The sequence below is a fragment of the Saccopteryx leptura genome, chromosome 2 (genome assembly GCF_036850995.1).
Source record: "Saccopteryx leptura isolate mSacLep1 chromosome 2, mSacLep1_pri_phased_curated, whole genome shotgun sequence".
NCBI classification, from domain to species: domain Eukaryota; kingdom Metazoa; phylum Chordata; class Mammalia; order Chiroptera; family Emballonuridae; genus Saccopteryx; species Saccopteryx leptura.
Window position 1 is genome coordinate 112,112,085 of NC_089504.1, and position 288,358 is coordinate 112,400,442.

The 288,358-nt window shown below is 41.6% G+C and overlaps 1 protein-coding gene and 1 non-coding gene across 2 annotated transcripts; one reads left to right on the forward strand and one right to left on the reverse strand.

Annotated features, from left to right (window-relative positions):
* The first annotated feature begins 12,630 nt into the window (after positions 1-12,630).
* MYRFL (myelin regulatory factor like) lies at positions 12,631-133,994 on the forward strand. Its single transcript, XM_066368544.1, has 26 exons — positions 12,631-12,965; positions 40,744-40,834; positions 55,485-55,552; positions 55,643-55,841; positions 56,689-56,780; positions 66,438-66,588; positions 71,446-71,641; positions 74,053-74,129; positions 75,326-75,436; positions 77,316-77,406; positions 84,055-84,255; positions 90,781-90,889; positions 92,041-92,150; positions 110,228-110,391; positions 110,984-111,044; positions 114,160-114,245; positions 117,157-117,231; positions 117,323-117,378; positions 117,501-117,680; positions 125,054-125,116; positions 125,728-125,815; positions 127,740-127,814; positions 131,168-131,288; positions 131,622-131,696; positions 131,812-132,348; positions 133,703-133,994. Exons 1-25 carry the CDS (start codon positions 12,920-12,922, stop codon positions 131,896-131,898), a joined length of 2,673 nt encoding a protein of 890 aa, XP_066224641.1. The 5' UTR covers positions 12,631-12,919; the 3' UTR covers positions 131,899-132,348; positions 133,703-133,994.
* A 125,727-nt stretch (positions 133,995-259,721) lies between these two features.
* Positions 259,722-259,797, reverse strand: TRNAA-GGC (transfer RNA alanine (anticodon GGC)). The gene has a single exon. It is a non-coding gene; the product is annotated as a tRNA-Ala (tRNA).
* Between the last annotated feature and the right edge of the window lie 28,561 nt (positions 259,798-288,358).

Sequence of the window (288,358 nt, forward strand, 5' to 3'; positions counted from 1 at the left end):
TGGAGAACATTATGCTAAGTAAAATAAGCCAGTCAGAGTAAATACCAAATGATCTCTTGTATGTGGAACCTAATGACCACAGTAAACTGATGAACAAAGTGGAAACAGAGGTAGGGTCACAGGGAACAGACTGACCGCTCTCAGGGGGAGGGGGTTGGGAGGCTGGATGAAGGAAGGTTAAAGGGATTATACAAAAAAGAATAATATATATATAATTTATATAATATATATATATATAAATATAATAATAATTATATATAAAACACATAGACACAGACAAGAGTGTGGTGATAGCCAGAGGGAAAGGGAGGTAGCGGGTAGGTGGAGGTGGCAAAGGGGACGGAAAGAGACTTGGGTTAGGGTGGTGGGCGCACAATACACTGTGAAGATGATTGTACACTTGAAACTTGTAAGATTTTATGAACCAGTGTCAACCTAATAAATTCAATTTAAAAAAGTGTTGGGTAAGCAAGGTATATGTATATTAAAATTTTTTTTATCTCTATTGCTCAGTTGCTCTCTAGAAAAGTTGAACCAGTTTATATGCACAGCAGCAGTGTATGAGACAGCTGGTTTTCTGAAGATGGCATCACTTACTCCTGTCTCAGAGGCTTGGTCAGCCTTATCTGTAGAAGGCTCAGTCATCAGACAAAAGGACATCTGAGAATGATATGATAGAAACAATGGTTCACCATGCCCTGCTTAAGAATCTGAAATTGAACATGAAAGGAATTTGAACCTAGAGTTTGCCTGACCTGTGGTGCGCAGTGGACAAAGCGTCGACCTGAAATGCTGAGGTCGCCAGTTCAAAACCCTGGTCTTGCTTGGTCAAGGCACATATGGGAGTTGATGCTTCTTGCTCTTCCCCCACTTCTCTCTCCCTTCTCTCTCTCTAAAAATGAATTAAAAAATTAAAATAAAAAAATCCCCCAAACCTAGAGTTTCATGTTCTGATAAATAGTATTCTAATGTGAGGGCATAATAAAAATGTTCTCAGACTTTCAAACCTTCAGAAGATTTTCCACACAAAAGTGGAAATTGAAAACACTTTGGAGAAAGCACTTAACCATAAAGAGAATCGAGTTCAGGAGATGCTACAAGACATCTGGAAAAAAGTAATCAGAGACTTTGGGAAAGTTTGTTGATAACTTTAAAAAGAAATAAAATGTAGGACCAAGGAAAAGACAGTATGTCAGTAACATTCTAGAACTAAAATTCATTATTTCAACACATGTGAGTGGGAAGAGAGCAGAGAGTGTGAAGGTAAAGTTCTTGTTAAAAGGAAGGCAAAGTTACCAATAAAAAAGAAAAAGGAAAAACTGATTTGGAAATAAAAAGATGGTTTATTTAACCACTGAATCATACACCTTAAAAGGGTGATTTATATGGCTTATGAATTATATCTCAAAGCTGTTTAAAAACACTTTTTTAAAAAGATGCTTTAAGTCTTGGCCTGTTTGCTCAGTGGAAAGAGCCTCGGCCCAGCGTGCAGACATCCCGGGTTTGATCCCTGGTCAGGGCACACATGAGAAGCGAACATCTGCTTCTCTTCTCCCCTCTTCCTCCCCTTCTCTCTCTCTTCCCCTCTCATAGCCAGGGGCTTGGTTGTTCTGAGTATTAGCCCTGGGTACTGAAGATAGCTTGACGGCCCCAAACGGGGTTGCCAGGTGGATCCTGGTTGGGGCGCATGCAGAGAAGTCTTATCTCTCTATCTTCCCTCCTCTCAAAAAAAAAAAAAAAAGGTATCAAACAATTGCAAAAATAATTCTAAGGTACATGGTAACAAATCTGACCAGATATGTGACATCTGTATACAGAAAGTTGTAAAACTACTAAATGGCATTAAAGAGGACTAGAGTGTTTCTATGCTCATAAGTAGAAAGTATCCAAAAAAATGTCAGTTCTCTCCCAAATTGATACATAGATTTAATGCATCTTTAAACTAAATCATAAAGTTTCTCCTGGAATTGGCAAATTGATTTGAAATTAAAAAAATTTTTTTTATTATTTACATAGATTCTAGTGTTGCCCCAAATGTATCCTCCCTCCTCCATATTCCCCTCAACATCTCCCTTGCTCCCCTCCCCATAGCGCCCTCCCCCCTTCCCTTCAGGTTTATCCCATTCTATCAACCCCTTTCCCTCTGTCCTCTTTTCCTCTGGTCCCTTTGATCTCTCCTGTCTCAATTCCGTTTCTCAGTTCTCATTGTTCATTGGATTCCTCAAATGAGTGAGGTCATGTGATATTTTTCATTTTCTGCCTGGCTTATTTCACTTAACATAATACTTTCCAGGTCCCTCCATGTTGTCGCAAAAGGTAAGATTTTCTCCTTTTTCATGGCCCATAGTATTCCATTGTATATAAATGCAAATTAAAACCACAATGAGAGCCTGACCAGGAGGTGGCGCAGTGGATAGAGTGTTGGACTGGGATGTGGAAGACCCAGGTTCGAGACCCGGAGGTCACCAGCTTGAGTGCGGGCTCATCTGGTTGAGCAAAAAGCTCACCAGCTTGGATCCAAGGTCTCTGGCTTAAGCAAGGGGTTACTAGGTCTGCTGAAGGCCCACGGTCAAGGCACATATGAGAAAGTAATCAATGAACAACTAATGTCTCGCCACAAAAAACTGATGATTGATGCGTCTCATCTCTCTCCATTCCTGTCTGTCCCTATCTATCCCTCTCTCTGACTCTCGCTCTATCTCTGAAAAATAAATATAAATAAATAAAAATTAAAAAAAAAAAAACCACAATGAGATACCACCTCACACCAGTCAGAATGGTGCTCATCAATAAAACAACACAGAATAAGTGCTGGCGAGGATGTGGAGAAAAGGGAACCCTCCTGCACTGCTGGTGGGAATGCAGACTGGTGCAGCCACTGTGGAAAACAGTATGGAGATTCCTCAAAAAATTAGAAATCGAACTGCCTTTTGACCCAGCCATCCCACTTTTAGGAATATACCCCAAGAACACCATAGCACTGTTTAAAAAGGAGAAATGCACCCCCATGTTTATGGCAGCATTGTTCACAATAGCAAAGATCTGGAAACAGCCCAAGTGGCCGTCAGTGGACTAGTGGATTAAAAATTGTGGTACATATATATATACAATGATTTGAAATGTTTATGTGTCAGAATCAAGGATGAAGAATGACCAGGGCACTTCTGAAGAAAAGGGAGAGAGAACTTATCTTTCCAGAAGGCTTTTATGATAGTGTGACACTGAAGAAATTGACAAAATTGCCAATGGAGCAGAATAGCCCCAAGGCAGACCCACCAACACATTCATTTACATCAGTGGTAAATCAGTGGTCTGGTAGATTCATGATGTGACAGATCAGTGATTAAACTATTAATTAAATACATCTGACAAAAAAAAGGGAAAATACAAAATTAAATTTCTCCACACCATACACACAAAAGCAACTGTTTAAATGACCTGGAACTTCAGAATTTTTGATGTAGTAAATATAGTTAAAAATATAGGTATCTTTCTAATCCTGCTTACTTGAAGAACAACTTTTTAAACTGGAAGTAAAAGAAACCATAAATGATGATCATAAAATTGTGTTGTATTATATATAGGCCCTGGCTGGTTGGCTCAGTGGTAGAGCAGTAACCCAGTGTATGGAAGTCCTAGGTTTGATTCCCTGTCAGGACACACAGGAGAAGTGACCATCTTCTCCACCCTTCTCCCTTCTCTCTCTCTCTCCCCAGACTCTTGACAATGGATCCATGGGCTTGAGGATCCAATGGATCCTCAGGCACTAAAATAGCTCGGTTGCCAAGCAATGGAGCCGCAGCTCAGACAGAGCGTCACCTGGTAGAGAGCTTGCCAGTTGGATCCTGGTTGGGGTGCATATGGGAGTCTGTCTCTGCCTCCCCGCCTCTCACTTAATAAAATAAATGAGTGAATGAATGAATGAATAAAAACTGTGTTGCATTATAAACTGTAAATTTAGAACTTCTGTTCATTAAAAAACATACCAAAGCCAAACTACAAACTATAAGAAGATATTTGCAAAATTTACAGTAATTAATTTCAAGAGTATATACAGAAATTCTAGAAATCAACAAACAAAAACACAACAAAACAAACAAAAGACAGACAACCTAACTGGAAAATGGGGAAATGACTGAAACAAGCCTTCACAGGAATGGAAATGCATATGGGCCCATGAACATACTGAGATTTTAACTTCTGTTAGTGAAATGCAAATCAAGACTACAGTGATATGTTTAAATGGATTCAACTGGCAAAAGTCAAGTCCACCAAAATCAAGTTTTGGAGAGAATTTTAATAGGATTACTCATTGCAGATGGGTGTGTCAATTGCTATATTACTGTGAAATACCATTCCTATGAAAGTTGCATATTTATATACCTACAATCCAGCAATTCCACTTTTTGGCATATTCTCAAGAGAAATACTTGCACAGAGTGCCCCAGAATACATATGTTGTGAAAAATCCAAATACCCGTCTATAGGAGGGCAAAGTGTTGAATGCCAACGTCATGGACTGCCACAGGTTAGGCAAAGTGAATGCACACTGGTTACATGCAAGATAATGTAGACTGAAAGAGCAAACTCAGAAGACTACATGTGACATAATATTTTTCTCATAAATTACAAAAACCACTAAAACAAAATTATTTTTTTAAAAAGGTATTGATAAATCAGAGTTCAGGATAGGATTACAATCCTCTGGGTGTGGGGGAGGAAAGGGGAGAACTGGGAGGAACAAATATATGAGTAAATCATTGTAAGGGTTCTCTTCTCCCTCACTTGGATGATGGATTCATTTGTCATTAAATGTAAATACATGGCCCTGGCCAGTTGCTCAGTGGTAGAGAGTTGGCCTGGCGTGTGGACGTCCTGGGTTCAATTTCTCGTCAGGGCACACAGGAGATGCGACCATTTCCTTCTCCACCCCTTCCCCTTCTTTCTCCCTTTCCTGCAGCCATGGCTCGAATGGTTTGAGTAAGTGGCCCTGGGTGCTGAGGATGGCTCTATGGGCTCGCCTCAGGTACTGGAATAGCTCAGTTGCCTGAGCAATGGAGCAGTGGCCCCAGATGGGCAGAACACTGTCCTGTAGGTTGCTTGCCAGGTGGATCCTGGTTGGGGCACATGCAGGAGTCTGTCTGCCTGCCTCCTCGCCTCTCAATAATAAAAAGAAAGTAAATACACGAACAAATGAATTAAGAATCACAAACAAACCATTGGTGGGTATGTTATGAACCAAGGATTAGCCTTCGTCAATGATACGCACCTGTGTACTAAAAGAGTAAAGGCGATGACAGGATTTGTTGCTGACATGGATTTGGGAGAGAGGAAAAGTGAGAAATCAGGTCCAAATCCTGGGCTTTTGGCCTGAGTTATTGCTGGAGTTTACAGAGATGGAGAGATCTGGGATGGGGCAAATGACGTATGTGTGGAATAGAGACAAGAATTCAGTGTTTCACATACTATTTGAGATACCCATTAAGTACCAAAGTGGAGATGTTAAGTAGCTATGGGATATACAAGTCTAAATTTAATGACAAAATCAGGTTATGAGATAAATTTGGGATCGGAGGGAGTTTTGGGGATACTGAGGAGTCAGAGTGTAGAGCCCTGAGCCCTGAGTGACTGACAGGGAGAGGAAAGGGCTGAGAGCAGGGCTGCCCGCAGGGAGGAGCAGCAATGGCAAGGCAAAGGAGAAGGGAGAAGGAGAATGTTGACGAATCTAGGGTCAGCATGGTATTTCCAGACAAGTTAATTACCCAGGTTACCAATTCTAAAAAGGAGAAAAAGACTTTGATAAGTTCCGATAAATATTTTAGAGGTGAGGAGAGAGTCTGGTCTCACGGAGAGAAGCTGGATTAGGGGTCACTCAGGAGACCTACATTTCTCCAGACCTGGCTGCCCCCAAGCTGGGAGGTGAGGCAGGTCACGTTGTCTCTCTGGCCTCCTGGCAAAGGCCAAACCAGGTGTTCCTGTGCTCTACCCCAGCTCTCAGACAACCCACAGCTGTTGACTAAGCATCTACACTGAAAGAACAAAGAACTTGGTTTCTGAACGTGGATCTCAGTCCTTTAAAGAACTTGCACCTGCCTGACCTGTGGTGGTGCACTGGACAGAACGTCGACCTGGAATGCTGAAGTCACCTGTTTGAAACCCTGGGCTTGCCTGGTCAAGGCACATACGACAAGCAACAGCAAGCAATGAACAACTAAACTGAAGCAACTATGAGTTGATAATTCTTGCTCCCACCTCTCTCTCTGTAAAATCAACATGTAAATCTTTAAAAGAAAGAAAGAAAGACCATGCACAGCCACACAGACATTTATGACCGCCACCACGTTAATCCTGTGTGTTTCGTTTTGTGCTTCTAGAGTCGCAAGTAGGTCTGCGTTTATTCAGAAACTTATTTTTAAAGGTCTTTTTTTGTTGTGTTTTTTTCTAAGTAAATATTTTTTTTTGTATAAGAAACAGTGTTTAAAATAACAAATGTTCAAAGCAGTATGAATTTGCATTTGACTTTTATGCTAGAAAATTGTTCATTTTCCCCCCATGGTATGTACGGTGCAATTACCATCTCAACAGACAACTAAATTTCCTGTTTTTTGATTTGTAGACAAATAAAGACCCAGTAACTCCTGTAATTTTTGTGTACAACGTCTAGAAACAGAGAATTCTTCCTCATTCATTCCTGGGGAGACGAGCAGTGAGCAGGGCAGCCGGGATCCGCTCTCACGGAGCGCTCAGTCTGTGGGATGTGGACAAAGAGACAGATGTTAATGGGGAAGTGCTCTATGGATACTTAATTGAAGGAACAGGTTAGAGAGGGAGTGAATGAATGACTACTTCGGATTGGGTGGCCCAGAAATGACACATTTAGGTGACATTTTTTAAACTGGACTCTGATCAGACGCAGCCTTACGAGGGGAGGAGAGCAGATATAAAGCACCAAGGAAGAAATGAACTTGGCATATTTGAAAAATGGCAAAAAGACCTAATGTAAAGTTGGTGGTAAGAGAAAACTGGAGAGGCAGGCAGGAGTCAGAGCATGTAGGTCTTGGTAAGTTATGGTTGGGAATTTAGAGTGTTCTGTGACAGCTCTGGTCACAAGTCTAGCTGTCTCTTGCTCAGTTTTTAAATACTCAGAATTTTGTCCTGGGCTGCCGCCTTCTCTTTATTTGAACATTTTTTAGATCCTCTCATCTAGGTCCCTGGCTTTAAAAACTATTTGTTCATTGCTCATAACTCTACCTCTCCAACCCTGATATTGTCCCTTCCCTAGCTCCAGACTCATGTATCCATTTGCCTTCCATGGATTTCTAACAGGCACCTCAAACTTAATATGGTTGAACACTTGCCCAGTTGCTTAAGCAACAATCTAGGGTTTATTCTTGGTTTCTTCTTTTCTGTCACCACCACCCCCAACCCAGCGCATCAGCAAGTCCCATAAACTTACTGCAGAACGTATCTAAACCAGTCCACGTCCCTCCCCACAACTCGGCCCAGGCGGGCACCTTCATTCTCCTGGACTCCTGCAGGAATCTCTTACCTGTCCTTGCTTCCACCCCGTCCTTCCATAATCACTGACACAGTAGCCAAAGTGATCTCTTTAAAAACATACAGCAACTAATGTACTTGCCAGCTGAAAGTTTTCTTGTGGCTTCCCATTACACTTGGGGGAAAAAAATCCAAACTCAACAGGAAATCTCATCAAGTTTTCATAGTGGTAGTTGTTAACAGTGAAGTAATAAAAGTCAGCTTTGAAAACAATGCATGAATCTTTTTTAAACTAAAAAAATAAAAAGAATTTAACAATAGCACAGAAGAGGAGCAAATTTGATGAAATATAGAGGAGAATAGAAACCCTTCCTAAGGGCAGGTCTCAAGGAAATACAAGTTCACATACAAACTGCGGTATGAATACTAGAATCCTGGAGCTGTAGGCTCAGGGACATCCCCAGCTTCAATCATGTCTCCAGTTTTAACCATATCAGCTCAGCATTTATCCATTAATCTACTGGAGTCCTCTCAGAAACATCAGTACCAAAGCAGATCCAGACCACAGCTACATTTGATAGTTAAGAATGTACATTAGATAGTCAACTATTCAAGAGAATGGATTGCCACTGCATCTGTGTAAAGTAGGGATGTCCAGTAGAATTAGAAAATTTCCGAGATATAGACCATCATCTAGGACATAAGGGCAGTGTTTGTTATTCTCCGAGAGGGAGGAACCTCCACTTAGATCCCAGATGCCACCGGCTGGGTGGTTCTCGCTGTGTGTTCCAGATTCATTAATACAGGTTTGTTTTGCCCACCTCCCAACTACTTTCCCGTAAAGTCGTTTTACTTTCCCCTAACCCTGTTGGTTATTATAATCCAGCCTCCAACCCAGATGTCATAACTTGAAAGCCTGCAGGCTGAGTTTTGTTTTCACACGTGTGCTCTTTGTCTTTGAAAAGGGTTTGGTTTATTTTTGTTTTGTTTTGTTTTTGTTGTTGTTGTGCCTTTAAACAAATTAGCTGCAACATTTAAAAAAATTAAAATGAAAAATTGCATTTCCAGCTTCTCTTTAAAAATTGGCCATTTTGACAACACTAAGCCCATATTATTTTCTTTCTTTTTTAAAATTGATTTTAGAGAGATAAAGGCGGGGGGGGGGAGAAACATCAATTTGTTGTTTTACTTATTTATGCATCCATTGGTTAATTTCTTACATGTGCCCTGACTGGGGATCAAACCTGCAACCTTGGTCTATCAGGTCAAGGCTCTTACCAACTGAGCTATCTGGCCAAGGCCTGAGCTCACATTTTTTTGAAGGAAGTTGAGTGACTGCCTCTGCTGGGCAACTCCACCCTTCATCAGGGCAGTACTCTCTGGTTAGCTCTGTGCCCCACCACCCCTGACTGTCTCCCTGACAGCAAGACTAAGGGTCAGTTGTCAGTTATCAATATGCTTGCACTGTTGGTTTTCTCTTATTTTGATCCATTTTGCTCACTTATCTGCCTTTCCTTTTAGCTATTTGAGCTCGGGATCCCAATTCTAACCTTTGCTTCTCAGCTCATTTACTGGAATCTAATTTCTTTCTGTATGATGTTTCTTAGCACTCATCACTGCTACTGAGAATATGAAGTGTCTGGGTGAACTGTTGAGTGGGATCTGAAACTGTCATTTGGCAGAAGATGCAGCATGATGACTTAATTCCACCAAACTCCAGAAAACGTGGCTGGGAGCTTCTGAGTCTGGATTTAGCCATAGGCTACATGTTTTAGGCTTATTTATTCATACTGCAGGAAAAGGCTTATAAATCCTTTTAAAAATCACATTTGACTTCCTCCTGGATCCCCATATCCAATCATTAACCAATCCTTCCTGGTTCTATAATATAGAATCTATGTCATCTTCAGGTTTTATTACTACTTACCTGGATTCTTGCAGTAGCTTTATTGCCCTAACCAACACAATTGAACACCAGTATCTTTCTGAACAAGCATTATTTTTTTAATTTATTGATTTTTAGAGAAAGAAGGAGAGAGAGAGAGAGAGAGAGAGAGAGAGAGCAAGCAGCATCGATTTATGCTGTCATTGGTTGACTTTATATGTGTCCTGACTGGGGATTGAACCAACTGAGCTAGCTACCTGGCCAGGGTCCACAGCTATCTTTCTGTGTTAGATTTAGTTCTATCATGCACTATAACTACCCAAATAGAAATCATCAATAGATGTACTTATAATGAATATGCATAGAATCAAATTCAGATTTAGCGTAACCTTCAATACCTACCCAAATCCTTCTTCAGCCCATCTTTTCTCTCATTGTACCAAGAACACCATAAAACCAGACTCTGTACTGTGCTCTCCTCCAAGTCGTTGCTCAGGTTTGTAAAGACCTGGCCATTGTTTGTCTCCTCTATTTCCGGTTCCCTGTGACACCTCTCCAGATCTTCCCAGATTAATCTTCCCTTCTTCTGCTCTCTTGGGATGCTCTCCTCAGCCCTGGTCAGAGTCTGCCGTGAGCTATAGTTACTTGTGTTTTTCTCATGTCCTAGATTTGAGCCTATGGTGGGCAGGGACCATTCTTTGCTCATCTTTTTATTTCCTGCACCCAGCAGAGAGTTTAGTTCAAGTTGAATTGAAGAAAGTAGAAAATGTATTTCTTTAAGTAACTTGATGATTTGTCCTTAAAGATCTGGGGTTCAATGTGACCTTAAAAATCAAATTCTAAACCTCTTTCTTCACCTCACACCCAAGATAAGATTGTTTTCAAGAAACTGTTTATATGTGTGAAGTTCTAAAAAATATTTATTAAGAAGTATACTTTTAAAATTTTTTTCTTTATTTCTTATTTCTTTAAATTACCTATATGAATTCTAACAATAATAAAACAATCAAATTTAGAATATGGATCATTCTATAAGCTGATGGGCTTGGACTGTCGAAAAATGCCAGTGTTATTCTAAAAAGCTAACCAACCAACCAAAATGACAAGTAGTGTTCTATCTTTTTAAAAGTACATGATGGTGCTGGCTGGTTCGCCCAGTGGATCAAGTGTCGGCCTTGCATATGCACATCCTGGGTTTGATTCCCAATAAGGGCACACATGAGAAGCAACCATCTGCTTTCCTCCCCTCCCTCTCCCCCTCTCTTCCTCTTCCCCTCCGAATCAGTGACTCTATTGATTTGAGTTTGGACCCCGGGCACTGAGGAGAGCTTGGTTGGTTTGAGCACATCAGATTCAGGTGCTAAAAATAGCTTGGTTGATTGGAACACTGGCCCAAGAGGAGGGTAGCCTGGTGGATCCTGGTGGGAGTGCGTGCAGGAGTCTGTCTCACTATCTCCCCTCCTCTCATTTAAAAACAAAACAAAACAAAATACATGGCCATTCATTGGACCCTTGATCAGAAAACTAAAAATCATAAAAGATAACTTAGGGACAGTGGTGGAAATTATATATGAGCTGTTAGTATTAAATTAATGTTGCATGTCTTGGGTATAATAGTAATAATATGTGGGAGCATGTTCTTATTTGTGAGGAGACATATACAGAATTATTTCTGAGTAAAATGTCAAGAGGTCAGCAATTTATTTTCAAGGTTTAGGCAAAAAAGTATATTTCTATATCAAGACAGGAAGAACAAAAGTGGGAAGATATTAGTAATTAGTAAGTCTAGATGAAAGTATATAGGTATTTCATGTACTATCCGTTTAGTTTTCTATAGGTTAAAATAGTTTTCAAAATAAAAAGTTGGAAAAAAAAGAAAAGAAAGGTGCTGAAAGAACTGATTTAATTTTCTAATTGTATTTTTTTAGGTTATCATTAAATAAATTAATAGCTAAGCAGTGAAAAGTAAACATTTTTGGAATATGACTTTAAACACTGCTCACAAAAATTAAGGGATCAAAAAACATGCAGACACTCCAGTACTTTCAGCCTTTTGTACAGTGCATTTTCACCAATGAAATAAAACTTGGTTTTGCATCTCATTTGCATAATCCAACTTTTTTTGTCATTTGCTTTTCTGATGTTCTTGTTTAATAAAAAAAAAAAAATCGCCTGACCAGGCAGTGGCGCAGTGGATAGAGCATTGGACTGGGATGCGGAAGACCCAGGTTCAAGACCCCGAGGTCGTCAGATTGAACGTGGGCTCATCTGGTTTGAGCAAAAGCTCACCAGCTTGAACCCAAGGGTGCTGGCTCCAGCAAGGGGTTACTCGGTCTGCTGAAGGCCCACGGTCAAGGCACATATGAGAAAGCAATCAATGAACAACTCAGGTGTTGCAATGTGCAACGAAAAACTAATGATTGATGCTTCTCATCTCTTCGTTCCTGTCTGTCTGTCCCTATCTATCCCTCTCTCTGACTCTCTCTCTCTGTCTCTGTAAAAAAAAAAAAAAAATCAAATGCTTCTTTTTCTTATCATTTTGAAATATCCCCTAGTACTTTGTGAGCAGTCTATCTGGGAGTGAAACAAGGTGGTAGGGACACAAAGTCAGCTGTAAGAATTATTAAATCAGAAATGCAGTTTTACTGCTCGTTAGGGGAACTCCTTTCACTTCAGGGTTTATACTGTTCAGAGAAAATAAACTACAAAGGACAAAGTGTATCAAGGACTATAAGTTTTTACTGTGAGTAAATTTGAAGTATTTAACAAATTCTAACTTTTTGCTTGACCTGTGGTGGCACAGTGGATAAAGCATCGACCTGGAATGCTGAGGTCACCAGTTCAAAATCCTGGGCTAGTCTTGTCAAGGCACATGTTCCGGGAGTCGATGCTTCCTGCTCCTTCCCCGCTTATCTCTCTCTCTTTCTCTCCTCTATAAAATGAATAGTCTTAAAAAAAAAAGAGTAAACAAATCCTAATTTTTCATTATCACAGGCTAATTTAAATTATCTGTTGTTCTAGGTATCTTTTAAAGTGATTATATTGATTTGCCCCTTTCTCTAGGAGGAAAATAAACCAAGCCTGTATCTTTGGTTGGTTGTGACTAAATCGATCTTGTTGATAGAGGGAAAGATATAAATATGTTGTTGTAAAAGGACAAATAGGCGATAAGACTATGTATTTATTGCCCCTTTATGTAATTACATGTGTCACTAAGTACAAAGGTCCTTAAATACAAAGACGAAAGGCAGAGTAGAGACACTTCCCTACAGTCACACAGAAGGATTTGCTACCACTTCCCTCTTCATGAAATTTTTTTTTTCCTGCATGATTGTATATCCTTCTGGTTTTATCATCGTTCTGAGAACCTAATTAACTTTCTCTGCACAATTCGATGGCTGAAGATACACTTCACTTCAACAAAAAGAAAATGAAGATTTTTCAAGAGCACTCGTAGGCTTCAAGTCGCGGGGACAGTGCGGACTCCCTGCAGTCTGATAACGGGCTCCGCGAGGACACTGCTGGGGTCGCGGCGCCATGGACGTGGTGGGCGAGAACGAGGCCGTGCAGCAGTTTTTCGAAGGTAAGCGGCAGGTTTCCAACCCCGATTTCTGCTCCTGAGCCTTGGCACTGCACACTGTCACTGACTCACTCTTTCGCAGTCCACTTTAACTTGGCCTTGGAAGAAATGCTATGGTATTAACTGTCTTAAAATTGAAGTGGAAGTTTATTTGCTGCACTTGTAGCAAAGATATCAATGGAATAAGTAATGATTTTAAAAAATACAGGATCTCCATTTTATAGGGTGGTTAAAAAAATCAAGGGTCAGCATATCTTTTACTAGTATTTGTCCCTGTCCTATGCTAGAACTATTCCTGTGAGTTCCTTCAAAAATGACAGAGTTGTCTTATCTCTAAACTGATTGACTATAGCATAGAAAAATGTAAGCATTTACTTAAGACAGTTTTTCTCTTAGTATAATTATATGTAACACAGCTTAAAAGAGCAGAGGAACACCTCTTCCTATCTTTGTTTTTCACAGCAATTTAAAAATATCTAACTGAATAATGGCTTGGTTTTGAATTTAAAAATCTTTTTTCCCCAAGAAAGAGGCATACTGTAAGATGTGGCTAGACAGATTTTATTCCTTCTAAAACCCTAAAAAGGCAGGCGAGCTTCTCACAGTTAGTTGGGTTGATACTCTAATGGTGGGTCTGTTGAAAATGGCAGCAAGGACTTGTCATTTTGTGGCACCTTTCAGGTGTGCCATTGGGTGACTCCACGTCAGTGTGGCTTTTGTTTCTTATCAGTCAGCCATGCTTAGACTTCCTGTGAAGGGGATTGTGGCCACATCTCTTACACATTTCAAGGTCTTTCTCAGGAGGAAGTGGGAGAAGTACTGAGGGCACACCGGCTCACTCACTGAATCCAGAGGGCAGTTCGCAGCATATTGGGAGAGTGCTTTTGGAGTTCCTTGTGATTAGTAAAGTGTCTGACAAGTGTGAGATGTTTCACGGTTGAACGGAATTGACCCAAGGCCAGACACTGATGAACAACAGAGTAGTCATACCAAAGAAATAGTGAGATTCGAGGCCATTATCAGAAGGAATCGACACAATACAACAGTTTCTTGGTAGTGGCTTGGATTTCACCAGAGTGGCAAGAAGAAATATAAGACCCAGCGATTATTGTATTATCTCAGCCCTGTGATCCATCCCAGCAAGTGTTCTATCTATGACAGTATCCAAGTCAGTGTGTCTACCTGCGTCATGCTTGGCACACAGTAGGCACACTAATGTTGCTGGATTATTATTGTCCGATTTTATAGCTCATGTAATTTTTATTGCAGCACTAGAGAGCAAGCTCCAAAATTTTATATTTATAAAATTTCATTTTATAATTATAAAAAAGTCTACTTGGTTTATTTTCTGATCTGAGGAAGACCTGAAAAATTCATCTGGTCTACCTTCCTTTTTATGCAAGTCCTTTTATACCTAGGATCTTATACTGTCCTCGTTTGTACCATTTGCAGAAGTTTCTGGGGATATAATTTCCAAAAGTTCCCTGTGTAGCCTGATTATAATAGTATCTTTCTTAGCCCAAAGCAAAGTCTTGTTCCATGAAGCCTTTTTCATGGGGGAAAGGGGGTCATTCCTCCATGGAAAAAGAATAAAATTCTCGGTGTTTTTCTTATATTATCTTTAAATGAATAGGTGGGAAAAATGGTAGATTTAGGGATAAAAATGGAGGCACTAGCTTATATGATACCCCAACCATCTGAAAATCACACAACTAGTTGTCAATTTTTTTATTACCTATACTAATCAGCAGATATTGATCACCTACTGTATGCCAAGTCCAGCAATCACCTCTTTGAAGCTTTTTTCCTTAGATTATAATGATTTCCTTTTCCAAATATTTCTTAGAACAAGGACAGCAAAACTAGATATGATATTTTGATGAGGAGGGCCAGTTTGCACATCATGCTCCTATTGATATGTCAGCTTCTAATTAAATGCACTCTTGTGTAAAGAATCAAGATCTGAAAATTGAGTAAAATTTTGGCAATTTGTTACCCACTTGAAAGCTGTTTTTCTTCATTTTCTCTTACTCTTCATTATAAGCCCTAAATAATATTTTTTTTTCTTATGAATACTTTTGTTTAGTATCAGAATTGACAATATCATTTTGAACTCAGTGGTCTTAAGTGTCAAAGCCATTGAGATCTTAGTATTTATTTTGAAGCTTTAAGTATGAGCTTACATTCTTAATTTGCTTACTTATGGGTATTTCTTTTGGACTACTTTGGTATCAGAGGACTCATCTTTTATTCCCAAGCTTTATAGACTAGTTTAAAAACTGATTTGAGAAGAATCTTCTGTTATTCATTATATTTAATCTTGAAAGAGGAGATTTTCTGAATTGGTGAAAAGCTGCTAGCTTACTCTCTTTGTCATCTCCTGAAGTAGGTTCTCAAATGCTTTTGACTGACCCTGAAAGCAAAAAAGGAGATTCCTGCCCCGACTGAGCAGAATGGGGAAAAACCACCTGCTAAGAGCAGATCACAAGGGAAAGCACAGGGGGAATTGGGCCGACTGAAACTGCCGCTCACCTGTTGAGGTTGGGGTGGGGTGAGGAGCTCCTAGGCCCAGAAGCTGTGGACGGACAGGAATAGTCCAGCAGCTCTGGAGATCTAAAGAGGAAGAAAGCCCATTCAGGAAACTGCTGTCGAACAAGCTTCAAACATTGGGTGCCTGTCTCTCTGCTTAAAATTTAAATTTCTAGGTAGCTATTATTTAAAAAGGGTGGTAGGGATGCAGGGTAGGCAAAACATCCATTGCCCACGAGCTGTACAGGAGTACCATGGAGGGGCCAGTGTGTAGAAAACTGGGGAAATGCTGAAGTCTCTGGAACAGAAAAGCACTGACTGGCATGCCAGCCTGGGTGGGATGGATCTAGAAAGTCTTCCAGGAAAGGGAAGCAGAATTGTTAAGTAGAAGAGAGACGTAGCTTGGGAAAGTGTCTATGTGGTGACTGTGTATAGTAGACACTCAATAATACTAGAATAAATGAATGAAAGAACTGTGCAAGAGACTACTCTGTGCAACCAACAGTTATAAACTTGAACTCTAGCTTCAGAAAATGCATCAAGTGCACATGTAGGAAGAAGAAAAACTTGTGCAGTAGCAGGAAGGTCCAGTGAATAGAACAGAAAAAGGCAGTTGAGACAAAGTTTTGCCAGTTGGTGGAAAGTCTCAGAATCCATTATTACCAGAGATAAAATAGCACATGTCCTAAGTGGGCCCTGTATGTGAATTTTCTGAGAGTGAAACCCACCCTGATTGGTTGATGTTTCTGAATTCCCATGAGAGGAATCAGAGGCTCTGCACAGGGAAATGGGCTCAGCATGGCCATGGCAAGCAATCTTCGGCCTTAGACCAGTCTCTTTTATGTCTGTGTCTTTCCTTCCCTTTGGGACTAGCTCTTGCTCACTCTCTGAGACAACCAGCACCTTTACACTGTCTTCCTTCTGTCCCAGGAAAACCTGAGCTTGCACAGAAGGTACCCATAGTAAATCACCCCCCACCTTACATCTCTATGCAATCTTGTATTCACATGATTTTGTCGAATACAAAGTTGTTTCGATCACGTGACTAGAGAAAGGTTTCCTTCTTTAAGGTTTGGTTGATCTCTGATGGTGGAATTTATTTTTATATTTTTTAATAAATAATAGTTTATTTAACATTATGTATGGGCCCAAATTGGCCAAGACAAAGCCAGAAGACACTTAGCCAGATGACTTAAAGAGACAAACACAAGAAATGGACAGTACTGTCTAGGTAACTCTTGGGCCCTGAGGTTGATCATGCCAGTGTCTATCCTATTAGTGCCCATTATCTTCATATGTCATGCTGAACGTAACCTGCTGGTGGAATTGTAGACGTCATGTTGCATCCTACCATCTCTGAAAGGACCTCACAGGGGCAGGAGCTTCTTGTTTATTAGTGAGGCTGCCTCTGCTTCTGTGTGGAGACAGCATGGCCTTCTCCAGGAGACCGAGGACAAGAACATACCGTGGCATACTGAGCCCAAGAAGAACCTGTCAGATCATGCAAGCGGTTTAGGATTATCTGAACAGGTCTATCTGGAGTTGGCAAGGGGTTAGAAACTATGTTGCCATGGCATGTAGTGTCTACCACAAGGGACTGCGGAGATGCAACCCCTGTTCTCTCATGCTGGGATCCCCATGACGAAGGCGATTTAATTAGAATTTAAAATGTGCCATAAAGTAGGTCAAAGCTAACCTCCATCACCTGCAAATACTCTGCATTTGAGACCCACCAGGGTTATCACTATCTCTAGGCAATCCTGGAACAAAATCACCCAGGCAGACCCTCCTGAGAGGAGGTTCTACTACCTTCTTTGAGGTTATTGAAGTTGTCATCTTTTCAATTTTTGAGTTAAAGCTAGGTTTCTGGAAGACTTCATAAAGTCTTGGGAGGAAAACTTTCAATATATGGACAATTTTGGAAATATCGAGAGCTATCTTCTTAAAACAAGAAGATAGTTTTCGGCTGACAAGGCGTTGGCACAGTGGATAGAGCTTCAGTCTGGGATGCTGAGGTCCCAGGTTGGAAACCCTGAGGTCAGTGGCTTGAGCTCGGGCTCACCAGCTTGAGTGCAGGATCGTAGACATGACCCAAGGTTGCTGGCCTGAGCAAGGGGTCACTGGCTTGGCTGGAGCCCCCCAGTCAAGGCACGTATGAAAAAGCAATCAGTGAACAACTAAGGTGCTACAATGAAGAATTGATGCTTCTTATCTCTCTCCCTTCCTGTCTGTCTGTCTCTGTCTATTCCTCTCTCTCCCACTAAAGAAAAGAAGATAGTTTTCACTGTAATCTCACCATCAAGTGATAACAGGTGTTTGCAGTTTGGTGTCGATTGTGTGTGTGTGTGTGCGCGTGTAAAATGAGAGTATACTATACTTTAATAGTAAACTTTTTCATGGACTATAGAATGAATGTCTCTTCATATCATTATTTATTCATCTACAACAAGAATCTGCAAGCCAAAGTGAAATCTGGCCTGCAGCCTGATTTATTTATTTATTTATTTATTATTATTATTTTTTTCCGAAATGAGAAGCAGGGAGCAGCAGACAGACAGACATCTGCATGCACCCAACCGGGATCCACCTGGCATGCCCTCCAGGGGAGGATGCTCAGCTCCTCTGGGGCAGTGCTCTGCTGCAACCAGAGCCACTCTAGCGCCTGAGGCAGAGGCCATGGAGTCATCCCCAGTGCCCGGGCCAACTTTGCTCCAATGGAGCCTCTGCTGCGGGAGGGGAAGAGAGAGATAGAGAGAAAGGAGAGGGGGTAGGGTGGAGAAGCAGATGGGCGCTTCTTCTGTGTGCCCTGGCCTGGAATGAAACCTGGGACTTCCATATGCCGGGCTGATACTCTACTGCTGAGCCAACCGGCCAGGGCCTGCAGCCTGATTTTGTAAAGAAAGTTTTATTGTAATACACTCATTTATTTACAGATTATCTATGGCTGCTTTGATGCTATGATGGCAGAGTTGAGTGGTGGCAATCAAGACCATATGACTCTCAAAATCTGAAATATTTGTTATCTGGCTTGTTATAGAAAATGTTTGCTAGTCCTGGATCTACAACCTAATTAGTAACAATTTTTATTTATTGAGCATTTACTATGTGCTAGGCATAGAAGCATGGTCATCCTGTGTGTAAGTCCTGACTCTGCCTTTCACTACCTCTGAGATGATGTATAAGCAAACCTCTGCAGGTCTTAGTTTTTTCTTGTTTATAAAATGGAGATAATCACATTATCACACAGTGTGGTTGTAAAGTGCTCTGCCTGGCACGGAGAGCTCAATAAATGTTAGCTATTATTATTCTCATTGTTCTTTTATTATCATTGTCTTTGTTTAGCAGCAAAGCAGCCCTGTGAGGGATTTTCATCCTCCCAAGAGAAGCAGGAGACCAACAGGGGTTAAGTAACTTGATTAAGGGTCATCTGGGTAGTAAGTGGCTGCAAGGTCATCATTTATTCCTTATCTTCGCTTATTCCATCGGCCAGTTCAAATGAGCCAGACGCTGCCCTAATGACTAGGGATTCAGTGGTGACCAAGCAGAGTCCTTGTCACAAAGTGGCTCCTTTTCTAGCTGAAAGGAGAAGACAACAAAGAAGCAAACAAATAAGATAATTTTAGATAGTCATTAATTATGAAGAAAATAAAACCAGATAATGGTAGAAAAAACTGGTGAAGAGGGGAAGAGTGGGTTACTTAAGCTAAGGCAATTAGGAAAGGCTTCTGAGAAGGGAACATTTGAACAGAGGCCTGAATAACGACTGGGAGCCAGTTACCCATCAGTCATCATCCAGGGGTAGTCAACCCTTTTATACCTACCGCCCACTTTGTGTCTCTGTTAGTAGTAAAATTTCCTAATCACCCACCGGTTCCACAGTAATGGTGGTTTATAAAGTAGGGAAGTAACTTTACTTCATAAAATTTATAAAGCAGAGTTACTGCAAGTTAAAGCATATAATAATGACTTGCCAAGTACTTTATGTCGGATTTTTGCTAAGTTTGGCAGAATAAATCTTTTTTTTTCTCAAGTTGGAAACAGGGAGGCAGTCAGACAGACTCTCGCATGCGCCTGATCGGGATCCACCCAGCACGTCCACCAGGGGACGATGCACTGCCCATCTGGGACATCGCTCTGTTGCAACCAGAGCCACTCTAGCGCCTGAGGCAGAGGCCACAGAGCCATCCTCAGTGCCCATGCCAACTCTGCTCCAATGGAGCCTTGGCTGCGGGAGGGGAAGAGAGAGACAGAGAGGAAGGAGAGGGGGAGGGGTGGAGAAGCAGATGGGCACTTCTCCTGTGTGCCCTGGCCGGGAATCAAACCTGGGACTCCTCCACACCAGGCCAACGCTCCACCACTGAGCCAACCAGCCAGGGCCAGAATAAATCTTTATAAAACAACTTACTATAGTTAAATCTATCTTTTTATTTATATATACTTTGGTTGCTCTGCTACCGCCCACCATGAAAGCTGGAACGCCCACTAGTGAGCGGTAGGGACCAGGTTGACTACCACTGGTCATCATCCGTCACCATCAGAGGAGCATTCCAGGCTAAGGGAACATCAATGTGAAGTTCTTGAGCTTGGAGTGGTCGTGGCGGGGAGGGAGTGGAGTTAGGGTGCAGTGGCAGGAGCAGGAAATAGTGTTGAGTGACAATAGGGAAGGTGGTAGGAGATGACGTCAGAGTTTGAATTTTTTTATCCAGTGTGATAAGAAACCAGTAGAGAGCTTTGAGCAGAACAGGCAAGATTTGCAAATGGATGGGAGTGAGGAAGGCTGAGGAACTAAGGACGATGCCTGCATAGGTGTTGGTATCAATACTGGTGAATGTTGGTTCAATGTAATCTGGCTTCTGCTCCAACTTACTCCTCTGAAATTTTTCCGAATGGCTTTATTACATTAAAAGTCTTCAGCCCCTTGCCTGACCTGTGGTGGCGCAGTGGGTAAAGCTTCAACCTGGAATGCTGAGGTCACTGGTTCAAAACCCTGGGCTTGCCCAGTCAAGGCACATATGGGAGTTGATGTTTCCTGCTCCTCCCCCTACTCTGTCTCTGTCTCTCCCCCCTTTCTCTAAAAATTAATAAAAATCTAAAAAATTTTTAAAAAAGAAAGGTCTTCAGTCCCTCACCCTCCTGGTGTTGTTAGATTTTGTCACCATACCCTCTTGCTTACTCATGGAAAACTCTTATTTGATTTCATGACATCCTCTTTCCTGGGTCTCATCCAGCTTCTCTGGGATCTCTCAGTCTCTTTCAGTAGCTCACCTTCCTCCTTGTCTACCCAAGAGTTCTATTTTGGAAACTCTTATATTTGAGCACCAAAGCTTACCCTGAACGGTTTCGTTTGATCCCGTGGAACAGCATATCCCAAACTCTATTGCCAAGTTCCAGACCTGCATTTATAGCTGTGTAATGTATCTATGTATGTGTATGGGTGTCTCTTGGTTTCCCCAAATCAGTACATTCAAAGACGAATTCATATTCTTCTCCTTCTTTGTTTCAATCTTCACTTCCTTTTGTGTTCCCTTCAAACTCTCCAACAAACCTTCAGAACTGGAAATGGGGGTGTCACCATAGAACTCCTTCTATACTCTTATAGCTAATCATTACTGAAGTCTGTTGCTGCAACCTCAGAAACATCTTTCAGCTGCACCCCCTTTTGTTTGGAAGGTCATCTCTTGCAGAAGCCTCTTCTAATTTCTAACTTCTGTCCTTGTGCTGACCACCGCCCATTTTACTATGGGCTCATTAGGATGTCATTGTTTAAACATTTCTGTTGGATCTCCATTGACTGAGCTTAGCATAATGGCCCCAGTTAGCATAATATTCCAGGCATTCTTATCTCTGGGTACTGCTTCATACTCACATCTCTTATAGCCATTTTTGTGTGTGTGTGTGTGTGTGAGAGAGAGAGAGAAACAGAGAGAGTCACAGAGAGAGACAGAGAGAGTCACAAAGAGGGACAGACAGGAAGCAAGAGAGATGAGAAGCATCAATCCCTTGCTGCAGCACCTTAGTTGTTCATTGATTGCTTTCTCATACGTGCCTTGACTGGGGGAGGAGGGACTGCAACAGACTGAGTGACCCCCTGCTCAAGCCAGTGACCCTGGGCTTAAGCTGGTGAGCCTTGCTCAAACCAGATGAGCCTGCGCTCAATCTGGCAACCTTGGGGTCTCAAACCTGGGTCCTCCGCGTCCCAGTCCGACGCTCTATCCACTGTGCCACTCACTGCATGGTCGGGCCGTTAGAGCCAGTTTGATGTAACTGGTTCACAGCATGTTTCAGGGCCAGAGTTCTAATCTTGACTCTGTCTCTTGCTAGTTGTGTGATCTTGAGCAAGTTACTTACTCTCTCTTTACCTTGGTTCTGTATCTATCAAATTGGGTTAATACTGATACCTATCTAATTAGGTTACAGTGAAGGTTAAATGATTCAATTTGCATAAGGTTCAGAACAGCACTTCAATTACTATGTCTCTCTTATTAGCGTTAGTATTACAATCATCATCAATATTGCTATTATTGTTATCTATGACCCAGCTACACTGAGCTTTTTATGGATCCTTGAATATACCCTCCCCTTTCACAGCACCAGGTCTCTGACTGCGCCTTCGGCCCAGAATGCACTTTCCTGCTTTGTCTAGCAAACTTCCCTGGGCAAACTTAGAAGCAAAATTCTCCATGCTTCTCTAAGACTTGATCCATACCCTTGCTGTGCACCCCTCACAGTGAAGTTCAGTTGATGGGTGACACGTTTGTCTCTCACAGAACACAGTGACTATCACAAGAGGACTTGGTCCCTTGTCCCTCTCATCATCTATTCAGGCTTAAGGTCTTGAATGCAGAGTTACAAAAAAAAATTATTGAATACATGTTAAATGAATGAGATTTTTAAACCAAAAACAGGGGCCTTGATTGCATTATAGAAAGGTTTGGGTTCCTTCTCTTAGAAATATTTTAGTATTGCAACTTGGGACCATGTTAGCTCCCTATCAATGTTTTTTACGTAGATTGCTCTTGGATCTGTGGCTGATTGTAATAATCTTTCCCTCAGTATGATAACTCTGTTTCCCCTAAAAACAAAACAAAACAAAAACTCTCTTTGTTAACAGGAAAGGAACGGGGATGGTGTGGTGCTCAGCAGGAAACATGGCAGAGATGCTAACTGAGAAAGGAGAGAATCCAAAACCAAAGTCCATTGCTGAGAGTTCAGGCTGTGACTCAAGCCAGGTCATGACCTGAGAATCCGAATCAATAGTTAAGAGCCACTAGGAGACGTTACGAGTCCATCAGAGGAGTGGAAGCTCTAGTCCTGCGTGAAAGTAGAGGTCCAGGCACCCGGGCACCAGTCAAGGTCATAAGAACGATCATGGAGATTGATCACAGTGTCTTTCCCACTGAGGCTGTTTCCCAGGCCACCCTCATCAGCTCTGGAAATTGGGCACCATTACAAATCATGCATTTTACACCTGCGCTCCTGACTCCAGCCTGCATGGGTGGTGATGACTAAGGTAGTAGTTAGACCACAGACTTTGTTAGAGCACTGCCTGATGCAAAACAAAAATCTATGAAGGGAATTTAGGCAGCTGAGATTGCTCAGAAATGTAGTAGAAAATATTAATTCTCAAGAGTAGTTAGGGCACAGATTATCTTGGGTTTAAATCCTACCTGTACTGAGGATTTAAGATGCTGCTTTGGTAAATGACTTGCCTCTCTGAGACTGTTTCTTCATCCGTGATATTAAATCAGTGGTAGTCAACCTGGTCCCTACCGCCCACTGGTGGGCGTTCCAGCTTTCATGGTGGCTGGTAGCGGAGCAACCAAAGTATAAATAAAAAGATAGATTTAACTATAGTAAGTTGTTTTATAAAGATTTATTTTGCCAAACTTAGCAAAAATCCGACATAAAGTACTTGGTAAGTAATTATTATTATATGCTTTAACTTGCTGTAGCTCGGCTTTATAAATTTTATAAAGTAAAGTTACTTCCCTACTTTATAAATCACCATTACTGTGGAACCGGTGGGCAGTCAGAAAATTTTACTACTAACAGAGATACAAAAGTGGGCGGTAGGTATAAAAAGGTTGACTACCCCTGTATTAAATGAAGTAGATGTACTTAATAGGAGAGGACTGAGAATTAAGAGGATGTATGTGAAATACTTTGCATATGGCCTGATATACAGTTATTGTCCAATGAAGTATTATTGTCAGTACTGTATTCTGTAATTAAGAAACATGTTTATTCTTTAAAGGCACTCCCTAAAGCTGCCTATGATCAGTAAGAAAATCACTACCAGTTAATGAATGCTTGATTTGATGTTAGAAAGTGTACTAAGACCTCTAGTTGTATTAATTCTTTATTTTCAGAACAAAATGAACAGGCAGATAATGCTATCACCATTTTAGAGATGAGGAAATAGAATACCTTGCCCAAGGTAACACAGCTATTATGCTTCAGAGCTTGGAGTTGGACAAAAGTCTTCCTTTCTCTTTGCTCCTAGCCACCACGGTGTCTTGTAAACAGGTGGCAAGGGAACATCTGTAGAATTAATTGTGGAACTCATGGCTCCTGTCAAAATAACCAGGGCTGTGTGTGTGTGTGTGTGTGTGTGTGGCAATTTGCATGTAATTCCATTCTGTAAATGAAATTATTCTGGAGTGCTAACAGTTGGAACCGTCTGGCATTTTTTTGGCAAAGCCCAGCTCTGGCCCCACAAGATGAGGTGTTAGTGGTAAAGCGACAATGGTTTATTTATGTTCACAGGGCAGGCAGCAACAGAAACTCAAAAGATAAGGCTACTAATAAGAATGCAAACATAAGAACAGCAGCACTGGTGCATAACAAAACTCTAGAGCGGGAATTTAGGCTGCTGGTTTGCTTGGAAGTAAAGTAGAAAATAACTCTCGGTCTTCTCCTTTTTGGTAACCAGACTCAGGACACAAAGTCCAGCAACATGGTACCCAATATTTGATTAGCAATAGGAGAAACAATTGTCATGTGTAAAAATGGAAAGTAATGTGTTTTAAGGAAAACATCTTATGACTTGACAATTGGAAATAGTGTCACTTCTGTAGGATTAAAGTGATCAATATCCTCAAGTATTAGGAGCCGAGAAATATGCTTCCTAGGAATCTGTACGGCGTGTGTTTGATGGCATAGAGGCCTTGGTTCAGGCAGACCTGGGTTTGAATCTTGGTGTTGGGCAGATAAAATATATTATGCTCATTTTGTTAAAGATGGTGCTGCCCACATGGAAGCCCGTCACCCAGGTGATTGCTTGGGATGGGCGTGATTATATTAATGTGTGTTGGGGGCATGATTATATTAATGTGTGTTGGGGGCGGGCTGTGGGCAGACCGGATCCTTGTGTTCTGGGGCTTGGTTTTAGGACTAAGCCTTTCCCACCCTTTTTTGATGTAGGGTGGTGCACTCTCATGAAGAATCCCATTATGCCTCAGATACGTGACTTTGTATCAGAGACTTCCTTGTTTGTATATTGGATTAAAGGTTTTGAATCTACACTATAAAGTGGGGCAGACCAGGAGCTTGCTCTCTCTCGGTTCCTGAGATTAGCGTTAGAGGAGAGAGCCGAGACAGGAGAGCAGAGTAAGGCCACGTGGAAGAGAGGAGAGGCAGCCAAGATGAAGGAGTGCTGAAGAAGCCAGTTTGTGCAGAGAGAAGGAGATGGGGAACACAGGTGAATAAGGCTAGTGAGCTAGAAACCTTTGATTCTAGGAAAACTTGGATAAGTCAGTGGCTTTGGGAGCCCTGAATGGAAAGGGAAGTGTTTTCCCACTGTGTGTATTTCTTGCCCGCCAGGTGCAAGCTAGGATTAAAGGTAATGGCCCACCAGTTCTTGGCTCCATTGTTTCATTACCGTCTGTCCGAATCTAATGTGAACCTGCATGTGAATGGCCATGATGGCGGCTCCTGGCTTTACACTTGGCTTCTCTGTTTCTTCATTTGGAGACATTGGACCGATTACAAAAGTTGCAGTTTTCTTCATCATTAAAATGGGGATAATAATACAATATATACCTATTAGGGTTGTGAAGATTAATGATAAAATGCAGAATTGATGAAGTAAACGATAGTTATTGATCTTTATTATAACATTTAATTCTTTTTTATAATGTTTAGTCAGCTTTATTTAAAAACTAGAAATATCCCAAATTTTCATTAACAGGAGAATGAATAAAAAAATTACATACATTCATACAATAAAATACTTTACAATAACTTCACATCACAAGTATGAAGGAACCAAATTGCTTTCTTTATTTATTCTGAAAGAAGAGTAGGTATAAACCACATATATATATCTACATATTTCTTTCTCAAAGAAACACTTCTGCCTCCAGGGAGTTATTACAACTTTTACATGTTCACATTAATTCCAGAGCCTTTATAATCATAAAATCCATTTATAGCCTTTAGTTGCCGAGCAACAAAGGACAAAGTACTGAGTATTTCCTTTTATTGCAAAAACCCCAGCTTTTCCATGTTGGTCCTGAAATCAACATTTTTCAGAGAAGACAGCACAGTGAAACCTAATACCATGTTTCCAAGGTTTAGTGGTGTTCTTTGTTTGGGGATAGGATCAAAGCTGGAAGGAAAACATTGTTATTATTTTCTTGTTCTTGAATAGCCTAAAGAATTTTGTGCTAATTTCATAGTAAGAAGTTATAAAGTTGGGAGACTGCAAATTCAGTTTTAAAAGAGAACTTGTTGGCCTTGACCAGTTGGTTCAGGGATCGAGCATTGGCAACCCTTCCCCTTTCGCTTCTCTCTTTCTCCCCACCATGGCTCAATTGGAGTGAGTTGGCCTTGGGCGCTGAGGATGGCTCCATGGCCTCCACCTCAGGTGCTAAGAAGAACTCATTGCTGAGCAACAGAGCAATGCCCCAGATGGGCAGAGCATCACCCCCCTAGTGGGCTTGCTGGGTGGATCCTGGTTAGGGTGCACGCAGGAGTCTGTTTCTGCCTCCTCTCCTCTCACTGAGTAAAAAGAGAGAGAGAGAGAGAGAACTTGTTTCATTTTACTTATGTTAGGTGGTGCTCTCACTGTGAGAGGACTAGTCTTTTGATCTGTTAGGTCTTTTGGGAAAAGCTGGGGTGATGTAAAATACATGTAATAAATGTTATATGAGAACCTTGATAACCACTGACCTCAAACAGGTTCAACCATGCACTGGCAGGGTTTGGGGAAGTTGGCTTTGTGATATATAACTAAACTAAATTCTCCACTTTTTTGAAAGGTATGTTGACATAACATCCAAACCTGTAGAGAATTTTTATGAGTTTGTTTGAGCCAAACTGACGACATATGCCAGTGAGCAATATTTCAGTTGCTCTGGAGAATAACAGTTTTGCAGCTTCTTTTATGCATTTGAATTTAAGTAGGGAAGTAAGGAAGATTACTTGGACGTGGTTGAAAGGAGGGAGTGATTGGATTACAGGATAGTTCACAAGATTATGTGCTCTCCTGAGTGTGGTTATGGTTTATTTCAAAGGTGTGTTAACATAGATGCACAGAAACTATGGGTAGGTCTTGCTTAAGGCAAAGATAACCCTTTTAATAAAGAAGTTGTGTGCCTGGGGCATGACTATCTATCTACCAAGACCTGGCCAGTTAGGAATTTCTGATTATATCGCCCTAAGTAGTTACTTTCAGTAGAGCACCCTTTTTCTGCCATAGGTATCAAAGCCTTTAATTACTTCTGTTGTTTTTGTCTGTGGATAATCAGTAAGTAAATGGTAAAAATAAAAAAAGAATTGAAAGAATACATTACTATTTAACATGCTATGAAGTATGATACTACAATACAGTTTATATTTTTAAATTGACTCTTTTAAAAAAAATTTTTATTTTATTTATTCATTTTAGAGAGGAGAGAGAGAGAGAGGAGAGAGAGACAGAGAGAGAGAGAGAAGGGGGAAGGAGCTGGAAGCATCAACTCCCATATGTGCCTTGACCAGGCAAGCCCAGGGTTTCGATCTGGTGACCTCAGCATTTCCAGGTCGACGCTTTATCCACTGCGCCAGCACAGGTCAGGCCTAGCTTATATTTTTAAAAGCTCTTGAAAACAAGTATGGAAATAAGTTTTTATTTGCATAGCTATTTCTCTATTCTGTATTTTAAAACAGTGCAAAAGCAGATTATCTTTTTTTAATGTTTAGTCAGCTTTATTAAAAAACTGGAAACAACCCAAATTTTCATTAACAGGAGAATGAATAAACAAATTACATATATTCATACAATAAAATACTTAATAAAAAATAAACTGCTGATTGGTAACATAACATTATGAATAAATTAAAATTTTTTATGTTCACAATTTTACAAGGGTGTACTGAAATATACTAAAAAGTGTCTATTTACAATTGATTCTATTTATGTTGGACTGAAGGACAGGTAAAACCAAGCTATGACAACAGAAATCAGAACAGTAGTTTCAGGGGCAACTTCCTAGGGGAAAAATAATCCTTTTTTTTCTTCCCTTGTTGGGTTAGGGAAGTTTGTTGCTTTGAAAAATATCTACTATGTCACATAAGATATTTTATGTGCAAGAAGAGGCAGAAAGGACACCTAAACATTTTTTAAATTTTTTAAAAATTTATTTATTGATTTTAGAGAGAGGGGGAGAGATCAATTTGTTGTTTCATGTATATACACATTTATTGATTGATTCTTGTATGTGTCCTGACCTTGGATTGAACCTGCCACCTTGGGGTATCAGGGCAATACTTTAACCAATTGAACTACTTGACCAGGGCTTACAAATTATTTTTTATAAATTCTAAAAGGTAACAGTTAGTCAAGGCTCTTTTGCTGAGAATAAATGTCCTTTGAGACAATTTTTGTGTGTGAATATAAAAGAGTAAAATCTAACTATTAGCATTACTAGGCTAATTCCAATTGATCAGAAGAGAGGCACTTTAAAATCTATTATTTATACATCTCAAGAAGTGTGCTAAAGCATTTGGAGAACTACAGTATTCTTTCTTTCTCTCTCTATTATTTTTTTTTCTGAAGTGAGAGCAGGAAGGCATAGAGACAGATTCCCACATGCGCCCGACCGGGATCCACCCAACATGCCCACCAGGGGGCGATGCATTGCCCATCTGGGACATTGCTCTGTTGTAACTGGAGCCATTCTAGTGCCTGAGGCAGAGGCCATGGAGCCATCCTCAGCGCCCAGGGCCAACTTTGCTCCAGTGGAGCCTTGGCTGTGGGAGGGGAAGAGAGAGATGGGGGGGGGGGGTGGAGAAGCAGATGGGCGCTTCTCCTGTGTGCCCTGGCCGGGAATCGAACCCAGGACTTTCACATGCCAGGCTGATGCTCTACCACTCAGCCAACCAGCCAGGGCCTCTTTCTCTCTTTTTTAAAGGTTTTATTCATTGATTTTTAGAGAGAAGATAGGGAGAAAAAAAGGCAGGGGGAGGAGCAGGAAGCATCAAGTCATAGTAGTTGCTTCTCATATTTGCTTTGACCGAGCCAGCTGGGGTTTTGAACCAAGGTGAGGTCACCTTTCCAGGTTGATGCTTTATCTACTGTGCCACCACAGACAGGTCAGACCACTATTCTCTTTTTATCTTTATGAATTGAAGACAAAGACAAAAATCTTCTCCCTACATGCCACTTCCCCAGGAGAAGCAGGCTTCTGTGTGAAAACGTGACTTGACCTTTCATGGAGGTGAGGACCTCACCGTTGTAAACCATGCTCAGGACTTGGTCCACACTCCCATTGCTGGCTGTTTATGAAAATGTTGTGGGGAAAGCCCCCCAAATTTATACACAGCCACTGATTTTTACATTTTCTTATTTTGTCAGTTTATTCCTAACCCATCTTCAAAGTTTCCTCTCCGCTCTTCCATTTGTATTATGCTTGTTTACAGAGTTTGCTATTTTTCAAACTCTTCCATTTCCATCAGCTCATCGGTCCCTCACAGGACCCTGAGAGGAACGCATTTTACAGATGAAAGAAGTGGAGCCTGAAAGAACTTGACAGATGTGTCTAAAATCACGTTGGTAAGTGCCAGGGCTGATGGCAAAACCCTTGTCGACGCTCTTTCCATCCGCATCCCAGTTCGCCTTCCGAAGGAAGAAGTGGGCAAGCACATGTATTGGCTTATTGGCATCCATGTTCTAGGGCTAGATGCCAAAAAAGTACTTAAGTAAACATGGGTGGCCTTTAGGAAAAGCTCCTCCCTTTTATCCTCCTCTCCCTCACTTACGGTAACTCATCACCACGAAATCTCCCACAAACTGGCAGCTGGCTTCCCAACCCCGCTCCTCTGCAGAGCAGAGCCGGCAAGTTCTATGCCCCACCGTCCTCCCCTCCCCCTGCTTTGATGAAACTGAACTGCCCAAGTTCAGCAATTGGCTTATTGTTCTGAGTCCTGTGTTTAGGGGGTGGAGGTGAGGAGCAGAGAAGGGATAAAAGGAAATAGATGTTTATTATAAGCCAAGCACGTAGTATTTAAAAAAAAAATTCAATGCCGCTGTTGAAGCATGGTAAGGAGAAGTTTATTCAGAGAAGAGACCGTAACAGTAGGTATAATAAGCACTGTGGTGGAATTCTGCAGCAGGGAAGAGAGGTTGGGCTCGACTCTGACTACAGACTAGGTGAGGGGACATTTTTAGCAGGGTAAGAGGGATTCTGGATAAACTGACCTAACAACCTAACAAGATTATTGCTGCACGCAGGCTAAGGTAATCAGATGTCACCTGGGGGACAGCAGAGGGTGGAATCTGATTAGGATATTGAGGGTGAACAGATATGAGGATGGAGGGATGCTGGTTAAACTGATTTATTAGAATTCCTGTTAAAACTAAAAACTGCCAAGAGAAACATGGAAATAGGAAAAGTTCAGGTGAGTTGGAGTACAGTTTGGTCAAGGAGAAAATCTGTCTGTAGTGGAATCATATGTTATCACATCTAGTCTGCAAGCAACACTCTAAGGCGGTGAAACCAATTTCCTTTTTCAAGATAATGAAACAGGCCCAAAGAGGGTCTTCTAGAGAACTGTAATTTATTCCAGATCTGCCTGCCTTGCAGTTTCCCAAATTCTCCTGCTTTTCCTGCCTCCGTGTCACATGGGACTCCCTCCTTAGGGAACACTTTCCGGCCCTATACACCTGGCTAACTGCCATTCACCCTCAATGTGTAGGCTTTGGCATCTTTCCTTTTTGGTCCCATAAACTTTGTAGCACTTTGCCTTTCATCTTTCAAGGGACATATGGTCTTCCTCTGTGTCTCTCTCCTCTGGACATCTGGAAGGAGGAACTGTGTCTCATTCATTCCTGCAGCCTCAGCAGCTAAGAACTGGCACCTAGTGGGCACTCAGACAAATCTGTCGAATTAATAAATATAGAACTCTAAGCCTGGTTTCTTTCTAGGATTCCAAGTCCTCTGGATTTCCCTCCTTTATTTCCTGCATCTAAGAGGACGAGAGTCTTTGTCCTACATCTGGCTGAAGACTCAGCCCTCAGCGGGTGCTCCGCTGGGCCGGCCCCGCCCTATCTGTCTGGCTGCACAGGACAGGAAGGCATTTCTGAGGCAGGAGAGGCACCTCTGAAGGCCGCAAGGCGGGCAACTTTCTTGTTACATTTTTTCTGAATTTGTGCCCTGCAGGGTCTGCCCCTGGGGGCCTTGATTTAATATTCAACACTACATGTTCCCGATGAGCCCGACCACTGTAAAACCAGTGGGTGGGCATCTCCGCTCTGGCTGCCCTTCCTTTGGGACGATCTTCCTCTTCCTCCTCCTTTTCCTTCTCTTCCTCCTTTTTATCTTACTTTTTGGTCTTTGGAAAAATTAGTCTTTCTAATAGACCAAACCAGAATGATAATTCTTCAAAATCTTAGACATAAAATCAGTGAGATGCCTGGATGTGTTCCTATACCATTTAAAAAATTTTTGTCAGCGTCTGTTTCGCAAATTTACCTTCTATGTTTAATATGTGTTTGTGTTTTATTTCTCTTCTAGTGCTTTATTGGTTTCTGGTTTTTATTAACATTAGTACATGCTATTGAGGAGAAAATGGACTTACTATATTCAGGGCGAGGAGGAGGGCTCCTGAGCCCAGGAAGGGTGGCTCTAATGTAACTGATTTAAGCCAGTTATAATCTCGATTTCCTCCTCTCTCTTTCCCTTACAATTCAGCAGCTGTAATGCTTCTTTGCAACCCCTCTAACATCTTTTTTATAAACTAAATTCCTATATTTTCTGAAGTACTTAACAATATTAATAATAATTTGATATATCTTTTACACTTCTATTTGGAATGTTACTGTTTTTCTTAGTTTTTAAGCGGTTCACCCAGACCGTTCCTTCATTACTTTGCATGATTTTGCAGAAAGCATGGTTGCTCAGTAACACGTTTGTTATGTTATAGTAGAAGACACCTGAGCCCCTGCAATAACAACTATGTTACTGAAATCTGAGCAGGTATTTAAGCTCACTGGGACTGTTTGCTCTCCTGAAAAATGCGGATAATAATTGTTCCTATCTAATAGGATAAAATTATTGTGAGAAGTCAATGAGAAAGTGACTGTAAAATTCTTAGCACAGTATCAGTATATAAAGAGCGCTCAACAAATTTACCAATTATTATTATTATTATTATTATTATTATTCGTTAGCTATCTCTTGTATGACTTGACTGTGATTCTTTTGCAGTGTTCGTTCTCTTCTGGACACCCTGCTATTTGTCATCATTTTCTTCAGGGGTGGGGTCCAGGTCATCTAGATTGGGCCGTGTGTAGAGGACTAGGGACCTCCACATCCTAGTTCTGTACTCGATGATTTGATGATTATAACCCTCTATTAGTTTCTTTTCTTCCCCATACTTCCTCATGATGATGCAGCTAAAAGACCTATGTCTTTATCACCTATTCACTGATAAGCCAAGTTTCCTTATCTCATATTTTGTAATTTTAAAAAGTCAACATAAAGCCCTGGCCGGTTGGTTCAGCGGTAGAGCGTCGGCCTGGCGTGTGGGGGACCCGGGTTCGATTCCCGGCCAGGGCACATAGGAGAAGCACCCATTTGCTTCTCCACCCCCTCTCCTTCCTCTCTTTCTCTCTCTTCCCCTCCCGCAGCCAAGACTCCATTGGAGCAAAGATGGCCCGGGCACTGGGGATGGCTCCTTGGCCTCTGCCCCAGGCGCTAGAGTGGCTCTGGTCACGGCAGAGCGACGCCCCAGAGGGGCAGAGCATCGCCCCCTGGTGGGCGTGCCAGGTGGATCCCGGTCGGGCGCATGCGGGAGTCTGTCTGACTGTCTCTCCCCATTTCTAGCTTCATAAAAATACAAAAAAAAAAAAAAAAGTCAACATAAAGCTGAATGCTTAACCTATTAAATTCATCTTGTCAATTAGCCATCATCTAGTGCACCTGGATGAGGCCTGACTCTTTCATACTATATATTGTACCTCGCCAACCTGCTTCAGGCCATCTGCACACTTGCCCAGTTTGCTTTCTCTAGACTCATCCAAATTGCAGATAACATTATTGGGAAGGATGAGAGCAGAGTCACTGTATACTGAATCTTCAGATTTTTCTCCAGGTTGACATTTGGGGTACTGTTGTACCCCAGGTATAAGTTCACCTAATACTAATATAATTTCCTCCACCTTTCCCTATTTTAGCTACAAATCTAGCCCCCCTTGACTGCCAGCCACCCCTAAATAGGATTGGCAGGCCCCTTGGTTTATCACATCATTTTGGCTGTTTCCTTTCTGTGTCCCTCCCCCACCTCGAGGGTAATAGTGAGTGTTGCTTACTGTTGTATCCCCCGTCCCTAGCATGCACACTTCATCAGATATTTATTGATTGTTGAATGAATGAATGAACACTTTTGTTAAGTCTCTAGCTGAAGTGAAGGTACGCATTTCCATGGACAGTGTCCTCATCCGGCAGTCGGGCGGCTGGGCAGCAAGTAAAGTCCACCCACGTGACCAGTTCTTGGTGGACACGTGCAGGCTCCCCGGTGTCTTCTGATATTTGAAGAGTCCAGCAGTCAGGTTTTTAGCAATCTTTTCCAGAATTTTGCATCTGTGACAGTTATAGAAAACCCAATGTGGGTGTTGCCATTTTGTTACACAGTGTGCTTGAACTATTTATTTACTCGAGTTGAATAAAGGTTAATTTTCATTTTATCTTCTGATTATTGGGCACATGAATTTCAGGTGATTCATATCACCTTAAAGTCCAGAGACAGTCTTTTCATTTAGCCACTATTTCCAACAATGAATCATGTGAACTCTGCTTGAAAGAACTGATTAGATTCTTCCTGGACTGATGTAGGACACCCTGTCCAAGGAGGGCTGGGAGACTCCCCGGTTCCAGGTCCTGAGGTGGAGTTTGTCTGGAGGGCAGTGGCCTGCTGCTCTCTTCTGTCTCCAAGAGTACAAAAGCAAGATTGAGAGGACAGGAGCCTGGGCAGATGAACTCCTCCTGCTCCTTCCTAGGCTCCTCGCCCAACCATCTGATATTTCCTATCTCAAGGCACCAGCAAGACCCAGCCACCAATACAGAGGTGAAAAGTAGCTTAGATTCCTTCTAATCAATCACAAAGTCCAGTGGGGCTCTCCTCTCAAATGCTACTCACATCCAGTGGTGTGCTGGTAAATGTTTAACAACCAATCCTGAGGGGGGAAATGTCTCCAATTTGTAGTGTTTGTCAACTTCCGTGGTGTAAATCCTCCCAGTATGGCTAATTCCAAGCTATCAATGTGGAGTGGGGAACAGGCTGTGCACCAGCTATGCAGGCTGGCTCCAGCGCAGCCCTGCACATTCTTTCACTTTCCTGTCTCACCTCCACTGCCCCAGATCAGTTCCATGGCTCTCAAAGGCCCAGAGTCTGCTCCTGCTGATGGTTCCAGCCTCATGAAGCCCTGTTCCTGGAAGCTTTTCCTGGCTTGGTTTTGCTCCTGCTGAGTCATTTAGGTGTCCCATAATGTCCTGTGTACAGCACTGTTTTCACATAGAATTGCTATGGTATGTTTTCATGTCAGTTTTTCTCACTGGTCTATGAACTTCTTGAGCACAGCACTGATGGTACTGACAAAAAAGGTAGTATTTATTGATCTGGGACAAATGCTAAGCACCTTTTAGGTGTTATCTTAATTGTTACAACTCTGTGAGATAGATGTTCTTATCATCTTCATTTTATAGGTAAGGAAAGAGACACTGAGAGGCTAAGCAATTTGCCCAAGGTTGCACAGCTGGGCAGTGTCTCAGCCAGTTTTGACCCAGGCCCGGTCGCAGAACCAGGACCCTTAACTACTAAGGCCCCTTTGCCTTTGTGTCTCTGGCACTGTGCCTGGTCCATAGCAGGTGCCCTTCGATAGTGTGTTGAGGGATTTAATGAGAGAAGGTCGATGCTGGCAGTGACCTTGACGAATCTCTTTGCTCCAGTTTGCCCAGCCTCACTCCTAACAGCGGCAGAATGACATTTCAAAAAATAGAAACCTGATCATGTCACCTTTCTGATGGAAAATTTCTATGTTTCTGTAAATTGTAAGACAAATTCCTTACCTTGATACCTATGAACCTTCGTGATCTTTTGTCTGCCAGTGTCTCCACCATTCACAATTGCATTCATTCATTTAAGTCGCATAACTCATCCAACAAATCCAATATTTATTGAATCAGCAAGTTCCAGACTTTGTTCTAGGTGCTTAGGATCTGTACAAAAAGGGCAGTTTCTACCCGCGAGGGGCTTAGAGTTCAGTAGAGAGGGACAGACACACGGCACATAGTTGCTACCTGGTTGAACGGGAGGGAGGCGGCTGCAGGGGACATGCGGCTGCTGTCTGGGTGCCGCACCCGCCCTCCAGCTCTGGCCAAACTCCCGGCACATTGCCACGGGAGACCTGCTGCTGACTGTTTCACGTCATTTGCTCATGTTTCTTTCTGTTCCTAGAATTTTTTTTTTTTACCCCCTCTACTTATCCTTAAAAATTCCTCTCAAGCGTCACCCACAGGAAATCCTTGGTCCACCCCCCGCCAGCCGAGCTGGTATCCATCTCTGTATCCATCCTAGCACTGAACTCCCCGTTCTGCTGGCTCGTTTCCCTGTCCCTCTCTCTGGCCTGTGAGCTCATCCCTGATTTTTATCTCTGGACACAGAGACGCTAAGTAAATGTTAAATAAACGAATAAATACAACTAATGATTGGAAATGTCTCTGGGGAAACGTCATCTTCAGACATCTAACTCCGAACCGCTGTGGCTCTAAGCACCAACACTAGATTCTCTCCTCTGTGTCCTCTCCTTTCACATCTCCCTCTTGGGAACATCCATTAACATTTCTGCTCCAATTACTTATCAACACTGGCATATCAGAAGGAAACTACCTTTATGTTTGAATCCAACCATGAATGAGGGTGATCCTCGCGGTTGCTTTTTAGAATCTTTTCAAAACCTAGAGTTGTCATAACAGATAAATTTTGTCCACTTGCCCATTGTCTGAATGCTCTGGGCAGCATTGTTGTGGGACAACGGGTGTAAGAGCAGATAAAGAAGGAACGGGGTGTCTGGGTTGAGGACAGTGATGTGGGAAGGGAGCTTATCAGATGGAAACATGAAAGGTCTCCACATAGGACTGACAGGTGTGGGTGGGTAGGTGGGGGGGAGGGGCAGTGAAAGGCTGTAGACATCCCACACATTCTTTCGGAGAAGCACTGTTTTCCCAAAGGCATATGTGTGTCTATTAGTAGATCTCTTGAATGCAACTTGGATTTGTTGGTGGCACTCCCTGGTGGATTGATTCTCATAACTGTGTGCTTTTTTCTTCTCTGCCCAAGGCCAAGGGCAGAAGGGCAGGTTACCATCCTGCACCTGTCACTGTGCCTGGAAGGGGAGGCAGAGCACCAGGGTGAAGAAGGGCTTTGTTTTATGAGAACAATAAAGGGGCAGTTCTTTGATATTCCCAGGAGGCCTGGGAAGCCTCTCCTTTTGTGAGCAGGACTCTGACAGCCCTTTCCAGGCACAAAGATAAATGTAGAAAAGGGAACAATCGAGGTTTGAAGCAGAGTCCCCCCCCCCCCCCCCATGGAGTAGGATGCCCAATGACGCCCTCTTTGCAGGGTTGGGTGCTATAAACTAGTGCTTAAGACATTTAGAGCAAAGTGATTATTTTTAAAAGCATGAGATTTATTTTAAGAGCCATTAGAGAATGGCCCTGTGTGTGTAAAGGCCTTCTGGAGACAATTGCATCTGACACTATAGATTTATCTTGTTGAGTAATTTCCTTTGGGTCTGGAAGGCACAGATGTGATGTTGGAGTCCCAGAGAAAGTTGGCTCCTGCAGGGATCATTTCTCCTTGTTCATTAAGGGGTTTGGACGAGCCACATGGGGCAGGTCCTGGGAGCTGTGGACCAACTCCTGTTTGTAACTGGGGATGGGGGTGGAGATGGTGGGTGATGTGAAGCAAATGGCACATTGGTCAGGTCTTAGCACCTCTGGGCCACCTCCTACTTGTTTCTGGGAAATTGTGTTTGTGTGTGTGTGTGTGTGTGTGTGTGTGTGTGTGTGTGTGTGTGAGTGTGTGTGTTGGGGAAGGAGTGCTGTACAAAGCAGATGGTATACCAGCAGGAATTTCAGTAGGAAACTAAACAGAGCCTTCCCTCCATCTGCTCCTTTAGCAATCAGCTTGACCAGAGCCCAGTGAAGTACTAGAAGCAGCTGCAGGTCCCGGGCAGTGGTGAGAGCAGGCTCAGGAATGAAGGCGGGCCCAGGGACGAAGGCATTTACTAGCTGAGTGACCCTGGCAAGTCACCTTCTCTGTAAACTGGGAATAATATTAACGTCCACCTCCTAGGGCTGTTAGGAGGGTTAATGAGAAAATGCAGGTGAAACTCCTCCCTCCGCTTGGCTCAGAGTAAACTCATAACTACTTCTGAATGTCCCTGGACAATGGCAATTGTGTTTGACCTGATCTCCCTTCTTCTGTTCCTGTCCCCTTGATAGCCCTTTCCCACAAAGCAACCAGCGTGACCTTTTAAAAATGTAAAGCACATCCTGTCAGCTTCCAAAGGTTTTCCATTGCTCTGACCGCCTCTGCAACCCATTTCCCTGTGATCAAGGGCTCTGGCTGCACCAGAACGATCTGCTCCTGCAACGGGCCGAGCCCGCTCCAGCCCCGGGCTCTTGCCCTTGCGGTTCCCTCTGCCTGGCATGCTCCGCCCTCCTAATTTACATGGCCGGCTCTTCCTGAGCACGATCTCCACATTGAAGAGAGCTCTTCACCTGCACTCCAGCATACCACTCCTCTTTATATTTATCACTATCCAAAGTTATCGTGTTTATTTCTTGTTTCTCAGAATCATGTATGTCCCCAGCCCCCAGCCCTCACTGTTGCCACCTTTCCCTCCCTTAGAATCCAAACCCTTCAAGGGAACTTGTCCTTTTTCCCCCTTTTTTCACTGCTGTGTCCTCAGAATCTTGCACAGTGCTTGACACATGGAAGGTGTCTAATAAATGTTGGTTGAATCAATGAAAGAATGAATGAGTCTTGTCCTGCTCATCTCCATCCTATCCTTTCCTCAAAGTTTAGCTCAAGACTAAACTTCACCATGAGGTCATTTCTGACCATCTCAAGTTTGATGGCAGGGGCCGGGAAACTTTTTGGCTGAGAGAGCCATGAACTCCACATATTTTAAAATGTAATTCCGTGAGAGCCATACAACGACCCGTGTATGTTACGCATTATCCAATAAAAATTTGGTGTTGTCCTGGAGGACAGCTGTGATTGGCTCCAGCCACCCTCAACCATGAACATGAGTAGGAAATGAATGGATTGTAATACATGAGAATGTTTTATATTTTTAATGTTATTTTTTTTTTTATTAAAGATTTGTCTGCGAGCCAGCTGCAGCCATCAAAAGAGCCACATCTGGCTCATGAGCCATAGGTTCCCAACCTCTGTTTTAGGGGTATCTTCTATTTCCCTCTTAGTTCATGCCCTGAATGGAGTTGGTGATTTCTCTTCTCTTTTTCTTCCCTCCTCTTTCTTCCTCCTTTCCTTCTACCTGTCTCTTGTACCCATAAATTTTTCCCATTTGTGAGGTGCTCAAGATTTTTAAAATTTTATTTTAATGACTTTGGGTAAAATAGCAAGCCAAAATCTAAACATAAAACGGCCCTCGTATAACTAGTGCAGTGACATGAATACAAAGGTACCATGTCCCTGGAAACACAAGGCTCTGGATTACACGAGGAATTTTGGTGTGGGAAATAGAGAATTGAAATATTACATGTTTAAATTGCACCTGGGAAAACCTCCACCAAGTTAATAATTGGAAAATATGCATGAAGGGTGTAAGTCCTCTTGTGACTTCTCTTGAGGTTAAAATTATTTTAAAATTAAAATGTTAAAAATTCTTTCCCCCCTCAAAAAATGTATAAAAGTAGAATTTATCTCTCTCTCTCTCTCTCTCTCTTTTATAGCTTTTATTTTCATGCCATGCTTAGAAAGGCTTCTTTATCTTAAGGTCATAAGAATATTCACTCATGTTTTCTTTCTATGGTCTCCTTTATTTGTGTTGAAATATTGGATCTATCTGGAATTTGGTGTTGAAGCAGGAAAATAATCCAGGTTTATTTTCTCCCACATGTCTAACCAATTTTCTGCACAACTTTTATCGAATAATCAATCTTTCCTTATTGGTATGAAAGGATATGTTTATCATGTGCTAAGTCATGTACTCAGACTCTATATATTCCATATATGTAATATCTGTTGGTATGCCCTGGACTTATTTGTGTTCCTTTGATGTGTCCATTTGTGTCTTTCTTGGTTCTCACCCCACCCCCTCCCATAATTATTCTAGAGATTTTGGGTATTTATTTTTCCAGAAGAATTTCAGAACACTATCACTTGAGGGTTATTTGATTTCAGGTAACATAACAACCGATTTGAAAGAGTTTATTGGGTATATGAAGAGCTTGTCATGCAATGAAAGGAGAAGTGGAAGAACCAGGCTCAGTAAGGGTTAAAAGAACAAGAAGGACCTGGGTGCACATGACAGAAATGTTTAGGCTATCACTCTGGTCCTCTGCCTTAGCTATTACATGACTTAATCCCAACCACTAGCTTAAAGCCTATTGTTCAAATTCTTGGGAAAAATAATTGAATTGGCCACTAGCCAACCAACAGATTGATTCTATCTGATTCAGGTGCCTGTAGTGGTTGCGTGTTACAAGTATAAGGGGAAAGTTCTCAGAAAACAGCTATTCGGGTTTGGCAGACATCCTAAATAATATATAGTAAAAGTTTTGCAGGTATTGAGTCTTTTAGCCTAAGAACAATGTGGGTCTTTCCATTTGTCCAAATCTCTTTTGATCCTTCACAGAGATATTACTTCTATGAATCTTTTCTTAAAGTTTTTTTTTAGAAAAGTCTCAAAGTATATATTTAAGTATTTTATGCTTTTTATTATTTTGAGTAAAATTTTATTTTTTATTATGTTTTTAGAAATGGTTGATGGCTTGTTTTTTGTATATAGGAAAGTAATTAGTTTTTATATTTAATTTTAACCACCTAGTCTATTAAATTTTCTGATTATTTCTAATTACTTGAGTTTGCTAGGTAGAGAATCATGTTATCTGCAAATAAAGACTATTTTATCTGCTTTATAATATATTCTTATATTTTATATTCTTTTTAAATTATAACATTTTTATTACAAATGAAATGAAACCAATAAGTTTATTTCCATTTTTTAAACCAAGAGAAAGGACAGAAATATTTTGTTACATTTTGAGAAGTGTAACAAATAGTGAAGGAAGATACTGAACTTCTTGTTGAACTTAACTGGAAAAATCTGTCCAGTCAATCATGAATGCATCAATCCACCCCATAAAAAAGTTTATTGTTGCCCTTTTTTATACTATAGATTCTTGCCGCTACAATAAAACAAATACAGTCCTGATCCTTAAAGATGTTAGAAAAGAAACAAACACAAAAGCAAACAATCATAATAGTGTATATGGCAAAGCACATGGTTTTAAAGGAAACACATCAAACGGGATCTCTAAACCAGCCTCGGACAGTCAGGAAGGCTCTTGGAGGAAGGTGACGTCTTAGGACATTGCTGAAGAAAATAGTTGAATGGAAAATAAATACATTATGCCATTTAGTTGCTTTGAAATTCTTGGGTGTGAACATGTCAATGTTTTTAGCCATTAGCCATTGTGAAATCTTCATAAATCTCAAAAATTTCTATTTGCTTTTGCAGCTCAGGCGACCAATGGCACTCTGGGAAACCTGGCCCTGGATACCAGTCTGCTGGAGGAGTTCTTGGGCAATGACTTCGATTTGGGGGCCTTGTAAGTAATGAGAGCACTGTTCTCCATTTGCTGTTCTTAAAATTATGAAATAATTAAATGGTCTGGTATGTGTTCCCGCCACTTGTATTTTCTAGAAGAGCTTATGTAGAGTTGGTATTGTTACTTCTATAAATCTTTGGCAGGTTTCACCAGTGAAGCCAGCTAGGCCTGAAGTTTCTTTTTAGAGGAAGGCTCTCCCCTTCCAATTTAATACCTTTAATAGGTATGGGGCTATTCAGGTTATCTATGGGTAGTCATCAACATAGCAATTCATCTTTCAGTGAATCTGTCCATTTCTTCTAAGTTGTCAAATTTACTGGCCTAATGTTGTTCATTATATTTCCTGGTTGTACTTTCAATGTCAGTCCAATCTATAGTGATGATCCCTTTGATATCAGTAATTTGTAACTTTTTTTTTTCTTGATAGATCTGGCAAGAGTTTTATTAACTTTTTGAAGAACCAGCTTTTGGTTAAATTTATATATATATATATATATATATTATATATATATATAAAATATATATAATATATATATATTTTATAGGGACAGAGAGAGAGAGAGTCAGAGAGAGGGATAGATAGGGACAGAGACAGGAATAGAGAGAGATGAAAAGCATCAATTATCAGTTTTTTTGTTGCGACACCTTAGTTGTTCATTGATTGCTTTCTCATATGTGCCTTGACCACAGGCCTTCAGCAGACCAATTAACCCCTTGCTCGAGCTAGCGACCTTGGGTCCAAGCTGGTGAGCTTTTCGCTCAAGCCAGATGAGCCTGCGCTCAAGCTGGCAACCTCGGGGTCTCGAATCTGGGTCCTTCTGCATCCCAGTCCGAAGCTCTATCCACTGTGCCACTGCCTGGTCAGGCAAATTTATATTCTTAACTGGGTTTTTTGTTTGTTTTCTTTTTCATTGATTTCTGTTCTTATTTTCTGATATTAATGTGGCCACTCCAGCTTTCTTTTTTCATTTTTTAGAGTAAAATTCAAATTTTTTCTCGTATATTTTGTGAGTTATATTTTGTTAGTTATAACTCTGTTTTATGAGTTTCAACACATTGACAGAGTAGTATAATTACTACCGTGATCAGCACACACAGCATCCTCACCTGGAACATTTCCCTTGTGCTTCCCCTCTGTGGTCAAACCTCCACCCACCCTGAGCCCCTGGTGACCACAGATCATTTCTCTGTCTTTAGAGTTTAGCTTCTCTTGAACTATCACATAAACGAAACCATATTGTACTTAACATTTTGAATGTGGCTTCTTTCACTAAGCACAGAAAGTCTTTGATCACTAATTCATTTCTTTTTGTCTTATCCAGTCACCCATTCAAGGACATTTGGATTATTTCCAATTTTTGACAATTATGAATAGTTTGTATAAATATTCATGCACAGGTTCTTGTGTGATCAAGTGTTTTAATTTCTCTAGGATAATACTTAGGGTAAAGACTGCTGACTCATACTGAAAGTATAAACTTAACTTTATAAAAATTGTCAGATTTTCTAGAGTGGCCACCCATTTTGTATTACTACTAGCAATATGTGAAACGTCCAATTGCTTCTCTTTATCACCAGTTCTTGGTATTATCAGTTTTAAAAAATTTTATTATAGCCATTCTACTATGTTTATTGTGGTATCTCATTGTGGTTTAATTTGTATTTTCCCAATGATTAATGATATTGAGTATCATTTCATGTGCTTATTTGCCATCCATACATCTTCTTTGATAAACTACCTCTTCAAATATTTTGCTCATTTAAAAAAATTAAGGTTGTTGTTTTCTCTTTTGAGTTTAGAGAACACTTTAAATGTTCTGGATATAAGAACTTTGTTGGCTATGTGATTTGTGGATATTTTCTCCCAGTTCATAGCTTATAGCTTATGTTTTCATTCTCTTCATGGTGTATTTCCCAGAGCAAAAGTTTAAAATTTTGATGATGTCCTATTTGTTATATTTTTCTTAAATAGTTTGTGCTATATTTCTAAGAAATATAGATATTGCCTAATCTAAGTTCCCAAAGATTTTCTACTGTATTTCCTTATATGACATTTTTCTGGCTTTAGGATCTGGGTAAATATAAGCTCTTAAAATTAGTTGGTTCCTCTTAAATTCTCTGGGTGAGATTATGTGGCATTGGCTTTATTTCTTACTGAAATATTTGATAGAATTAACCGGTGAAATAATCTATGCCTGTAGTTTGCTCTGTTGGAAGATTTTACCCACAGATTAAATTTATCCCATACATTCATGTTATCTTTTTCTCCCTAAGGGAGTTTTGGTAGCTTTTTCCCCACCCAGGAACCAGTCCATTTCAAATTTATGGGCATTGAGTTGTTCATACCATAGTATTTCTTATTAGCCTTTTGCAGACTCGGAGGCGTCTGTAGTGAGTATATTCCCTCTTCTGTTCCTCAGGTAGGTAATTTGTATCTTTTCTCTTTTCTGATCAATCTCATTAATATTTATCAATTTTATTGATCTTTTCAAATAAGCCTCTTTTGGTTTCATTGATTTTCTTCATTTTGCTTGTTTTCAATTCCACTCATTTTTTTCTCTTTTATTATTTTCTTCTGATGCTTGCCTTAGGGTTTGGTTTGCTCTTCTTTTTTAGTTTCTTAAGCAATTTGATTTCTTTTTTTTAATCTTTTTTTTTTCCTACAGAGACAGAGAGAGAGAGTCAGAGAGAGGGATAGACAGGGACAGAGAGACAGGAATGGAGAGATGAGAAGCATCAATCATTAGTTTTTCGTTGGCAACACCTTAGTTGTTCATTGATTGCTTTCGCATATGTGCCTTGACCACGGGCCTTCAGCAGACTGAGTAACCCCTTGCTCGAGCCAGCAAGCTGGTGAGCTTTGCTCAAACCAGATGAGCTCACACTCAAGCTGGTGACCTCGGGGTCTCGAACCTGGGTCTTCCGCATCCCAGTCCGACGCTCTATCCACTGTGCCACTGCCCAGTCAGGCTTGATTTGAGTTCTTAGTTGGAGACAATGCTTTGTTTCTGAGTTTAAATATCCAGTGTTACACACTTCCCTTAGCTGTCTTCTTCAGTTTTGATATGCTATGTTTAATTTTCTTTCAACTCAAGAGATTGTCTAGTTTTCCTTGAGACGTTCTCTTTGACTCATGGGTTGCTGGAATTCTATTGTTTAATTTCCAAATATTTGGGAGTTTTCATATGTTTTTCTGTTACTGATTTCTAGTTTAATTCCATTATGGACAGGCATGCTTTGTATGATTCTACTTCTTTTAAATTTGCTAAGGTTTATTTTATGACCCAGGATATGATCTATTTTGATGACTGTTCAATGTGCACTTTTAAAGAATGTGCATTCAACTGTTAGCATTTTATAAATGCTAATTAGGTCAAATTTGTTGACCTTATTTTTCAGGTCTTCTATATCCTTGCTGATTTTTGTCTACTTCTTTTATCTGTCACTGTTAGAGGAATAGTAAAGTTGTTTAGAATGATTGTGGATTCAGAAAGTTTGGTTCTAAGTTCTTTTTTTCCCAGCACTTGAAAAATTTTGACTTACTGTATTCTGACCTCCATGATTCTGATGAGAAACACTTATTTGAATCATTGTTCCCTTTCATGTAACATGTCATTTTCCTCCAGCTGCAAGGTATTTTCTTTGTCTCTAGTTTCTAGGAGTTTTTATTATGATATGACTGGGTATGGACATGGATTTTTGGAGAGTATATTGATTGGGATTTGCTCAAATTTTTGAATCTGTAAATTTATTTATTTTTATTACATCTGGATAGTTTTCAGCTATTATTTCTTTATATTAATTTTTCTCTACTGACATCTTTCTTTCCTCTTCCTAGGACTGCAACGATACAAATGTTAGACCTTTGATACTGTACACAGGTCCCTGAATCTCATTTAATTTTTTCCCTGATCATTCTCCTCTCTGTTTTTTATATTGGGTAATTTCTATTGATCTGCCTTCAAATTTACTGACTCCTGACATCATCTTCATTCTGTTATTAAGCCCCCTGTAAAGGCCCTCATTTTCCTCTCCCATGAGAGACAGAGAGTGAAACCAGACCTGAATTTCCATAGTAATGGAATATAACCTGTTTGAGGATATTTCTGAAACCTGGATCTTGTTGCTCTTTGCCAACAAAACCATCCTTACCAAATGACCGTGGGAAGAAGGGAAGCTCAATGTTTTGCAAGCTAGTTACACACACACACACACACACACACACACACACACACACACGCACATACACACTACTGGTAAGTTACCAAATGTCTGAGCCCACACCTGAGCCTGCTGTTGTGTTCCAGGCACTGTGTGGGCTGACCTCCCTTCACATTCCTCTCACTCCAACCAAGCAGCCAGGCAGCAGGCATGAATTCTTGTGGGGAAGGTGGGCAGTGGCTAGATCCTTACCATCTCTGGCCTAGAAACAACCTCCAGTTTTCCAGTCTCTCTCTCTTACATGATTTCTCCTTAAGAGAAGGTGCAGCTGATTCCACCAGGTTCTGTTAATTCGTCGGAATCACTTTTATAACCAGAGAAAGAACGTTAGCTATTTGGGGGGCAAATTGAACCAAAGTCTTATTTGAAGATCTGTCTTCTTATCTGGGAGTTCTGAAACCTGCTTTATAATATTAGTCCCCATGATAATAATGGTCCCTCCTGCAGGACCAGCGATTTCTCCCTATAGGTTATTGCTATTGGTTTGCCCGATCAGATTCATTCTCTATCTTTGGGGTGGGTGGGGTGTGCACAGAGGTAAAGGGAGAAGCTAATAGTATTAAGCACTTACAAAGTGTTGGGCAGTGCTTTTTGTACCTTATTTTCTTCTGTTTCCAAGTAAGAGAAGGGGAGATAGAGGGACAGACTTCTGCATGCACCCCCACTGGGATCCACCCGGCAACCCCCATCTGGGGCAGATGATCTGCCCACCTGGGGCCATGCTTTCAAGTGAGCTATTTTTAGCACTTGAGGTGGAGCATCTCCATGGAGCCATTCTCAGTGCTCAGGCTGTGGGAGGGGAAGAGAAGAGAGAGAGAGTAGGGGGAGAAGGAGGGAGAGAGAAGCAGATGGTCACTCCTCCTGTGTGCTCTGACCAAGAATTGAACCCAGGACATCCACACTCTGGTCCAACGCTTTACCACTGAGCAAACTGGCTAGGCCTTTTGCAGTTTACTTATTCACTTATTTAATTACATGTTTGATTTTACACAGTTCACTCTTTTAACAAACTCTGCCCAATAGGCACACTATTGTTCATATTTTACAGATGAGAAGGCTGAGGTTCAAAGAGGTTAAGTAACTCCATAGGTAAATAAGTGGCAAAGCTGGAATTAAGTTGTCTCGCTCTAGAATACACGCTCGTTCTTCTACAGGCAGCTTTTAGATTAATTGATATCTTAAAGGATATTTTGGAGGATTGTGAACCTTAGGGAAATAATCTAAATGAGTGTCAAGTCATCTGCTAGAACGTGTGACTCAGGATGGATCTGAGCCGTACATAGTTTGCAAAGATTGTCAGAGTTCACATCCACTCAAGAATAGTCCTATGATCAGTTTGATAAAAACTGCTTGATAAAAACTGCTCAGGTGCATGCAGTTAAGTGGGGCTGCAATAAAAATCCAAGAGAGAACAAGTAGAAACAGGTCTGGTTTATGACCACAGGGTTGTTGGGCTGGTTCAATGATCGTTACATCTGCACAACCTACTCAAATACGCCAAGTGCGGAGTATTTTTAAACATCAGGCTCTTTTCGCAGGTTAGTTGCATTCCTCCCAATGTAGGTTTTCTTGCTGAGGTTCACAGTTAGTAAGTAGCAGAGCTGGGATTCACCCCTGAGTTTCCTACAAATCCTGATTACTTCTCCTCTAGTATATCGCCTATAAATTGTTCTTTTAAAAATGATCTGTGGCAACTCTTTATCTAAGTGATCTAAGAGACCACTCCACTGCAAATGTACTGAGAGCCAGTTTGAATCTCCTAGGCAGACTGTCAAATCTCAAACATACAGTATTAAAAAATGGAACTATTGGCTCTGCAAAATAGATGCCCCTAAATTCTCTGTGGAAAACTGGTCCCATAAAATGCAGTAAGAAACAAAAGTTTCATGATCAATAAATAAGTTTATGAGTCACTTGCTTAAAATTAAATGACCTTCTTTACTGCAGCCCCTTTCAGAACCTTGCTGTGCTAATGTGCAACTAGGAAGGTGAATGAGGTGTTCTTCACACTTATGTGGCCTGGAACACCTTTGGGGAGGCAGGTGCCCATGGCTGAGCATTGGGCTGTGCTGCTCAGAGCTTTCTCGTGTTTCTGTGTGAATCTGATTGGTATGTTGGGCTGGGGCAGTCTTGCTGGCATGTGGCGGTTTATTTATATATATATATATTTTTTTCTTTTTCTTTTTTTTAATTAAAAATTTTAATTTATTGTGTTAACATGGTTTCAAGTGTCCTACTCAATATAACATCCTCACCATCCCCCCAGTAACACCCCCATTTCATCACCTTTGCCCCCTTCCCCATCCCTCCTTCCCCCCTTTTCCTCTGGGAATTGCTGCCCTGTTATCTGTATGTTATTTATATGTAATTTGGCCAATCCCTTCACCTTCCTTGCTCCTGTCTTCTCATCTCCCTTCCCTCTGACAGCTGTCCTTCTGATCTTTTTTTTTTATTTTTTTATTTTTTTTTATTTTTCTGAAGCTGGAAACGGGGAGAGACAGTCAGACAGACTCCCGCATGCGCCCGACTGGGATCCACCTGGCACGCCCACCAGGGGTGACGCTCTGCCCACCAGGGGGCGATGCTCTGCCCCTCCGGGGCGCCGCTCTGCCACGACCAGAGCCACTCTAGCGCCTGGGGCAGAGGCCAAGGAGCCATCCCCAGTGCCCGGGCCATCTTGCTCCAATGGAGCCTTGGCTGCGGGAGAGGAAGAGAGAGACAGAGAGGAAGGAGGGGGGCGGGTGGAGAAGCAAATGGGCGCTTCTCCTATGTGCCCTGGCCGGGAATCAAACCCGGGTCCCCCGCACACCAGGCTGACGCTCTACCGCTGAGCCAACCGGCCAGGGCCTGTCCTTCTGTTCTTAATGGCCCTGCTTCTGTTTCTATTTTGTTCCTCAGTCCATTGTGTTTATTAGATTCCACATGTAAGTGAGATCATATATTTGTCTTTCTCTGCCTGGCTTATTTCACTTAGCATAATGCTCTCTGGGTACACCCATACCGTCACAAAAAGTAAGATTTCCTTCTTTTCACTAGCTACCTAGTACTCCATTGTGTATATGTACCACTGCTTTTTTATCCACTCATCCACTGACGGACACTTGGGCTGTTTCCAGATCTTGGCTATTGTGAACAATGCTGCCGTAAACATGGGGGTGCATATCTTCTTTTGTATCAGTGATATGGTATTCTTAGGATAAATTCCTAAAAATGGAATAGCTGGGTCATAAAGCAATTCGATTTTTAATTTCTTGAGGAATCTCCATACTGTTTTCCACAGTGGCTGCACCAGTCTGCATTCCCACCAGCAGTGCAGGAGGGTTCCCTTTTCTCCACATCCTCGCCAGCACTTATTCTGTGTTGTTTTGTTGATGAGCACCCTTCTGACAGGTGTGAGGTGGTATCTCATTGTGGTTTTAATTTACATCTCTCTGATGATTAGTGACATTGAACATTGAAAGTTTACTGGAAACTGCCCTAAATCCTGTATTTCCTGTGTGGAGAGTGCAGGGCAGCTGTCTGCCCAGGAGGAGCAGACTGAAATCCTCTTTGTGCTTCAGGCCAATGCTGTAACCATTCAGCTATCCCACCACAGCTCTGAAGTTTTCTCTGACTCTCTGGGCTAGCCAGCCGGTTACCTATTAGAAACAAGGTGGAACATTGTAGTTGGACACAGTGTGACATGCCCATGTGTAGAGAGCTGCTTGGAAGGAAGGAAGCTAGATATTTAGGGGATAGCATAAAACTTGGGAGGATCTAGTGAAAAAGGAAATGAAGTGTGTGTGTGTAGACACGGGAAGACTCTGGAAAATAGACAAGTGCATCTTCAAAATAGACTTTGTTTCCTTCAAAAACATGCAAGGTGACACCTATTCACCGTGACTTCATAAGAGGGGAACTTAGACACACATGAAGTCCTAAAGAAGAATCAACTCCAGGCTTTATTTAGCTTCATTCTGACGGGTGAGCTTTAGTGTCTAATATTCTGAGGTTTCCTTAGGATTTGGCTTATTGGGGCTGGATGGCAGAATGAGTTAGGAGTCAATGACCAGCTGCATGTGTAATTCTGCCGCAAGTAGAATGGGGCTGATAAGCTCTGGACTGTGATGTTGCAAAAGGCAGTGAAGTAATATGCACAGTTTTATGAGAAGAGCTGTGAAAAGCTATTTGAGTTCATTGACCAGATTGTCTTCTGGGTTCAAACTGATTCAGTAGGACCTTTAAAGACCAAACAGAATCTTGGGCTAAACCATTACTGGTGATTTCTTGATTCTAAAGATACTTGTGGAGAATGAAACTTATAGTTTTAAATTTGATTAGGATAGTCTCTATTGAAAACACCATGTTCTTGACCATGAACTCTGGTGGTGGACCACTTGGCTCCAGTTTGATAGTGGCCAGATGAATATCCTCATCAAGGCTCAGTTTCATTGCCTGTAGAATAGGCGCAATAATAGTACCTCTCATAGGGTGGTGGTAGAGATGAGGTGAGTCAACACGTGCAGAGGGCCAGCTCAGTGCCTGGCCCAGAGTGGGCTCTCCATAAAGGTTATCTGTTTGTAAAGCCACAGAGGGGGTGGTGGTTGATGGTCCTTGCCCTTTGCTAACATGGGGCTAGAGAGGACAAGTGGCATCATGCTTCTCTTGCTTCTTGCTGCCCTGTCATAAAATGATTTTCTTGGGCACTGATGGTGCTTCTGCTAAGGCCCTTTCCTACCTCAAGTTCTGGGTGATGGGTACAAACCCTAACTAAGCTCGGTCCAGTATTTGTTGAGTGTCTACCACAGGCATACAACTGTACACTATGCAGGACACACACACAATATAAAGTCATGCTCTTTATGTGGATATCCCTGTAGGAGGATAAACCTTACACGTGAAAATCGAAGAAAACACTCCCAATAACAATTTTTATAGTTGGATAATGGGCTACAACAGTGAACAGAACAGATGAAAACCTTGCTAAGGGCAGTGTGGTGGGAGGCCATCAGCCCTGGCAGGGCACCCGGGCATTTCTTTGAGTTGGTGGCATGTGGTGACGAAAAATAGAAGTCGGCTGACTTCTTGGTGGTTTAAGGATTGCTGTTCAAGTCTCTACAGACAATGCATTTTCTCACTCCCCATCCTGCGAGGAGCCGTCCCCACTCCCTCACTGTTGGCAGCCTGCTGCTCTGTGCCACTCTGAGAGGAAGAGAAAGGCAATGAATGGCATGTGGCATAAAGTCATTCATTAAGGTAAGAAAAAATAAGCATAAGATAAGGGGGTTGAAAGTGAGAGGTGGGGGAGGGTTACTATTTTAGATTGCGTGGTCAGGAAAGCCCTCTCGATATAAGAATGTATATATCTATTAACATGTATATGACTATGTATTAAAAAAAGCAGTAATTCGTATTTATTAAGGACCAGGCACTATGCTGAGTTGGGCTCACTGTGTAATAATACTTTAGAGAGGAGGCAGCAGGTGGGTGAAGGCACCGGGGGGGAGGGTCACTGAGGAAACCCAGGGACTGGACTGTTGGATTGCAAGTAGCCCCAGCTCAGTGTTCACAAAGGCCCATGTCTTAATACGATGTGTCCCACATGGTGCCCAGTGAAGTTCATAAGCACATACTAGACAGTCAGTAAATACTTGCTCAAGACTGGTTGCAATCTGAAAGAAACACTGGCTGCTCTGGGGGCAGCGTGCTGATGTCATGGGTGTCCCTGCATCCTCAGCCAGCTGGAGGGCAGTCTATTCTGCAGCCTTGCTTTTGGTGTGTATGACATTCAGCCTCCAAAAGGCTGAGCGTTTCTCCATTCATCCTTCTAAACTCAAAACAAGCTGTGTGTCTGAGACAAAAGGGTCTAGAAGACCAGTTATTCTATTTTTTATTGGCAGTTAAATTTTTTTTATATATAACTATCGCCTACAGAAGCTAGAGCTAGAGCTAGTCCTTCACGGTGTCTGTTGCTTCCTAGGCCACTTTATAAAAAGCCCTTTGGCTTAGTAGGCTAATTTAGAGCAGGAAGTCCAAAAACAGTCTCAGGTGCATTCCTGGGATTCCTGACATGGTGCCTGTGATTAGGGAAGAGTTAGCAGCTTGGAAACAGTCCCAAGTAACATTGAAGTTAATCATTGCCCTTGTATTAACAATTTGCTTAGTTATTTTAAGTAATTTGCTTAGTTTTGAAAGTACCTATCATTAATTCTTCCCTCAAATTCTCTGCAAAGAACTGCAAAATTTCTCTCAATATATTAAAATGCACCAAGCATGGAATGAATGCAATGATATGAAGGAGTGGCTGTGATAAGTTCTGGAAGGGACACTAAATTTTAAAGAATGCATTTAAAATTTTAATATTTTCATTTTAAAGCCACCCACACTCATTGCTGCCACTCAACACAGGGACCTTCAGTTCTCCACAAAGGAGTGGAGCATACATTCCCATTTCTGATAATGCAGCGCCGCATTTCTCTGTTAAATTGATAATTTACTTATGATCTTTTCGTTTTTATTCACATTATTGAATTCAGTGGTGCTGCTAATGTAAAGGTAGCTTAACTAAGGTCTAGAATATTGAATGTGACATTGTGAGATCACGGAGTCATTCACCAAATTAAATTTTTAGATTTAGGAGAGTGATACACGTGCAGAATTTGAGAACTCAAATGGCGCCGTATAGATAGATGGTTAATAAGGAAAACCAGCCGTGCTCTGCCCTGCTGCCATGGCCCTGAACTTGGCTCTCCCAGAAGCACATAGTTTCTAACCCTTTTAGATAGTTCTATCACCTTTCATCTAAGTGATGTTTTTATATTGCTGTTCTTGCTTTATACCTTTTAAGAATTTAATATTATCTACAGAAAATGTAGAACCTTTGCCCTGGCCTGATAGCTTGGTTGGATAGAGTATCATCCCGGTCCACAGGGGTTGCCAGTTCAATCCCTAGTCAGGGCACATACAGAAATAGATTGATGTTTCTCTCTTTCTAAAATCAATAAAAAATTTTTTAAAAAAATATAGAACATTTAATTGTATAATTTCATTTACCCCATCCCCACCCTTTATGCTATAGTTGTCCTAAGTATTATATCTAACACATAAATCAACAAGATAATGCCATAATTTTTGCTTGCTACACTCCTATATATTTCAAAGAAATTAAGAGAAAAAGTAATTTGCATTTAGATAAATACCATTTTTTGTTCTCTGCATTTCTTCCTAAAGTTTCAAGTTTATATATATATATATTATTTCCCTTTAGTCTGAATAATGTACTTAACATTTCTTATTGCTCATATCTGTTCAAGGATTCACTTAAAATTTTCTTTCATCTGAAAATGTCTATTTTGCTTTCATTCTTGAAGGGTATCTTCATTGGATATAAAGTTCTAGATCGTCTGGTTTGATTTTCTTTAGCACTTTAAAGATATTGTTGGACTGTCTTATTGCCTCTGGAGATGTGGATGAGAAGTCACTGATCATTTGAATCATTTATGTAACATGTTGTTTTTCTCTGGCTACTTTGAGAATTTCTCTTTAGTTTTGGTTTGCAGCTGTGTGACTCTGGTGACCTAGGTGTAGTTTTCTTTCTATCTTCCTTGCTTAAGATTTACTGAGCTTCTCGAACCTGTTCTCTGTTTCCTTAGGCCAGAAAGATTGGAGGTTTCTTTCTTTTCTTTTCTTTCTTTCTTTCTTTCTTTCTTTCTTTCTTTCTTTCTTTCTTTCTTTCTTTCTTTCTTTCTTTCTTTCTTTCTTTCTTTCTTTCTTTCTTTCTTTCTTTCTTTTTTTCTTTCTTTCCTTCCTTCCTTCCTTCCTTCCTTCCTTCCTTCCTTCCTTCCTTCCTTCCTTCCTTCCTTCCTTCCTTCCTTCCTTCCTTCCTTTCTCTCTCTCTCTCTCTCTTTCTTTCTTCCTTTCTTTCTTTCTAAGTGAAGTGAGATGCAGGGAGGCAGACAGACAGATTCCTGCATGCACCCTGACCAGGATCCACTAGGCAAGCCCCCTACTGGGAGATGATCTGTCCATCTGAGGCCGCTGCTCTGTTGCTTAGCAACCGAGCCATCTGAGCACCTGAAGCAGGTCATGGAGCCATCCTCAGTGCCTGGGGCCAACTTGCTCAAACCATTTGAGCCTGGGCTGCAGAAGGGGAAAAGAGAGAGAGAGAGAGAGAGGAAGAAGGAAGAGGGGGAAGGGTGGAGAAGTAGGTGGTTACTTCTCCTGTGTGCCCTGACCAAACCTGGGACTTTCACATGTCAGGGTGACACTCTACCCCAGAGCCAAATGGCCAGGGCTGATTGTAGTTTCTATCAGCATTTTAGCTGGTTTTTTGGTTCTGACTTCTCCTGCCTTGAGGCTAAATTTCAGTGCCCCTCCAGAACCTTCTTCCTTTGTCCCCTTCCATTGTTATGAGGTAGATTAAAAATATTTTCCAGAGTTCATAGTTTTTGTCTGTGGGAGGGTCATGTCTGGTAGGAACTATCAGTCATATCAGAAGCAAAAGAACTTTATGTGATTTTTTTGCAGTCCTTATTTAGTTTTTTGTTCTCTGTCATTAAAGGCTTTCTGAAAATGTCTCTTCCTTCATTGTTTAAGATATTCGGTGTGCAAGCCATTCTTCTAAAAAAATAAGCTTCATTGTCGAGTGATCAGTTAGGGACTGGCCATTTCCTTGAGTTACTTCAAAATATTATTTTTCAGTTCTGACCAGTTAGCTCAGTTGGTTAGAGTGTTATCCTGAAACACCAGGATTGGGTTCGATCTCCAGTCACACATACGGGAAGAGACCAGTGAATGCACAACTAAGTGGAACAGCAAATGAATGCTTCTCTCTCTATCTCTTTCTATCTCTCTCTCTCTCTCTCTCTCTCTCTCTCTCTCTCTCACACACACACACACACACACACACACGCACGCACACTCTTTCTCTATTTCTCTAAAATCAATCAATAAAAAAATGTATATATTTCCCCTCCTGAGGACATCCAATTTTTCTAGGGCACAACCTTTCAAATTTCGTATTGTGGGAAATCTACTTGGATGCCTGCCTGCAAAGTCAAGTTGAAGAAAGGTCTTGCCGTTCAGCATTTAGACTTCTATTTAATTTTTCAGATTTCAGCCCAGGAGCTCCAGTCTCCTTGGATACATTCCTCCAGAGAGTAAGCTTTCTCAGCTTCTGTTGGGGTGATGGAGGAAGTTGCCTGGCTGTACAGGTTGGGGAAGCTGTTCGAAGGGTCCAGCTGTTCCTTCATCTAACTTACAGTCAATCCTTTTAGTTTTGGCCTCACTTTATCCCTGAATTCAGAGGCTTCGGTAACTCCAGTGTCTTGGGATTTTCTGGGGTTGTATTTGAATTAGACAACTTCCTGTTGGCTCCCGTGTTCCCTCTGCCACCCCCAAGAAGTGTTGCTTTTGCTTTTTCCATCCTGGAGGACTACCCTCCACACTACTTCTGTCCACACCAGGAGCTTTGAACTAGGGTCTGGTGTGGGCTCTGCCCTTCTGTGTTGATGCCTCTTCACTCCTTTACTTTCATTTGGGTGGGGATTTTGGAGCACTGTAAAAGTATGTTAGAGAATGTTACACTTCCCTTATTAGTAGTAAGTGAATAAATTATAAAGCGCCAATTTGAGAAGAAAACAGTTTTCCTAGTAAATAATAAAAGCAGACTTTTCTTTGTATTGTACAAGATTGAAATCTTAATCAACCATGGAAAGCATATTCGCGTACTGTCCAGCAAGAGAGTCCAGTGGAGGGAATGGTGCTTATATATGACTTAGAATCCCAGAGTTTCTGAGCCATAAGGGACGTGTGGGTTTTGGGGAACAGAAGTTTTTGCACTTTGTTACTAGTGGTACTCACTTTGAAAATGACAATTTCTTGCACTTAAATATATAAAACAAAAATATTATGATTTCCCTTACCCCAGGCATTAAAAAAATTCTTTTATAAAACTCCTGAGCTCCTTCCAAGACCACTGGGATCTCCCAGAGCACAGAAAAATCCTTGCTTTAGTGGTGATATTTCACATTGTTTTAGCCCAAATAATGTGTACAACCACTGCTCTGGTGTAAGTGCTTTGAGAATGTTAAAAGCCATAGAAGGTAATTAAAGTTTACTGAGCACTCTCTATGTTTTAGGCATTGTGTTATGGGTTTATACACAGTGTCTCATTTAATTCTCACTACGAGGAACCAAGGCCTGGAAAGACCAGTGCTTGTTGACGGATACACAGCTAAGAAGTGGAAGAGCTAGGACTCACACCCAGGTCTGTCGGACTCTAAGCCATTCATTTAACCCAGGACTGGGCATGGTCTGATGGGCTTTGGCTCCTGGAGCCCCTGGAACCATTCCTGGGGTGCTGTACCCTGAGGGCTGCCTCCTGTTACTGACCAAAATATAATGATAGGATAGCTTATGGCAAAAAGCAATGCGTGTCTCTAATCCACAGGCAACGCCAGCTCCCCGATACTCCACCCTACTCGGCATCAGACTCCTGCTCTCCTCCACAGCTCAAAGGTGAGTGCCCTCCGCCTCCCGCACAGCGTGAGCCTTCTTCAACTTCCGGTGGTGAGGGAGAGAGACACTCCTCACCTGTGTGTCCCCCAGGTGCATGGTGCCGGACTCCGAGGACTCCAGCTCCTTTTCTCCTCTCTGCTGCTGCACCGGGGACACTGCCTCTGCACCCTGCTCAGAGCTCGTCGGAAATGAGCGACGCCGGCCTTATCCACAGCGGCTTTCGCAACTGCTACCCAATCACCGGTCATCCTGCGACCGCCCTGGACCAATCCGTGTCCTCTCATCTGGGGTAAGTTGTTCTTAGTATCAGCAGCCTCTGTGCCACAGCCCTGGGTAAAGAGCAAGATGTTTGGTTATGGAAGACCTCAGATCAGTCAGCCCCCCACAGTGCCAGTAGAGTGAACAGTGGCGTCCTGTCCAGGAGATGGCAGTGTTGAGACATATATCAGACAAGGCCAGGCTCAATGCTCTTGGCTTTAGATCATCTTTTAATTAAATAGAACCCCACTGAACCCAAGGTCCTCCTCCTTCAATGAGAAGCTAAAGTGTCAGAAATATACAGGGTGATTCTGGGTGATGGAGAAAGCCCTGTATGTACGGGCAGCCTCAGCTAGAGCACTCAAGGGAATTGGTGAATGAGCTCTCAGAAAAATACCTGTCAATCAAGATTTGTAGTAGTATTTTCTTCTCTTTTCCTTCCTCTTCCCTTTCATTCTTCATGTTTGACCTAGAAGATGACAAAAAGAACGAAGCCTATTAAAAACTGTGGTAAAATTCCATGTGAAAAAAAAATTTCAGGCGTAAAAGGCATACCTGTATTTTAAGTCTTTACCTTCTTTGTCTCAGTGAGTTCTCTGCCTTCATCAGTTTTTCTCTTCTTCAAGTAGGTGAGTCCCAGGTCCATTGGGGAGAGGAAAATGAAGTCTGAGGCCAGTAAGGCTCATGGAACAGGTGCTTGCTTCGTCCACTCTATGCAAGGGCCTGGTTTTGCAGACCAATCGGGTGCAAGGAACCCCAACTCATTAGAATTAGACTTAGGAAGGCAGAGAACAGAGCCCTGGGACATTAAATTTTACTTACTGTAACATGGAAAGCTATAAAGGCCCCTAACTTTCATTTTGGTTTCTTGACTTTAGAGCCTCATTGCCACCAATGAAGAAGAGAAAATGCACACAGGCGCTGGAGGACTCCGGGGACTGTCGGATGTGGGCCCATGACTCCACACCAAGTAAGCCAACCCAGGGCTTGTCACTGCATTGCCCATTTAATCAGGGGTTTATTTTTTAATTAAAAAAATCCCCATTGATGAGAGAGAGAGAGAGCAAGAAAGAGAGAGGAAGAGGGGGAGGAGGAGGGAGAGAGAGTAGAACCAACTTGTTCTGCTTAGTTGTCTCCTTTAGTTGTGCACTCATTGGTTGCTCTTTGTATGTGCCCTAACTGGGGATTGAACCCACGACTTCCACATGCTCCATCCACTGAGCCACCCAGCCAAGATCAAGGATGATGATGATGATCATGATGATCATGATGATTTTCCCACCTTGAAGCAGCCCTACAAAATTGTTTTCTCTCTCATAGGAAGGCAGTGATAGTCCTGGGAGCTTGTTTCCTCCCTCTTGACGTACTGTTCCATGCAGTCTTAAGTGGGTCATGCGGGAGCTCCCAGGAAGAGACACCATTCGCTCTGTCTGCTGGAGGTGAAACCCCTGTCCTTTCTATGTCAGGGACAAAGTGCCTCCGAGGACCCAGACTCCGGGCCTGGGAAAGCTAGGCAACTGGCCGCACCTTCAAGAGCCTGCTGGTGTGCTCATGGCTCTATTCAGTACATACTCTGATTCAGTAAGCTTGAGGTGGGGTCTGCGGTCCCGTCATTCTAACAAGTTCCCAGGTGATGGATGCGCTGGCTCACGGGACGTACTCTGAGGAGCAAGGCTTTAGAGGATTTCTCCAGTGGTAGACAGATGAGCTTCCTTAGCACTCACTTCAAGCAGGTTCCCAGTAGATCTTTGAAATTTTGTCACATCATTTTAGAAGTCTTTTAGCACAATCATCTGATGCCCAAGTGGTCAGCCTACCTTGTTCTTTGTCTTATATAACATATGACACATTATGTTTTGAGCTTAGAGATCTGATCAAGTTGAGAAAACTTGGAGTTTTTGAGTCTGGAGCCTTGGACTTCAGAATTTTCAGAGTAAATGCTATGGCACTTACTAGGGCAAAGGATAATACTACACACCAATTTTACTGGCCACTGAAAATAATCAAATGTAGGCAGTGTGAACAGCGACCCAAGTTCAGGGTACCAAGTCACATTTCTTCTATTCTCACGCATCAGGTTGGCAAGGTGTCTGCAGCTTCCCTCTTGGGGGTCCCCCTCCCGTTCCTGTCCCCAAACTCTGGAGGTTTATCCTACCCTGAAAGGAAATGCATGTGGCTTTCTCACCTGCTTACCCTGCTGCATCAGCCTTTGAAGTTACATGAGAGCTGGTCCTTTCGAGGACATCTGGCCTCAGCTCCAGCAGGGGCTCTGGGGGTCCTCCAGTGGATGCTGACTTCCCCCTTGCCCATCTCCTGGGAGTGCTGTGACAGAACTGTGCTGCACAGCCAGCCCTCGAATAAACCAAGCCTCTTATTGTCTTCTTTTCTTTTACATAGATCCACCATGGCTAGCTAGCAGAGGCTTGACTTTTCTTATTCAACCTTCAAAACACAAAATGCAAACGAAAGGCCCCTTTCCAGATAAGATAGAACTCTCCATCTACCTTCCTATGAAAGGTTACTCTAATTTCTGCAGGGATCCTTGCCTCCAGCCTGCAGCTTCAATGTGATTCTCAAACTCAAAAGGCTGAGTAGAGTCCCAGCCAGATGAGAGAACCATCTGTTCGCCCTCCCACAGATGCACCAGCGGAGCAAGGCACCCAAACCTTCCAAGCGTTTCCTCATCTAACCAGATTGCTGTTCAAATCGTTCCGGTCATTTCAGAGTTAAGCTTCATCCTGTAAGGATTTTCTGCTGCCTGTCCCTGGGAAGGGCATGGGTTTTTCACCATCTCCAGAGAACAGCCGTGGAAGACTAACGGAAATGTCCCAACAGATAGCAAACATCGAATCCCTTGTTTAACATTTATTCAAAGGCCAATAAAAAGCTAGCTGAAGATCATTTCGACCATTTAGAATCCAGATAATGTTTCTAGAAATAATGTGCAGATGGGCGGGGGGGGGGGGGGAGAAAAATTCAGTTAATCCAATTGCCAAGTTTTCATTATAGTTTATATTTTCAGCAAAAGTTTTGTAGCAGAGAGCTCAGGTTTGATGTTGCAGCGGCCAAGAGTTTTTACAAAGGATCCAGGGAAATGGCACATGGGTGACGGAAGGAGGAGCTTCTGCCGGTCTTACAGGCAGGATTTTTGACGAAAGATGATGTTCTAAATCATCAATCAATAAGGGTTTTCTGGTGACCTTCTTCCAAGGAGTTCCACTTGGGCAAGGGTTCCAGATCTCCATGTTTAAGTCTCACAGTGGAAAATAGCTGCGTTGCTGTGAGCAGGTGTCAAACCTTGCCCTGAGAGAAAGCCACTGGTGGGCAGGCTCCTATTAGCTGGTTCTGATCCGCCATGGTTTGGATCCCAAACATGAGAAGGTCTTTGGCCCCATGTAATCTGAACCTCAAATATAAAAGGGTTCATGGTCTCATATGGTTTGCACCTCATATATAAAAGGGTTTATCAGCTCCAGAGTTGTGACCTTTGGCCCCCGGGGAGAGGTGCAGTGGCTGAATTTGCACTGTAGAATCAGAAGAATCGGTCTCATCTCTCCAGCAACTGGGAACTCTCAAAGCCTCACCTTTCTGGATTATCAAATGAGAGTCATAAGTTCTACTTCACCTACTTCCAAGATTTTTTAAAAAGGAATGCATGAGAAAATATTTTGAAAGACATTCTAATGCAAGCTCTGAATTTTCTCCAAAAGGTTGGGGCTTGGGCAGTTTGCTGCCTTCACATATCTGCTTCTCTCTTCTGTGACATTTTCTCAAGAAATCCTCAGTGTAGCATGAATCTCTTCTCTTCCGCTCAACAGCTGCGATGCTAGGCAATTTGTTTCAGTTCTTTGAACTTGTTTCCACATTTGTTGAATGAGATGAAGACTCCTTTCCTCAGAACCACTTTCTACATCTATATGACCCCGTGATTCCACTCCTAGGAATATCCTAACAGAATTTTGTTCATATGCCCACAAAAAGACATGCACAAAAATATTCACAGTCACATTACTTATAATAACCACAAACTGAAAATAACCCAATGCCCGTCAAGGGCAGGATAAACTGTGGTAGAGTCATATAATGGAGTACCCTGCAGCAGTGAAGATGAACAAACAACTGCTGTTTGCAACAATAATAAGTGAATCTCATAAACATAATCTTGGAAAAAACAACAACAACAACAACACATAAGAGTACCTATCATATTATTCCAGCTCTATAAACTTCTCTCTGGTGTTAGATTTCAGAGTAGTGATTTTTCTTGGGCAGAAGAAAGTAGTAATGGGAAGAGAACAGGATGATGTCTTCCAGAGTGCTAGAATGTCCCGTTTCTTTTTTTCTTTTTCATTTTTTTTTAAGTGAGAGGAGGGGAGATAGAGAGACAGACTCCTGCATGTGCCCTGACCAGGATCTACCCAGCAACCCCTGTTTGGAGCCAAAACTTGGACCAGCTGAGCTATCCTCGGTGCTAGTGGCTGATGCTCAGACTAACTGAGCTATCTTCAGCACCTGGGACCAACGCTCGAACCAGTCAGCCACTGGCTGTGAGAGGGGAAGAGGGAGAGAAGGGGGAGAAAGAAGTGGAGAGAAGCGGATGGTTGCTTCTCATGTGTGCCCTGACCGGGGATTGAACTCAGGATGTCCATATGCCAGGCCGATGCTCTGTCCACAGAGCCAACTGGTCAGGGCCATAATGTCTTATTTCTTGATGGTGGTAGTTACCTGGTATATCAGTTTATTAAAAAGTATCAAGTTGTGTACTAGTGATCATGTGATTTTCATTGTATATATTATACTTCAAAAAAGAAACTTTTTAATAAAATCCTTAGTAAGTTGATGAGAAACTATGTCAAGTGTCTGGGACAGTGCCTGTGGTGCAGAAAACACACAAGAGTAGTAGATATTATTGTTAGTCTTAATAAGTCCCTGAATAGGCTCAGGCTTGTGCCTGGAATTTCAGTGTGAGCTTGTGGTCCCAGGTTCCCACCTCCAGGGTTCACCAGCTGAGAGCCAGCTCCCAGAGAAACCACAATTATGTCAGTCTTTTTGGAGTGGCTGCCCCCAAACCCTTGCTGCTATGATGAGACAGGGTGGAAAATGCCGTCATCTTCAAGGACAGTGCCCCTGCTCACTGCCCACTGTCCCTACCAGCACCTGAAGGAGTGGAGCTGGCCTTTGGCTGCTTCCCCTGGCACCTTGTCCTTGCCACCATGCTTGAGTGCGAAAGGGCCTGAATTAGCTAGTATTCACTCACATCTGATAGCGTTACCATGGAGGCCAAGAGCAGAAGTATTTGTTAAGGCTTCTTGGGAATAACTGAGTCACTTGAGCTGAAACAAGTACGTGGAATAATGACACCATTGTTTGAACTCTCACTGGTGATAGACACTGGGCTAAGTTCTTACAGGCATCACTCATTGAATCCCTTCAGCAACCCTGGCAGGTGTCTTATGGTTACTCACATTTTGCAGATGAAGAAACTGAAGCCCAGAGTCCTAAAACCATTGCCCTAAGATTGCTTAGCCATTAAGCGTAGAGTTGTGATTGGAATTAATTTCCAAACTTTAAGCTCTTGAAATTCCTTTATTCTCTCTTCATTAAAGGGGAGAGGAAGGAAGGATGAAAGAACTAGTTTCTCCCTTTTTCTGAATTTGGTATGAGCAGGAGGAATGCTAGGTTTGCTGTTGTTGCTTTGAATATATTGAAGGCCAGGTAACTTTGGGAGGAGTGAGGACACGGAGAGAGCCCTTTGCAATGCCCTCCTTATGCATAGCTGGGTACACATGTCTCAGGATTTCGAGAAATTATTCCCAAATCCATATTTACGAAAAAGAAAGAAAGAAAGAAAGAAAGAAAGAAAGAAAGAAAGAAAGAAAGAAAGAAAGAAAGAAAGAAAGAAAGAAAGATGTGTTGCTTAAGTGACGTGTAATAGTGATACCCCAAGAAAAACACATTTTCTATGGCAATTAGGATCAAAAGCAAACTGGAGAAGCCCTGTTATTTATTTTAGGAAGTCCTCAATAAAAGTATAAAGCAAGAAAGTTAGATGTGTGAGAGAACACCCAGCCTCTCCTTCTGTGTCTTCCCAGCTGTGGCTCAGTGCACGCTCTGTGGGAGCCAATGTCATAGTTCTGCATTGTTCTTGCAACGGGCACCTGGTCTCACGAGTAACCACTATTTCCCTTCAACTCCTGATGTCAGGCATGAGTAATGTGGGGGAGTTAAAAGGAAAGGGAAACAGTGAACGAACGTACCGATCTAATTTACATAAAAACTATCTGCGGTTGAATCATGCAGTTTGAAGACATACTCAAATTAAGACAACTTGCAACGATTATGCAAAAACAGTAGCTTGCACATGTAAAATTGCTGTTATTTGACCGTTTTGATATCCAGAGTAGCAGTTTCATATAGTTAATACTACAGACAAACAAGATATTTTCTGCCATTTTATCTCGGTATCAGCTTCTGAAAGTGCTGTCACAATCATTTTCTCTACTTGTGTAATGTTGCAAGTTGGGCAGGACACCTGCTTTAATTCCCATTTTGCAGTTGAAGGAAGTAAGACACTAAGTGAATAAATAACTCACCTAAGTTGGAAAACTAGTCGAACCACAGAATCTTGATGCCACAAGGGGCTGGTAATAAATTAGAATGCATTGATAGCAATTAACAAAAACAAAGGGAAACCAAGACAAAACCCAAAATCTCAAACTGCCTTCAGCAAAATAAACAAACAAATAAATAAATAAGCAAGTAAAAACAAAACCAGAGAATTTATTGACTTCTGTAAACCAAGAGTTTAGGATTGACACCTAGCACTCAAATCATGCCATCAGGACTTTGTGCCCTGCGTTCTCAACCGTGCCTCATGTCATGCTGGCTTCATCCTGGGCAGGCTTTTTCCTGGCATCCCTAAATGGTGCCAGCAGCTGTTAGTGATGTATCTCACAGGTTCAAATCTCACAGAAAAGATTCAGCATTTTTGAACCCACATTCCTAGTAGTGTTGAGATCCACTCTGCCTGGATTAGATTAGGCCAAGGTGTCTCCCTGATGCAATTCACTGGGGAACAATTTTTTTTTTTTCATTTTCTGTTGCATGAGGTTTTAGAACTGTTTCTATATATAAATATAAATATTTCTGCATTGCTGATTCCAAATCTGAAATCTGTTTTTTGGTGCAGGCTCTAGTTTTTATGCAATTTTAATTTCTTTTTGTTACAGTTAATGGCATGCATTGTTTTGTTGTTTTTTTTTTTTGCATTTTTCTGAAGCTGGAAACGGGGAGAGACAGTCAGACAGACTCCCGCATGCGCCCGACCGGGATCCACCCAGCACGCCCACCAGGGGCGACGCTCTGCCCACCAGGGGGCAATGCTCTGCCCATCCTGGGCGTTGCCATGTCGCGACCAGAGCCACTCGAGTGCCTGAGGCAGAGGCCACAGAGCCATCGCCAGCGCCCGGGCCATCCTTGCTCCAATGGAACCTTGGCTGCGGGAGGGGAAGAGAGAGACAGAGAGGAAGGCGCGGCGGAGGGGTGGAGAAGCAAATGGGCGCTTCTCCTGTGTGCCCTGGCCAGGAATCAAACCTGGGTCCTCCGCACGCTAGGCCGACGCTCTACCGCTGAGCCAACCGGCCAGGGCCGGCATACATTGGTTTGGTTTTTAAATTGGAGTTAAAGGACAACGACTCTTGGATTGAACATAACCACAAGGCAATTAATGTTTTACAAACATCACTTTTACATAATTGTAGTTGTTTTTAAATGTAAAAAATTATTATCTAATAAAAACAAAAACATCCTTTTCTTCTGATGCCAAGCAGTCATGAACCCCTCAGCAGTTTAGCCAACCTGAATTGAATGACTTAGTAAGAGATTTGGGCTTATCAAAGAAAGCAGCTGAGTTATTAGCCTCCAGGCTTCAAGAAAAGAATGTACTTCACCAGTCAGCTAAAGTATCCTATTTCAGGAAGCGTGAACAAATTTTTGTGGACTTTTTTTCCGAAGACAAACACTTTGTTTACTGTCATGATATCAGTAGGCTTCTCAGCCAGCTAGGTGTTACCACTTATACTCCAACAGAATGGAGGCTATTTCTTGACAGCACTAAACAGAGTCTGAAATGTGTTCTCGTACACAATGGTAACGTTTATGCAGTGGTTCCAATTGGTTATTCACCTCATCTGCAAGAAGATTATAATGACATAAAAATTGTCCTCGATGCCTGACCTGTGGTGGCGGAGTGGATAAGGCATCGACCTGGAATGCTGAGGTCACTGGTTCAAAACCCTGGGCTTGCCTGGTCCAGGCACATACAGGAAGCATCTACTATGAGTTGATGCTTTAAAAAAAAAAATTGGCCCTGGCTGGTTGGCTCAGTGGTAGAGCGTCGGCCTGGCGTGCAGAAATCCCGGGTTCAATTCCCGGCCAGGGCACACAGGAGAAGCGCCCATCTGCTTCTCCACCCCTCCCCCTCTCCTTCCTCTCTCTCTCTCTCTTCCTCTCCCGCAGTGAGGCTCCATTGGAGCAAAGATGGCCCAGGCGCTGGGGATGGCTCCTTGGCCTCTGCCCCAGGCGCTAGAGTGGCTCTGGTCACAACAGAGCGACGCCCCGAAGGGGCAGAGCATCGCCCCCTGGTGGGCAGAGCGTTGCCCCCTGGTGGGCGTGCTGGGTGGATCCTGGTGGGGCGCATGCGGGAGTCTGTCTGACTGTCTCTCCCCATTTCCAGCTTCAGAAAAATACACACACACACACACACACACACACACAAAACAACAACAACAACAACAAAAAACAAAAAAAAATTGTCCTCGACTTTCTGAAGTATGAGGAGCATAACTGGATCATTTGTGTGGATCTTTAAATGGTAAATTTCCTGCTAGGACAACAGAGAGGTTTCACAAAGTATCCTTGCTTTCTGTGTTTGTGGGACAGCCGAGCTTGGGAGAAACACTGGACACAGAAGGAGCAGCCGAAACGTGAAGCTCTGGAAGTAGGGATGCAAAATATTGTGAATGAACCTGTAGTTAATCGAGACAGGATCATTTTCCCCCCACTTCACATCAGACTTGGCTTAATGAAGCAGTTTGTTCAGGCTTTAAATAGAGAAAGTGAATGCTTTCAACATATTATTTCTGCTTTTCCTGCCTTGTCTTTCGAGAAGATAAAAGCAGGTGTTTTCGATGGACCTCAAATTCAAACCCTCATACGTGACAAAGAATTTGCCAGGAAGACGAATAAGGAGGAGAAAGCAGCATGGCAGTCTTTTGTGGTAGTTACAAAGAACTTCCTTGGCAACAAAAAAGCAGAAAACTATGAACTTCTGGTTCAAAGGATGCTGTTGGCTTTCCATGACATTGGATGTAACATGAGTGTTAAGATTCACTTCCTGAACAGTCACCTTGATAAGTTTCCCAAAAATCTTGGAGCTGTTAGTGATGAGCAGACTACTGCTGGAGCATCAAATGAGATTGTCCTCAACAAGTACACAAACACAAGAGCTACAAGTGCAAATTTTTTTTGTGTGCGTGTATTTTTCTGAAGTTGGAAACAGGGAGGCAGTCAGACAGACTCCCGCATGCGCCCGACTGGGATCCACCAGGCACGCCCACCAGGGGGCGATGCTCTGCCCATCTGGGGCATAGCTCTGTTGCAACCAGAGCCATTCTAGCACCTGAGGCGGAGGCCATGGAGCCATCCTCAGCGCCTGGGCCCACTTTGCTCCAATGGAGCCTTGGCTGCAGGAGGGGAAAAGAGAGACAGAGAGGAAGGAGAGGGGGAGGGGTGGAGAAGCAGATGGGCACTTTTCTTGTGTGCCCTGGCCGGGAATCAAACCCGGGACTCCTGCACACCAGGTCAACGCTCTACTATTGAGCCAACTGGCCAGGGCCCAAGTGCAAATTTTTGCCTGCATAGAATTTAAATAAGTTTTGCGCAAATTCTATGATTAAAATAAGTGTTTTAATATGTTCTCTTTCAAAATTATAGACAAATTCTGATGCAACCATATCTTTTAGTGTGTTAGTGTATTTAATGCATTATATAAATTATTATATTTTCACAAAGTTGATGCCCAAGAAGACATTCTACTTCATTATGTTAAACTAATGTTGAAAATTTTACAATAAGATGAAAACCTAAAATCTTGAATTGCAAAGAAACTGTAGCTTACAGAGAAAAACTAATGTCAGATTTGAGATTAGCACACTCAAATTAGGTAAGAACAAGTGCTTTTGTGGATGAGACAAAAATTTGGTTCCCCAGTGTATTGGTGCAAATAGTGAATACTGTATTTGAAGTGTTCAAGCCTGGCTGGGTCCCCTACCCTCCTCCAGCTGAAAGTGGACTTCATTGGAACCACACAGAATGGAAGGGAGTAGATGCTGTGCAGGAAGTAGGGTAGATCGATAGCAGGGCACCTTCGATATCACTGACCTCAAGCTGCTCCTTCTATAGATGAGGAAACAAGACTAGCCACATGCCCCCTGCCTCCCAACCCTTGTCCCTTCCCACATGGCCACTCTGCCTTCTACATAGCCTATTCATTAGCTCCATGCAACTGTTTGTGAGTCTAGGAAAAACAACGTTGGGGGAAAGATCTAACACACCTATGTCTTTGCAGTGACAAGTAAGAGTCACAGCAGCGAAGTGCAAGACCATGACAGTGAGGAACAGAACATGATGCCTGCTGACCAGTGCTCTCCTGCTCTGAAGTGGCAGCCGTACCAAAGTGTTCTTTGGAATAGTTTATTAAATGCTCATTATGAAAAACTGTAAGTGGCCTTAGGAACCCTTTGTGGTGGGTTGGAGAGCGAGGAGAAAAAGGCAGGGTTAATTCTCAAGACTAAATCCAAGTCTTTGGGCTTTTGATGCCATCCCTGATCAAATGCAATGGGCCATGAGAATGTGTGATTTACTCCTTATGTTTTGCATTCTAACTAATGAATTGCTAGAACATGGGTTTCTGGCCTTCAGGAATCCAGACTTTTAATTATTACTATTGTTTAAGCTGAAAACACAGGGTATATAGAATGTGGAACATCTAGAGGGGAAAATAGAAACAATCTTGTGGCATACTAGAGTAAAAGGGAGAAGCCCATTGGGTACAGAATGTGTGGGACCTTTGTCACTAGAAAGGAACCAGGCCCAGAGCCGGTCTGCCTTGGGATGACTGGTGGTGTGTGGGTTCTTGATTTTGTTCAAGAAAGATTTCACAACATGAGTTCAGGTGATTCTGAGAATATGTTTACTAAAGCTGGAGATAGTAAAATCTTCTTCTTACAGTAGAAGAAGCAACAGAAGAGAGCCTATGTGGTGCTCTGCTTTGGCTCCCTAGAAAAATTATAGAAAAGAAGTGAGCCACACTAGGCTGCATGGACTCACTGAGAAGTAAGTCATAGTGACAGAAGTGAGCCAAGGCGAAGCTGCTTTTAGCTCACTGAAAAGTCTAGGATAGAAGAACTAACAGGAGAGAGCCTAGGTGGGGCTTCTTTGGTTCTCTAGAAACATTATAGGAAAGAAGTGGCCCATGGTCGGGCTGCTGTTAGTTCACTAAAAAATCAGAGAGAAAGGGGTCTTGGACACAGGTTCGGGGGTTAGCTGGGGATGAGCTGCTGCCGCCCATTGCTCCCCTGGTTGCAGATCTCATGGGGATCCAACCTTATAGTTGAGGAGAGAAAAGTAAAGATGCATGCCTGAGACAAAGGAAGAAAGGCATGGGTATGTTCCAGGGAGTGCCTGTCTAGACTTGAAATTCTAACTCATGATAATGTACCCAGTAAACAATGGAGAGAGAGGGGATCTTTATTAGATCACATATTCAGTTTAAATTAAAATATGGAAAATGAAGATTTTCTGAATTACTAACATTTTATCCTGCAGCTAATTTAAAATTCCAGAGAATACATTCTGGGGGGCCATGATAAATTTTAGCTAGTGACACCTTCTTTTTCCAACATCTAAACTGCTAATCAGTATTGTCAGGTTCATTTTTAATAATCTCTGCAGCAATTATAGCCATTGGTGGCTTTGTATTTGGAGACTAAAATTAAACCATGAAAAATGTTTTTAAATTGGAAAAGTTTCATCCTATTCTTATAACATTATAGTTTCAAGAAACATGTGGATGTATCCATTATTGCTTTTAAACATTCTTTTAAACTTTTCTTTATTTGTTAAGATATAATTTACCCACCTAAGTCTTCTAGAATTTTTATTGATTCTAAATGCCTTCGTGAAACACTAGACAATGTTAGTGGTTAATAAAATTTCCAAGTAATAATATGAAATGAGAAATGTTGGCTTACAAACTTGAGGGCCTTTATGATACTTTTAAAATTCAAATTGAACTTCTTTAAGAGCAAAACTTATTGCTAAGACTTTTATACAAGATGAATTGGGAGAAAGAAGGCATTTCCTTGAAACAAAATCTAAGGACTTAAATAGACTTGAGAGGTGGTGTGTTTAATAGGAGTCAGAAAGAAGCAAATTGCTAGTTGCATTATTGAAATGTCACAACTTTGTGTCTTTGCCACTGCATGCACTTACAAAAATAAAGGAAGAGTCCACAGGTCTTGGTTTTGAGCCTTAACCTTCATTTGATTATCTTCTGGGGGAGTGTTCCATATTCTACCTTTAATATGAGAACCGTGGTATGAAATCGTCAGACACACACACAACATTTTAATTGACACCTTCAATGCATCCTAGTCTTTATGCATATGATTTAATCAAGTTTTCTAGGTAACTATTATCTCTTTTCTTACTTGAATAGATTATTATTTTTTAAGTTTATTTGAACAGCCAATCTATACTCTACTAATCTAGAAGAAATGGAGACCACAAATGGTATCAACTCAAAGGTGTGAAGGAAGATTTACACTGCTCACAAAAATTAGAGGATATTTCAAAATGATAATGAAGCGATAAAAAAAGAAGCATCTGATTTTTTTTATCAAACAAGAACATCAGAAAAGCAAATGACAAGTCAAAGAAAGTTGTTCAATTATGCAAATGAGATGCAAAATCAATATTTATTTCATTGGTGAAAATGCACTGTACAAAAGGCTGAAAGTACTGCAGTGTTTGCACATTCCCTGATCCCCTAATTTTTGTGAGCAGTATATTTTGAAGCCATAATTTGCTTTTCTTAAGCAAAAAGAAAGGCAATATTCATCTGGATTAGAGTTTGGGCTTTCTTCATTTCACTCATTTGTGTCTTCTTAGATTATTATGTCTAATTTGTTACAAAAATATTGTTACTTAGTTAATATTTGGGGATTGAAAATTTATCACATTTCTTTTTTTTCCTGAATCATATATAAAACCTGTGTTAAAAGATATCTTAAAAAGCCAGTTTGGTTGACTTTATAATTAACTTTTAATGTCAAAAACTGAATTGCTATACTTAGGTTCATAGATTTATTTTATTTTATTTATTTTTTATTTATTTTATTTTTTAGTGAGAGAAAGGAAGGGAGGCAGAGACAGACTCCTGCATGTGCCCTAACCAGGATCCACCTGGCAAGTCCACTAGGGGGTGATACTTTGCCCATCTAGAGGCCCTTGCTCCACTGCAACTGGAGCCATTTTTTTTAGTGCCTAAGGCAGAGGCCATGGAGCCATCCTCAGTTCCCTAGGGGCCAACTCACTCCATTCGAGCCATGGCTACAGGATCAGAGGAGAAGAGAGAGAGATAGAGAGAGAAGTGAGAGGGGGAGGAGTGGAGAAGCATATGGGTACTTCTCCAGTATGCCCTGACCAGGAATTGAAGCCAGAACATCCATACACCAGGTTGACGCTCTACCACTGAGGCAACCAGCCAGGGCCCATAGATTTCTTTAACCAGACATTGGTGTTTAAGATTCAGCATAATCTTTGACAGTATAATTGTTGTTGGTTGATTCAGTTTCTGTTACAGCTTTCCTTAAATTTCAGGCTAATACTCATATCTGTGCTGCAAACCTTATCTGCTTCCTTCAGAGTTTTGACAGTGAAACATGGAAGATCACAAAAAAAGATATTTTCTTTTATCTCAACCAAGACAGTTCTTATTACCCTCTGTAGTAAAATCTATATAGTTCAATCCATCTCGCCTTTAGATGAACAAACTAGCAGATTAGTTCTAGAAACTTGAGTCAATATAAAGTTCCCAGATGGCATTAGACATGTGGTCTTTATCAAATTCTTCATTCAACGGATTTCTTGTTGCTGCTGGTGGGCACCGTGATTGTGGAGCCTTTGACTCATCAGCTGCTTGAGGCCAATCAATGACCCAGTGCACTTGATTCATCATGAAGGTGCTTTACTTGCAAAGAACACAAACACTATTTGCCCAAGAGACCCATTAGTATTTTCCGTCTCTGGAATTAGAGGACAATTTAGAAACTCTATGTTGTCTATTATAGTGGCAACCTTCCAAGCTGAGATCCCAGGATGCAAAGCTCCACGCAGAAGCAGAGAATTAGCACAGCAGTAAAGACTGCCCTCTCTCACCTCTGGTCCTGGGAAGGGGCTTTTTTCCTGAGGAAAAAACCCACATTTAAAAATTTGGATGAAGTAAGTCACATTCTGTATCTATAATATAAAAAAAAAACTCACTAAAGGAGTTTTCAACTTTTATAGTCTCTTCCCTACTTGAAAATGTTTCACATTTAGCATGTCTTATTTTTATGAACATTTAAAAATATTTAAATATGTAAAAATTATTAATTAATTCAGCATTTAATTAAAGAGGTAACATTCTATTGAAAAATATTTGATAAGACAAGCAAAGCAGGAATCTGATTTTTTAGCCACTTCACCACTGTTGTATTTCTTTCTGCAGAAATAACCAACACAGCAGGTTTTCAGTGCTATTACCAGACTGGATGGATAAAAAAAGAAATGACCGCACTCTAGAGAAAACTAGTTTTCAATCAGTAGTGTGTCTGACTCTGGGTAATCTGTTGTCAAGCTATTCCTTATATTTCTGACCTGTTTGCTTTATTTGTATGATCACCAGTAGGCTAAATATTCATTCCTATGAGTAACTTTTAGAGTATGGTATTGCTAATTTACAGACTTTAAAAAAAATACTTTATTTATTCATTATAGAGAGGGGGGGAGAGAGAGAGAGAAGGGGGGAGGAGCAGGAAGCATCAACTCCCATATGTGCCTTGACCAGGCAAGCCCAGGGTTTTGAACTGGCAACCTCAGCGTTCCAGGTTGACACTTTTTCCACTGTGCCACCACAGGTCCAGACTTTTTTTTTAAAGGAAGAAATAGATAGATTCTGTCCCAGATATTTCACAAGCCTGAGTAATGCGGTGACTCCCCGATGTCTAGCCTAAGTGTTTCTGTTGTATAGAGTGAAGTTAGATGTCTAGAAAGGGAAAGTCAGGCTAAGGAAACATGCTGTTTGCAGAAACCGTGCCCCTTCCTTGTGAGAAGATAAAAAGCTATGAGAGAACCAGCTGTGTTTATAATGTCACTTTCATTGTCTCAGTAAAAATTCACAAAATTGATTAAATATAGCAAATGGAGCTTTCTGCAATATATTTCTTAAAATGTTTATATAATTAATATGTTTAATGAAAGAAAATGTGTAGAAAATATTTGTAAAACTGCTTTCTTGATTCCTCTTCTCATAGACCCAGTATAGGCTATCGAGTTGTCACAGACAAAGGATTTAATTTTTCACCAGCAGATGAAGCTTTTGTTTGCCAAAAGAAGAACCATTTTCAGATAACCATCCACATCCAAGTTTGGGGAAATCCAAAATTTGTCAAAACCCAAATGGGCGTAAAGCCAATAGAAATGTTTTACTTGAAAGCTTTTGGGATTAAGGTAAGTCTTTTATTTGGTTCTGTTTAATTCAGCCACCATTATTATGTGTCTCAGTTGTCTATTTCTGCATAATGAACTGCCCCAAAACTCAGCAACTTAATAAACTAACAATCATTTATTTGAGTCACAAATTTGCAAGTTGGTTAGGACTTTGCTCTGATAGTTCATCTCTGTTCAGGAGCTTTCTGCTGGGGCAGTTCCACTGGACCTGGATCCACTTTACAAGATGGGTCACTTACCATGTCTGTCAATTTGTGTTGGCCATCAGCCAGGAGCTTAAAGGGGCCATCGCTGGGAGGCTGTGGCTCTTCTCCATGTGATCTCTCCTTAAGGTTGCTTGTGCTTCCTCACAGCATGGTAGATGGGTTCTTAAAATAAATGCTACAGGGCATAGGGAGTGGAAGCTGCTAATTTCTTAAACCTGGACTCAGAAACTGGCACAGTACCACTTCAAACTGAAATTTTGCAGTTTTCAGTGTATGCATTGTACACTTCGTCTACTGAATATATTTTTAGTTATTTTATGCTTTTTGATGCTGCTTCATTTTCATACAGAGTAGATTCAAAGTTTTGACCAAATTCTCAAAGAAGTCCTTGACTTGAAAAACCAAGTAACCACTAGTCTAGTCAATGGCCCCTCTTTTCCAGTTTAACTGAGAGGGGAGACTGAGGCCTAGTATGTTACACAATTCATCCAAGATAATAAAAAGTAGAGCTGGATTTAGAATGCAGGTAAGATGAGGTCAATTAGTTGATAAGTATCTATTAAATTATTACCTCAGATCCAGCACCTTGGGGTGAGGAGTAGCTATTGTCCACATATTTTATTCTGATCATTACTCTGGGCTGTGCCTCCCCAGATAGGGCTAGACTACCAAATACATCAGCTGCTCTTCCTCCAAACACAGCTCTTAAACCAAACCAAACCAGGACAAAATAAAAGCAAATACAAACAAACAGCAACAAAAACCCATATATTTTTTATTTGGAAAGTAATAATTTCATTGTGAAAACTTTGGAATACAATAGAAAAATATGAAGAAAAGAGAAAATTCGTTTATATATGGGATCCGTGATTTGGTAGCTTAATTTTTCTTTATTTTCTTTTCTGTCAGTAAAATTACTGTCAGATTAATATTTTATAAAAAAAAACCCACTAGATGATATTAAAGATTCTATTAACTATTATTTACAAGGATGATGTGATTTCTATTGTATAGGTGTAACATGTGACTTCCTATATCGTTGTAAACTTTATATCCAATTTTTTGTTCTTTCTAATAGAACTGCAGTAAACATCTACATATACCCATCTTTGCATGAAGATAAATTCCAGCAGAGGAATTTACAAATCAAAAATGCAAACATTATTAAGACTCTTGATGTAGGTTGCCCAGTGTCTTTTCAGAAAGATTGTTATTGTGTAAATACCCGTTAAGCCATAGATGACAGGGGAAATCTCACCACACTGTTATCACTAGTCACTAATAATAATGTTTTTTGTTGTTGTTGTTGCTTTTTATTTTTTTATTTTTCTGAAGTTGGAAACGGGGAGGCAATCAGACAGACTCCCGCATGTGCCCGACCGGGATCCACCCGGCATGCCCACCAGGGGGCGATAATCTGCCCATCTGGGGCATCGCTCTGTTGCAACCAGAGCCATTCTAGCACCTGAGGCAGAGGCCATGGAGCCATCCTCAGCGCCCGGGCCAACTTTGCTCCAGTGGAGCCTTGGCTGCAGGAGGGGAAGAGAGAGATAGAGAGGAAGGAGAGGGGGAGGGGTGGAGAAGCAGATGGGCCTATCTCCTGTGTGCTCTGGCCGGGAATCAAACTCGGGACTCCTGCTCACCAGGCCAATGTTCTACCACTGAGCCAACCGGCCAGCGCTAATAATAAGAGTTTTTAACAAGTACTGAATAAATGTCATTTTCTGTATTTTACTTATTTTTTTTTTAATTGGAATGTAAACTCTGCAAGGGCAAGGACTTTTGTTAATTTGGTCAACTTTTCATCACTAATGCCTTGAGCAATGCCTGGTGCATAGCAGGTGTTCAACAAGTGTTTATAGAATGAATGAATGAATGAATGCATCCTTTGAGCTGGGTTGCTCCTTGTTTTGCAACTGATGTTTCTGCTAGCCCATTCTGTACTCACTGTTTCCCTGAAATAGTCTGTGGTCTTGTGTTTTCACTGTTTAGTTTTACAGGTATTTGTTTCTTTTCTCACCAATAGCACACTGCTTTAAGGCCAGAACCATTTTCTTACGTGTCTTTTCAGTGGCTTGCCCCTCCTGCCCAGTGCCTAAGCTAATACCTTGGAAAACTTTTAAAGTAATTGAACAATATTTACTAATGAAATTTTTTATTAACCAATTAATTTACTAAGTAATTAATCTATGTTGTTCTACATAGGTAGAAGCCACCAATCAAGTAATTGCTATTGAACAGTCTCAAGCAGATAGAAGCAAAAAGATTTTCAATCCTGTGAAGTAAGAACTTCTTTTCTGAATTCCTTTGTGAATGTTTTTGGAAGAAGAGTTATTGCCCAACCTATGTTGTGTTTTTTAAAATGAATCCTACTGTAGAAACTAAACAATAATATATTATTTCTAGTCTAAACAATAACGTTATGGACACATGCTATCAACAAAAATAAAGTAGGTAAAATACATTGAAATAACTGCAAAAATTCTTTATAAAATGCTCTGTTTTTAAGTCATTATTATTTTTATAATCATTTACTACTGACAGTCTTGCTAACAAACTTGGTTCTGTGGGATAGATTATGGTTAGATCTTTTCATTTTTCATTTAACTCTGCATGATGCTGATAGAATTAATTTCAAGGCTCTGGATCTATCCTGTACTTATAATTCATTTTTTTCTTATTTTTTAAAGCTATGTCAGTAGATAGGTTCCAAAAAAGAAAGCATAGAGGACTGGAATTATCCAAAGCAATATGGCATTCCAGAGAGAGAGTCCCCTGTAGAATCACTTTGGAGTGGGATTTGCTTTCTAACTGATTTGGGTGGGATGTAGTTGAGACAGCTCAGTATTTAGACCTCACGTCAATGCCACGTGGGCTGGGAAGAAGAAGGTCCCTTAGCTGGGACAGTCCAGGCAGGAGCTCAACCTGATGCTGGAGCAGCAGCCTCGTGTACAAACACAGCTCTTAACTTGTCTGGTTTATCTGGTTCTCTCTTGTGTGGGAAAGGCTGTGTGTGGTCTTTCCTAGGAGCAAGCAGCCCCTCACAACTAGGCAAGGAGGGACAAATATGTGGAGGAGATGTGCAGGAATTCACGAGGAACCTGGAGAAACTGCTCCAGTCCACAGTTAGTGCTGTAGAAGCAGAGGAACAGATAAAACATGTCGTTTCTCCTCATTGTGGAGGTAAAGAACCCATGTCTGGTATAGGGAGCAAATAGCCCTCATGAGTCAGGAACTCTGGACTTCAGTTCCTGTGGAATGAGCATTTCCCTTCAAGTTATTCCGTGGACTTCCCTGGCACCCACTCCTGGCCATGCTATAGACAGTTTATAAAAATCAGTGCCTGGAATAAACGGTCCTCCACAGTGTGACGGGAACTGGGGAGACTGAACATACTTGAGAATCTCAGAATGGGTTACATCTGCTAAAGACTCTATGTTCTTTTACAGTCTCTTGGTATTTCTGCTGTTTGTTTTAGAGTTGACCTACTGGCCAACCAAGTCACCAAAGTAACGTTGGGCCGACTACACTTCAGTGAAACCACAGCAAATAACATGAGGAAGAAGGGGAGACCAAATCCTGACCAGAGGTACCAGCATCACCGTGTCTGTCCCGGGGTGGCCGGCGCTTTGTATGACTGGGCAGTGCTCTCCAGGGGCTCCTCTGCCCCGCTGAGCCCTCCGGGCCTGCAAACTGGCCTCCCTCCGCCATTCCCCTCCCCTCTCTGACTCAGGTTATTGGCACATCTCATTTACCCTTAGACATCTTTCTTCTTCCAGCCTCACCCTGGAATGCCTACCCTCCTGTCGAGCCCCAAAGCTGCTCTCCTTGGTTCCCACCATGATTCTCTGGACTGACCATATATTTATGTCTCTTTGCTGTCTCAGGGCTGAGGACTGCCTGCACTTTTCACTTTTTCTTTTTTTTTTTTTTTCGTTTTTATTGATTTGAGAAAGAGAGTGGAGGGGAGAGGGAGAGAAACATCAATTTGTTATTCCACTTAGTTGTGCATTTATTGGCTGATTCTTGTATGTGTCCTATCTGGGAATTGAGCCTGCAATGTTGGCCTCTCAGAACCAAGCTCTAACCTATTGAGTTACCCAGCCAGGGCTTGACTGCATTGCTTAAATCTGTGTGCTGGTCACTAATATGATGCCCTGAATTCTGCAGCTTTGCTATAACATTTTTTGAGTAAAAAGAAAATAAATTTGCATTAATAATTTAGACTTATGTTCTCAGAGTGTGGTCCCAGCACTATCACAGGTAGAATAACCTGAACTCTTACTAGAAATACAAGTTCTCAGACCTCATCAGAGACCAACTGAATCAAAAACTCCGGGGGTGTTGCTCAGCAATTTGTAGTTTAACAAGCACTCCAGGTGACTCTAGTGCATGCTCAAGCTTGAGAGCCACTGGTTTTAGAATATAGGCTTTAGAGTTGGACAAAGTATGTTTGAATATATCATACTGCCACTTACTAGCGGGGTGACCTTTAGTATCTAACTTAACTCTCTGAGACTCATTTTCCTATTTTGTAAAATGGGGACAATAACCTGTATTCTACTCAAATAGAGTTGTTTTGGGGGAACTAAGTGAAATAATGTATATAAACTGCTTAGCCCAATTCATGACATACAGAGCACCCAGTAGATGGTAGCCAATAATTATAACAACAACTATCAATACTATTATTGATTTATTTAGATACAGAGAAGAAATTCTGTAGGGATTGGAGAATTTGTTGAGTGTCACAGAGGAAGTTGATGTAGTATTTTTATGCAGTTATTAAAGCAAAAGCTTCTCTGATAGGGATAATTTTTATTTTGACTTTTGAGAAATGGTTTGATCTTTAAAATGTCTCCTTAGTGGTACACATGAAGAAGCAAATGAAATAACTGGTGAAAGTTGCCATTGGGAGTGAGTGGAGCGGCGGGTCCTGGTCTTGGACCCCAGTCATGACTGGAGGGTGTGGAAGGTCCTGGTACCCAGCCAGAAACAGTTCGGGAGGGAAGGGGCCAGTGTATCTCAGCAAATCCTGTTGAGGCCCAGAACAGGTGGCGTGGGTGACTCTGGACAAAAGGACCCCTAAAGTGACCTCCTGTTGTGCGTGTGTTTGTGAGCAGTGCAGTGCTGAGGGACCAGCGCGGCAGCCTGAGTCACGACTGCACAGGCGGTCTGAGCCCAGGCCCCTCATGGGCGGTCAAACCAGTGAGGCCTCCACGGCTCACCGACTCCTCCAACCGGGCAAAGTGTGGACCCAGAACAATAGCAAGTGAATCAAGTGCTCTCACATTTCACAGGAGGGGCAACTTAAAGCAGAGGAGCGACATCTTTAAATATACAGTTTTTAAATGCATAAACCCATCTAGGTGAATTCACTATTGGTTAACTGTGGGATGGTATTTGATTGCACAGATTGTGTCTCTGTTCCCTGATGTGTTGGCATTGGTCTGCTGTTTCTGAATTAGATACTTCATGTTGGTGGTCGGACTGTACGCTGCTAACCAAGACCAGCTCTATCTGTTGTCTGCCCACATCTCCGAGAGGATCATTGTAAGGGTAAGCTCAGTTCTTTGACTTTTCTGGATCCTACATGCTTTTCTTGAGGATGGTAATAGCAGATACTATTATTTTAGTTTTTACACAGTGGTTCTCAAACAAGAAAACTTCTGTCCCCCCCAAGAGTCATTTGGCAATATCTGTAAACATTTCTGGTTGTGGAGAGTGCTGTCCTCTGATGTGTACAGGTCAGGGGTGCTGCTCAACACCTTGCAAGGCACAGGACAACTCCCACGGCAAAGAATTATTCTCCTGAAAGGTTAATAGTACTGCGGTCAAGAAACCCTGGTTTTTACACTGTGTTCTAGGCACTGGGCTAAATTATCTGTATATGACATCATTTTATATTGTTGCACATTTGTATTACATTCTTTATACCCAAAGGCAGGGAGGTACAAGAGGGTAAGACACTTATCTGTGATCACACAGCTTATCACCGATGGAATCCAGTTATAACCCAGTGCTCTCTGATCCCGAAGCCCATAGGGTGGGGAGAGGGGTAGGAAGGCCTTCCGTGCCCTAACATGGTGTTACTGTAGGGTAACCCCAGGGGCAGCTGGACCCCTGCCTAGCACCGGGTAACGGCCCTGCACGTTTTGCTGAATGACTGATTGGTCACAGCTGTGAACAGAGTCTTGGCAGCCATGAGAACGTAAAATTGGTGGCAGCTGTGCCTGCAGCTGTGTGAGGCCAGGCTGGCCACTGCTGAGAATGCCAGGGGCATGAGGAAACAGGTAACCACAGGCCTGGCAGCCCTGGGAGGGGGGCTGTCACGCTCTCTGAAGTGACACGGGCTGGACATGGGAACTCCAACGGGCAAAGCGTTCACTACAGACATGCCCACGTAGGCGGCTGTTAACCTTAGCTCTGAGGACAAGATCTACCCATTTGGGGAAGTGAGTCTTCCTTGCTTGCCTTGAGCTATTCTGAAACAAAGGGCCTTCTGTGTAATTCTTTTAGTCAATTAAAAATAATAAGCCACCTATTAGTGGAAACCCTTAAACTGCATCTCACAGTTTTAATGGAGGTGAGCTAATGATGGAGATGAGGTAAAGCTCTGATTTGTTCAGAAGTCCCGGGGTGAAGGCAGAGCTATGTGCCTGCCAGCAGCACGCCCCCACCCCCATCGCTGCGCTTTGTGGGGCTGGTCTAACCTGTGGCAAGTGAGGCTCCCACCCCCCAACCCCCCACCCCCACCTGGGCAAAGGCGGGAGGCCTTCTCCCATTGGTCATGAACCAAGGACAGAGGTTCCTGTCCCTCCTTCAGCATGGCTCAGGGGGGTCTTCCACATCTCACCTGATGTAATCTGGGATTGCTTTGCTGCAATGACAAATCAGATTTGCAATAAAGTCTGGAAACATAGGTTGTTTATTGTTTCTGATTTCTCATAGGAAGGAATAAATTGAGAGGGAGCAGAGATTAGATATCACAGAAGTGCTGCTCTGAGCTGCAGAGCTCCTGCCTGAGTCTAGCAGGCTGCTCGTCACCTGCACACTTTGAGTAATTTACCTGGTGGTGGGGTTCCTCCGTGTCCTGCTCGCAGCTCCTGTACATCTGTCTTCCAGCTGCCGTGCAGGTCCTCGTGGCAGCACTCCGAGAGAGAACCCTCTGTCTGGCGTGTTATTACCCTGACTCTGTTCCTGGTGCCTCCTCGTAGCCAAAGCAATATGATAATTTAACTCATAGTGATGACTTTGAGAAGCTGAACATTTTCTGCACTTTGTATTTAGTATAAATCCTAAAAAGGCATTAAATATGTACTCGGCATAGTTTGGATGTCATGTCATTACTGAGATTTTGGTTTTAAAAATGATTGTACTTTCCTCCCCCCCAAAATAATGATTTCACTCTAGATATGACTGCTTTCTTCTAGCCATAATTTTTGGTTAAAGAAAATGCCCTGTTCTACAAATGTGCTGGGTAACACAAGGGTTACCCTAACAAAAATGAGAAGAAGAATAGTAATAACAGAAAACCTCCCCCCAAACTAGAATTGGTATTTCATTCTAACTCCAAAATGCAGAAGTTAAAATAAATGCAGACTTCTGAATCTATTTGTGTAATGTTTAAACCAACCAAGAGAAAAACGACTTCAGTAATGGCAGTATTGTTTAAATCAATGTTTTAGAAATGTGCACAGAACACATTCCCTGCCTGACAGTCTACCAGTCTCCATGCAGGTGTACGCATCACAGGTTGGGCAGAAGGCAGACCAGCCTACATTCTGCAAAAAAGCCAAATATGACCTCTTAGGCCATGGCCTGGCTCTGTTAGTTTGAGCTCCAGAATGTAGGAAGAAAAATTTGACAATTAAAGATATTACAAGACCCTGGCTGGTAGCTCAGTGGATAGAGCATCAGCCCAGTGTATGGACATCCCAGGTTTGATTCCTGGCTAGGGCACACAGGAGAAGTGACCATCTGCTTCTCTCCTTCTCCTTCCCCCTTCTCTCCCTCTTCTCCTCCTGTAGCCAGTGACTTGATTGGTTTGAGTGTGGCCCTGGGCACTGAGAATAGCTTGGTTGGTCTGAGCATGTCAGCCTCAGGCACTAAAAATACCTAGTTTGATTTGAGCATCGGCCCCAGATGAGGTTGCTGGGTGGATCCCAGTGGGGGTGCATGTGGGAGTCTGTCTCACTATCTCCCCACCTCTCACTAAAAACAAACAAACAAACAAACAAACAACTGAGCACATTAAACTGCAAATTGCATTAAGCAAATTCAGATCCATTTTGAGGCCTAAGAATCATTTCTCTCAATAGCAGAGATGCATGTAAGGGTGGTTGGATGAGGTCTGGAATAGATGAGTCAGGCCTCCAGGAGGGCTTCAGGAAACCAAGCTTGTCAGAATTCTCCTTGGAGAGAGAATGGTGAGCAGAACCCAGTAATTGCTCTTCTTGGTTGTCAATCAAAACAGCTTCAGAACTATACTATGGCCCCATAGTGTAAATTGACCAATTTAATGGAAATCAAGGTTTGCTTCAAAGAGCCGATTTATTTCCCAGATGTGTGTTTTGGGAGCATTCCCCAGCAGAGTTCCTTCAGATTCTCCTTGTTAATGACTCAACTTTCCTTCGGTTTCCTGTTGCTTCTAAAACACATCATTTAACCTGCTGTGTTGCAGGCCGGAGAGATGATCACCTCTGTCTGTCTTCCCAAGATGTCCCACCTCCACAGTTTTTGATTCAGGAGGTTGGAGATGCCCAAGAATATGCCTCCTCACACACTTCCAGGAGATGTACTCCTGGCCTGCGGACCACACTTTGAGTAGCATGAGTAGAGAGCATTTTGAGACCCCTTTTCCACAGCCCTTTTAATAGGTACAAAAATTGATTTCTTATGAGTTGCCTTCTTCAGCTCAAGCTCTCCTTTTATGCTCATTAGCTATTATTGCTTTAGAAGCCCAAACAATGGAAAAGCAGAGAAATTCCAGCTTTCCATTCCAAACTCAGAGCAAGCCTCAAATGTGTATTAACTGATGTTTCCTGTGCCAAGCATCTGCAGGGGGTGCCACTTACATTGCGTTCTTTGTGCATGGACTTTCCCTCCCTCCTCCCCCCACCCCAATGATACAATTGTGCAGGTGTGTGGCTGAGTTCAGCAGATTAATCAATTATAGGTTGGAGAGTGGTAGCTGTGCATGGCAGAGGGTGTTGAGAATCAATTTGAGACTATGCATCCCTATTTTTTGCAGTGTTTATGTATACATGATTTCAATAAATTCCTACAACGCTGTGAGATAGGTAAAGGAGACATTATTATCTTTCTTCCTCAGAGGAGAAAACTGGTACAGAGAGGTCAACTGACTGCCCCAAGGTCACACGGAGAGTCTGTGTCACACGTAGACTAAAATGTTCAGGTCTTCCCTAATGATATGAGGCTGTGGGATAGATAAGAGCAGTACTTTAGAAAATTTAATTCATTTTGGTATTTGATATCAATCATCTATTATTGGGCCACATGTGAATACAACTTCATAATTCCAGAAAGTTTTTCTGTGATTCCACTACAGTTTGTTTTGACACATTAAGATTCTGGATACCAGAGAAAGAAAACAATTTCACAGATTTTATAACATTTTCCATTAGGGATGAGAACCCCTCCTTGGGGTTATACATTTAGAAAACTTTTGTCTCTGGCCCTTCCCAAAATGATTTGAATATAGTTTAGGGATTTGAGTTTTCAGCCGATGAAAGCCAAGTGAGATTGCTGTAGTAGTTCCAAAAAATTAAATCTACTTATATCAACTGTTCCAGTAACAGTTACCAACATGATGATAATTATCCCAAAGCTCATTAAGAAAAAAAAAAAATTCATCACCATCCTATTTTGTTTCCTTGAAGTGGCTGGCTCATTATGTTCAGAGTGGAGCAAAATACATCAACATTTTAGATGGCATACCTTTGGATTTAGTTGATTGCTTGTATAAAAGGATTTGAGTCAAAGCCAATATGCCATTCACAGCCAAGAGGGCTCTAGGGATTGTGCAGAAAAGCTCTTTGTTCAAGTGAATTCACACAAAATAATGTTCAACGCTGTTACTTTATATTCTTTCATTGCTGTTGTCCATCAGGTGTTGATGGTTGAGTTATCCAAGCAGCTCAGGGTCCAGACGGTGGGAATGAAACAGGAAGTTGAAGACATCTAAAAGTTCTTTAACTGAACCCACACTAAGAAGTACACCTTGTGGTTTCTTTTATTATTTTAAAATTGGTAACACATACAGATGGTAAAAACATTTAAATCATACTGAGAGTACAGAGGGAACAGTAAACCTCCCTTTCACTCCAGTCTCTACCTCTCCCAGTCCCCATCCTTGAGAAAATCGTTGTTGCTGGTTTACTGAGTGTTCTTCAGAGATACAGTCTGCGCATGTGCAGGTGCTAAGAATGCAGCATCTCGCATATACCACCAGAAAGGCAAAAGCTTTGCATTTGTGCTGACTTTTTAGATGATGAGGATCCCTGCTGTTTTGTCTGAATTTCTGACAACCTGCCTTACACATACAAAAATCAGATTTAGAAAGATAGGTCATAATTCTTTATTTTTTAAAATAAATTGTACAACATTATGTACCATTAAAACGTGTTTGAAAATAATTTTTTTTTAAAATGGGGAACATGTCCACAGTATGAGTCTGATAAAAACAGAGGGCAGAATTATATAAGACGGGGCAAAAGTCGGTTTACAGTTGCTTGAATGGGAAAATAATAATTAATAAAGGATAATATAAGAAGAAACTTTTTTACTTTTTCCATAAATCTTTCTCTCCCTGTTTTATTGTGTGCTCAGTCCCCCCACCAGCCAGTCGCCACTCCCGACAGCTGTCAGCTTGCTCTCCAAGAGTCTGTCTCTGTTTTGCTTGTTAGCTCATTGTGTTCATTAGATTCCACATATGAGTGAAATCATATGGTACTTGTCTTTCTCTGACAGGCTTATTTAACTTAGCATAATAATTTTAAAAGCAAATTAATTTTTTATGGAGATTTTGATGGATTTAGAGATCCTTAAAAGTGTTTGGAAATAGATATATTCAGCTGCTATAGGAAACTAGGGAATAGGGAAGGCAATACAGTGGAAATTTCTTCAGCAAAAAATTTCATTTTTTAGACATTTATTTATTGATTTTTTAGAAAAAAGAGGAGAGAGAAAGAGAGAGAGAGAGAGAGAGAGAGAGCAAAATATCCATTTGTTGTTCCACTCATTTATGCCCTCATTGGTTGATTCCTATGTGTGCCCTGCCTGGGAGACCTGCCTCATAACCTTGGTTTATCAGGACAGTGCTGAATCCACTGAGCTACCTGGCCAGGGCAACAAAGAATTTTATTGAAGAGTGAAATCTCCACAGCTTTGTCGAAAGTTTCACTTGGGTTTTCTTTGAAGACCACATTCAACCAGGGCTACTTCTAGACAACAGCAGAAAAAGGCAGAGTTAATATCATTATTTAATAATCAAAGGAAGTAATTCCCACTTCAGAACTTACTTGTTTTGTAGCTTTGGGAAATTTATCATTTCAGAGTTTCAGTATCAATAAAATGAGGATAATAGTACATCTCTTATAGAATTAAGGTGTGGATGTGCACACACACAAATGTAGCCACTATTACTCTTCCTTTGGCATATCTGTATTTAGGGAATAGTTGAGATGTATTAAATATATTTGTATTGTCATTTGCTAGTCAGTTGCATATAAAAGCATAAATATGGAAGTGTTTTGAAACTATAAAAAAGCTAAAATGCCTGCATTTTTTATTTACCTGAGCTTTAATAAACTTGCAATATTTTCTGATTTTATGTCTGGTTTTAAAATCATTGTTATTATCCCTGAAAAGACAATCATTGTAAGTATTCTCTTTCATCTTTCTCCCAGTACCATGGACACATGATCAATCCCAGATACATGCAATAGAGACTGGATATTCCAAACCACAGCAACCCGAGCTCCAGCTGCTGGGGGACAGAGCAGTTAGGGAGCCCCCTGGCTCTCCTGGGACCACAGTTATATGGATACATCAGAATATCCCATCTAACATGATTCTCAGGGGAAAGACTTAGATACAATGTTTTTCTTTCCTATGAGAAATAAAGCCATCATCTCTTCCTGCTACTGTAACTTTAATTGTAATATATTTATGTATTTTTTCTAGGCTTCTAATCCTGGGCAATTTGAAAATGACAGTGATGCATTATGGCAGCGAGGACAAGTTCCCGAATCTGTCGTCTGTCATGGTCGAGTGGGAATAAACACAGATGCGCCGGACGAAGCCCTGGTTGTCTGTGGCAACGTGAAAGTGATGGGGACAGTTATGCATCCCTCTGACAGCCGGGTAAAGCAGAATATCGAGGAGGTGAGCACGGGGCAGGCCTTGGATGCCTCGTCTGACACCTGAGCCAGGTGTGCTGGGCGCTCTGGCCTCTGACACATCTCACATGGGGCGTTGCTACAGGTTGCCTGTGGTGTGAGACTGCTTAAGAGTTAGGAGTGGTGAAGCTGTTAGGCGTCTCTGCTGGAACTGTAAAGCAGCTCCTACCCAAGAGCACGGACTCACCTGACAGGAGCAGTGGGCAGTGACATGTAGCGCTGGCTTCCCAAGCAGCAGGTCTCTGGGTTACTTTCCACAGGCGATGGCCCTTCCTTCCATGCATGGCCAGCTGCCGGAGATGGCCTTTTCCTTCCCACCTCCAAGTGTCCATCTCCCTATTCATCTTCTGAACACTGTCTCGGCCCGGTTCCTGCCCGGACCTCTCCTGGACCTCTCCAGCCGCTTCCACCCAGAGTCCGGGCACCGACCACTGTCTGCCACACTCATCATCTTTCTCCAAGGAGCAGTCACAGAAGCTCCTCCTGTTCAGCCCTCACTTGATCAATCCCATCGCCCGAGGTGCTGAGTCAAGACTCTCTCCCTTTGTGGAGAAGCAGCCACCTTGTGGAAATCAGAAATCAGGCCTGGAATTCAGAAGGCTGCTCCTCCACTCTGGGCTCAGCCTGGCAACATGACCCTAGACGGCGCTTAGTCTTGCTGACACTCAGTATCTTCACCTATAGGACGGGAACGGTGCCTCTCTGCCTGACCCCACTGAGTCCTCTATACTTTTCCCCCCCGTTGAAATAAGTACTGAATCAGTGGAAAGTCACAAGTGCTATGGTTAGGATTAAGGTGCCAGGTTACTCCCGGTTCCAGCTCTTCCACCGTTTAATCTGTTTCCTATTCCCTGCTTCCATCACTTGCCCGCCCTCTCACTTGCGCTGCTTCCTGGAAGCATTTTTAAAGCTGTGGAAAATGGTGTTTTTAAGCCTCCTGTCCGTATTCTTTTTTGGTTCACAGGAGACGTAATCTGTAAATCACTGGCCGTTCTTGCAGGCTGCATTCCTTCCCCAGCGCAGATCTGCACTGGTTTTGCTAAACCAGCCAAGGAATGTCCTCCTCTGCTGAGAGGATTCCACAGGACGGCTGTAATTGTAGACTCTCATGCCGATTGTGGAGCTGCGGCTCATGTTAGAAGAGCTGTGACCGACCAGCCGATGGGAACGCGCAGGGCCGGAGAGTTCTCACATACATTTTCAGATCCCAGTCCTAGATACTGTGCCTTTGCCTTTTAGAGAAAGAGAGAGGAACTACGTTTCAGGTCACACTAACTCAAACTTATCCTTGCAATTGGCTATACAGTTCCCTCCCAGGTCTTATCTACATGCAAATGAAACGTGACAAGCGGGGCAAGTCCTCCATCACCCCTCCTGCTGCCCCAGGCTGTCCCCAGAACTTTATTTACTAAAGTATCCCAATGCTGCTCCTAGGTTTGAAGAGCATATACTGTCCCGAAACAGCAAACTTCCCAAGAGCTTCTCAAATCCCTTCTTGGAAGCCTTTTCCATGAAGTGAGATGTCACTCTAATCTGGACTGTAACTGTGGAATGCCTGCAGCCTGGTCCTGGGTGCAGCAGTGTGGGGTGAGGAGAAGCAAATGTATTTCTGATGGCTTTAGGCGACTCCTGTGTTTTGGTCGTTCGACTCCCGCCGGGGTCATGACCCACAGATTGAGAACCAACTGCTGCTCTAGAGGAAGGCTGGCATTTTTGTCCTCATTCTGGCAACCACTGGCCCAGCAAATGGGGCCCAGAGACATTCTATGTCTCTGTTTATTCTTCTGTGAACAGGGAATGCTTATATTCATTTTTCCCATGGGCTTTTTCTAATCATGTGAAGCAATTTTTAGCTGTACATGGCTAAGCAAATAGATACCATTATTATTTACTTGTAAATGATGCAAATTATGTCATTCATTTATTAAATTATTTCATATTAATATAGTTGTTCCTAATAGGTCTATCCACACCTACAAAATATCTGTTTCTAAGAAATCTTGTCTGTCCTACTGGCCATTTCTTATAGATGAGAGAAGGGATGGTAATGTCGACGATGGTGCTGGCAGACATGTGGACTTTATCTTCGCCTCTCCCTTGGTTTTTCCAACTTGTGAAAAGAGAGCCATTCTTCCAAATGCGCTGGGGAGGGATGTGTGGTTGATCTGATCACATGCATAGGACTGGAGACGTGCATCCTTTATTCTTTAAGGTTGCACGGTAACCAGAGCGGGCTCCTGGATGAGCTATTGTTGCAAAACACAGGGACCAAACATGTTACCGAATACTGCGGCAGAGAAAATGAGTATCAGTTGCTGCCTTGCCTTGGCTCCGTGTTTCCTTGCTCAAGGCAACGCAGGGCACCCTGCAGCTATTAAGCGCACAAGCACTCTGGGTAGAGAGTCCTGGTGGAGGAGATCTCTGGGGCTCATCTGGATGCATATCCAAAACACAGAGAGAATAACGCAGATAGGCTTGCAACCTGTGCAATGGAAGCACTGGGAAAATGAGGCCGCCTAAGAGGAGCAGCTTAATTCACCTAGTGGCATTGTGCTCTCTGGTGTGACTTTAGACTGGAGAAGGAAATGCAGCTCTTACAATGGAAACTGAACAGAGTGAGGGTGGAAAGGGTAGGCTGAAAACCAAAAGGGCATGAAGAATATCAATGTCAATACAGAAAAAAGAAGAGGAAGTCAAAAGTTGAATGCATCTGTGGAATTCTACAGTGAAGGCAGGAAACAGGCAGCAAAAGACCCAAAAATAAAAGCCAGAAAAAATCAATTAAGATAAAATGCTCAAAATATTTTTCTTCCAACCGCACCAGCACTGAGCTAGTTAAAGACAAAAGTGTGAAGAGCTGGAGAAAGTCAAACATGCTGTCTCCCCCCAGGGCCTCAAGCCAAATGCAGAAGTTCCTCAGCTCTGGGTGAGCAGTCTGAGGCGAGACTGATGTCCTGGCTGTGGGCTGCAGCCAGACGACCTATAATAAGACCTCTTTCCCTGAGCTAACTGGACTCCCATGGACTAGAATGTCTTCTCTGTGGTGCAATTCTTGAGTTAATGATATAGAAACCTTGGGCATGAGGCAGCATGACAGTGATGGCCATTTGCACTCATGGTCAAAAGTTTCCAAAACTGCTGTGGGCGAGATCGAATCAGACACTATAATTCAGTTTGTAGCTTCTTGCTCAGCACACAGGATGAGGAAGGCGTGGCGTTAAGTGCTGGGCTGTGTACAGTTTCTGGAGGAGGATTCCAACAAGGCACGGCCCTTCCCTCAAGGGTTTTCTCTAGACAAGTGTACACCTGGGGAACAGGCAACACAGGCAGTTTATATTTAGCTTTGGAAAGTCTACAAGCCGGAAATCAGAAGAGAATTTTTCTTAGAGAAACATTGTGATAGGTCTGTAGATCCCCAACCCTACCCTCAAATTTTTGGGGGGCAAAATCCTGTCTGATATACAATGGTAACAGTACTAGATACCCTAATTACTATGTCTAGCAATATGTCTTTGGGAAGAAATGTATTCAAGGATCCAATTTAGACACCAGGGGTCATTTTTCCTCTATGTAACCTGGATAGCCTGAGTGAGGGCACATCTTTTTTTGCTTTCCATCTGCAACAAAGAAACGGACACTGCCTCAACTTTGGTTTCCAATGGGGACTCATGCACAAACCACAGCGATAATGAATAGTAGGCACAGCAAGCACAGGGCGCCCAAGGGTGCGGGCAGGGGGAACTGGGTGGGGCCTGCCTAACACAACGCCAGTCCAGGCTGGCTCTTGTCTCAATTCTGTTAGTGTCAGGAATTGTTCTGCCACCTCACCACCTCCATTCTTTCATTCCTTCTTTTCTTCAGTGAAGTTCTGGGTGCCTGTTACATCAGACACTTTGCTAGGTGCCATCAGTTCCTGAAATGAACTGGGCCTTGTTCTAAGGAATAGAACTTTTATTAAAATTTGAACTCTGGGCCCTGGCCAGTTGGCTCAGTGGTAGAGTATTGGCCTGGCATGTGATTTCCTGGGTTATATTCTCGGTCAGGGCACACAGGAGAAGCAACCATCTGCTTCTCCACTTCTCCTCTCGCTTCTCTCTCTCTCTCTTTTTCCCCTTCCTGCAGCCATGGCTCAAATGTAGTGAGTTGGCCCTGGGTGCTGAGAATGGCTCCATGGCCTCCACTTCAGGCACTAAGAAGAGTTTGGTTGCTGAGCAATGGAGCAAGGGCCCCAGATGGGCAGAGCACCACCCCCTAGCGGGCTTGCCAGGTGGATCCTAATCGGGGTGCATGCAGGAGTCTGTCTCTGCCTCCCCTCCTCTTGCTAAATAAATTTTTAAAAATATTTGAACTCTAGATAAGAAACACCCATTTAATCTCCAGTGTCTGGCACATAGTAACTACTCATTGAATATTTGTTGAATGAATGAAGGAGCTCACAGGGTTAGATGTATGAGATTATGACTGTTCTTTCCCAGTATGGCCTGCGAGGCCGTCCTGCTCTGGCCTTACCTTTACAATCTAGTCATGCCCAGCTCTGCCTCTGCTGTGCCGCTGTCACTACCGGGCATCTGCTGTCTTGGGAGCTGGCTCATCCCTGTCTTAGTGTTGCCCTTTCTGGCTTCCCCTGCTCCCCCATCTTTCCACAACTAACTCCTATCTTAACGTTATTAATTTGTTTAACAAATGTTAGTTGGGCACCTCCTACCTGGAAGGAATTGTACTAGAAACTGGTGATTTGGTGATGATCAGAAAAACATGGCCTCATATGTCCTCAGGGAGTGTAGCCTATAGGGAAGAAAGATAATAAGGGTGACACAAACAGCTGTCTGGTGACAACCTGACTAGGGCTATGAAAAAAAGAACAGGTGCCATTAGCACATAAGCGAAGGGACCTTCCTAGCCTTGGAGGTCAAGCATGGCTCCTCCAGTGAAGGGATGTTTAAATTGGGGGGGGGGGAATTGCTTTTGAGGCAGGGAAAATGCTATGATCAAAGGTCTTGAAGTAAAAGAGGAGAACATGTTTGGAAACTGAAATAAGCTGAGGAAGCTTCACTAACTCAAGGAAGCCCTCTTTATGCTCCCCTAAGAATATTTCAGACACTTGCTTGGAGCAGCCATGACCTTCTGTTCATAAATCCAGCATCACCCCACATATCACATGGTCATATAATTCATAGCTGATGAGTGTGCCTTCTTGTGTAGATCATAAACTTTGTAAAGGCAATCATTTATAAAATGTTAACTCTCAATTACAATTTACATTCAATATTATTTTATATTACAGTGGTTCCGGGTGAAAAGGCAGTCATTTTCAAAATCCCAACACTTTGTGTAGTGTGCGGTATGTTGAAGGTGGTTTTAGTTGACTAACTAAACAATGAATGAACGCATTGAACCAAACTTTTGGTCAGAGCAGTTATTTAAACAACAGTGAGCTCAAAGCTATACTCCCTGATAAATACCTGAGGTAAAGCTTGTCTGTTTAGCCAGTTAAGTGCCAAGCCACAACCTTTCACAATCCAAATGAGGGAAGGGCAAGAGCCTTTAAGGATATTGGAACAACTTTTCTGCTCACCCGACTGAGTGGGTTAAGAGGAGCTGAGGGTCATGATGGGAGTTTTCTTAAACCAGTTATGTTCTAAAAGAAAATTTAAGGGAACCCACATAAGACTGCCAACTTTTTACTTCTTGAATATGGTCATTAAAAAAAAATCAAATTGTTATACCATCAATTCATTAAACAAAACTCAAAGGAAAGGGGAATGTTTTGAATCAAACACATTTAGCTTTAGGAAAAATTCACTCTATAGTTTTTATTGATATCGTTTTGCTAGGACCCTGAGAAATATTTTTGAGGAATTTGCAGTGACAATTGGAAATGCCCTTAACAGCCATCACTGGCAGGGTGACCTGGGGGAGAAGCGACCCCATGAGGGGAAAGTCGGTGTCTCGAGGGTCCAGCAGGCAGGCAGCCTAGACTTGCATTCCACCCCTTAAGGACATTTTCTTCAGCAGAATAGTCAAAGCAAATCAGTGATGCAAGACAGATCCACACCTCAGAGTTTGTGCCTGAACTAAACTCTGCATTACCAACTTATAAATACAAGGTTGACTTGGGTTGGTTTGGGGTTTGTACTGTGTGCTCCTTTGAAAATGATTCTTCTCAATCCTTCAGCGGTTGGTTCAGTCCGCAGTGAGCAACCCCAGTTCGCAGGAGGAGGGTTCATCTCTCAGAGGAGGGAAGGAAGGTAACAGCAATGAATGAGCGAGCTTTTGTCCTGGAATTTAGACAGGAAAACTGGCTCATTTTACAAATCAGTGGCTAGAAGTCATGAACATGGAAGTTGAAATTTTGGCTTCTCTAAGGAGAAAAGTATAAATTTCCCTTAAAATCGTTTAAGCAACGAGCAAAGACTCCCGTTTTCAACATGCCTAATCTCTCAGGTTCACTCTGGGCATTGATCTGAGTAGCAGATATGGAAGCAAGTGAAATCTGCTCTTCTTCAATTAGGTGGACACGAATGAACAGCTGAGGAGAATAGCCCAGATGAGGATTGTTGAATATGACTACAAGCCTGAGTTTGCCTCTGCGATGGGAATAAACACAGCCCATCAAACAGGTATGCGCAGAAGTTCCCCTTTAAATGTTGTATCGTCACCTATTAAAATTATAATTTCAAAATTTTAATCTGGAGGTTGTGTGCCATGGTGTTAGAGTGAGACAACATCTTGTTGGTCTAACTCATCCTCCATGAAACCCATAATCACTAGAACAGAAGAGCTTAAGGAAATTTGTCATCTTTACTCAACACACTACCGCATTCCTGCACCCTAAGATACTGGTGTGGTGCTTTGGATATATTGTTTCTTTTCATTGGTGTCCTCTTGCTCATGGAATCAGGGTCAAGAGGCAGATGGTAGCTCAAGCTGTGTGAGGGGCAGTGTTGGGCCATCCTGGGTTGGAAAGAGCAAATGGTGGGGTAGGCAGGTCTAGGTCAGAGAAGGGCAAAGTGAAGGTTATACTCCAATCCAGGAATCTTTTTTTTAAAAAGTGAGAGTAGAGGAGATAGAGAGACAGACTCCCACATGTGCCTTAAGTGGAATCTACCCTGCAAGCCAGTCTGGGACCAATGCTTAAGTAACCGAGCTATCTTCAGTGCCTGAGGCAGATGCTCAGACCAACTGAGATATCCTCAGCACCCGGGACCACACTTGAACCAATCAAGCCACTGGCTGCAGGAGGGAAAGAGGGAGAGAAAGGGGAGAGGGAGGAGAGGATAAGCAGATGGTTGCTTCTCATGGGTGCTCTGCCTGGGGATCAAACCCAGATGTCCACATGCTGGGCCGATGCTGTATCCACTGAGCCAACTGGCCAGGGCCAATCTGGGAATCCTAAAGAACAACCAATGAGGGGGCAAGGTTTTTCTGCAGGAAAAGAAAATGAATCCAAGCTAATGCCCCACCCTTGCTTCTCTGTGCAGAAATTTTAAGGCATTTACTCACCCTTTTCCCCATTTGGCCCAAAATCTCAAGGAGAAGTAAAGAAAATGGCACTCCCACTTTAATTGTATAGAGGTTCATGGCTCAAAATTCCTTCTTTGCTTCAAATGCATGTAGATCAAAGCAAAAGCTGAGGTGGAATAAGCATCTATTTGCAAAGGCTTCCCGTGTGGCCTGTGGCTGTCACTGTTCCATTCTGATGTAGGCCGGGGAGGATTTTCTCCAGAAGGATCTTTTCCTGACTCAACCTGTTGGAATGTTTTGCGTCTAGGAATGATTGCTCAGGAGGTGCAAGAAATCCTGCCCGGAGCTGTAAGAGAGGTTGGCGATGTCACTTGTGAAAATGGAGAGACTCTAGAGAACTTCCTCATGGTCGATAAGGTAACCACTGAATAGATACCTGCCTGAGGAGCTATAACCCCACAGGGAACTCCCCTCTGTGACATCACAATGTGCTGAAACATCCAACCAGAAAACAGGACAGGATGAAGTATTCTTTAGCTAGCTGGGGAATAAGTTGGTGGCAATCATGGGCACCAGACAAGAAGTCCTATAGGGGTAAAAAAAATAAATGCCACAGTAAACATTCGAGGTCAGCAGGTCTTATTATTAGAGGAAAACCAGCCCTGGGAAAGACCACTTTAGTAAAAGAGCACTCAAACAAGGACCAAACATTGGGGGGAATATTGACAACATGCTGCAATTAGACTTTGTCTTGAAAAATAGAATGAACACTTACGAAAGTAAGTTATCTTACATAATAGCATTTAAGTCATCATTAAAACAAGGTGCTCCTCCTGAGAATGACGGGAGACTGAAGTGTTGATTTTTTTTTTCAGTGTGGTTTTTCAACAAAATTGTATGTTTGCCTTTCACAGAACAGTCATAAAGTGGGTTATTTTTACAAATATTCATGAGTCTCATCATTTTTCCCAAGAGTGTGTCTTCATTCTTTGATATTCAAATCATTCTCTGTTGAAGGAATGTCCCCCTCCTTGTGGACCAGCTCCTCATCACTTGTTAAGGCATCTAAGGCTGCCGTTTCCTCCCTGGCTGATGCCGTGTGTGTAGGATTTGAGTAGTTCTTCAAGATCATGTTTGTTAATTCGGTGAAATCCTGCATCTTTTACGAGCTTTGTAAATTCACTCTGCTTCTGATTTGCTTTGCATTGCATTATTACATTTGATGCTGGTGGGGGGGGGGGGAGACTGATTAACATGGGGATTTTATAGTAATCGGGAGAAATGTTTGAGCAAGATAAATCTGTAATTTGTCAGTTCAGTTTCAAATTATATAAGAATCTGTGGAGGTCTTATTAAAATTCATATTCTGATTCACTGAAGTCCTGCATTTCTTTTTTTATTATTTTTCTTCTATTTTTTAGTAAGAGAGAGAGAGAGAGGCAGGAAGAGAGAGAAAATGAGAAGCATCAACTTGTTGCATCACTTTGGTTGTTCATTGATTGCTTCTCATACATGCCTTGACCAGGCGCATATGAGAAGCAATCCCATGCTCAAGCCAGCGACACTGCACTCGAGCTGGCGAGCCCTCAATAAGCTGGTGACCTCTAAGGTTCTGCATTTCTAACCAGTCTCCAGGGGGTGCCAATTTTACCAATGCAGTGGTCAGCCAGCCATGATTGGCATTGCAGAGTAGGAGGTGCATTTTCATTGTAGGCCCTTCCATAGTCTTCCAACAGCTTCTTGGACAACAAAAACTTAGATAGAGAATGGATCAGGATGGCCTGCTTAGCCCTGGGCTGCCAGAGCCGAGAGACAGAGGTCGGGTTATTTCCTCCTGTTTCCCAGGATCACATCTTCGATGAAAGAAAATTTTTGTTCTCTCTCTCTCAAACCTGGGCTATCCATTCACTTGAAAAATATATCATGAGAAACTTATCTTGGATAATAAAGTATTGAAGTTTTCAAATAACTTACTTAGATACCTTATATTTACCTAAAATGTAAACTATATTTAGAGATATTTGTAGAATAAAGTCCCACTCACTCTCTTACATTTTCACAAGCTTCCTGGGGTGAGAGACTAGAGTGTGGGCACAGTTGTCGGTCCCAGGACACAGCCCCAGGAGTGTGTCACTAGGCCGCCAAGGTGGAGGCTCTTGGGGTTATTTGCCCGGCAGCAGCTACATCACTCTGGCTGTGGGCCCTCTTCTAAAACACGTAGGAAAGATGTTTCTGTGTTTCCACCGAAGGTAATGCCTGCCCAGGGTCTTATGACTCTCACTGTTCAGAAAAATAATTCGTTCTCCCCTGAGCCAGTATCTTCCCATTCCCAGTTGAGTTGAATGGGGACAGTTGGGATTATTAGCAACAGGAGTTTTAAAGGCCACCCTCCTTTCCCCCAGAAGAGGCTACAACTCATGTTCATTCCTAGGAAGACAAGTACAGAGGCCTGGGGTAGTAGGGGTGGCATTCTTGTTGCAGATAGCCAGGTTCATTTGTCACCTGAGGAGCAAACCATGCCAAGGCAGCATTCAGTGTATGAATAAGTAAAACCTACTACAGGAGTGCAGAGTGGAAAAGTTGCGATTCTCTTTGTAACAGGACCTTATAGTGATATGATCTACGGAGACGTCACTAAGGCCACACTCATTTACAGAATCTGTAACACCAGGAGCAGATGAGCATCTCCATACTCTGAAGCCTGACTTCCTTTTCAGGCTGGCTTCTGAGGATGGCCTTCAATTACTAGTTTAATCCTCAAATTTGTGGAATGCCCCTCCTCTACCTTATAAGTACTTTATAGAATATCACGTATATTCATTCTCATTAAGAACAAAGGGAACATGGCTCTTGTCCCATGCACTTTGGTAATTGTTAAATGGGCAAGATGTACCAAGAATCTCTTGCTTTCCTGGCCTCCCACCCATTCACACGGGCAGTGTGATGTCTTTGATTGCCACATCCAAGGGTACCAGGTTTAGGAGCTTCACTAGGACTTCCTGGGCTTCATATACCATTGTAACTGGTGGAGATCAGATAAGATACAGTCTCTCTAAATTCTTTACTTCATTTTACTTTCATCAGAAATTTCTTTTTTTATAAACATTTTTTCACTGAAGCTAAAATGCCAACTAGAAATGCACATAAAAATGTTGAGCTCTTGTGCTCCGTGATCACTCTATCATTTCCACATGTACTTTTGCAACTTTATGTCAGAACAGGAAAAAGAATGGCTAGATCTTTACAGACTGTCCATGCAACCAACCAAAATTGGAGATCAGTCATGTCAGTCAATGTTGGCACAAACAGCTTTCCTTTCTCTTCTTAATAGGAGGGATGACCTTGCAAGATAAACTTATCTGAAGTAATCTCCTTCTTCTCCACAGAGCCTCAGCATCAGGAAGGCAGAGAGTAAGGGCTCAGGGCTGATGCTGGGTCTAGGGGGCCACAAGGAGGTCGATGCCATTGTCTAACCCAGCACGAGACCACGGGAGGCATTCTGGCTTGTTCATCTGTCTCTTTTCCTGACTACTCTATTTGTTTTTGTGATTGTTTGGGAGCAGGTGGTTGCATTTCTTGAGCTTTATTATTAGGTGTTCTTGGTATAAGAAAAATGTACACATGCTTCATCAGGTGGTGGTGCAGCAAATAGAGCATTGACCTGGGGCACTGAGGGCCCAGGTTCGAAACCCCAAGGTCGCTGGCTTGAGTGCAGGCTCATCAGCTTGAGTGCGCGGTCACTGGTTTAGCGTGGGATCATAGACATGACCCCATGGTCGCTGCTTGAGCCCAAAAGTTGCTGACTTAAAACCTAAGATTGCTAGCTTGAGCAAGGGGTCACTGGCTTGGCTGGAGTTCCCTACACAAGGGACATCTGAGAAAGCAATCAATAAACAACTATAGTGCCACAACTAAGAGTTGATGCTTCTCATCTCTCTCCCTTCCTGTTTGTCTCTCTCACTAAAAACAAAAACAAAAAAAAAACCCTACAATAAATATAAGAACTTTCTGAAACAAATTCATAAGTAAGTTTATATAAAGATGAAGTTCATCTTATGAATATTTATTCATTGAAAAATTTGTGTTTGTGTGTGTTTTAAGATTGCATGTTATACATCACCTTCCTATAACTTAGTGTGTAGCTACTTTTTACTCATTGATTCTATTTTTCTTCAACCACAATGTGGCAGGAGTTGTCATTTGAGTCATGCAGGGATAAATAACACTTGGACCCTGCCTTTAAGTACCTTATAGATAAGACAGGTACACAAGAGATACAGCTCTGTGCTACAACGTGAGGGGTAGTGTGGGTGCATAAATGAAGCGCCGCATCAGTTCAGAGGAAGGAGAGGGCACCTGGGCACTAGGAGTTCAGGGTGGAACGGAGGTGGGGAGACAGTGTCATAAGACACGGTCGGACCTTGGGCTCTGAAGGGGTGACCCAGGGAGGGAGGGCATCACAGGTGGCCTCTCCAACCTTCCTTTAACTCATCCACATTATCAAAGTAGATGCCAAGTCCTGTTCTTACTTTGGCAGTATCCTTCTGTATCATCTTCCCTCCTTATTCTCTTTATCCTTTCCATTTTCTCCCTGTTATAACGGCCTAACTGACCTGCTTGCCACCAATAGGATTATCTTTCTTCGAAACAAAACAAATCTCTGCTCATACAATCTTCCTTCCCCACTTTTGGCTCTTCATTGGCTAGAAGCCTCCACAATCTGAATGGAATCTTGTATTTCTAACTCATTTTCTAACACTCACCCACCCACCCTGCAACCCCGCGATACCTTCCAAATAAGCTGAGACCCTTCAGAATACGATGTATTTGTGATGTATTTTGCACACGTGCGTCAGGCTGGTTTGCTAGCCCCCTCCCCCATCAGCCTTTTGTTCTGTTTCTCACACTCCCCAGTTGGTTTCTGCCTCAGAGTTGCTCCAGTATGAGATCTCGGTCCTGAAGACTCATCAGCTGTATCCTCTCTCAGCACCGAGACTGTTTCTGGCCCTCTTATCTAAACAGTTTCCACATTAGTTGGTTTCACTTTGTAAGATTCAGGGCAACTGTGAGTGCACATAGTGTCCTTTTAGTGATGAGAAAAGTGGCTCCTTCTGGCGGGTGCAGACCCCTCCACCCCCTGGGCCGCGCCTCTGTGCAGGGAATACAGTGCTAACTTATTCACTGCAGCCTGGAAACTTTTGTCCCTAACTGAAATCATCTTGTTTGTTTGCCTCCTTGTTTTTTGCTACTATCCTCAGTTAGCTGTGTGAGAGCAAAAATCTTCTATGCCTTTGCAAACCGTGTCTTCAGAACTTAATGCGTGGCTTGAACTCCAAGGTTTAGAGTTAAGACTATGGCAGGAATTCATTGAATATTGGTTGGATGAATGAATGAACTCTGTGATGCGTGGATTGATTCTGTCTCTACACTGTCTTAGGCCTCTCAGTGTACATCTCCTAGAGTATTTATCACATTGTGTTGCTGTTCTCTTTCTCTTGTGTCTCCTCCAGTAGACTGTGAGCTTCTGGAGGTCAGAGCATGTGCCCCGTCAATCCTGTGTTGTTTAGTACAGAATCTGACATTTCATGGTTTTCAACGAGAATGTGTTGATATTAATGCCATAGTTTTTGAATGTCTATGAGAGGAAGAGAAGGGGTTCTATTAACATGGAGAAGTCTGAAGGAGAAGTAGTTTTCTAAGGAAAATGATGAGCTCAAGTTTGAGTTTGAGATGTCAGCTGAACAGTCAGATGAAAATGTCCAGAGGTGACGACTGGGAGTGTGAAAACTGAGACAGCCGGTGGGGTCAGGGGAAGCTGCAGATGTGGATAAAGATATTAATTAAGAAGGGGACAGTTGGAGGAATGCCCTCATGTACCTCCATCTTCTGGATTTGGGCTTTCTCAATACTTTTTTTGCTCCAAACTCTAATTATTGAATATTGGCCTTTCTTCTGAAGCCTTGGACACATAAACCTTGTACCTGTAACAAATGGTGAGCCCCAGCCAGGAGCTGGTGTCCATGGTAGCTCTGCCCCGGCTGGGCAGCCTGGCCCTGGTCTGTGAGTCCTGAGAAACTACCGGACTGTTTTGCCTTGAGGATCCGGAGGGCGACCTTGGCCAGCCCTGCTCATCTCCTGTACATCTCTCAGTCAGAATAAGGAAATGATTTTGGACTTTGTCAGCTGTCTGTAGGTTCCTGAGCCCTAGGTGGAACGACCCTTGCCTACTTTCCCAGGGAAAGAACCTCAGAGCTGTCTTCAAGACCTGAAGAAATGCTTCATTACCCTTACCTCATCTCTGACCACTCAGCAGCTCCCAGCATGGCCCCGAACACCTAACGCAGGGTGTCTTGTGAGTTTGCCCTATATGACCCTAACCTGAGCACCATTGGGGAGTTCGGGCTTTTGAGCATTAGCTTCCCATTGTCCTGGATGGCACCATTCATAATAAAATAGCCAATATTTCTCCACTGCAAACAAAACAAAACTGTCAAGGCAAGAAGGGAAAGGTTATGGATGCAGGTCATAGATCAGAAGCCTAAGGCCAAGTCTGGCCTGCAGACTTCCCCTTCCCTCCTGACTCACAGTCTCTTTAAAACTTTCAAAGTTTTGCCCACCTTCAAAAATTAGGAGATCCTCCCACAAATTTCTGATTTCTGATCCCCTGGAAATATCAGAGCTGGTGACGCGGTGCTGAGTGGTGGCTCCCCCACAGGGGCTCCATAGGCCCTCACGCTACCTGCCAGGTCCTGCAGACCTGCCAAGTCCACACAGAATGGGTAGCAGAGAGGACCGAGAGCAGCAGAGCACTTCCGGGGAGGGCCGGGAGGAAGGCAGGGGCTGTGCAGCTTGAGCGGATGGGGCAGAAGCAGGAGGAGCATGTGGGGCAGGTACAGTGCCCCGAAGTCCAGTGAACGGAGAGGATCAGCAAGGAAACGGGGAGGCGATGGATGAGATGGGAGGAAAGTGAACATCAATAAAAAATGATTAATTTTGTTGATCAAAAAATTACTGAGATAGTCTATGGTATATAGTGTTTAAGAGTGTGAATTTCAACATCAGATAAAACTTTGTGCAAAACTCTTGGGGAATTATAGAGTCACTTTTATAGCCATACAAAAACAAAACAAAACAAAAAAATTCATTATGGGACATTTAAATTCTACCTTAATCACTTTGTCCCCCACTGAAACAATTATTTTTATAAATGATTTTTGTTAATGCAAGTTTTCTTTTCTTTTCTTTTTTCTTTTTTTTTTTTTTACAGAGACAGAGAGAGAGTCAGAGAGAGGGACAGACAGACAGGAATGGAGAGAGATAAGAAGCATCAATCATCAGTTTTTCGTTGCGACACCTTAGTTGTTCATTGATTGCTTTCTCATATGTGCCTTGACCACGGGCCTTCAGCAGACCAAGTAACCCCTTGCTCGAGCCAGTGACCTTCGGTCCAAGCTGGTGAGCTTTGCTCAAACCAGATGAGCCTGCGCTCGAGCTGGCAACCTCGGGGTCTCGAACCTAGGTCCTCCGCATCCCAGTCTGACGCCCTATCCACTGCGCCACTGCCTGGTCAGGCAATGCAAGTTTTCTTAGGACAACAACTTTCAGGTCTACAACATAGCAGAACCTAATAAAATGGTTAACTGTTAAAATTTTCCAGATGCCACTCAGAGATGCCACCACTTCACATCTTTCAGAAATGATTTATGCTCTTTTTTTATAGAGTAGTGTGTTTTTCATATTTAAATAGAGAAACACTGAGTTATCAAAAATTATATTTGTTTATGTTCAAATAGACACCCCAAAATCTAAATGGGGCTTTTAAATGTTCTACTCAGAAGCTGGTTTAGAAATCCATTCTTTTCTCAAGAGAGGAAGGGCTCATTTATTGGTTGTGATAAGTTTACTGGAGGGGCCAGGAGGTTATTATCTTCTGCTGCATTCACTTGATTGATCTGATTCCAAGCTAAATGAGTTCTTTAGAGTTCATAAGTTATTACAACCAACCTGGATATTTTAACAACTGATCCCCGTTTTAAGATCATATTCTCTCCTAGAAACATTTTACACCGGAATCAGGGAGAAAATAGACTTGTTTTCTGGTAAAAATTTTAGAGAGAAATAGGCCATTTATTGTTTTCATGGAAATTTTCTTTTCATAGTTATGTCTTCTTTAAAAAAGTTGTTGCTCATTTTAAAAAATGCATTTAAGGAAGGCCAATGAGTGAATGGAGAGATGGAGAAACATGATGGGAAAAATGAACAAATCAGCATACTATTCAGGGAGTTTAGGTGGTGGGAATATGAGTACTTACGATTTTTTTTTATCTTTTCTGTGTGCTTGAAAATTTTTGTAATAAAATGCTGGGAACAAGAAATCTTAGTTCCAGACACCTAAAACTGCAATTTAAATATTTCACCAGCAGGTGGTGGCAATGCTTTGACAATCAGATAGGCCTGTGCTATAGGACCTGTAATTTTATACTTTATTTACCAAAGTGAAACTTAGTTAAAATAGCTGAATTTATGCCCAAGTTTTCAAAAAGAATATTTTCGAGTAATTTTTAAAGTGAAGTCTTTAAGAATAATTAGTTCCTTTCTGATCAGTGCTAACTCATCTTATCTGTGAAGCTGGACACTGAGGTCAGTCACTTCCTCCCAGTAAGTAGACACAGCTTGCGTGGACTTCACGGGCGAAGTGCCCGAGCACCTGAGCTCTGTTTCAGCTGTTCAGTCCGCCACCATGCCTTCAAACTACTTAAACTGAGCAGAGAGCTAAAGAGTCAAGAAGGAGTGGTGTATCTCAGTCGTCCCCCCAGAGGATTTGTGTTTATTGTTGGAACTTTAGACGTGACATGCTCCCATCCTCCTTCTACTGCTCCTTAACTTGACTGCATTCCTCCCTCTTCATCCTCATCTCCTCTTCCGTCTAATGTCTTTCGTAAATATCTTTGGATGTTCAGGCTTTCCGCAATATTATTAGTGTTGTTGTTTTAACGTGTTTTAAATTTCTTTAATTATGAACATCTGCTCATAGTCTGATGCATGGAATTCCTTGGCCTGGGTCTTTACCTGCTCCTTCTCAAGGGTGGGTCCCCCAACTCGGCTGACCACACACCGAGCAGTGAGCGCTCACACGGGCCCCCCTTGTGAATCTGTGAGAGGTTTTCACTGGGACATACACTAGGAGTCAGGTATAGGATACACATAGCCTTAATTTTGTGAAATACTGACAGATGGTCAGTCATTTCCAACTCATAACAGCAGTCACGAGTCTTTCTGTTTTCTCTGTCTACTCAACATCACTGGACTTTGTCAAGTTTGCATCTAATTGGGGTAAAGTGAAATCTTATTGTTTTAATTTACCTTTCTCTGACTATACAGCTGTGCATTTCTTTCTTAGCTTAGCTATTTAGATTCCTCCTTCGGTGTATTGTTTGGCCCAGATTGACGCTGGACAATCTTTCTTTTTCAGAATGAGACTATAACTTTCCACTTGAGGCTACTTTATTCTTTGCCAGTGCTCTCAAAAATAAGGCGAACAGACCAAAGCTTATAGCAATGGCTTAAGATAGTGACAATTATTGTCTAGTTCAATGCCTTGGCTTCCTTCCTAGTGCTAATTACACCTTAAAACTGTAGTATTTACTTGTGGTTTACTTGTTGACCAGTTTCCCCCACTAGAAAATATACTCTATGAGGGCAGAGACCCCTCTACCTTATTTAATTGTCTTATTCATGCACCTAGCAAAGTGGTTAGTACGTCATAGGTGCCTGATAAAGAACTATAGATTCTGTTCCTTATGTGCCAGGTAGTTAGCTGGCCCTACGGAGTCACAAGACATAGTCACTGCCCTGAAAAGAAGCTCATCCCTCACCCAGAGAAGATAAGAAATCAAAACAGCACTGCATTTGCCTGACCTGTGGTGGCACAGTGGGATATAGCGTCGATTTGGAACGCTGAGGTCACGGGTTCGAAACAATGGGCTTGCCTTGTCAAGGCACATATGGGAGTTGATGCTTCCTGCTCCTCCCCCCTTCTCTCTCTCTCCTTTCTCTAAAATGAATAATAATAATAAAACTCAAAACATTGCAACAAACTATAACAGGTTCAGGTGGAAGTCTGTCTCAATCAAAGGACTCTAGCCCTTCCATAGATGATTCTACTTAAACAGAGATAACTGGTGTTAAGCAAGGATTCTAAAGCAAATGAGAGGCAACAATAACATGTAATTTTGAACTGTTTTATAAAGTTGTGCTCTTCCCATATAAGGCAGAGGTCCAAACACAACATCCAGGAAAATGAGCCCAAGAGGTGTCCTCTTTGCAAGAGAAATATGCAGGGGCGGCAAACCTCTCCTCCAGGGAGCTGTTAGACTCAGCCAGAGGCTGAGCTTCCATTTCATCTCAACAGCTTGCTTTTCTGGGTTTGGGGATTCTTTTTTTTTTTTTAAGCCATGTCAGAGTCTGGAGAACTACCCATAAAATAAACTTCTGGACAAAGATCTAAAGCTGAGTTTATCCAAAGCCAGACACGCCCATTGGCTGAAGACAGTTTTTCTCCCTTTGGCAATCATGTTCATTATGCTCAATTACAGGCTGTCTTATTCCCATGATCTGATTATAAAATGTCAGCCCATGCAACATTAGATGACACGAGGGGAAATTTCCAATCTGTGACTCTCATTAGGAAAGAAATAAGAGCTTATTTCAACTTCTCCAAGTGTTCTTCGCCACCAGCCTTAGTGACCCTTACTCGGTGTTGTTGATAGAGGGCAAATTGTAGTTCCCAAAGAGAGGAGAAATCAACTCCACTCCTTGGTTCCCCCTACTGTTGTGGTCTCATTTATTGTCAGAACTGCAAGGGACCCAAGAGCTTGCAAATTGTGTTCTGCAGAGTCACAGTGTTTCCTAGGGTATGAGTGGGACTGAGAGGACATTCGTTCCTTTCCTGAGCCAGTCTCCTCCCAAAGGCGAAAGGACCCAACCAGAGTGGAAACTGGTTTGCTGGGTGTAAGCGAACTACTCTCCCATTGCACTGAGAACATTAAACACTAGTGTCTCTTTTCTTAATTCACCTGTATTTCTCTGGGCATTTCCTAACATGGAGATTGGACTTGTTTTGTTTTTTGTGTTTTTGTTTTTTTTTATCTGAGAGAAACCTCAGATAAAAAATAAACTGTAGCCCTGGCCAGTTGGCTCGGTGGTAGAGCGTTGGCCTGGCGTGCAGAAGTCCCGGGTTCGATTCCCGGCCAGGGCACACAGGAGAAGCGCCCATCTGCTTCTCCACCCCTCCTCCTCTCCTTCCTCTCTGTCTCTCTCTTCCCCTCCTGCAGCCGAGGCTCCATTGGAGCAAAGATGACCCGGGTGCTGGGGATGGCTCTTTGGCCTCTGCCCCAGGTGCTAGAGTAGCTCTGGTCTCAACAGAGCGACACCCCGGAGGGGCAGAGCATCGCCCCCTGGTGGGCAGAGCTTCGCCCCCTGGTGGGCGTGCCGGGTGGATCCCGGTGGGGTGCATGCAGGAGTCTGTCTGTCTCTCCCCGTTTCCAGCTTCAGAAAAATACAAAAAATAAAAATAAAAATAAAATAAACTGTAAATTCTGCCAATCTCTGCAATCTCACTAGAGAACAATGCCTCTGAATGCCTCATAGTATGAACTGCCACTGTAAGACTATATTATTCCTTTATAGATGGACTGAGTTTAGAAAGAGAGGTATGGCAAGAGAGAGAGAAACATTGACCTGTTGTTCCACTTACTTATGCATCCATTGGTCGATTCGTGTACGTACCTTCACCAGGGATCGAACTGCTATCTCGGCAGATCAGGACAACACACTAACCAACTGAGCTACCTGGCCATGGCTATCTTCATTCACTTAGTCATCAGCCATGTGCCGAGTCATTGCTCTGTGCTGCAGAATTGGCTGTGGACTTGATGGGGGCCCAGTCACTAGGAGTTTCTAACATAGGTAAATACGACACAAAGTGTAAGGAAGGTGAAAGGAGGTGTGGACAGGTGGTTCCGGTCAAGGGAGAAGCCTGTGCTAGTTCCAGAGACTCGTGAGAGCAGGACATGCTCAGTGAAGGCCGGATGGGTCAGCACGACTAGAGCACAGAGTGTGAAGAGGGCTATGAGGAAAGATGAAGCTTAACTAGGGGACCATGCTAGGCAGGGTAACAGCTCTGATTTCACAGATGCCTCCCTGTGGTTCCCACTGCACATGTCCCTGCCAAACGGCCCTATGTGTCCTTTGAGGAAATACGCTCATGCTGTTTGTGTGTACACTCACCCCAAACCAAGTCTTAAACAGCAGGCAGAAGATTCCGGTGTGATTTGAAGCAGTTTCCAGTCCCACCCCTGTACCCCCACCATCTCCTTCAAGTCTCATGAGCAGTTTTGCTGACATGCTAGCTTAATCATTTTTGCATCGTAACTGTGAAGTTACATTTCTGCTGAGGTCGTGAGTTCCATTTGAAACGGTCAATAATAATGAGACAGTCGAGTAATTAAATTAGGTTCAATTACAAAACAGTTTGTAAACAACGGTAGACATCAGATGGGGAAACTTTTCCAAATGTCCCTCTCGGCCTTAATGAACACAAACAGGCTTCTCCACGAGCCCTGGGGGTGTGTATTTAGGAAAAGTCCCTCAGGCATCTAGGTGCACATGTGTGGTTAAAATGAACTCATAAAAACCATCTGCTTGCACAGAAGAGGACATTTCCAGAAAATTCTAGATTCACTTTTGAACTTATGCATAGTATGGGCTTTACCATGATGATAGAGGAGAGAAGTCAGAGTCAATCCCCAGGACCTATTTTATTTTTTGATTATTTATTTTTTGATTATTTCCTACCAGATCCGTCAAGTCAGGCCCTTAATTATAATTAGGATGGAACTAGTAAACCCCTTCTCCACCTTTATTTCTTCTTACATAGGAGAGCGCATGAATTATGCGCTGTTGGGTCTGCCTGGAAGATGGATGGAGCTGGGAAATTTGAGCTAAGGAATCAGAGCTGGCCTTTTGTCATTACTGACAAGTGACTGGACAGTGCCGCCCTTTCTCCTCTCTTGTGAGGCACACTGAACGCCCTGGAGGAGAGACACTAAAGAAAGTACCGTATTCCCCATGTATAAGACGCATCTTTTTCCAAAAAATTTGGGATCTAAAAACTGGGTGCGTCTTCTACAGCGGTTGTAGATTTTTTACTAGCATTTCCCGCTCTTCTGCGCAGATGAGAAGTTGTATGAATTTTATGATGAATAAAACTTGAGTTCAATAACTTTATGTGATACATTTTTTTTTCAAAGTTCAGGCCCCCAAATTAAAGTGTGTCTTATACGTGGGGAAATATGTCATGTGCTGTGCTTTAGAGGAGGTGTCAGCATCATTCTTCATGATCTGCTTTGGCTGGGGCTACATCACAAATTAATGTAGCAAGGAAACTTTTTCTTTAGGACCCAGTTGCCAATATATAATATGTATAGAAGGTATGGGAGTGCCAGGGAGGACGCAGAGAAGTGGGTAGCTTCAGAAGATTTAGGCTGTTGAACTGACATCACAGCCTGGTGGGCTGCCTGTGGGGGAGCCAGTGGGGGAGGGAATTAGAGATGATGCTATAACCTGAAGTGGACTGCTGGCTGGACCAAGTAATACAGCTATAATAATTACAGTATGAAGCTTCCTACACTGTAAACAGTCAATAGTCAAATGACATTTACTATGATTTAGAACCATAGAATATTATTATCTTCATGACTGCTGCCTTATATTCACTGAAACAAATTTCAAAGTAAAAGAACATCTGTACCAAAGTTAGAACTTTCAGAAGAGATTCATTCAGGTTTTTTTGGTTTGTTTGTGTTTTGTGATTTATTTATTTTTAACACTTTTAATGAAAAATTTTAAACATACAAAAGAGAGAGAGAATAGTGATGAAATTCATATATACAGTATGTTCGTAAAGTCATGATGCATTTTTGACTGGTCATAGGAAAGCAACAAAAGACGATAGAAGTGTGAAATCTACACCAAATAAAAGAAAAACCCTCCCAGTTTCTGTAGGATGATGTGGCAGCATGTGCGCATGAGCAGATGATGACAGAACACCGTGTATACAGCGGAGCAGCCCATGGCCATGCCAGTAGAGATGTGGACGGTACAGAGGAAAGTTCAGTGTGTTCTGTGGCTTGCTAAATTAGAATCCGTGACCAAAGTGCAACGTGAATATCAGCGCATTTATAACGAAGTGCCACCACATAGAAATAACATTATTTGATGGGATAAGCAGTTGAAGGAAACTGGCAGTTTGGTGGAGAAACCCCGTTCTGGTAGGCCATCAGTCAGTGATGAGTCTGTAGAGGCTATATGGGATAGCTACCTAAGGAGCCCTAAAAAATCTGTGCATGAGCCCACATCGAACTGCACTGAATAGGTATGAAACTGGGAGAGTTTTCCTTTTATTTGGTGCAGATTTCACATTTCTATTGTCTTTTGTTGCTTTCCTGTGACCAGTCAAATGTGCACCATGACTTTACAGACACACTGTATACTTCATTGAGATTCTATAGTTATCAATTCATGTCCAATATTATTTTATTTAAATAAAATATCCTTCCTCACTACTAAATTGAGAAATAGTTGACATATAATACTGTTTAAGGCACTGGTTTTCAACCTTTTTACACTTGGGGACCAGTGAAAATCGGAAAATTATTTCTGGGACCTCCAAGGCAGAAATCACACTGAGGTAAGCAAATCCAAAGAAGATCATTGGGTCTATAATCTTCATGCAGCATCAGGATGGTTAACTCTTTCATGGACCAGCATGAAATTCCTGGCAGAATGGTCTGGGACCAGAGGTTGAAAAACACTGGTTTAAGGTATAGGACATGATTACTTGATACACATATCATATATATTGCAAAATGATTACGCCAGTAAGGTTAGTTAAACACATCCACTGCCTCACATAACCTTTTCTGTGTGTGCAGTGTTGAGGAGGAAAATTTTCTCCTCTATCCCTGTAGATTCTTACGTCTGATTTAAGAATTAAATTGACATGGGACAGATAACAGGAGAAAAACCCAAGAGTAATTCTGTACATGTGGGGGCTCTTTAGAATCCGAGGGCCCAGAGGACAGCCAGGTGCTGAGGCTGTCTGCCATCCAGAGCTGAGGAGAAGGGGGAGGAGTCTGGAACTTCAAAGGGGAGGAAACAACTTACATGAAGATGAAACAAAACAATGTTTGATAAGCAAATATTTGCTGTGCCGAGTGGAGACAATGAGGCAGAGAGAGGACTTGGAGCAAGCAGGCCTTGCTGAGTCCACCCCTGCCCCCCCCCACCATTCCCTCTTCTCTCACTCCCCACCCCACCCCCAGGTGCCCACACCTGGGCCATCTTCCGGTAATAATCTCTGGTGATAGCTGGTCCTCTGAAAACCGGCCCTCTATCTAAATTATTTTAGGCAGTTAAGGAAGAGGGCTGTAATGCTGGTGGCTGAGGCCAGACGGGTCCACATTGGATTCGGGCAGACGGTAGAGAAACTGCGGAGCCGGAAAGGGTTGAGCCATTCTGTTTAATCAAGTCTCACAAGGGCAGATGAGCACACAGGCAGGGGAAACCGCCTCTCAGGCAACAAACAGTAAGAATGTCCCCTCATAGTGACGGGCAGGCAGGAAACCCGCCATCTACAATCCCCCTGAGCGCAGGCTCCCATAACCTTATGTAGGCCATACACACATGGTGCTGCCACGTGCTCACGCGCTAATCAGGCAAAGTGCTTGCAGCCAGTAAACCAGTGAGCAAGCCTAACACAGCTGCCCCACAGGACTTACTAATGCCTGAGCTTTTAAAAAATTTTATATGTTCCTTAAAAATAATCAGCCTAAAATAATCCTCATGCCAATAAGACATTTTGGGCTGGCAAAATCCTGCTCTCCTACAACTAACTCTCTTAGCAATCATCAAGTGCATAATAAAGCACTGTTGAATTTAGTCAGCATGCTGTCTTTAGGCCTCTAGGATTTATTTATCTCAATCTGAGTTTAGGTGCATATGTATTTACAATTGTCATATCCTCTTGATGAATTTTGGTTTCCATGAGAATCTTACTCTGTCCCGTCACTTTGAATTTATGTCTGTCCTTAAAGCTGACATGAGTCTCCTGTAGGCAGCATGTAGTTGGGTTCTGTTTTTCGGGTTTTTTTTTAAAATCCATCCAGATACTTTGTGCCTTTTGATAGGAAAACTTAATGCATTTTTGTTTAAGGTGATTAGTAATGAGTAAGGACTTACTAATGCCAACGTAGTGTGTTCTGGCTGTTCTATATTTCCATTATTCTCTTTGTCCTCTTTTGTGAATTGGCGGTTTTCTATAGTGGTATGCTTTGATTCTCTTTATCTTTTTTTGTATCTACTGTAACTTTTTGCTTTGTGGTGACCATCAGGCTCACGTGAAATATACCTTATAGAGATAACAACCTATTTTTGGCAGCTAGCAACTTAACTACGATCGCGTGCAAAAACTCTACTCATTTACTCCCCTTTCACATTTTATATTTTGAATATTATATATAATTTACCCCTTTTGCATGTACCATTAGAAAATTATATTGTAGCTGTAGTTATTATTATTTTTTTGTAGTTTTTTGTTTTGTTTTGTTTTTTTGAGGGCGGAGAACCTGCAGCGCTGGGCCTGCCCGGAACAAACATCATCCCAGAGGGTCTCTGACTGCACAGCTTTTTTTTTTATAGTTATTTTTAATACCTTCATCCTTTAACCTTCTACTAGAGTGAAGTGATTTACATGCTGTCATACTGCAGCTGTAGAGTATTCTGATGTTGACCTTATACTTACCTTTACCAGTCTGTTCCATAGCAGTGCATGTGTCTTTAAACTGCATGAACTAAGCCTGAAATCCATCACGTTCAGCTTTTGAATTCCTTCTGAGTGGGTTGCTTTACAGCTTTTGAAATCCTGAAAACTTGGCTTTGCATGATGGAAATCTCAAAGATACACACCTTTTTTAGTTTGGTCCCCCAATTGTTATCGGTGAAGTGACGAAACCTCTATTTCTTGTCTTACTTGAGAGAAAGAATTCAATTAAGAGAGAAAGTATAGCAAGCAAAGCAAGGGTGTGTTGGTCATGTGGGAATATACTCAGGAAGGCCTGAGCGGGCAGCTCAGAATCAGAGTGCCCCGATTAGTTACAGAATTTAGGTATTTATGGGTTTTACTTAGTGGATTTTCCCATTACCATTTTTTCCCCCTTTCCAGCTTCTTCTCGTTTATCTGTCTTCATTGTGTTGCTATATGGCTGATACCACATCAGGGAACCGGAGACCGTCTGTCTGGGTGTGGTGAGGTGTGTTCTGGCTTAAAGATTTACCGAGATCCTGCATAACAGCAATGCATGGGGCAATTCATCCCTCCCCCTCCTTTGCTTGTCCTGGCTCATGTCTCACTCGCTGCCTAACCTAACACAACCACAAATTGGCCTTTCTTGTTCCACCTCTAGCTCATTACTTTACAATAGTGGACCAGCTGCTCTGAGCTCCAAAGAGTGCTGGGGATTCTGAACTTGTAAACAGAGTGGGGAAGGAGGAGGGGTCATGGGATCACGTGTGAGTTGATGAGCTTCCCAGGGTGTTTGTTGTGGCTGAGAGACAGACACACATCCTAGGACAACTGAAGTGTGTGGGTGGGGAAGGGAAGGCTTGCACACTCTTATTTGGTTGGTTTCCCCTTTCTTGCTCTTTGTGATGGGCCAGTGAGTTTCTCTGAACCGAAAGTATATATTAACTTTGCTGTTGTTTTAAATTATGTTTGGGAGTTAGGCTGAAATATACATGATAGCTCATTGGATATTAGGGAAGAGTAATGAACACCTCACGAACTTTCCTCTGCTTCACAGATGAAGAAACTGAAGCTCAGAGAGGTGGTTGTGTTTTTTTCTGAGTCTCACATCTAGCAAGTGGCAGAACTCAGAGAAAAACCCAGGTTTTTATTCCTCTCTCCATCACCTAAGTAATTTGACGCAGATTTTACCAGGAAGAGCTGGAGTCATTTCTTATGAGGATTTCATGATGCATGCACAAATCAACATTCAGAAGCCTGCTCTTTGCTTTTATGAGTTTTAAATAGAGCATGATGGCCATTGAAAATAACTCTTTAGATTCCAAACTTGACTGTCCTTCAGCTTTCTCTCTCTCTCTCTCTCTCTCTCTCTCTCTCTTTCTCTCTCTCTCTCTTGTTACAAGGACATATTTCCCTTTTATTACAAATTGAACACAAGCACTGTTACTACGCAGCCAGCAGTTTAGCAAGACCACTTTTAAATTGCGAACATCTCCAGATTTATCTTGAATGAGATTGTGTATAACCATTTTCAATAGTGTGTTCCAACTGTCTTTGAATGGGCTATGGATGGTTTCCTGGTGGCCTCGATTTTATAAATCATATATGCACTCTATGTTATTTTCATTTGTAGGACCAGATCTTTATGGAAAATGTAGGTGCAGTAAAGCAGCTCTGCAAGCTAACCAACAACCTTGAAGAGAGAATAGAGGAGTTAGAGATATGGAACCGGAAGCTGGCCCGGCTAAAGCGGCTCAGTAGTTGGAAGTCCTCAGCCAGTGGCACAAGCTCCATCAGGTACATCCAGGATTGCCACAGGAATCTGGAGAAAGGAGCGGAGTCTTTCCATAATTAGATCAAGCAGAAACCATTCATTTCTGATCATTAAGTCCCTATTCTTCTTTTAGAATGTTTTGAAACACAATTGCCTTATAGGATTATTTTCTTACTTTTTCTGTTGTAGCTTTAAAAAGGAGACAAAACATCATGCATCTGTTTGAGAGCAGTTGTTACAGGAAGTGTTACATTTTAGTAAAAAGTTAGCTTCTCCTTTAACTAGGAGAGGTGGCCATTTCTAAATTTAGAAAACTATGTTTAGTCCTCAGGGGAAAAAAACTTTTATTTTTTATTACTTAAGGAGGCAAATGCACATATCCTGGGGTATAATTTTAAGAAAAAGAGAAATGTAACATTTAATGCATTCATTTGTGCTTACTAAGGTTCTTTTTCACAGAAGGAACTCTCAATTACTTTGACTTTCCCTCTTTTAAATTACCACTGTATTATAAAAATGTCATACCTGCTGTGTTAGTGACAGCCTGAGCCTTTGTCATATAACTCCTGGAGTAGCATTTGAATAGTAATTAATTCCCTCTCTTTCTTTTTAAAGCAAATTTAGCAGAGCTGTTAGTACTTCTCCAAGAAGGACCATTCCCAAGAAAACCAACAAGGTAAATAAACTTATATTTATCATGAACAGATAATGTTTCTATACAAAAAAAAAAAAGGTCTTTAGAAAAATTGATCAAGATTTTTTTTCTTCCTTTATTTGTTGATGAATTCCCTAGTTTGCATCCTTATGCACTCAGGTATTTAAATACTAACCCTTTAATAGATACTACCTGGTTTTTCAAAGAGAGGTTTAGAGAAATGAGTGCAGAACATGTTCATTCCAGAAATATTATTCCACCAGTTTTTATTTCTGGTGAAACTCACGAGTCTCCACATGCATATGGCCCTGGGCTGTAAGAGCTGTGTGGATGCTTTCGCTCCACATAGTTCATTATCTTTGACTTCAGAAGATCCCAAAGGGATGTCAGTTAATCCTCAAATCCTTCTTTTCCCTTTGATATTTAGTACTATATATGCAAATGGAGAATAGGTATTCACTTGCTTGCGGAGGTTAAAATGTGATAGCTTTATTAATGAACAGAGAACTTTCATCCAGTAGGATAGCATTTACAGTCGAAAATGAAGGTTAATCATTTATTAACTTAAAGGACACCCTCTCTGTTGCAGAGAAGTGTCAGTGAGGGCGATGCTGCAATATTCCCTTTCTAGCGGCAGTTCATGGATAGCTGGGCAGCTCAGCTTGCTCCCTCTGATCCAGCACTGCTCCAAAGGTGGTCCTTCCCAGAGGAAGATATTCATGATCTTATCCTGCTGAGATATGACCTGATGTTAGGGCCATCGCCTTAGTTTTCACTGTACTCCTCATGTTAGACTACACTGAAGTATTCTAAAAGGATTAAAAAACGTTTGATATTCTACTACAAACTGCTATAATGTTATGTTGCTGACAAGCTTCTTATTGTACCAATAAACATAAATACATGGATAAATATATATAGTATGTAGAAGTATACTTGGGCAAGGTACTTAATTGCATTGGGAAATAGAGATAATAATAGTATGATACCTTACCAAGATTGTTGATAGGATTAAACGAGCTAAAGCCCTTAGTGCGGTGCCCAGCACATAGCAGGCTGCTCAGTAGACACAAACATAAAAAATATTGTGTAGGGAAGGTGCCCTTTGTACCAACCAGTTTGCAATGGGACAGAGTGGATGGTATCTACATCTACTGCAACTCTAATAGGTGCAGTCTGGTCACGTGCAACCTCTATAGTTCTCATTTTGCACCCAAAGAATCTCTTCAGCTTACAGTTATTTCAGAATATTAACTAAGATATAGGGTCCATGCAAGCGGGCCCTGTGTCTGCCTTTTTCATGCTGTGTCCCAGGGTCTGGCACATAGTAGGTACTGAAGAAATCCTTGTCAAGTGAATGCATGAGTGGAGAGCTTGCTCTGAAAATATTCCTTGAAGTCTCAGAATCTAAATTAAAAACATTAAGTGGTTCAGGTCTTGGGTGTGTGAGTGTGAGTGGGGTGGAGGGTTGGGATGTGGACACAGAGTCAGGAAGTAGTATAGGCATTAAAGAGCACACATTCAACTTGGAGACCTCTTGCAGTCAATGTCCTAGGCCCGTGGAAGGCAGATAAAGGTGAGATGTGGCCTCTTGAACTAAAGAATTTCAAGGTAGCCAGAGAAGATCAGAAGAAAAGGCAAAAAACAGTTGAACCTGGGTGTGATCAATATTGCAGGAGCTCAGAGTCCTGTAGGAATATTATGGGAGCTGGGTCTTCAAGGAACAGTAAGCACTGGCTAGACTACCAGGGGCTAGAGGAGAGGTTTCAGATGGAATGGAATGAGCAAAGATCTAGGAGCTGGCACTGGCTTCACTGGAGGATTAGGTGGGAGTTGGTTAGGGAGGAGAGTAGAATATAAGGCTGAAAACTTAGGTTAGGCTCAGGGTCTGGATGACCAGGTTAAGAAGTTCATTTGGTAAGCCATGAGGACCTTCTGAATAATAACAATTAATGTCTAAAGTTGTAAGATACTTCCTTCTTTTACAGATTAGAAAAGGAAGGCAGCAAAGCATTGTGGTTAAGAGCATAGATTCTAGAGCCAAATTTTTTGGTGCATACCCTGGCTTTGTGACTTCCTAGCTTGGGATCTCAGGTGAGGCACCTAGCCTTCCTGGGCCTCATTTTCCTCATCACCAAAATGCAGATAACAGTACCTGCCTCATAGGATTGTTGGGGATTATTGTGAAGGTTAAAAAGAACAGTATGTGGGAAGCACTCAGAAAAGTTTATGGCACATAACAAGGGCTATATATGTCACCACTATTAGTATTTAAGAAATTCAAATGACCAATTTTAAGCTATTTCTTGACTACCACCATCCTTCATTTTCCTTCTGATCAAAAGCATAACTCTACCCTGTACTCCCAGGATGGAGAAAACATGATACAGCGCATTGCATTAGCAGGAAAACTCATATTTAAGGAGTACTTTATATAAGGGAGCAGAAAAGCCTCTCCTATCTATTCAGCCAGATTTCCCAGCAGTTGTACAGATGTCTGTCCTGCAGGTCTTGGTCCATTCCCCATATATATGCCAATATGTAGCAGAGACTATAATTTACTTATTTTCAGATCTCCTGTAGTGTTGTTCTTATTAGTGCTTTATGAATATTTGTTGAATGGATGAATAAGACACAAGTCCAGAACTGTCCTCAAAAACAAGTGGTGGAATTAGATGCAGATGTGTGAGATTTAAGGCGCACTTAGTGCTCTTTCAGGCCACAGAAACCTTTTTCACCGTTTGTCATAATGCCTGCAGTTCTTCCAATGGGATTTTGAAAAGTATCCTATTAAAAGAGGTGGAGATTTGGGTTCTGACAGTATCTTGTGTGGTGGGTCTTCTTCTCTCATAAAACTTCAAGGATAAATGCTAAATGAATCGCACAGACGATCATCCTCGGACAGACAATGTCCGAGAAGCTAGAGATTACCGTAGCCTGGAGTGTCAAGAAAAGGGGGGGAGGATAGGAGTGAGGTGGGTTGTGAGAGAGCTTTGCTTTCAGGGAGGCGGAGAGGAGGAGGGAGAGGTAGGTTGGAGGGAGCAGCGAAGATCCTCACCTGGAGTGAATCTTCAGCCGTCCTTCTCCTGCTCAGGGCTGCCGATTTCTCACTGCTCATTACTGAATCTTTTTATAGGTTTATTTTTCAGGACAAAAACAGTGGTGTCCTAACTGGGTTTTCCAGACCTTGGTTATAACTCTCATTGCTGTGATGACATTTTGGTAAGAAGAACTTCAATGTTATTCTATGTGAAGCTCCTTTTCTTCCCACCATCCTTTTCTCACGAATGAACTGAGGCCTGACCTTTTCTTTACTTTGAACACAAGGAGCCCATTAAACTGGGCATTGACCTTTGATGCTGCTTGGAGGTGAGGGAGCCCTTTATAAACTTATGCTTGGAGGACAAGAAGCACAGGCTCTCTGTACTTAAATGTATGATGAAGGATGCTGGTATTTTTTAACGGTTTATTGTGCCGTGTGTGTGTGTATTTTAGTCTTGCAAGTAACTTTCTCAAATTGTTTGGTCTGCGTGGGAGAAAAGAGTGAGTAAGCAATCAGGTTCAATCCACTCTCCTTCAGACATTTATATTTATTAGGATTCTTTTAGATTCTTCAGTGGAGATTTGACACCAAAGGGACTGTGAGATTACCCCAAGGTATACAATATAATGAAACTGTAGCCAAATTTCCTAGTAAAGCAAACAAATGCAGTAAGGACAAAAGTATTTGCTATGGAAGTATTGGGTCCCTTTTAACTGCCATCCCTCCTCCGCAGGGATGTGGGGTCCCCCCGTACTGGGATGCAAGAGTCTTTCCCGGCCTCTGGTCCTCAGGCTCACGCTGCTTCTGTGATGGCCCCTCAGCCTGTGAGCTTTGGTCATCTTGCCTGTGTCCTCCCGGGCTTCTTGTTTTTAGTCTGATCATTCACATGGTGAAAGGGGTGTTTATCTGTTCCTTAAAAAATGCTTTGTCGGTATGGAAAAGGGCTGGTTTCCGGGCTGGTCTGACGGAAGACAGGGTCTCAGAGGGAAAGGAAGGGGTGGTCCAGGGTGCTTCCACTGCCTTCATCTAATGTGCTTCCTGCTCCGGAAGACAGTGTGGGTCCCTGTCTGCTGTCTCCCCTTTCCATTTCAACTTCTCACTTACTACTGCCCCTGGTGGGAGGCCTGCCCCAGTGTTTGACACAGAATTCCCACGAGAAATTGATGCCCTTTTCTCATTCTCCTACGTGGGTTTGTCTTCCGCTGGGATTCCTGCTCAGCAGAGTGGGATTACCACCTCTGCAGACACACCTCACATTCTCTGTTCACGTATTCCCATGAAAACCCAGGAAGTCTGCATCTGATGCAAAGAGGCTGCTTTGGAAACGTGCTTATTAGATCTTACATATTCTAATATTGTTGACCACTAAGACCATTGATGGGAGGAATTAGGCCAATGGTCCCTTTTCTGACCAGTGGTTTACCTGAGAAAGGTCAAAACCAGATTTGCGCCCAAGGAAAGGAGCAAATGGCCATGTTATTCTATGATTCTAGAAGGTCTCTGGATTGTACATTGAGATGCCAGAGACAATTCAGAAAGAGTATTGAAGGATTAGTAACAGGGAGCCTGACCAGGCGGTGGCGCAGTGGATGGAGCTTCAGACTGGGATGCAGAGGACCCAGGTTTGAATCCCTGAAGTTGAGGGCTTGAGCATGGGCTCATCTGGCTTCAGCAGTGGCTCAACATTTTGAGCACGGTGTCGCTGGCTTGAGTGTGGGATCATAGACATGACCCGATGGTCGCTGCCTTGATCCCAAATGTCACTGGCTTGTAGCCCAAGGTCGCTAGCTTGAGCACAGGGCCATTGGCTTTGCTGTAGCCTCCCAGTCAAGGCACATATGAGAACGCAATCAATGAACAACTAAGGTGCTGCTACGAAGAATTGGTGCTTCTCATAGTTCTCCCTTCCTGCCTTTTTGTCCCTATCTGTCTCTCCGTCTCTCTTGCTAAAAAAAGGGGGGGGTTAGTAAGAGGGTGATAGGAAATGGGCTGTGAAAGACAGTATAGGGAGCTTTGGCCGCAGCAAGCAGTTGCCAGCACGACTCACCAAGTTCCACCTGAAGCTGCCTCTTGGGCCCAGTGCCACACCTCCCAGCCAGGGCTGTGCCTGCCGGGCAGTGACCAGCTGCTGCTGAGAACACTCTGGGAACCCTTCCTTACAGTGGACTCCAAACATAGGCATACAACTTTGTATATATTTAATGATGCAAATCCACCACCTTTGATGGGGAACAAAATGATGAGGAGTTGAGTCTACAGAATCAGGTGTGAAGTCAAACTGGCAAGAAATCAGGTCTGGTCACCCTGTGCCAGGCCTAGCACACAGTGGGGCAGTAAGGTCACCAAGCAGACTTTCTTGTGTGGCTCGTGAGAGAGGTCTAGACTCCCCCATAGAGCAGAATACTGTGTGTGGATGCCTGAGCATTGTTGCGAATAGCTTCCCAAAGCTGCAAGCCTTTCAGAAAAGCCTCCGTTTGGCTATATAAGTTCTGGTTATCGAGGGAGAAGATAAAGTTTATTATTTTGAAGCCACCTAGTGTGTGGAAATGGATGCTTTATTGCATTTCTTTCTTTCCTCTGTCCAGTTTGATTTATTGTGCTCTAAAAAGACAGGCGGCTGGAAGATGTCGGCAGTGTCCAAAGGGTCTGGCATCCACAACTGACTGAACCTGTGCCTCCTCGCATCCCCCAGCGCCAGTGTGGATGCCCTCCACCAGTGGGCGGTGAACTTGGCTCTGACTTTTTCCTGCAAGGAGCAGAGGGCTGCCTCTAGCCATGTATACGCTTCCTCTTGTAATCTTCCACTAGTGACAGGTGCTGCTGAGACAGCCTGCCAGGGCTAGGGGCTGCTCTGTGGAAAAACCCATCAGCATGGACTACCCCAGGAGCCTCCACGCTCCAGGAGGATGAGGGCTTTGCTCACCGGAGCAGAGAAGCAGAACTGTGCTGGTTTCCATGGTGCACCTGTCAACCGTGGCTGCCCCTCCCATTGGTGGGGCCTGTGAGAGTACATCTCTGGCCAGCTGGTGGTGTGAGTTATATTTGGAATCAAATCTGCCACATAATACTTTCTTCTTATTTTTTAAACAGCGCCTTGACGATAGTCTCCCTATACATACTTAGCTTAAAAGATCAAGACCGACGTGCCCCAAATCTCCCTCCAAGGTGAGAGTTCCAGTCTTGCTTTCCTTTGGAGAATAGGATCCTTGCAGGTCTCTTTCATGAGTCATTTTATTATTTTATTATCCTTTTCCAGCAATATCACAAGCTCTCAGGAGCCAGCCCTACCTCCTACAACCTCCACCTCCTCCGGTAAGATCTTCCCAATGCTCATCCTCAGACCCAGCCTGTGTGTTTCATGTGAATTGTCGATGGAAGACCTAGCCTGCCAGGTTAACTTGTCGCTTCTCTCCCTTCTGCCCGATGCTGTGCAGCACCTTATACATCTCTGGCAACCACACACTCCTCCTTCCAAATACCAGAAATCACTTTCTGTGAGATCCTGCCATGTCAGGAGATTTACTGCTGCCCCATCTGGGGAACAAGAAGAATCTTCTCAAGTCTTGTGCAAAGGCAGTTCAAGGAAATGAAACCTCATCAGAGGTCATGGGCAGGTAAAGGATGCTCGAAAAGAAACAAGAGCCTTGAACCTGAGGGTTTTGTTTTCCCCTTGTCAATATTTGCTTGAATTGTCTCTTAATAGTTCCAGATAATGGTTCCACTCTTCTATTTGGGGTAGTAAGATCTTTAAAAACACAAAGAAGCAAACTTGCAATCATTTATGATAAAGTCATATGCTGCCTAATGATGCTCTGGTCAACAAGCAACAGCATATAAATGGTAGTCCCCTCGGATTATATTGGAGCTGAAACATTCCTATTGTCCAGTAGTGTCATAGGGCAACTCAGTACTCACATGTTTGTGGTGTCACGGGTGTAAGCAAACCTGTGCTGTTTGTAGTCTAAAACTTAACACTCACCATTGTGTGCAGCACATAATGCTATATAATGATAAGTGACTGCTACTAGTTTATGTATTTACTATTTTATATTTTTTATTATTATTTTAGGGTATGCTATCTCTACTTATAAAAAAAAATGTCTTCTGGAAAGCAGTACGCCATGTTATGCCAGAACAGCCTCATACATCTTGTGTCTATTGCATCTCTTGATTGCATCATTTTCTCTGGTGCTTCTGTACAGTAACGTGCCCTCCAGGCTTATAGCCTAGGAGCAATAGTCAATGCCATACATATAGCCTTGGGTGTGTGGTAGACATACTATCTTGTTTTCTGTAAGTGTACTCTGCGATGTTCACATGACAATGAAATCACACGAGGGTGCATTTCTTAGGGCATATCCCTATCATTAAGCAGTGCTGGAATATATTAAATTCTTTGCGCAGGGATGAAATTTTGGTTAATTCAAGTGAAAGGGTCTCATTTGTCTGTTGCCAATGAAGATAATAATAGTTGCATAACTGAAGTAATTATATGTGGATGGGTAGACTTTTTGGCTCACTTAGAACTTAAAAAATAATGTAGTATCTGGGCTCTCTGCCCAAACCAATGTAAAAAGGCTTTAGAAACTCCAGTGAGTTCAGGGTAAGCTTTAAGTCAATGAACGACACAATATTAGCATTCCAGTTTCAAACATCTTCTTTTTCCTAAACATATATGCACACACACAGATGTTTTCTAAGTAACAGAATTTTATGTTAAAAATATAAAAACTTTAAGGCTAAAAGTGTAATTATCTCTATAAAATCAAACATAATATACATTTAAATGTATGCTAATTTATCATTTTTTTTGGAAATCTTATAAGCACACATATGAAGTGTCTAAAATAATAATGATAATAATGCAAATAATAGTAATACTAATTAGTGTGGTTTATTAGGATGCAGTGAAACAAGTGATATTGGTCATGCCTAATTTCGAAACAGTTGGGGAAGTGCAAACCTAACATGCATCTGGAAGAAGATGAACCAAAATATTTTTGAGCAGCCCTCATAACTGACACATAGACTATGTCAGTGGTTGAAGTTTTGGAGTGGCAAAGTACTTTCTTTTTCCTTTGATATTGTTTCTTAAAAATTTTTTATTGATTGATTTGAGAGAGAGAGAAACATCAATTTATTGTTGTTCCACTTATTCATATATTCATTGATTGATTCTTGTATGTGCCCTGACTAGAGATCAAAACCTTGGTGTACTTTTTTTTTTTTTTTTTTTGCAAGAGAGAAACAGAGAGAGAGAGATGAGAAGCATCAATTTGTAATTGCGTCACTTTAGTTGTTGTTTGATTGCTTTCTCATGTATGCCTTGACTGAGGACTCCAACTGAGCCAGTGACCCCTTGCTCAAGCCAATGACCTTGGGCTTCAAGCCAGAGACAATGGGGTCTTGTCTATAATTCTGCACTCAAGCCAGCGACCTTGGAATTTCGAACATGGATCTTCAGCGTCCCAGGTTGATGCTCTATCCACTGCACCACTGCCTGGTCAGGCAAAACCTTGGCATATTGGGACAATACTCTAACCAACTGAGCAACCAGGCCATGGCTTTTTTTTACATTATTTCATATCTTAGCCTTGAATAAATAACTTTTACAAGTCATCATCATCTTCACATAATGAAGTATTACTGTATGCCAGGCATTGTCATAAGTAGTCAACATAAATAAATCATTTACTCCCTGCAAGCCTAAAGGATAAGCTCTATGATTATCCCTATTTTTCCAATGAGGAAGCTGAGGGACAGAGAATTTCCCCCACATCTATAGGAGGCAATGCTTACACACTGTTTTTCTCATGAAAACCGTTTCTGATTGAACTTGGAAACATGCATCACTACAGGGTGTGGATAAAAGTTCCATTTAATTTAAGTCATCATGTTTTTAACAATTTTAAATATGCGTAGATCTAACATTGCTGCAATTTTAACCCCCCCCCCCCAAGCCTTCACCCCTTATGAAAAGCACATGAAACCTTGTGGCTGCTGAATCCTTTCCTTACCTTGAGAGTCTACCTTGGGGACACTTGGTGTCTGTTTCTGAGAGCAGTCTGTAGAAGAGACCGTCTCACCTAGGAGATAAGTACTGATAACACAGGATTCTGCACAGGAAGAGGTCGGGGACTAATCCAATTCTCATTTTAAAAGTTTCTTGACCTTCGAGCAAATTCAATGCTGTTAACAACTAGCTCTTGATCTGAAGGGTTGTTGCTCTCTTCTCTGAGACAGAGAGTGTCTGCTCATCTTACATTTCCTTAACTTTGGGAGACACTTTCAGAAACACATACACGAGGAGTAAAACTACTAGCAGAAGAAGTGAATAAAAATCAACATTTTTATGATGTGCTGAACTCAAACCATGGTTCTTCTTCTGGGCCTAAGTTGATGTGTACATACATGTCTTTCAGAAAGGCTATCGCCTCTTTCCCCATTTAATAAAAGGTTTGGGTACAATTACCCAGAAAGTGGAAAGTGGGTGATTTGGATATCTACTTTGATAAACCAACTGAATTTTATGGACTAGATATTATTCTATGGAACTAATAAAGATTTAAATAGACAACAGAGTAGATATTAAAAAATAAAGAGCCTGTTTGTGTGTAGGGGGAGGGAATTTATGGAATGCTATAGATTTGTAAAGATTTGGTAAATATTTTTTAAAAACCTCATAAAGCAAAACGGCATCTGGAATTTATGCTTATTTTGTTTGGGATACCAGAACTCTAAGAAGAGCAATGGCCAGAAGGAAATGGTTCCCTGTGTTAAAGGACTTGATTGGTTGGGCTCATTATGAGGCTGGTTCAGTCAGGAAAGAAAGAGGTACCCAACATGCTGTATTGAATGAAGCTCAGCCGTCAGTGCAGTTTTATAAGTAGTACAACACACACATTCCACCACAACAGGATATGCTTTGGTTGGACACCATCTTAAATCTCTCTCTCCAGAGTGTCTAATTTAGCTTATTGAGAGATCTAATCTGCCAATTTGAAAACCCCTTGGGAATGTCTGCTAACTTTATAGTGAGTATTGCTGGAAGGTATTTGCAAAGGGAGAGCCACTCCTGTATGACAACAGGAAAATTTATGGTTTTTCAATAACCAGCCTTTCAGAATTGAAGAGTCTTGCCTCAGAGATGTGACACGTTGCAGGTGTTTTATAGGAGATTTAAAATTTGATATTTCAAATCCTGCTTTTCAAAAGCCATTTTGGTAATTCTAAATTGGCAAGATAATCTCACTTCAACTTTACTTTTCTGTTACTGTTAAAAAACTGTTATCAGCTACTAAATCCTATCACTGTGTTCTAGTCTTCAGGAACCTGAAAACTCCCTTCTGTGGCAGTGAGCCAACTCTGTATTACTATTTATAGGATTAAAAATGAGCCCCTTTCCTGCAAATTCAGCAGGAAAGCAGAACAAAGGTAGGGGAAGAAAGCGGAGGAACAGAGCAGGTCTGGTTTTGTCTTTCCTTTACGCCTCATTTGCCTTGTAAATTCACAGCCATCTTTGGAAACAATCACAAGCAAAACTCATAGCGGGAGACGTGTGCTTGAAAATTATGATTGGAATAGCTGGAATCCAAGCAATCTGGAGGCCTTTTTAGATAGCACATATATTTATATCTAAAGAGAAATAACTTTTCAATTTTCTAGAACGTCCTTATAGATTAAGATCATTTGTTTTTCATGGAAAGCATCATGTTGGGGAGGAGACTTGCCTTGCTTTAAGTTCTGTCTCACTCCCATTTATTCATAAGGTGAAGGAGCTCAGCTTCCCACATCCACTTCCAACATCCCTCTGCACCCATCCACTGGGAATTTCCCCTGTGAGTATGCAAGAGGAAACATTTTTCTAGAGGGTATTTGATCAGCCTTCCCTCATCTCCCCTCACCCCTCCATCTCTCTTCCTTCCATCCCTCCACAAATGCTTCTTGAGCACCAACAGCTGAGCCTGGCCTTTCCTTCTGTCAGGATACATCAGTGAACAAGAGGCAGTCTTCCAGCCTGTCTGACTGCAGCCCCCGTCCTCCCACCACCATGGAGTACCTCTCCGCATCCAGGGCCCCAACTATGTCCTTGTCACCTTCAACCGGGTGGCCACTAGTAATATTGTCCAGATGAAGGAAGATTGTGACATGATGTTTAAAATGAGTGGAAAAAATCTTACTCCGACGTGTTGGAGAGACTGGAGACATTATACAGTTTGCAGAATGTATTTTTAAAAATGTACAACTTTTATAAGATGTGAAATGGCTCTGAACTGCCTCCCACAGCAGCAGCTGATTTCATGCACTGGAACCTGGCACACTTGCCTGCAGAGTTAGACCCCATATATCAGTCTCCTCCTGGTTGGCTGAGATAAGCGTGGGAACTACTAACCAGGACACAGAGACTTACGAGTGATTGTCCCCAAGTAATGCCCACTGTCGCTTTTGCTTTATATCCTGAAATTTCACACAGAAACTTGTAGATTGTGCCTCTTTTTTCTTCCCACAAAAGCAGCACATATTGTGTCAACTGGTGTCGCTTGCTCAATGAGGTTAATGTCTTTGGATTTTGTCCAAGAGCATATTGAAAAATATAAAATTATATTGTTTAATGTAAATAAAGGAATGCAATAAAGAGTAAAAATACTTAGGAAAAATCTGCACATTAAAAAAAAAATGCTGCCTGAGCAGGCGGTGGCGCAGTGGATAGAGCATCAGACTGGGATGCTGAGGACCCAGGTTCGAGACCCCGAGGTCGCCAGCTTGAGCGCAGGCTCATCTGGTTTAAGGAAAAGCCCACCAGCTTGAACCCAAGGTCACTGGCTCCAGCAAGGGGTTACTCGGTCTGCTGAAGGCCCACGGTCAAGGCACATATGAGAAAGCAATCAATGAACAACTAAGGTGTTGCAACGTGCAATGAAAAACTAATGATTGATGCTTCTCATCTCTCTCCGTTCCTGTCCATCTGTCCCTGTCTATTCCTCTCTCTGACTCACTCTCTGTCTCTGTAAAAAATAAATAAATAAATAAAAATTTAAAAAAATGCTGGAGAAAATTTTAAATTCTTTTGTTAGGTTTGTTTAACAACCCACTAAATGATTGCTTTCACTATCGACTTTTAAAATATACAATTTTTCATAACCTTCACAATAATCATCTGTATGTTTATGAATTATCCATTTAGAATTGCATTTAAAATGACTTTTTGGCCCTGGCCTGATAGCTCAACTAGTGAGAGCATTGTCCCAAAGCACAGAGGTTGCTGGTTCGATTCCCAGTCAGGGCACATACAGTAACAGATCGAAGTTCCTATTTCTCTCTCCCCCTTTTACTTTCTCTCTAAAATTAATAAAATAAACATTAAAAAAGTAATAAAATGACTTTTTGGCTCTAATGCATCATAACCACTTCCCCACCTTCCTTTTCCACGGCAAGTTCTAGCTCCGCACCAGTGATCTGATTTCTTTCAGTTGACTACAACTCAGTCCTTACCTTAAGCTCAATTTATTCCTGTATGGATCATGTTATGTAGGAGAGAGAGGCTCCCTGCTGTGGAAAAATTCAAGAAAGGGAAAAATTGCACAGATATATGCCTGACTGGTGGTGGCACAGTGGATAGAGTTTACCTGGGATACAGAGGTCCCAGGTTTGAAACCCTTGAGTGCAGGCTCATTTGACTAGAGTGCAGGCTTGTCGGCTGGTGTGAGGGATTCCTGGTTTGAGCACAGGATCATCAACAGGACCCCATGTTGCTGGCTGGAAGTCCAGAGTCACTGGTTTGAGCCCAAAGTCTCTGGCTTGAGCAAGAGGTCACTGGCGTGGCTTGAGCTCCCCAGTCAAAGCATGTATGGGAAGCAATCAATGAACAACTAAAGTAAAGCCAATTACAAGTTGATGCTTCTCATCTCTCTCCTCTCTCTCTCTCTCTCCCTTCCTCTCTCTCTCTCTCTCAAAAAAAAAAAAGTTAATCAATAATAGAGATAACATGCCCTTTGGTATAGTGATAGAAATATCACTGATTGATCACCACTTAGAAGATTCAGTAATAAATGCCATGGCATTAGAAAGGAGGGAGCTACAAGCTTCCCTGATCTAATCTGAGATGTTGTCTTAGTCTTTTAGGACTCTCATAACAAAATACCATGACTAGGTGACTTAAATAACAAAAATATATTTTCTCACAGTTCTGGAGGCTAGTAGTCCAAGATCAAGGTGTTAGCAGGTCTGATTTCTTCTGAGGCCTCTCTCCTCAGCTCACAGGTGGCCACTTCTTGTGTCCATACAGTCTTTCATTTATGTACATACCCTCATTTGTCCTAATTCAAGGGTCGGGAAACTTTTTGGCTGAGAGAGCCATGAACGCCACATATTTTAAAATGTAATTCCATGAGAGCCATACAAGGACCCATGTATGTTTCGCATTATCCAATAAAAATTTGGTGTTGTCCCGGAGGACAGCTGTGATTGGCTCCAGCCACCCGCAACCATGAACATGAGCCGTAGGAAATGAATGGATTGTTATACATGAGAATGTTTTATATTTTTAACGTTATTATATTTTTTATTAAAGATTTGTCTGTGAGCCAGATGCAGCCATCAAAAGAGCCACATCTGGCTTGCGAGCCATAGGTTCCTGACCCCTGTCCTAATCTCTCCTTTTCTTATTGGATTAGGGCTCACCCTAACAGCCTCATTTAATTTAATTACATCTTTAAAGGCCCTACCTACAAATACAATCACATTCTGACTACTAAAGGTTAGGATTTTTGTACATGAACATTTAGGGGACAGAATTTAGCCCAAAGCAGATAACTTCTTGGAGAAAGGTGGGAATCTACTGTAATAAATGTGACAGGAATGCGATGGGTTGAGAAGTGAGAGAAAGGGTGGGGAAACAGTCAAGGACAGAGACAAATGAGGGCATACACTGGGTTTCTTCTCATCCTAACATAAGCCTTAAAGACTGACAGCCATTTTTCCTCTTCAGAAGACAGAAGCACATCGTTCTTGGCAGGAGATGTGCTAACCAGCCCTGATTGGGGGAGTGACTGTAAGTACAAATTTGAATGACTCTATCCTTTGACTTGTGGAACCAGACATAGTAACTACAAGCTGTAATGACCAGATTGAGGACCAGGGACAAAGGCAGGACCCTGCCACAAACACCCATGTCATTACGCTTTATGATGGAAGCCCGCCTAACCTAAGGGTACGTTAGAAATGGCCGCTCATCACTAGGCAAGTTGTGGTTGATCTCCATGGATTTTAATAATTGATCTGAACTTCCTTCTCTTCTGTTGTTTTTTCTTTTCTGACTACATTTTTAGTTTGTTTTCTGTTTTCTCATGTTTTAAAGCATTTTCAATGAATTTCAATTTAGTAGGACTTTAAGGGTCCATAAATTCTTTAGGACATTATGAAGCTATCTATTGGAACCTGGGTTTTTTTTTCCTTTTTGTTTTCTTGAAGTTTTCTATAGCAACGACAAATGTGCCTTCTCTCCTTCCTTCTCCTCCTTCTTTTCCCATTTGAATGCAAATGAAATCCATTTATCTAGAAAACTCTTATTTTACATTCCAAAATTTGGACACTGTCCTGCTGTACAAGACTTTTCCGCAGCAGAAGAGTTTACTTTCTTTTCTCTATTTCTTCTCCATCCAGGGATTGACACAACCATCAGTTCTATACAGATTATGGAAATCCAGCAAATAATCGATCGTCGGTATTGCAGTAGAAGCCTCCAGTGCGGGTGGGTAAGCCTCGCCATTACACCCCAATTGTTTCTGGCATTTACTCAGGGCTCTGGGTTTTTGAGACTGGAATAAAACCTAAAGCTGCACAGTGAAATCAATGCGTGCTTACACTGCTCCTTAAGTGGAAACACATTTGCTACATGGTGGAAGAGGGAATCGTAAAACCGTTGGTATTAGCAAATGTCAATAAACCACATCTCCCATGATCCCAGCCTCCTGGTTTAATGGGAACGATCCAAGCAGAAAGCTTAGGGGCAGCTCTGTGGCTGACTCTGTGAAGGAACAAACCAGAGGTGCAGAGCGGCTAGTTAGTTACTTTTACAGACAAGAAGGACGTTGTTACCAATGGCTTCAAGTGTTGCATGAGCTGACGTTTGTATATTTAAATAACAAGAGATATCATTATTTTAATGACTGAAAAAATAGCTTATCTTAGCTTTTTCGACTAGGAGGGAGAAAGTCCATGTGCTGCAAAAGTTACCAGCAGCGTCTGTCTCCAGGGGAGGCAAGGGTGGGTCTGGAAGCATAGAGTACAAATGACCTCAGCAGGCACCAAATGCAAGTTGTAGGCATTAAGAATGGGAGTTACTTTTCTTTCTTTGATAAATATTTACTGGGTAACTGCTCAGTTAAAGGCAAAACCCTACATTTTAAAAGTATTGTCACAAATTCTATGGATTCTCAGCCTTATTCCTTTTCAGCCTGATATAACTTAGGCTTCAAGTTGATGACCCTGAGTTTTAAAAATAGACTGCATGGTGCTTTATGATCTGTTTATGACCTCTACATTTACTATGTCATTGAGTTCTCACAAAATCCCTGTGGGTTGATATTATTCATTCCCGTTTTGTCATGAAGGAACCAGAGGTACAGTAAACTTGAAAAAGCTGGAGACCAACGCTAATTAGTGTGGTAGGGCGATGTAGAGGAGAACAGCAAGATGATTCAGATGTAAATGTCAGCACTTTGATGGGATCTTATTCTCCCTGCCCTCCCGTTCTCATCCACTGAGCCGGGTTGCCGGGAAGCATACAGATGTTGGGAGGCATGGGGTAGGAAATGAATCCCACTTACCTAAGCTTCCTCCAGCTGAACAGAGCTTTCCTGATGCCAATGCAGTTCTATTTCCTTTGTTTTCGTATTCTCATTTTTTAACAACTGACTTTAGTATCCATTAAAGAGAATTTAAAAGGACTGGCTATTTTCCTCATTTACCTGGTTTTAAGTTGTTTCTACATATAACTTAAAAGATGGCCTTACAGACGATATTCCTTTTTGCAGGAGTTTGCATTTCAATATGAAATCAGAGGCATTCCCGCACTTCCCCAGGTTTCTCTCTTAAAGGGGAGGAGGCAGGAATCTCTGCATATGCATTTCTGTCTTGCAATTACCTCCATTACTAAGCGGTAATTAGGACTATAATAATTTGGTTGGTTTAAGTTCTAAAAGTTCATAATATTTTCTGCTAATGTTTACTAAAAGGGAGTGATTTGCGGTAGAAAAGCTGGCGTTTATTATTTCCAGTCTTCCTTTCCAGAGGGATTGTTAGTTTGAGGCCTGCGCCCGCATTGCATCTGTCTCCTAACGTCTGTCTCTCCTTAGGGGAACTGAAGTCATTTCCTGTGTGTTTAATTTTGCGCATTTGGCCTGGGATTTGACTTTCCATCCCCTTGTTTGTGGGCTCTAACAAACTATAAATCTTTGTGGTCTATTTTATCTATTAAGACTTGCAAGAAATCACTTTGCAATTTGACAGGTATGTCTCTGAAAAACATGAAACTCTACCATGTTAAACTCGGTTTTATGTCTTTATTAAAGAATATTTTACTTTATAGAGTATATAATGAGTAGCAAAAAGCCTTTTGAAACATTGCCTTCCTATTTTGATTTGTGGTTTTATTTTATTTTTTTTATGATTAGGTCTGGAAATTACAATTATAATATTCCCGTTAATAAGCACACACCCACCAATGTCAAATTCTCTCTGGAAATCAAGTAAGTGCATAGCTGTGAAAAACAATTCCATTGTTATTTGAAGAGCCAGTCTGAATTTCTTTTACAATTTGATCAGGAAGTCAGGAGATCAGTCTCTGTTAACCAGTGACGGTGGGGTTAAAAGGTGGACCAGCTTGGGAAAGGGGTTTTATAAATGAAGGCTGGGATCTTCCATTCTCCCTCCCACTGGGCTGGACAGGCTCTAGGCTGTGCGCTCACAGCTGCAAAGTGGAAGTGACCTTGGATTTGATGCTTGCTCACAAGCTGCAGACTGCCCCTGGCTGTGTCTCTTTTAAGTGGGGTGGGAGCAAGAGTGACCTGCCCTGGATGGAAAAACTGAACATTTTTGTGAGCTCCTGGTGGCAGTGCTAATGCAGACACTACCTCCTTTCCCCGGGGGAGTGAACAAAAGGAGTCAGCATTTGGAACTGGGCAGACCAGGGTTCAAACTTGTTTTTGTCGCTTACTAATTTTGCAACCTTGGAGAAACAATTTATCCTCTCCGAACTACTATTTATTCATCTATAAAATGAGTTTGACATTATATCATAACAAGTAGAGTTGCTGTGGGAATCACTGTTAATAATAAATTCGTGACTCCCATTTTCTGAGTTTAGACTATAAGCGAGACACTCTGTGCTCTAGTACTGGGTCATATGATCCTCAGCAACACACAGTTGGCATTGTTTTTTCTAGTTTATATTTTTCAGATGGAAACACAGGTTTTAAGTGGTCAAAAAATCCATCACGAAACTCAGAGCTTGTAAGAGGTAGAGCTGAGCTTCAAACTCAGCCAGTTTTTTAACCACACTTGCCTGCCTTCACAATGAGATGAGATAGATAAAGGAACGTTGCCCTTTCCTGGCACAGAGTAGGCCCTCAATAAATGATAGCTTTATTATGACTACCTTTCCTCCAAAATCATGAAATTCTAATCTGTTCACATTAATTTTAATTAATTATGGAGTTTTAAGACTTTTTTTGTGTGTGTGACAGAGACATGGAGAGAGACAGAGAGAGGGACAGATAGGGACAGACAGGCAGGAAGGGAGAGAGAGAGGAGCATCAATTCTTCTTCGTTGTGGCTCCTTGGTCTCCTTAGTTGTTCATTGATTTCTTTCTCATATGTGCCTTGGCTGGGGGGCAAGGGAGGGCGGTACAGCAGAACGAGTGACCTTTTGCTTAAGCCAGTGACCTTGGGCTCAAGCCAGCAACCATGGGGTTATGTCTATGATCCTACGCTCAAGACAGTGACCCTGCGCTCAAGCCGGATGAGCCCTTGCTCAAGCCAGCGACCTCGGGGTTTCGAACCTGGGTTCTCTGCGTCCTAGTCTGATGCTCTATCCTCTGCACCACCGCCTGGTCAGGCAGTACTTTAAGACTTTTGGCCCACTTCACTCAAAAAATATGTAATGAGCTACCTTTTACCATGAAGATAGATGATTTTCATTTTGTGTTTCTTTTTTTTTTTTTTTTTTGTATTTTTCTGAAGCTGGAAACAGGGAGAGACAGTCAGACAGATTCCCGCATGCGCCCGACTGGGATCCACCCGGCATGCCCACCAGGGGTGACGCTTTGCCCACCAGGGGGCGATGCTCTGCCCCTCCGGGGCGTTGCTCTGCCGCGACCAGAGCCACTCTAGCGCCTGGGGCAGAGGCCAAGGAGCCATCCCCAGCGCCCGGGCCATCTTTGCTCCAATGGAGCCTTGGCTGCGGGAGGGGAAGAGAGAGACAGAGAGGAAGGGGGGGGGGTGGAGAAGCAAATGGGCGCTTCTCCTATGTGCCCTGGCCGGGAATCGAACCCGGGTCCCCCACACGCCAGGCCTATGTTCTACCGCTGAGCCAATCGGCCAGGGCCACATTTTGTGTTTCTTGATTTTAGTCTCTTTCTACTTCCTCCACATTTTGTCTCCTCTCCCCTTCCTTTTCTCTCTTTCCTTTTCCTCTGTCCTCCTCTCTCTCCCTCTGCCTCCCCTGCTCTGTTCTTCCTCATCATCACCTCCCTCGCCCCATCTCTTCCTCTGTTTCCCTCAGGCTTCCTACACCTTCTCTCATCAACTCTACTCCTACAATGAGCTAATGACTTTCAACCCAGCTACTCTCCTTGGAAAGGTCTGTTTCCAGCAGCTAATATTTCATGACTCAGAGCCCACCATAATTCAAGGCAGAGCAAAAGCTAAATGTAACTGTTCTTAAAAGGTAAACGTACTACTCTTCTCCCACACTGCCTGAGTAACCCGAAACAGTATGTCTAGTTTCAACGGAGGGAAATAAGCTTAAGTGGTATATTCCCTGAAGTGGCAGAAGATCCATCTTGAGCCACTACATTGGCCATTTTTCTAATAAGGCCAATTTTAAAATGACACGGATCCTCAGCTGAGATTATAGGCCGTTTGTCCCATTTGTGCAAAAAGATTATTTCCAAACACAGATAATGCTCATCCTCCTGGTGATAATTACTGGGCCAACCTCCAGAGAAGAACCATTCTTTCTGGAGATAGCTTTAAAGGCTAGTTATCTCCAGTGGGTCTCACCTCCACATCCCTACCTGTGTTTGTTAGCCTTGCTGCTTCAAACAAAATTTACCCAGACCAGGATTTTGTAGAATCTGAAATCCTGGAAACTTCAGATAGATGCAAATTTAGCTGCAGCGCAAAGGGAAGGAATATAGTCCAAAATTATTTTAAAATCTATGGAGAAGAGAAGTTCTGATGTTGAGGTAATTTAAATCATGAGATTATATTTTAGAAACTGTCTTATGCTATCTCAGCAATTGTTTTAGTCAGTTCGGGCTGCTGTAACAAAAATACCATAGACTGGGTGGCTTGAACAACAATTTCTTTTTCACAGTTCTGGAAGTTGGGCAGTCCACATCAAGGCACCAGCAGATTTGGTTTCTAGTGAGGGTCTGCTTCCTGGTTTATTAATAGTCATCTTATTATGTGTTTGTTTACATAGTAGAAGGGGTGACAGTGCTCTCTCTGGGGTCCTTTTTTTTTTTTTTTTTTAGAGTACAAATTTTACTAACGAAGGCTCCACCCTATGATCTAATCACCAAAGGCTCTACCTCCTAACACCATCACACTGGAGGTTAGGATTTCAATGTATGAATTTTGGAGGACACAAACATTCAGTCCATAGTAATGGACCTGAGGTTGAGTTTTTTTCTGTAATAATGAGATGTGAGCTAGCATACTGGCATCAGTGACCTATGTGTAATAAAGTGCTTATTTGAAACTTTGAATGTATTTCCAAATTATGTTCCCGTTATGCTTCCTCTTCTTATGAACGCATAACCTGATAGGAGGTAGTAACTGCTTTTCCATTTGCCCTTTCTTTCATTTGTCTTTGAAGCACCACAGAGCCATTGATAGTCTTCCAGTGCAAATTCACCCTTGGAAATATATGTTTCCAGAGGAAAAAGGAAGCCAAAGGGATGCAGAACCGCCGAGAGGTCTCCACGGAGATGACCCAGGTAACGCCTTCCGGCTCCTTGGCATGAGGCCCCTGTTCCAGGAGAGGTGTGTGTGGAATTGTGGCGCAGCCTCTGCTCCCTGCTAGTAGAACGATGCCTGAGCCACAGGCCAGGGTTTCCCCTTGCTACCTGACCCCAGTCCCCGGGCTCCGCTCGCTGTCCTCCATGCTGTGTCCTTCAGAAGCGGCAGGCTATTCCAGCCATCCTTATCCAAAGCTGCTGTCGCAGGTGCCGCTCCTACAGCTGTCACAGAAGTATTTTCTCAGCTTATGCTCATTCCATTTACGTGTAAAATATGGTTACGAGATGGACTCTCTTTCATTCGTTATTTAGGGACACCAGCACATTTGGAGCCTCCCTGTAGCCCCGTTCTTTGATAGCACGTACCACTTCCGTGTAGCTGCACCAGTAAGCTTTTCTTTTTTTTTTTTTTAATTTTCAGTAAAAAAATCAATCAATAAATATACTTTTAAAACAGTCAATTCTTACATTAACTATTCTCTTTTTTCTCTTCTTCTGACAGGATTTAGCTGACTGTTCAACGGATCCTTATTTTGCTGGGATATTTTTTACAGATTACTTCTTTTACTTCTATCGACACTGTGTCTAATTTATTCAAGTTCAGTTGGGGACTGTACTGAAGAAAAACATTCAGAAATACGGTTAACAGAAACGTATATCCTTACATCCAACCTTTTGCTTCTTTTTGTAGAACACCCACATTTCTTGCCAAAGGACTTGATCAGGCTTTGGCTTCCGACAGTTTTGAGACATCAACGAGGAGAATAAAGTGTTCGCTGAAACTGGAGATAATGTGGTGTTTGCTTTTGCCACTACTCTGAAGAAAACATTTCCTGGAGTAAACACTCTTGGATTTGAAAATCCTGCTCCTGGTAGTAAGGAAGCTATGAGGTCAAAATAGGCAGTTCTAGCTTTATTTTGTCTTAATGTATTTCAAAGCTTTGGAGAAAAACAAAAAGGCCCATTCAGCCACATCAACTTAGACCCACTAAAGGAAGACTCTTGAGAATGTGTGACATGGAGTGTGTTGACGAGAGAGGTGGGTGGTATCTGATGCTGAGCTCACTTTTAGGCAAACTATTGCTGTGTGTGTGTGTGTGTGTGTGTGTGTGTGTGTGTGTGTGTGCGTGTACTACATTACAGAATGCAGCTTGCCAATGAAATGGATTATGAAGAGGAATAGTTGCAACTCTATTCTGTAATGTTTGATGGACATAAAACTTCCCCTGGGGTGGGGTTTACCCTCTTGTAAAGAGGGACGCACTAGCTTGTGACAAGTCTTTAAAGGCTCCCCAGACATCTAGGCCCCGAGAGTTCCATTTGCTATTCCAGTACTCATTACCTTTTTTCTTTTTCTTTTTTCTTGTTCCTCTACATATGAGGAGTTCTCTTTTTTTTTTTTTAAGAGGGGTTCTCTTATAGGGCATTATGACCCATCTCAGTTCTTTATAGCTGAATTTGCTTTGGGTATGTCTATCTGGCTTATGGGTAGATTTTTTTACCTTTCCAAAGTTAGAATGGCTAGAGGCCTCTAGCTGGAGTATACTAACTATGTCTTTTTCTTTCTGTATTCTTTTTTTAATGTACATTCTTTATTTAATAGTTATCATATACTACTTAAAAACAGAAATATCGCTTTATAAATTGCCTTTGCGTCCCTTGGACAATTTGCCACAGAGCCCTACATATTGTAGAGGTCCATTATATACATATTTGTTGATTGATTATATAATTTCTTCATGTCCAGCAGCCAAAAGTCCACTCAACTGACAGAGAGAGAAAAGAGCAGCGAGGTCAGCAGGGAGCTGGGCGGCCATGTATCTCCCCCCCCCCCCCCGCCCATTTTCCCAGAGTGCTCTGTTATCAGGGAAGGTAGATTATTCATCTGCAGAGCAATCACCCGGGAGCACAAACCTCTGCAGGAGCCTGTGGGAGGAAGGGAAATCAAACTGTATTTTTTTTACAGGGACAGAGAGAGAGAGAGAGAGGGATAGACAGGGACAGACAGACAGGAACAGAGAGAGATGAGAAGCATCAATCATCAGTTTTTCGTTGCAACACTTTAGTTGTTCATTGATTGCTTTCTCATATGTGCCTTGACAGCGGGCCTTCAGCAGACTGAGTAACACCTTGCTGGAGCCAGCGACCTTGGGTGGACTTTTTGCTCAAGCCAGATGAGCCCTTGCTCAAGCTGGCGACCTCGGGGTCTTGAACCTGGGTCCTCCGCATCTCAGTCCGACGCTTTATCCACTGCGCCACCGCCTGGTCAGGCTAGAGGGAAATCAAACTATAATTGATAAATTGCTGAAGGCTCAGGGCAGACAAGTAATGGATATCAGAGAAAAACACGTTGTGCTTCTCACTTTCTGTATTCTGATGTTTTGACATCTTAGGGTCCTGCTGCTCCTGGAGGGACTACACCTCCCAAGGGTCACCAATTCTTAGAGACAGTAAAGAGCTTGCCTACCTGTGCTTTTCTAATATAAACCAACGAGTCCAGAGCCCACACCCAGCTACCTTCTTTTATCAGGCTGTCACATTCCACCTGCCCGCCTCAGCCCAGCCCGGGTACCTGCCATCCCCGCACAGCCTCTACATCTGGAGCCTTGGGAAATTCTTCAGACTAGCCAGTCTTAAGCCTGTTTACCCTGCTCACTCATTCCTTCCTGTGGAAACCATAAGGACTCTTGCCCACAGTTCTTCCCTATCCCTCTGCCTGCTGACCAACCTTGGTGCTGCCCAGTGTGGCCACCGAGGTGTGGCACGTCTCCTCTTGGGAACCATGAATAATAAGTTATCCTTTCAATTCTGATCATCACCTGATCTGTTGGCCTTTTCTATGCCTCAAATTTCTTATTAACATATTATATTTTATAACATGGAGAATCAAGCCACTCGTGGTCCGGCTCCAGGTAACAGGATAGCTGAATGGCTGACCTTCCCTTATCCTACTGTTGGCCTTCAAGTCAACTAGGATGAGACAATAAATTTTTTTTTTTACCTTGACAATGGTAATCAGTAATATATCCTCCTCTTTCTTATTTTTAAATATTATTATTCATGTGCCATGTGGGTAGAAGTTACCATATTTCCCCACCTATATGACACTGCTATGTATAAGATGCACCTTAATTTTGGGGCCCGAAATTTGAAATAAAAATGTATTATATAAAGTTACTGAACTCAACTTTTACTCTTCATAAAATTCATACAACTCCCATCACTGTCAAAACTCCCATCCATTAGCTTGTCCTTGTCTGTGTCTGATGACGAATCACTGTCTTCATATATTGTCTCGTCCTCAGTTCCATCTATGGCATTTGAAATGCCACACTTCTACAACCACTATATAAGATGCAACCAGTTTTTAGACCCCCAAATTTTTTGAAAAAGGTGCATCTAATACATGGAGAAATATGGTTATTGTGAGGACCCAACAATAAAGAAGAGGGACAGGATCCCTGCTCTCACAAATGGCATTTTGAAATAGATTATTGATATAAAGGTAGTTCAACCCCATAGAAGCTGAGACGATGGAGCCAAAAAGTATTTGTTTTGAATTCAAATTGTGGCTTTATCTGTGCATTCGTAGGCAAGTTATTTAACTTCTCTAAGCCTCAATTTTCTCATTTATGAAAGAGGATAGTGAGTATCTACAACAGATAGGAATAAATGAGATAAAAGATATAAACAGTGGTAGGCTTTAAAGTAAATATGAGCTATTATGTTTACACAGAACAGAATCATTATAAAGATTACCATGGGATTATAAAGCAAATAAATACACACTCACAGACATTAAAGCATTTTCATCTGCTGTAAAAACAAACAAAAAAACCAGACAGAACATACAATGTGTATCATATAATGTTTATGCTTTTTCTATATTTAGAAAATTGTTTTTCCTTTTACTAACCAGCATAATCTTTGTGGGAAATAAAATAAGGTAGTTAATTTTTGTCAGGGGTATTTCAGGGTTCTTTCAGTTTCTTAGACTCAAATTTGAAGTTGGTTCTCCTGAGTTGTAGTATTAGCCTGTCCAGATAATGTAGCTGCAACTCCATTTTTTAATAGCATCCAGGTGCTTGTTGTCAGAGAAACTCCATTAATTTTACTCTTCTACTGGTAAAAAAAATAAAAATTAAAAAAAAATCCTTGTCAGCAGCAGAGTATGGGAGTTCTCTTCAGCATGGAAAACCCACATGCTTATTCAAAGTATGAAGGGTAGTATAAAGGTTTCAGGTGTCTAATGCAATTTGGTAAGTTGCTTATAAGGTGATTTCTGAAAAAATACTGTTTTCTTATTAAATTTCATTCAAAAAACTGGAAGTCTTTTAAAAAATATCAATATAATTAATTCTTAATTATTTTTTCTTTTTATTGAATTTATTGGGGTGACACTGGTTTAAAAAATTCATACAGGTTTCAAGTGCATAATTCTACAACACCTCATCTGTACAATGTGTTGTGTGTTCACCCCCCCAAGTCAAGTCTCCGTCCATCACCATTAATCGCCCCTATAGCCTCTTCCACTTCCCCCACTCTCTTCTCCTCCCCCCTCCCACAATCACCACACTGTTGTCTGCGCCCATCAATTTCCTCTCTCCTTTTTTCCTTTTTGCTCAATCCCTCCACCCCCTCAGCCAGCTCCACTCCCAACAGCTGTCAGCCTGCCTTCTATCTGTGAGCCTGTCTCTATTTCTCTTGTTCAACACTGGAAATCCTTTTCCCACAGAAAACCTGGTCTAGAAGATTGTGTTGAAAGTCTTCAAGAAGAAAGGACTGAAGATAGTGGACAGACCTGTGGCATCCTGGGATTACTAAACCTATGAGGAGAACAATAGACTCTGCTGAGTCTTTTGTATTTGCAGCACTTCCCCGTGAGCTGTCCACTGGGGGCCATACTGCTTCAGGCCAACAATTCTCCTTATGTCAGAGAATTATCTGACTCTTCACTGGAAGAGCCCCAAATTCAAGTAATTAAAATGTCTCTATGAGTCTTTCTCCCAACATCCCATAACCCCAGTCTAATCATGAGAAAGATATCAGACAAATCCCACATGACGGATGTTCTACAAAGTACCTGGTGTGTGCTCCTCGAATAGTTAAGGTTATCAAAAACGGGAAGTCTGAGAAATAGTCACAGTCAAGAGGCGCTCACACAGACCTTGATGACTCAATGCGATATGGTATCCTGGAACTGAAGAAGGGAATTAGGTAAAAACTAAAAAAATCTAAATCAAGTATGAGCGTTAGTTAGTGGTAAGGTACCAATATTGGCTTATTTATTGTGACAGATAGACCATGCTAATGTTAAGATGTTAATAACAGGGGAAACTAGGAGTGAGGTTTGTTGACACTCTGTGTCCTAGCTTCGCCAGTTTTCTATAAATCTAAATCTGCTCCAAAATAAGACACTTAAAAAAAAAGTCAGAAATAAGTTCATGTGAGCTGGGTTGAAGGATCACATGCTGCTACCAGGTGCCATTTGTTATAATATAGGGTAAGTTCAAGCCTGAAAAATAAGTATTTTTAACTTCAGGGGAAAGTACTTTGGTTCTCTACTTTGCCAATTATTGGTCAGACCCTTTATATCAATTTAATTAGCTCCCAAATATCATATAAAATACTATGGAATATAAAATAAAAATATATAAATGCTATAAAATATAAAATAATCATAATATAAATAAATAGAATTAGAATTTTTTATGAGTTCTAACAAAGGCACTCAAACAAATTTTGAAAGCTGCCAGATTTTTTTAAACAACCAAACCTTAAAATTGACTTAAAACAATTTACATGTGTGTGTTTAACCCCACAGCATTTTAAAACAAACTCATGTTGTAGTGCTCTTCACCTAATTCTTTCTTTCTTTCTTTTTTTCTATACAATTTTTGGATTTCATTTCTGTGGAAGGTTCCCAACATCACATTATTTGAATCATGAAACTAAACATCTTAAGGGAAAAAGCAAAATTGCCATTCTTCTGTCAGTTTGCAAAGCACTTTCATAGAGCTGGCCTCACTGGAGCCTCACAGCAACGCTGCGAGATTGGGAGCGGGGGAGGTCTTCATAGCTCCCCATTCTGCCGATAAGGACGTGGAGGACAGAGAGGTTAAGGAAGGAAAAGTGGAAAGCCAGGTTTTCTGGTGCTAAATCTCATCCCTTTCCACTCTGCAACATATCTTATTTAGTGTGGGCTGCCATAAAAATATTTAAGAATTGATGGCTTAAACAACAGGAAATTATTTCTCACAGTTCTGGAGACTGGGAAGGTCAAGATCAAGGTGTCAGCAGGCTCAGTGTCTGGAAAGGGTTGTATCCTTGAGTTGCAGACAGCAGCCTTCTTGCTACGACCTCACATGGCCTCCTTTCAGTGTAGACATGTGGAGAAAAAGAGACAGATGGGGGAATCAAGTTCTTTGGGGTCCTTTCTTATAAGGGCACTAATTGCATCATGAGAACCCCTTCTTCATGACCCCATCTAAACCTAATTACTTCCCAAAGGCCCCATTTCCAAATGCACTGAGGACAAGGGTTTCCACATATGAATTTGAGAGAAAGACAATTCAGACCATAGCATTACATCACTTAGCCTTTGGAAATTTTTTTCTTTCTTCACAACTCTTTGTAGTTTTCAAGAGACCATCAACTCAGATATTGACCCACCCAAACGGCACTGACATGTTAATGGGTCTGGTAAAGTGATATTTATACTTAGGAGGACTTGTAAACTGATAGGATGTGTTAAGAGGCCATTTAGTCATAATACAGAATGGAGAGAGGGTAGAGGGACAGAGATGAATGAGATCTCTGGTCGCCAGCCACTAAGTTACATGTATTTATATTGCACCAGGGCTTAACAGCTCACTTAAGAATGCTAAATATCAACCTCACTCTGAGGAACACTTCTGCAAAATCTTCCATTGGCAAAGCTAAAAGTGTTTTGGCTTTTATTTCTTCAAGGACATGTGTCATTGATTTTTGCGTCTGATGCTAAAGAGTCAATTGAGCTCTTAAGAAGCATCCAAGGATTCCAAATCTAGTGCATTTTTGATGAGTGGTTGTTTAAAGCCTGTAGAAGCACAGCTTTGGAGACCTCCAATTTACCAACAGTGTTTGGCATACAAATTCATCTTTTCTTGGCTGTATTCTGTGAATGGGAAAGCTTTGTTAGTTCTTAAGACACATAATTTGTGGAAGAGATGGGTGCCAAACATCACAGTCACAATCCTTCTATGTCTTAAAGGCCCCACACAAATATAAAATGAGATCATATTTTAGAAAGACTCCTGCTAACATGTCTTTGCCAGAGCTGAGTTCCCAAGCCATTTTTAGCTGCACCATCATGACCTCCTGTTTAAATGCAGATCAATGGAAAAAGGAACCAGACTCAGAGCCAGGAAGTTTGGTCCTGGTCCTGGCTCAGTAACTCACCGCTGGTGGCAGCTTGTATACTTCACTTTCCTGGTTGCAAAATTGGATCCATAACAGTCCTGCATACATGAAATATTTACGCAAAATATTGGTGCTTCATGAATACAGATCTTTAAGAATGATCCCAGGGAAGGCATTATTTTGAACAAATAAATACATTGGATATTTTCACCTCTTTTAATGAGTTTCAGTCCATTATGCTTAGAGTAAGTTACTTACATTACTACCACTACCTTCACCTGGAAGACACGTTGCCCAGCACACAATAGATGCTCAATCAACATGTCCGAAGTAAAAGGTGGGTGAACAGGAACATTTCCTCTGTTTGCCAGGGACTATGTCAAGATGGCATATTAAAACAGATTTGAGTTCTTACTCTTTCACCGTGAATTTTTTAAATTGGTATTATTTGGAATATTGCTATTATTATTATGTTCTCTAAGCACATTGAAAGTACCTTTAAAGGACTGCAGTATAAACTAGAAAATTCAATGGCCTATTGTCTATTGGAGGTTTCCAGACCTGATGTTCATTTACAGCTATTATTCGTTGTTGATATTTATACTGCTGAATTTTATACAGCACAACTGCATAAACATCTAACTTAATTGCAGATTAATTATAAAGAACTTAATGAATGTTGCATAACATATCCAAGCCTTATATGCCTTATGACAGTAATTAGGCTGCTGCAGTTTTCCCCTGAAGTGAATTGTAAGACTTCAGGCTTGTCATCCTATACAATTGCTGAAAAATGTGTTTTTGTTTTTAGTGTGGCTGTTCTAGGCTCTCAGGAGCAGTCTTTGGAATCACCTGCAACTAGAGAAGCTACTCAAGATGATGTTAAGAAGAAAAAGCCTTTTAGTTCCTTAACAGAGGGCCCTTTACCTCTAAGGAAACGCTCCAGTATGGATGATGTTTCACACATTCAGCCGCCGAACTCTATACCACTGCTCATTTTCACTCACTCACTCTCTCTTGCACGTAAACACTAGTGGAGTGCATCTATATGCCAGATCTGTAGACGATGCTAGGGAAGCCAGGCCTCATTCCTGAGCTTGTTTAGGCTTCCGCCATCTGGGGGACTAGACTCACAAACCCCCAGTTAGCCGCCACAGAGCAGGGAACCGTGGCACTGACTCTGTGTTTTGCAAGTACGGGACAGGCATACCAGGCCCCGCCTCTCAGGTGAATGAGACAGAGAATGGAACGGAGGAAGGGGGGAGGTTTCCAGCCACAAGGGACATCTGAGATATTTGGATCTAAAAGGTTGATAAGTGTTTTTGCCTTGGTATATGTGTGTGTGTTTAAATAAAAAAATTTAAAAAGGTAGAAGTGATACATAAATCCATTTTTTATAAGGAAGAATCTAATTTTAAGTGCCCCAGGAACTGCAAAGTGTATAATTACACACACACACACACACACACACACACACACACACACACACACACACCTGTTGAGCCAGCTCTTCTGTGAGCTTTGCTGACAGGAGAGGGCTCCTATTTCTGGAAAACACCTCTTTTTACCCTCCACTCCAAGAGCAGCCGTTTGTCTCAAGGGATTCATGGAGACTGTGGGAAAAGCAAATCATGTTGGGTGGGGCATGGGATGATTCAGGAGACTGGCAATGAGCTTATGGGTGGGGAGGCCGAGCCTCAAGATGGTGGCTGACTCATCAACAGGTACCTGTCTGTCTCTCTGCAGTAGGTGCTTGATAAATATTTGTACAGTAGGGGAGGGCTGGCTCTATGTAGCCTATACCTACACTCTGTTCATTTTAAAATAAAGAGGTCTTCCTTTCTAAGGAAGGTTGACTTCTTATTTTTCAGTCTCAGGTGTTTATGATGGGAAGAGCTGGGACAGTCTCTGAGTACTCTCAGCATGCCTGCACTGTTTGTTTGGTAACAGCACCCCTGGGTTTCTTGGCAAGCGATCTTGCCCTAGGTCTCAGTCTCCATGAATCGGGTGAGGCCAACACTCCCTCACTCCAGAGAAGAACACGTGACCCAGGCCTCAGCAAAGAAAGTATTGCATGCCCCTGGCAACAGTAGCTGGTTTAGGGGTAAGCATCTGATCAAAATTGGGCCAATCAGAACCATCCCTGGGAGTGGACTGTGGGAGTTTCCAATGGTAGGAGTGAGTCTGGGGCTGCCGTCTCACCAGCCTGCTGTGAATGAAGCTAACACAAGGGAATCAGAGACATGAAGACAGATTTCTAACCCAGATATGCTCCTCTCCCTTCCATAGGCGGTTAAATGAGCTAATGTGTTTTCATTTTAATTTAGCTGGATTAAATTTGAATTCTGTCTCACAGCCAAAAGAATTCAGATGAATACCAGCCTCAATAAGAAAATTCAACCGTTTTCCACACAGGATGCTCAACTGGCTGACTCCAGAGGCTGGTACCTGATTTATGAGAACACTGGTCACTATTCAGGGTTTGGAAGGTGGCGCCTGGAGCTGCTCTTGCCCCCTTCCCCTAGGGGCTGCTACATCCCAAGTGACAAAAGACAAAGCTAATTCCACACTTGCATGGTGCTTTCCATTTTACGGTCTTACAATTATTTCTCTTCTATTTTTTTTTTAACAAAGAACAAAAAGTAACTAAAGAATGATGAATTTATTATATTAGAATACAGGCCTGACCAGGTTAAGGTGCAGTAGATAGAGTGTTGGCCTGGGAAAATGAGGACCCAGGTTTGAAACCCCAAGGTCGCCAGCTTGAGTGTAGGCTCATCCGGTTTGAGTATGGGCTTACCAGCTTGAGCGTGGCATTGATGGCTTGAACCCAAGGTCACTGGCTTGAGCAAGGGATCACTGACTTAGCTGGAGCTCCCCGGTCAAGGCATGTCTGAAAAAGTAATCAATGAACAACAAAAGCGACACAACTATGAATTGATGTTTCTCATCTTTCTCCCTTCTTGTCTATCTGCCCCCCCCCTTTGCTAAAAAAAAATACAGAAGAATTACACACCAATTGCAGGAACTACCATCTGAGCTGAGCTTCATGGGACTATGTAGACAGTTACTGAAGGCTTCTTCCACCATCACACTTTCTCTTTTGGATCTCACACGGTGTATTGCCTGATTCTCTCTGCAAGGCTGCTTAATTCTTCTTCCTTCTGTTGACCAGAAGGTCTGTTTCTCTGTTTACTTATTTGCTTGCACCCATCGTGGCCATCCCAAAATGTAGCCTCAGACCCCAAGTCTCCATCAACTTCCAACTTGGTTCTCCAGGGCAACATGGTTCTATCTCTCAAGTTTCAAATTCCAATGAAAAAGAATCTGACTGGTCCAGCCTGGCTCAGTTGTCCACCTGCGATTTTATCAGCTGTTGCCAGGTAGGAGGGTTGTGTGTTTTGAGGGTGCCCTTTGGAGACTGGGGTTAGTGGTGGATCGATTCTTTAAGAAGGGAATGTGGGAAGGAAGAAAATGGTAAATAGCTTCAGTATAGCCTCCTGATCTCATTTGATCCCTATATTTCTGAGAGACAGAAATGATTATTGTCTCCATTGCACATACCTATGGATCTTGAACAATGTGCTGCTTATCCATGATGAAGAAGTGAAAGGGAGTAAGAATTCCGTGAGGAAAAGTTCAGAGGAAGACGCAGTTGGAGAATGGGGGACCCCGTGGGGCACGGATACGGCTCGTCAGTAGCAGCAGAGGTTTGGGCAGCAGCTCAGTGTTTGATATCACACTGTCTTTTTGTACTATCAATTTTATTTCAATTTTAAACTTTTAAACATTTATTTACTTATTTCTTTAAATTGAGGTATAATTGACATGTCACATTATACCTGAGGTAAGCAGTGCGATGATGTTTGGAGGGGAAAAGAGAATTAAAAATAAAATTCAACCACAAAATACATATACATAAATTTATTAGTTTAACTAGTAAATGGTGCCAACCAAATAGTGGTGTCTAGTTATAAGATGCCCCGTCCTGGCCTTCCATAGGTGCCGTGGATGTCTGAATCTCCGGAGTACAGGTCATGCTTCCACAGACTGAGACTCCTCTGTTCTATCCTTTTCTTCCCATATCCCACTGGGCTTGGGAGGGGGTGGAAATCAAGAGTTCGTTAATACAATGGCAAACCAATATCTAATTATTCTGATGTAACCAGCTATGCAGGATTGACCACCCCACTCCCATCCCACCCCTCCCAAATTCTAACTGAAATACTTCTCAGTGCTCCTAAGGGTCGCCATTTGTGCCCAGCTACCACCCTTAGTTGTGATGTGATTATTGCCATTCTCTTCTTCTCTTTTGTGGCTCCTTGGGGAGTTATCTCTGGTCACTAGCACTGCCAAGTTTAGCAGCCACCCAGGGGTACCTGCCAAAGATGCTACCAACAGCTGTGTTTGCATGCTGTCAGTTTCTGCCAAGCCAGTATCCACGGCTCTGCCAGCCCCGCTGCGACCAGGCGTGCCGGGTCTGACGCTAGAGCGCGCCCCGCACGGAGCCTGCACTGAGGTGGCTTTCTTGGCAGCCTGCCTACCAAGGAGTTGGCTTTGTTTGAGGTCAGGCCTCTTGGATCAGGGCATGACTCGAAAGTTGGACTTGGTTTTATTAGAAACATCTTCCAGGAGGCTGCCCTTTGTCTTAGAGACCTGTACTTGCTTCCTCAAGGATGAGCCCCTTGGTCTCATTTTAAAGACCCTGGGGACTTATGCAAGGCAGGCTTGAATCCTGGGGAAATGGGGATGTGAAAACAAAATGTATCCAGGTAGATATAAATGCATGGGCACTTCTGACAGACTTTCCACTGTTATCAGAGTGCTTTACATAATCCTGCCTGTAAGGAAGATTTAAACCAACTCATACCACACCTTTTTGCAAATGCAGTGGTATCCCAGCACACACAGCTGTACTTCAGCCCCTGTGGTCTGGGGGACGGAGGACCCAGATGATTGAGTCCTCTCAGGCAACTCTTTGTGCCTTGCAGCAGGTGGTTGGTGCTTGGCATCTCACTTCCTGAGGAAAGGATGCTTTTGGCCTCTGCAAAATGATGCCATCCTTTTTCTTTGTGGCAAGAGCAAAACCAAACAGACACAAAACTTAGAAGAACACCACTCCTGAGGAGCACAGAAACCCACCTGGGAGACTCTCCCATTGAGACGCTCCCCACCCGGCTGCTCTTTCTACCCCCTGACCCACTTCTGCACAGCACGGGTCTCTGACCTTTGAAGTTTTGAACAATGCAGTTATTTAAGTCCATGCACTACACTAGTACTTCTTCAGTGTGTTTTAGATTTTCCTTCAACCGTTAGTCATAGACTTTCTGGAACAGATTGTGTCTTTTTTTTTTTTTTTTTTTTTTTTTACTTTATTGTGGTGATGTAGGTTAATAGAATCATGCTGGTTTCAGGTATATAATTCCATAATGTATTATCTGTATATTGCACTGAGTGTCCACCACCTGAGTCAAGCCTCCTTCCATCCCCATTGATCCTCCCTTTCCGTTCTTCTACTTCCTTCCACGCCTATCTTCTTGGCAGTCACCGTACTGTTGTCTGTGTTTATGAGTTGTTTTTTTTCTTTGCTTTTCACCCAGCCCCACAACCTCCATCCCCTCTGACAGCCGTCAAGGAACAGATTGTTTCTTAAACAAACCAAATGGAAGGCATCTGTTTAAAACACTTTTGAAATGCAAAGAATTTTATTTCTGTAAATAATATTTACAAATGGAATCATTGCATTTCCATTGGCATTTTGACAGATTATCAATTAATTTTTGGCCAGGGGAATGCAAGATGGAGGAAGTGATAAGGAACTCGGTCTCTGTGTGTCTGTGCACGCAGGGAGGAAATGTTTCCCCCGACCTCAGGGTCCCTGGCTGGGTTTGAAAGTGAAACTGACCAAGGCATCAATGGGAGAAAAGCAGACAAATTTATTGAGCATAAATGTTATATGACAGGGGAGCCTTCATAAGAAAATGAAGACATCCCCCCCCAAAAAAAGTGAACCCAGAGTATTTTTATGTTCGGTTAGATGAAGAGTGGACAGTTGTGTAGAAAAATGACAGGCCAAAAAGGGCATGAGGTAAGTGCAGCCAACTGAGCGAAAGTCAGAGGGGCCTGTTTGTTCAGTGTCTTCTCAGTGCTGTCCCTCTGTCTTCAGAGATAAGGGTACTTGTCCTTTTCTCCGGGTACAGGTCGGGCACCTTTCACGCAGGGGTTCTGTGACCTGTTTCAGATGAGGAGGGCTGTTGCGGGAAAGAGGTCCTCTTCTGCTATTTTCTCAAACTCAGCTTCAAATATTCAAGGTACCATTTTCAGGGTAGCATGACTTGAACCCTGTCACTTGCTAAATGTCAAGGGTCCTTCCATACTATCTATCCAACCTCTGGTGTCCTAACAGGTTCACAGTTGTATTAAAAGCCTTTTAACAGCCTGGCCTGTGGTGGTGCAGTATCCAACCTGGAATGCTGAGGTCGCTGGTTCAAATCCCTGGGCTTGCCTGGTCAAAACACATACAGGAAGCAACTACTAAAGTAGATGCTTCTTGCTATTCTCCCTCTCTTTCTTTCCCTCTCACTCTCTTCCTTCCTCTCCAAAAATCAATTAATAAAATCTAATAATAATAATAATAAATACATAAAAACCTTTTAACAGTTAGGAAGTGATAGAATATTCAATGCATTATAACAGGTGTTTGTGAAGCACCTGTTAATGTCTCTCATCCACGGCAGGCCTCTAACACAAGACGCATTTCTGACGAGAAGCCCTCCAACTCTGAGCTGCTTCCTTTAGCTGTTGCTCTCAGGAACTTTGAACAGAAATGATCACAATCTACTTCAACTCCATCTCGGTGGCTACTTACTTTCAGCTTCTTATTTACCAGTCTTTCCAAAGGCTGAGATGGATTTGTATGCATGGGTTTGCATTTTATTGGTTCTCCTAGCACAAAAATGGCCAAGGTCTTTAGAAGGCTCTGCCTCTCTCAAGTGGTTCTTCCCTGAGCAAAGGGAACTACCCTCCAGAGCTAAGCTGCTCAGCTACACCTGGTTTACACCAGGACCCAGGGAAGAAAGATACAAAAGTCTTTGAGAAGGTCAGTCCTTTCAGTTTGGCTGTGTTCACTGTCAGTACAGGGGGTCCTCGGGTTACAACACAGTTCCGTTCCTACAACAGTGACAGAACCTGAATTTTGGTGTAGGTCGAAACACACCCTAGCCTAAGTCATTTACCTATCCTAACACAGTTGAAAAATCATAATCTAGAACATAAAAACACGAACACACTGTGTTACTGCGTATTCTTCCCTCATGACAAGCCTGTGGGACACTTGCCACACCCGCAGTTTGCAGAAGTGGAGAGAGGCTCCGGGAGGCAGACAGATTTGCCTAGGGCTGTGTGAACGGTGAATCCAAGCCCCTTGCTTTTCCCCCCATGTGGCTGAGGCTGCTGCGCATCGGCCCTTGGCCCATGATGTTACTCAGGGAAACACTCAGCAGGGATTTCCACCTCAGAGCTGACTGAGCGGCGCACTGCTGCATGTAGGTCTGGTCTTAGATCTCCTTCGAGCTGCTCCTTAGGTTGCTTGTGGCATTTTTTGGTTGGTGATTCTGCCATCTGACTTAATTGCCATTCCTTAAGTGCCACTTCATACTCTGTCCACATGTAGGTGTTAAATTCCTGGTTTCTCATATTTGAATGTTAAATATAGGCTTTTCAATGATGGTTGGGGCTCAAGTATTGATGGACACTTGGAGGACCAGTCTATGAGAAGTAAAACGGGCAGCACATAGAGAATTAGAATAAGAGAGTGAATATATTTCCATGGATAATAACAATGATCAAAGTGAGAAAAATGATAATACAAGCTAGAAATTGACAGAGCAGAGTGGGTAAACACAGGGACTTGGGAGTTTCGAATCCTGGTTCTGCCTCTTACCAAATGAGTAACTTTGGGTCAGTTTCTTATCCTCTCTGTACTTTGATTTACTTTGTATGTTAAAAGGATATAATATGGTTTTTGTGACAACCAAAAGATTTCATTAATTCACAACAGTACCCGGCATGTAGCAAGTGCTCAATAAATATTAGGAAGCATCATTATTACCAATCATAACAACTTTCTAATTATTAATATAGAGCCATAGAGGCCCAAAAAAGCTTAAGTGATTTAAACATTCATTAAAAAACAATTATAGAGCTCTTGCTGTGTAGCAGGCATTGACTGGTTGAGTATTAGACGAATGTTATGAGATGGAAAGTAGTGGAGCTCATAACTGAACACAGACCCTCTGATTTCTGTTCTATTATGGTGGGTACAAGTGCATGTCCAACCCACTTGCTGCCACTCTGGGTCTAATAGTTCTTTGATATTTTAAGCAGTTCCATGAGCAGCAGTGACTGCAGTAGCCACCCAATGGTATCTTCTTTCCCCACTGTCTTCTTGGCCTGGAGGAGCCTGGGAGAGTAGACTGAAGGGTAAGGAGCCCTGAGCTGGGCCACAAGTGCTGCAGAACTGACTGAGGGGTTGCCTGGCATGCAGCTCAGGAGAGCTCTCAGAACCCAGGGCTTTGGTGGTGCTCTCTGCAGGCATAAGTTTCCAGCCCTGCCCAGAGAATCAGCATAGCTTACCTGGCTGAAGTTAGTGCCCTTGGCATCTCTCTCCCAAGGACGATAAGGAATCTGGTTCCTCTGGGCTGGGAGTGGGGTGCGGTTTGTGCCTGACCCTTCTGCCACAGTCTGCAGTTCTCTGTTTCAACTGGATTTAAAAGCCTTTGTCTCCGGGGAGCTCTCTGGCTCTGAGCTTTGGTACTTTTGTTTGGAGCAGCCTCTCCCCAGTGTTCAAGTTTCAGGTAAGCCATCTGGCATGTAACTAAGGGATAAGCACAAAGAGAATTAAAAATCTTTTATTATGTCTGTGAAGCCAGGTATATGTGGATAAACAATGAAGTGCAAATAAACTCAAAAGCGGAATTGTATCAATTCCCAAGGGGCTCTTACCCATCTTTACACACCAGGAGTTGCTCAACATTTCACTGTTTTGTTCAACATCTCACTACTTTGTTTCCCTCTCCATTTAGAATGCAAACTTATGATCATTGGTTGCAATTTAAGGGGTACATTCCCTTAAAAACTAAGTTTCTTATTGCAAGTGTTTGTATTTTATTGCAAATTATTTCAATGTTATCCAATCATTCTTCCTTCAACGACACCCAATAACATCTCCTGTATGTGAAGTCTGTGTTGCAGAAAACCCAGAAACATTGAAAACAGACTTTCACAGTCACTCTAGCCCAGGGGAATTCACTGCCCCAGTTACACTGTTTTTAGATTGCACAGGACAAAGGGCTCCAGATAGTGGAGAGGGCAAGATGGGAGATGTTGGGATCTTCTGTCTTTACATAGGGCATGCAAAGTGAGTAATACTGAGTTCCCAATGCATGGCACCACGGAATTTAACAAAGTTCAATTTCTAAAAATGTTGTTTTATCAAAGTAATATATGCATGTGATTTCAGAAGTTGAATGGATCCTGGCCAGTTGGGTCAGTGGATAGAGCCTCAGCCTAGCACATGGACACCCTGGGTTTGATTCCTGGTCAGGGCACACAAGAGACGTGACCATCTGCTTTTCTTTTCCTACCTCCTCCCCTTCTCTCCGTTTTCCTCTCCCATAGCCAGTGGCTTGATTAGTTCAAGTGTCAGCCTCGGGTGCTGAGGATAGGTTGGCTGATCTGAGCATTGGCCTCAGGTGTTAAAAATAGCTTGGTTGATTCGAGCATTGGCCTCAGCCAGAGTTGACAAATGGATCCCAACTAGGGTGCATGAGGGAGTCTGTCTCTTTCTCTCCCCTCCTCTCAAAAAAAAAATTGAATGGGTCTAGTAAGCTTATGACTGAAGCTATAGATCTCTCCTGCACACCCATTTTACTCTCCAGAGGCAAATATTTTCTCCTTTGTTGGCTCTTTATTCTTGAACAGGATCCATATTTCTAAATAATATACATATGCTGCTACTGCTCATCAATATTAGACATTAAAGTACATGAGAATTTTAGATCTCTTGCCTTCTATCCTATCCTGCAATATATTTATATCAAAATTTTCTAACAGTTTATATTTTGTTTTCTGTATTCTCTTTTTCCTTTGTTTTCTTTTTAAGGGGAAGGCAAAGGTGGAGACAATGTTAACTTCATGAAACTGGATGAGGGGGGGTTGGGGAAATTCCCATTGAAGAAAACTGAGGTAAAAAAGTTGTTTTTCCTTCAGTTACATATTTCTGATTAATGTATTTTTGGTATATATGTTGTACTTCAAATAAAGCTTTTTTTTTTTTTTTTTTAAAGCAGGATGATGTCAGAATAATGGCGGGGTAGGAAGCGATACCGATAAATCTCCCCCAAAACTCAACAAGATCTTCAACCAGAAACAGAAAAACCTATCCTTGGAGCCTCCAGATGTTTCGCAATACACCCGAAGGTATGGTCGAGCGAAAAATTGGCTAAATATATAACCAAACCCCGAAGGAAATAGGGAGTAAGAAATGCTCTGCCTTCCTCACTAACCTAAACAGGGCGGCTTTCTCTGGGATCCGTGAATATAGAAACTGAGGCGGGCAAAGTGGGTGAATAGATCCAGGCCGCGGCACAAACGGCCGAACCAGGCTGTGGCACAGAGATCCAAGCCGAGGAAAAACTGATCCTGTGGCAACCTGGGCAATACAAGCTAACACTCGCGCCAAACCCAAACAAAGAAAGACAAGCGGGGCAGCCATTTTACCTGATCTCCTGGTCGGCGCGCGCAGATAGTGGAAGAGAGATTTCTTCCTAAGCCCCGGGAGTGGGTACCCGTGTTACCCCACAGAGAGGCAGAGTCAGAGGCCTTTCTGTGGGCCAAAAGCAGAATCTCTGGGCAGCCCCAGCACCCTGGGAAAGCCGCACACGGGAGGGAGCAAGAACTAATTCCAACGGTGGAACTTTTTCGTGCTGGTAGGGGATTCACTCAGAGGGAAATGCGGCCGGCCTCATATCCTGTCTGCGCGCGCAGATAGTGAGCGAAAGATTCCTCCAAGTGCCTCCGCAGTGCGCCCGTGTTGTCGCACAGAGGGGCAGAGTCAGGGGCCTTTGTGTGGGCCAAAGCAGAATCTTGGGCCGCCCCAGCGCCTTGCAAAAGCTGCGCACGGGGACGGAGAGAGAGACAATTCCAACGTTGCAACTTTTCCATGCGGTTGGGGGTTTCACTCAGAGCGTGAGACTGCTGGCCGGATATCCTGGTCTGCATGCGCAGATAGTGAGTGAGAGTTTCCTCCAAGCGCCCCGGAAGTGGGCGCCCGCCTGTGTTACCGACAGAGTGGCAGAGCCAGAGGTCTTTGAGTGGGCGGAAAGCCCGCCTGATTATGCTAGCAGCTCTGACTGACTGAGCCTTACCCAGAGCCCTGTGTTGAGTGGAAATAGAGTGGGGAGTTGCCAGCTCTTTGAGCCTCTTACTATCCAGGCAGAGGCAGAAGCAACCCCATAGCTGGGTTATCAGGCTACTAATTGAGGAAGGAAAGACTAGGAGAAAGGCTCCAGGAACACGGACTCTCTCACTGTCGGAGCCTATAAATGCTAATGAGCTTCGACTGCCAATGAGACTAAAGCACAATACATGACATCGCCATAGAGACTTATAAACTGCAAACCTCAACCTGAGCATGCCAAAGGGGCAGAACCCGGGGTACAGAGTCACCGACCAGGAAGAGGGAGAGAAAAGAAAAAGCAAGAAGATAACCTCTCAAAATCAAGAATAATCTGCAGACTTTATAACCTATCCCATTTTATTATATTTGTTCGTTTGTTTCTCTTATCTTCATTCGTGATATTTTTTTTCCTCCTCCAATTTGGCCGATTAACTCTCTGCCAGTCTTACTCTCTCCTCTTCTTGAACTACACTACCCATAAGTGTTACATCTCCCATTATCTTTTCTCTCCTCTTCCTTTCTCTCTATGAGGGTTGCACTCCAAAACCCTTAACTCTCTCTCTCTCTCTCTCTCTCTCTTCTCTTTTTTCTTTTTTCTTCTTTTAGTGGTTCCCTCTTTCTTTCTCTCTCTCTCTTTCTTTTCTCCCTCTATATTAGTTTCTTCCGTTCTCCTTTACATCTCCTCTCATTCAAACCTAAATAACAAACAAATTATCTTATCTGGGACTCAAACTTATGTTTGCGGCATTTTGGGGTTTTTTTACTTCACCTTTTTAACTCACTAGCAGTGCTCCAATCCCTGGCTCTCCATTTTATCTAGTTCTTGTTCCACTAAATACAATAGTAATTTTTAAATTTGTCCCCCCATTTTTCTGTTTTCCTCTTATTCCTCTCATAATAACTCTTAGTCAACCAACACCTAAAAGCAAATAATTTTATTCTTGACCCAAATTTTTTCCTTATTTGCTTTTTGTGGGTCCATACCCCCTTCTTTTTTCTTTTCTTTTTTTTTCTTTTTTTTGCCCCTTTATTACTTTTCCCAAATTCAGGCCCTCCATTACAGGCATTGTTTGTTATAATTCACAGTTCACCACAAGATTTTCTCAAGAAAGAGGGGAGAGGAGAGGAGAGGAAAAAAGGAGGGGGGGAATAATTTCCTTTTTTTTTAAATTTTTATTTTATTTTGTTTTTCTTTATTTCATTATTAATTTTTTTTAAAAAACAATTCTTTTTGATTTTTTATTTTTTTAACTTTTTATTCTTTATTAAATCTCATTAATACTATCAACAAAACCACCCTCAGATGCCATTAAGGAAGAGAAAATCGAATATCATGGATACAAAAGAAAGAGAGCTAACACAGCTAGATGAGGAAAAATCTATGGAGAAAAAATTTAATATATTGGAAACCTTGGAGCTAAATGACAGAGAATTCAAGATAGAAATCCTAAAAATCCTCCGAGATATACAAGAAAACACAGAAAGGCAATTTAGGGAGCTCAGAAAACAACTCAATGAACACAAAGAATATATGTCCAAGGAAATTGAAACTATAAAAACAAATCAAACAGAGATGAAAAACTCAATTCACGAGCTGAAAAAAGAAGTAACAAGTTTAGCTAATAGAACAGGCCAGATAGAAGAGAGGATTAGTGAAATAGAAGACAAGCAACTTGAGGCACAACAGAGAGAAGAAGAAAGAGACTCAACAATTAAAAAAAATGAGATAGCCTTACAAGAATTATCTGACTCCATCAAAAAGAATAATATAAGAATAATAGGCATATCAGAGGGAGAAGAGAGAGAAAATGGAATGGAGAACATACTCAAACAAATTATAGATGAGAACTTCCCAAGCCTGTGGAAAGAACTAAAGCCTCAAGTTCAAGAAGCAAACAGAACTCCGAGTTTTCTTAACCCCAACAAACCTACTCCAAAGCATATCATAATGAAATTGACACAAACCAACAGCAAAGAAAAAATTCTCAAGGCAGCCAGGGAAAAGAAGAATACAACATATAAAGGAAGGCCCATTAGATTATCATCAGATTTCTCAGCAGAAACTCTACAAGCTAGAAGAGAGTGGACCCCAATATTTAAAGTCCTGAAAGAGAGGAACTTTCAGCCACGAATACTATACCCATCAAAGCTATCCTTCAAATATGAAGGAGAAATAAAAACATTCACAGATACAGAAAAGATGAGGGAATTTATCATCAGAAAACCCCCACTCCAGGAATTACTAAAGGGGGTTCTCCAATCAGATACAAAGAACAAAAAAAAAAAAACAGAGCCACAAATAAAAGCTCCAAGAAGAACACAATAAAACCAAATTTAAACTGTGACAACAACAAAAAGAAAGGGGGGGGGGAGAAGATGGAGATTAACAGTAGCAAAGGATGATGGAGTACAAAAGTACTCACAAAATAGTTTGCTACAATGAACAGGGTAGGGACCCTTTTCATTACTCAAAGGTAACTACCATTGAAAAAACCACCACAGAAGCACATGAGATAAAAAAGATAGCAACAGAAGAAAGATGTATGGAATACAACCAAATAAAAACAAAAGATAGAAAAACGAAAGAGAAGGATCAAACAAGACACAAAACTAACAGAAAGCAATATATAAAATGGCAATAGGGAACTCACAAGTGTCAATAATTACACTAAATGTAAACGGATTAAACTCACCAATAAAAAGGCACAGAGTAGCAGAATGGATTAAAAAAGAAAATCCAACTGTATGCTGCCTACAGGAAACTCATCTAAGTAACAAGGATAAAAACAAATTCAAAGTGAAAGGCTGGAAAAACAATACTCCAAGCAAATAACATCCAAAAAAAGGCAGGTGTAGCAATACTCATATCGGATAAAGCTGACTACAAGACAGGAAAAGTACTCAGAGACAAAAATGGCCATTTCATAATGGCTAAGGAGACACTGAATCAAGAAGACATAACAATTCTTAATATATATGCACCAAACCAAGGAGCACCAAAATATATAAGACAGCTACTTATTGATCTTAAAACAAAAACTGAAAAAAATACAATCATACTTGGAGACCTCAATACACCCCTGACGGCTCTAGATCGGTCATCCAAACAGAGAATCAACAAAGACATAGTGGCCTTAAACAAAACACTAGAGCACCTGGGTATGATAGACATCTACAGGACATTTCATCCCAAAGTGACTGAGTATACATTTTTCTCCAGTGTACATGGATCATTCTCAAGAATTGACCATATGTTGGGCCACAAAAACAACATCAGCAAATTCAGAAAAATCAAAGTTGTGCCAAGCATATTTTCTGATCATAAAGCCTTGAAACTAGAATTCAACGGCAAAAAAGAGGAAAAAAATCCCACAAAAATGTGGAAATTAACAACATACTTTTAAAAAATGAATGGATCAAAGAAGAAATAAGTGCAGAGATCAAAAGATATATACAGACTAATGAAAATGACAATACGACATATCAGAATCTCTGGGATGCAGCAAAAGCAGTGATAAGAGGGAAGTTCATATCACTTCAGGCATATATGAACAAACAAGAGAGAGCCCAAGTGAACCACTTAACTTCCCACCTTAAGGAACTAGAAAAAGAAGAACAAAGAAAACCCAATACCAGCCGAAGAAAGGAGATAATAAAAATCAGAGCAGAAATAAATGAATTAGAGAACAGAAAAACTATAGAAAAAATTAATAGAACAAGGAGCTGGTTCTTTGAAAAGATCAACAAAATTGACAAACCCTTGGCAAGACTTACCAAGGAAAAAAGAGAAAGAACTCATATAAACAAAATCCAAAATGAAAGAGGAGAAATCACCACGGACACCGTAGATATACAAAGAATTATTGTAGAATACTATGAAAAACTTTATGCCACTAAATTCAACAACCTAGAAGAAATGGATAAATTCCTAGAACAATACAACCTTCCTAGACTGAGTCAAGAAGAAGCAGAAAGCCTAAACAGACCTATCAGTAGAGAAGAAATAGAAAAAACCATTAAAAACCTCCCCAAAAATAAAAGTCCAGGCCCTGACGGCTATACCAGCGAATTTTATCAAACATTCAAAGAAGACTTGGTTCCTATTCTACTCAAAGTCTTCCAAAAAATTGAAGAAGAAGCAATACTTCCAAACACATTTTATGAGGCCAACATAACCCTCATACCAAAACCAGGCAAGGATGGCACAAAAAAAAAAGAAAACTACAGACCAATATCTCTAATGAATACAGATGCTAAAATACTAAACAAAATACTAGCAAATCGAATACAACAACATATTAAAAAAATAATACATCATGATCAAGTGGGATTCATCCCAGAATCTCAAGGATGGTTCAACATACATAAAACGGTTAACGTAATACACCATATCAACAAAATAAAGAACAAAAACCACATGATCTTATCAATAGATGCAGAAAAGGCTTTCGATAAAATACAACACAATTTTATGTTTAAGACTCTCAACAAAATGGGTATAGAAGGAAAATATCTCAACATGATAAAGGCCATATATGATAAACCATCAGCTAACATCATATTAAATGGCACTAAACTGAAGGCTTTCCCCCTTAAATCAGGAACAAGACAGGGTTGTCCACTCTCTCCACTCTTATTTAATGTGGTACTAGAGGTTCTAGCCAGAGCAATCAGACAAGACAAAGAAATAAAAGGCATCCATATCGGAAAAGAAGAAGTAAAGGTATCACTTTTGCAGATGATATGATCCTATACATCGAAAACCCCAAAGAATCCACAAAAAGACTACTAGAAACAATAAGCCAATACAGTAAGGTCACAGGATACAAAATTAACATACAGAAGTCAATAGCCTTTCTATATGCCAACAATGAAACAATTGTGAACGAACTCAAAAGAATAATCCCCTTCACGATTGCAACAAAAAAAATAAAATACTTAGGAATAAACATAACAAAGAATGTAAAGGACTTATATAATGAAAACTATAAACCATTGTTAAGGGAAATCGAAAAAGATATAATGAGATGGAAGAATATACCTTGCTCTTGGTTAGGAAGAATAAATATAATCAAGATGGCTATATTACCCAAAGCAATATACAAATTTAGTGCAATTCCCATAAAACTTCCAATGACATTTTTTAAAGAAATAGAGCAAAAAATCATCAGATTTATATGGAACTATAAAAAAACCCGAATAGCCAAAGCAATCCTAAAGAAAAAGAATGAAGCTGGGGGCATTACAATACCTGACTTCAAACTCTATTAAAGGGGCCACGACAATCAAAACAGCATGGTATTGGCAGAAAAATAGACACTCAGACCAATGGAACAGAATAGAAAGTCCAGAAATAAAACCACATATATATAGTCAAATGATTTTTGATAAAGGGGCCAACAACACACAATGGAGAAAAGAAAGCCTCTTCAACAAATGGTGCTGGGAAAACTGGAAAGCCACATGCAAAAGAATGAAACTGTACTACAGTTTGTCCCCCTGTACAAAAATTAACTCAAAATGGATCAAAGATCTAAACATAAGACCTGAAACAATTAAGTACATAGAAGAAGACATAGGTACTCAACTCATGGACCTGGGTTTTAAAGAGCATTTTATGAATTTGACTCCACAGGCAAGAGAAGTGAAGGCAAAAATTAATGAATGGGACTACATCAGACTAAGAAGTTTTTGCTCAGCAAGAGAAACTGATAACAAAATAAACAGAAAGCCAACTAAATGGGAAATGATATTTTCAAACAACAGCTCAGATAAGGGCCTAATATCCAAAATATACAAAGAACTCATAAAACTCAACAACAAACAAACAAACAATCCAATAAAAAAAAAATGGGAAGAAGATATGAACAGACACTTCTCCCAGGAAGAAATACAAATGGCCAACAGATATATGAAAAGATGCTCATCTTCTTTAGCTATTAGAGAAATGCAAATCAAAACGGCAATGAGATACCACCTCACACCTGTTCGATTAGCTATTATTAGCAAGACAGGTAATAGCAAATGTTGGAGAGGCTGTGTAGAGAAAAGAACCCTCATACACTGTTGGTGGGAATGTAAAGTAGTACAACCATTATGGAAGAAAGTATGGTGGTTCCTCAAAAAACTGAAAATAGAACTACCTTATGACCCAGCAATCCCTCTACTGGGTATATACCCCAAAAACTCGGAAACATTGATACGTAAAGACACATGCAGCCCCATGTTTATTGCAGCATTGTTCACAGTGGCCAGGACATGGAAACAACCAAAAAGCCCATCAATAGATGACTGGATAAAGAAGATGTGGCACATATACACTATGGAATACTACTCAGCCATAAGAAATGATGACATCGGAACATTTACAGCAAAATGGTGGGATCTTGATAACATGATACGAAGTGAAATAAGTAAATCAGAAAAAACCAGGAACTGCATTATTCCATACGTAGGTGGGACATAAAAGTGAAACTAAGAGACATTGATAAGAGTGTGGTGGTTACGGGGGGAGGGGGGAATGGGAGAGGGAAAGGGGGAGGGGGAGGGGCACAAAGAAAACAAGATAGAAGGTGACAGAGGACAATCTGACTTTGGGTGATGGGTATGCAACATAATTGAACGACAAGATAACCTCGACTTGTTATCTTTGAATATATGTATCCTGATTTATTGATGTCACCCCATTAAAAAAATAAAATTATTATCCGCCCTGGCCGGTTGGCTCAGTGGTAGAGCGTCGGCCTAGCGTGCGGAGGACCCGGGTTCGATTCCCGGCCAGGGCACACAGGAGAAGCACCCATTTGCTTCTCCACCCCTCCGCCGTGCTTTCCTCTCTGTCTCTCTCTTCCCCTCCCGCAGCCAAGGCTCCATTGGAGCAAAGATGGCCCGGGCACTGGGGATGGCTCTGTGGCCTCTGCCTCAGGCACTAGAGTGGCTCTGGTCACAACATGGCGATGCCCAGGATGGGCAGAGTATCGCCCCCTGGTGGGCAGAGCACTGCCCCTGGTGTGCGTGCCGGGTGGATCCCGGTCAGGCGCATGCGGGAGTCTGTCTGACTATCTCTCCCTGTTTCCAGCTTCAGAAAAATGAAAATAAATAAATAAATAAATAAATAAAATTATAAAAAAAAAGAAAAGCAATATTGCAAAGACAAGATGGCGATGGAGTAGGTGGATGTACCACACCTCCCAGAACCAATGTGGATTATAAATTAATTTTAAGAACCATCATCTGAAAAAATCAACTTTGGACTAAACTAAGAGGACTCTTTTTTTTTTTTTTTTATAAATAAATTTTTATTTTAATGGGGTGACATCAATACATCAGGGAACATATATTCAAAGAAAACATTTCCAGGTTATCTTGTCATTTAGTTCTGTTGCATACCCATCACCCAAAAAGAGATTGTCCTCCGTCACCCTCTATCCAGTTTTTTTTGTACCCCTCCCCCTCCCCCTCTCCCTCATTCCCTCCCCCCACCCCCAGTAACCACCACACTCCTGTCCATGTCTCTTAGTCTCACTTTTATGTCCCACCAATGTATGGAATTCTGCAGTTCTTGTTTTTTTTTCTGATTCACTTATTTCACTCTGCATAATGTTATCAAGATTCCACCATTCTGCTGTAAGTGATCCGATGTCATCATTTCTTCTAGCTGAACATAGTATACCATGGTGTATATGTGCCCCATCTTCTTTATCCAGTCTTCTATTTTTTTTACAGTGATTAAAAGCCTTTAAGCAAACTCTTGGCCAATACAGCAAGAATCCATAAAAGAGTAGTCTCCTTAACATGTTCACCAAGTCCAAGTTGACCCCATCACCATGCCAAATCCCTGAAAAATGCAACCCAACCACAGTTCAGTCTGTTAGGAGCTGTCACAGGGAGCAGGAGTCCAGGAAGAGTCCACATCCAGGAAAAGTCCGCACGGCACTGGAATCGTTGTCACCATTCTATACTTTGCAGCTCATGTCCAAGTCCCAATGACCGCTGCTTCTAGCTGGTAATGATTCAGGTAGACTGGAAAAGCCATTTGCAGCATGTGTGGATATGGAGCTTCTGTTCTCCTCTGCCTGGAGAGATGAGACCAGGTTGCTTTTCCCTGGAGCTCTGTGACTGTGGCATGGTAAAGAGAACCTTGGGATACACTAAGCTGGGTGGCAAAGGTAGATTCATAATAGAAGTTGGCAAAAGGGGGAAAGAGAGCTCTAAATTAGGAGTAGGTCCCAGCCTGAAATATGAGTGGGGCATTGAGGTAGGAGGGATAAAGGAAACACTATATATTAAGCAAAGCAGCAGAAAATAGGACTATCAACACCCACAACAGAGATCTTCGAGGGAAGAATAAAAAACCTGACTATTCAGGCAAAACATAGTTAAGTGGCCCTTGTGTGAATGAGATCAGTTTACCTGCTTCTTGGAAGAAATACCCTAGGCTCGTCCACAGTGTTGTAGATGGGGCCGACGGCCCAGGGCACCTTCAGCCTTCAGTGGCCAACCCCAGCTTTCTGGGCAAGGTTAAGTCATAGGTGGCTGGAGCAGGGCTGGAAGAGACTGAACCCTCCCTTAGAGGAGCGAGGGGGAAGCCTACCTTCCAGTGTCCCTGTTTCCTCACAGCAGAGGCATGTAAGCCTGGCAGGCTTTAGCTCAATGACCTTCCTTTCCACTATTGAAGCAGGACCCAGATGGCATTCTATGAGACCCCTTTGGGGTGTTGGAGCCTTTAAGGGTGTATCCTTAAAGCTGGTAGTTCCCCTGATCTCTATTGGGCTTTTTCTGCCTCTAGGTATCTTAAAAGCCATGCTCAGAAGATCTCACTGAGGGGTTTGAGGATCCCCATCTGCCTATATAAATCTTTTCCATATATCTGGAGCTATTTGGAAAAAGACAAAACAGTGTTATTAGCTGGATCTAATAAAGAAGGTAGTAGTTTGCAGGCTAAAAAGATTTGGTGTCTCCTGTTCATCAGCATTCAAAAGAAATGTAATTTTTTTTTTTAAGAAAAAGCATGATATGGTAGACCCATGGAATTCCAGGATATGACTACCCCCTTTTAATTTTTTTTTTTAAATTGACCTTAAAATGTTTGCTGAGTACACTTTAATAATACCTTAACTTTAAAGATTGTAAGCATGACAAAATATAGTAAATGCTTTTGCTCCATATGCAGGAGCATTTTCAGTTTAGCCAGTTTAAGAAATCCAATAATAGAACAATGCATACAGACAATGAGTTATAACATGCTTAGCAGCCTCTCCTGTTCTGACAGAGGTTACTATAGATTCGGAATATGTATCCACTGTAATGTGGACATACGACTGTTTGCCAAATGAAGGTATATGAGTAACATCCATTTGCCAAAGTTGTCCTGGTAGGGGTCCTTGAGAGTTAACTCCAAATGAAGGGGCAGATTGTAGTATAGGACCCCTTGGACAGGATTTCCCAATCTGCCGTGCTGCTTCCCGAGAAAGTTGAAACTGTTTACACAGGGCTGCAGCGTTCTGGTGATGAATAGTATGAGACTAACTTGCTCAGTCTGTCATGGTTGCTCCATATAATTTTCTTTTGGGTAGCTTGCTCAACAAGGGCATTCCTAGGCCCTGGCCGGTTGGCTCAGTGGTAGAGCCTTGACCTGGTGTGTAGGATTCCCGGGTTTGATTCCCAGTCAGAGCACACAGAAGAAGCACCCTTCTACTTCTCCACCCCTCCACCTCTCTTTCCTCTCTGTCTCTCTCTTCCCCTCCCGCAGCCAAAGCTCCACCAGAGCAAAGCCACCCTGGGCACTAAGGATGGCCCCGTGGCCTCTGCCTCAGTCACTAGAATGGCTCTGGTTGCAACAGAGCAACACCCAAGATGGGCAGAGCATTCCCCCTGGTAGGCATGCCAGGTGGATCCCGGTCAGGCGCATGCGGGAGTCTGTCTGACTGCCTCCCCATTTCCATCTTCAGAAAAATACATAAAATAAATAAATAAAAGAAAAAAATACATCAACAACAACAAAAAAAAAAAAAAAAGAGAGAGAGAGAGAGAAAGAAAAGAAAGAAAAAAAGGGGGGGGGGCATTTTCTTGTGCTAAAGCTCCAGGGAGCATGGAGTGAGCTTGAGTATGTCCTATGAAACATGGAGCTCTATGTTGACATATAAGTCTTTGAAGAAGGAGGAACTGCTGAAATAGTTCATCAGCATTTGTCCCTAAGACAGCAGTCTTTATAGTGGAAACACCATAAGTAAATATCTGCTGTCTGTCTATTCCTTAAAAGGGGAATATGGCAAATGTTGAAAAGCCATGATCTTTGTGCCCCTCCCCTCCCCTAACCCCTCCCTCTCCTCCCCCCACCCTGTAAGCCCAACACTGTTGTCCATGTCTCTGAGTCTCATCTTTATGTCCCATCTATGTATGAAATCATATGGTTCTTAGTTTTTTCTGATTTACTTCTTTCGCTCAGTATAATGTTATCAAGGCCCATCCATGTTGTTGTAAAAGATCCTATGTCATCATTTCTAATGGCTGAGTAGTATTTCATAGTATATATATACCAAAGCTTTTTAATCCACTCGTCCTCTGACGGACACTTGGGCTGTTTCCAGATCTTTGCTATTGTGAACAATGCTGCCATAAACATGGGGGTGCATTTCTTCTTTTCAAACAGTGCTACGGTGTACTTGGGGTATATTCCTAACAGTGGTATAGCTGGGTCAAAAGGCAGTTTGATTTTTATTTTCTTGAGGAATCTCCATACCATTTTCCACAGTGGCTGCACCAGTTTGCATTCCCACCAGCAGTGCAGTAGGATTCCCTTTTGTCCACATTCTCGCCAGCACTTATTCTGTGTTGTTTTATTGATGAGCGCCATTCTGACTGGTGTGAGGTGATATCTCATTGTGGTTTAATTTGCATTTCTCTAATCATTAGTGATGTTGAACATTTTTTCATATGCCTATTGGCCATCTGTATGTCCTCTTTGGAGAAGTGTCTATTCATTTCTTTTGCCCATTTTTGGATTGGATTGTTTGTCTTCCTGGTATTAAGTTTTACAAGTTCTTTATAAATTTTGGTTATTAACCCCTTATCAGACGCAATGTCAAATATATTCTCCCATTGTGTAGTTTGTCTTTTTATTCTGTTCTTATTGTCTTTAGCTGTGCAGAAGCTTTTTAGTTTGATAAAGTCCCATTTGTTTATCCTGTCTTTTATTTCACTTGCCTGTGGAGACAAATCAGCAAATATATTGCTGCGAGAGATGTCAGAGAGCTTACTGCCTATGTTTTCTTCTAAGATGCTTATGGTTTCACGGCTTACATTTAAGTCTTTTATCCATTTTGAGTTTATTTTTGTGAGCGGTGTAAGTTGGTGGTCTAGTTTCATTTTTTTGCAGGTAGCTGTCCAATTTTCCCAACACCATTTGTTGAAAAGGCTGCCTTTACTCCATTGTATTTCCTTACCTCCTTTGTCAAATATCAGTTGTCCATAATGCTGTGGGTTTATTTCTGGGTTCTCTGTTCTGTTCCATTGATCTATGTGCTTGTTCTTATGCCAGTACCATGCTGTTTTGAGTACAATGGCCTTATAATATAACTTGATATCCGGAAGTGTGATACCTCCCGTTTTATTCTTCCTTTTCAAGATTGCTGAGGCTATTCGTGTTCTCTTTTGGTTCTATATAAATTTTTGGAATATGTGCTCTATATCTTTGAAGTAAGTCATTGGTATTTTAATCAGTATTGCATTGAATTTATAAATTGCTTTGGGTAATATAGACATTTTAATGATGTTTATTCTTCCTAACCATGAGCACAGTATATGCCTCCACTTATTTGTATCTTCCCTGACTTCTTTTGTCAATGTTTTATAATTTTCAGAGTACAAGTCTTTAATCTCCTTGGTTAGATTTATTCCTAGGTACTTTATTTTTTTGGTTGCAATGGTAAAAGAAATTGATTCCTTGATTTCTCTTTCTGACAGTTCATTGTTAGTGTATAAAAATGCCTCTGTTTTCTGACTATTGATTTTATATCTTTCCACCTTGCCGAATTCATTTATCAGGTCTAGTAGTTTTTTGACTGACACTTTAGGGTTTTCTATATACAATATCATATCATCTGCAAATAATGATAATTTTACTTCTTCTTTTCCAATTTGGATGCTTTTTATTTCTTTTTCTTGTCTGATTGCTGTGTCTAGGACTTCCAGAACTATGTTGAATAAGAGTGGTGAAAGGGGGCACCCCTGCCTTGTTCCTGATCTTAAGAGGATTGCTTTTAATTTTTGCCCATTGAGTATGATATTGGCTGTGGGTTTGTCATAGATGGCCCTTATCATGTTGAGGTATGTTCCCTGTATTCCCACTTTGCTGAGAGTTTTGATCATGAATGGGTGCTGGATTTTATCAAATGCTTTTTCTGCATCTATTGAAATTATCATGTGGTTTTTCTCCTTCCCTTAGTTTATGTGATGTATCACATTGATTGATTTGCAAATATTGTACCAGCCTTACCTTTTCAGAATAAATCCCACTTGATAATGGTGTATGATTTTTTTCATATATTGGTGGATCCAGTTTGCTAATATTTTGTTGAGGATTTTTGCATCTAAGTTCATCAGGGATATTGGCCTATAATTTTCTTTTTTGTGTTGTCTTTGCCTGGTTTTGGAATCAGAATTATGCTCTCCTCATAAAAGGAGTTTGGAAGTCTTCCTTCCTCTTGAATTTTTTGAAATAGCTTGAGAAGAATAGGAGTTAGTTCTTCTTTGAATATTTGGTAGAATTTACTTGTGAAGCCATCAGACCCAGGACTTTTGTTTTTGGGAGTTTTTTGATAGCTGTTTGAATCTCATTTGTTGTAATTGGTCTGTTTAGGTTTTCTGATTCTTCCAGATTGATTTTTGGAAGATTATATGATTCAAAGAATTTGTCCATTTCATCTAGGTTGTCTAGTTTTTTGGCGTACAGTTCTTCATAGTATTTTCTTACAATATTTTGTATTTCTGTTATGTCAGTTGTTATTTCTCCACTCTCATTTCTAATTTTATTTATTTGAGTCCTCTCTTTTTCTTGGTGAGTCTAGTTAAAGGTTCATCAATCTTGTTTACCTTTTCATATAACCAGCTCCTGGTTTCATTGATCCTCTGTATTGTTTCTTTAGCCTCTATGTCATTAATTTCTGCTCTGATCTTTATTATTTCTTTTTTTAAACTATTTATTTATTTTATTTATTTATTCATTTTAGAGAGAGAGAGAGAGAGAAGGAGGGAGGAGCTGGAAGCATCAACTCCCATATGTGCCTTGACCAGGGAAGCCCAGGGTTTCGAACTGGGGACCTCTGCATTCCAGGTCGACGGTTTATCCACTGCGCCACCACAGGTCAGGCAGATCTTTATTATTTCCTTCCTTCTACTAGCTCTGGGCTTTACTTGCTGTTCTCTTTCTAGTTCTTTTAGATGCAGGGTCAAGTTGTTTATTTAAGCTTTTTCTAGATTCTTGAGGTATGCCTGTAATGCTATGAACTTCCCTCTCAGGACTGCTTTTACTGTGTCCCATAAATTTTGAGTTGATGTATGCTCATTATCGTTTGTTTCTAGGAATTTTTTAAATTTCTTCTTTGACCTCAATGTTAACTCATTTCGTTATTTAATATGCTATATAGTTTCCAAGTGTTTGAATGTTTTTCAATTTTTCTGTTGTGGTTGATTTCTAGTTTAATGCCATTGTGATCAGAGAAAGTGCTCGATATGATTTCAATGTTCTTAAATTTGTTGAAGCCGCTTTTGTGCCCTAACATGTGGTCTATTCTAGAGAATGTACCATGAGCACTTGAAAGGAATGTATGTTCTGTTGTTTTAGGGTGAAAGGTTCTGAAGATATCTATTAAATCGAGTTGATCTAATATGTCCTTTAAGTCTGCTGTTTCTTTATTAATTTTCTTTCTTGAGGATCTATCTAATGATGTTAATGGGGTATTGAAATCCCCTACTATTATAGTATTGCTGTTGATCTCGCCCTTTAAGTCCATCAAAGTCTGCTTTATATATTTAGGTGTTCCTATATTAGGTGCGTAGATATTTATAATGGTTATATCTTCCTTTTGGATTGCTGCCTTTATCATTATGTAGTGACCTTCTTTATCTCTAACTATGGTCTTTGTTTTAAAGTCCATTTTGTCTGATATAAGTATTGCTACCTCAGCTTTTTTTTCATTTCCCTTTGCGTGAAATATTTTTTTCCATTCTTTTATCTTCAGTCTGTGTGCATCTTTTGATTTAAGGTGTGTCTCTTGTAGACAGCATATGTATGGGTCCTGTTTTATTATCCATGCAGCTACCCTATATCTTTTGATCGGATCATTTAATCCATTTACATTTAAGGTTATTACTGATATGTAATTGTTTATTGCCATTTTTTTCTTTAAAACTGTATTCCTCTTTTGCTATATTCTTTTTTTCCTTTGATCTGTTTATAACAGGTCCCTTAGCATTTCTTGCAGACTTGGTTTGCTTGCAGTGAATTCCTTGAGGTTTTTTTTGTCTTTAAAGCTTTTTATTTCTCCTTCAATTTTAAATGATAGCCTTGCTGGATAAAGTAGTCTTGGATGTAGGTTCTTGTTCTGCATTACTTTCAATATTTCTTGCCATTCCCTTCTGGCCTCAAGTGTTTCTGTTGAGAAGTCAGAAGTCATCCTTATGGGGGCTCCTTTGTAGGTGATAGTCTTTTTTTCTCTAGCAGCTTTTAATATTTTCTCTTTATCATTTAGCTTTGGTATTTTAATTATGATGTGTCTTGGTGTTGGTTTCTTTGGGTTTCTCCTCAGTGGAGTTCTCTGTGCTTCCTGAACATGTGAAATGTTTTCCTGCCTTAATTGGGGGAAGTTTTCCGCTATGATATGTTTGAACAAAGTCTCTATCCCTTGTTCTTTCTCTTCTTCTTCAGGAACCCCTATGATGCAGATGTTATTTCTCTTCATGTTGTCACAGAGCTCTCTTAGAGTTTCCTCAGACTTTTTGAGTCTCTTTTCTTTTTTCTGCTCTGATTCTGTGCTTTTATTTATCGTGTCCTCTAACTTGCTGATTTGATTCTTTGCTTTTCCATCCTGCTTTTAATTCCTTCCATTGTGTTCTTCATTTCTGATATTGTATTTGTCATTTCTGACTGATTCTTTTTTATTATTTCAATGTCCTTTTTTATATTTGTTATCTCTTTATTTAGGTTTTTGTAATGGCCATCTATGGTTGTTCTAATATCTTTGAGCATCCTAACAATCATTATTTTAAACTCTGTATCTGGTAATTTGGTTATATCTGATTCACTTAGATCCTTTTCTGGGGATTTCTTTTGGTTTATTTGTGTTGTATTTCTCTGTCTCCGCATTTCCTCTTGACGGGAGTGGCTGTGATCACACGCTTGGGTGCACAAGCATTGGTGGCCTTGGCCTTTGCCCTGCCTCCGTGTGTGACATTATGCTCGGTCCTGAGGGCACTGGAGAGCACCTTTGCTCAGCTGTGGGTCTCAGCCTGTTTCCGGGCTTTCACCCTTGCCCTTGCAGGAGGAGCCCACTTGAGGAACGGCTTCTAGCCTTGGCTCTACTGCTAGGCAGGACTGTGTGCCCAAGCTCAGCTCAGTAGAGGAACTCCGCCTCTTCTGGGCTTTTGGCTCCACCCACACGGGAGGAGCTGGCTACCAAGTCAGACCGCAAGCCTGGGTTGCACAGATGGGGCAAGGCTGTGCTTCTGCGCCCTTGCTCAGGGGCTGGTCTCTACCTTATCTGGGGTTCCCACCCTTCTCCCACAGGCTGGATTACAGGCTGCCGGCAGCTGAGCTTGACCGTTTTTGCATGCCCGGGCAAGATTGAGCTCACACCTGAGCCCAGTGGTAGCCAGCTGGCTTTGCCCCTGCCAGTGGAACTGCACCTTTGTCTCTCGCTGCCGCCCACCCTCCGGCGAGCCCTCAGCCACGTGGGTGGGGGCGTTGCAACTCGGACCCTAAGACTCACTACTGTAGACCCAAAAGCTCCCTCCTTCTATGTGACTCTGCTCTGAGTGCCGCGGGGGAGCTTGTTTGGCTGCTCTCCTGCTTCCCTTTGCTGGTATTGGTGTTTCTGGGGAAAATATTCACTTCAGCTTTGGGGAGTGACTCGTCCCAGCAGTTAGGGTGGCTATCTCCCAAAATGTTTCTCCCTGTGCCTCCTAGATTACACTCTCTTCCTGTTACTCTGGTCCTCTCCTCTCTCCTCGTCCCCAGGAGCCCCAGGTGAGTGGTTGTGAGAGAGATGTTCTGCGCGGTCCCTTTAAGAAGAATGCTGAGTCTGAGAAATCAGACTCTTTCTCACAAACAGTATCCTGTCTTGTTTCCAGCTAAATACTGTCCTTACGCCTCTTCTGGGCTCTGGGGCTGCAGGCTGGGGCTTTGTTCCTGGGGCTCAGGACCCTCCCTTCTCTGCTAAATTCACTTCCCACCACGCAAGTCTCTCCCAGCTGCCATTCACTCCGGGGAGCTGGGCAGCCCTCTCCGTGTTTCCTATCAGTCTCAGTGTGGCTTCTTCAGTGTTCTTTGGTTGAAGAGTCCTCTTAGTTTAGTCCAAAGTTGGTTTTTCCAGATGATAGTTCTTAAAATTAGTTTGTAATCCACTTTGGTTCTGGGAGGTAGATGTTGGTACGTCCGCCTACTCCAGCGCCATCTTGTCTCTCTAAGAGGACTCTTTAACTAAGGAACACTGAAGAAGCCACACTGAGACTGGTAGGAAAAGCAGAAACGTGGAGAGGGCTGCCCAGCTCCCCAGGCGAACAGCAGCTGGGAGAGACTCAAGTGGTGGGAAGTAAGTTTAGCAGAAAGGGGAGGGTCCTGAGTCCCAGAAACAAAGTCCCATCCTATAGCCCCAGAACCTAGAAGAGGCATATGGACAGTATTTAGCTGAAAACAAGAAAGGATACTGTTTGTGAGAAAGAGACTGATTTCTCAGACCCAGGATTCTTCTTAAAGGGACTGCGCAGAATACCTCTCTCACAACCACTCACCCAGGGCTCCAGGAGACAGCAAGAGAGGAGAGGACCGGAGTAGCAGGAAGAGAGTGTAATCTAGGAGGCACTGGCAGAAACATTTTGAGAGACAGCCACCCTAACCTCTGGGACGAGTCACTCCCCATATCTGAAGTGAATATTTCCCCTGGAAATGGCAATACCAGCAAAGGGAAGTAGGACAGCAGCCAAACAAGCTCCCCCATGGCACTCAGAGCAGAGTCACTTAGAAGGAGGGAGCTTCTGGGACTACAGCAGTGAGTCTGAGCTGCAGAGCCCCCACCCACACGGCAGAGGGCTTGCCCGAGGGCGGGCGGTAGTGAGACATGGAAGCGCAGTTCTGCCGGCAAGGACAGAAGCTGGCTGGCCACCACTGAGGCCCAGGTGTGAGCTCAGTCCTGCTCGGCTGGGGAGGAGGGGACATGCAAAAGTGGTCAAACCCAGCTACGAACTGCCTGCAATCCAGCCTGTGGGGGGAAGGGAGGGAACCCCAGAAGGGGCAGAGACCTGCCCTTGAGCAAGGGCGCAGAAGAACAGCCCTGCCCCGCCCGCAGAACCAAGGATTGTGGCCTGACTTGGGAGCTGGCTTCTCCCACGGAGAAAGCCAATAGCCCAGAACAGGTGGAGTCCTGCTACTGAGCGTGGCATGCAGTCCCACCCAGCCTGTGGAGCCAAGGCTTGCAGCCATCCCACAAGTGTGCTCCTCCTACAAGGGTGAGGCAAAGGCCCAGAATCAGGTGGAGACCCGCAGCTGAGCAAAGGTGCTCACCACTGCCCTCAGGGCCAAGCATAATGCCACCGTGGGGGCGGGGTGAAGGCCAAGGCCACTGAAGCTTGTACACCAGAGCATGTGATCACAGCCACTCCCGTGAAGGAGAGGCAGAAACCATAGCAACAGCCCCAGTGGGCAGGCACCGGCAACGCCCATACCCAAATGCCCTAGGCAGCAGCAGCAGAGGGGATGGTGAGCCTGCAGACAGACTACACCGAGGGAACACAGAGGCAACACCCAGTGCACTCCAGTGGCCAAAACCTTCTATTACACAGAAAAAATGAGAAGGCAGAGAAATGAAACACAAATGAATCAAGAGAAATCTCCAGAAAAGGACTGAATGAGTCAGATATAACCAAATTACCAGATGCAGAGTTTAAAAAAATGATTGTTAGGATGCTCAAAGATATTATAACAACAATAGATGGTCATTACGAACACCTAAATAAAGAGATAGCAAATATAAAAAAGGACATTGAAATAATAAAAAGGAATCAGTCAGAAATGACAAATACAATATCAGAAATGAAGAACACAATGGAAGGAATTAAAAGCAGGATGGATGAAGCTGAGAATCAAATCAGTGAGTTAGAGGACACGATAAATAAAGGCACAGAATCAGAGCAGAAAAAAGAAAAGAGACTCAAAAAGTCTGAGGAAACTCTAAGAGAGCTCTGTGACAACATGAAGAGAGATAACATCTGCATCATAGGGGTTCCTGAAGAAGAAGAAAAGAACAAGGGATAGAGACTTTGTTCAAGCATATCATAACTGAAAACTTCCCCCAATTAAGGCAGGAAAACATTTCACATGTTCAGGAAGCACAGAGAACTCCACTGAGGAGAAACCCAAAGAAACCAACACCAAGACACATCATAATTAAAATACCAAAGCTAAATGATAAAGAGAAAATATTAAAAGCTGCTAGAGAAAAAAAGACTATCACCTACAAAGGAGCCCCCATAAGGATGACTTCTGACTTCTCAACAGAAACACTTGAGGCCAGAAGGGAATGGCAAGAAATATTGAAAGTAATGCAGAACAAGAACCTACATCCAAGACTACTTTATCCAGCAAGGCTATCATTTAAAATTGAAGGAGAAATAAAAGCTTTCCAGACAAAAAAACCTCAAGGAATTCACTACAACCAAACCAAGGCTGCAAGAAATGCTAAGGGACCTGTTATAAACAGATCAAAGGAAAAAAAGAATATAGCAAAAGAAGAATACAGTTTTAGAGAATAAAATGGCAATAAACAATTACATATCAATAATAACCTTAAATGTAAATGGATTAAATGATCCAATCAAAAGACATAGGGTAGCTGCATGGATAAGAAAACAGGACCCATATATATGCTGTATACAAGAGACACACTATAAAACAAAAGATGCTCATAGACTGAAGATAAAAGGATGAAAAAAAAATATTTCATGCAAATGGAAATAAAAAAAAAGCTGAGGTAGCAATACTTATATCAGACAAAATGGACTTTAAAACAAAGATTATAATAAGAGATAAAAAAAGTCACTACATAATGATAGAGGGAGCAATCCAACAGGAAGATATAACCGTTATAAATATCTACGCACGTAATATAGGAGCACCTAAATATATAAACCAGACTTTGATGAATTCAAAGGGTGAGACCAACAGCAATACTATAATAATAGTAGGGGATTTCAATACCCCATTAACATCACTATATAGATCCTCAAGAAAGAAAATTAACAAAGAAATAGCAGACTTAAAGGACATACTAGATCAACTCAATTTAATAGATATCTTCAGAATCTTTCACCCTAAAGCAGCAGAATATACATTATTTTGAAATGCTCATAGTACATTCTCTAGGATAGACCACATGTTAGGGCACAAAAGCGGCTTCAACAAATTTAAGAAGTTTAAAATTATATCAAGCACTTTCTCTGATCATAATGGCATGAAACTAAAAATCAACCACAACAGAAAAACTGAAAAATACTCAAACACTTGGAAACTAAATAGCATGTTATTAAATAATGAATGGGTTAACAATGATATCAAAAAAGAAATTTAAGAACTCCTAGAAACGAATGATAATGAGTACACATCAACTCAAAATTTATGGGACACAGTAAAAGCAGTCCTGAGAGGGAAGTTCATAGCATTACAAGCATACCTCAAGAAGCTAGAAAAAGCTCAAATAAACAACTTGACCCTGCATCTAAAAGAACTAGAAAAAGAACAGCAAGTAAAGCCCAGAGGTAGTAGAAGGAAGGAAACAGAAAATATCAGAGCAGAAATAAGTGACATAGAGGCTAAAGAAACAATACAGAGGAGCAATGAAACCAGGAGCTGGTTATATGAAAAGGTAAACAAGATTGATGAACCTTTAACCAGACTCACCAAGAAAAAGAGAGGACTCAAATAAATAAAATTAGAAACAAGAGTGGAGAAATAACAACTGACACAACAGAAATACAAAATATTGTAAGAAAATACTATGAAGAACTGTACGCCAAAAAACTAGACAACGTAGATGAAATGGACAAATTCCTTGAATCATATTATCTTCCAAAAATTAATCTGGAAGAATTAGGAAACCTAAACAGACCAATTACAAGAAAGGAGATTGAAACAGTTATCAAAAAACTTCCTAAAATGAAAAGTCCTGGGCCTGATGGCTTCACAAGTGAATTCTACCAAATATTCAAAGAAGAACTAACTCCTATCCTTCTCAAGCTATTTCAAAAAATTCAAGAGGAAGGAAGGCTTCCAAGCTCCTTTTATGAGGAGAGCATAATTCTGATTCCAAAACCAGGCAAAGACAACACAAAGAAAGAAAACTATAGGCCAATATAGCTGATGAATTTAGATGCTAAAATCCTCAACAAAATATTAGCAAACCGATCCACCAATATATGAATAAAATCATACACCATGATCAAGTGGGATTTATTCTGGGGAGGCAAAGCTGGTACAATATTCGTAAATCAATCAATGTGATTCATCACATAAACAAAGGGAAGGAGAAAAACCACATGATAATTTCAATAGATGCAGAAAAAGCATTTGATAAAATCCAGCACCCATTCATGATCAAAACTCTCAGCAAAGTGGGAATACAGGGAACATACCTCAACATGATAAGGGCCATCTATGACAAACCCACAGCCAATATCATACTCAATGGGCAAAAATTAAAAGCAATCCCCTTAAGATCAGGAACAAGGCACCACTCTTATTTAACATAGCTCTGGAAGTCCTAGCCACAGCAAACAGAAGAAGTAAAACTATCATTATTTGCAGATGATATGATATTGTATATAGAAAACCCTAAAGTCTCAGTCAAAAAACTACTAGACCTGATAAATGAATTCAGCAAGGTGGCAGGATATAAAATTAATACTCAGAAATCAGAAGCATTTTTATACACTAACAATGAACTGTTGAAACAGAAATTAAGGAAGCAATCCCCTTACCATTGTAACCAAAACAATAAAGTACCTAGGAATAAATTTAACCAGGAAGATTAAAGACTTGTACTCTGAAAATTATAAAACATTGATAAAAGAAATCATGGAGATACAAACAAGTGGAAGCTTATACCGAGCTCATGGTTAGGAAGAATAATCATTAAAATGAAATGTCTATATTACCCAAAGCAATTTATAAATTCAATGCAATACTGATTAAAATACCAATGACTTACTTCAAAGATATAGAGCACATATTCCAAAAGTTTATATGGAACCAAAATAGAACACGAATAGCTTCAGCAATCATGAAAAGGAAGAATAAAGTGGGAGGTATCACAATTCCTGATATCAAGTTATACTACAAGGCCATTGTACTCAAAACAGCCTGGTACTGGCATAAGAACAGGCATATAGATCAATGGAACAGAACTGAGAACCCAGAAATAAACCCACAGCATTATGGACAACTGATATTTGACAAAGGAGGTAAGGAAATACAATGGAGTAAAGACAGCCTTTTCAACAAATGGTGTTGGGAAAATTGGACAGCTACCTGCAAAAAAATGAAACTAGACCACCAACTTACACCGCTCACAAAAATAAACTCAAAATGGATAAAAGACTTAAATGTAAGCCGTGAAACCATAAGCATCTTAGAAGAAAACATAGGCAGTAAGCTCTCTGACATCTCTCGCAGCAATATATTTGCTGATTTGTCTCCACAGGCAAGTGAAATAAAAGACAGGATAAACAAATGGGACTTTATCAAACTAAAAAGCTTCTGCACAGCTAAAGACAATAAGAACAGAATAAAAAGACAAACTACACAATGGGAGAATATATTTGACATTGCGTCTGATAAGGGGTTAATAACCAAAATTTATAAAGAACTTGTAAAACTTAATACCAGGAAGACAAACAATCCAATCCAAAAATGGGCAAAAGAAATGAATAGACACTTCTCCAAAGAGGACATACAGATGGCCAATAGGCATATGAAAAAATGTTCAACATCACTAATGATTAGAGAAATGCAAATTAAAACCACAATGAGATATCACCTCACACCAGTCAGAATGGCGCTCATCAATAAAACAACACAGAATAAGTGCTGGTGAGAATGTGGAGAAAAGGGAACCCTCCTGCACTGCTGGTGGGAATGCAGACTGGTGCAGCCACTGTGGAAAACAGTATGGAGATTCCTCAAGAAATTAAAAATCGAACTGCCTTTTGACCGAGCTACACCACTGTTAGGAATATATCCAAGAACACCGTAGCGCTGTTTGAAAAGAAGAAATGCACCCCCATGTTTATGGCAGCATTGTTCACAATAGCAAAGATCTGGAAACAGCCCAAGTGTCCGTCAGTGGACGAGTGGATTAAAAAGCTTTTGTACATATATACTATGGAATACTACTCAGCCATAAGAAATGATGACATCGGATCATTTACAACAACATGGATGGACCTTGATAACATTATACTGAGCAAAATAAGTAAATCAGAAAAAACTAAGAACTATATGATTCCATACATAGGTGGAACATAAAAATGAGACTCAGAAACATGGGCAAGAGGGTGGGGGTTATGGGGTGAGGAGGAAGGAGAAGGAGGGATTTGGGGGAGGGGAGGGGCACAGAGAGAACCAGTTAGAAGGTGATGGAGGATAATTGGACTTTGGGTGATGGGTATGCAGCATGATTGTGTATCAAAATAACCTAGAGATGTTTTCTCTGAACGTGTGTACCCTGATTTATTAATGTCACCCCATTAAAATTAAAAACAAACCAAAAAACCCAAAGAAACAACAAAAAAATCACTATTGCTATTTTATTTTTTTGTGGAAGAGACAGAAATTTAGAGAGAGGGACAGGTAGGAACAGACAGACAGGAACGGTGAGAGATGAGAAACTTCAATTCTTTGTTCCGACACCTTAGTTGTTCATTGATTGCTTTCTCATATGTGCCTTGATGGGGGGGGGGGGGCTTCAGCAGACTGAGTAACCCCTTGCTCAAGCCAGTGACCTTGGGCTGAACTGGTGAGCTTTGCTCAAACCATATGAGCCTGTGCCCAAGCTGGCGACCTTGGGGTCTCAAACCTGGGTCCTCTGCATCCCAGTCTGACACTCTAATCACTGCACCACCACTTGGTCAGGCATGTTTTCTGTATTCTCAATGCAAATATCATTTACTGATGAGCCTAGAGTATGATTCTATTTTCTGTAAATGTTTGTTATTGTTGTTTTCTGGGCTCTGTTTCCTGCAGCTTTTGGGACATTTTCCCTTGGCCTCATGTTCTCCTTACTTTATGAGGCTGCGGATCAGAATTTGTTGGCCTTGTGGTCGATAGGTGTCTCCACGAGCAGCAGCTCTTCTGGTAGCACATTTATCTAGATTGATTCCTTCTGGCTTCCGCCCAAGCTCACTGAGCAGCAAAATGTGAGATCCACCATGGCCTGTGAGTCATGAGTAGAACTTACAGATAGCAAGGAGAGAGGACAATCTAAATAAAGTCAGAGGCAATCTGGAGCATGGAATTGTCTGGGAAGAGTTTTCTGAGATCTTTAGATGTTGTGTGCTATAAAATTTTACCACGTGTGGATGTGGCCAACGAGTCAGGAGTCACAGTGGGGGATTCTGTTCTCTTTATAAACATGTTGTGCACATTTAAAGAGCCTAAATATTGAATTATTCAGAAACATAGTATCTGGCTCACAAAACTTGGACTCACTCACCACACATTTAACCACTGGGTCCCCTGTGATTGTGTCTTCCTACTACTCCTTTTCTTGTCACTAGTTGAGAAAAGACAAGCATCTGCCTGCAATTCCCACCTAGCCTCTGTCACAGATCCCCAGAGTGCCAAGCACAAAGGGAATCAAAGTGCGTTCATGCATGTGCACACATGTGCTTACACACTCACACATAGACATGGATCTTCTCTGCATTTTTATTTAATCCTCCCTGATTCTTTTAAGACACTGAATACACATATCAGAACACATTTTTATACATTGAGATGGGAATGTGTGAGGAGACATCACATGATAAATATTATTTGCCAGACTTTATTTTTATTCCTGCCTGTGAGGATGAGAGCCACTCCAGAATGCCTCTTCTCCTGTTTCTTTGTGGCTAAAGACATGGAAAGGGTCATAATGGATGGAGGAATTGGCAGGGAAGGAATAATGAGAAGCTTGAAGACCACGCCTGTATTTTTGCTTTCAAGACCAGGATATAGAAAAACGTCATTTACCATAATCAATGCAAGTTTTTCCAGATCATAAACCAAGAACATAAAATAAAAATGCTGGTAGGTAATTTTAATAAGAACTGAAAATTTTTCTGTTTTAGTTGTCCTATTCCATGTCCCTGCTAGGGATGAGAATAGTTCTCAAAGGATTTATAAAACTGTTGGTCTTCTCATGATCAATACAGCATCAACTGGGATTTTTACTTTAAAAGACATGAATTCCAAAGAGGAAAAACAAAGCTTAGAGTGCATTTAAATCTTATCTAAAAGGAAAAAAAATGTTTGACTAATTATTGAAATTAATATATGTAAAGATAGAATTGTGATTCATAAACCAAATGAGGGTGGTCTACAGAAGATCAAAAGATTAAAAAATTGTCAGTGAGTGTTCAGTGTTATTTTTGGAAGAAGCTACTGCTATGCTGGCATTGTAAGTACTAGGTCCACATAGCAGGTGCGTCCCCAAACCTGGAGATGGGTATTTGAGGATATCAGCTGGAAGCATGGGCCTTGCTCTGATCTCCCCTTCCTCTGACTCCATATTTGCTAAGAACACATCTGATTATAATCTGGCTTTCCACATAGAGTCTCCTTTAGGGAACAAATATTTGATCAACTGGCATGAACATCCCAGTTCACCTGGCAGCTTAGTGCTCATTGCATATGAACTGGCCTTCCATTTGTGTGCCACTTGCTTGAGATGTGGGTTTGCATGAACCTGACCACCAGATATCTAGTAGGGGTATACTGCATTAATAAAATCAATTTAATTAACCTGCAATTTTGAGGTGATCCAACTAACTCACTCCCATTTCCCCCTGCAGGCTGGTTCCTGTCATTTGCAGTGCCCACAGCAAAAGCACAAATGGAGGACTCTAGCCTGTGTATTACTCCTGCCTTTCTGTCCAGGCAGCTCTACCCTTCACATAGGGGCCCCGTGAGCATCTGCAAGGATACCGCATGGATCCACAGTCTGTCCCAGTTCCTGCCTCCCCAGTAGTCACTCCTTGGTCCTTTCTCAAGCTCAACTGTATATATAGGGAAATGATTATCTTTGGGAAAACAGACTCAAGGAAGAGAGACCCAACCAGGACCTGTAACATTTGCTACAGGCCAACTGGTAAAGCTGGTCTGGGGCTAAGGGGCTGACCTCAGGGCAGATACATCTGCTTAGCTTCACAGATGCCTCACTGTATAAAGAACAGTTTGCCCAAATGAAGGCTAGAGTGGGACCCAGGGCAAGCACCTAGCTGCCCAGTTCTCAGGGTGATATTTTCCACATAGCCAATCTTTCCCCTCTATAGGGACATTCAAGAGTGACTATATCACTTCCTGAAATAGCCTCTCTATCTCAGCTCTTTAAAACTGCAATACTTCCTGACAGAATGTAACTTTCCAAATTTTGGTCTAAGGGGGATCTGACCTAAGCCATAAGCAAAGCCTATCATATTTGAAATTTCTCTCAGAGAACTAGAAGCAACTTCGGGATCCTGTATTAACATATATAGAGGTTCCTCAGGCAATCAGACTAAATTCTGACCTGTGTAGAAATGTAGTCCAGGGTCACAGACTCGTCTGTCTTAATTACAGTGTCAAGGACAGAGAGGACTTTAATTAACTGCTAATGGAAGTCCTTAATCTGAATGAACCTGAACCATTTAGCTCAGGAAATGAGAATTTGAAAGGAACAACGTGGCACTTACTTGCTTGTAAGTGTGCTTTAGGGCAGAACGGTTGCAAAAGTGATCACATTTCGTTCCAAGAGATTTCACTGCTGTTTCCCAAATACTCCATCCGGTCTTGCTTATAGAACAAGAGCCACAGAATTGCACTAACAGGGAAGCAGAGGAGGATTTTAATCTACTCAGCCAGCTGGTCTATTATCTAGATTATACAGGGGGAGGAAAAGAAAAAATGTAAAACATAATGTCACACACATTTCTTGTCATTATCTGATAGAAGATGCCTTAAAGAAAAATGAATGGGAAATCAATATTTACAAAGTTCTGGCTAGACTCAACAGTTGGCCCTTTCTGATATGATTGAAGTGGCTAAAGAGTTGTGTCCGGGAGAAAGAATGGCCTTCATTGCTGTTCGTTTAATTTTATTTCATGTCAGCCATTCATTCAGCAAATATCTATGCACCAGCCAAATGAAAAGCATTGTTCAACAAGAAACCTCTTTTGTGGATTCTTTTTCTTCAGGTCCTTTCTTGTCTATTCTCTGTCTTGAACTCCATCACCAGGGAGGTAGTATAACAATAAGTAGCCATACAGGCCACACCACTTTAAGGAAATAATTTCACATCTCTAAGTCTTGGTTTTCTGTCTATAAAATGGGAATAGTGATAGTGCTTATCTTATACTGGTTAGTCAGCACACATTAGACTCTCAGTAAAGGTTAAATATGAATAATATTGTGAAAAAGAAAATAATTTGCTCTCTAGGCTGCTGAGGTAACTTAGAAGACATCTTTAGGAAAAGGTTATCATTAGGGGAAAATGAATCAAAGATAATGTTTGTAACTTCCAGTGTTTTGTATTTCTTAGGCACAAAGAAACCACTAACATTTATTAAGCATGTACCATGCTAGGATATAAGCAAAACTTTTTGAATATGTGGTATTTGTTGTGGAAAAAAGTCTTTTCCCCCACCTTCTTTAGTGTCTGAGACCTTGAAAAATAAACTAATAAGAGACAGATTACTGGGAGAAAAAGTTTTATTTCCTATGAATATTGGAGGTCTCACAGAAATGAAGTAAAACCTTCAAAGATGAGGTCATACCCGGAGGCTTTTACACCATTTTAACAAAGAGTGATAAATGTGGATTCATGAAAAGACAGAGGGAAAAGGATTTGAGCTCCTTAGCGAATTGTGGGAAGGTAAACATGTCGGAGAAGCTAATGGAAGATAAGGATTGTTCATTTCCATAAAGTTCATAATGCAGACTCCTCTCAATGCCATCTCTGGGTTTAGGAGAGTCTAGAGAGTGGACTCCAGTGATTAAGAGTCATTCTGCTCTTCCTGGTGTGAAAGTGTGCAGCAGAGGGGACGCCTTCACAAAGGGAAATGTATGCCCTGCGAGGCCAGAGAAATTTGTTCTGCATCTGCTGTTTCTCAGTTGCCTTCAGTTCAAAATAATTCTTATGCCAAAATGACATATTTTGGGTGGAATATTCTTATCCCCTTCACACTGTTTAACAGCCCTTACTCAATACCCTCTAATTTAGGTACTATTTTTATCTCCATTTTATATTTGGGTAGACTGAAGTTAGAGAGGTAAGACACTTGCCATGTTTGTACAGCTGGTAAGTCATGGAACTGGAAATCAAATCCAGGTCTCATGAGTCCAGAACCAGCACCCTTGGCTATTACCTTCCCTAAAACTCTCTGTAGACACACTGGAGACACAACAGTGGCAGAGATCATGAAACAGCCAGAATTACAAATAGATTCTAGTTCTAACTGTCAGATGAGGGAGGAAACCGTTTGCCCAGGAGTTGGTTATTATTTAAAAGAATTCATCACACAGTGCCAGATGACAGAGTCTTATTTATTACACTAAGAAGGGAGGCATGCTCTGAAATTCTGAACTGAGCCTCTCAAGTTCCACAGTGACCAGTCCGTCTTCCCTCCTTGGTTTACCCCTGTTGGAAATCAAGGATGGTGTCTTTGGCCCTGGGCAGAGTCCTTGGGCATTTAAATGACTCTGTTTGTGGAATGAGAAAATTTTAGTAGACTCGTACTCCTTTCTGTGGATAAGACAAAACTACTATGCAACCGGAGAAGAATATTTAGGGCCATTAAAAATCTTTAAGGAGGAGTAATCTGGCTTTATTAGGTAACCAGAGTGTACAAAAGGAGCAAATAAAAACTAGCTACAGAATCCTGCTGTGTACAGTTATTTTTTTTAACTAAATAAATCTAAATTCTCAAAGCCTAACTTCAACTCATCAAATTCAATTCTCAAGCAGTTGACTCTGTTTTGCTCACAAATTTATCACAAGTCTTGATTACTTGGTTTGCCTTGCTACGAGAGGACCTCCGGAATTCAATGATGGGTCCTTTGGTTTCCCATGAAATGGCTCTAAATGTGTTTCTCCGGGGGATAGGATTCTGGAATCATTTTGGGTTGGTGAACCATTTGTAGAGGGCTGCCTGGTCAAATAGGTGCCATCCCACCTTCCCAGACACCCATCTGGCCAGTAGCTGAAGGCCAGAGAAAATATAAAGGTCAAGTCTGACTACTAAGTACAGGCATTCTAATATTGGGGTACAGAAACATACACGCAACTGATTTATTATTTCCACACAAAAACATATCTCCTCGGAATAAAACCTAAGCTCCTCTACACAGAATGACCTCTGGTGCAGTGGGTAAGAATGCGGTCTGGACAGTCCGCATTCTTCTAGCCTTTGGACTGCGACAGCCACCTTGCTGCTTGAAGAGGACTTGCCCGCGGGCAGGGCCCACCCGGAAGAAAGCAGAGCGAGAAACCGGGACCTGAATATGCTGTGGGGATCTAAATATGACGCTCCAGAATATGCCATTGTGGCCTGAGAATTAGTTTGAGCTGGAGGAAAATGAGACTCAGCATAAAATGAGAGTCAGCATATGCAGACAGAAGCCTTCTTGGAGCTTTTTTTACTTGACGCATGGCAGGAACTGCTGAGACATGAGGGCTTCCCTCAATTCCCCGTCCCAGGAAGCTGTACAGCCATGAAGAAGGTGGAAATTGGCGCCCAGATGGACCTGTACAAGCAAACCTTCCTCTATCAGTTTTCCCGTATATTTATTTACCTTCCCACACTTTGTAGCCCGTGGAAGGCTGAAACCTTTCCTTTGTCTTGTCACCTCTCTACAAATTTATTGCTCTTTGTTAAGATGCTATTATAAACCCCAAGTTCTAACTTTTGAATTACTCATCACTGAGGTTCTCCTGTGTATATAAATGCTATAAGTGTTTATAAGTTCTGTTTGTTTTTCTCTTGTTAATGTATATATTTTTATCAGCTAATTCATAAGGCTCTGCCTGGAGTACTGAAAAGGGCAGAGAGAAGGGTTCTCTCTTCCTCCCCTGTGCTGTTAGAGAGTCCTAATCAAGTGGAGCTCAAAGCCAGGACTATCCCTAGACTTTTCAGACATGGAAGCCAAAATGTCTCCATTGTGCCTACACCATTTTAGGTGGGGTTCTTCCATCATTCACATTCTATTCTCTATCTATCCAAAAATTTCCCTAATATCCAAGCCCAGTTTAATCCCTATGAAGACTTCCTTATTCTCTGAAGCTTTCCTTATTCCCTTCAGTCAGAATAATATCTGCCTGCCTCTCTCTCTCCTTCTGCTCCCATGGAGAACCCAGTTGGCACTTCTAGTAGTACCCTCAGCAATTATGCCTTAGACTTGGACCACTAAGTGCCTGGGGACACTGGAACTAGTTTGCCTAGGTTGGAATCCTATAATACCTACTAACTGTGTCATGACTTCCCTAAGAGAACATAAGGGGCTCGAGACAGAGATATTGGCTTGAGTAATTCTCCTGTTGTGCTACCTATCTTGCGGTCCCATCCTCTATGAACAGGGACTGTTTGTAGACCTACTTTTGGATTCATGCCTTGCCCAACTGTACCCCCTCTCATCAGAAGATTGGTATTCCCTTGGCCTTCTTAGTATGCTCAGACTCCAGGTCTTTGCCTGGCCCTGCAAATATGTTGGAATCCGGACTTCATAAATCTCCATTCTGTTGATGCCTGATCAGGATTATGACATAAACATATGATCTCAGTGACTGACTCTTCTTTCTGGATTCTGGAAACCACTGGTGCTTAGAGACAGATAAAGTTTTCTCCGATGGTGTAACTTGACTGCAAATGATTTATTCTGCAGAAATAAAACTAACTTCTGTTGACTGACTACAAAAAATATCAGTTTCAAATCTGTACTGTCTTGCTTTTACTGTCCTGAGAGGCAGTCCTAAGGGTTAACTGTTGACAAAACCCTTCCAATGAACTGACTCTGAAGAGTTTGTGGAAAGAATATTAAATCCAGATGTTCTACTAAGATGTTGTCCTTGAGTTAATTGGAAAATAAAAACAACATAATTTAATAGAGTCAAAATGCATATAAACAGAGAATAGAAAAGATTAAAGGCTTTTAGATAATGGCCTGGGTTATGGACCCATTTCTGCCATGTAATAAATATATGACCATGACCAAATTACATAAGGAATCAGTGTTTCCTTCTGCATAATGAGATTAATAACAAGTTATTCCATCTCTATTACATTGAATTGCTATGATCAAATTGTATGGTGCATAGTTGCTTTGCTACATACATAAGATATTGTTGCTGCTATTACTATTTAGCTCCTTTTATTTTTATTATTACTATTACCAGTGGTCCAAGGTGTGGATTCTCATTTCTTAGTGAGACTTTTACAAAGCAACATTTGGTAATCATGGAAATCCAACATCCTTGGGAAACTCAAGTTTAATTCTTTATGAAATCACCACATTTATTTTGTGGGCAAAAAAAGCAATATCTGAATTTCTGACATGTATTCCTGCTATTTTCATGTTTGGAACTGACGACTATAATTGGATTAAGTAACAATAATGTAATATAGCTACATAATTATGATTCTTATGAAATACAGCTGAAAAGCAAGTAGGAGTATTGAAATGAAGAGTCCACGTTTGGTTGTTGGGTTAAGGTTCTTTAAATTTGCTGTTGTAGGTTGGTTGTGTGCTTACACTTTCCTAATCAGAATCTGATTTCCCTGCTTTAACATTTCCCTGCTTATATTCACACTCTTCAGCATGTATGAAATTTAGATTCTTAGGTGCTGTGGAACTTGTCTCCCTAAAGTACCCCTTAGCAATATTGAGGGAACTGATGAGGTTGGCTGGTAGATCATCAAGTGTTGACATTTGCACTGATGTTGCAAAAGCAGTTTCGGTAAACCTGGCAGTTCCTTACCACTAATCCAGGGATTAACACCATACTTTACCAACTGACATTGATTATAGTACTCACCATTAGTAACTCCCAACTTTGACTCCCTGAACACCTGCATATAGACAAGAAGTTACATGGGTATAGACAGATCATTTGTTTGGGAGGCTGAATCACTGAGATACTGAGTACAAAGATGCCCTAAGCATGGGCCTGACAGGGGAGCCAAGAAAATTGGGACTTTGGTTTAGGCAACAAGGAAGTCAGGAGGAGCTGTGACAAACAAGAGATTAGAGGACCGTCTCCCAGTTCTGGGTCCCAAGAATTCTCCTACTTTCTGGTTTTATCTCAGGAACAGACTCAGGCTCCATAAGCTCTAAAATGAAACTTTGTACCAGACAGGTGGGATGGAAGCTTAGAGAAAAAATAAAGTTAAATTAAAGAAAATGAGCAAATGCAAAGAGGGTAATTCTGGCATACTTGAGTTTGTGGACTGAGATGAATACATGCTACTACAATAATGGGCACTGTATCTGCTATTCTTCCATTTAGGGAACTGCTCATTTTATGGAAAGTATGTCAGTGGAGTGTACATCTGTTTGGCATTTCATTTGTCCTAAAGCCAAGCTGAAGTTTATTATTCTCTGCTGATCCACTAATGTCTTTCAGGGCAGAAGTGTTTTTAAGGCAATCGATGACACCACAAAAAAGAGCAGAATCAGAATTTAGAAAACCTTTGGCACATTCTTTGGGAGAATGGAAAAATATAAGCAGAAAAGGATCTAATAGGGAAATAAGTAATTTACTAAAATAGGAAAAGTAAATTGGGTAGAGAAGATTGATTTGCATACAACATTGTTGCCTAAGACACTGGGTCAGAGGACAAACACAAATCAATTAATTACAGTTGACTCCTTGAATTCTCATTTTATCTAAATGACACTCCTTCTCTCATTTTAAATCTACCCACATCAGAACTTTCCACTTGTTCCTGGAATCCACCTCATTCTAATGAACCCACCTCATTTATTTTCTTCCTTCAGAAATATTTATTGAATACTTCTTAGGTGCCAGCCATTGTATATACAACACTAATACCATATGATCTTTATTGTAATAATAATAAAAAAGATCTTTGTGTAGTACCAAAGCCTATTTTTTTCCTTTCTAGTCACACAGCTAGATGGAAATTGGTTAAGAAAAGGTTAACCAAGTTGCCCAAGGTATATCACTAGTACAGGCGCAGAACAGGGTTTAACCCTTTGAGCAGTACAAACATTCATGTACGTCCTCGTGCCTCCTGACCATCCAGAGTACAACTGCATAAAAATTTTTATTTTAAAAATGTGTAAGGCAACATTAAAAAAAGGCAAATGTATGTTCTTCTTGTTTCCATAAATTGATTATCAAACAAACATGATTTTAAGTTAATAAAACTGTAACTGTAACTAATTTCATTTTTTGAAAAAAAAACAAAAACAAAAAACCCTCACTCCCGGGGTCGGCAAGCATGAAAAAAACTCACTACTCAAAGGGTTAAACTAGAGCAGAGTGAAGATCAAATGTAGATGATAGGCTCAAAAACAGACCATTAGCTGACCATTCCCTGTATTGAAATCACACACCTATTTGAATTTTAGGAAAGTCTTCACTAAAAAGAATACAGTTCATTAGGGCTGGCAACCTTCCCTGTAGTTAAGTAGTACCATGTGACTGAGTTTAGGTCAATAGGATGTGGGTGGAAATGATACATGTCGTTTCAGGCCCAACTCCTGAACACCTCTGTCACAATCACCCATTGGCTCTATTTCCCCTCCTCTGCCAGCCAAATGCTGATGAACTAGTCGAAGATTCTGAGGACCTCCTAGTAGATGATGAAATCACAGAATGGAAGAAACTCGGAGTCTGAATGTGTAGTTAATCACCCTCAGCTAACTCCCATTAAATCACACATGAGCTCTTCCCACATATGATGCTTAAAGAAGTAGAATACACAAGTGTTTCAGGGGCCAGACTTCACACAGGTAAGTGTGAGAATATGTGAAAAGCAATCAAATGTGAGACAATAGGGAGTCATGAGAAGTAGGTCTAAACTGGAAAATGGCACGCCCTTACCAAAAAATAATCATATTGACTCTTAAAAACTTCACTGGCTCAATACTAAATGCCTATAAGTGAATTTGTTCATCAGAGCTATAGTTCTCATGGGAGAGATTTCATCTATGTGTCCATTGGTGACCCATTTGAGCTCTGATTGTCAAGAAGTTCTTGGGTGTATAATATTTTTAAAATTTTTCCTTTGGGAATATCACCTTAAGGATAACCTTCCAGTCCAAGATGCTACAGTTTCTGGATCTTAGTGCTTTATTACTTTGGGACCTGAAAGTTTTGACCTCCAGGAGTCCAAATTATTAGCTTAAGACATAAGTGTTGACAAGACCAGTTACCTAATTTGTGGGGCCTTTTGCAAAATGAAAATGTAAGGTCACCATTCAAAAAGCAGGAAAAAGGTGCAGTTAGGAGTACTGAAATATTAAACTTTTCTTTTTCTTGTATGGTTTCTCTCTTGATCTGCCAAGATGTTTTTTATTTAATGTTTATTTAATTATGCTCATTTAATTGTATTAATCTCATGTCGCTATTTAATGTCATGCTCCTTAAGGTACAGTGATGTTCCTGGGGAATGCAGATCCTCACATGACACCCTGCGCAGCACTGTGCCTGATATGACTGGCCCTGGCTGGGGGCACGTAAGTCCTCCAAGGCACAGTCACCTGCACAGCAGGATGCTCTTGCCACCTGGAGCAGATGTGGACGAGACACATGCTGCTGTGGAGATGCCCACTAAGGGCCTGGTGGAGCTGCCGTCCATGGTGAGACAGCTGCTGTCCCGCCCCTGCAGGAGATGCTGCCGACCCAGCCTCACCCCTTCGGCACCCACGCCCAGACCCAAGCCACAGTGAGTCCCACAGAATTTAGTTGCCACTCAGGGCACGGTGAGGGAGGAGTGGGCAGCCAGGAAGCCAGGGAGGCAGAAGTACAGAGGTGGTAGAACAGGGGACCCACACGTGAGCCAAGGCTCCAACTACCCTGCCACGCTCCATTATCCCATCAGACTTTATCTATGAAACACAAATTCAAAGATAAAATTATTGAGGATTTTAAGATGACAATTACAGAGCATTAACCCCAAATGTGGACCATAGAGACCGCATAGAGACCATCTACTTTCTGCTAAGCTCCAGGGTTACAGTTATGATAAAGCAGGCCAAGTCCTTACCTGGATGGAGTTTACATTTTAATAAAGTCCTTATTCAAGTCCAGATCTAGGTGTGGGAGCGGCATATGTCAATGAACAGTTTAATTATAGGGAAGGGCAAGCAAATGGTCAGCTTTTGAACCTATTGTAAAGATCTGAACTTTGCACAGCCCTAGGTTCGGACTCTGCTCTTCCACTTTTATTAGTAACATGATGTTGGGCAATTTATTTAACACTTCCTAAGACTATTTCCTCATTTGGAAAATGGAAATTATAATAATACCCATATCTATAGGGAAAAAGCCTAGACAGGCACATGCACATGTTCACTATTATTGTTATTATTGATCTGCAAGAGAGACAGACAGACAGAAAGTGAGAGAGAAAAAAGAGGGAGGAGAAAGACAAGAAGCATCAACTTGTAGTTCTTCACTTTCATTGTTCATTGAGGCTTCTCATGTGCCTTGACTGGGGGGCTCAAACTGAGCTAGTGACTCCTTGCTCAAGCCAGCAGCCTTGGACAGAAGCCAGTGACCTTGGGATCATGTCAGTGATACTGAGCTCAAGCTGGCAACCCCTGAGTTTTGAACCATGGACCTCAGCATCCCTAGTGGATGCTCTATCCGTTGTGCCACCAATGGTCAGGCCGTTATAATGATTTTTTAGTGGTAGTATTGATAGTACTAATATCCATTAACTTTAGCTTGAACAAACAGAAATAAAACACATGGAATTGGAGAAATGACCCTTGGGGAATGAAGGAGCGTATTCAGGTGGAGGAGGCACTTTCCTTAACTGGCTGCCGCTCACTGACCAGACTTTAGGATATTTGTACTTACACAGTGCCTGCTGAATTCGATTGGCGTTCTTTTCCTCTCTGAATTGACTGATCTGGTGCTGCGTTAAAAAAGAACCTAATAGAATAGCTTCGTTGTATTATTGTAAAAGAAAATTTAGGTTTTAAGGTTAAGTGAAACACAAATTAATTCTGATTCCTAGAGGCAAAGAAATGATCACATGTAATGAACTTCTCACTGAACTATGTGTCATGAAATTCTATGTTTATGTTCATGCTCACCAGGGACCTGTTAAGTGCATTCTCTCTTATCTCTGGAGAATTGTAGTGGTAACACTTGCCACATTTCCTACTGAAGTATTTTGAGGATTAGGTCAAATTCTTAAAATACTAGTGATTTAATAACAAGCACTTATTCAAAGAGGAGAAAAAGCAATGTAATACAGGAGCTCTGTTTCCTGATTGTAAAAAGAATCCAGAAATTGTTTGAAATACAATTGGATCTCTACAGATCTTGATTATGACCTTCTAGACAGGCATTCATAAGTCTGGAATTTCCCAGGATGCTTTGCCAGGAATTAGTGTTGAATTACCAGAAAATCAATATGACACTTAGTACACATTTATCTAGAGAGTAATTCAACACACACACATCCACACACACATACACCTTTCATTGTTCTAGGAGCTCCAATTCAGGAGAAAAGGGAGTGGCCTAACCAGATTCATTTTACAAGTAGTTCTAAATAATCATCCATAGCTGGAAATATACCTTTATTAATGATAAAACACAAACTCTTCAGTATGCCTACTTTAAAAAATAGATTCTGTATTTGCTTTCTGATTATTTTATTTTGGTTTTATTTTAATAACTTGTCATGCAATTCCCTCAAGTCCTGCATAGTGTCTTACTAATATGAACTGCACCTGATCTAAACTATGTCCATTTTTTCCTTCCATTGTGTGTGTGTGTGTGTGTGTGTGTGTGTGTGTGTGATTTTTAGCAGTTTCCCCGGAGCATCAGTCTTTGTCAGAGTTTCAATCCCTAGCTTTTTCTGAGGGCGTGGGTGAAGTCTCCATGCATCTGGTCAGGAATCACTCCAGACTGTGGGTGAGGATTTCTTTTTCTTCCCTGGGTCTGCACATTCCTTCCTTGTCAGAAGTCCTTTCTCTACCTACCTGAAAGCCCAAGATATTTAGACTCTCTTGTAAAATAAATCTTTCCTGTCTCTGGTTAGTCCACTCCCTGAAAACCCGTGTGTTGGGAAGGGATCATAGGGTTAAAAACTCAAAGAACTGGAGAAGGGGGAGAGAAAGAGAAAGGAGCCTGGGAAAATGGACAGAAAATGTTTGGCTCTTCATCTGGACTGAGTTACTTAATCACTGTACCTTCAACCAGATCCCGAAGAGACCCCAAGAGAATTCCTGGACTCTCTCAGGGAACAGATTACTCCATCTGAGTGAAATCTTCCTTGGAAAATAAATTGCAGAAAGAGAAAAAAGAACTTTTTAGGCTCCCATATGTCTATTTCAAATGATTTATTCTCTCTCCAGAGAACTTGAGCTTCTTCATGCCTTAGGTTTATTTGGTTTAAAATAAAATTCCAGTGACTACCCAGAATTTAGCAACCTAGATTCTGCCTAATTTTGGATTCCTTTAGAAATTAAATTCATAGCAGTTGTCAGACACCACAATAGAAATTTTCTATTATGACTCAGTATCTTCTAATCTAAATTACCTCCAGTTTTAAACAAGGTTTAAGAAATCTGTGCCTGTTTGTCATAAAGGTTCAGAGTGCCCAGAAATAAGCCGGGCACATTGTGCTGTGTCTGTTTACAATACTTATGGCCTGCCTTCCACATTTGACAGAAATATCTATAGGGGTGTGTGTGTGTGTGTGTGTGTGTGTGTGTGTGTGTGTGTAGAGGAACACTTGGATGCCCTGTACCATCATTGACAGTCCTGTCCACACTCGAAGGCCTATGCGGAGCTCCTCATTGCTCAATGTTCCTTGAGGAGGGAGGGGGGAGGATGGAGACAGCTAGGAGGAGAGGCTAACGTGTACTTTGTTCAGCATGTCCCTCGGCATAAAGTTGGGTGGCTGAGCTTGTGTTTGATCCTGGATCTCTCACTTGTTAGACATCTGATTGTGGTTATTTAACGTCTCTAAGCCCCACTTTCCTCATCTGTAAAATGGGAGTACTTATGTGATAGTCAACACTTTCTGAGTACTTTCTGTGCCAGGTACTGTTCTGAAAAACGCACATGTGCACACAGAATCCAATGAGGTAGGTACTAGGGATGAAAGACAGAATTTAAATAAAGTGCTTAGCAAGTAATTGTCCAGTAATAGCTATTAGCATTATAATAATACAGGGTGGGGCAAAGCTAAGTTTATAGTTGTGAGTTCATGAAACACAGTTTATTCTTGTATTTTTATTTATTAATGATTCTATTATTTTCCACACAAACAATTGTAAAGCTACTTTTGCCACACCCTGTATATCTTATATATCTTATAGATTTATGTTTCATTCAATTTTCTCAAAAGTCCTATACAGTTTGTATCATCATCCCTATTTCCTACTACCGAGAAAACTGAGGGAGGTTAGGCAAGTTGTACATGGTTGCTTAGCTGCTAAGAGACAGAGCAGGGCCCTGGCCGGTTGGCTCAGTGGTAGAGCGTCGGCCTGGCGTGCGGAGGACCCAGGTTCGATTCCCGGCCAGGGCACATAGGAGAAGCGCCCATTTGCTTCTCCACCCCCGCCCCCCCTCTTTCCTCTCTGTCTCTCTCTTCACCTCCCGCAGCCAAGGCTCCATTGGAGCAAAGATGGCCCGGGCGCTGGGGATGGCTCCTTGGCCTCTGCCCCAGGCACTAGAGTGGCTCTGGTCGTGGCAGAGCGATGCCCCTGGTGGGCAGAGCGTCGCCCCTGGTGGGCGTGCCGGGTGGATCCCGGTTGGGCGCATGCGTTAGTCTGTCTGACTGTCTCTCCCCGTTTCCAGCTTCAGAAAAAAAAAAAGAGACAGAGCAGGGAATTCAAACTCAGGTCTTTCTGATTCCAAACTTGTTCTCTTTTGACTATGTTGCAAATCTTTAAAAATCAATTTATGATACAGAAACAATGATTTTTGCTCTGTGGCTGCAGTCTATGACCCTCTTTTACAACTCTGAACTCAGTCCCAGCAACTTTGTTGAATATAGGCATCCCGGCGCACATGTGTCTAAGGTGACATGTGGGAGTGTCTCACAGACAGGTTTAGTTGTTTCTGTCATTACACACCAATCCCCAACTCCTCCCTTAGGGTGGGGGCACCTGGTACCACCAGCATCAGCACCACCAGCACCACCAGCACCACCAGCACCACCAGCACTACCAGCACCATCACGCCCTGACTAACCTTTGCTTATCTTCCAAGACTCGGTGCAAATATGATGCTCTCATGGAGACCTTTTCAGAACTCTATTATTTTAGTCATTCATTCAGCAACTATATAAAACTGGCTAAGTGTACATCAGGCACTTTCCGGAAGCTGGAGCACATTATTGAAAACTCTTGCCATGTCCCTGGCCAGTTTGCTCAGTGGTAGAGCCTCGGCCTGGCATGTGGAAGTCCCGGGTTTGATTCCCGGCCAGGGCACACAGGACAAGTGCCCATCTGCTTCTCCACCCCTCCCCCATCTCCTCTCTTTCTCTCTCTCTCTCTTCCCCTCCTGCAGCCAAGGCTCCATTGGAGCAAAGTTGGCCCCGGTGCTGAGGATGGCTCCATGGCCTCTGCCTCAGGCGCTAGAATGGCTCCTGTTGCAATGGAGCAACGCCCCAGATGGGCAGAGCATCACCCCCTAGTGGGTATGCCAGGTGGATCCTGGTCAGCCGCATGTGGGAGTCTGTTTCTCTGCCTCCCCACTTCTCACTTTGGAAACCCCCCCCCCCCACAAAACCTCTTGCCTTTGTGGTGCTTTCATTCTTGTTTAAGGTTCCCATGACGTCCTGAAGTGCTCATTCACACCCTTGCATGCGTGTGGTTATTTACCTGTAAGAATTTGAATTAATGTCATTCTTCCCCACTAATTTCTAAATACAAAAAAGGCACAGACCACATGAGGTTTTCTCCATTAGCCCAGAGACGTACACTTAGTAGGCACTCAGATATTTGTAGAATGACTGTAGAATAAAAGTGGGGCACATTAATTCATCTTTTCTAGGGAGCGCTAGCTATGGGCATTCTCAGTACCACCTCCCAGGAGTTCCTCAGGTGCTGTGAGCTCAGGCATCCAGACTGGGTACAAGACACAAAAGGTCTACAGCTTAAAAGGGAGGAGCTCCATATGGTGGCATGCCTCTTATAAGTGATTCCTGCCATGAGGATGTGGAGACACAAATTTTTACATTGCGTCAATGCACGTATAGGTTGGAGCAACCATTCTGGTAATCAGTCCTGAAGACTCTAGTCAAATTAAGTATATCCACATTCAGTGTTCCAGCAATAGCTTCTGGATATATCCCAGGATATTCTCATACAAGTCCACAAGAGGACATACACAGTAATACTAACTGCAGTGTTATTTGTGAGAGCCTGTCCTTCACTGAGAAGACAGGTGGGTAAAATGTTGTAGAGGCACATGAACGGGCATTATGCAGCAGTTAAGAATAATGGGTTTGATACATATCTAACAAAATGGAATCTAGCAACGTCTAGCCATGCTAATGTTTAGCGGAAAAGGTAGAAAACAGCATGAGGTGTGTAATATAACTATTTATGTATGTAAGTTAAAACTCAGTGAACACAAAACATTCTGTGTTTTGCAAAAACACATGCAAATAAAAATTTTCACACTGAACACATCAAAATGATTGCCTGTACTGGAAGGAGCATGGGGGAAGGTAAAAATAGAAAGTAATTTATGGAATAATTATGTGATAATGTAATTTACTACATAAATAATTTATAAGTAAAATAACGGAGAGACCTTTCATGGACTACTGATGCCCGTGAACAGGAGGTTCAAAAGCAAACAAACAGAAAATGTTTTCCACTGCATCTGCCCTGTTCGTGGCACCATTTGCCAGACTTGCCTGTCTGTCATGCCCACTCCTGATGCCCCTGTAAGGTCACATGACTTGCAGAGTTGCTTTGCAGTGTCTTATATTTGTTATTTCTTCCATGATGGTTACCCTTGTTCAGTTTTCCCCATGGTAGTTCTTGGGGACTCTGAGTTCCCAGAGTCTGCCTCTGTCCAGCTAACTGGGAAGCTCAGCACACAACGAGCATCACTGCACTTGGCTCAGCTGGTTCTGCTCCAGAAAACCACTGTCGATGATCCATCTCTGTCTTGCCGAGAAGGATGATGCCTAACGTGCTCAATCATTCACATGTGGGTTCCGGGCAGGGCCTGGTCTCCCAGCCAGGTGGAAATATTGACATGACTCCTGCTTTTAGTTTGATGATTGCTGCCACATTGGTGCAGCTGCAGTCTGGGCTGCATCTGGAGTTCCCTGAACATAGGCAGGTGGGTAATAATCCTTGATCCACCCCTAGCACTGCGGTTCCCCATCATTGACACTCCTGTCCTGCCGTAGCTCCTAAGTCCTTGTTTCTAGAACTTTGATTCTCCAGGCAACAGAGAAACCACAGCACCGTATATGGTGTTTGGCCCTTGCTGTATCCTGTAACAGGACATATTTTTTCGTACAAGGGTCAACAGACTCTCCAATGTAAAAGCCATTGGGTTGATATAGCTTGAGAAGCCCCTCAGATATATTTTGGCAGGACTCAGAGTTAGTCGAGGAAAGCTAGAGTGAAGGCACAGTGGGGCTGGACAGAGTGAAGTGTGCAGTTGCACTGCACTGGCCCAGCACGGGACAGAGGCAGAGCCTGCTGCAGGAATGCCAGGAGGCTCACACACTCCAGGCACATGTTCCCAAAGGGCCTCAAGTTTTTGTATTTTTGTTGTTGGTGGTGACAAAGACAGAGAGAGAGAGAGAGAGAGAGAGAGAGAGGGACAGACAGGTACAGACAGACTGGAAGGGAGAGAGATGAGAGGCATCAATTCTTTGTGGCAGCACCTTAGTTGCTCACTGATTGCTTTCTCATATGTGCCTTGATGGGGGGCTGGGGGACTAACGCAGGGCGAGTGACCTCTTGCTCAAGGCAGCGACCTTGGACTTCAAGCCAGTGACCTTGGAGTTCAAACCAGTGACCTTTGGGCTCAGTCAAGCCAGTGACCATGAGGTCATGTCTATGATCCCATACTCAGGCCAGTGACCCCTTGCTCAAGCTGGTGAGCCTGTGCTGAAGCCGGTGACCTCAGGGCTTTGAACTTGGGTCCTCTGTGTCTCAGTCCAACGCCCTATCCACTGCACCACCACCTGGTCAGGTGGCCCAAATTTTGATGGATATTTTGATTCCCTATATTTTCTCCTAAGGACTGTACAGATGAGCCTAGATACTCTGACAGGGCTGGAAGAGGAACTTCCTCATACCACTTTGAAATTATGGCCCACTGTAGGACTGCAGGATCTATAGTACATAGTAAATGATATCATCCCTCTGAATCCTATGTGTTATATAGAATTATATAGAATGTTTTCCCTGATGATAAAAGCATTATCATGCTAATGTAGAGGACCAGCTAGCAGATATCATAAAGAAAAAAGCTGTATTAGCACTAATTAGGGTTAAAACAAAGGAAAGAGGACAACCAGCTATCACTAGCTAGTTTTTGGTGAGTTTTAGTTTATGTAAATTATTTCTAAATTATTCAACCAAATTCCTATTGATAAATATTCGGGTCATTTCAAATTTATCAGTCCCATAAACTCTCCCATAATTAACATTCTGTTTATTCATCTTCACACAGTTATCTAACTATTTAGTTTGGGTAAATTTTTAGGGGATGGACTCCTACGTCAAAGACTTTTAAAGAGGGCTTTCATACGGTGCATGTCCCCATGTTTTCCTCCAGGAAGGTCGCGTTCATGTATACTCCCACCAAAAGCACATGCCTGTCTCCCCAAACTCTCATCAGCCTCCTTGATCATTCCCACTTTGGCATCCAGTTCATCTATGAAAGCCTGGGCTACCTCACCAGTAGCTTGACCTTTCTCAAGGTTAAGCAAGCATGGCACTTTGTTCATTAAAGAACTAGCTTCCCGAGGGGGCAAGTCAGCTTTCTTCATAAACCAGGGAATGTTTATTCTGATCTTCAAGGTTGAACTAAACTTTCCTTTAGATGTGTACCCTGATTTTTGAGTTTTACTGGCAAGGACAAATTGAGCTTATTTCAAAGCTGAGTAAAATTAATGGCCAAGTGAAGGGCTCATTTGTGGCGATGGCTGACCTAGACTGGAAAATCATTGTCGGAACACCGCTGAGCTGCAGCCGGGTCTCCGCCCTCCCCACCCCTCTGATTTATCTTAGAATTCAAGCTAAACAAAGTGATTTATGTTCTTCTTAAAATCTGTCTTTTGTTAGTCATACTATTTGTTTGAGACATTTAAACAATTTTGCTAATAAAGAAACACCTCCCTTAGATGAAACAGCATAGTATTAACAGTTTGTATTTGTTCCATAGGGTTGTTTTTCCCTAAAGTAGTGAGATAATTACAAAAATCATGACACTTTATCTCCTAGAATAATTTAACCTTATAATTTATGTTTTTTTCCATTTATTAATATTCTGAATATCATTCCATACATAGACAGACACACACACACACACACAGACACACACAAATACTCTCCAAATAAAATATTTTCCTTCTAGGAGTCATTGTCCTCTCAATAATTAACTTTCCTTGCCTTATGTTTTTAAATGATATGAAGCAGAACTCCTAGCTTTGTCCACCAGCTCCCGAGGTGGAGAAGAGTTTTGTGAGCTTGGACTCACCTTTGTGTCAGTCAAAGGCAAAGTGTAGCCCGGGGGACTCATGTGACCCGGGTGCCTCTCTCTGGCTGATTTTTGAAAATCTACTGCAAGTGCTACTCAACCTACTTCCATATTTTATAGAGTTCTTTAATAAGGATAAACTTGCAAATGTGACTTTGACCATCTTATTATTGTTCTGGGGTAAGTTTGCTGGCTGGCTCCTAGGGCCGCTGTGAGTGGGGAGGAGGCGGGCAGAGCGGGCTGGCTGCCCCCGCGGGTGGAGGAGGGTAAACGCAACAGCTGGCGGCAAATGCTCACGCTCATTTCCTGCACACAAATCCAGAATATCAAACTGGGGTGGCATACATTAGTGTAAAAACTTTCAAAGGAGGCAAAATGAGTGTAAACCCTGGCCAGCTCTGCCATGTTCCCACTGTGTGACCTTGGCTATGCTATTTTTCTTCTCTGAGCTTCAATAATAGTATTTATTTTGGATTGTTTTAAGGATTAAATAAGCAAATGTATATAAAGCTCTTGGGATAACACTTGGTGCATAAACTACTCAATAATGAGACTTATTATTAATATTCACTGAGACATGGGGACCATCTTTCCCAGCTTTGACATCACTCAATATATAGTATTATATTCCAAGATAGTGTTAAGCAAAAAATGGCCCATGGGCCAAATTCAGCCCACTGCCTGATTGTGGATAGCAGTAAGCTAAGAATGGTTCTTACATTTATAAGTGGTTGAAAGAAAATCAAAAGAAGAATAATACTTTGTGTCATGTAAAAATGGTAAGAAATTCAAATTTCAGTGTTCATAAATAAAATTCTGTTGGAACACAGCCACAGTCGATGTTTACATATTGTCTAGGGTTGGTTTTGTGCTACAAAGCAGAGTTTAATAGTAGCAACAGTGACCAGATGGCCTGCAAAGCTGCAAACACTGGCTGGCCCTGTACAGCTTTGGGGAGCATGGAGCAGATGAGGACTTTCGTTCTTGCTCAGGGTCAAGGAGGGTGCTGCTTTCTGCCCCCGCCACACGCTTTGTCTCATTTTTGCTAAAGGAGCCATTTGGTCAAAGCTGTTCTCTGCATCCAGAAGGACCATCCTTGGCAATGATGTGCTAGTAAATGCTTAACAACTAGCTCTATAGAAAGAAGAGAAGCCCTGATAGGTGTGTCCCATTGGCTGATTTCTATGGTTTGAATACTCATACCATGGCTGATTTTTTTTTTCAAGCTACCAACATGCCGTCAACTGGCCTGCAAACTTCTTAACACTTTAACCATTGGTTCTCCTGAGCCACGCCAACCAGCATTGCTCTTGACCTCCACTGACAGACTCACCACTGCTTTGTATCTTGGAGCTGCAGAGCCCATATCTTTACTGCACAGGGGGATTGTGATTGATTATTGGTTACCAAGTAGGGGCTCAACTTACATTTCTATGAGGGGCTTTTCTCAGAATGCATGTTATTCAGAAATACGGATCCCCTGTGAGAGATTTAGCACAGAGTAAAGCTGACACACAATGAAGAGGGAAAGTGCTGTGAGTGAAGTAGTCGGTGAGTAATATGGTAAGAGCTTTAGAACATTTAGTCTTTGACTGGAGGGTCACAGGGATGCACAAACACTGCAGATTCCTCCGTCTTCCCCTTGTCTCCCTGATGCTGGCCTTCTCCTGAGCATGCCGGGGGAGTGAGCCACGCAGATATCTCAGGAGAGACATTTCAACCAGGGAGAGGAGCAAGTGCAAAGGTCCTGGGTTGATGGCCTCTTGAGTCATTTCCTCCTCTGTTATTCCTGTGGGCCCTGACCTTTCAACTCTGCTTTTATTTGGGGGAAGTTAATTCGGGGAGTTGATTATTTACACGTTAAGCAGACTGTGAGCACTTAGAGACCAAAAGTCTCTTACTTGTCTTTGTATCCTCAGTGCTTAGCACAACGCTAGTAAGTGTGCAATAAACAGGACATACCCTATCAACACCTGATTAATCTAACTCTCTCTCCATACTCTCTCTCTATGATCTTTCCAGCAATTTGTTAGGGCTGCTGAGAGTGTCTGATTTCCACTAAGTAAGCACTTCGAGTGTCCCGCTAAGTCCCTTACATTCTTATTTTTTAAAGATTTTATTTATTCATTTGAGAGAGAGAGAGAGAGAGAGAGAGAGAGAAGGGAGACACAAGGGGGGAGGAGCAGGAAGCATCAACTCCCATATGTGCTGACCGGGTAGGCCCAGGGCTTTGAACCTGCTACCTTAGCTTTCCAGGTTGACGCTTTATCCGCTGCACCACCACAGGTCAGGCACGTTCCTTCTTATGCATCCCAGACCTTCCCCTTTCCAATATTCTTACATGTGAGGGCTGAATTTTCCTTTTTACATCTTCCAGGCATGACTTAGAAAGTGAACACAGAGAGACACAGCAAGGGCTTTTAGGCAAGTGTTGCCAGCAGAGTGCACAGAGTTTTAGAAGAGGCGTGAAGCTCTACTGTGATTTCCTACCTTCAGATCAAGTCAGAGGATGGAGGGGCGGGGGAAGAGAAGGACTGCAGCTCCCCTATTTGACCAGTGTGTAAAATTAGAGAAAACCAACCCTGGTCAATGAAAACTGTCTCAAGAGTTTTTATTTAGTCTTCTTCTCTTCACATTAATTGCCAATCAGCCTCACACTCATCCTCTCTTGCCCTCTCACCCTTGACAGGCGATCTTGAATCCGCACAATGTGGGATCAATTCCCGGCTGTTTTCCCAGTATGATCAGGGTGTGCAAGGCCAGTCCTAGTAGGCTTATGTGGGGCAGGAACTACATTGACTCATAAGGTGTTATTTTTGCATTGCTTGTTTTTCTGATTTCAACCACACTCCAGAAACATACTTGGATTGAAGCTTAAGCATGACGCATAGAAGCCCACAGAGTGTTCCGAATACAGGATAATTTTAGTTCAGACTACTGGTCATGCGAACAAGCAAGGACACTTCCCACTTTAGGTTTTCATTCCCTCTAAGTTGGATCAGAAAGAAAAGTCCTGATTTGCCTGTGGTTTGGGTGCTAGATTATTAAACTGGAAGGTTTTGTGGGGTGAGGGAAGTAAGGAAGCCCTTGGTTCAAACAGGCCAACTAGAACAAATGAAAGATTTATTTAGTTAGGGTCAATTTCCAATTGTTGACTTCCCCAGGGACCTTCTAATAAGGATCCATAGAGGGCCAGGAAAGCTGTTCTTCACCATTCCCGTATGGTGCGTGCGTGCGTGCGTGCGTGTGTGTGTGTGTGTGTGTGTGTGTGTGTGTGTAACATTGGTACCAGAGAGAAGGGATAAAGAATGACCACAGATCTATGCAAAGGGTACCTAAAATTCACCATGGTCCAATGTAACTAGCATATTTCACCAAGTCTGAGGCATACATTTATTTTCACATTTTAATATTTTTTAAATTTTATTTGAAAAATTACATTTAAAAGGGTGACATTGATCAATAAGAATATGTAGGCTTCAGGTAACATTGCTATAGCATTAGCACTATTGATTATGTTGGGTACCCACCACCCAAAGTCGAATCATTTTCTGTCACCGTATATCTGTCATTAATATTTCTAATATCAGAATGAGCCTCACAATCTGTACCTATACCACAGTTTAGTTGGTTGGGATTTGTATTTTCTTAGTGACAATTAGCACTGTTTTAGAGGTGATGATGTGATATCTGACTTGGAGACTCTGACTTGTTTGTAGCTTAAGGGCAGAGCACACTTGTCAGAGTCACAAAGTCAAGGTGCTACTCCCCGAAAGTCATCAGTGTCATCTCCAGCAGTGCTGTCTAGATCTTCGCTGTATCTCTACATAATATATGGCTCAGAGTTATCAAGTTCTTACTATAGTCGGGCAATATTCTCAGCTCTTTACGCACTTAGTCTCACGATCCATGAAGTCCCTTCTCAGTTCAGGTCTAGGCAGGAAACAGAAGCCATTATTTAAACTAATGCCATTATTTTAACTAATTATTTTAAAAGAGACAATTGAATAGAAAGAATTGTTAAGCAGGTTCAAGGCTGATAACTAGTAACTAAACAGGTAAAAAGGGGGTTCTAAGGCATCAAGAAGGCAACAACTAGGGCCATGAGACCAAAGGGAAGAGGCTGGAATGATTAACAGTTAGATAGAGAGAGGAGGGGAGGCCCAGCCCCTAGCTCGGCCTTGCTGCTGCTGGGTCTCTGAGGGCAGACCAGGGAAGCTGGCTCTGCAGGTGGCGGAAAAGCTGCACAGTGGGTTCCGTGGCTGCTATGGAAAAGAGCTGCTGCTGCTTTGGGAGAATGATGCGCTCAGGAGCAAGAAGCAGGGGGGGTGGGACAAGGCTCTTCATCCTTCTCAGCCTGTTGGCAAAGCTGAAAGGTGGTCTGCAGAGTTGCAGCCCCAGCATCCCAAAGGAGAGTGTGGATGGGTGGTTAGGAGAAAAGAGAAAAAGAGCTAGATAACTGCAACATTGCCTTACTTTTACATATGAAGAAACAGACACAAAAACGTCAAAAGTAATGAGTGCATTACCGCAAGTCACACAAATCTGAAGATACAAAGTCAAGAACTGGTCCCAGAGCCTCCTGAGTCCACACTCTATATGCTTAATGAGTACACAGACTTCTGTCTGTTGCCTTCTATGGCTTTGTCTTGCTTTTTCATTTGTTCAGCCAACAGCTATTCCTTGAGTGTCTATTCTATGTCAGGCACTGAGCTTGGCTCTGGGGAAAGCAGCAAACAAAACAGGCATGGTGCTTATCCTTAGGGAACTGCCAATCTAGCTTTGTCTATTTCTTTCTTTTTTTTGGGGGGGGGTATTTTTCTGAAGTGAGAAGTGGGGAGGCAGAGATACAGATTCCCACATGCGCCCATCTGGGATCCACCCTGCATGCTCACCAGGGGGTGATGCTCTGCCCATCTAGGGCATTGCTCCATTGCAACCGGAACCATTCTAGTGCCTGAGGTGGAGGCCATGGAGCCATCCTCAGCACCCGAGCCAACTTTGCTCCAATGGAGCTTTGGCTGCAGGAGGGGAAGAGAGAGATGGAGAGAGAGGAGACAGGGGAGGGTGGAGAAGCAGATGGGAGCTTCTCCTGCATGCCCTGGCTGGGAATTGAACCCGGGACTTCCACAGGCCTGGCCAACACTCTACTGCTGAGCCAACCAGCTAGGGTGCTTTGTCTATTTCTGAGGATAGTTTCTTCTCCCCCACCCCCACTCCCCCACCCACCCCCTGACTTCCTCTTTTGTCTGCATGTCTAGTCTGCAGGTGTATATTGCTTTCTTTTTTAATTATTTAATGTCTGCCTTCTCTGCCTTGCTGTCTCAATCTCTTTGATATCTTTGTAATCTGTCCTGGTCCCTTTCCCTTCTTATGTTACCTTCTTTGCCCTTCCTCATATTTCTCTTCATATTAATGGCCAAAACATCGACCCAAGTGTAGGTTTTATATACATTTTCTCTTTTGACAAGTTTCATAAACTTTGTTTTTAAAAATGTTTAAATGAATGAGCTAAACAGTTTATAGTTCTCTATCTTAAAACACAGGAAAATAAATCTAATTTAGTAGGCTTTTGCTTATTGGCCTTTCATTTTTTTCTGTAGCTAGCTCCTCCGAGGTAATCAGTCATGGAGAGACTAAAGCAATAGATCAAAGAAAGCACAACATATATAATAGTTTTTATAAGCAGGCCTCCCAACACACCAGTTATGAAAGCAAAACCTTTCCTGTTTAAGGAGTGACTGTGTACATAGTCATTAAGGCTGAGGAACCAGACTACCTGGAGTTTGAACCCCAAGTCTTCTACTTCCTAGCTGTGTAGCATCAGGAAAAGTTATTCAACCTTTCTATGCCTTGATTTTCCTCATCTGCAAAATGGGGGCAAAGACATGAACTCCTACTTCATTGGGTTTGGGGAAGGATTACATGAATGAATACATAAAGGCACTCAAAAGAATACCATGCTTGTAATTAGTTTTCATTATTATTCATAACACAAATTTTATCCTGGAAACAGTGCCCCCACTCTCACAATCCTTTATTCCAGCTGTCTCCAGACCACTGTTCTCCAGTATTTTTGAGCTGTGAGCTCTCCTACCTGTGGTTCTGCTCACACACAGTACTAAGGAAATACATAATGTCAAAGCTACTGAGGTTGTCAGTTCATTCTTGTTGTATGTGACAGAAAATAAGCTCAATTCAATTTAACCAAAAGGCTTACACCCTGGGAAGTCCAGTCTGGCAGCCACAAATAAATTCAGGGTCTTCAATCAGGGGCCTCACCCCGTGTTAATCTCTCTCCTCGGTTTCCACTAGCTTCATGGCTCCCTACCGCTGGCAAAGCTTCCCAGGTGGTGACAACAACGTCCTCTGGCAATCCAAGCTTTTCATCTTTCCAGTTGCCCAGTAGTGTCACCCTCAAGAGTACTCCTCTACTGAGAGTCTGCGAATATCCCAATGGACTCCCTGTCCTCCTAGTTAACTCACTGTCCCTAGGAGTTGGGGCAGTCTTGGTCTCTTGTTTATCTTTATCTGGAATGTTAACCAATAGCAAATGTCCCTTTCACCATTTTTGTCAAATGGCCATGGGTTTCAGCATACATAGAGAACTCTTTCTTGAGCAAACAAGTGTGTTAGGCTTGTTTGCTTTTACTTTGCCTGATTGTTCCATGAGCAAGGGGCAGCACCATGTGTGTGTAATCTATGTAAGCCTGCAGGTGCTTGCCCTCAGGGCAACAGATTGTAGACTGCAGATTGCCCATCTGCCGTCATTGGGAGGGGCCATCTCCACAGTTCTTTTACCATCTGCTGGCATTCAGTGCATATCTGCAAAGCCACAACCACCAGCATTATATCTTGGTGGCTGGTTATGATAATCCAGTATTCCCTAGGTTAGTTGGCACAATCTCCCACCCACACAACACGGATGCTACACCTGCCTAATGACTGACTGCATTTTGAAGGTGGCTCCATGTGGCAGCACTGGATAGGAAAGCAGTGCAGGGAGGTAAGAAATTAGTGGGCACTGGGAAATTCTTTGCCAATTCTAATTGTAGCATCACAAATATACTATAGTATCCCATTCTTTCCTCTTCTCATATCTCATATATGGTATTCTGCCTTTTTTATGAACTTTTTTTCAGTTAAATATGGACCTTTGTTGAACATATTTTCCAAAAGACCTACTCTAATCTTTGAACTCCTTAAGTCACCGAGTTAAGCAATATGTAAAATTATATTAAATGCCCTAGATGTCTATAAGTTCATGGAAATTTGTGACATGCTTAAGTGGTGTCAATTGTTTATTTTAAAAAGTAGTTATTAAAGGGCAAGGGTTTTAAAAATCTAAGTACCTAGTCACACACTTCTTAGTTTTCAAAAACATCAAAGAAGTTAATGAACAGGGCGCTTCTGTGTGTCTAATCCTAAGGGGCTGCTTGGACTTTGGGGGCGTCTTCCTTGGATGGGGTTCCATGACGATTTTCTGTTCTCTGTTCTCACGGTCTTTGTCGACACAGCCTGATCCCACGGCTGACAAACAGTCCAGCAGAGTGCACAGGTCTCTGGGAAAGGGGAGAGAGTGGGTTTGCTGTGAAGGCTGAGGCTGGATTCCTCGGAGTGGAGCCAAGCCCTGAGAATCTGGGTGGAACCCACGGAGTTTGCCAGCCCCTCCCCTCATGCCCAATTTCCCTGATGGGGCTCCAGGAGTGGAAGTGGAGGCAGTGAGCCAGCCAGCAGGAGTGGCGAGGCTGGGGACAACAGCATCTGATCCTTGAAAGGCTGGGAGCATTGGACACCGGAGGCAGGGGATTCTGTACAAGGCCTCTGGCCAAAGGAATTAGGAGCTGGGTGGCCAGGCCAGCTGTTTCTGAGCTCTGGAAAGTTAAGTGTGGCCAAGGCAATCACGGTGTGCTGTGTTGGAAATGCAGGAGGGCTTCCCACTGCGGCCTTCGGAGAAGCTGTTTGGATGAACTGCTCCTTGGCCACATCTTGGTGCTTCTGTGTCGGTTACCCCAGTGATTCTGGGCGTTTATTTCCTGTGATGGCGGAGACTGACAAAGGCTGCTTGTCCCCAAAATGTCGCCCTTCGGGAGGCTGGGAGGCTGGGAGCTCTCAGGGAAGATGAGGACTGAAGAGGAGAAAGCCCTGTTTCCCGACCTGCCCCTGCCACGCAGGCTGACCCATGTTCACACACCAGTTCTGTGGGAGCAGGGGGGACAGCACCTGTCTCTCTAGTCCCTTCTCAGGGAGGCTGCAAAGATGCCTGAGGAAAGTCATGTTTCATTGCTGACAAAACTTGGCTGACAGCCACAAAAGTAATTCATTTTTGGTGGGATTTTATTTTTATTTTTTGGAAGGGAGAAATACAAACTGTTCTAATTCATCTGCTTCAAAATTAAAAGCAGGGATAGACCATATGAGTGTTCAATAAAAACAACAATTAATAAAAGACATATACAGCAGTTCCCTAGCTATTAAACTTTGGACAGGGATGACATGTCTAAAAAAGAAAACAAACCTTTTTTTAATGTTGTATAACCTTTTTTTTATCTTTTAAAAAACCAGAGTATGTGGAGTGCAATCTAATCACATTTTAGTGAATCAGCATTGCTCTCAGAGACATCAATTACAGCAAGTCTCTCCGGACTCTTACACTTTCCCTAATTTTCTTTCCCTTGGCTCTGTTAGACTTTTACTTACGGTGACTGTAAAGTTCTCTTTTGAAGGCAGTCTCCATTCCTTCTTTTTGGGTTCCAATTTTTTGTTTTTAGTAGGCAGGAAACCAGATGAGCTTATTAGAAGTCTAAATAAAATAAAAGGGTGAGCAAGGTGGCCTGTGGAGTCCTCAGACCCAGGCTTCTAGCTTCAGGTAAAGAGACGCACATACATGCACAGTGACATGCTTACATTCATTCATTCTTGCTTGCTTGCTTGCTTGCTTGCACTTCTTTTTCCCCAAAGAAATTTAGATTAGTTCATAAAATATTTATGGAATGCCTTCTGCATGCCAGACACTACATTGGACACTAGAGGTCAAAGGAAATAAGTCTCAGCATTTTTCCTTGAGACACATATAGTTTATGGGGAAGACAGACACCTATGTGGCCCCTGACAAGATAAATGCCAAGTTTAAGTGCCAAAGAAATGCTACTGGACTACCAATGAAGGTCCTTAGCCTGATTTCAGCATTAAAACTCACAGACATGTCCTCCTCAGGTGAGTCTCAAAGGATTATATGTACAGGACATGCAGGCCTTTCTTTCCTTCCTTCCTCTGCCACAGCAATTTATTTGAAATTTTATAATAGAATTTTCTCCCTTTTACCCCTAAATAGTTGAAGGCTGTAGGCTTTAAATTCAAAGAAAACAGCTGACCAGGCAGTGGCGCAGTGGATAGAAAGCATCAGACCAGGATGTGGAGAACCCAGGTTCGAGACCCTGAGGTTGCCAGTTTGAGCACGGACTCATCTGGTTTGAGCAAAGCTCACCAGCTTGGAGCCAAGGTCGATGGCTCGAGCAAGGGGTTACTCGGTCTGCTGAAGGCCCATGGTCAAGGCACATATGAGAAAGCAATCAATGAACAACTAAGGTGTCACAGCGAAAAACTAATGATTGATGCTTCTCATCTCTCTTCATTCCCGTCTGTCTGTCCCTATCTATCCCTCTCTCTGACTCTCTCTCTGTCTCTGTAAAAAAAAAAAAAAAATTCAAAGAAAGCTAAAGCATTTTTAATATAACTTGCGATTTGAATTTAGGTACAAAGGCCATGTTTGAAAACTGAGTATAATTGGCATTGAATGAGGTGAATCAATCATGGCCCTTATAGAGAAGTTAACGATTAAAGGACCAGAGTGCTCAGATTGAAGAAACCCCCAAAATTCTTTCAAATGGAATTGTTACATAATGGCTCCCTTTTCCTCCAGCCTGGTTATTTCCATTCTTTCCTCGATTCCAAGATCTACTTAAAAATGTGCAGTAAAGTCCATTAAAAAATTAAAGTCATCTTAGTTCTATGATAAGATAACAATAGGATATTCATAAAATAATTACAAATACTCAATGGGTATGTTAGAAATAATCAGTATTACTAATAATGAAAGAAATATACATATTTCTCCTAAGAGCACGGATGATGTTCCTTCATAATCATAAGTATGGTTAATTCAGAAAATTTAATATTGATATGGTACTATTACCTAAAATATATTCTGTGCTAATGCAATGGGCAGATGATGTTTTAGAAAGATGTGAACACACAACACAGTGTACAGATGATGTGTTGTAGAACTGTGCACCTGAAATCTGTATAATTTTGTTAACTAGCAACACCCCAGTAAATTCAATAAAAAGGAAAAAATAATAAAATAAAATGCAGTCTGGGCTTAATTTACCTGTTGTCTCTGTGACTTTTTTTTTTGTATTTTTCTGAAGCTGGAAACGGGGAGAGACAGTCAGACAGACTCCCGCATGTGCCCGACCGGGATCCACCCGGCACGCCCACCAGGGGCAACGCTCTGCCCACCAGGGGGCGATGCTCTGCCCCTCCGGGGCATTGCTCTGCCACGACCAGAGCCACTCTAGTGCCTGGGGCAGAGGCCAAGGAGCCATCCCCAGCGCCCGGGCCATCTTTGCTCCAATGGAGCCTTGGCTGCGGGAGGGGAAGAGAGAGACAGAGAGGAAGGAGGGAGGGGGGCATGGAGAAGCAAATGGGCGCTTCTCCTATGTGCCCTGGCCAGGAATCGAACCCCGGTCCCCCGCATGCCAGGCCGACGCTCTACCACTGAGCCAACCGGCCAGGGCCACTGTGACTTTTTTATAGCATTCTCATCCCCTCCCCCAATGCAGAGTAGTGCATTACATTTAGTTGTCATGTGTACTTAGCCTCTTTTTATCTGAAACATTCCCTCAGCATCTGTCTTTCACGACATTGATAGTTTTGAAGTTTCAGTTGTTTTGAAGATGTCCCTCAATTTGGTTCATGTTCTCTTGATGAGATTTAAACTTTCATTTTTGTCAGGAATGGGTTTTACATATTTTTTGGAAGGTGAAAACCTGCATCATCTCTCTTTATGTAACAGTGTGGGCTCTGGAGCCCTGTGGGGAGGTTTGAAATCTTACCTCTGTCATGTCGTGGCTGTGCCATCTTGGGCAGGTGACTCGCCCCAGCCCAGCATCCATATCCTCACCTATGAAATGAGGGTAAATAACATAAAAAAAAACTATAGTAAGATTGTGAGACTTACTGCATCTAAAGTACTGAAACAATACCTGACCTCTAAAAAGTGCTTCACCATTTTTATTTTAAAGATCAGATGAATATAAAATAGACTATTATTGCAAAAATTGAGTGGTTTTGAAGAATTGTTTTGATCAATGGTACCATTTTGGGGTAGTTGTGTAGCCTCTCCCCTGAGTGTGTTTTGGGATGTATAATTTCTGAATTTTGAAATTTATGTTAAGAAACATAAATCATAGATACAATTTTGTCAATATGGGAGACTAGTCCTGATACCACTAGATAATCCCTTTCTGGAGCTTCCTTATATTTCTTACCGGAAAGGTCCCTTGGACTCCACAATACACAGTTTCAAGCCTGTATAACAAAGCCCCAGTGAAGGTGCCGATAGATTCCAGAGAGATAGAGACAAGCTAAAGGAGATGATCCTATCATGAAAGGAATGAAGGGAAATATTTTGATGTAGTACTTGAATAGATGATGTAAATTTGCTTTTCATTGATGATGCATGATGTCTTGGTGAAATCTTTTAAAATAATAAGAATAACAAGAATTTAAATAGTTAGCCTGACCAGGCAGTGGCACAGTGGATAGAGCGTAGGCCTAGGATGCTGCAGACCCAGGTTTGAAACCCCAACGAAACCAGCTTGACCATGGGTTGCCGGCTTGAATATGGGGTCATAGACATGACATCATGGTTGTTGGCTTGAGTCCAAAGGTCACTGGCTTGAAACCCAAGGTCTTGGCTTGAGACTAAGATCGCTGACTTGAGCAAGGGGTCCCTGGCTCAGCTGAAGCCCCCTGGTCAAGGCACATATGAAAAAGCAATCAATGAACAACTAAGGTGCTGCAACTGAGTTGATGCTTCTCATCTCTCTCCTTCCCTGTCAATCTCTCTCTCTCAAAAAGAAAGAATTTAAATAGTTATAAAGAACAGAAAGCTGTTGTTAAGAAAAATATTATTAGCCAACCATTTTAACTGGGGATGCCTATGCCCTATGTGTCAGCAAGTTCACAACTTGCAGACATAGAAGAAATCAAAACTAAGCCAAATGTTTACTGATGAAGGGATGGATGAGAAAGTTGAGATCTCATCAACAGATAATGTCATAAAGCAGTTAAATGTTGACAAAAAAATAAACTTTTTTCCAAAAATACCCACAATATGAATGCATTCATGTAAATTATAAAAACACATCACCAATACTATATATAATTTTTGGAGCACAGTAATGGAACAAAAAAAATTAAAACTATAAATAGGAGGGAGACACAACAACTGTAGATGAATAGTGATATCTGGGGATGGATATCATAGTGGAATAGAACTAGCAAGAGGTTTAGAAAGGCCTATCATTCTACCTGTAGCTTTTATTTCCTTATTGTAAAAAAAGAAATGAAGTAAATATGCCAAAATGTTTAACAATCATTGAATCTAGTTGGTGTCAATAAAAATATTTTCTATACTATTTGTACTAATATCTTCACTATTCAAAATACTTCATAATTTAAAAAAAAAAACAAAGAGAAAGAAACACCTTTCTATTTGGATATAAGACTATTCTTGCAATACCAGGGAGCTGGACCCTGGCTATGTATTTCCCTCAGCTGAGCTGTAGCTACGATGTGGGAAGCACTGCTGTCTATACCTGGCCTTGCAGTGGGTTTATATTTGCCTAGATCATCGCTTCTCTTCCATTGAACGGGAATCCTTCAAAAGCAGGAAGCAGAACTATTTTGTACACAGTGGACTGGCTCCTTCAGAATAAATTCCCTTTTTGTTTTTAGAACTAACAGTATCCTACTCACAGTTTGAGTTCAATGAAATTTGTTAAATCAGATAGTTCAAGTTGAATTTTGCTGAATCCTACTACTGCAGCCCACTGCTGAGCTCACACACTAGAATGGCAGTAGACACAGGCATGGAGCTGGATTGGACAAGAGGATGACCTAGAATAGCAGGTGCATAGCCCAGGTGATCAATTCTGACCAGGATGCCTGGGGGAGGGCATACAGCGACGCAATTTCTTACATATTGATGTCCCTCTTTGGGCTAAGAGAATGCTTACCCAGAAGACTTGGTTAAAATATTATTACCTGGATGGAGTACTTCATCAAGTCATCATCCTTCATCATCACCTCGACAGGTTAATTTTATCTGGTTGGCTGGCCCCAAGACTGAGCAAGACTGAGATAAGTAAGACTAATGGTACCCAAGATTGGCATCCAAGACAATGGAGAAGTGTGGATGTTTGAATAGAAGCTGGGAATAATGGTTGGGGGGCAGGCACTGGGAGGTCCTGACCACTGAAAGGCACTGTGAAGGCACCATGTAGGAACTGTGAGAGAAAAGAGTGAGAAAGAAGGGAGACAACATCAAGAAGATCAGACAAGGCCCCACTTTTGGGAAGCGGGGTGGGAAGACAAGCACTGGCTGGTTTACTCATCAGAGCTTACACAACCAGATCCTGTGATCTTTGTACAAAGGCCTGCATGGTTTACCACACAGTAAACTCCTAGTCAATGCCCACACACTGCCCAGAAAAGCTGCTGGTGGTAGCGCGGACAGTGCTGCCCGGGATGCCTCTGTGTCTGCATTCCTCCCCGGTGGAGACGCTGTCCCTGAGTTGGCCTTGGGACCTGCTTGTGCCACCTGAGGCTGCTTTAGCTTAGAATGAACGCTCTGGTGGTGCCTCTAGTCATTCCAGCGCCTCATCCATGCGGTGGGTGAAAACAGCTTTGTTGAGGATGAGAAAGAAAGAGGGGGAATGCAATCCTGCTTACACTTTGTAGAACCTCCTGAATACACTTTCAATCCTGCCTTCCCTTCTCTTACTCTTCAAGACTTGGAGATTCATGCCACCTTCCCAAGGAAATCTATGCCGTATGCTTTCATGCTTCCTGGACTGGGTTAGGAGGAGCCCTCTCAAAGCGCCCCACAAATGCTCTTTGCATTGCTCTCCTGCCACTCACAACACTATAGAGTGTTTATCCACTTGTGTGTCTGCTTGTCCGGCTGCTGAGAGCAGAGGGCTCTCTCCCCTACTCACCTTCGTCTCCGCTGTGCTCACTGCCCCACTCAATGCTTCTGCTATCAGCTCACAGGACTTAGGCGGTACAGAGCTGGATCTGTTTGATGCTCTGACCCACTGACTTCCTTTCTTCTGCTTGTTTTCTTTTGCTGTGTTGAGGACCTAGGCAATACTTGAAAGCACTTCTTCTTGTAAAAATTCAAGAAAATAGTATATGGAGTAAAAGGGACAAGTCTACGTGTATTTCTCCCACTCTCCTCCTTAGGCACACCCCCAAGAGGCTGCCGCTATTACCACTTGGGCTGGTAAGTCTCTCAAAAGTTATCTATGCATTTACAAATATGCTGCTCACAAAAATTAGGGGATATTTCAAAATGAATTTGAAACCATTTTGTGATGCTGCATTTTGTTTTCACTGCCTAACAATGTTTTGGGCATTTCCTGTCAGTGTACACAACCTTTCCCATTTTTTTTTTATCCACTACAGAGCAATTCACAGAGACTAAGTAAGGGACTAATATTGCTTAAAGAAGAAAGAAGCATATTAAAGGATATTAGCCAGTTCACAGAATTTGTGGGGAGGCAAGGGATCTAGATCTTGAAGTCACACGACCAGGAATGCCCAACCACACTGTTATGAGTATTTGGGAAGAGGGGGTTCTGCAGTGAAGACCCACTGCCTCCACTTCCCAGGCCCATAGCGCTCAGGGCTGCACACCCAGAACTCCTGCAATGCCACACAGAAGGACCCAGGCACCTCTATCCCACACTTGCTAGAAAATAACCTTCCCACCTCAACCTTCTTCTCTGTCACCACCAGGGCTGCCTCTCCATTGTCCAGGGATCTAGCAATAGATTTCTTAGAGTGATCTCTAAGAGAAGATCAAATACTGGGTTGCTAAAATGAGCCATAAAAATGCAGTGGTATAGCAATAACCAGCTCACCATTAAATAGAAAAACAGGTCTCATGCACAATAACAAGAAAAACGTGAAATGTGGGGAACAAACCACGTAATTTAATTAGAATCTTGGCATTTGGTACCCAGGTGTCACATAGAGCAGAGGGGATGGAGTCAGGGACTGCAGTTTGTCCTTTCCTGTTAACATGCCAGGAAAGGTGAAATATAATACCACTTCAGCACCTCTTATAAGCACTGAAATTTATTGACAGAATCATAATTAAAATGACAGGTATGCTCTGGAATTAATTAAGTGCTCACTTTTATGGAAGATAGACTATATAACACCGAGCTTATTTTACTGTCTAACAACCCATGCTGGGTATCTCTTTACTAACCCCCACCCCATTTAAACACAAAGAAATTTAGAGAGAGAGTAGAGAGAAGTTGACATTGGGCTCTTCCAATGTGACAACATGAATAAAAGTTCAGTTGTAAGAGGCATTTTTGCCGACTTCTTTATTATCGTATTATATTTACAGTCATCTATTTTCTGAACACTAACTCAAACGTATGGTTTGAGTAAATCATTTCATGAACTTCCCTCTTGATTTCATTGGTCCTCCTCTTTTATAGTTCAATAATTCGGTCAGGATTATTTGTACTGTGTGCATTTTGCTCTGATAGAGATAACTTTATGTCCTGTTCACTTTAAGAAAACATCTGTTCCAGGTTGGGTGTGGACCTTGGGCAAGTCCTTTGAAATTTCCTAGTCTCTTGGAAACTAAGAAATTACACATACCTGGCAAAAATGAGAGAGTTGAGTGAGGTAATAGATAAAGAGAACATTTTGAAGGAAACCGAGCTAAGTCGTCTAAATGCAAATGAAATCTCTTTAGGCTGAGCTCCTGGAGGTCTGGAGAACTGTTTTGTTATTACTGTGCCTATTGGTCTCCCCCACTGCGTAGCCCAGTACCTGGTGCAGAGCCAAAGCACAACAGCATCCACAGACATCGAGCCAAAGCTTTTATATGTGGCACGGGGGTTCAATATATGCACTACCTCATTTTAAACCTCAAAAATTCTTCTGTGTAGATTTTATTACAATCTGCACTTTATAGATAAGAAAATGGTGATTTATTTATTAAACTGAAACTCTAAACACACTAGAGAATCTCTTGCAAATCCTTCCAAAGACAGTCTCCGTTTCTACTGATGCCAAAAAAAGTGGAACAATTAGAAATTGCTTTGTTTGGCATGAAGCTTTGTTGGTTTCGAAGATGCAAATGCTTTAGGAGGGGAATGCCACTGCGCCTCCTTAGTGCAGGCCATTTTATCAGGTCTTCTGGGAGCCAGTTCGATGAGAAGAAGGACAGAAACAGTAAGAGGAATTGTGGGGGTTGATGGATAAAGAAATGATTTTTTTTTCTCAGAACTCCTTAATCAAATAACCAAGCCCATAAGCTGTTGAAAGACGGAAGAGCAGGAAGGGGGCTGGAAAGCAGGTCCAGCGGGGCAGAGGCCAGGCACTGAGATCCCCTGTGATAGGGACAAGAAGCCGAAGGCACGGCACAGACAGGGCACAAACACAGGTGCCGTGCTAGCCAATACACGCACTGCTGCACACAGCTGTACAGCCATTTCTGAGGAATGGGCCCAGCAAGAGCAACCGGTTAGTTTATAAGTCAGAGGCCTCATTCCCTCAACTCACTAGGGATCTAGTGAGAAAGTATTTTCCTCTCCTCCCATTCCTACTATTTTCCCATCACCTGTCCCATAGCCAGCCTGAAAACAGGTTTGAGGTGGTGGACTGGGTCCCACAAAGGAGCGTTACTTACGCCTGCACAGGCTGCCCACAGGCCACTGAGCTGCCTGCCTAACGAGGGAAGCGCAGTTAAAACAAGTTCCCACATGAACGTCAGAGAGGAGCAGGCTCACTTGGCTCAACACATTACTTACCAGGCCAGCTGGATGGAAGGGGTTCCTCTCTGGCCCAGCTTCCCATTTCCTAGGAAGGGTGCATATTCGGGGCAAAGGCTCCGCTGCAGGTCTGGAGGAACAGCACCCTTGTCATGCACTACAGGCTGAGAAGACATTATGTGTGTGGATTTAAAAAAAAAATTAAATGTGAAAATTTCCCCTGAAGAACACAACCATACTATTCCTTTTTAGACATTAAAGCACAAAGTTGTTAAATGTAGATAATTACAATATGCTATACTATTAAAACTCTCGTTTGGGGATTTTTTTTTCATTGTTTTATTCAAAGCCTCTCTGCGATGCCCAGCACATACTTTGGCTAACATCACTGTTTACTTTAACATTAAGAGAGCAAGGAGATTGTTTGTGTATTTCTTTACTACTCTTAACTTTTTTTTTTTTTTTGTATTTTTCTGAAGCTGGAAACGGGGAGTGACAGACAGACTCCCGCATGCGCCCGACCAGGATCCACCCGGCACGCCCACCAGGGGCGATGCTCTGCTCACCAGGGGGCAGTGCTCTGCCCCTCCAGGGCGTCGCTCTGTTGCGACCAGAGCCACTCCAGCGCCTGGGGCAGAGGCCAAGGAGCCATCCCCAGCGCCCGGGCCATCTTTGCTCCAATGGAGCCTCAGCTGCGGGAGGGGAAGAGAGAGATAGAGAGGAAGGAGAGGGGGAGGGGTGGAGAAGCAGATGGGCGCTTCTCCTGTGTGCCCTGGCCGGGAATCGAACCCGGGACTTCTGCACGCCAGGCCAATGCTCTACCACTGAGCCAACCGGCCAGGGCCTACTACTCTTAATTTTTAACATTCTTTTTTCAAGGTCTATAATTATTTTAATGTTTTTCCTTTTTTTTAACTTTGAATAACTTTTTATTTTTCAAATCCAATTGAAATACAATATTACATTAGTGTCAGGTGTACAATCCATTAATTAGACGTTATGTAACTTACTAAGTTATCATCTCAATAAATCTAGCACCCATCTGACACCATACATAGTTATTACAATATTACTGACTACATTCCCTATGCTGTACTTTATACCCCTGGGATTATTCTGTAACAACCAATTTGTACTTCTTAATTCCTTTACCTTTTCCACTCAACCCCTGAAAACCCTCTAATCTGGCAACTATCAAAATTTTCTCCATATCTATGAGTCTGTTTCTGTTCTGCTTTGTTTTTCAGATTCAATTATTGATAGATATGTATGTATTGCCATTTATTTATATTTTTTATCCTTTTCTTTTTTTTTTCTGACAGAGAGAGAGGGGAACAGATAGGGACAGAAATACAGGAAGAGAGCGATGAGACGTATCAATTCTTAGTTGCAACTCCTTAGTTTTTCATTGATTGCTTTCTCATATGTGCCTTGACTGGGTGTCTACAGCAGAGCGAGTGACTCCTTGCTCAAGCCACTGACCTTGGGTTCAAGTCAGCAAACTTGGGCTTCAATCAGCAACCTTTGGGCTCAAGTCAGCGTCTATGGGGTCACGTCTATGATCCCATACTCAAGCCAGTGACATCGCACTCAAGCCAGATGAGCCTGCATTCAAGCTGGCAACCTCAGGGTTTTGAACCTGGGTCCTCCGTGTCCCAGTCCAATGCTCCATCCACTGTACCACCACCTGGTCAGGCCCTTCTTCTTCTTCTTCTTCTTCTTCTTCTTCTTCTTCTTCTTCTTCTTCTTCTTCTTCTTCTTCCTCCTCCTCCTCCTCCTCCTCCTCCTCCTCCTCCTCCTCCTCCTCCTCCTCCTCCTCTTCTTCTTCTTCTTCTTCTTCTTCTTCTTCTTCTTCTTCCTCCTCTTCCTCTCCCTCTCCTCCTTCTCCTCCTTTTCTTCTTCTTCTTCCTCCTCCTCCTCCTCCTCCTCCTCCTCCTCCTCCTCCTCCTTCTTCTTCTTCTTCTTCTTCTTCTTCTTCCTCCTCCTCCTCCTCCTCCTCTTCTCCTTCTCTACCCTTTAACATTTCTTGCAATACTGATTTGGTGGTGATGAACTCCTTTAACTTTTTCATGTCTGGGAAGCTCTTTATATTTCCTTCCACACTAAATGATAGCTTTGCTGGGTAGAGTAATCTTAGATGTAGATCCTTGCTTTTCATCACTTTGAATATTTCATGCCAATCCCTTCTGGCCTGAAATGTTCTTGTTCAGAAATCAACTGACAGTCATATGTGAATTCTTTTGTAAGTAATTAACTAATTTTTCTCTTACTGCTTTCAAGATTCTTTCTTTGTCTTTAACCTTTTGCATTTTAATTATGATATGTCTTGGTGTGGGCCTCTTTGAGTTCATCTTGTTTGCGACTCTATGCCTCTTGCACTTGTATGTCTCCTTTCTTCTCCAAGTGAGGAAAGTTTTCTATTATTATTTTTTTTACATAGGCTTTCAATTCCTTGTTCTCTATCTTGTCCTTCTGGCACCCCAATGATGTGAATGTTGGTGCACCTGACATTATCCCAGATACTCCTTATACTATCCGCATATTTTTTGGATTATTTTTTCATTTTGCTGTTCTGATTGGGTATTTTCTGTTTCCTTATCTTCCAAATCTTTGATTTGATCCTCTGCTTCATCTACTCCTCTGTTGATTCCTTGTAACGTATTCTTCATTTCAGTCAATGTTGTTTCTATTTCTGACTAGTTCTGTTTTCTGTTTGCTAGTTCTATCTTTGTTTCCAATCTCTTTCTTGAAGTTCTAAGTTTATCTATTCTTCCCCTACATTCATTGAGCCTCCTTATAACCAGTGTTTTGAACTCTGCATCTAGTGGATTGCTTGTCTCCATTTTGTTTTGTTCTTTTTCTGGAATTTTGTTCTGTTTTTTCATCTGATGCATATTTCTTTGTCTCCTCACTTTGGAAGCTTCCCTCTGTTTATTTCTAGGTATTAAGTAGAGCTGTTACATCTCCCTGGCTTGGTATATTGGTCTTATGTAATAGGTATTCTGTAGGGTCCAGTGAAAGAGCCTCCCCAACCACCCAAGCTGGGCACTCCAGCTTCACCCTCCCCCATGTGAATTGTATACTCTCTTTTGTTGTAGTTGAGCCTTAATTGCTGTTGGCAATTAGTGGGAGGGATTTAATCCCCTTCCCAGGATGATCTGTTGTGAGGACTGGCTATGACCACCACGGAGAATCAGCTGTGCAGGGGCCCACCCCATGGGCAGGATTTACTTCAGCAAGGCTCTGATGCTCACTGAGTCTGGCTCTTGACATATTGTTTGTGGAGGTTGTTAGGTGGTACTTCTATGTGGTATGAAACTGTTTATCAGGTGCACTGGCTCTGGGGCCTCCTAGCAGTTGCAGGCCAAGGTCAGCTACCACCTGTGTTCTGCCTAGAGCCAGCCGGCATGAGCTACTAAGTGATCTGCCCGTGGCTGTTACATGTGCTGAGCTTGGAAGTGCCCAGGGAAGACCAAGCTGGGAACCAGGGCCAGCTGCTGCTAGTGCCAGGCCTGGAGTCACTTAATGAGAGTTATAGGGCATGCTGAGGCCAGATGCTGCTTGAGAAGTTTTAGGAAAGTCTGAAGCATGAGCCAAGACAGAACATTTCTAGAGACAAGCCACTAAAAACAGCATGGGTGGCCCTACCAGTTGGGCAGGGTGGAGGTCTCAGGGAATCACCAGGGCAGGACAAACAGTGTGAGCCAGATTGATGGAGACTCAGATATGGCACCAGCCTACCAGCTCTGAGGGTAAAGGGCTCAGAACAGTAAGACTGGTTTCTGCCAGCAATTTTGTGTGGCAGAAAGATGCCCCTCCAGCTCTCACTCTAACACCAGATAATTCACTTCCTCCCCATATATCCCTGGTGCTTTTTCAGCTGCTGCTCCAGTGCTAGAGCTCAGAGGGAGTGAGTCTGAATAAGTGCATGCACGGGCCCTTTAAGAAGAATGCCTGGAGGTCCAGCAACCTCTGTCTCTGTCTCCCTTAGCCTCAATCCCCACTGGGTGGTTTTTTTTTTTAAATATTTTATTTATTGATTTTTTTAGAGAGAGAGGAGTGAGAGAGAGAGACAGAGAGAGAGAGAAGGGGGAGGAGCAGGAAGCATCAACTCCCATATGTGCCTTGACCAGGCAAGCCCAAGGTTAATTCCCCACTAGTTTTTACAGCCAAATCTTATGGGGACTTCTCTTCCTGGCCCTGGAACCCTGGGCTGGGGAACCTGGTGCTGGGCTGGGACACCTCACTCTTCAGGGGGGACCTCCACAGCCAAGACATCCCTCCCAATTTTTATCTGCCACATGTGAGTATGGGGCCACCCATTCCACATCTCCGTCCTTCCTACCAGTCTCACGGTGGCTTCTTGATGTCCTTAGTTGTAGGCTACCCATTCAGCTAGATTTCAGGTATTTCTGTATAACAATGATCTGTAGTTTAGTTGTAATTTTGATGTGGTTGTGCAAGTTCAGCATTTACCTACACAGCCATCTTGTCTCTCCCTCTTATTATTTTTATTTTTCCACCTATAGCTGTCCTAAGTCATTTTACATCCCACCAAGTCCAGCTTTGTTCTCAGTTGTTAACTAGAGTATATGTATTTAACTAACATCTTAATACTCACTGAAATCTTTTGGAAGTGTGGGGTTTCTCAGGGGTTTGGGGGCCTAATTCTGTATACAGTCAGGAGTCCTACTTCTCTCTCCCTCTCCCTCTTTGCACACAGCCCACTGGTGTTCCTCCTACCAAGCCTAAAGCCGAATGGTAGGAGAGAGAGTTATTTAACTCTGATTTTAGTGCTTGTCTTGACTTGCCAGTTGAATAATCTGACTATGCTCAAAAGCAGAAGTTCTGTCCAATATTTAGAAGCCATTACGTCACTCTCCTAGGAGGAGCAATCTACGTTAATTGGCAGCAGCTGTTGCTAAACGGAGTGTGAGTATAAACATCTCTCTGGAAAGCAGGTCGGGGTCTTAGAGGGGAAGGACAGTGGGGCTGAGGCAGAGGAGTGAGTGGGAGAGGGAGTTAGAATCCCAGGCTGTTTTTGGAGTGAGGGCTTAAGGTGACACAGCCTAAAGGCTCTATAAGATTTCATATCTCAGAAAGATTTGCTAGAGTGTTAATCAGCTAAGTACCTACATCCTAATTAGCTGTGCAGGACATAGCTGGACAAGGTGGGACAGATAAAAACGGCCTGCGGCAGCCCTCTATAAAAAACTAAATAATAAAATATGGTACTTGTAGATCTTGAAAGAAGAGTTGTTAAAAGTTTAATAAGAGCAGTAAACAAACATATGGTAGCTCTTGCTTTTCTAATTATAAAGTGGATAGTGACGTTAGCCAGAGTGTGCGGGGCTTCTCAGAGAGGCTTTTTGTATAAAAAGTGAAATAAGACTGGCTAGGCAGTGGCACAGTGGATAGAGTGTCGGCCTGGGACATAGAGGACCCTGGTTGGAAACCCTGAGGTCTTCCACTTGAGTGCAGGGTCCTGGCTTGAGCGTGGGATCATAGAAATGACCCCATGGTCACTGGCTTGAGCCTAAAGGTCACTGGCTTGAGCTCAAGTCTGCTGACTTGAGCAAGGGGTCACTGGCTCAGCTGTGCCCCCCGGGTCAAGGCACATATGAGAAAGCAATCAATGAACAACTAAGGTGCCGTGACAAAGAATTGATGCTTTTTGCCTCTCTTCCTTCCTTTCTGTCTGTCCCTATCTGTCCCTCTCACTAAAATAAAAAGTGAAATAATGCCAAAACAGAATTTAACAAAGTGTCGTGTAGTGTATTGTTTACATTTAACAAATGTGAACCAAAACAGGATGTGGCTACCTGTACAAAAGAAAATGAGAGAAGAAACAGTGTCACAATATAATACCTAAAATGTCCAGGATATAACTGAAATTACTTGTCATTCAAAGAACCAGGAAAATCTCAACTTGAATTTAAAAAGACAACAAACACCAAAACAAGATGACACAGACTTGGGAGTTATTTGACAGAATTTTAAAACAACCATCTGAAAAGTATTTTAACAAGCAATTGTTAACATACCCGAAACAAATAAACAACAACAACAAAATAATAGAGATTCTCAGAATAAAACAGTACCTATAAGGAAAACTAAAATGGAAGCATTAGAACTGAAAAACACTATAATTGGTGTGTTTCTGTGCATGTTGTGTATTACAAATAAAACCAATATAGCAAGCCTATTTTCTTAACTGGGGATATAAAGAATTCATGAATATACAAAATACTAAGACATAATGGGGAAGTAAGATGTACCAAGGCAATTCAAAGAATTACAAGGGAATTGTAGTAGCTTTGACTAGTACAAAATTTAAATTAAATGGATTAGTTTCTAGGAAAATACAGCACAAACATTTTCTCTGAAAAAAAGAATTAGACAGATAACCTCAGAAAAAAATGGACAACCGTTTTAGATCCAAGAAAAAATTTCAGATGTCAAAAAAAATTAATAATCAGCTTCAGAATGTTTCTCAGGTGATTTTTTTGTTTGTTTTACCTTAAAGGAACAGACACCACTTTAAGTCCTACATTATTTTTACTATTCTAGAATATCGGAATGGTATAAATACTTTCAAACTGTTTTTTTATTGTGGTAAAATCTATATAACATAAAATTTATTATTTTTAAGTGTACAGTTCTAGGGCATTAAGTACATTCACACTGTTAGGCAGCCATTGCCATCATCTTCCTAGGAGTTGTTCATCCTCCCAAACTTAAACTCTGTACCCATTAAACTATGACTTCTTATTCTCCCTTCCTCCTAGCTTTGGGTAAGCACTATTCTACATTTTGTCCCTATGAATTTGACTACTCTAGGTATTTCATAGAAGTGGAATTACAAAATATCTATCTTTTTAAGTTTGGCTTATTTCACTTAACATAATGTCTTCAAAGTTCATCCTTATTATATTGTGTGTCAAATTTTATTTCTTCTTAATAATATTTCATTTTAGGTATAGACTACATTAATTTATCCACTCTTCCACCCATGGACACTTAGGTTATTTTCATCTTTTTGCTATTGTGAATAATGCTACTATGAACATCGATGTACAAATAAATGTCTATTTGAGTCCTACTTTCAATTCTTTTGAGTATATATGCTCCAAGTTAGTTTTTAATATATTTTAAAGCCCATTTAATGGAAAATTCCTGGAGAATTCTTGTTAAAGCTAGAGCAACAAAAGGGTGGCCATCATGAAGTTTATAAATCCTTACTGTTCTGGCAGTCCCAGCCAAGGCACTGGGACAAAAAACAAAAACAAAAAAACCAGAAGGAAGTGTAAATACCTGAAAAGGAAGAAAAATAATAATAAAAATAAAAATAATATGCTGAAATTGTCCATAAGCATAGTGTTTATTTGTATAACTGAAAACCCCAAAATTTATCCAGTTAAAATTATTTCAAAGCGAAAAGTAGATTTTTAGTATATGCAAATGATAATAAAATATATGATATAATGAAAGAATGTAAGCTGTGGACAATAATAATGAAAATATTAGGGGAAAAACCTGAAGTAAACTTAAGAAGGGAATCATTTACATGATAACAGGTGAAATTCTTGATTGAGTTGTATAACACCCATTTCAGTATCTTTGCTCATCTTGACTACCTGTGCTCTAACTGGTAAACTACCCTCAACCAGTGCCAACCCTTTTGGCATCGTGGCTATTGACATGTCTGGAACTCCATGGATAGGGATGGAGTCATGTTAGTATTTGAACCCTCTGAATCCAAAATCTCCAACTAATTAAAAGGCAAGACTTACTTAACAAATATGTTTTATTTGACCTGCACATTTTAAAAAATTTTTATTTGCTTATTTATTTAGCAAGAGAGAGAGAGAGAGAGAGAAACAGTGAGTCAGGGACAGACAGACAGGAAGGTAGAGAGATAAGAAGCATCAACTCATGATTGTGGCAGCTTAGTTGTTCATTGATTGCTTTCTCATCTGTGGCTTGACCAGAGGGCTATGTGCCAGTGACCACTTGCTCAAGCCAGTGACCTTGGGCTCAAGCCAGCAACCATGGGGTCATGTCTATGATCCCATGCTCAAGGCAGTGACCCCAAGCTCAAGCTGGTGAGCCCACACTCAAGCTGGATGAGCACCTGTGCTCAAGTTGGTGACCTCAGCGTTTTGAACCTGGGTCCTCAGCATCCCAGGTCGAAGCTCTAACCACTGTACCACTGCCTGGTCAAGCAACCTGCACATTTTCTTTAGTTTAAACTTTAATGTCTTTGGGTACAGTATGCACTCTGCATTTTACCATACTGTTCGCCACTCTCTATTGTTTTATGCCAACCTGATTCATCCATTTATTTTATCAACCTTATCTCGGTTGGAGTTTTATTTTTCTACCATTATAGAAATATAGTGCATTCTTTTATATTTAGGATATAGTAAGTGTTCAATAGCTTTTATATAAATAATTAATTAACCACTATTTTTGAGAAGAATGTCTCATAAACTAATTCTACTATTTAAATATGTAAATTAAATTTGGAGTTCTAAAAGAAATTGTTTCCAGATTAATTTATTTTTGCATTACCAAAAAAATAACTAACTTCACCTGACCAGGTGGTGGCACAGTGGATAAAGCATCGGACTGAGATGCAGAGGACCCAGGTTCAAAACCCCGAGGTCGCCAGCTTGAGTGCGGGCTCATCTGGCTTGAACAAAAAGCCCACCAGCTTGAACCCAAGGTCACTCTCTCCAGCAAGGGGTTACTCGGTCTGCTGAAGGCCCACGGTCAAGGCACATATGAGAAAGTAATCAATGAACAACTAAGGTGTTGCAACGCGCAATGAAAAACTAATGATTGATGCTTCTCATCTCTCTCCGTTCCTGTCTGTCTGTCCCTGTCTATCCCTCTCTCTGACTCACTCTCTGTTTCTGTAAAAAAAAAAAAAAATTAAAAAAAAAACTAACTTCTACTTTTTTTGTGGTCTTTCCTAAGTCATATTTGTGGAAGCCAAACACCATACTAAATGGAATATAACATAGTCCTGTTCCTCTCTTTTTTTAGTAACTCCTTTTTTTTCATTGTATTTATCATATTTAATATAACAAACTTTAACATGATCAAAGTCTCTATAAATCTTCATTAGTATATCTGTTATAGAGTTGCCCTTTAGTTAATATATAATTGATATGAAAAATTAATTGTGAGATTGTTAAGCTCAAGAGAATACAGTAATTTGTCTTTTTTGGAGATTTTTCCAGGCTCCTCTGGCCAAAGAAAATCAATGCCTTCTCTGAGTCCCAAAGCAATTTGTACCTATCTTATACAACTTATATTATACTATATTAGTACAATTTTTTCTATGTCAATCTTCCCCTAAATGAGCTATTTTATCTTCTAGTATCTAGCATAGTGCTTGACACCGAATACAGACACAATATCTGTTCAGTGAATAAATGAATTTATAAAATGGATGAGAAAAATGAATCTTTTAAGTATGAGAAAAAAATGTGATATTGTGTTTTTCCATTTTATGATCTGGTCGTGTAGTGTATTTGCAAGGGCTGGGATTATCTTATGTTTGTTATAGGGGAAGGTTTGTCAAACTGAAAAGTTAATGGGATTATAAACCCTTTTAACAAACATGAGATTTTAAAAGGCTGATAAATCTAGTCCTGTTTGGATTAATAGCAGCTTCTTGGTTATTATTTCAAACAATATGTTACTGCCACACAAGTGCATTTAGGCAAATGTCTTCATTAAACTGAAGTCTCTGGAAATTCATCATAGCTAGCACAGCTTCAGATGTTCCCTATGTTATTCATGAAGAAGATTACTGTTAGTTTTGACAGGGCCCACTCAACAAGGCTATGAGAACATTCTGGCAAACGTGAGGTTCGCTGTTCTCAGTTGTTGTTGGGAACAATAAATGGCAGTTTTACAAATGGTATGAGTATTGGGTTTCAAAGTCAGTGAGAAAGGGAAAACCAAGCAATATCAAAACTGATCTTGACTCCCTTAAACAACCCATGATTTGGGGTAAATAATTCTCTCTCTCTCTCTCTCTCTCTCTCTCTCTCTCTCTTTCCCTCTCTCCTGACTTTAGAGACAATTGAGAGCCACTTAGATGAAGATTAATCATTACCTATTATTAAACAGATACAGTATTTGAAAACAGAGAGTGTGATTTCAGTGGACTTCCTAATACATTTCATTAGCCAAGGCACACACCTAGTCACAAACAAGGTAAAAAACTGTAGGCTTCCGCACAGGGATAAGCCCTTAAATACAAAGCAGGCATAATTAACACATGCCTCCTGTGGTCAAGCTGGATGCAAATAAAGAGAGATGCCAGAGTGTACAGAACATGCTCTGTTCTACAAATAATATCCTCCAAATCCATAATCAATCTTCTTTCAAAGGGAGGAATAAGTAAGCAGTGAGAAGAGAGGCCAAGAATATCACTCCAGCTGACATTCTCTACGTGGGAAAATTAGGCCAAGAGAGAGTTAATTAACTCCTTACTGGTACAATATATAATTTCACAGATGGATTCTTTTAAAAAAGTAAGTAGTAGCCCTGGCCGGTTGGCTCAGCGGTAGAGCGTCGGCCTGGCGTGTGGGAGACTCAGGTTCAATACCCGGCCAGGGCACATAGGAGAAGCGCCCATTTGCTTCTCCACCCCCCCTCCTTCCTCTCTGTCTCTCTCTTCCCCTCCCGCAGCCAAGGCTCCATTGGAGCAAAGATGGCCTGGGCGCTGGGGATGGCTCCTTGGCCTCTGCCCCAGGCGCTAGAGTGGCTCTGGTCGCGGCAGAGCGATGCCCCGGAGGGGCAGAGCATCGCCCCCTGGTGGGCAGAGCATCGCCCCTGGTGGGCGTGCCAGGTGGATCCCGGTCGGGCGCATGCGGGAGTCTGTTTGACTGTCTCTCCCCGTTTCCAGCTTCAGAAAAATACAAAAAAAAAAAAGTAAGTAGTCAAAGCATTTGATATTTGAGCTACTTCAGGAAATTGGTTAATATTTTAACTTGCTAATTCTACCCATTTATAGGCATCACTGTTATTATTTATAGACAACTGATCAGTAATGTTTCTCTTTAGCATTCATTTAATACTTAAAAATGTCTTACTCAAACATATAATACAAAAACATTTCTCAGGACTGGAGAAACTTGAGTTTTCTGATTGGGAGAGCCAACTGCAAGTCCAGTGCAAAGTCTGAAGAATGACACGCAGGAATGTGCATCCTTATGAAGAGATACAACTAGAGAAGCAGCAGACTGTCTTAACATTTCTGACTGAAAAATATTTCTAAGCTAAAATTCTATATTTAATCTGGTGTCAGGGTATAACACAATATTTTCAGACAGCAATGATCCAGTACTTATCTTCCATATATCAGTTTTTCAGGAGGCTGATCAGACCATGTGCTACAGCAAAAAGAGGAAGGAATTAGAAAATGAAAAAACATGGTGGTACGGGCTGAGTAGCTTAGTTGGTTGGATCATCCCAATATGCCAAGGTTCTATCCCCAGTTAGGGCACATACAGAAATCAACCAGTGAATGCACAAACAAATGTAACAACAAATCGATGTTTCCCCTCTCCTCCTATCCTTTTCCCTCTCTCTAAACTAAATTTAAAAATTAAAAAAGAAAACATAGTACCCAGGACACAGGAACCCCACAAGCAAGTGCACAGAGCCCATGATATTAGCTGTACAGCAGACCTGCAGAGCAGGTAGTCCAGACTGGAGCAGAAGTGGGGGGAAACTGGTAGTGAGAGGTGAATGGAACAGATATTTTCTAGCATGTACAAGCATTTGAAGAATTATACAGTCAAGTATGTAACAGATGTTTGAATGTGTGTAAAAAATAGAGGTCTAAAAATCTAAGCAAATAAATTTGTAAAACTTGTATTAACCATCAGAAAAATTAAGTTACACAAAACTAATGTACTACTTGACTCAGAATCAAACCATACTTATATTGTCATAAGGGAAACACTAAATGTTGATTAAATTTAAAAATATAATTATACTGTGAATATAAGAGGAGAAAAAGGAAGAAAATTAATCTTCATCTTCCATGGTAAGCCATTAGTAGACAATGTCTTATACCAGCAAATCCAAAATAGCAACAAACATAATATTTAGAAGGTTGGATATAAATATCAAGTTAAACAGCTGGAAGACTTCATTATGATTATTTTTTAAAATAAAGCAGTTGGAAAAAATACAGTGAAGAGCAACAATGTGCAGGCAAAACAAAATGCACAAACAGAACCATTTAACCTGTGGTCTACGATCTGTGACTCGACCCTCTTGAAACCTTCACACCAGGGCTTCCACCAGGACCTTCAGGTACATCCCAGACGAAGGAGCAGCGATGAGCACAGAGCAACCAGGCCTCTGACCCTATTCCAGCATCAACAGGAGCAACAACCCTTTTATCTCGTTTATCTTTTGGGGTACCATGTAATATCATCTTTGAAACGAGTGTTATACTACCTTGACAAATAAATGTTTGAAAATTACTGACCCATGAATGTGGCACTGGAGAATGATTCCAAAGCAAAGATACAAGCCAATAAACCACCCACCTTTGACTGCTGCTTCTGGAATGTAGCTTTGAATTGGCTGGGACACCAGTGAGGAGAAAATACAGTCATCTGCAGAAGATGCTCCTGGTAGGTAGGCACTAACAGTGACAGGACATGGGGCTCTGGTGAAATAATATCCTGGTCTTCAGGGTTCCCACCTTCTATCAGTTTTGGGACTCTGATTTTAGAAACGTTGTTGGGCAGCAAAAACCTCAGGCCCTGGAATGTGCATTCGAAAAGTGGGATAAGGCCCTGACCGATAGCTGGTTGGTTAGAGCATCATCCCAAAGCGCAGAGGTTGCTGGTACAATCCCTGGTCAGGGCACATGCAGAAACAGATGGATGTTCCTGTCTCTCTCCCTTCCTCTCTCTAAAATCAATAAAATAAACATTTTAAAAAATTGGGAAAGAATATGCAAAAAATAATCAAGCATCCACTGCATTCAGGTGAAAAGAACCATAAATATAAGGGAACTATGGGGGGGAAAATGAGCTTTGGAATGCTATATCCAAGGACACTGGGAAATATTTATATTCATGGCAAAAAATGAAAAAATTTAATGTAGTTAAAAGTATAAAAAGCCAATATATACATACATGGAAGTTAAGCCAGAAGGGAATTGAAAGCAAATTGAAACTTAAGTTAGAGGATTAGAAATTTTCTGATATACTCACAGTTTTATGTATGTAACATACTCTTTATAGCAGATCTAGTTTGTTAAAAGTAACATGATTTAATTTTTATGCTTTTATGAGACTTTTCATGTAAATAAATTTACAAATTTGGGGAAATATTTTTATTAGACTAAGGGTTCGGATTTGAAGAAAATGTGGAACTTGAACATCTCTCGTGCATATGTAGGGTGAAATTTCATGAGGATGGGCAATAAAAAACAGACACCAGTAGGGTTGCCAGATTTAGCAAATAAAAACATAGGGCACTGAGTTAAATTTGAATTTCAGATCAACATCCATATGTTCCACAATTGTATTTTATCTGGTGGCCCTAATTACTGGAGGATAAACCAAACAATTACCAGAGCTTGTATTTGGCTTAGAGACAGATGTTTACATTTCAACCAACCTGAGTGGAGAGGCACAGTGAATACTTGGAGAATCAGTCAAGACTCCAGAATATTCACTTCCTAAAGACTAAACTAGTCTTAGAGCCAATGTCAATCCAAACCACCCTAACGAAGCTTACAGAGACTAGATGAGATCGCGAAGGCAGTGAGCGTAGATAGAAAAGTGAAGGGGTCCAAAGACTGAGCCCTAGAGCCTCCACTGTTAAGAAGTATGAGGGCCCTGGCTGGTTGGCTCAGCAGTAGAGCATCTTCCCAGCTTGTAGAAGTGCGTGGTCCCATTCCCAGTCAGGGCACACAAGAGAAGTGCCCACCTGCTTCTCCACCCTTCCCTCTCTCCTTTCTCTGTATATCTCTCTTCCCCTTCTGCAGCCGAGGCTCCATTGGAGCAGAGTTGGCCCGGGCACTGAGGATGGCTCTATGACCTCTGTCTCAGGCACTAGAATGGCTCCGATTACAGCAGAGCAACACCCCAGATGAGCAGAGTATCACCTCCTGGTGGGCATGCCAGGTGGATCCTAATCGGTTGCATGTGGGAGTCTGCTGCCCCCCACTTCTCATTTCAGAAAAATACAACAACAACAAAAAAGAACTCTGAGAAGAAAGCTGGAATCAGTGGGGGATAATAGGAAGTGACCAGTGAAGTGTGAAGAAAGCCAAGAACATGTGGTGTCCTGGAAGTCAAGTGAAGAAGATATACCAGGGAGAGAATGAGCATAACTGTCAAATGCTCTTGAGAAGAAACCACTGAATTTAATGTCAGTGTCACTGGTGAGGTTGATCGGAATAGTTCCAGGGCAGTCATGGGGTCGAGAGCCTGACTGCAGTGGGTTGTTCAAGACAGAAGCGAACAAGAATAGACTATTTTGAGGAATTTTGCTGCTAAAAGTATCAGAAATGGGCCCAACCAGTGGTGGTGCAGTGGATAAAGTGTCAACCTGGAACCCTGAGGCCATTGGTTTGAACCCCTGGGCTTGCCCAGTCAAGGCACATGTGGAAAACAACAACTAGTTGATGCTTCCCACTCCTCCCCCATCACCTTTCTCTATCTCTCTCCTCTCTAAAATATATATTAATAAATAGAATATTTTTTTAAAGCATCATAAATGGATCAGTAGCTGTGGGAAGAACTGGAACCAAGAGAGTGTCTGTTTTTAATGGAAGAAATAATATAATGTTTAGCAGTTTACAGAAATAATTCAGTGAGGAAGAAAAACATAACGCTGCAGGAAGAGGAGAGGAAATTTCCAGGAAGAAACTGACTTCAGTGATTTTTAATACCAGCAATGATTTCAGACAGATTTGCATCTGTGTGAGAGGGCCTAGAGGTGCCGGCCTTTGATAGGTGCATGGATAGTTCATCTCTAGCGAGAGACAGAAGGGCATTGTAGATGGGCGCAGGTGCTGCCACGGGGGGATGTGTAGCAGGGGTCTGAAGAAGTACTCTTCTGAGTGCTTCAATTTCTTAGGGAAGGAGGAAGAAAAATCATTGTCTGAGGACAAGGATTGGGAGAAGGAGCAAGTTTGCTAAGGATTTGAAGAGAGAGGAGACACTGAAAAATGGCTGTGTAGGAAGGTTGAAGGGTTAATAGGCCAGGGAAATCTAGTGAGACTGCCAGGCAGCAGTAGGCCCATTTGATGTTTATAGTTATACATTTCAAGTGGGGCTAATCATAGGGCGGTGTGCCTTCCCTCAGCCAAATGCTGTGCAGAGCGGTTGTGTTTTTCTAAATTAATACAAGGGGGGGGGGGAGCAGAATTGAGGGTACATGCACAGAAATGATGATAGTGGTCGTCACAGTTTTTAAGGTGGGAAACAAGAGAAGTGAAAGAGGGCTGAGGGACAGGGAGAAGGTACTGGCATCAATAGATTAGAAGTCCTAATAAGGCAAAAAGGTGTTAAAGGTAGACTGTAGAGGGAATAAACAGGATATAGACAAGAGGTGGTGGTGTGAAATTGAGATAACAAATGAGTGGCAGTCGTTGGTAATAAATAACAAAGCATACAATACAATTGTGGTCATAAGTAGACAAGATAGGATAAAAATCTAAATTCACTGGTGAGAAAGAGTTCAACGGAACTGAGAGATCAGGCCATTGGAAAAACTCACATATGCTTATAATGGAACCACCAAGAATTAAGATGTGAACAGTGGAGAAAATTACTCTGAGCCATGAAATGAAGGCTTTTGATTTGATCAATTTCTTTTGGTAGCTAGGATTACAAAATAAATAGTATAAGCCAAGCTACTTGATGTGTTGGCGAAGACCCAGCTAAACATATTCTGGCTAGGTGTTCACCATTCTAGCTGGTTCTCAGAGGGCTTCAGGCTTAGGCAGCAGTGAGAAGTAAAGGTTAATTCATCTGAGACTAACCCCTGGCAGGCCTCCCAGAGTGAGAGTTGGCTTCCTGCAGGGCTAGACCATTTGGCAAACATCCCAAGAGAATACTTAAGTGGAGGAACAGGGCTAGAGGCCAAGGTTCCACACGTCAGATACCTGAACCTGCAAGACTTGTACCTGAGCTCCTCCTGTTCGTGTCAGGAATGATTTGGTACTGTCCCAACCATGCATGCTGAGGTGGCAAAAAAGAAAAGTTCATCAAGACTTAGACCAAGGCATTCATCACACCAGAATTGATGCTGGCGTGTCCCGAGGCATGCAGCTTATTAGTAGTGCACAGAGTTTGGACGGCAATCCTGCTAGGCCACATGGCACTGTCCCAAGAGCAACAGGCAAAGAATGGAGTGCATACCTGCTCCCCTTCCTGCTGCCATGCGTTGCTCTGAATCAATGCTGTTCCAGGTCTAGTGTATGTGGTATCAGATCATTCATCCTGTGTATAGTCCATCAGCAAACACTACCAAACTCCTTGCTGTTGTTCTTCATAGCTTTATATCTCAAGAACAAATAGAAAGAAAAAAATGGGTTTTTTTTCCTTCCTAATCACATATCCAGTATCCTGTATTATAATGACTTATTTTGTAAGGGTTTGAGGAACTGGCCTGGGAAGTCCCATAGAAGAAGAAAACTCAAAGCATTAAGGAGTTTTTAGTTTCCAGCAATGGATTGCTAAGGCAGAGATAACAAGTGTAAATTTCCCTGTGCAACCATCATGCTTCAATGTCATAGCAAATGTCAAGGCACTCTTTTCTGCTGGTTCACTCCAAAAAGAATTTTTGCCCAGTACTCTACAGAACCACTGCAGTTAGCACTTAACACCCTCAGAATAAATTGTTCATTATAAAAGGGGGGGGGGGGACAAAAGTAGGTTTAGAGTTGTGAATACATGAAAGTTTATTCTTGTATTATTATTTATTAATTATTGTATTATTTTCCACACGAACAACTGTAGACCTACTTTAACCCCACCCTGTACTCAAAGAGGATGGATCCTGGGTATCCAACTCTGACTGGCAGTTCAGTGCAACATGTCTGAAATTTTTATATAAAAACAACAACAAATTTTTGAAAATTTACTCACTTCCCCAATAAATGCATAAATGGATAGGATCTAGTAGCTTCTTGCTTCTGCCTCATTGTCACGAGTCGCATACCAATAATCTTGGTTCAACTACTGATTATATTTAAAGCCAAATATGATCCAAACCATAATTTTATAATCTATCATGACACTGAGCTGTTGTGAGATTGCTGAAAAAAGAGACGCTCTAGCATACAATAATATTGTGAATTTTAAAGTAACACAGATGTTAATTTGTGTCAAATTACCATCTCTTGGACCTATGTAAATTTTGTAGTATTCCCAAACCTCAGTTTCTTGTCTATGGAATGGAGACAATAATACTAACAACCTTGAGGGTAATTTTGTTTTACTTTTTTATTGAATTTATTGGGGTGACTTTGATTAATAAAATTTTAGGTTTCAGGTGTCTAATTCTATAATACATCATCTGTATATTGTTTTGTGTATTTGCCACCCCAAGTATCTTTACCCCATTTTATATTCTTGCCTCCTTTGTCAAATATTAATTGGCAATGAAGGCATGGGCTTATTTCTGGGCTCTTTATTCTCTTCCATGATCTATGTCTGCTTAAATGCCAGTACCATGATGTTTTGATTACTATGGACTTGTAGTATACTTTGATATTAGGTAGTGTGACTCCTCCAATTTTGTTTGTTATACTCAAGATTGCTGTGACTATTTGGATCTTTTGTGGTTCCCTATACATTTTTGGAATATTCGTTGTAGTTCTGTGAAATATGCTGTTGATATCTTGATGGAAATTGCGTTGAATCTATAGATGGCTTTGGGTAGTATGGACATGTTAGTGATGTTAATTCTTCCTATCCATGAACACAGTATATGCTTTTATTTATTTGTATCTTCTTTAATTGCTTTCTTCAGTACCTTATAATTTTCTGAGTATGGGTCTTTTACATCCTTGGTTAAATTTATTCATAGTATTTTTTGATGCAATTGTAAGAGGGTAATTTTGACTTATCATGAAAATGCAATATATGTAAAGTATATAGTATAGAAGCTAGAACAGAATTAGTGCCCAATTAATAGCTATTACTATCAATATGTAAGCAATATACACTCAACTTACTATCAACCTCATGCAATTTTCCCATGTTAAGTGTAGACTTTTTCATTCATCATCATTAGCAGAAAACAAAAAATGCAGGCAACTGCTTCTAGGTGGATTTCTGATCATGTAAGTCACTGTTAAAATCTTGGCCTTCCTGACAAAAACTTTGATAGCTTTGCAAGCAGTTCCAGAAATGGGTCACAATATTTTTTTCTCTTTAAGTGGGAAAATAGAAGGATGAATCTTTTATGTGTGAATTTGTTAGTCTCCCTGTTTCTTATAAATTTATGATCTTCTATAAAGAAGAAACTGGGACACTGGATAGAGCATCGGCCTAGGACACTGAGGACCCAGGTTCAAGACACTGAGGTCGCTGGCTTGAACGTGGGCTCACCAGCTTGAATACAGGGTTGATGGCTTAAGTGTGGATCATAGACATGACCCCATGGTTCCTGACTTGAGCCCAAAGATTGCTGGCTTGAAACCCAAGATTGTTGGTTTGAGCCCAAAGTCACTGGCTTGAGCAAGAGGTCACTGGGTTGAGGCACATATGAGAAAATAATCAATGAACAACTAAAGTGCTGCAACTATGAGTTGATGCTTCTCATCTCTCTCCCTTCCTGTCTCTCTCTCTCTCTCTCTCTCTCTGTCTCTTTCTTTCTCTTTCTCTTGCTAAAATAGTAAAATAAAAATAGAAAAGAAGAAACTGAGTAGACTGTAACCATAACCACATTCCTCTGTATAGAAAGGTGCCATTAAACGATAAAGACTGTCGGCAGCCTACTACCCTAGTTCCAAAATGAAGGAAGGAATTATAATCATGTTTGCTCCAAAGCCAAAAAACTAAAGCCACAGAGAAGATATTATCACTGTTGGAGAGGCTTTTCTAAGTCAGAAAAAAAGGGGATGGGGGAGATATCCTGGCCTTTCTCTTTTGCCCACCTTCCAATCTCCTACCAGTCCCTCTGGTGACCAAGCATAGAAGAACCACCTGACAAGATAGTCTGACACAACCTACAAGGGTGATATCAGTATATCAGGGCCAGAGGCAGGGCAGGAAGAAATCTAAAGATCAACAGGAAAACAACCATTAGGCAGCCATCTTTCAGCTCCTTAGAAAAGTCAAGCTCTTTCCAATGTCAAGATATTTACATATTCTGTGGCCTCTGCCTATACTCACCTAGCTGCTTCTTTCTCATCTTTCAGGTCAACTTAAATAGCACTTTCTCAAAGAGGTCTCCCCTGATTATCAATCTAGAGCAGGTTGCCCTATTATTCTTTTAAAAAACAAAACAAAACAAAAAATCTTATTTTTCTACTAACCTTATAATTATATACATGCCTGTGTGGTTATCTGTTTAATGTCAACTTATTCAGGGGCAATACATACCTGTTTTGCTTCCTACTGCACTGCTAGAATCTAGACGTAGTGGTAGTCAACCTGGTCCCTACCGCCCACTAGTGGGTGTTCCAGCTTTCATGGTGGGCAGTAGCAGAGCAACCAAAGTATAAATAAAAAGATAGATTTAACTATAGTAAGTTGTTTTATACAGATTTATTCTGCCAAACTTAGCAAAATCCAACATAAAGTACTTAGTAAGTAATTATTATTATATGTTTTAACTTGCTGTAACTCTGCTTTATAAATTTTGTAAAGTAAAGTTACTTCCTTACTTTATAAATCACCATTACTGTGGAACCGGTGGGCAGTTAGAAAATTTTACTACTAATAGAGATACAAAAGTGGGCTGTAGGTATAAAAAGGTTGACTACCCCTGGTCTAGACAATACCTAGCATGTAGACACACTCAGTAAAAAGTAGTAGACATAATTGTTACCATCTTTCATTTTTAACAATAATTGAGTAATCAGAAGGAGATGTCAGCCCTTTTGGAGTATATGCTAATTTCTTTCTGATGCCACATTTTTTTCTTCCTAATATTTAGTTAACACAAGTTGTATGTTCCAGTTCTGGAAAAACTTTTTTTAAGCATTGTCTAGAATACCAAATTTATACATCTTGAGGCTTCAAAGGTCATAAGAGAAAAATTGATACATTCCTTCAACTGTCAAAACAAAAACTATGTTGGCAAACTTAGAATAAACAAATTTTTTTCATCAAATGATCTGTAACTGAAAAGAGAAGAATGTGCCCAGGAGAGCAATTTATCATCTGCAAAATCTGTTTATGTTTCATACATTCTGGTTGGGATCTTTTGATTTTTGTTCTTTAAAACTATTGAGCAATATATTTTTCTGACACTTCCCAGGAGATCTTTATCATTTTTCTTCTACAATTAATTTGTTCCTCAATAAAATTCAGCTCCCTTTTTTTTCTTAACATTTTGCTACACACGGAGTAGAGGAATGCCCTATTCTCTGTAAATAATATAAATCTGAACTTTATGTAAGAAGGGGCTGTTTTGTCTTTAGAGACTCTGTCTCTAAGGTTCTCATGCTTGCTTGCTCTTTCTTTCTTTCTTTCCTTTGTTTTGAAGATTTTATTTATTCATTTTAGAGGGGAGAGAGAGAGAGAGAAGTGGGGGAGGAGCAGGAAGCATCAACTCCCATATGTGGATTGACCAGCCAAGCCCAGGGTTTTGAACTGGTGACCTCAGTGTTCCAGGTCAATGCTTTATCCATCGCACCACCGTAGGTCAGGCTCCATGCTTTCTTAACTCTGAGCTATCAACTCCATGGGCCACAGTTTCCCCATGTTGTAATTTTCAGAGGCAACAACAGCAACAACCACAAACTCCTGCAAGTTCAGGGAGGGAGGAGTTAGGAAAGTCAACATGCTGGTTCTTTAGCCAGCAGGGAAAACTAATTTGACCACCTGGGCAATCAGCATATATGGAGTTAAAGAGTACACTTTCAGGTTCTTTCTACCACCATTCTAAGATTACTCATCAGATATTTATCAATTTCCCATTATGTGTTAGACAGTATGCTAGGGCTAGAGATTCAATTATGAATAAGGTGTGGTTCTTGCTCTCAAGGAACACAGTGTATAGTGCAGGGAGTCAGGGAATTAACAGATATTTATAATTCATTATGTCAAGTCCTCTAAGAAAGACAAAGACAAAGAACTATGGGAAGAACTATGGGAAAAGGTCCCTAAACCAATCTTTGGGGAGGGGGGGGGGAATGAGAGTAAGGATGCTACAGCAAAAGTTTCCTGGAGAAAGTGATGGTTGAGCTAAATGATGAGTAGGATTTGCCTGGACAAAGAGTAGAAGAATGGTCTTAAAAAAAGAAACATTATGGGTCCTGGCCGGTTGGCTCAGTGGTAGAGCGTCGGCCTGGCATGCAGAAGTCCCGGGTTCGATTCCCAGCCAGGGCACACAGGAGAAGTGCCCATCTGCTTCTCCACCCCTCCCCCTCTCCTTCCTCTCTGTCTCTCTCTTCCCCTCCCGCAGCCGAGGCTCCATTAGAGCAAAGATGGCCCGGGCGCTGGGGATGGCTCCTTGGCCTCTGCCCCAGGCGCTAGAGTGGCTCTGGTCGCAACAGAGTGACGCCCCGGAGGGGCAGAGCATCGCCCCCTGGTGGGCAGAGTGTCGCCCCCTGGTGGGCGTGCCGGGTGGATCCCAGTTGGGCACATGCGGGAGTCTGACTGTCTCTCCCTGTTTCTAGCTTCAGAAAAATACAAAAAAAAAAAAAAAAAAGAAACATTATGTGAAGAAGTTCATAGCAATATGTTATAAAGAAATTATTTGTAATTTAGGGCCAGATCCAGGACAGGGAAGGGAGCAGAAGATGAACTAAAGAGGTAAGCACAACAATATGGTGTTGCCAAGTTTTACATCAAATGAGAATCCATTCTTTATGATCAGGTCCTTCTAACTCAAGTTAAAAAGAATTGATGCTATACAATGAAAGAAGACAGACTTTTGGAGTCAGGCAACTTGGGTTTGAAACTTGGTTGGGCCACTAGTTTGTGACCTTGGACAAAATTACTTAGCTTTTCTAAATGGATATCATAATATCTTCTCTAAAGGATTATCATTAGGATTAAATGATATAATATGTATAGAAGTATAGTATCCAGTACATTGCATAATATAATGTTAAATCTCAACTATTTTAGAATAAACCTCTATAATCAAGAGTATCCATGCAAAGCCTTGAGTCATATAGTTAAGTGAACGCAAACTAGTCCTGGTTTGTTTCTAGTAATCAGAGAGACACGTATCCTACCTAGACCTGTGTGTAGCCTTTGATTTGGGCTCTTTGTTTCTGTGCTTTTAGTGGTAACACATGTATTCCACAATTTGGTGCTATTTTACAGCCTGATAAATTAGTTCTTTGGAAGCGAATATTATATCCTCAGACTCATACTCATTTCATTTCCTTCCTATCACAGAATTTTTTGAGCTAAAATAGACCATAGGACTCACGTCTAGAAGCTGAGAACAGAGACCTGTGTTGAAATAGAAACATTACCTACCATCAAATTGAGTATCCTGGCTAAATAAACCTGTATCTCTATGCTGTGAAATACTATGCAGCAGCTTAAAAGAATGAGATAGCTTTCTATATACTAACATAACCAGGTCTCCAAGACCCGTAGCTAAAGAAAAAGCAAGCTTTATAAAGATATTTTCAGAGTGATACCATTATTCTTTGTGGAAAAATACACACACACACAATTAAACAGCTTACATGCTTTCTAAGGCTATATGCAAAGTGTATAAGTGTTTAGAAAAACTCTGGAAGATACATACTAGAATGATGAGCGGTTATATATGGTGATAAGAGAAGATTTGCTGGGGGTGGGGAAGAACAGTTGTCCAGGAGACATTAGCCTTCTCAGAAATACTTCCATTTTTTACAAGTAATAATCTTATTGTTTGTGTAATTCAAAATTTGTTTTTTCAAAAAAGAAAAAAAGAAAGAACAAAGGCTTTGAGGTTAGATGAAACTGGCTCAAATCCTGGCTCAGTAACTCCTTAATTCTGTAACTGTTGGGTAGACCAGACCCCTCTGCCTTGGTTTCTTCATCAGCAAAATCAAGATACCATACCTGTCTTGTCTCGTAAAGACTCAAAGTAAAGCTCCTCATACGTGACCAGTAGTAGTTCCACACATTTGTTTCTTTCCCCTAGCCTGATTCTAATGGCTCTTTTTAAATTTTTTAAATTGGAAAAACCAAATACAAAGTGATGAAGTTACTTTTTCAAGGTCATACAGCTGGTTAATATGAGAGCAAGGATTATAACCTGGTTTTGTCTATCTTAATAAATCAGCATTATACTGCATGGGAGAGTTGGATTACTATGTGTAATGTGGCTGCTTCTATGAGTGGTTCCAATGTTCAGATTTCATGTGGCAGGTTTGTTTGCAGATTTGCTTTTGTGACAGAGACAGAGAGAGAAAGAGAAAGGGACAGATAGGGACAGACAGACAAGAAGGGAGAGAGATGAGAAGCATCAATTCTTTGTTGCGGCTCCTTAGTCTCCTTTGTTTATTGATTGCTTTCTCACATGTGCCTTGAACAAGGGGCTACAGCACAGTAAGTGACCCCTTGCTCAAGCCAGCAACCTTGGGCTCCAGCCAGAGACCTTGGGCTTCAAGCCAGCAACCTTTGGGCTCAAGCCAGTGACCATAGCGTCATGTCTATGATCCCACACTCAAGCCGGTGACCCAGAGCTCAAGCTGGTGAGCCCACACTCAAACCAGATGAGCCTGTGCTCAAGCTAGAGACCTTGGGGTTTTGAACCTGGGTCCTCCACCTCCTAGTCCGATGCTCTATACACTGCGCCACCACCTGGTCAAGCTGTTTGCAGATTTGTAATGCCTAGATTATATTCTGGGCTTGGGCAGCTGTTGAACAAACCAAACCAAAGAAGGCCAGGCAAGAAGAGTTGGATAGACCTGCAAGGTTACACCTGACATGACTGTTGTTTTGACTTTCCTAGCTATCAAGGAAATCTGGCAAGGACAATTAAACATCAAGGATATAGCTATACGGAAAACACTGGTACCAGGCAAAGAATCAGTTAACAGGAAAGGGAATGAGGACAAAAACGAACATTTGACAATCTCTTTGGCCACCTGGAATAGGAACCCTCTTCCTACATTTGGGTAATTCTTCCAATCTGTGTGGCAGAGATCACTGTCTGCTCATCATTTTGGTTGAAACAACAGATTCTTTCCCCATTGCCCTAGCAGCAGGAGCGCAGTCGGGTGAGTTAGGCTTTCGAAATCAGAAGTACCTTCCTTATCCGGGCCCACCTTCCTTACAACTAGAGGAATTGCTTCCTGGCCTATGGAGCTTTCCCCACCTAGGACTCTTATTACTATTTTTAACTGAATCCCTGAATTTTTATTTTAACGAAAACTAGTTTTAATTGTCACAGACTCAAGGTGGGCTTGTGGCTGATGCTGCTTGTTGGTAGTATCCTAAACAAAGGGGGTTTTGTTTTCTGAAGCCGCTCCACAGGAGCAAGACCTTCTATCGGACTCTAGGTCAGGTCACTATGCGATGGCCTCCTACACAGTTCAACGGTCTTAACCCAGACGCTCCAGCCCAGAAGAAACCACACCATAGTGGCACTTTCGATCCAGGAAAGAGAATGTACTTCTTGGAACCACCAGAGACTGACTGGACCCCGCTGGTTAGCATCCTTGGAGGATTTAATAACTATCTGGTTATTTTATATTCCTCTCCTGTTCTTTTGGCCCTTTTTATTCTTTGTAACTGCTGTTTGTCCAAGGTGCTTGAAATCTCTGCTTGCTAGACTAGGGCATGAGAATGCACTTCAGTGTCTACACAGAACTCCAAGCTAGTCATTAATAAGTATCCCAACCACATGTTACATTCTGGAACTGAGTTGGAAAGAGATTCATTCATGTGACACCTTTAGGGCAGCACTTTGGATCCTCTCAGCCTCACTGTTTCTTGCTTCAATACCAGTAGTTCCTTACAGTTCCTCACCTCAAGCTGCACCATATGCCTCTCGCCTTTCATCCTAGGGAGGTATTAATGCCAAGATACAGGAAGCCACAGGATTCTTCTTGTGACCTACATATGCGCAACCCTGAAGTACTGAGAGTTAATACCCCATGAGGCAAGTTTACAAAAGGAGACAACAAGTAGATAAATCCTTCCCCTTTCCTCTCTGTTTGGACTGTTTGAACTGTTTGGAGGTACAATTTATGTGACTTTCTGGAGGATGATTCTGTGGATTTGAACAATCAGTCTCCTTTAGCAGCTGCCAGCTGCTGCTCCTCCTCTCTGCTCCCACGTTCTTGTCTCTCACGACTGAAAATGCATTCCCTAATCCAGGAGAAGTACGGTGAGCTCTTTGCCTCAGGCTCTGCTTGCCGGGTAACACAAGCTAAGACAATACGGCAACATTCATAGACCAAATTATGTCCATTTCACCATGACTGGTAGCTTTTCTTTACTTGGGATTCCCTTCTGGCCTCTCACTCAGTTCTACTTTAAATGTGTGACTTTAGGAAAGTTACTTAATCTCCCTGAGCCTCATATTCTTCAAGGCAATATGGAGGTAATAATAATGCTTATCTCATGGAGAGTTGGGGGAAATAAAATTAAATAATGATTGGAAATCACTTAATGTAGTTCTTGGCATGTACTGAATGATCAATAAATGTCCGCTTTTATTATTATTATTATAAAAATCAGTCTTATTTGCAATATGATGGAGCTCTAGGGGAGATGAGAAAAGGAAAGGGGATTATTTTTACAGATACTTAGGGAGGTATATTCCCATACCTATAAGCACATGTGATACTATTACACAATAAGTCCTCTAAGTTCCATTCCATTATCCAAAGACTCAGAAATGTAGCTACAGCTTCTTCTAGAATTAGATATTTGTCGCCATGGTGCAAATAATCATTTTGAGCAGAGAGAAGTAAACCTGGTAAGTTTAAACTGAATTAGGGTCATAGTTGTCCCAGGTTTTGTTGAATGTTTTCATCTGTAGCTCAAGGGGCTAGCACAGCTCGGGTGGCCAGGCTTCTCTCATCTTTGGCATTGACATTGATTTTAAGTTCTGCCTGGCACTCCTGACAGTGGTAGGTGGCCTACCTTTCACATCATGCCATTCTTTTTCTTTTTTTTTTTCTTTTTTTTTGTGACAGAGACAGAGAGAGAGACAGAGAGAGGGACAGATAGGGACAAACAGGAAAAGAGAGAGATGAGAAGCATCAATTCTTTATTGTGGCACCTTAGTTGTTCATAGATTGCTTTCTCATATGTGCCTTGACTAGGGGCTACAGCAGACCGAGTGACCCCTTGCTCAAGCCAGTGACCTTGGGTTTAAGCTGGTGAGCTGTGCTAAAACCAGATGAGCCCTGGCTCCAGCTGGCTACCTCGGGGTTTCCAACCTGGGCCCTCTGTGTCCCAGTCCAATGCTCTATCCACTGTGCCACTACCTGGTCAGGCTTATCATGCCATCTTTTAATCCCAGTGTTTCATTTGTGTTGTATTTTACTTTCATTTGCTGATAAATTTTCTTTAGTCTTTGGCTGCCAAAGATTTTAGGCTTGTCACATTTATAGGGAGCTAGATCAACTACAATTTTTTTTCTGAGTGTAGGTTTTCACAGTACTGTGAAGTCAGAAGTGATTTGTAGTTCACTAAATCTTTAGCTTTGTTTAACATATAATTTTTATGGCCAGCGACAGTGAATAAGGTCCTAATATTTCAGAATGTCATATAAAAAGTAAGCCAGAATGAAAATTTACACTGTTCAGCAACTGAAGCTATTAATTGCATAATGTATCTTCTCAGAAAACAAAATCCTGAACCCTTTCTCCAATCTCATGTTTGTCCTCCAATTTGGAATTCCTGTTAAATGACCTTTTGGTGTTTGTTTTTCCCTCAAAATGTAGCAAGTGCAAAACATCACCCATACCACATACAAATGTGCAAAGCAGATATCTTTTTTCTTGACAACCACTTAACTGATGTTGTTTTCCTGATGATCCCTTAGCTTGCAAATTAACACAAAATTAAAAACCAAGTTTGAATCTAAATGTGGAACCTCAGTCTTGTCCAATCATTTGAAATCTCTTCAGGTAATTTAGTCTACAGTCAGTTAATCACATGCATGCTAAATGCTCTAGGGTTCCCTTTGCTCCTTTCCAAGATGGCATCTGGGAGTGGGTAGTACACGTGTGGTGTAGGTGGTGAGACGGGGATCCCCAAATCTATGCTGGTCCCAGACTCCTCGTGCTCTCATACATAGTGCCCGGAAAGGGCTGCTCCCTCCAGTGGCAGCCTCTCTGTCCTGGCCTCAGGCTCTCTCATTACTCAGAGCCCACCTGGTTAAGGGTGGTAAGCACTTCAGAGCCCTTCAGTAAGGGAACTGGGGACTTTGCTTCCCACTCAGTGTGGTTGACACAAAGGACTTGCTGCTTCCACAGCTGAGAGAAGGTCAGCAAATAGTCTCCAGCTTTCTGCTCCTTCAGGATCTACTTCAGCAACAACAAGGCATTGTGCCCAAGGTCATGCCCTTCCCACGGCAACCCTCCCTGTGACTGGGTGAGGCTGAGTGTGAAGGCTTGGCCAACCCGGCAGATTACAATACAGCACTGATGGGAAATGTTCACTCCAGAGCTTCTCTTCAGGTTGGCCGAGGTTTTGTTCCGTGCCGTCAACTTCTCCCTCTGCCCAGTTCTGCTTCCTTCCCACTTCTTCACGGGTTTTGATCCCTAATAAACATCTTGTTCCCAAACTCTGTCTTTGTATAGGCTACAAAGAGTGCTTCTTAATAACAAGGATAAGTTCTGAGAAGTGCTTTGTTAGGCAATTTTGTTGTTGTGTGAACAATAGAGGATGTACTTACACAAACCTAGATGGTATAGACTCTATATTCTTCATACAACATCAAGGTGGTTAACTCTTCCGTGGACCAGCATGAAATTTCTGTTGGACCCGTGGTTGAAAAGCACTGGTAAAGCCTACTACACACCTAGGTTATATGGTATATAGCCTATTGCTCCTGGGCTACAAGCCTGTGCAGCATGTTCCTGTACAAAACAATGTAAGATTAAATCAAGCACAAGAAAAAGAGTCGTATACTTACACAGTCTACACAAGATGTGTGAGGCTGTTGTTGGCATAATGTGGCACAATATTTTACAGCAGACATTATTTTTTATAAGTAGGAAGAGCACACTCTAATTTAATGATCGAAGGTGTAGTATGGTCAATATATAAACTAGTAATATAGTGGTTTAGTGTCATTTAGTGATTTGGATTGCTGCCTGGCCTGTTGGTCACTGAAGTGTAGCTGAGACTGTCTCAGTTTGTAAGGACACATACCCACTCCCACCACTGGCATCTGTGCTTTCCATTACTTGTTTCTGAACACAGTTGTATGTATTATACTTGTATACAACCGGCAGCATGGTAGGTTTGTTTACATCAGCATCACCACAACCATGTGAGCAATGTGTTGTACTATGATGTTAAGACAATTCACCTTCACTATGCATTAGAAACTTTTCAGCTCCGTCATAATCTTATAGTACCACCATTAGAATATGCAGTTTGTTGGTCCATTGCCGACCAAAATGCTGTTATGTGGTATACGACTATGTTTCCAAAGGACACAAGGCTGTCCCTGCAGTGCTCTTGGCCTTCTATGACTCTGGAAGCCTTGGCTTCTAATCTCTTTGATCTCTCTCTCTCTCTCTCTCTCTTTCTCTCTCTCATTTTCCCTATCTCATTATCCACAAAATTCCTCAGGTCAGAAGAAGTAAAATGCTGGCTTCTCTTTATCTCTTTTGTCCTCTCTATCTTGGACATGGATAAAATTCTATAATCTGGTTCACCAATTTGTCTCTTGATATGATAAAGATAGGTGTTAAATTCAGAAACTCTTTTTATTTCTTGAAAAAATCTGACTTTCAAATCTAGTATCTTGTTGCATATTCAAAAAGCCTGTTTTGAATGCCAAAAATGTACACTCTTTCTTTCTCTCTCTCTGAGTTTCTGGATGGCAAACTTACCCTCCCCCCCCCTTTTGTTTCTCAGATGCTCATGGCTCTGCTCTCAAAACAACTTTTAATTCTGATTTTAGTTGGGGCTGTAACCAGTCCTTGGTGTCAACATGCTAAACGCTGATTTTTAAACACCCCACACAGGCCCTGACATGAGTCAAGATGTGCAAAGGAACTGGGCTTCATGATTTTCTCTATCTTACCTGCTGTACCCCAGGAGACCCAGCCCACCAGGTGGTGGAAGAAAATAGATGATATTTGGGTACAACCCGGTAATGTCAGTCTGCCTGTGGCTTGATCTCTAGGATCTCTGCCTGGACATCTCAGGAAAACGCTGGTGTTCTGAGCTCTGCTCTTTTCCATGCTCCGCTGCAAGCTGCCCCTAAGAGTGAGAAGGAGGGGAGGTCTGCAGGCTAGCCTTCAGCTGTGCAGAGAGATGGTTGCCAGGTCCTTGCTGATCACCGCTGTGCAGTGGCTGATTTGGATTGCTCCCTGGCCTGGTGGTCACTGAAGTGTAGCTGAGACTGTCTCAGTTTGTAAGGACACGTACCCACTCCCACCACTGGCATCTATGTTTTCCATTACTTGTTTCTAGAGTGGGAGGCCTTGCTCTTCACTGTACCCTCAGCCTCTGCTGACCTCTGGCCTCCATAGTGCCTCTGCTTACTGTCCTGCATGCATCCAGCCACCTCTGAGCTCCCGGGGACCAGGAGTACTGCTAGGGCTCATGGACTTGAACTTCTCTTCCCACCACTTCCTTGCCATGCGCATGTCGCCATTAGCCCAAAACGGGGCTTCTCCCAGAAGACTGCAGCTTCCCCAGAGAAGCTGGCCATCAGCCTTAATATTTTTTGTCTTTCCTACCTCTCTGGGTATTTCTGAAAGGGATTCCTTCTACCTGCTTTCTTTAGGTGCTTTCTGGTGCTCCCAGTCCTAAGGAGAAGGACTGGGACAAGGACTCTACTATCTGATTTCCCTGATCTTTAGCTCTGCTTCTGCCCATAATCCCTGCACCCCCCACATGAGGACTTCATTCCAGTCTAGACAGAAAGCCAGCCAAGAGTGACTTCATAGAAGTCTTCTCTACTCAAAGAAAGAAATTTACATTTTAGATATTCAGGCTCAATTCTCTGCATGCTAATAAGAGATAAAAGAAATTTAAAAGTCATTACTTTCTCAACAAAACTTGGCTTTTGTCTTGTTGCAATCTCAGATAGATAATGATCTCCTTGTTTTAAAGGTGTCTATTCTTCTCCTGAAGCACTTGCACCCCCTTCTTTATACGGTGAGAAAGTGCCTTTTAACAAGATTTATAAGGCATTTGAAAATGATCTGAATGTATAATAATTCAAGAGAATATTACGCCTGATGTATAATAATTTTAATAGCTAATGCCTATGCGCCAATGACTATGATTTGCATGTATTATCTCATTTAATTTTCACAATAACTCTGTGGGGAAAGAATTATTATCTCAATTTTAAAAATTGATAAATTAGGCCCAAGAGGGCTAAACAACTTACCTAAGGTCATGTAACTAATAATGGTGAACCAGAATTAAAATTCAGGTCTGTCTGGCTCCAAACTCCTGGTTCTAACCACTATAATTTCTCCATTAGAAAAGAGTGGTCTCCAAAACATTATTATTATTATCATTTTGAAATTAAATTTAATGGGATGACATTGATCAATAAGAGTACATAGGTTTCCATGAACATCTCTAGCATTTGAACTGTTGATTGCATTCTGTGCCCATCACCCAAAGTCAAATCATTTTCTGTCAACGTGTATTTGTCCCTCTTTACTTCCCCCACCTCCTCCAGATAACCATTTCACTTTTCTCTATCCACGAGTCTCAGTTTTATATCCCACCTATGTGTGAGATCATATCATATAAAAATCATATAGTTCTTAGCTTTTTCTGATTTACTTATTTCACTAAGGATAATGTTCCCAAGGTCCATCCATGTTGTCATAAATGGCAATATGTCATCATTTCTTATGGCTGAGTACTATTCCATTGTGTGTCTTTATCCAATCCTCTATGGAGGGACACTTTAGTTTCCATGTCTTGGCCACCATGAATACTGCTGTGATGAACATGGGAGTGCACGTTTCTTTGCATACCAATGCAAAACATTATTTTGATCGTACAACTCTCATTTGGTGGTTTACCTTTACTATTTAGTGAGAAGGATCTGGGCATAGTGTTTGAGAACTAGGCTAGAAGTAGAGCTGTGCTCATCTGCTTCATGATCTGTAAAATGGAGATAGTGTTGCCCTTAACCCACAAGAATGTTGGGAAATTTAAATGAGTTAATACATGTCAAGTATTAGGCACAGTGCTTGGAACATAGGAGACTTCAATGACTGTTAGCTATTTATTGTCTTTATTGTTAGGCTGAAGATTTCATAATCAAATGTAAAAAAGAATTTTTTATTTTTGACATTTATCAATAACTAAATTGTGTTCTGTTACTCCCCCTTCCCTTCATCTCTTAGAAATTTGCCTTCATTCAGCTGTAGTAAGGAAAACCCTGCTGTGAATGTTTAGGGAGAATTAAAGCTTTGAGTGTATCCCCTGTCAGAAATACCACTGTTTATTTTAATTTGTTTATTATTTTGACCTATGTTAGAAGAAGAAATTGCTTTAATAACACATTTCCATGGGCTGTTGTTGTTGTTGTTATTATCATTATCATTAGCATTAATTAGTTTGCCTTTGCAGAGATGGAGGAAGAGAGGAGAAAATTGGCTGGGCTTTGTAGAGAGGCACATCCAAGTCTGAATCCAGTTTCTAACTATCCTTGGAAAGGAACTTAACTCTCATGAGTCTCAGCTTCTGCCTTTTGTGCCCATCTCCCTGATACAATGGACATCAGATTAAATGACCTAATATGCTTCAAATGCCTAAAAATTAACTGACAAATGCAAGAATTCAGTAAAAGTTATTCTGCTTACTTATCTCTGCCTACTATCTGTCCTTTCCAAATACTTTTCCTTTAAGAAGTAATAAGTGTATGTGGGAAGTATGGGGGGAGGGCAGATCATTTTTATTCTTGGAAGGCTGCTTATTATATAGTAAATGTTATGGGTTAAATTATATTCTCCCCCAAATTCCTATGCTGATGTCCTGTACCTCAGAACGTGACCTTATTTGGAAACAAGGTTGTTGCAAAGGTAATTAGAATGAATTCATCCCAGCCCTGGCCGGTTGGCTCAGCGGTAGAGCGTCGGCCTAGCGTGCGGAGGACCCGGGTTCGATTCCCGGCCAGGGCACATAGGAGAAGCGCCCATTTGCTTCTCCACCCCTCCGCCGCGCCTTCCTCTCTGTCTCTCTCTTCCCCTCCCGCAGCCAAGGCTCCATTGGAGCAAAAGATGGCCCGGGCGCTGGGGATGGCTCTGTGGCCTCTGCCTCAGGCGATAGAGTGGCTCTGGTCGCAATATGGCGAAGCCCAGGATGGGCAGAGCATCGCCCCCTGGGGGGCAGAGCACCGCCCCTGGTGGGCGTGCCGGGTGGATCCTGGTCGGGCGCATGCGGGAGTCTGTCTGTCTGTTTCCAGCTTCAGAAAAAAAAAAAAAAAAAAAAAAAAAAGAATGAATTCATCCTGGAGGAGGGTGGCTCCCTAGTCCAACATGATTATAAAAGGGAAACTCTCAACACAGACATGCGCACAGGGAGAACACCATATGAAGATTAGTGCAGAAATTGAGGTAATGCTTCTACAAGCCAAGAAATGCCAACGATTGCCAGCAAATCACCAGAATTAAGCAAGAAACCACAGAACAGATGTTCTCTCGCAACCCTCGGAAGGAATCAATCCAGCCAACACCTTCGTTTGAACTTCTAGCCTCCAGAACTGTGAGACAAATTACTGTCTGTGTTACTTCTTTAAAACAGCTCTAGCAACCTAATACAGAAAACAATGAGAACAAGGGCCTTCTCTGACATGTTTAGTTTGAAGATTTAAAATTTTACACTTACTAAACTTTTCCTCATCGAAAATATTAAAATGTTCAATCAGAATCAAAGGAGAACAACTAAAGATTAAAAATATCAATTACAAGTAAATTTCTTATGGGACTTCATAGAACACCAATATTAAAAAAAATAACTGTAAAAATAGATAAACATTTTTAAATGGCCTCTGATGTGATTTTACTAATTCCCCACTAAAGTAATTGGGAACTACAGGGAAAAAAATGCAGCAATCACAATAATGCTAAAATCCAAAACTGCCAATCAAACTTTTGCCAAAATCTAGCGTTCACATATAATAATGGGATGGAAAGAAACTGTGCTTGGGGCGGAAGGTGCACAATGTGGTGCGCAGGTGTGTGATGTTGAGTGTGCACTTGAAACCTGTACGGTTTTGCAAACCAATGTCATCCTAATAACTTTAAATTTAAAAAAAAGTTGGTGGAACTAGATTGAGAATCTATTTTCAATGGTTTAAAAATGTGTTTCTGATACCAAGGAAACTATCAGCCTGAATGAAGGTGAGAAAACAGTTCATTTCCCCCATCCTTGTCTTCAGGCTACTTTACTCCGTCTCTTTGCCCCTAGGAAATGTGCACAGCCACGGGTTATGGTTTCTGATATATAAGATTCTTACTCATCATTCTCCTTTCCCAATTACTGTCTAGCTTTCCACACCCATTCAGAAATTCATTTTCTTGAGTGTAGCGGGACAGAAATGAGGTGACAGGAATCAGTAGTGATACATTGCTTTCTCGGAGGCGGGCTTTTCACAAAGTGTTTTTGGGAAGACAGTTGACAACTGTTCTAGTTTTTTATTCCTTCTAGGCACATGATAGGACTGCATTTCCCCACCCTCTTTGGAGGGTAGCTTTCTTGGTCAAATGAAATGCAAGCCGAGGTGACGTGTGTCACTTCTGAGTGGAAGCTATCAAAGCCCGAGTCTGATTCAGCATATCTTTTCGTCTTTGCCATGGTGATCAAGAACATTCAGGTTGAGAGGGAGCCTTCATCCCTGAGTAAGTATGATAAGCAGAACACCCTGACAACCTGCGCTGGACACATAGAATGAGCAAGAAAACACAGCGACAAGAAGAAAGCTTTGTTGTGTTAAACCACTCAGGTTTTATGGCTGATTGTTACTGCAATATGACGTCGCCCGTGTTACAGGGGAAAGAAACGATGGGAAGAGCCCTGTAACAGTCACTGTGGGCACTGTGACTCTTCATGAGCTATATTGGTTCATAAAGGATAATAAAAAGATTCTCATTCTGTTTCCTCTTCCAAATTATATCTAGCCTTGCTGTTCAGCATAGTCTAGTAGAGGTTTTGCAATGAGATTAGCCAATTCAAACATTCCAATAATAAAACACTGGCACAGAGGTGCCCAATGTCCCCATACATACCACCCTCCCAATGTAAAATTCCCCCAGAGAGACCTAAGTCTAAAGATGAAAATTCATTGTGGGTTAGAGTCCAAAGTCATAATGACACACGGAATTTTAAGTCTGAAATCAGATTCCTTTGTTCTTGTGAGTTAAAGTTCAGAGAAGTTAAAGTCTGCTCTTACTTTGCACTCTGCTCAGTCTGACACCTGCGATGCTCGGGACACCTGATTTCCCCTTGGTTGCTGCAGCCTCGGCTGCCTCTCCAGGTTTGGGGGTGGTTCATATTTTATTTTTTAAAAATTTTCAATGACATTGTAATAGTAATGATAACTCAAAAGAAGAAAGATACAAAATTGTATGTTTATGATCTCTACATATATACATAGAGGACATTAGAAGGAAAAGTACCAAAATGTTACATGTTTACATCTGATTGATAGCATTATGGAGAATTTAAAAAACACTTTCAATATGCTTTTTATGTTTTTGTAATAAATATGTATTACTTAATAGCCAGAAAGAAAGCCATCACATGGTCTTTATTATTTTTTTAATTTATTTTTATAGCATAATACTTTTTATTTTATTTATTTACTTTTTTCATCATCCTTTATCCACCATTACCCACTTCTACCTCCCCCCACCCTCCTTTCCAGCACACGGTCTTTAAACAAACCAAAAACATTTTGGTCCTGCTGTATTTTGTTTTGTAGTCTGAAAAAATGTCTTAGAAAATATGTATCTGGTTGAAGTAAAGAAAAAAGAATAAAGCCAATATACATTCCTCCCTCTTCTCCTTGTACATCTCTGCCTCTCCACATGTTTTTTCTCTCCCGTTTTCCACTCCCCATGTCCTACATAACAATAAAATACATGCAGAAAATGAGCAAGAGTTCCACTGCATTATTTTATTGCTGCAAAAGCAACTTCGGGTTAATTCTTTCATAAAATACCACCGCAGGTTATGACAAGAACTCAAAGAGACCACAGTGCTAATGGGTCACGTAAAGCCTCTAGCACACAGAATACCCCTTTCTCCTTAGCTGACAGTCTGGAAACCAGCAACAGGGTAACCTATTACAAGGCTTTCTCTGTGTTATCCTGGAGGCTGTAAAATTCCAGGTCCTTCGTTTAGCAGTTGAGTGGTCAGAGGAGAATTATTGCTTCCTTTATTTTATAGCTTAGTGACATGCAGCTTGTCCCCAGGATGTGCAGTTGAAAAATCAATGTCAGATGGCTCAGTAGGCGACAAGTCTAATGGTTCTATGTTATTCTTAATCTCCCCTAGAGGAAAGCTATGCAGTGGGGTTACTCAGGATTTTTTATTTCTAGCAGTTAATACTAACATGTGTTGAGTTTTTGTAGTATGCTGAGGTCTACCTTAAGTTCATTGTCTCATGAAATCATCACAGCAACCTTGCAAAGTAAGCACTGTATAATATATAATACATATCATATGGATTATACACATCACAGGTGTGAATAAATAGCTCCCTACATTAGACAACCTGGAGGCAGAAGAATGAAAATCTGAACCCATGCCTGTTTGGCTCCAAAGTCAGTACTTTAAAAGCTATTCTGATGCCATTGGACAAAGTGCCAATACCAAGAAATAGCTTAACACATCTCAATATATTGGTGAAACCTCTGGCACATCCAGATGAGACAGGGCTGCCTTTGAAGACATTTTCCCACAGCCTTTCTCAATGTAGGGTTCTTAAAAAAACTAAACTCGGCCCTGGCCGGTTGGCTCAGCGGTGGAGCATCGGCCTGGTGTGCGGGGGACCTGGGTTTGATTCCCGGCCAGGGCACATAGGAGAAGCGCCCATTTGCTTCTCCACCCCCCCCTCCTTCCTCTCTGTCTCTCTCTTCCCCTCCCGTAGCCAAGGCTCCATTGGAGCAAAGATGGCCCGGGCGCTGGGGATGGCTCCTTGGCCTCTGCCCCAGGCGCTAGAGTGGCTCTGGTCGCGGCAGAGCGACGCCCCGGAGGGGCAGAGCATCACCTTCTGGTGGGCAGAGCGTCGCCCCTGGTGGGTGTGCCGGGTGGATCCCGGTCGGGCGCATGCGGGAGTCTGTCTGACTGTCTCTCCCCATTTCCAGCTTCAGAAAAATGCAGGGAAAAACAAAACAAAACAAAACAAAAAAACCTAAACTCTACCCCAAAATGATTTGAATATTATAGTTTCACTTCTTTAAGGGTAATGGTGTGTAACAATATTCTAGATGCAAAGGAAGGAAGTTAATTTATTACATACAACAGATGACTTAGGGCATTAAGGCTTATTTCTCTCTCTCTCTTTCTCTCTCTCTCTCTCTCTCTCTCGGTAATAATCCTACATGGCAATTATCAGCTGAAATTCTCTCCAATTTCATTAATAATGCCTGAAAGAAGAGTTTTACTCAGGGCTTTATAATGATGATAAAAGAGTGAATGCTATATTACTATATATTGTTACTCCACTCTCAGTCTAAGCAACCACTCACAACACAATAGACTACAAATAATATTTGGAATGTTCCTGGTATTTGCTCTAATCCTTCCTTGTTAAGGGATTGATTAATTCTGAGGAGGGGGTCCAAAAGGAGGGTTTCTCCCCTCTCCTACCTAGAGCCTCTTTTTCATTTGTCTTATTCTTTCTTTGCTTGGTGACCCTCTTCAGAGCTTCCCAGTGCCTGCTGGAGTGGCATTTACACACTACCACTTATGTTAATGCAATTGCTCAGAGTGCAAACTTTAATTATAAAATCTTTATTTTATGCCTCTAACCACTGTTGCTTCTAATTTGCTATTCATGAAATGAAGGCACTTGAAGTAGTTTGTCTCACTGGAGTGTATTCTTTAGATGCCAAATAACCAGAATTTCCTTTTTCTCTTTCTCTCTTGCCTTCACTGTCCTACCAACTTGCCTTTTTCTTTCCCTCAAAAGAGATGAATGTTAAGATTAAGTATTAGCTGAGAAAAGTATTTTCCTTTGATATGGAAGTCCCCATAACTTAATGAGTCTCATAGTTTTTGGCTTAGATGTGACAATGTGGTTGCTTCATGCTGGCTCTTGTTTATGGAAAACCAGCATTGTTCGCTATCAATGATTGCTTAATGTTCCAGAAAATATCCTCATGCTAGATCAGGAGTCCCCAAACTTTTTACACAGGGGGCCAGTTCACTGTCCCTCAGACTGTTGGAGGGCCGGACTATAAAAAAAACCTATGAACAAATCCCTATGCACACTGCACATATCTTATTTTAAAGTAAAAAAACAAAATGGGAACAAATACAACATTTAAAATAAAGAACAAGTAAATTTCAATCAACAATCTGACCAGTATTTCAATGGGAACTATGCTCCTCTCACTAACCACCAATGAAAGAGGTGCCCCTTCCGGAAGTGCGGCAGGGGCCGGATAAATGGCCTCAGGGGGCCGCATGTGGCCTGCGGGCCATAGTTTGGGGACCCCTGTGCTAGATAGATAGTTCAATGCTAAAGAATATCTTTTTTCAAAGAAAAATGAAAGTTTTCAGTAATGTTTGTCTTCTTTGTGGAAAAGAAAAAAAAGTATGACATCTTTTTTTAAATCAGATTTAGAAGTTTATTTTTTTTTACATTTCTTATTATTTTATTAGTTTCAGATTAACAGCATAGTGGTTAGACAATTATATGCTTTACAAAGTGTCCCCCCTCTGATATTTCTAGTACCTGCCTCACACTATACATAGTTATTACAATATTATTGACTCTATTCATATGTTGTATTTTACATCTTTGTGACTATTCTTCAACTACCAATTTGTACTTCTTATAAGCATAACATTCCTGAAGTGTTTTCAATGAAGTTTGCTTGTAGACTGCAACTTGGATTGAGTGGTCTAAATACCAGGAACATTAGTGACAACATGAGAACATTCTCTTATTTTCCATTCTTGGATGCCTGATACAGTAGAATGATGTCTAAATTTCCAAACTCTTTCTTTGAGTTCTCCTCTCTTAACCCTCCAGTCACAGAGGAGTGGTCATTAAGAGTCTGAGAATTGGAGCCAGAAGTCTGACAAGCACAGCTCCTGCATTCCCAGGTCATATAATACTATCACAGGGTGGAGGGTGAGGAGAGGAAACAAGGGATGATTTAGCCCAGAAACATAACAAAGGCATACAAATAATTGTTCTAATTATAATCATAATTGATGTTCTTTGAGTACTCTCCAAGTGCCAGATATTACACTAATAACTTCTACGGTTTGGATCATTTACTGCTCAGTGAGAGCAAAGGCAAGCAGGGGTCAGCTCGTGTCCTTGCAGAATCACCGAGGAGGCAGCCTTGCAGAATGCCTTCGTGCCAGCAGCCCGTGGTTGTAGTAGAGTCAGAGCCTGGGCTAGCACTCTCAAAGTTTCATCAGCTCCTGTTTGACCTGAGGGAGATTCAGAAGTTTACCAGTGCGCTTAATGAAGAAGAGAGGAAGGATGTCACCTAGGATAAAGAAATAGGAGGCCCTGGCCTGTTGGCTCAGCGGTAGAGCGTCGGCCTGGTGTGCAGGGGTCCCGGGTTCGATTCCCGGCCAGGGCACACAGGAGAAGCACCCATCTGCTTCTCCACCCCTCCCCCTCTCCTTCCTCTGTGTCTCTCTCTTCCCCTCCTGCAGCCGAGGCTCCATTGGAGCAAAGATGGCCCGGGGGCACTGGGGATGGCTCCTTGGCCTCTGCCCCAGGCGCTAGAATGGCTCTGGATGCAACAGAGCGACGCCCCGGATGGGCAGAACATCGCCCCCTGGTGGGCATGCCGGGTGGATCCCGGTCGGGCGCATGCGGGAGTCTGTCTGACTGCCTCTCGGTTTCTAGCTTCGGAAAAATTAAAAAAAAAAAAAATTGGATATGACTTCTTTGCGCATGTGAGATGTAGTGTACAAATTGTCAACTCCAATTTGTAGGGAATATTTGGTAATAATATTATTGTATACAATAACAAAATAGACAAACTTTTAAGTAGACTGATCAAAATTAAAAGTGACAAAAAAACAATATTAGAGATTGCATATGCAATAATTTTTTAAGTAAGTAAGCATTGTAAGTAATTTTATGACAATAAATTTGAAATTTTCAAAGGAATAAGCAATTTCCTAGAGGAAAATTACCAAATTATTCTTCAAACATATCAGAAATGTTCCTACTTCAGGACTGTGTACCTTCTACCTTCTCTGCTTGGGGGTAGATGCAGAGCCAGGTCTCCTCCCTGTCTACAGGCCTTTCCTCAAATTTGCACTTCTGCAAAAACTTCCCTGGACGCAGAAAGTCCAACTCTTCTCACAGATTTCACATCCCGTAATCACTACCTAGCATTCAATATATTTTATTGATCAATCCTGCCTCTGTTGGCAGCTTCCTTAAATATAATCTATGAGGACAAGGATTTTTTAAAATTTATTTTGCTCATTGTTACTACTTCTATTGTTTAAATGCCTGGCACAGAGGAAATACTACCCAGTGAATATTTGTTAAATGAATAATGTAATTAATCAATTTAAAAGTCCCAATATTGTCATGGTGTGTGTGTGTGTGTGTATCATGACCAAATAAATTAAGACTCTGATGGCAAGAATAATGTCACCTGAAGAAAGCTTATCAATATGGAACAACCTGAATGCCCACTGATGGATGAATGCATAAATAAAATATGGTATATAATTATTCAGCCTTTAAACAGAAGGAAATTCTGTAATTTGCAACAACATGTATGAACCTGGAGGATATTATGCTAAATAAAATAAACCATCACAGAAAGATAAAAAAAGTCCTACCAAATTAAATCACTACATTTACTGCATTAAGAGACTGACAGAGAAATGCCACATGTTCCTTTCAATAAAGTAGAAAACCACTCAAAACGTGTGAATAGAAGGCAAGTCTTCCTGCTTAGTTAAGTAAAAACCTATCAATAAACATTAGTCTGAATGGTGAAACTTTAGAAGCATTTCCGGTAAAATAAGAACTATATACAAGAATGCCTGTAGTCATTCAGGCATCCAGCATCCAACTGAAGCTCCTAACCAAATGAATAACACACACACACACAAAAGGTATAAAGATTGGAAAGAAAGAGGTAAAATTTTTATTTGTAGACTATATAATTGCCTTTCTAGAAAATTCAAAAGAGCCTTCAGATAGCTTGTAAAATTAAAGAATTCAGAAGACTATTCAATCTAAGGTTGATAGACCAAAAAAGCAAAAACCCAAGAAACAAGCAAAAAACACCATACTTACATACTAGCAATAATGATTAGAAAATCTAATGGCAAAATTTTTAATTGAGGAAGACATTTATGGAGAATATTGCAAAACCAAGTTACAGAGTTAAAGAACATAAAATAAGTACAGTACAAGAATAAAGAGCAAACATATAGTTGGGATCCATACTCGAGATGATGCTAACCCTTGGAAAGAGAGGAAATGGGCCTGGTGAAGAAAGAACACATAAATTTTACTGCTTTACTTAAAAAACAAAACCTGAAGCAAATAAAAGTTAGTATTTGTTCATCTTGGTGATGCATATTTATAATAGCTGTTTATTACATTTTCTACATTTTAAGTTCCCTCCTCCCAATATAAATAAATACAGAGATCCTCATTAATTTGTAAAAAGGCTCTGAGGTAAAAATATTAAGGAAAAGTCTTCATTGTTTACTGAATCAATTGCAACTTGGTGTGCATGGCCATTTATAAATATTTTTAGAAATACTACAATACCCTCAAATACCCTTATCTTAGGCCTTCTAGGCATGGTTCACTTCCTGGGCTTCAAAAGTTTTAGAGACAACATTAACATAAACTGCTGTAATGATTCCTGGGCTTTATTCTAGTGGATTTGAAAAGTCTATTCTCAAGTGGGCTTTTTGCAGACTCTACACCCTGGTCTTTGAAGTTGCACATGGAGTTGAGTATTAAGTAGCTGAGCAAACTTGGCATGCCTGGATGTATAGAAAGAACTTTCATTTTCTGTCTTTTGTGGACCTGTCTGGCAAGCAGTCTATGCCCAAATATTAAAGAATGCCTTTTATTGGAAATGAAACAAAATTCTAAGGCAGTCTTATGTGCTTTCAAAATCTTGAGTTCTTTCTTCATTTTGAATTATAGAAAATTTTAGTGTGTGGAGAGCAATTTTTTTAGCCTAGTTTTATTTTATCTAATTGTTCCAGAGTTTATTCACTGTTCAAAATATGCTTTATAAGTTAATTTATGTGTTAATAACAACCACCCAAAGGGCAAAATTGATATATAAATTAGTTCAGTCTATCTCAGGGGTCTCAAACTCGCGGCCCACAGACTAATCCACGAAGTTCAAAATATTTTGGATAAAATTAAGTAAGCCTAGGGGCCTACTTGTATTTTTCATTTCTCTAGCATCCTAGCTAGATATTAGCTTAGTTAACAGCAGTTGTGATGCGAACTACAGTTTCTGGTCATTTTGTGACACTGAGTAACTGCATGTACGATTGTGCTTGTTGTACTGATATTTTTTTGTTTTCAACTGCAGTGAGAAAAGTGTTGTGTAACAGTTGCCTTTTGTAGACCTAGTGCGGCCCGCTGAACGGCTGTGATCTTGCTCTGCGGCCCACATGCTGAGTTGAGTTTGAGACCCCTGGTCTATCTGAATATTCTCTTTTGGGGGGGCAGTTACTTTTTCCAAATAATAACAGCTAATCAGACAACTATAATTACTTCATACTCTCTAATAGAGGTCTCGAAGAGAGCCAGCAGTCAAAGAAATACTTATCTGGGGCTACAAGGAAGACAGTCCTTTGCAATGTCTTTAGTCAAACGTTCCATTTAAACGATGAGAAAATTACAGGGTTTCTTCATTAGAGCGGAATAAATGTTTTGGTCTAAAATGCAAACAATTTGGTTTATTTCTTATTCACTGATCTACCGTACTTGGAAACAACTCTTAGCATGAAACCGCTTCTGTGATTGTGGAAAGTCAGGTAAACTCAGGTGTGACCACAAAGAAATCATTCAAAGTAGGCATCAAAGTAGGGAAGGGAATGTACTCAGAGTGTTTTTCTCTAACCCTTTACTGAAGGATTTATCTTTGAAACAGAGCCACTGTTTAGCAAAACTATGAGACAAACAAACAGATCTGAATTCAAGGCCTTTCTACCTTTTTTATGGGCCCCTCTTCTCTCTCCTTTTTCTTTATAATCCAGATTTTCATGGCATCCAGCACAACCTGTCATAGTGTCTTATAGAGACGGGCAATGCCTGGGGCTTCAAAATGATACTTTCTATCTCTCTTCTCATCAAACTCCTGTCTCTGCAGTGCTGAGCTCTGAGGTGATAGCTCTGGGATAAAGCAGTTGCTCACTAAATTGCAATGGGTTAGGGACAGCTCTATACAGGCCTGCTTGCAGAAAGCACCTCTGAGAGCTGTCCAGATTTCCTCTTTGCTCTGTGGGCTCTGCTCATATACTGCCCTTTTCCTTGTAATGGGTCCGTGCAAGCACCTGAGCACCTGCAGAGTTACAAAGCAATTCAGGACCAAACACGGAGCTAAGAGCCAGTTCTATCAAACCTAGTGTGCTTACCCTGACTAATTCACCTAGGTATAGGAGCCCTAAGTTCTAGGAACTGGATACGTGTTTCTGTGAGAGTGCCAAAGGACCAACTAAATTATATATATTTTATCTTTGGTATCTCTCAAAGTGGAGCTTATGGGTGTATAGCATTATCCACCTCTCAGATCCCAAAGTTGTCTTTGCAGAACAAACAAAAAGTATCCAAGAACAAGCCACATTGAAATATCACAGATAAATTATAATATCAGAAAAATACTCCCCGTGGGTCCGGGCTCTGGGAGCACTGTGATGTCATGGCGATGCTATCGTGTCTGTCAGACCTTCAGTGGGGATTCTCCTGGAGTTTGGGGGAGGGAGACACAGTATAGTCACTGACAACCCTAAGAAAGAAACCATTTTTTTTTTTTGCAAATAACATTAGATAAACCACTCCAATATTTTGTAAGCAGAGACAATCAGAAAGAATACAAATAAAAATTTTTTTAAAGTAGATATTGGAGATGAGAAGGGATTGTTCCTGTTCAAATTTAAAGCATAGGGAGGAAGCGCCTTCCCAGAATTCAGAATAATGCCAGGATACCTTTTTTTTTTTTTTTTTTTTTTTTAAAGCTTTAAAGACTTTTAAGTCTATCTCTGAGAACTAAATCTAAAGTTAATCTAGCAGGAGGATTATATGGTAAATACACAGATGTTTGAAATGAGGCATTTTTTTTTGTCCTTACAAGTACTTATGTACATAAAGAGGACTAACCAGTAAAAGAACATGGGCTTGACCTTACTTTTAAAACTGTGGAATATTTTAGTTTCCTTCTGCAGTGTGTGTGTGTGTGTGTGTGTGCGTTAAAACTAATATACTGTGAATGGGAGTTTTAAAGTGTCTAAGTGACTTTATTTCCCTCCATTAGAAAGTCATAGTCACTCCGTTCCCACAGTTAACTTTCATTTTGAGATGGAAGTAATAACTATATAACAAATCACCACTCATGAGCAATATTCTGTTTTCCACGGCTAATTTTGAAAAAAGACGATAAAGACTAAAAATATGAGATTTACGGTAGATGAGAGTTTCAACTTATCTCAGGGAAGTTTTTTAAATGAATAAACTATCGACCCATATTTCTTCCCTTACGAGTTTACTTTAATAGCTATTCTTAACTTGTGAAGAAAACAAATGCCTACTAGCAGACAGGTCTCACATAATTGAGAAGTACAGTGGACTTTAGCCATAACCAGACCTAGGGGCTTAAACACTGTCACTGGGACTCATAGATCTGTCTTTCCAACTCCTAGCTCTGCTTTTTTCTCTTTGTTGGTTTTGCCCCTAGGCAGACTTTCCATTTATGATACCCAGCTGGCCACCACCAGCTCCAAACTGACATTTCTATCAGCACAACAATCCTAAAGGAAAACACAATTCTATTTTTCAATTGTCCCTATAAAACTCCAGGACTGAGTCTCATTAAACCATCATGAAACCATTGAATTTATCACTATATTCATCAGGGAATTACCACAGTTACCGAGGGTATGATATACACTGAAGGGCTTTTTTTTTCTTTTTTTTTTTTTATAGAGACAGAGAGAGAGTCAGAGAGAGGGATAGATAGGAACAGACAGACAGGAACAGAGAAAGATGAGAAGCATCAATCATCAGTTTTTCATTGCGACACCTTAGTTACTCATTGATTGCTTTCTCATATGTGCCTCGACCATGGGCCTTCAGCAGACTGAGTAAACCCTTGCACAAGCCAGCGACCTTGGGTCCAAGCTGGTGAGCTTTGCTCAAACCAGATGAGCCCATGCTCAAGCTGGTGACCTCAGGGTCTCAAACCTGGGTCCTTGGCATCTCAGTCTGACGCTCTATCCACTGAGCCACCACCTGGTCAGGCTGAAGGGCTTTTTCATGCAACTAAAAAGTTAAGTGCTAGTCCTTATTATGTGAGCACACAGCTAGTTAATTGTCTGTTGAGTCTTGAGATTCAGATAATATACAGGGGGTCCTTGGGTTACAACAGTCTTGACATACGACGTTTCAAGTTTATGATGCTCACTCCCATAAAAACTTAAAAAAAATGAGCCCTGGCCGGTTGGCTCAGTGGTAGAGCGTCGGCCTGGTGTGCAGAAGTCCCAGGTTCGATTCCCGGTCAGGGCACACAGGTGAAGTGCCCATCTGCTTCTCCAACCCTCCCCCTCTCCTTCCTCTCTGTCTCTCTCTTCCCCTCCTGCAGCCAAGGCTCCATTGGAGCAAAAATGACCCAGGCGCTGGGGATGGCTCCATGGCCTCTGTCTCAGGCTCTAGAATGGCTCTGGTCGCAACAGAAGTGACACCCCAGATGGGCAGAGCATCGCCCCCTGGTGGGCATGCCGGGTGGATCCCGGTCAGGTGCATGCGGGAGTCTGTCTGACTGCCTCCCTGTTTCCAGCTTCAGAAAAATACAGAAAAAAAAAAAACTTTAAAAAAATGAGATGTGAGTGGTTTGGCTAACGCAGTTAACATTGAACTCACAGACTACATGGGTGAACTAGTTTGGTTGCATGCAGAGGAAGAACACGCAGTAATGCGGCATATGAGTGAGGGAGTTGGCATCCCCCAGTGCGCTTACCTCCACCATTTTGGACTGTTAAAAGCACAAGTGTTCCATTTTGGTTGCTTTGTTTGGTGGCTTTTTGGCACTTATCATGGCTCCTAAACAAAAGTCAGAGTCTTCAGATGGTAGTGCTTCGAAGAAGAGGAAAGCCAGCATGATGGATGTCACAGAGCTACTGGCATCACGTGGAGAAGCGTTGTTTGCTGAGGACCTCATTCAGCTGGAGAAGCAGCTGATGGAAGAGGAAGAGATAGGAGCCCCAGAACTCAAGAGATTTACTACCAAGGGTTTTGGAAAAGGGTTTTTCTATAGTAGAGGATGGGTTGGCAAAATTTAAGGCTGAGGACCCCAGTGATGATAGATTCAGTAAGGTCTACAGAGCTGTTAGATGCCTTGCAATGTTATAGGCAAATTTTGGAAGAGAAGTCATCAACCTTTCAGACTAGCCTGGAACAATTCCTTAAGAAGCTAGAGAGGCCTGAAACAGATCCTGTACCCTCTACAGCAGCTGCCTCTCAAGAAAAAACACCTGTAATACAGGTAGAATCGTCTCCTGCATGTTCCTTAGGCAACCCTGATTCACCTGACTCAGTACCTCCAGAATCTTCTGCAGGTTCTCCTGCCTCTCCAGCTTCCTCCTCCCAATAGGTCACTCTCTCCCACCTTGCAATGCTCCTTCCAGTGTGCAAACCAACCACAGTACCAAAAGTAAGGAATTTTTTTAACACTCATTTTTTAGTCATTTTTTTCTGTTACTATAGTACACTGTACAGAACATTTATGTTCTTTTCCTTTTTCTGTGGCTTGGTTGTGTGTTTTTTGTTTTTGTTTTGTAATAGAGACAGAGAGAGTCCAAGAGAGGGACAGATAGGGACAGACAGACAGGAAGGGAGAGAGATAAGAAGCATCAGTTCTTCATTGCAGCACCTTAGTTGTTCATTGATTGCTTTCTCACATGTGCCTTAATGGGGGGGGGCTACCGCAGACTGAGTGACCCCTTGCTCAAGTCAGCGACCTTTGGCTCAAGCTGCAGTAGAAACAAAAGGTAAATAGAACCCCCAGGAAAAACAAAACAAAATAAAAACACATGAACAACATGGTCTAACTATGAGACAAATTAAAAATAAAGCTACTGGTTAATAAAAGTGTAACAAAGAGTATACATTTAACCTTTAGGCCAATAGCATTTTCCTTCTAATAGGCTAGGTGTTATTACTTTGAACCTATAAAGAAGGAAATATAATCTCGGCACAGTAAATTGGCCTAGCATTGAATAAAGCTTACTATCATAATAATACTGTATAAAGACTATGTATTGTTTTTCAATTTTTAGAGTTAACTTAAGGCAAAATACAGAAGACTTTGTTGTGTTTCTAAGACAAAATGCAAATTTTAACATCTTTGACAGTGGATATTACAATAAAATTTAGTTGACAAGAGGTAGGATATGGAAACAGAATGAAAAGTGAAAAAAAAATAACTGCATTTATTCCATCCTCTTCAAAAAAAATGGAAAGTTGAAAGATATTACTGAGAGTTGATGGAACAAGAAATAGTGGGTTATAAATATACATTAGAGTTATAAAGATGTACAGTAGAATACTAAAAAATAATATAAATGTCAAACATATGGAGGAGAGGGAAAAATAGATGGGAATAATGTAAATGAGCTAAATTTTCATTTTTATTATCAAGTTATACCTCATTTTTAATTTATCAGTCTCAAGCAGTATCTATTTATTAACAAACACTGGTTAAACCAGGGGTAGTCAACCTTTTTATACCTACTGCCCACTTTTGTATTTCTGTTAGTAGTATAATTTCTAACTGCCCACCAGTTCCACAGTAATGGTGATTTATAAAGTAGGGAAGTAACTTTACTTTATAAAATTTATAAAGCAGAGTTACAGCAAGTTAAAGCAAATAATAATAATTACTTACCAAGTACTTTATGTTGGATTTTTGCTAAGTTTGGCAGAATAAATCTTTATAAAACAACTTACTATAGTTAAACTATCATTTTATTTATACATTGGTTGCTCCGCTACTGCCCACCATGAAAGCTGGAACACCCACTAGTGGGTGGTAGGGACCAGGTTGACTACCACTGGGTTAAACAGATAATATGCAAAAGAATTCAAGTCAGAGATAGTTAAAATAGTTCAATTGTGATAACAGGACAAAAGGTAAGTTCAGAATTTACTAGTGAATTCTTTCCTGCATTTAAAGGAAGAGAAAGTGGCAATCCCACACAAACATAGAAAAGTAAATGACAAGAAAACACTTCACAACTCTTCTCATGAGGTCACCTTATCTTGATAACAAAATCAGATAGACATTACAAAAAGAAAGAGGTTAAAATTTTAAAATAAAATATGTATTATGAAATTAAATCTAGTAACATATAAAAATCCTGGAATTTGTTCTAGGAATGAAAGGTTGATACAACATTCAAAAATCAATCAATGTAATTCACCAAGTTAAAATGGAAAAAGCATATGATCATCATAATTGATGCAGAATAAGCATTTGACAAAATTCAAGAGCTGTCATGACAAAAAAATATATTATCAGTTGTATCTATGGAAAACCTAACATCATACTTAATTGTGAAAGACAATACTTTTCCTGGTAATTGAGAACAAAGCAAGGATGTTTACTCTCATGATCCACATTCAGTATAACAAGGCAAAATAGAACAAGAAAAAAAAACAACAGCATGCAGATTGGAAATGAAAACCTTTTTTCCTTACGTACATGATTGTTTACATAGAAAATTCATGATAATTTACCAAAAAAGAGGCTATTAAATAACTGAGTTTAGCAAGGTCTTAGGATACTAGGTTAGAAAGGCATATGTTGTCCACTTTTATATCTCTGTTAGTAGTAAAATTTCCTAACCGCCCACCGGTTCCACAGTAATGGTGATTTATAAAGTAAGGAAGTAACCTTACTTTATAAAATTTATAAAGCAGAATTACAGCAAGTTAAAGCATATAATAATAATTACTTACCAAGTACTTTATGTCGAATTTTTGCTAAGTTTGGCAGAATAAATCTTTTGTGTGTGTGTGTGTGTGTACTTTTCTGAAGGTGGAAACGGGGAGAGACAGTCAGACAGACTCCCGCATGCGCCCGAGCGGGATCCACCCGGCACGCCCACCAGGGGCGATGCTCTGCCCCTCCGGGGCGTCGCTCTGCCGCGACCAGAGCCACTCTAGCGCCTGGGGCAGAGGCCAAGGAGCCATCCCCAGCGCCCAGGCCATCTTTGCTCCAATGGAGCCTTGGCTGCGGGAGGGGAAGAGAGAGACAGAGAGGAAGGGGGGGGTGGAGAAGCAAATGGGCACTTCTCCTTTGTGCCCTGGCCGGGAATCGAACCCGGGTCACCGGCACGCCAGGCCGACGCTCTACCACTGAGCCAACCGGCCAGGGCAGAATAAACCTTTATAAAACAACTTATTATAGTTAAATCTATCTTTTTATTTATACTTTGGTTGCTCCGCTACTGCCCACATGAAAGCTGGAACGCCCACTAGTGGGCGGTAGGGACCAGGGTGACTACCACTGCCCTAGACAAATGTTATAATCTTGTTAATGATTGTGTCATGCTGTCATGCCCCCCCAACCTGTATGTCAGGGGTCCCCAAACTTTTTACACAGGGGGCCAGTTCACTGTCCCTCAGACCGTTGGAGGGCTGGACTATAAAAAAAACTATAGGCCTGACCTGTGGTGGCGCAGTGGATAAAGCATTGACCTGGAAATGTTGAGGTCACTGGTTCGAAACCCTGGGTTTGACTGCTCAAGGCACATATGAGAGTTGATGCTTCCAGCTCCTCCCCCCTTCTCTCTCTCTGTCTCTCCTCTCTGTCTCTCCCTCTCCTCTCTAAAATGAATAAATAAAAAAAAAAACTATGAACAAATCCCTATGCACACTGCACATATCTTATTTTAAAGTAAAAAAACAAAACGGGAACAAATACAATATTTAAAATAAAGGAGAAGTAAATTTAAATCAACAAACTGACCAGTATTTCAATGGGAACTATGCTCCTCTCACTGACCACCAATGAAAGAGGTGCCCCTTCCGGAAGTGCGGCGGGGGCGGGATAAATGGCCTCAGGGGGCCACATGAGGCCCGCGGGCCATAGTTTGGGGACCCCTGCTGTATGTAGTCAAAGGGTATATACCTCTGAGATGTATTGGGGGTGCACGATTTAGGTCTGCAAATGCCCCGTGTCAGCCATATGCGGCCAGCATAGTTAATAAATCTCTTCCTTTAATAAAACCTTTCAAAATAAAAAAAAAAAGAAAGGCATATGTTAAATAAGAATCATCAATAATGCCAAATGAGAAGTGTTGAAGTCACCTACTCTCAACCATAATGTCATAGGAGTGGAATCTGGGCTTCAGAGAGGTTGAGTGATTAAAGTCAAATCATATTCCTTGTCATTGGCAGGAATCTAAAATCAGGTTTTCTCACTTCTATTTTTTAGGTAAGAAAGGGGAGAGATTGAGGCAGACTCCAGTATGCACCCAAACAGGATCCACCTGGCAACCCTGTCTGGGGCCAATGCTTGAGTACCGGGCTATTTTTAGCACCTGAGACTCACATGCTGCAAAAGAGCTGTCCTCAGCACCCAGTGCCACGTTCAAACGAATCCAGCCACTGGATGTGGGGGAGAAGAGGAAGAGAAAGGGGAGGGCGAGGGGGTAAAAGCAAATGGTCGCTTCTCTTATGTGCCCTGACAGGAATCACACTTGGGACATCCATATACCAGGCTGATGCTCTATCCACTGAGCCACTGGCCAAGGCCAGGTTTTCTCACTTCTAGTCCAATGTTGTTAATGGTGGTTGTTTTCCATTAAGTTATCTATAATCAGGCTAATCACATCTGTTATGGCCATCCTTATGATGGACATCAGTGACCAGTCTAATTGGTCAGTCATTGTTATTCAGGTGATCAAAATTATTAGGGAGGTTGACCTTCTTTCTGTTTTACTCACACTTGATAGATGGACTTCAACTTTTTCATAGCTGCACTGGCTTTTTTTTTTTTTTTTTGCCTTGCTTCTGTATGAATAAGTCCATCAACATTTCCAGTTTTCCATTTCAACCCTGAGGGTAAAGAATCAATAGATGTTAATGAGGGACTTCTAGTCAAGGTGGCAAATTAGGTAAATACTGCTTGCCTCCTCCCATGACCACATTAAAGTTACAACTAAACTACAGAACAACCATCATTAAGAACCACCTGAAGACTGGCTGAGCAGAAATCCTATAATTAAGAAAATACAGAAGCCACATTGAGACTGGTGGGAGGGACAGAGACATGGAACAAATGGGTCCTGTACCCAGGTATGGTGGGTAAGAAATGGAAGAGATATCTTGGATGCAGAGGTCTCCCCCTTGGAGTGAGTAGTCCCAGGCCCACACAGGGCTCCCCAATCCTAGTATAAAAAAGTCCCCATAACTTCTAGATGTCAAAATCAGTAGAGATTCTGTCCTGTGAGACAGAGGGATGCTGAAGTCTCAGGCCTCACACACAATTTACACACTACAGACTCACTCCTGTCAGCTCCCATACTGGGGAAGCAGCTGGAAAAGCAGGCGGGGCTTCTTCCAAAGAAGAACCGAATTGCCTCGCTTCAGAGGGAAGGCTGGAGCGGCAGCTCTGTCCCAGCAGGTGCCATGGTTCCATTGCTGAGCCAACCCACCACCAAACCTGCAGGCAGGCATCAAGTCTGAGTACCCATCAACCTGTCTAGTATCACTTGGCCCACCCTGGTGATTCCCTGAAGTCCTGCCCGACCCAAATTCAGGCCCACCCAAGTCACTTCCAGCAGCTTTTCTATACAAACAGCCTGTCTTAGCTCACACTTCATACTTTCCTAAAATCTCTGAAAGATCCACAAACCCCAAACAAGCAGCAGCTGGACTCAGCATGCCCTGTGCCTCTTGCTAAGCAGCCCCATTTTGGCACTAGTGGCAGTCAATCGTGGTTAACAGTTTAGCTTCTCCCAGGCACCTCCAAGTCCAACACAAGTGGCAACCATCTGTAGATCACTTTGTAGCTTATTCCAGGTGGCTCTGGACCAGACACAGGCAACAGCTGAACTTGGCCTGCACCAGAGTTCCTCCCAAGAGACTCCAGAACCAACACATCTGGTGGCCAGCTTCAGACCACACCAGAGCACCACCCAACCCCTCCATGAACAACACACCCAAAGGGTGGTTTGGCAGGCATGAGAACCCTGCTGAAGCAAATCCTGCTCAATAGCCCCCATCCTGCAAAACAGCTCTTTAACTATAGTTACAGCCATTTATAACAGTCAATCAACCTGAGGGTCAGTTCTTCGCATTGATGTGCCAATAGCACTCAAGACTACTACAACAATCCACACAAGGACACACCTGGAGTACGTGCTTAGGTGACCAGGAAAACTGCATCCTTGGGCCCCAGAGGACACCTAATACATAATGCCACTCTGCCAAAAATGGGAGACATTGCCGATCCACCTAATACATAGACACAAACATAGGGAGTCAGACAAAATGAGGAGACAAAGAAACATGTCCCAAATGAAAGAATGGGACAAAACTCCAGAAAAAGAACTCAATAAAATGGAAACAAACAATTTACCAAAGAAGAGTTCAAAACACTGGTTAATGAATGCTCATGCCTGACCAGGCAGTGGCACAGTGGATGGAACGTCGACCTGAGACGCTGAGGACCCAGGTTTGAAATCCTGAGATCACTGGCTTGAGCACAGGCTTCTCCAGCTTGAGTATGGTCTCACCAATTTGAGTGCGGCATCACTGGCTTGAGTTTTGGGATCATAGACATGACCCTATGGTTGCTGGCTTGAGCCTGAGGTCACTGGCTTGAGCAAGGGGTCACTGGCTCTGCTGGAACCCCCCAGTCAGGGTGCATATGAGAAAGCAATCAATGATCAACTAAGATGCCACAACTATGATTTGATGCTTCTCATCTGTCTCCCTTCCTTTCTGTCTGTCCCTGCCTGTCCCTCTTTCATAAAAAATAAAAAATAATAATAATAAAAAAGAATGCTCATGAACTTAGGGGAAAAGTAGATGAATTCAGTGAGAACTTTAATAAAGAGACAGGAAATGTAAAAATTGTGAGCCAGTCAGTAATGAGGAATATAATAACTGAAATGAAGAATACATTAGAGAAAACTGACAGTAAAGAAGATAAAGCAGAGGATCAAACTAGCAATTTGGAAGACAAGGTAGTGAAAAACACCCAATCAAAGAAGCAAAAAGAATTTTTAAAAGTAAGGATAGTTTAAGGAATCTCTGAGACAACATCAAACATACCAACATTTTCACCATAGGAGTTCCAGAAGAAGAAGAGAGGGAATAAGGATTTAAAAAGCTATTTGAAATAATACAGTTGGTCCTTTTTTTTTCAGGCTGGTTGGCTCTAATGGTCAACCTTGATCTTGTGTATTACACACTGCAATGTCAGTCCTGTTGGGCGTATTTATTCTCCACAGTGTCTGGTGCCTGGTAGACTCCACCTGTGGGTGTGCTGCTTGTGTAGGTAGCTGAGTCTACAGTTGGTGCTGTCCTGTCTGCCACCCACTACCAGTTGTGTTGGCTCTAGATCTTCTTGGGTTGGTATCAGCTGTTGTTTGTAACCTGCTGTGGGCTACTTATCTGCAGCTACTGCACTTTTTGCTGTTTATGTCTGCATTTTCTGTGCCTGGGTAATGAGGGAGGGGCCAACCTTTGTATAAGGATCAGCTTCTTCCTGCTTAGAGATGATAGCAGCTCTGTAAAAGCCCCAAGCTCTGTAAGATTTGTCCACACTTTTCAGCTGCTCCTCCTCCTCTTGCAGCTGCCTGGTCTTCCTACAGTGTCTTCTGTAATAAGTGTGGGCTCAGACTGGCCTCACCCAACCAACCCCCCTACAGGGCAGCTGAGGTTGTGCATACAATGTTAGTGGGACCTCCTACATCAGGGGTCTCTTGGTCAGGAGCTTAGTACGGGGAGTGTAGCTCCTACTCCAGAGCTTAATTTCTCAACCACTGCTGGATACTCAAATTTTATTTCTCCCCAACAAAGTGAGCAGCAGGTTCAGACTGAGTGTGGCCAACAGTCCCCTCTGCAGAAGTTCTTTCAGCTGGTGAGACTCTGGTCTCAGGGAGGAAGACTGAGAGAGTCCTCTCCTGGGGCAGACTATGCCCCACCCAAAGGTGGTTAAGCCCCTTGACCAGATCCAGCAATTGACTCACAGGAACCCACACATTAAGTGTTCATGTTCTAAGCCTCTCTCCCTTCCCCCTGTGGAATCTAGCCCTGCAGGGCAGGATATACAGTGCCCAGGCCAGCTGACTGTGAAGCTCCACCTTATCTAATGCACATGAGCCGCTGTGCCGGTGCTGGTCACAGAGAGTGGAACTCACCTCAGGTGGGCGAGATATAAGGAGACTTTCCTTAGGATACCACTCTAGCAAAGGTTGTTAGGTCCTGAACCAATGCTTTCCACAGCTGGCTTCTGGATGTGCCAGCCCTGGGCCTCCCTAGAAGGAACCCGGTGCAGACCAGTGAGAGACACTGCCTGTGACTGGCCCTCAGCAACCTTCTTGGAGCTACAGGCAATCCAGAATTTGTGGCCGCCTCTGCTGGGCCCAGGTGTACATGGAAATACCAAACTGCACTCCTAGGCTGATTTTATCCACACGGCCTGGGGGGATGTTTGCTTAAAAGGCCAAGTTTCCCTGAGTCCTGCCTCCTGCAGCCTCTGTCTGCTGGCTGCTTGTTGGGTTCAGCCACTGAAAAAACCTCTCAAAAACTATTTGAAATAATAATGAAAAACTTCCCTAACCTCATGAAGGAAAAAGACATAAAAATCCAGGAAGTAAGGGAGTTTCAAACAAGATGAATCCAAAGAGCCCACACCAAGACACATCATAATTAAAATGCCAAAAGTTAAAAGACAAAGAGAGAATCATTTTTTTGAATTGTAAAGACTTATTAGAGTGATCACTTAATGTTATATAAATGTATAAATATTGTACACCTGAAACTAATATAATATTATATACCGTGATTAAAAAATAATGTAAAAAAATAATTAATAAATTTCTAAAGCATTTTGAAGTGCTTTCATATGTATCACAACTCTAGTAGATATTATTGCCACTTTGCAGAAAAGAGATAAGAACTGTCCAACTGTGTTTTAGAGCCAGACTAGAAATGAGTTCTTCCATCTTTAAATCCAATGCTCTTTGCATGTCTTACCTTTTGCAAATCACTTCAGAAATTATTTACCTTTCATCATAATGAAAACAATGAACTCACGTCCAGAAAGAAAATGAGTGAAAGCCAAAAGTTTTCTTATCTATTATTATTCTAATGCTTGATAAAAGCCAAACCTGAGCAAGGAAGGTTTAAACATGTATAGTGAAGTGTATTAATTTACAACAAACATACACTGAGCATTTACTATGCACCATAAACTATCAGTTATGAAAGGCAAACCTGTTGCTGGGAGTAATTTGTAAACTGTAAACACTAATGTACAGTTTATTATTTTAAGAAAAAAACTCACTGTTGGGCAGATAAAATATATTATGCTCACTTTGTTAAAGATGACGTTGCCCACGTGAGGCCATCGCCCAGGTGATATTAATGTGTGTTGAGAATCCTTGTAGCCTGGGGCTTGGTTTTGGGATTAAGCCTTTCCCACCCTTTTTGATGTAGGGCGGTACAATCCTATCATGCCTCAGAAAGTGACTTTGTATTAGAGACTTCCCTATTTTGTATATTGGATTAAAGGTTGTGAAGCTACTGGCTTTACATTTGGCGTAGTCTGTGGCAGGATTCGATACAGATCGGCAAGGAGCCTTTGAGTGGTGGAGTAGAGGACTGCCTGCTGTTATGGTTCCCCATGGCTGTCCTTTTGGGGGCTGTAGGCTGGCTGACTTTTGCAGCCATGCACGAGGAAACTGAGAGCTCTGTGGAAGAGGCTGCCCGGGACCTGCAAACCGAGCAGTGGAAGGAGCTGGAGCAAACGCAGGAGAAACAGATGCTGACCCTGGAGCTGGAGGCAGTGCTGGAGGAGGAGGTCGACCAGGCTTGCGAGATTCGCCTGGAAATGGAACAGCTACTGGAGGAGGAATCACAGGTTCGTGAGTTGCAGATTGCCCTGGATGCTGTGGAGAGCCAGCAGCGGCAGGAGGCCGGGGCTGAGGCTGAGGCTGAGGCTGAAGCTGAGGCCGGGTCCAGAGCTGCAAGGTCTGCGGAGCAGAAGGCGGCAGCGGATGGAGGCTCGAGCCCGGCAGCCGGAGCTGGTGTTTTCAGTTCCTCTTTGGAGGATGAGGAGAATTGGGCTGGAGTTGCAATCCACAGTCTCCATAAGATGAGAGCGCAGCTGGAAGGAGCACCTACTACGGCCCTGGTAGGTCTGCGATTTTGGGACATAGGGCTGGACATGCTTTCCGGAGCAGAGATGGAAATGCTGACTGCCATTGCCACGTGCTCCTCTTTGGGACAGTGTAAGACCTGCCAGGATGGCAGGAATGAGGGGGGTGGCTGACGCCCCATGTGCGTGGACTGATTTCCTGGACTACGACCGGAGTGGGCACTGGCTCCTTTGTTGGATGGACTTACGGATTACGGATTTTGGACAATGTGAAATACCCTGATGGGGGTGGGGGGTGGCTTTGCTGGAAGCAATCCCCTGCCCCGGGAAGCTTTTCCTGTGGCTAGAAAGAAGGCCAAGGACATTTTGGGCTTTGGGCTAAGTGCTCAGAGACTGGTGAAGTGTACTGTTGGGCGGATAAAATGTATTATGCTCACTTTGTTAAAGATGACACTGCCCACATGAGGCCATCGCCCAGGTGTTATTAATGTGTGTTGGGGATCATTGTAGCCTGGGGCTTGGTTTTGGGATTAAGCCTTTCCCACCCTTTTTGATGTGGGGTGGTACAATCCAATCATGCCTCAGAGAAGTGACTTTGTATTAGAGACTTCCCTGTTTTGTATATTGGATTAAAGGTTTGGATTTCTACACTATAAAATAAGGGCAGAATAGGAGCTTGCCCGCTTGGTTCCTGAGATTATCATTAGAGGAGAGAGCAGAAGGAGGCCACGTGGAGTAGACCAGGAGAAAAAGCCAAGATGGCAGAGTACTGAGTGAGATGCCAGTTTGTGTAGAGTTTGTATCTGGGATAAGGAAGGAGATGGGGAATTGAGGAGAATAAGGCTGGTGAGCTAGAAACCTTTGATTCTAGGAAACTCGGATAAGTCAGTGGCTTTGTGAGCACTGAATGTGAGTGGGTTTTGGAGCCCAGTGTGTGTTTTTACTTGCCCGCCGGGTGCAAGCTAGAATTAAAGATGGTGGCCCACCAGTTCTTGGCTCCATTGTTTCTTTACCGACTGTCCAAATCCAATGCGAACCTGCGTGAGCCGGGCTGCTTTGATAGTGGCAGCCCTGGCTGCTGGCTTTACATGTACCTTTGTGATTGTTGAAACTGTATAATTTGTGCAGTTGTAATTTGTGTAATGTGCCTGATTCCTTGCACAGGGATGCTGGTGATGTAAATTGTGGGTAGTAAAGTGAGCATAGGGGTAGATTGTTGGGCAGATAAAATATATTATGCTCACTTTGTTAAAGATGACGTTGCCCACGTGAGGCCATCGCCCAGGTGATATTAATGTGTGTTGAGAATCCTTGTAGCCTGGGGCTTGGTTTTGGGATTAAGCCTTTCCCACCCTTTTTGATGTAGGGCGGTACAATCCTATCATGCCTCAGAAAGTGACTTTGTATTAGAGACTTCCCTATTTTGTATATTGGATTAAAGGTTGTGAAGCTACACTATAAAATAGGGGCAGAACGGGAGCTTGGGCTCTTGGTTCCTGGGATGATTAGCATGAGAGAGCAGAGTGAGCAGAGAGCAGAAAGAGGCCATGTGGCCAGGAGAAGCAGCCAAGATGGCGGAGTGCTGAGTGAGATGCCAGTTTGTGCAGAGTTTGTATCTGGGATAAGGAAGGAGATGGGGAACTGAGGAGAATAAGGCTGGTGAGCTAGAAACCTTTGATTCTAGGAAACTCAGATAAGTCAGTGGCTTTGTGAGCACTGAACATGAGTGGGTTTTGGAGCCCAGTGTGTTTTACTTGCCCGCTGGGTGCAAGCTAGGATTAAAGACAATGGCCCATCAGCTTTTGGCTCCGTTGTTTCTTTACCGACTGTTCGAATCCAATGCGAACCTGCATGTGAATGGCCACGATGGTGGCTCCTGTCTTTACACTCACAAATTAGTGAAAGCCTATAAATCCCTGAATATCATTAGACAAAGATCCAAAGTAGACTAAAAAATGCTCACTTAAAAGGAATCTTTTTAAAAACCGACTCCAATAACCACCTTTTCAAGATAAGAAAACCTAGGAGGAAGAGGATAACTGATTTGCCAAATATCACATCATTAGTTAGTATTGAAGCAAGATACAGTAGTTGTTTTAGAAATGGCTAACGTTTCAGGACACAATGAGAGGTCTTGACACTTTTTTTTTTGGAACTTTTGCATCTAGAAACTTAACAATGCTTTGACTTCAAGTTAAAATAAAGCACAAAGGTAGACCCTAGTTCTTTTTCAATAATATGACAAATCCTTGGTCTTCCACTCCATCTTAGCAATTGCAGAAAAATGACTAATGGGTTTATATAATTAGGCAAAATGAGAGCATTTTATTTTGAATAATTTTCTTTTTATGAAAGTGATAAATACTGATGGTGTTGATATGGCCCCTGGTAAAGCCCATGTTATCACTTCCAACAGTTGTTGAACAAGATACTCTGAGCTAGGAATTTAAAAAGGTATTTCCACAGCCCATTAGCATAACAAATATAAAATACCTTCAGTCAACAACCATGACATTATATAGAATTAATGTAATGAGATGTGATCAGTAAGTATGTGCTTTGTTATCAGTCCACTTTAATCTTATCAAAGAGTTTACTCATAAGTCAAAGAGATCTCACGTATCTGTCATTAACTTCCAGTGTAAAAAAATGGAGAAATCCACTAATGAGAACTAGTTGTCAAATGGGCATCTCTATTCTTTAAATCAGTGGAGCACTGTAGGCATACAATGCAAGCATACATGATGCTTCTAGCAGTTGGGTAGCTATTCACCTTACTAGATGGCAAATAATAAAGGCATGTAAACAGACATGAAGTGCTGGATGGCTCAACTACTCTTTTAAAAAACCTGTTTCAAAATACCCTGCAGGCTATATAAGAGGATAAAAGGAGACTGAGGCAAAGGAGGAAATTAAGTACAGAAGAATCTGTGATGATGTCAGCTCTATTAAGCTGTAGCACCAAATTGGCCTCTGCTTACTTAATATGTCTCCTCTGGACATTAGGGTCCTGACTATAAATGTTTATTGGACCCATCAATTTTGCATATATCGCCAGTTAACATTTTTGAGGATTTGTTTCCAAAACCACAATTTAAAAAAATAAAACCCCTTATGTGAAGGTTTAAATAATAGGCATGAAAATACATAGTAAATTATAAATCACAGTAAGCCTCGAGTTACAAATATCTGTACAACTCATACTTACGAACGGAGCACCATAAGAACTATTGGTAATCAACTGCAGTTGGACATCAGTGAAAACAATAACATAGATGTTAGGTTGCCAAAGGAGGAGCACACAAGACCTGGTGAATTTTGTAAGTTTATTTCTGCATCTGCAAACAGATCAGCTGACCCCCTAGTGGTGTCAGCAGCGAGAGGATGAAAAACCTTATCGTATATAGTAGAGTTTAGCTGTATTTCTCTTGCAGGGGGAAAATTTGTGTTACATTGGCAGTTTAAACAATGGGGGAGGGACTAAGTAAAGAGTGTTCAGATAAGTGAGGGGGGATGACTAACTGTCAGAATACCCCAGGGTCTGGTGGAGGTAACATATCAGATATCAGGGTTGCACAGGTGGAGAGCCACATGAGCTGCCCTGGCCCTGGGTCACCTAAAGTTCAACCTGGCTGGTTGAAGCTATTGGTAAGGGGCTCTGCACCCAATCCTAACAATAGAATTGCTCAACTTTCATGGCACAGAACTAAGCAATGAAGACCTCATGGAACTAGAGCAGCAGATGATATAGCATTTAGAGAAGAAAACAAGGACCTAGAAACTCCAGAACCAAAAAACTTTTTTAAAAGAGTTAGCTGATGTATTCATCTTATTTATTTATTTATTTATTTATTTATTTATTTATTTTTGTATTTTTCTGAAGTGAGAAGGGGGGAGGCAGTCAGACAGACTCCCACATGCACTCGACTGGTATCCACCCAGCATGCCCATTAGGGGGCAGTGATCTGCCCATCTGGGGCGTTGCTCCAATGCAGCCGGAGCCATTCTAGTACCTGAGGCAGAGGCCATGGAGCCATCTCAGCACCAGGGTCAACTTTGCTCCCATGGAGCCTTGGCTGCAGGAGGGGAAGAGAGAGACAGAGAGGAAGGAGAGAGAGAAGGGTGGAGAAGCAGATGGGCACTTTTTCTGTGTGCCCTGACTGGGAATCGAACCTGGGACTTCCACATGCCGGGCCAATGCTCTACTGCTGAGCCAACTGGCCAGGGCGATGTATTCGTCTTAGTGAAGCAGAAATGGCAAAGTTAGAGGACCAAGATCCTGATACAGAGAGGGTCACCAAATTTCACCATACTTCCTAAAGGCCTGGGATGCTGCATGGCCATTTATGATGAGAAAAAGAAAAGCTCTGTACAAACCTCCCTTGATGTCTACTTCGAGAAATGGACTCCAGCAGCAGAATCAAACCCTGACTCTGTACCACCAGTCCCATCCTCTCCAACAAGTCCATCATCTTCTGCATCATCCAAGATTGTTTGAGGTTGTATTTGAAAATGTTTAAGAATTTATATGTATGCACAGAAAGGTAAAAATAAACACTATGTTAAGACAAACATCTAAGTTGTATTTAATAGGTAAATGTATCTACAGTGTGTCTGTAAAATCACGGTGCACTTTTGACCGGTCACAGGAAAGCAACAAAAGATGATAGAAATGTGAAATCTGCACCAAATAAAAGGAAAACCCTCCAAGTTTCTGTAGGATGATGTGGCAGCAGGTGCACATGTGCAGATGATGAGTAACACCATGTATACAGCAGAGCAGCCCACAGCCATGCCAGTCGAGATGTGGACGGTACAGAGGAAAGTTCAGTGTGTTCTGTGGCTCGCTAAATTTGAATTCATGACCAAAGTGCAATGTGAATATCGGTGCATTTATAACGAAGTGCCACCACATAGGAATAACATTACTTGGTGGGATAAACAGTTGAAGGAAACCGGCAATTTGGTGGAGAAACCCCGTTCTGGTAAGCCATCAGTCAGTGACCAGTCTGTAGAGGCTATATGGGATAGCTACCTAAGGAGCCCTAAAAAATCTGTGCATGAGCCCACATCGAACTGCACTGAATAGGTATGAAACTGGGAGAGTTTTCCTTTTATTTGGTGCAGATTTCACATTTCTATCATCTTTTGTTGCTTTCCTGTGACCGGTCAAAAGTGCACCATGACTTTATGGACACACTGTATTTCAACTTACATACAAATTCAACCTAAGAAAAAACCTATAGAATCTATCCTGTTCACAACCTGGGGACAGCCTGTAATAGGAATAGTCATAGCCAGTAACAAATAACAATCCCATTTCACTGGATATCAATAAACTGAGTAATGAGGATAGATTCTTTAACCTGTACATGAAAGTATAATTCTCAAAAAAATAAAATTATGACTCTCAAGCAGATATAATATTAACACATGTAAAAGATTTTTATTTAACTCATGATTTAATTAGTTTATTAACTAATGAGAGAATCAGTAAGATGTCATGACAAGTTCAAAAAGTATTTAAGAGGCGGCTCTGGCCGGTTGGCTCAGCGGTAGAGCGTCAGCCTGGCGTGCAGGGGACCCAGGTTCAATTCCCGGCCAGGGCACATAGGAGAAGCGCCCATTTGCTTCTCCACCCTCCCCTCCTTCCTCTCTGTCTCTCTCTTCCCCTCCCGCAGCCAAGGCTCCATTGGAGCAAAGATGGCCCGGGCGCTGGGGATGGCTCCTTGGCCTCTGCCCCAGGCGCTAGAGTGGCTCTGGTCGCAGCAGAGCGACGCCCCGGAGGGGCAGAGCATCGCCCCCTGGTGGGCAAAGCGTCACCCCTGGTGGGCATGCCGGGTGGATCCCAGTCGGGCGCATGCGGGAATCTGTCTGACTGTCTCTCCCCGTTTCCAGCTTCAGAAAAATACAAAAAAAAAAAAAAAAAGAAGAAAAGAAAAAGTATTTAAGAGGCCCTGGCCAGCTGGTTCAGTGGTAGAGTGTCAGTCTCACATGTGGAAGTCCCAGGTTTGATTCCCAGGCAGGGCACACAAGAGAAGCGAACACCTGCTTCCCCCCCACACCTCTCTCTCTCTCTCTCTCTCTCTCTCTCTCTCTCTCTCTCCTCACTCCCTCCTACAGCCATGGCTTGAATGGTTTGAGCAAGTTGGCCTCAGGCACTGAGGGTGGCTCCATGGCATCACACGTGCTAAAATAGCTCAGTTGCTGAATAACAGAGCAGTAGCCCCAGATGGTGGTTGTGAGGTGGATCCCAGTTGAGGTGCATATAGAAGTCTGTATCTCTGCTTCCCTGCCTCTCACTTTTAAAAAAAAGTATAATATTTAAGACCAATAGGCCACAAATCTGGAATTACCTGTTCTACCAGGCTCCACCACCATTTTGACTTGATGGAGTCTCTGAGTTACCAAACTTTGGTCCTTTGATCAATAGTAAGTACTGCTATGAACTAAGTACATTTTCTACAAAATTTTTGAGTGGCCTTTACCTGTTTTATATTGGAAGACATACTGCATAAATGTGTGTGCTCATGCACGTGTGCCTTATTTTCAAGTTTTGGAAACATTTTCTTGCATGTCCTTTCATTATTTAACCTCTATAAGACTGTAATCTAGGTGGGTCCTGAGTAAAACAGGATAGTAAACTAGAAGAATTCCTTGGCAAGTAGAATGGGGAAACTGAGACAGCTGAATAAACTGGCTGAGCAATTTTCAGCCAGATACTTCAGTCACTTCCCTAGAGATAACATCTAGGCCTCATTTGTATTTTAGCTTCAGGTCCAGACGGGCAACTCCAGGACTAGCTACTATGACTAATGATTCCCTGCCTTGGCACTAACCAATATGAATATTCTATTGAAACCTCCCCTAAACTCCCAGTCTTTAAAAACCCTCAAAACAAAGGACACAAGGCTCTTTCTTCCCTTTCCCCGTTTCTTCCACTTCCCCCTTCACCTCTTCTTTCCTCTTTTTCCCCCACAGGCATGCATCTCCTAAACTCTAAGGGTCCCCAAGAGATTTGCAACCAAAGGAGCAGTGAACAGCGGCAGCTTGTCCTGGGCTAACCCCCTGATCCTGCCTCCAAGGCCCCCTTTTCTCCTTTCACTTCTTTCTCATAAGATTTCTAGAGAGGCAAAGCAGCCCCACTAAGTTCTCCCCTATTGCTTCTTCTCTCCGAGGTCCTTCCTTGTATCACTCTCTCCAGCTTTAATAAACTTACTCTCAAAATTACCTGGACCCATATTGTGAAATTTTTCCTGCACAAAGTCGAGAGTCCACACACTATCAGGTGGCCTGTAAAGCCAGTAGCCACAGCCACCATCTCAGCTGCCTGGCCCATGCAGGCTCGCATTTGATTCGGACAGATGGTAATGAAACAATGGAGCCAAGAACTGGTGGGCCATTAGCTTTAATCCTAGCTTGCACCCAGGGGGCAAGTAAAAACACACACTGGTTAATAATAGCTAATCTAACAGGTGTGAGGTGGTATCTCATTGCAGTTTTGATTTGCATTTCTCTAATAACTAATGAAGATGAACATCTTTTCATATATCTGTTGGCCATTTGTATTTCTTCCTGGGAGAAGTGTCTGTTCATGTCCTCTTCCCATTTTTTTATTGGATTGTTTGTTTGTTGTTGAGTTTTATGAGTTCTTTATATATTTTGGATATTAGGCCCTTATCTGAGCTGTTGTTTGAAAATATCATTTCTCATTTAGTTGGCTGTCTGTTTATTTTGTTGTTAATTTCTCTTGCTGAGCAAAAACTTCTTAGTCTGATGTAGAACCATTCATTTATTTTTGCCTTCACTTCTCTTGCCTTTGGAGTCAAATTCATAAAATGCTCTTTAAAACCAAGGTCCATAAGTTTAGAACCTATGTCTTCTTCTATGTACATTATTGTTTCAGGTCTTATATTTAGGTCTTTGATCCATTTTGAATTAATTTTAGTACAAGGAGACAAACTGTAGTCCAGTTTCATTCTTTTGCATGTAGCTTTCCAGTTTTCCCAGCACCATTTGTTGAAGAGGCTTTCTTTTCTCCATTGTGTGATGACTGGATAAAGAAGATGTGGCACATATACACTATGGAATACTACTCAGCCATAAGAAATGATGACATCAGATCATTTACAACAAAATGTTGGGATCTTGATAACATTATACGGAGTGAAATAAGTAAATCAGAAAAAACCAAGAACTCCTTTATTCCATACGTAGGTGGGAAATAAAAACGAGACTAAGAGACATTGACAAGAGTGTGGTGGTTATGGGGGGGGAGGGAGAAGGGAATGGGAAGGGAGAGGGGGAGGGGCATAAAGAAAACTAGATAGAAGGTGATGAAGGACAATCTGACTTTGGGTAATGGGTATGTAACATAATTGATTGACAAGGTAACCTGGACATGTTTTCTTTGAACATATGTATCCTGATTTATTGATGTCACCCCATTAAAATTAATATAAAAAAAAAGAAAAGAAAAGAAAACAAACACACACTGGGCTCCAAAACCCACTCATTCAGTGCTCACAAAGATACTGACTTATCTGAGTTTCCTAGGATCAAAGTTTTCTGGCCTCACCCATCTCATTCACCTCTGTTCCCCATCTCCTTCTCTCTGCACAAACTCGACACAAACTGGCTTCTCCTTCAGCACTCAACCATCTTGGCTGCCTCTCCTTGCCTCTACGTGGCCTTTCTCTGCTTTCTCCTCTAATGCTAATCTCAGGAACTCAGAGAGAGCAAGCTCCTGGTCTGCCCCACTTTATAGTGTAGAAACCAAAACCTTTAATCCAATATACAAACAAGGAAGTCTCTGATACAAAGGCACTTATCTGAGGCATAATGGGATTCCTCATGAGAGTGCATCACCCTACATCAAAAAGGGTGGGAAAGGCTTAGTCCCAAAACCAAGCCCCAGGCTACAAGAATCCTGCCTGCCCACAGCTCACCCCTAACACACATTAATATAATCATGCCCATCCCAAGCAAGAAGGGCAACCAATACCATCACCTGGGCGACGGGTTTCCACGTGGGCAGCGCTATCTTTAACAAAGTGAGCATAATATATTTTATCTGCCCAACATGGCCCTAGGTAGACCTGAAGGGCCAGATCCTCTGTCTGGTAACACTGGAGAAAGGGTGAAGATAGGGAATATATAAAATTTTAACCAATCTGTTAAAACTAAGGTTGAGGCATGAAGAAAGACTACATTTTTGTTTTTACTAGCCTGGGAACTTAAACTGTGTTTTTAACTTTTCAGTCTGACATCAATACCTGGATATACATCTAAACCTCCAGATAACCCTCTAATTACCTCCTGAAGGACTCACATCTCCAAACCACAAGACATTACCACCCGATGTAACCAGACCTCCTGGCGCCCATCTTCTGGACCACTTCATGTCAAGCATCCAGGCTGCCTGACACCTGACTGATAACAATCCTGGACCAATCCTAGGGCTAAGAATATAAAACTAATAATTCTCAAGAAGGTTTTTGGTTTTATTTTAATTATCAGAACTTTTAACTTTTACTTCTCCTTTAGAAAACTTCTGAATTTTTGCCTAGATCTGTTTCCTATTTGCAAACACTTAGACCCTTGACTAAATCTTCATTCAGTTTTAGCCAAAGCCTCCCAATTCTTTTTGAGTTCATTTGACAGTCCACAAACCAGTCCATGGATCAGGATGAGTATTCTAATTGACAAAAAGGTCTTACTCTCTCTCTGCTTGCTTTATCTAAAAGTATAACTTTCAAAAAAAAAGTATAACTTTCAAACCCAGATACATAGAATAGATTTTGTCAAATATATTTCTATTGCCCTAGATTTTCTGTTTCTATTTAATTTTGCACAAATCCATAGAATTAAGGACATGTTGAAAATGTGCCTGTTATTTTTTTTTTGAAAATATGCCTGTTATTTGTGAATACTCTTTGTTAAAGCTTCTTGAAAAATGTCTGAGAGTGCTTTCTGCAGTTGTGTTTGGAGTAACCCCCAGACCCCTCACTAGCTGTTGGTAGTGGAGAGAAAACAGTGTCTTTCAGGCTAACCTCCAACTGAAAGACTTCCTCCCATTACTCAAAACCTATCTCTTCTGTGGTTATATCTTGCCTTTTCACTTAATATGTTTCCTTCCTACTCTGTTTATTTGCCTTTTTCCAAGTACAACTTGATAAAATATGGCCACTTTTCTAGAATTTTCATCTATTTTATAGCCTCTTACATATAAATAATTTTAAATGAAAGATAAAGAGTGTTATTAAATAAAACTATAACTCAATCTGAAATTCCTCTCAGTCCCCAAATCAAAGACTAGTAGAAATTTGAAATGCAGTGGGTTGAAAGAATCATTCTCATCTTGGTATTGTGAATTATGCTGCAATAAACATGGGGTGGTATTTATCTTTTTTTTTTTCAATTATAGTTGGCATTTAATATTTTATTAGTTTCAGGTGTACAAGTGGTTGGGCATTTATATAACTTATGAAGTTATCTTTCTGATAAGTCTTGCACTCACCTGACATCCTCTATAGTTATTATAATATTACTGTCTATATTCCATAAACTGTCATTTACATCCCCCCTGACTATTTTGTAACTGCCTATTTGTTCTTCTTAATCCCTTCACCTTTTTCACCCCCTACACCCCCTCCCATCTACGTGCTAATTATTGCTACAACAGCAATTTTATTAAAATATATTAATGTATCAAACTAACAAGTTGAACACCTTACATTTATACATTATATGTCAAATATATTTCAATTTTTAAAATATGCATATATCCATTTTTTATTACATACCTAACTGTAAATAAATTTGTTTAGCTTATGAACATTATTAAATGCGAGAGATTTATAGTCATTCCTTAATTATATAGTATGCTTTTCTTCCCAAAGTAATGACAGATTAGATTCCTTGATATATAAATTCTAGGCATTCATCATCCTTGCCTGTACTCAGCGTTTAGATATTCTTCTCTGCATTTCATTTAACACAACCCAAGCCTTTAGCATATTCTAAGAAAAAGCGTCAATGTAGAAAATCCATATGTACTTATTTGTAATGTGTACTATTGTAAATGTCTTGGGTGTGTTGCTGGCAGAGCTTAGTTTTGCAAAACATGTACTTAGTCAAATAACATACACAAAATTACTTCTTAAGTCTACAAATCTGATAACATCTGCCCTCACTACTCTTACTCAGTCTTCTGGGAATTCCAGACCACCTTGTCAGAATAAAATTAAATGGACAGTCTGTTCTCATCATTTCTAGACTGATGAGAAATGTTCTTGTTCTTTCTGCAGCCTAATTATTTTAAGTCAGTGGTCGGGTAACTTTTTGGCTGAGAGAGCCACAAATGCCACATATTTTAAAATGTAATTCCATGTAAAGCCATACAACAACCCGTGTATATTATGCATTATCCAATAAAAATTTGGTGTTGTCCCAGGGGACAGCTATGATTGGCTCCAGCCACCTGCAATCATGAACATGAGCGGCAGGAAATGAATGGATTGTAATACATGAGAACGTTTTATATTTTTAACATTATTTTTTTTTTTATTAAAGATTTATTTGCAAGCCAGATGCAGCTATCAAAAGAGCCACATCTGGCTAGTGAGCCATAGGTTCCCGACCCCTGTTTTAAGTAGTCAAACTCAGAGGCTCAAGATCAATCTTAAGGTCAAAACCAATGGGAAAGACAGATACCTTCAAAACTAAGGTAAAGTGGTCTAAATAATGGCTTTGAGTTCTAGATTGAAGAGAAACACTGAATTCATGATGGAAAAAATTCAAATGAACTCTTCTAAGGTAGGTATATTTGAAAGTAGGACATAGGAATTTAAACTGATATAAATGTATATGCATTGATTTATCCTTTTATTTTCTACCCTACTAATTCCATTAAACCCACATGAAAGAACTATATTTTATACTGATGTTTTATTTGGTTACTCTTTGTATTTGACACATTTTTTTTCATTTTAAAAATTAAAATAAAAATCAAAATAGAGAAAAAGAATACACATTGCGACGTGAAACCATTTCAGGCATAAGTTCTGCTTTAAGTGGTTTCATATAAATTAAAACAACACATAAGACAGATGGTACAAAAAATTTCACATGAAGATTATTAAAATTAAGGATATGAATTGGTTGAACCTCATGTGATTCTGTTAGTAAAATATCAGAAAGACACAAAGCCTTGAGAGTATACATTAGTCACTGTGTGGCCTTGGTCTAAGAAAAAATGAGAAAAACTACCTGGCAGATGGAAAAGCACTACCTTCCAAAGTCCACTCGAAATCATTTTGTCTCATCAGATTTATTTACATTAGGAAACAAAGAGGCCTCAGTGTGACTTAAAATCTCTAGATTCATAGAATCAAGAGATTCCGGTTCTAAGCCATACACTATTGTGGCCAAGAAATTAAAACCTCACGTGTCCAGTTTTTTATCTGTAAATAGAAGGGATTAAATTAGCTCCTACTTAATATAACTTTACAGGCCAGCTCTAATGTTCTAGAGGTTAATTTTCCCTATGAACTTCATAATGTTCAAACCATGTAACCCATCTTAACACAGAAAACTCTTAATCCATTCCCTTTTTCTCATCAAATATTGCTTTCACAAAGGGCTCCTACTGGCTGGGAATTGAGAACACTAAACACTGGCTTTTTTGTCTTTACAATTTTGTTCAGGCTTCTTTTTTTTTTTTTTTTTTTGCCTTTACATGCTATAGTGGCATACTCTATTCTATTGGCTTTGGGATCAGGTAGACCTGAGCTGGAATGTCAGCTTTGTCAGTAACTATTTTATGACTATCTTGAGTAAGTCACTAATTTCTCCAAGATTTCACATCAGTAACATCAGCATATCAGTAGTATCTTTATCATAAGGTTTTGTGAGGAGTAAATGAGATGAAATAAGGTAGGGCCTTTGGTGTCGTGATTCCCACATGTGTTCAATTATTGGTTCCTGGTTTTTTTTTTTATATATATATATATTTTTTTTTAATTTATTCATTTTAGAGAGGAGAGGGAGAGAGAGAGAGAGAGAGAGAGGAGAGACAGAGAGAGAGAAGAGGGGAAGAGCTGGAAGCATCAACTCCCATATGTGCCTTGACCAGACAAGCCAGGGTTTCGAACCAGGGACATCAGCATTTCCAGATCAATGCTTCATCCCACTGCACCACCACAGGTCAGGCCTATTGGTTCCTGTTTTGACACGTGCTATGAATTTGTATGGTTGTGAGGGCTTTTGGCTTCTACCACAAAGTGAGTAGAGATTGGTACAGTGAAGTAGTTAAAGGGAGAGAGGTTGAAGGGGTGGTGGGAAAACAACTGTGTTAGGCTTGCTCACTGGTTTACTGGCTGCAAGCACTTTGCACAATTAGTGCATGAGCACGTGGCAGAAAGCCATGTGTGTGTCTCTTTAAAAAGCTATGAGTATGTTCTCCCATTGTGTGGTTTGTCTTTTTATTCTGTTCATATTGTCTTTAGCTGTACAAAAGCTTTTTAGTTTGATATAGTCAATACGTCTGATAAGGTGTTAATAACCAAAATTTATAAAAAAGTTATAAAACTCAACACCAGGAAGACAAACAATCCAATCAAAAAATGGGCAAAAGAAATCAATAGACACTTCTCCAAAGAGGACATACTGATGGCCAATAGACATGAAAAAATGTTCAACACCACTAATCATTAGAGAAATGCAAATTAAAACCACAATGAGATACCACCTCACACCAGTCAGAATGGCACTCATTAACAAAACAACACATGAGAGATGATGTCAGAGTAATGGCGGGGTAGGAAGCGATACCGATAAATCTCCCCCAAAACTCAACAAGATCTTCAACCAGAAACAGAAAAACCTATCCTTGGAGCCTCCAGATGTTTTGCAATACACCCGAAGGTATGGTCGAGCGAAAAATTGGCTAAATATATAACCAAACCCCGAAGGAAATAGGGAGTAAGAAATGCTCCGCCTTCCTCACTAACCTAAACAGGGCAGCTTTCTCTGGGATCCATGAATATAGAAACTGAGGCGGGCAAAGGGGGTGAATAGATCCAGGCCGTGGCACAAACGGCTGAACCAGGCTGTGGCACGGAGATCCAAGCCGAGGAAAAACTGATCCTGTGGCAACCCGGGCAATACAAGCTAACACTCACGCCAGACCCAAACAAAGAAAGACAAGCGGGGCAGCCATTTTACCCGATCTCCTGGTCGGCGCGCGGAGATAGTGGGCGAGAGATTTCTTCCTAAGCCCCGGGAGTGGGTGCCCGTGTTACCCCACAGAGAGGCAGAGTCAGAGGCCTTTGTGTGGGCTGAAAGCGGAATCTCTGGGCAGCCCCAGCGCCCTGGGAAAGCCGCGCACAGGAGGGAGCGAGAACTAATTCAAACGGTGGAACTTTTCCGTGCTGGTAGGGGATTCACTCAGAGGGAAACGCGGCCGGCCTCATATCCTGGTCTGCGTGCGCAGATAGCGAGAGATTCCTCCGAGTGCCTCGGCAGTGTGCGCCCGTGTTATCGCACAGAGGGGCAGAGTCAGGGGCCTTTGTGTGGGCCAAAGCGGAATCTCGGGCCGCCCCAGCGCCTTGCAAAAGCCGCGCACGGGGACGGAGTGAGAGCCAATTCCAACGCTGCAACTTTTCCATGCGGTTGGGGGTTTCACTCAGAGCGTGAGACTGCTGGCCAGATATCCTGGTCTGCGTGCGCAGATAGTGAGCGAGAGTTTCCTCCAAGCGCCGCGGAAGTGGGCTCCTGCCTGTGTTACCGGACAGAGTGGCAGAGCCAGAGGTCTTTGAGTGGGCGGAAACCCCGCCTGATTATGCTAGCAGCTCTGACTGACTGAGCCTTACCCAGAGCCCTGTGCTGAGTGGAAATAGAGTGGGGAGTTGCCAGCTCTTTGAGCCTCTTAGTATCCAGGCAGAGGCAGCAGCAACCCCATAGCTGGATTATCAGGCTACTAATTGAGGAAGGAAAGACTAGGAGAAAGGCTCCAGGAACATGGACTCTCTCACTGTCGGAGCCTATAAATGCTAATGAGCCTCGACTGCCAATGAGACTAAAGCACAATACATGACATCGCCATAGACACTTATCAACTGCAAACCTCTACCTGAGCGTGCCAAAGGGGCAGAACCCGTGGTACAGAGTCACCGACCAGGAAGAGGGAGAGAAAAGAAAAAGCAAGAAGATAACCTCTCAAAATCAAAAATAATCTGCAGACTTTATAACCTATCCCATTTTATTATATTTGTTCGTTTGTTTCTCTTATCTTCATTCTTGATATTCTTTTTCCTCCTCCAATTTGGCCAATTAACTCTCTGCCAGTCTTACTCTCTCCTCTCCTTGAACTACACTACCTATAAGTGTTACATCTCCCATTATCTTTTCTCTCCTCTTCCTTTCTCTCTATGAGGGTTGTACTCCAAAACCCTTAACTCTCTCTCTCTCTCCCTCTCCTCTTTTTTCTTTTTTCTTCCTTTAGTGGTTCCCTCTTTTTTTCGCTCTCTCTCTTTCGTTTCTCCCTCTATATTAGTTTCTTCCTTTCTCCTTTACATCTCCTCTCATTCAAACCTCAATAACAAACAAATTATCTTATCTGGGACTCAAACTTATTTTGGGGCATTTTGGGGGGTTTTTACTTCACCTTTTTAACTCACTAACAGTACTCCCATCCCTGGCTCTCCATTTTATCTAGTTCTTGTTCCACTAAATACAATAGTAATTTTTTAATTTGTCCCCCCATTTTTCTGTTTTCCTCTTATTCCTCTCATCATAACTCTTAGTCAACCAACACCTAAAAGCAAATCATTTTATTCTTGACCCAAATTTTTTCCTTATTTGCTTTTTGTGGGTCCATACCCCCTTCTTTTTTCTTTTCTTTTTTTTTTTTTTTGCCCCTTTATTACTTTTCCCCAATTCAGGCCCTCCATTACAGGTATTGTTTGTTATAATTCACAGTTCACCACAAGATTTTCTCAAGAAAGAGGGGAGAGGAGAGGAGAGGAAAAAAGGAGGGGGGAAATAATTTCCTTTTTTTAAAATTTTTATTTTATTTTATTTTTCTTTATTTCATTATTAATTTTTAAAAAAACAACTCTTTTTGATTTTTTATTTTTTTAACTTTTTATTCTTTATTAAATCTCATTAATACTATCAACAAAACCACCCTCAGATGCCATTAAGGAAGAGAAAATCGAATATCATGGATACAAAAGAAAGAGAGGTAACACAGCTAGATGAGGAAAAATCTATGGAAAAAAAATTTAATATATTGGAAACCTTGGAGCTGAAATAACAGAGAATTCAAGATAGAAATCCTAAAAATCCTCCGAGATATACAAGAAAACACAGAAAGGCATTTTAGGGAGCTCAGAAAACAACTCAATGAACACAAAGAATATATGTCCAAGGAAATTGAGACTATAAAAACAAACCAAACAGAGATGAAAAACTCAATTCACGAGCTGAAAAATGAAGTAACAAGCTTAGCTAATAGAACAGGTCAGATAGAAAAGAGGATTAGTGAAATAGAAGACAAGCAACTTGAGGCACAACAGAGAGAAGAAGAAAGAGACTCAAAAATTTTAAAAAATGAGATAGCCCTACAAGAATTATCTGACTACATCAAAAAGAATAACAAGAATAATAGGTATATCAGAGGGAGAAGAGAGAGAAAATGGAATGCAGAACATACTCAAACAAATAATAGATGAGAACTTCCCAAGCCTGTGGAAAGAACTAAAGCCTCAAGTTCAAGAAGCAAACAGAACTCCGAGGTTTCTTAACCCCAACAAACCTACTCCAAGGCATATCATAATGAAATTGACACAAACCAACAGCAAAGAAAAAATTCTCAAGGCAGCCAGGGAAAAGAAGAATACAACATATAAAGGAAGGCCCATTAGATTATCATCAGATTTCTCAGCAGAAACTCTACAAGCTAGAAGAGAGTGGACCCCAATATTTAAAGTCCTGAAAGAGAGGAACTTTCAGCCACGAATACTATACCCACCAAAGCTATCCTTCAAATATGAAGGAGAAATAAAAACATTCACAGATACAGAAAAGATGAGGGAATTTATCATCAGAAAACCCCCACTCCAGGAATTACTAAAGGGGGTTCTCCAATCAGATACAAAGAACAAAAAAAAACAGAGCCACAAGTAAAAGCTCCAAGAAGAACACAATAAAACCAAATTTAAACTCTGACAACAACAAAAAGAAAGGGGGGGGGAGAAGATGGAGATTAACAGTAGCAAAGGACGATAGAGTGCAAAAGTACTCACAAAATAGTTCGCTACAATGAACAGGGTAGGGAGCCTTCTCATTACTCAAAGGTAACCACCATTGAAAAAACCACCACAGAAGCACATGAGATAAAAAAGATAGCAACAGAGGAAAGATGTATGGAATACAACCAAATAAAAACAAAAGATAGAAAAACGAAAGAGAAGGATCAAACAAGACACAAAACTAACAGAAAGCAAGATATAAAATGGCAATAGGGAACTCACAAGTGTCAATAATTACACTAAATGTAAATGGATTAAACTCACCAATAAAAAGGCACAGAGTAGCAGAATGGATTAAAAAAGAAAATTCAACTGTATGCTGCCTACAGGAAACTCATCTAAGTAACAAGGATAAAAACAAATTCAAAGTGAAAGGCTGGAAAACAATACTCCAAGCAAATAACATCCAAACAAAAAGCAGGTGTAGCAATACTCATATCGGATAATGCTGACTACAAGACAGGAAAAGTACTCAGAGACAAAAATGGTCATTTCATAATGGCTAAGGGGACACTGAATCAAGAATACATAACAATTCTTAATATATATGCACCAAACCAAGGAGCACCAAAATATATAAGACAGCTACTTACTGACCTTAAAACAAAAACTGACAAAAAAACAATCATACTTGGAGACCTCAATACACCGCTGATGACTCTAGATCGGTCATCCAAACAGAGAATCAACAAAGACATAGTGGCCTTAAACAAAACACTAGAGCACCTGGATATGATAGACATCTACAGGACATTTCATCCCAAAGTGACTGAAGTATACATTTTTCTCCAGTGTACATGGATCATTCTCAAGAATTGACCATATGTTGGGCCACAAAAACAACATCAGCAAATTCAGAAAAATCGAAGTTGTACCAAGCATATTTTCTGATCATAAAGCCTGGAAACTAGAATTCAACTGCAAAAAAGAGGAAAAAAATCCCACAAAAATGTGGAAACTAAACAACATACTTTTAAAAAATGAATGGGTCAAAGAAGAAATAAGTGCAGAGATCAAAAGATATATACAGACTAATGAAAATGACAATACGACATATCAGAATCTATGGGATGCAGCAAAAGCAGTGATAAGAGGGAAGTTCATATCACTTCAGGCATATATGAACTAACAAGAGAGAGCCCAAGTGAACCACTTAACTTCCCACATTAAGGAACTAGAAAAAGAAGAACAAAGACAACCCAAAACCAGCCGAAGAAAGGAGATAATAAAAATCAGAGCAGAAATAAATGAATTAGAGAACAGAAAAACTATAGAAAAAATTAATAGAACAAGGAGCTGGTTCTTTGAAAAGATCAACAAAATTGACAAACCCTTGGCAAGACTTACCAAGGAAAAAAGAGAAAGAATTCATATAAACAAAATCCAAAATGAAAGAGGAGAAATCACCACGGACACCGTAGATATACAAAGAATTATTGTAGAATACTATGAAAAACTTTATGCCACTAAATTCAACAACCTGGAAGAAATGGATAAATTCCTAGAACAATACAACCTTCCTAGACTGAGTCAAGAAGAAGCAGAAAGCCTAAACAGACCTATCAATAGAGAAGAAATAGAAAAAACCATTAAAAACCTCCCCAAAAATAAAAGTCCAGGCCCTGACGGCTATACCAGCGAATTTTATCAAACATTCAAAGAAGACTTGGTTCCTATTCTACTCAAAGTCTTCCAAAAAATTGAAGAAGAAGCAATACTTCCAAACACATTTTATGAGGCCAACATAACCCTCATACCAAAACCAGGCAAGGATGGCACAAAAAAAGAAAACTACAGACCAATATCTCTAATGAATACAGATGCTAAAATACTAAACAAAATACTAGCAAATCAAATACAACAACATATTAAAAAAATAATACATCATGATCAAGTGGGATTCATCCCAGAATCTCAAGGATGTTTCAACATACGTAAAACGGTTAACATAATACACCATATCAACAAATCAAAGAACAAAAACCACATGACCTTATCAATAGACGCAGAAAAGGCTTTTGATAAAATACAACACAATTTTATGTTTAAGACTCTCAACAAAATGGGTATAGAAGGAAAATATCTCAACATGATAAAGGCCATATATGATAAACCATCAGCTAACATCATATTAAATGGCACTAAACTGAAGGCTTTCCCCCTTAAATCAGGAACAAGACAGGGTTGTCCACTCTCTCCACTCTTATTTAATGTGGTACTAGAGGTTCTAGCCAGAGCAATCAGACAAGACAAAGAAATAAAAGGCATCCATATCGGAAAAGAAGAAGTAAAGGTATCACTTTTTGCAGATGATATGATCCTATACATCGAAAACCCCAAAGAATCCACAAAAAGACTACTAGAAACAATAAGCCAATACAGTAAGGTCGCAGGATACAAAATTAACATACAGAAGTCAATAGCCTTTCTATATGCCAACAATGAAACAATTGAGAACAAAATCAAAAGAATAATCCCCTTCACGATTGCAACAAAAAAAAATAAAATACTTAGGAATAAACATAACAAAGAATGTAAAGGACTTATATAATGAAAACTATAAATCATTGTTAAGGGAAATCGAAAAAGATATAATGAGATGGAAGAATATACCTTGTTCTTGGCTAGGAAGAATAAATATAATCAAGATGGCTATATTACCCAAAGCAATATACAAATTTAATGCAATTCCCATCAAACTTCCAATGACATTTTTTAAAGAAATAGAGCAAAAAATGATCAGATTTATATGGAAGTATAAAAAACCCTGAATAGCCAAGGCAATCCTAAAGAAAAAGAATGAAGCTGGGGGCATTACAATACCTGACTTCAAACTCTATTATAGGGCCACGACAATCAAAACAGCATGGTATTGGCAGAAAAATAGACACTCAGACCAATGGAACAGAATAGAAAACCCAGAAATAAAACCACATATATATAGTCAAATAATTTTTGATAAAGGGGCCAACAACACACAATGGAGAAAAGAAAGCCTCTTCAAGAAATGGTGCTGGGAAAACTGGAAAGCCACATGCAAAAGAATGAAACTGGACTACAGTTTGTCCCCCTGTACTAAAATAACTCAAAATGGATCAAAGATCTAAATATAAGACCTGAAACAATTAAGTACATAGAAGAAGACATAGGTACTCAACTCATGGGCCTGGGTTTTAAAGAGCATTTTATGAATTTGACTCCAAAGGCAAGAGAAGTGAAGGCAAAAATTAATGAATGGGATTACATCAGACTAAGAAGTTTTTGCTCAGCAAGAGAAACTGATAACAAAATAAACAGAAAGCCAACTAAATGGGAAATGATATTTTCAAACAACAGCTCAGATAAGGGCCTAATATCCAAAATATACAAAGAACTCAAAAAACTCAACAACAAACAAACAAACAATCCAATAAAAAAATGGGAAGAGGATATGAACAGACACTTCTCCCAGGAAGAAATACAAATGGCCAACAGATATATGAAAAGATGCTCATCTTCTTTAGCTATTAGAGAAATGCAAATCGAAACTGCAATCAGATACCACCTCATACCTGTTAGATTAGCTATTATTAGCAAAACAGGTAATAGCAAATGTTGGAGAGGCTGTGGAGAAAAAGGAACCCTCATCCACTGTTGGTGGGAATGTAAAGTGGTACAACCATTATGGAAGAAAGTATGGTGGTTCCTCAAAAAACTGAAAATAGAATTACCTTATGACCCAGCAATCCCTCTACTGGGTATATACCCCCAAAACTCAGAAACATTGATACGTAAAGACACATGCAGCCCCATGTTCATTGCAGCATTGTTCACAGTGGCCAGGACATGGAAACCACCAAAAAGCCCGTCAATAGATGACTGGATAAAGAAGATGTGGCACATATACACTATGGAATACTACTCAGCCATAAGAAATAATGACATCGGATCATTTACAGCAAAATGGTGGGATCTTGATAACATTATATGAAGTGAAATAAGTAAATCAGAAAATACCGGGCACTGCATTATTCCATACGTAGGTGGGACATAAAAGTGAAACTAAGAGACATTGATAAGAGTGTGGTGGTTACGCGGGGGGGGGGGGGGGGAGAGGGAGAGGGATAGGGGGAGGGAGAAGAGCACAAAGAAAACAAGATAGAAGGTGACAGAGAACAATGTGACTTTGTGTGATGGGTATGCAACATAATTGAACAAGAACATAACCTGGACATGTTATCTTTGAATATATGTATCCTGGTTTATTGATGTCACCCCATTAAAAAATAAAATTATTAAGGAATGAAA

What these genes read in the sequence shown, in the direction of transcription:
- MYRFL (XM_066368544.1), top strand. Translation starts at nt 12,920, where the DNA reads ATGGACGTGGTGGGCGAGAACGAGGCCGTGCAGCAGTTTTTCGAAG. An exon ending in TGAAAGCTTTTGGGATTAAG is followed by an intron (nt 71,642 to 74,052) that starts GTAAGTCTTTTA and finishes TGTTCTACATAG; the next exon opens with GTAGAAGCCACCAATCAAGT. An exon ending in AAGATTTTCAATCCTGTGAA is followed by an intron (nt 74,130 to 75,325) that starts GTAAGAACTTCT and finishes TGTTTGTTTTAG; the next exon opens with AGTTGACCTACTGGCCAACC.